Here is a 237,640-nt window from a genome sequence, read left to right as displayed (position 1 = left end):
GGGCTGGATATAAGTAGAGCGATTCATGTAACTACAACAGAATCCACACCTATGTCAGTATCTCATTTTTTCCTGTTATCCTGAAACTACTATTTAACAGTTCTTCATACATTGTAAGCGCTTGACTTTTTTATTACTATAATGAGTGTTTCTAAGAAACAGACCAATCTTCAATCTTTTAGATGTTGTAGCCATCTAGTTTTCAAAATACAGATCAAAGTTATGCTTTTGCAAGGGACTCTACATCAATATGAGAGAATGTCTGGCTCCCTATACTTTTGTTTTTCTGCAGGAAAAATGTTCTGACTAAAAACCTGACTTTGTCCAGCCTTTAAAGACTCCCATTACACTTTTGCTACCCCATGTTAATTTTTCCCTGTAAATATCAAAACTACAAGTGCCTGGACTGCCTGCTGAGATGGAACAGATCTGTGCATATATGCACCTATGTAAGTTATTTTAATTCACAAGCTCATCTAACTCACACAGAAAAGCAGATCAGAACAATGCCGCTACAATATAAATGTCGTATTTCTTCAAATTAAAAGTTGTTTTCCCAGGCCACGTGCCACATGATTTTGTGGCTTCTCTACCCCACAAACATACCCACCCCCCCCGCCCCACCCACATTAGTATGAGACCCTATAAAAAGGCAATGCATGTCAGGGTCCTCTTTTTTCTCTTTTGCTCCTAGCTGAAATGCCACTGACGATTTGTTGAGGGCCAGGTGTCAGGAGTAACAGGAACAGAACAGAAGATAGTGACACAAATGTAGAATTAAGCTAGAGTGTCTTATGCCTGGAAAAATATAGAGAAAAATCTTGAGACTCACTCTCCTATCAAAAAGTAACATGCCTGCAATCTTCATCAGCACAAATATGTCAACCACAATGAAACTGAGCAGATAAACTGCCTGATATGAGGAATTCATTAAGTAACATAGCACATCCAGTATTTACTGAAAATTATCTGTACTGATCCCAACCTGAAGAAATTTGCCATCCTTCCCCAAAGAAAGAAATGCAACATCAGGAACCCCACCCCACTCCACAACCTGATTTTGTGAAGCCAGGTACTAATGGCAATAATCAGGAATGCCTCCAAACTGCAAGAGGAGGTTCTCTGCATGTGAGATCCCTTTTTCACCTGTCCTCCCTCATAGAAATAAGCTTCCCTGACAGGAATAAGCTGAAGCAACTTTTAATCAAACAAAGAGCCTGTGTGCATCAACAGAATAATAGTGACACTTGCTGTCAATCGGGTGGAAAGAGGTCAATAGATAAAGCAAGACATGTAAACACACCCTGCAAGGGAGCCACTTTGCCTGACAAATGGTCTCAGCTTATCAGGAAAGCCCAGGGTACTCCTTGCACTAGACACTTAGACCAGACTAGAGGGAGGGTGGGGGAAATAACAAAAGAACTCCCACACATTCCTCCACCTCCCTCAGGAACAGTAGTATTTTCTTTGGGCTGGAGTTGGCAGAAAGCACCCCTTCCATCTTCTTCCCCTCAAGTCCCACACTGGCTTTATCTTTGTGGCATTCTTGATTTTTTTTTTCTCCAGATGCAGACTGAATGTGTCTAACAGTCAGTCAGCTGAGATGCCTGGTTGCTTTGCAACATCAGATTTTATATTACCTTTTACTAAGAAGTATATGACCCTGTTTCCCAGAACACCAGGCAGTAGATTTTGTCATATTCAAGTGCTCCTAAGCCACTGACCTACTCGGTTTTACTCCAGCATGCTTCCACACACCTGCTTCAGAACTGGAAGCCGTCTAGATGCAGCCACACAGCAATGCCTCTGTTAGTCAGCCCTACTGACTCCTCAGCACAGCCCCACACTGATGCAGCATTGCACCTTCCAGAGCCTCAAACACACATTGCAGCACTTCTCCATATGCACATATGTTCAAGGTTCAAGTGCAACTGCAGCACTGATTCTTTCTTGTTTGACCTCATATGAGTTTGATTATTAGGATTAAGCAGACTCCTGAAAGGTTAGTCTTAAGTAGATTACAGAGGATTTAAAAAATATGTAATGAGCCAGCTAATCATTACCTTCCCTTTCTCCAAAGGGGTGAAAGAGTTAGACACAGAAGAGTAGCTTAACTTTTGTTCTTTAAATTGCCATTTGGAGGAGCACCTCTACGACAACACCAAACGCTGGCTACAAAGGAGACTAGGCAGGTTCCAAATAACAAAGCGGGATGGCAGGAGCTTATACAAGATGCTGTACATCTTGTATACATCATGTACAAACATGACCCTACCGCCTCTACTGGCTCCAAACCTACCCTTTTCTAAGTAGGTCCTTGGTGCCCAGGGAGGGTCCTCCTCAGCGTATGGATCACTGTACTCCACCACAGCTGCTTCCTCCTCCTCATAATCCTCTGGAGGTGGGGGTGGAGGTGGAGATTCATCCAACACTGGCTCATCCACAGGTGGTGGCGGGGGAGGAGTATCTGAAACTGAAAATAACCAATAGTATAACCATGAAAATGCCTCTAGGACCATGGTAGCAGGTTGAAGTAATAGCCCCTATCCCCATTAGTTGCCCTTGGACCAAGAGTTAGAACTTGTGGAAATATGCTTGAGACAATAAAAGTCAGAGAAGAATCAGGTTCCTCCAATAAAGGAGGAACCCTTCACAATTTCAAACTTGCAGAGGCAGTGGAGAAGGCAGAGTTCTGGCTATACACAGACAAATCACTCATCCACTCAAAACAAAAGCCACATCAAATAATAAATCATGGCACAAGGAAGCAGCAGACTTACTGTTTTCTTGAACTCTGGCCACAAATCCCATTAGTGGTAACTGTGGGGTTACCTGTAGGATGGAGGGGGGAGGAGGAGCAAGGGATGCTGCCACAGAAATTAAAAAGAGAGAGGTACTCGGTTAGAAACACAACAAAGCAGCAAACAGGAAAGTAGACATCATCACCACTCAGACAGTGTAACAGTCTGCCAAGAAGCTGAGATAAAAAGGCTGATGTTCAAAGAAAAATGGATCAGGTGGTTTAAGCATATCCCTAATCCTTACTTCAAGGAGATTTTAAAACTTCCAGCCCAGCTCTTTTCTATGAGATTAAAAATCTTATCTGAATCTGAAGTGTTTTCTGATCTATGAGATTCCCTTAAGTTGAAGTTTATTACTGAACAAATATACATATCAAGAGGATTCCCTCCCCATTGTCTTCTACCTTTCAGATCAAACTGATATTTATAGAGGTGACTTCTGTAACAGCATCCACGAATCCTTAGTAATAAAAATGGATATAACTAGTTTTCCTCAAACGTAGGCCAAAAAACCCATCAAATGAGGCAGTTATTCTAGGCTGAAGAGAAAAAGATGCCGTTGAGAACTGAGTGTACTTGGAAGATACATGACTTCTGACCTTACTGGTAGAACAAAGGACACTGTGCTGCTGCCAAACAACAGGGCCCATTCCAGATGTGGGACCTCGTTTCCTTCCCACCTGATTTTGCAGACCACTGCACTGAGCTCTGAACAGCTGTTTTACTGGTACCAGAAGAGCAGGTCATTGTACAGTACATGTGAATTCACATTTAAAGGATATACTATCAGCCCGTTGCAAACGGGCAAACAGCAGACTGTTGTTTAAGCCAGGAGTGAAAGTTTCGGTTATCTAGTTAAGTTAAAACAATAGTTTTAGCATCACTTTGCATGAATAATGCAGTAATATTCTTCAAGCAAGTTACAGGATTATTCTTCAGAACGCACACCTCAGGAAAAGCACGGCTAAGTAATTTTCTTGTTAGTAATGGCATACAGAAACATTTAGTTTTGCCCAAAAGAATGAGGGGAAAATGTCTACACTTCACATACCAGTACATTTTTTCAGCTTGCAGAACAGAACTAAATAACTTTCAGACTAATTCCAGAGCTGGTAAGAAAACTACCAGGTATGATGTAGTATTTCTCAGAATTTATTCACATCATCATAGCAAATGAGAAGAACTTCAGGGTATTTAAAATTCATGCCTCAAAATTTCTTCTGTTTGCTTATTTCAGTAACTATTCTCTCAAGTGCTTTGGATTTCTTCTGTTACTCACATTCACATTCCTCTCACAACCACACACCCCAAGCAAACAACAACAAAGCCCCAGAGCAACCATCCTTTTTGTTGCAAAAATATCCTTGTACCTTCACATAAAGCAAGCTCCATTATCTCACCATTTAATTGATATTTCTTGAGAAAAAAGGAAACACATTTCTAATTACAGCTCCTTTGACTTGAATGACATGACCTCTGAGAGTATTTATTCCTTCAAGCATAACCACAGTAGCTGGAAGAAGATTTAGTCTTGCATTTTTTCGAATAGGAACAGAGAACTTGAATCTTAAATCCTACTGAAACATGGTAATACTCGTGAATTCCACATTCTTGTGCAACTATGAAGTCCCTGCCTTTTTATAGCATTTATAATTAAAAATGTTCAGTTTCAAAATGTTTCCTCTATTCAATATCATATGGATTCATACAATTCATATCTATCATATGAGACCAGCTTCAGTTTTCCTAGGTCCCTTCAGTGGACTTCGTTCGTGTGCTAGCTATATATATTTCTTTGAAAGAAATAACGAGGCTTTCTACATAGAAAAACAAATCACCCTAGACAAGCACTCCAAGCAAATACCAAAAAAAACCCTTAGTTTAGTTTGGGTTGTGTAGTTTAATCAAAATAGTGATGCTAACACTAGCTGACATCATTCCTTGTTTATCTTAACCATTTGGTTTGTGCTTCAGTCTATGCACAGTGCAGGGACCATCATACTATATTGTCTCTATATGATATATAATGACACTAAGCTAGTATTGACCTTCAGGAGCCAATACAATAAATATATTAACAATGACTTTGTCTATAAAGAACATCTGTGCATCAGAACAGCTGTCTCAAAAGATGAGACAAACACCAGCAAACACTCCCTCCCAGCTTCCTTACATAGAGACCATTTATAGATTAAGAGCAAATCTACACAGTTGCTGTAAATTAATTGAGAAATGCTCAAGAGCACCTTCCACTCAGTTGCTCCAGCCTGCTAAGAATTCAGCTGTACGAAGAGTGCGCAGTGCAGACCATCAGCTCAGTACTTTCCTAGGTCCTCCCACAGGGTTTTTAGCCTGTGCGGAGCTCTATACTGCTTAGGTACCGGTATCTAAGGTCGCAAAGTTAAAACATTTCTTAGGTGGCATGGCTGGCAAGAGTGGCTTTGGGACAGACCTATGCTGAGATCATTTAGGGTCTGCATTTCTCAATATTTCCTTTTTAGTTGTTACAAAGGTCTTACCATGAAGTAGAGAAATTATATTATCTTAGAAGTGGCATTCAAAAGAACAGGGCAAGAGAAGTATCCTTCATCCTCTGGTGAAGTGAATAAAAATGACTACGCCAGCATACTAAAAAATGAAGTGGAAAAAACAGTACTGCTTTATTGCCAAACAGCCTGCAAAGAACAAGCCATAGCTGACACGCTCCTCTGTCTGTCGTAAGGTCTCTTTTTCACCTCTTACGTTTGCATTTTCTCTCCCTCTTCAGGAATGCTGAGAAGCAATCATAGCCCCTTGTCCTCTCACTAATAACCCTGCTCCTTACAGACACAACAGTCCCTCTGTTCTTAGAGTCTTCACCAATTACGCATGCTTGAGCATCCTCTCCTTTCAAGGTACAAGCCAAAACACCCTTGGTTTAGTATAACTGCAAAGCTAATAAATTCTGTATTCTGCTAAGCATATTAAAAAAGTCTCTTACAACATAAATAAGCAGTTGAAGTATCAAGTATGCCAGTATAATTGAGGTATTTTGTTTGTGATTTACAGCTCAAGTGACTAATCACCACAATCATTATCTTCTTTTTGGGTACACAGACTGAATTGTGGTTACGTAACTTATTTAAAGTCTATTTGGCATCTTCTCTGATTACCTATTAGCAATGCAATGGTAGCTTGCAGAGAATTATCCCTTTGCTAAACCAGAAATGCACAGCAGTTGTCAGAAACTCTCTGGATATACTGAAAATCCTCTTTACTGCAAAGGTAATCCTGAACAGTTTCTTTCATTGCTATTACCTTTTCCTCTTGCCTATTTCCCTGCAGCCTTCAATGTGCACATAATGTGCTTTACAATACCACATATTTAAGGCAACGGGGCTACAATTTAGTCGTATAACCTCCTCCACCACCCTGTCCCCAGCAGGACCATCTATTTCCCTCTCAAGTTAAGCACACATATCTCTTTGCAGAATGGCTCACAAGCAGTAATATTCGAACCTGATCAAATCCCTTGAATGCAGATTGCAGCATTTGACCTAATTCCAAGTTTAGTACTCAATTTAAAAAAAAAAAAAAAAAAAAAAAGAGAGAAAAACAACCAACCAAAAACCACCACAACACACTAACACACTGTAGTGCTTGCAAGTCAACATTCAGTTTTGCTGGTAACAGGGCGTTCCCTATCAAGGAGCCTTCAATATTTCTCCTGCATCTTTCTGTAGCTTTGTCAAAGAAGAAAGTCTCCCCTACTCTGGTATCAAAACCTTCATGCCACATCAGAAGCACAGGGAAGAGGACTCCTTAGATGAAAAGCTACTCCATTCTACCTGACACACAGGTCACGCCACTCCTTCTTAATATCTGATCCTGCTTTTTAAGACAGGTCACCCATTAAAATAACATCACCTGAGGACTTGGCAGAGGACTCAGCTCCCTTGGATCCCACACCAAACACCCCTAATGTCTCTAAGGTCTCTAATGCTTACCCCTGTATAACAACTGCAATTTCTTGAACTGTCCGTTAATCAGAAGGAAAAAGCATACACAACAAAGACTAATTAATGAAGAGTCAGCGTTCTGGTGCAAATTCAAATACCCATTCCACACCAAAGCAGCCACATGACACACAGTGTAGTAAAGGACTAAAGCTTGTCCAATTGGGACCATGAGATCACAAGTAATTTATTTGGCAGCAACGCCAGTATTGTTTCAAGCTGCCTGCCATAACAGAAGCTGAACCCTCTGTACTTGGACTGCAGCTTTGGCATGGCTACCAGCAACCTACTGGAAGTTATCTGCAATGGAGACAAAACATAAGATTTCAGAGATCTGCAGGCCACCCCTTCACCACTGTGTTGAATTCAACAGAGCAGAAAACCTTTCTTACCTGGGTTCTGGTTATAAAACGGTCCTCCATTCATCTGGTTCTGAAGGCTTGGCTGTGATGTGATCGAAGGAGGACGCCGATATGGCAAAGATCCCCCTATTGTCGGGGGCGTGTGTCGAGATGCAGGCCTGTTCATGCTGTAGAACTGAACTGGGTGACCTAGGTTAGAAAGAGAAATGTATTAGCAAAGAAAAGAATGATGCCTGCCTTTTTTGTACCTGTATTCAAGATTCAAAGGCTTGGAAAGGTTTTTGGCTTTTTTAAGACAGTCTTCATCCTAGGAGCAGTCAGTCAGTTCAGCTGCCGGACTGGCTGGGCACTGGATGGCTCAACAGCAACACAAAAAACAACTCTCCCAACTGCCTGTACTCAGCACTGGTCACAAAAGCCAGAATGAAAATACAAAAGCGTCTAAGCTACAAAGTCTCAAAGTGAAAGAAAATAATTCCCAGTTATCCATTTTATAGAATGTATTATAATAACTTCTTGCAAATTTAGTTAGTTATAAACCTGCAAAAACATAAGATTTCATGGTCCAGCAATTAAGCCGCATACACGTACAACCTAACTGTATGCCACTTCCAAGATTCAAAGCTGTCACCATCTACAACTGAAAAACACAATACTATCTTAGTGCTGTTCAGGAAATATATAGAGAATCATTTGGGGAGAAGGGAATTTAGAAACTGCGTGAAGATGAAATAAGCGAGATCATACTCAGAGACTCTCTTTTGGGGAGCTGTCAGTTGAAACCACTTCTTAAAAACTTGCTCTCCATTTTAGTTACTTCCTGTATCAAAGTAATTGCATCTGAATCTAAGCAAGCAATAAATAAGGCAAGACCATTAAGTTCTCTCTCTTCTGTGCTCACACAGAGTTCTCTGGCTTATATACTGTATACTACAGCAAACTTGTTTTGTTATACCCATATGGATTATTACCCTCCCTAACTATTCTGCCTCCACCATTTGTGCTAGATGTAAATTTCAGAGTTTGCAAGAAAACAAGGGAAGAAGGAATGGCCACTGTGATTGAGGAGACATGCATACAGGAAAGTAAACAGGGAAACAGAACAAATGATTGTGCAATTTTTAAAGAACCTGCACTGTTCTCCACTATGTTTTGATTGCTTTGCAAAACTTCACATTAGGTCAGTAAATAAAATGCAAGTTGCTTGCTGCAATACTTGCAAGAGCAAATGCATGAACTAGAGATTCACATTCCTCCTGCTTTGTACAGATATGTACACCTCAAAAAAAGCACTTTTTACAGATGAGGAAGAAGAACAGTTAAGCAGCAATCCACCTTGTACACAGGCTTTTTCACATTTTTTCAAATGTGCCTTTCCAATGTCTCAGTCTCCCTGTTACATAATGCACTGGCAGAGATTGGTGGTGATTGGAGGGAAGGGAGGAAAGAAACAGGCATGAGAGATCCTTAAGGACCAAAACCTACAACCTCAAGCAGTAAACTCTCCAGTCTCTTCAAATACATGCAAGCAACCTCACTAATAGCACAGGGAAACAAAAGATCTTAAGAATAGTAACCTGAAATTTCTCTTATGGATTGTGAATTTATAGCCATTAAAACACTATTCTCTGATTGATTTTGACTTGTTAAAAATACAGAAGCAATATGGCCTAAGAACTGGGATACTGACAGTGCATCAAAAACGGGAAACTGATTGAGGCCCCGTATGACACAGCTCATCTTCTAAATATGAAAGTAGTTTAGGCATCAGGATCATCACCCGATACCAAAATTCATCACAGTTCAGAAACTTCTAGTCATAGTCATGGATTCTAATGCAAGTATTTTCTAATTTTATATGAACCACAGCACCTTAAACTAAATACGACTTCAACAATGCTTCTGGCACCTGTTGAAATTCTTACTAATAAACACACAAACCCATTCATACTGTTGTGATTGGCCTCCACTATAATGAAAAGTGATGAAGCACGTAGGTAGCTATACATGTATTTGTCTGTCTAATGGAGATCCGTACAATGCAGGTGTAAGTCCTGCTCAGAAGCTGACACAGAACAGTGTTCTGGGTAGTAAGTACTATATGCTGCAACTTCAGCATATGAGAAAATGAAAAAACGTAGGGTGATCTCATAAGCATTAGACAAAGCAAGTTGCAATACATACGATAAGTACCACCTGTTAAAACAAAAGGCTTTAGTACTATTCTGCATAATAGAAATTTGTACCTTACCTGACACTGAACACAAAACAATTACCCTTTCTATCAGTTCATTGAAAGGAGACTTGTCATTCGAAAGCACTGAAGAGACAAGTCATATAAATAATACTTTGCTGGATGCATTTATTTATTCCATTACTGAAAGAGAATAATCAGGCAGGCCCAGAACTATCAGTGCTGGTTCCCTCAAACATAATTATTCTATGAGATTCTCAGTATCCAAACCACAATAAAATGATAATGTAATAAATAATTATATAAATGTAAAAAAAATTAAATGATTGCTGTTTATAAAACTACCACACCTTGAATTGTCTACTACAGCCATTACCTTATAGTTGGGTATTAACAGATATTTTCTGGTTTTATTTAAAAAAAACAAAACAAACAAAAAAAAACACCACTGCTTCTGAAGTAACTTTGAAAAGCCTTGGATCATGATCACCCCTGGGTTCATCTGCCCACCAGCTGGAGCAGACACTCACCTGTAGAGGGTGTGGAAGAAACAGCAGGGGGAGTTGGAGAGGTGAAGCCATCAGCAAGGGGCTGAGCTCCTGCAGCAGCAGCAGCAGCATCTGGGGCAGCGGAGGAAGGGGCAGGAGCAGGAGGAGTGGGGGCAGGAGCAGAGGTAGCAGGAAGGGGAGAAGTGCCAGCTGAGCCGGCAGGGGCTAAGTGAAAAGAGGAGGAAGAGGTGGAGTTAATAAGGAGATATGTTAGCAAGGATCAGAGAGAGCCTTTGACTATTCAGTGTTAGCTATTTATTAGATGCACAGTATTTTAGAATGTACGAGATGAGAGAAAAATGGAGCTGTTAAATAAAGGCTCATTCCTATGTAGACGGTAAATGAGGGTCAAGTAAATCCAACTCTTCTTTCCAGGTCTGAAGGGAACAACCCCGAACTTTTCACTGAAAGCCATTACTTTTGAAAGATGTCTTTACAGCTTGTTATTCGCGCTTCGAACTGTAGCGTGGCTGCCCTTAGCTTTTGTATGAATTAGAATATACACAGAAGAGGAAAGCCAAAAATTTCCAGTTCTTTGGTCAGAAGCATCATGTATTTCAGATCACGCTGCAAGCCAGCTACAGTCTTCTTCACTGACAGGGCTGAGCAAAGGAAAAAGGAGTACCAATATCACTTCCTATTTCTAGAAAGACTGGTGCAATTACATTGAAAAGTGTCTTTTTGTGACAACTCAGTTAGGCTTCCATTAATGTACTGAAGATTTACTCTGTGCCTGCCTGCCTCTCATTTAATCTAATTTTCTAAAAGCATGCTTCTATATATCTGCATCAACAGCCAATGAAAAAACATTTCTTAAAAGGACAAGGGAGATGTTTCCCCCAGCCCACTGAAAAAGGTGTTGTGTCCTACCTACTCACATGCAGGCAGCCAGACAAAAAATTCTGATAAACAAATTAATATATAAAAGACATATTAGAGCACATCAGACACTCCCAGGAAATATACCACTTGATTCAAATTCATACTATCAATAGGAAGCAATTTTCAAGGCTTGCCCGTTTCTAAATAATGAACTTTTTTGAGACTCCTCTTGGGGTTTACTCAGCACTGTGTTCAGGATCCTTGCAAATACTAAACGTTAATGCTGAGTCAGAAGGAGGAACAGCAAGTTTCCATTTACCTGGATAGACGCTGGGAGGAGATGGTGTGGGAACAGCAATAGGAACACCCACACTTCCACTTCCGCTGTTCTCTCGACTGCTGCTCCGACTGCTTGGGTGGCTTCCTCCACTACTCCCACTGCTGCTGTAGGAAACCAAGATAATGCAGGCTATGAATATGCTGCAGTGCATGCTGAAACATAAGATCCCTCATATAGCACCTTACTAATTCAGAGAAGTAACAGGAAACAAGAGAAAAGAAACAAGCATGAAATAAACCTGTATAAAGCTTATTTTTCCTAAAACTCTTCACTTTGATAACAACACAACAGGTTTTTCAGTTAGTCTTAATGAACTTGCCCAAAAATGAAACACTTCCAGAACCTTGTTCCAAAGCACATCATTCCAATACTGTTAAAACCCTACTAAGCAAATACAGACCTTTTTCCTATCACTTACAAAACAGACTGTTTAGACTTCGATTTATGTGCTTTCATATGAGACTACTGAAATCTGGAAATTTTAAGATCATAAAGTAAAAGTCAGACTTTCTTATATTTTAAGTCCAACTATATCCTCAAAATATATTGCTCTTTTTCAGCTACTCAAGCTATAAAATCAAAGACTGTTCAAATAAAAATGTGACTATAAGCATACTGTGCAGTCCTTCAACAAGCAGAAGTCAAGTTGTGTACAAAGTCTTCATAGTTTTGTAAGCATTTTGTAAAATAGTATCATGATCTACCTACTTGAAAGACTTCACAATTTTAGCAGTTCATTAAGTACTGTAATTCAGTGACACCTCTAAAATTAAGGTGGCTAGAGGACCAGGTAAACAATCCTAGCGTGAGCCACTGTTCTGGTTTTATCAGAGAGCATTCTCATTGTGCCAAATGATGTTCCCAGTCCATATCATGAATTCACTGTAGCGGTGCAGATGAATTTGATATTTATTGTAGCTTTTTTTGTCCCTGTGCTTATACAGTACTAACCACACCTCGTACAGGACTACACTGAATACCTGTATGTGCGATTCCTCTGATTCACAGAAGCTGTTCTAACAGGGCTCTGTTGTGAGGGAGCCATATTGCGAGTTGGGCTAGGCACGTAGTCATTTGGAACCACCGGAGGACGTACTGGCTCCAACGTACGATAGGGAGAGTGACGCCTACAAAAGACAAGCATATTTCAGAAGCAAATTAAAATAATAGACAAAACCAGTGATTTTTCAATCTTTAAAAAAATATCCACATACTAATCAGTAATGGGAGCTAATTTTTTTTTTTTCCCCTCTAAGTTTGCAGTATCTGTTTCGTAAGATGACAAAAACCAATTAAGGATGTTCTTCATGTACTTCAATGTCCAGATACTTGTCCTATAGAAAAACTCTGCTGCACATCCCATCCTTTTTTTAAAACTAATCCGTATCTTGCTTTAAAATAAATCACCACGGTCTGTATGTACATACATGATCAACATACCAACAAACAACACTCATCCCAGTTATAACACATTTTCCTAAGGTCAAGTTCATAGACTTAATATGAAAGTACTTTCATCACACACAGCACAAATAGTTAATGAACAGCGCCACATACTAATTTCCCAGTTGTTTAACACCATCTGTCAAAGCCACACAGTTAATGACTTTTTACTCTAAAGCATGTAGTTTCAAGTGTTCTGCAATGATAAGGTTCCTGTTGGGAAAGGCTGATGATGCCCACTGTCTTCAGGCAGAAACGTGCAAACTGATATATAAGACATGATCAGTATAAGAGGATGAGGATAACATACCTCTTGACCTTTGTGAATGGTTTAAAAAAACCCAACCAACCAGAAAAAAAACCAAAACAAAACAAACAAAAAACCCACATCACACTAAAAGAAACAATCTTCCCTTTTTTCCCCCTTCTGTTGGCCAAAGCCATTTACACATTTGGCAACTGCACTTACCCAATAGTTCCTTTTCCTGACATGGGTGGACTTGGTGGCTTTTGGGTGGGTGGTGTTGTACGAGGCAGCCCACCCATCTTCATATTCTGTGTGCTGACCTGCATGAAAGAGCGGGGAGAAAAGAGGCCTTCACTAAGCTCAGCTTCTAGGGGAAGAGACACTGAGATGCCTTTAGCAATTAACTCTAAGTAGGGGAAGGTTTAAACAAACAAAAAAATTGAGAGGCCATGCATTTTATATGCAATTTCCACTCTGCTAGAAGTCAAGAGTTGCGCTCAAAGGACTCTTTATTATGTAGGGTTTTTAAAAATTGTACATACAAAAAGTGAATTTGCCTTTAGGCTATCACATAAACACTAAATCACTGACTATACAGACACTGCATCTAACTTGGTTAAACCTCCCAGTCATCTTTTGAAATAAGGGCAGTTATTTCAGGTTGCGCCACTGAATGGTAAATTTGCAAAAAATATTTTTTTGTGCTCTTTAAAAGTACTAAGGTTTATCTAATAGGCCACAATTCAATGTAATTCATACAAATATGGAGATGTCAAAGTAATCTCCCAATATGATCCATTAATGTTTAATGTTTTCACAGTATGATATCAAAGTTTTTAAGACAGTATTTATTGTAAATATTACTTATGTGTAAGTAAACATAGAGAGGAAGCTACATGCAGAAAAATACAAAGACGTACTGTTTTTCTGCACCAAATCTGCAGTAATTTAATCTCTAAGAACTGATAAATAAATGGACAGGGAGAAAAATATTTAGCAGTGATGTGATGTAATTGTGGTTGTCTCCTCCCCCCCTTTCAGGTTGAAATACTATTGAAGTAACTTTTACATATAAGAATTTACTCTAACTTGGTTAAAAAAAACCTCATCTGTATTCCTGACTGACTGATCAATCTAGGAATCACAAACAATTGTTACCAATGTGGGCATTTTGCTTATATGTATACCGCCAGGCAAGAATAATTCTCTCAATGCATGCAACCTCAGAGGAATCAGTACATGGTCCTCTTACAAATCTCTGTTATACAGCTTGGATTTATGAATGCGCAAACTATTGCTTAGAGACAGAGATATTCAAGAAACCTAAATAAGTATGCTTACATCCCTTTTTCCATAGTTCCTGTCATGCTCTATTTCAGTGTTTCTTATTTCTAAAATGTTAAGTCTTGCCTACTGCCCTCAGCTCCCATATATAACAGGCACAGTGATCAAGGCATTAGGAGTACTCTCAAACATCATTAGAGGCAAACTACTCCTTTAAAATTTGACTATAACAACTTGCTTTTAAAACCCTGGCAAATGTTTAGATTTATGAATTGATAAATATTGAGAACAGTGTAAAGAGTAATATATTCACATTTTAATCCACTGAAAATTGATTCCCTGGCTCTAAATAATCCCAGTGTTACCACATTTTCAATTTGCTGGGAGGAGAAGAAAAGCAAGTGTTGGAAGGGGTTTTTTGTCAGATTCAAAAACAGATGTTTGGATTTAGTTGTGCAAGAGTACTTTATAATGTCAATTTAAGACAAAATTCTTTTTGCACAACATTATAAAAGTCCTTTAAGCCAACTCTAAGCAACAAGAAATCTGAAGTTAATTCAAGTGAGGGATGAACTAAGCACTGAACTACAACTACTTCAAGGGAAGAGGGAAAGTGTAAAATGAAGTACATTTTATTCTATACACGGAACATTATGAAATAGCACAAAATCTGATTTTTTTTTTAAAGTTGCAGCACCTCCTGTGTTTCTTCTTTCATTGAAGACACCTGTTTCACCCACCCTCCTGTTTGAGTTGTCCAAAACCACAAACAAACAAAAATAACCTCCTTAATTAAACACGTATTGCATTGTCACTTGCTATATTTCAAACAGAGCATTAAGCCTAGTGAGGCAGGCGTTTTGGACGTCTTTAGATGACAACAAACTTGGACCCATCTATGTGCCCCTGAGTAGTCCATTTAGGTGTTTTAACTGGCTACACTAGTGTTTCTGACCAGATGATATAGCCACTAGCTATCACTTTACAGTTAACATAAAATTCTTTATGGTTAAATATGTGGAATTTTATTATTTGTATACAGGCATTGCAGGAGCATAAAAAGATATTTTAGGCTTCCACTGGACTAGAGCTATATGAAAAGAAAGGACAGCAGAGGTACCAGATACAGTGACATCACACACTATGCAGTAAGAAATGGAAATAATACTCGCCTAACGCAGAACTCCAGTGACTGCTAGTTACTTTCATTAACACTGTGAATAAACATATCCTTGACATATGATGGGAAGAAAGCTTTAGAAAATGTGGCCAAAGAAAAAGTGATCCTTTTTTAGCCAAGAAACTTTAGTCACAAAGAAGCCATTCTAAGGAAAGACTAAAATGAAAAATGGGGAAATGCACTGACAGTAAGCTTAGTTTCTTTGAAATGACTTTTCAACACTGAAATCAAAATGTTGAAAAAGCAAGTAATTAAAGTTTACAGGGCTGTGTTCAAATCTGACAGGAATGATAGCTTTAAGATTAGTTACTCTTAAGTTAAAAAGCCCTATCTGAGTAACTTCCCCTTTGGCTTATGGCCAAATAATCACAGAAGAGAAATGAAGAATATAAAATTATTCCAACAGTTCTGATCAAAATGGACAGATCTGTGGAAATAGTATCGCCCAAGAAACCAAAAAAAGTTACAGACTGCCTTGAGGAAAGAAAAAAGAAGAAAACTTAGAACTATACAAGCTCCAACTTCAGTTGAGATACAAACATCATAACATTTCCAACCTTGCCCCTTCTATGATGACTTCTACTAGGAGAAAAAATAAAAAATTTAAAAAAAAAAAAAGAAGGAAAGCCATTACTGCCCCTCTCTTGCAAAACTTAACTGCGTTTTCCATTTTGCAGATATGGTTGTAGACAGTTTCCATACACAAATCCTCGTCCACACACATCCCTATTACAAATTTCTAAAAAGCAAAGCAACCACTGGAACTCAAGGTCACATTTGCATTTGCTGTAAAGTTTCAAAAATCCTTTTTCTGGAGTAAGTTGGAATTTGCCAGAAGTTATACTGGTTTTGACGACAATTCCCCTAGCTCTGCACAGCAGGAACTATCCAGATGCCACTGGTTTAATTAGAGGGTGAAAACAGAGGAATGCATCTGCTTGTTGGCGGTTTGTTGGACTGCAGGCTGCAGGACTCCACAGATCTGTGGTGGGTCTGTAGTTAAGAGCTTGCAAATTCTTTTAGGAAACCATGTGGCAAAACAGAGCCTGCAACCAGAAACACAAAGGAGTATCTCTGCCTTTGCTCACAACTGCCAAAAAAGCTAGTCACTGTGCTGAAAAAAGAAAAAAAATAAAGAGAGGCAGTAATGATTTGGGCACAAAGCTCAGAAAAAAAAAAAAATCAGCTGACTGTTCTAAAAGCAGAGAGACAACCCTGTGAACAGACAAGTAGTGCACAGGGTCTATGCAGAATACATGCAGGTATTTTTCCAATTCTTCTTTTGCTTCTTCCCACAGAAGCAAAAAACGTAGAAATTATTACCAACGGAAATCACATGGAAGAGCATCAAATAATTCTAGGAAGATCTTAGATAAGCTTTTTTTTTTACTGGATACCTTGCAGAAGTTTGTCATACCTGAATTAGCAAGCACCTCCACTACGCAAGAAAACGTCTTCTACCAAAGCTCTAACTCTATCAGCACTAGAGCTGGAATTGGAAGTTTTGCTGAGGAAGAGACTGCATAAACAAAATAAGCAGATCCTTGCTAAGTACCAGATCCTGGAGGATGCTCTGAGATCCAGCTCCACAGTAAAAGCCGTAAAATGGACTGTAACAAAATGGAATGCTACAGACCATTCCGTTTTAAAAGGATACAATAGTATTTAATCCAAAATTTTCTATATTGAGCTACAGTGGCAGTTTTAGAAAGGTAACATCTGATGACTTCAAGACATGATACGGGACTGACTAGAGCCCTTAGCAAATTATCATTTTAAGGTTGTGTTTGTTTTGGTTGTTTTAAAGAATGAAAACTTATTTGTCCGATTTCTTTCTTTGGCAACTAGTTTTTCATAGATCCCAGTGATTATATCACCTCTTATGGTCCTACACATGACTGAGTTTCCTTCATAGTTACATTTTATAAACATGTAATAGATTGAGCTTCTTTAGCGTCCACTGTATAATTAATCTGTAGTGAAATAAACTGATTAAAACTGAGAAATCCTGCAGTTCAATCAATTCAATTTTTGGGAATGTTTTCCTGAGCAAAAAAGAAAAATCCCCAAACAAGAAGTGCAGAAATATACAGTTGGTCAGAACAAAAGCTGGTCACCAGACATGCAAAAACTATTTGCGCCAATGAACTGTGTATTTAGACGGCTATGAGACACTTACCTGCAACAAATATTTCAATCCACATTTTTATTCTTCTGAAGAACATCTCATTGTCAGTTCAATTACCAGAACAAAGTGGGTTTTTTCCAAAAATCCTGAATACCAGATATTCCACACAATCAAACCTCAGGAGGAATTACTTTGTAAAGCCAAAGCTGGATGCAGCCCAGAAATTTTTAAGTGGTGCTCTATGGTCACACTGGACTTTCTAGAGCTTTCCAGAAGTCAGAAGAATCATCTTTTGCCCAAATCCAATAAGAAAAATTTGTCAGTGATGTTCCATGGATTATACTCAGGAACTTTAAGCAGCTACCCAACATTTTGGGGCTATTTTATACCTGACTCCAGCAAAAACAACCTAAGGCTGAATGAAAACTACCTTCCCATTCCTTGCTTCATCTTGTTAATGCTACAGAGAGGATGAACAGTTTTTTGGCCCATTATCTGCTACCTCAAAGTAAATTCCTTTCCAGGCTGCGCTCAGCCACTCGAATATTTACTCTGCATGTCAAACCATATGTTCGTCAGCTGAGTAACCAGTTAATATGGAAAGCAAATGTCTAAATTTCAACCCTGTCTTCGCAAATGACCACAAGTAGAAGCTTTAGCACGTGACTGACTTGTTTTTACCACATCCACCCATGTGAAGTAATTGAAGAACCAAGTCTACTAAATACAAAAACGCTTAAACAATGTCATTTTCAATTTATTTGCTGTGAGGAGATGCTACAGATACTCCTCTGACTTGTAATTGGAATTTTCTTCAAAATCTGTTTAAAATTCAAATTTAAGCTACCCAGACATAAGCACAGTTAGCCCTGTTGCAGTCAGTCAGTTTAATATTGCAACTGTTAGCTAAGCTTAAGGCTTCTTTGCAGCTATGAAAAATAAATGCAGGCTAAACACTTCATATCCAATCTCTCTTAAGTGAAGTAAAAGGATTATTAGTCACACAGAACTAGGGTTAGTAGCCACCTTTTAGTTTTCTTCTTTCAGGCTGATGCACTATGACCACAGTGAGACTTAAAGAATAATCCATGTCCACTGAGAGGTGCTGTGCTGCTTTTTTCCTTTTAACCCTCATGTTTTGGCAATGAGAAATTGACTGACATATTGTGATTTCCCAAATCAAATTTCTGATCAGGTTCACTCTAGTAAAAATAAAGAAATATTTTAACTGACATTATTTTTTTAAAAAAAGTTATTTTCATTCCAAACCTATAAAAGGAAATAAATAATTGTCTCTGAAAAGCTGAAGAATCACCACTGAACTTGAGGCACAAATATAGATTATATGTGAACTGCTATAATTACACAATTTTTAAAAAAAATTAGGATGGTCATTACTTGTTTATAACTGCAGCTGTAGAGAGCAACAAAGAAAACTGAGTTGATAAATTGTTCACTCAGAAAACCATCATCCAATATGAACTGTGCCCACTATAAGGCAAATTCAGCATCAGAAGGATCCATTTTGTGTGGACAGACAGAAAGAGCCAGGGAGGAGATATATTTTGCAATTCTCAAATAAGCATTTAAACACTATGTGACTTGAAATACTGTACCTCATACACTTATGTAAAAATTAATTTCAAATGACATGTGAGAAATCTCTCATTTATTAAACATTTTCCATTGTGATCAGATGTGCTGCATACACTTAAATACCTTACTAAAAGTACCATCTGGCCAATTCCATAGGGACACCACTGGGATATCTACAGTAATACCTGGTTTTACAGGCAATCTTTTCAGGAATGTGCAGGATTTTCTTTTAGCTTTTTCCAGTCGTGAAATATTTTTCATGACTAAGTACTTTCCATATCAACTTGGAACTTCATGTAATTAATACACTCATACCACATATTAGTATTCTAAAATACAGTTCCCTCTTTCAAACTGTGGCAGCTTTTGTTCCCTGCTTCCCAAACCAGTTGCGCTTCAGGAGGAGGAAGATATTACAATACTCAATAAAGGCTATAACCTACCTATTAATTAATGTGCTGTGAACGCCAACATAGTATCACATAACTTCATTTAACTGTTTGTCTAATGGATTTGATGCTTTTTATTGCTACTTTGGCACCCACTAAGGCTACTAACATTTAAACCTCTAAGATCTTAAGAATCTGACATACTGAGTTCTTTGATGCACTACTCATTTAATATCCAACTAAACAGATCACTTAGCTTGTTGCTTAAGGGTCATTAAATAATTTACACAACTATCAAATGTGTGAAGATTTCCATATATGAATGCATGTCACTATTTAAATAGTGCTAGCAGTTTCTGAAAAAATTAAGGATACTGCAACTTTAAAAACATAATATACAGATTTTAATTTGTTACACACCTTTGGAGCCCATTATCTGAGGAAACTCACACTGAAACATTAATCCAAATCAAATTATAATTTATACCGTATATAGGATAAAAAGAATATTACACAGGGGGAGGCACATATTCAGCTGCTATCTATTCGCTGTATTTTTTTGTCCACCCAAGGTTAGCACAACATTCCTCCCTTGTAAATGAGCTAGTAGATTTGCAGAAGACAGTCAATATTTTGCTACAGAGCTTTTAAAATTAACTGTGTGGACTTCCTTACATAAATACATCCATTTATATCACAAAACATTTATCTGCAATGAAATCATTCAACAGAAGGTCTGATACACAGGAGAGACAGCAGGTGTTGTTTTGAACAATCAGTAACATTCATGTTTATCATCTCCCCGTGTGTAATAGTCTCAGAAGAATAAGAATGGAAATCCAGCCCTGGGGTTTCTTACCTTAAATCTAAGCAACCACTTAATGCATAAATGGAGCAAATAAAAGAGGTAAGGAAAAAAAGCATTGAAAGGTTAGTTGGAACTTCAGGATATGAAGAGAAAGGAAAAAGAAAGAAAAAAGTTAAGCATTCAGCATTAACAAAATAATGTATCAGTAGATCATAGAAAGAGTGGTTAAAGCAGAATGTGTCATGAACAAAAGACTTTTAAGCTGAAACTTTTAATATACATTGACCACAAATCCTTTAGATTAACACCTTAAAATTAATGCTCAAATGCCTGTATAATGTTTATTCAAGTTCGTGCAGTGCTAACAAAAACTCAGCTTTTCTTCCTGTCAGAATGGATCATGAGCTCTAGATGGATTAACTTCAGAGATTAATTTATTTGAGCTGTCAAAGAATAGCCTTATCAATACCCTGAGCTCATTTAAATTGTTACATGCATTAGCATATTTACAACTAGCTGAAACAGAAGCCTCTACAATATTAAGCTAATATATACGTTCTTTCCTAGTTAATGCTGTTAGTTAACTCTTAACCTGATACCACAAGATATATCTTGAACAAAGATCATGAGCAAGTCGTTACATCTCGTAAGAAGCACAGCACTTTATATGGATACTGCACCACATATCAGTATTTTCTAAACTATATATTAAGAAATTAGCCAACAGCAAAATTGTCTTTTTAAAGCCTCAGTGCTAGCTTTTTGACATTAAGTCCCACATCTTACTGGCACAATACCACATATCTTCTTTCCCCATATTTTTTTCAAAAATACTTGTCTTCCCATTTGAATAGTGATCTGTTTTCAGTTCAGCTAATCTAAATGTATCATTGCATTTCTTACACTTCTTGTAACATTGAATATTAAATACACAAGATCTCAACAGTGGATAATCCAGAATGGCTGCTCCATTTCATCCATTTAGATCATAAATAGACCCTAATGTATTTAAAAAAAAGAAAAAACCACCATAATCTAATGTACTAGAAAATCTCCTGTCTTTGAGTTTCAAGTTCCATAGTTCTATTAAGCAGAACAGCCTCTGCTTCACACACCTACACTGGAGAACCAGATCCCCCTGTGCTGGCCAGAGTGGCCAGTTACATTAGAGGGTCCCTAAGCTGAGACTTTTTCCTCAGCAGCATTGCCTGATAGTTACAGTGCCTTAATACACACCACTTTGAATGGATCAAATTTTCCTCCCCTCTCCCCCATCCTCTTGATCAAAGAACTCTTTGGAGGGAAGAACAGATTCGAAGACTTTGTAACTCAGGAAACATTTGAAAAAATTGAAGGCACATCTCTTTCAGACAAAAGGTTCTTTAGATTTTTGCAGCATTGTAGCCTCAGGGAGAGAAGATGAGGTGGGACTGCTGGAATGATATAGTGACACTTAAATTCTCTCTCCCCTATCAAGAAACCATAGCGTAGAGCAACTTTTCCTGATGATGGTATCTACTGATGCTTTGAATTTCTGAATGGAAGGAATAGGTGCTCAAGTGCATGTACTGCTACTCTCAACATCGCATACTGGATTTCTTGGCCAAGGATGCTCACTTTTTCTCCTGTATTATTTTCTGTCCAGTTTGCCATCTTTCTCAGTGGTTGCAATGAATGCTTGCTGCATTAGCTCTTTGGTTGTCCTGACAATGCATGATTCTAGTCCAAGCACTACAGGGGAAGCCCTACAGTAGAAAAAGCAGGAAGATGACAAAGAATGCAGACTGAGGCATGCTGCTGCTAACTGGAACTTTAATGCTATTTATCTAGCAGCTCCTGAATACTCATTTGAAGGGAAGAATGCCACAGCTCAGGCAACAGAGCTATAAATAGGCAAACTTAAAGCTTCTACCCTGTTTTCTTTTTTCTCCTCTTTGTTCTCTAGCCAGAGATCTAGTAAACTAATCTGCAGTTACTCAAGCAAAACAAAAACAACAGGTTCATAAGCACAGCTGGCCACTTTCCCCAACAGCAAGACAGTGTTTCTTTCTTCTGTGCTGGTCACAGGACTAACCTGATTGGAACAGATCTATGGATCTTAAGGATAGCCTGATGTCAAGTTCTCTGCTTATTGTTTCACAAGTACACAATACTTAATTTTCTAGAAAAATCTAGTACATTGTAAATATCATTTGTAAGATGTTTCACGCATAACAAATGGATGAAAATACACATTTGAGTTATCATCCATCTGATGAACTATGTTCTTTCAGAAGAACGTAATTCATTGCTTCACAGTAAGTATGATTCTGCTACATTGAGGAAAGTGGGAGACCAATTATAATGGTTAAGAGCCAGTGCTCTCAGGGCAGAACAATTAAAAACTATTGTTTAATGAGTTCTAAAATAATCCTATTAAAACAAAGGTGATCATTAAAATATTAGCAACAGTAATCCTACAGGTTAATATGCTCCATCCATATCCAGGAGTTCTGCTGACCTGCATAAATTCAAAATTTGTAAGATCTGGGAGTAGATTTTAACACAAGATCAATGATAATTTCCTGGTCAAAACTGTAGCTATTAATGCTAGGGGTTTTTTGTTGGGTTTGGTTTTCCAAATCAAGCTTAAAGAATCACTTGTGTTTTTTAAATTTGTTTAGGGTTACACACTGAGGTTGACTCCTTTCTTTGGTAAGATACAGGGGAAAAAAGACTTCCTGTTAACAGGATGTTGAGTGACCTTGAGTAAAACTGCTTGGAAAAGCTATTTAAATAGCACTGTTCAGAGTTTGAATTTTAAGAGTTTGGTTAAACAACCTATTGCCATTTAAACAACCATCCAGACAGTTCAAATTGAACAACGTAAAAAACCTAATGCATTTAGGTGTCAAGCAAAAGAAATTCTGGTGTACTTTGACTGGAAGAAGCACCTTACCCTACTGCTACTTAGCAGGTTTACAGATTTGTTAGTTTGTCATGTAAAAATGACACAACTTTGTGTTATTTACCTTTCTTCTCCTGGAACTTTAACACTGTCAGTGTTCTCATTTCCATATTTGTTTTCCTGGCAGCACAAGTTAACAATGAGCTCACACCTGCTCAGACTCTATTTACATTCAGACGTGCTTTTAAGAAATGCATATCTAATCTCACACATTATACTACTGCTGTTGTGTACACTGATCTGAAACTTGCACACAACAGCCAACAGTTGTGTCTCAGTCTGACCTTTGCCCTGAAATACCTCCTTTTTTCCTAGTCTTAAAAGGGAGAACCAGCTGGCTTCAAACTTGGCAGCTATATTCCCATTCTGAAACCCCATATGGCACAAAAGTTGTAGAGAGCTCACTTTAACAAAGTGCATCACAGGGTATAACTGACTGACAGAAAGAAGAAAAGGGAGCAAATAATACTTCTCATGCAAACCATTACTTCAGATGAACTTCAAAGTAAACCAGTGGCCACTACAGCTGGATCATACTTTGTGGAGCTTATTCAGGCAGAAAAGTAATGGCCTTTCACTCCCCAGGTACATCCCTGGCAACTGATTCAAACAATAATAGCAGCATCGCACACGTAGGTATTCAGAAGTGTTTAAAAAGGTGAGACCCATAGTCAAATATCCTCAGAAATACGATTCAGTGGGTTAGCAAGGTTTAGAAACACTGCGGCAAAGGAACAGGAAGGGGCAACTGCAAATTGGACAGGACTCCTCTTATGTTTATAGACACACTGGCCAAGCAAGGAGAAACTGGTATATTACCATGAAAAGCATCAGGTTACTTTGAAAATATACAAAGACAATGTATTTGCAGTTTGGCTGTTTTAACAATATCACCTACCTTCACTCCATGTCCAATATCATCTAGAATTGTATAATCAATAGGTTTCCTGATGTAGCGAACTGGTCGCTCCAAGTTAGCTGGTGCAATGATTTTGTGAGTTCTTGAGGTGTTTTTGTTTGTAGTCAAGATACCAATTTCTCTTCTAGCAACTTTTTCTTTGTGAATGTCCACCGTCTACAAAAGACGCAGTGTATTTACTAAGAGTGGTATGCATTTGAATACAGAGTCAGTATAAAAAAAAATTGAATCAGTTCCAACGTTTCGAAGATCTCTGTATACTGTGCTAAACATATCACTACATATACTTGATTACATCATCTTTGTTCAATTTACTGTTGAACTTGCCACCTCTAAACCCACACTAATAAAGCCACGGCTTCTTTGGGTTTTCTTTTACTCTCATTCTTTACACCTCAGCAAAATTCTTTCTCCTCTCCATTCTTTGTAGTTCCCATTAATTTGCTGACACTGTTTTATATGATTCTTTCAATTATCATTTTCAATTTTACAATTGCTCTCTAAACTAATCTTTGAAATACTCTCCATCTAGATGAAGTGTAAGGATACCTTCCCAAACCTTAACTTTTATGGCCTGAAAAACAAACCATAAGCAGGTTCTCTTACACTGTAAAACAGTTTGCTAGACTAGGACTGGTAGTCATATGATAGAATAAAATTTCAGTCAAACAAATTGACAAGGTCCTTCAGTCATTACAAATCACTCATCACAATGCAATGATTAGATTTTAGAAAGTGCTCAATACTAATTTATCCACTATGAAGCCAGTGGTTAAGCCCAGTGCCTTCCCTTAGAATGCCAAGGGCCAACACTGAAAATCCCTCTCCCCGCATATTTCAATGAGTACCACAGGAGAATCTCTAGTTTAAGACAAAGCCTTGCTGAAAATTCATTGCCTAAAACCATGTACCTGAGCCTTGTTTGATAACAAGACTAGGAAAAACTTACCAAAAAGTCTGTCTATCTATCCCTTCCAATAAAATAAAATCTCCTAAATCATGGTGCATGGAGTTGCTTGCACCACTTAAAACAAACATAATTCCTTGCTCACAAAACAGCTTTCCTTATAAGAAATTTGCCAGAGTTGTGAACAAACATTTTAGCTACAGTTAAAAAAAAAAAAAGTAGGAAATCGGCCAGAATCACTTATCATTTGGATTTCTAAACATTCATAGCATTTCTTATTACCACTTCAGTGATTATGAATGGTACCAGAAAGGTTTCTCAGTTAGGAGACAGGCTCTGTAGATACTAAGGAACAGGTACAAATCAGAAGTCATTTTCATAACGCACTACTTCTATTTTTCTGTGGGCAGGGATTGGGAGAGTGGGGTTGGTTACACTGTTTTACCGTTTGTTTGTTCTACTGATAGCAAAACAAGCAAAATGGACCCTGTATCACCTTGTGCAATCATCACAACCTTTTAAACTACAAACATTTAAAAACAAAAAAACCCTTCCAAGAAGTTGTTTCTTCACATTCTTTCCAGAGAAGAATTTCCACAAATACCAGGGGCATTATACAGAAGCTTAAATCACTATCTATCAAGATTACCTGTTATTTCTCAGCAATATATTTTCATGATCTTGCAACTTTGCTAAAATTAAGCTTTGTCATGTACATTTCTGCCACCTCTAGTACCACCTGCCTAGAACTGTAAGGTTTCTCCTAAAGCTGCACAGCTATTTATTAAAACAAAGACATAGAAAAATAGATTATTCAAGGTCATATGTTGGTAATCCTCTCTTTGGAAAGCTTGAGTTCACTGAGCATGATTTAAAATTTAATAGGGCTAGTTAAACTATCTGGGACACATTCCTCCATAACCCTCACAAAACCCCACACAGACATGGCCAATATATAAACTCTGCTGAAGTTTCATGGTTCATACAAGCTTAACAGAAACACACATATTTCTATGACTCCTTAACAACTAAACCACCCTCCAGCCAATTTTGCCAAAGTCCTTCCTGAAGCTGCCTGTGATGACTAGGTCTATATACCATTCCCCAATACAATAGTGCAGATCAGATCTTCACAGCTCTTATGATATTGACTGACAAGCACCAATGCAATGAGAGCACATAAACATGTTCAGGCCAGAGTACCTAAAGTGTACCATTTTGCATCAGGGTAAGATTCAATATATTGTCTTTCATTGCAGGTTTTTATCCCTTACCTACGCCAGACCTCTGCTTTTGCAGCATAGTGGAAGGCGAAGTTCTGGAACAACCAGCAGTTATACCAAAGAGATCATCTACAGAATCCTCACCTTATCTGCTGAGGAGTTAGAAAGCACATACTCTCCTGATAAGCTAACAGTATGTGATTACCACAACTTGGAGGACAGTCTCGTTTTTAATTCCACTGAAGAATTCAATCTCTACAATTATCTCAGACTTCATCTGTGATCTAGACATGTCACTAGAGAACTGCAGAAACATTACACTGACTCTTGTATGTTCTTTGTCTCAGGCCTCTGATACCATTTGCTAGAATATTAAACCTCAGCTGCAACAGCAGCTGCACCTCAAATGTTGTATGATGTTTCAAATGTACCAAAACATCAAGACCTTATGGGTCTGAAGCTGGTCATTCCTAACTATTTTATGCCTTGGACACTACACTCTCAAGAGCCTTAACTTCAATCTACAAATCCGAAAGAAGTTTATTAGTGCAGTGTTGGGAAGATGATTTCTTCCTTTCTCTGCATTTCAAGTTCTTGACCTCTGCAACTTTAAAGATGTTTGTTTAGTATTTTCTTATGTGATTATCTATAAGTACAATGTGAGTACAGATACTTAACGCACGTGTTATTATAGTGATGGTATCTTGGCACCATGGAAACTTGTTTCTATGAATGAAAAGTGTGGAGTTTTAATTATTCATAGGAGTTGTGAGTACAACTGGTTTCCTTAAGGACCATGGTGATCAGTAAGGCATGACTGCAGTAACAAACAATGAAATGCATCAAACCTAATTAAAACCTGGAGCTCATCTAATGGGAATTCTCTTGCATGATGATTCAGAACATCTCTTTTACCTTGAATAGCTATGGAATGACTAAGAGTATAAAAATGGCATGTAATTCTGGTACATACTCCTAAAATTGTATTGAAAAGCATTTTGCTGGCAGGTTTTTCAAAAAGTTCATTTTCTTGCTTAGTAGACTACTGGAGTCATAAGATATTAAGACACCTATAAAACACCAGAAAGTAACATTGACGTATTTGATTAGTAGAGAAAGGAACAAAGATCAACCTGCTACTAAAGAAAATTAAAACATTCACCCTCAACACACAGGCAGTTATTGCCTCCAGTACAAGCACAGATCCCTTAGGCGAGACAAGAGAATGCTAGCAGAATGTTTATTCAGCAGTTTAGAAACTTCTACTGATAAGTTTGTGGGGTTAGAGTTGGACTAACGAAACACCTGGCTTGGAAAGTCTGTCAAGAAAAGCAGGTGGAATACACTGTGCCCTTCTATAACTTAGAATGCTGTTTTCCAACAAGAAATTTCAGACTTGTGACAGCACTGTTACACATTTTTCCCCCTATAGCTCCATTACCTTTAGCAAAAGCTTTTAAATGACAGTTTTTCAGATGTTAGGCTCATTACTATCATCTTCTCATATGTTTTCCAAGACACCTGCAGTAATGCAGGGATAACTTAAGGAGAACAAAAAGTATAAACCACTGTATTTTTTTTCTATTAGGAGTTTTCTGGCCATTTTGAAACGTCAAGTTTCCATACTGAATTCAATAAAACCAGCTTCGAGATCTGTAATGATTAAAATACAACAAAAAATTAAATAATTTCTGGGATTCCAAAGGTAACACTATTCACCACTTCACTTATAAGTCACTGAACTCAGAGTTTTGAGAAATATTCTCTTCTACCCGTAAGTGAACCTTCTCAAAGTATTAAGTTAGCACTTGCGCTAGTTTTGGCTGGGATAGAGTTAATTTTTTTCATAGTGGCTACTATAGGGCCATGTTTTGGGTTTGTGCTGGAAACAGTGTTGATAACACAGGAATGTTTTTGTTATTGCTGAGCAGTGCTTACACAGAGTTAAGGCCTTAAGGACTTTTCTGCTCCCCACCCCAACCCACCAGTGAGTGGCTGGGGGTGCACAAAAAGCTGTGAGGGGAGCACAGACAGGACAGCTGACCTCAACTGACTCAAGGGATATTCCATACCATATGATGTCATGCTCAGCATGTAAAGCTGGGGGGAGGTTGGCAGGGAGGGTGCTGCTCAAGGACTGGCTGGGCATCGGTTGGTAGAGAGCACTTGTTCTCACTTCCATCGCTTCCCTTTCTTGGGTTTTATTTCTCGCTCTTTGTTACTTCCCTTTTCATTACAATGTATTATCATCACCATTATATAATTATAATTATTGTATTTCAATTATTAAATGGCTTTATCTTGACCCACAAGTTCTCACTTTTAGCCTTCTAATTTTTTTTTACTTCAGGTTAAAGGTCTTTAACCTTCTCTCCCCACATTCCACTGGGGGGGGGGGGGGGGGAGACGGGACGAGCAAGCAGCTGTGTGGTGCTTGGCTGCCAGCTAGGGTTAAACCACAACAGCACTCTGAAAGTCTAAACTGTAGTGAAATTTTGGAAATAAAAGTCACCAGAAGCCTTGATTTCTTCCTTGTCTCAAAACATTCTAATTTAAGTTTATCAATTTATTGTCAGCCTGTTAGTCTGGGCTTTTAAAATGCCATTAAAAAATCTTACCAAAAAAATGTTGCTTAAATATAGCATTGCTGGGCTTTTATTTTCTTTAATCTAATTTGATAGAATTTAAATTAATTGCAGATTACCTTGAAAGCCATATTATTACTTTAAAATGAGTAACCGTAATCTTGACATGTTAGAAATGTGACATTAATTGCCTCAACTCAAGTTGTATGTAATTAATACACAAAGGAAGAGGTCATAACGATATAAAAATGCTGAAAAGCTACTTGCTCCATAAGTGGGTAATATATACTGTAGAAAATTAGACTTGCATTACCATTTTTGAAAGAGTTTGGCTATTCTTGTAGCTTGCAGTAAGACAATTGAAAATGGCTACAAGCCTTTACTGACTCATCAATGGAAGGTCCAAGCGAACTCTTCTGCAGAGACCAACCAGCTCACACATGTTGCTACAGTTCAGCTAAGCAACACATGGTGATTATGAAGAAGTTCAAGTCTGCAGTCTATTCAATACCTATTCTCACAGCCAGTATCATGGGAGTCAGATTCCGTAAAACGATGATGAAGCAGATTTCTCCATCATGCAGTACCATTGAAGATCTCATCACTATCACTCATCTTTGTGATAACATGCTTGTTTATATAATTAGCAGCAGAGTTTTAACGATAACCGTGCTAACTAAGAATATTCTATAACTAAACCTGAAAAAATATTTCTCATCATCCAAATACTAAAATCTGAAAATCTGCCAGATTAATTTAAAGGATTTGGACATCAGCAACATTTCACAGTGTCTGCTAACTTGAAAACTTTTAAGACTTTTTTTATATGTAGAAATATTTCTACAGATTATCTCTATTTAGGATTCAAATTTTTAGCCAAATATGAAACACTACATATCATCTAGTTCTGGGCAAGGTTCAAGAAGGCAAATAATAGATTCATCAGCTTTCAGACCAAATCAAAGTAATGCTGGATTTTAAACCAATAGGTTTTAATCACTTGCATAAAAATAGTCTCAATAGTAACAATTTCCTTGTTCAGGAACTATATATAATCTGAAAAACCACAAATGATTACCAGCTTCCTTTTCAGCTCTTTGATTAAGTTGCCATTTAGAAACAAACACAAAACGTTATATAAATCAGCATTCTATCAATGAACAGAGAACTAGAACATTTTATGTTCTAAAATTAATCATGTCTTCTCCAGTTTGAGCTACACTTCAACAAAACAAGTGCTTTTGAAGAAGTTTTCTTACTAAGAGCCAAATGATTTTGCTCTCTTCTTTGGAGAATATGTGGAATTCCAAATCAGAATTAAAAGCAGGATTATACATGCACATATCATTATTTGCATTAGTGTTTTCTAAACTTAAATATCAGTACCTACTGACCAAAGCATTAATGCAATAATGCACTGTGAGCAGATAGTAATAACCAACCTGTTTTCTGTTCCACATTACTGACATCACATCAAGTCAGACTGACTGAAATCATAATTTGGCAATGAGGTATTATACCACAAGGCATTTTAAGTGGTACTAGAAACAGTCCACTAAACTTTGCACCAAACATAAAAAAAGACCAAGGAAGTCTTCTACAGGCTAGGATTTTTCCAGAAGTATAATAAATAATTTATTTCAAGAAATCTGATTACAGAGAAACTGTGACAAAATAAATTCCTTTTTGAAGAAAAATAACCGAAATTAAGACAGATAATATAACCATCTACAATACTGGTATCATGAGATGAAGCCATTTCTGAACATATTGAATACAACTTAATGCAGTTCTTTGGATCAACATACTTTGTGTATGTAATATCCAAAATTCAAACACTGTCTGCTTCTGTGATACGATTTCTTCCATGAAAGTTTGGGGAGCATCCTACATATGGATGTTGCAGCCTCAAAAAACCAAACCACCTCAATTTCCAATTTTACAGCTATATTAAAAAAAAAATATTAACAACTTCTGGTTGTTCAAGTATAGCCTATGAATTTTGGCAGATACATCTTCATTAGGTGTTGGGCACTGGTAATTTAGTGCTCCATTCTAAACAGCTAGCCAATTTGTATAAATGACAAAGACAATCTAACCTAGCATCTCTATTTGCATAAATCTCAGTTTCTCAGAAGGAAAAAATTTAGAGTGCTATGGCCCCTTCCCCAAAAGCTACTTTACAAAAACTGTGTGACAAAATGAACTTCACATCTACAAAATGCAAAATCCAGTGAACTCTGAATATTTTTACTTATATACTGTCTTTTGTGTCAGGCTCTCAAATGGTTGAAATACTTGTCACTGTCACTAGTCTGTCAAGAAGGACATACATACACACACAAGCACACACGCACATATACACACAGAGAAGCATATACAGACATACGCAGCATATATATAGCACATATACGTGCGCACACACACACACAGAGTAATTTGTTACATTTCCTGGGAAAAAAAAAGAATTGACTTGTCCACGGATTAACAAGAAGCACGTAGCAGAAGTCGTCAAACTTCTCAGCTTATTTTTTGAGAACGCAGTTGCATGAGATAACTGAGGCAATCTAATAGCGTACTACTACCAGAAGGGAAAATCTTTCCCACGCCTTCCTCTGAACCTGCTCTGGAATACATCTAACCCCTCAGTAAGTCAATTCAGTCCATTAAGCTAGCATAAAATTATTCACTTCTTTTGCTGGTTCAAACCTCTACTACTCTAGCAATGCTTTCAGCACCAGCAAGTTAACAGATCAGCTCAATCTGCTGTTTTCCTACCTTACACAGGTCCTCCTTTCAAATGTCTAAATACCACAATATTCTTTATTTTAATTTATTTCATTATCATATGGAGATGAAGAAACCCTAGCAGCCAAAACCTACTGGTCAAATAAGACACAAAATATTCAGTAAGGATGCCAACCAACTCTCCAGTAACAGAAAAACAGAAAGTGCCGTATCATTGCTCTTAATTTCTCTTTTAATCCATCATTGGCATGTAAACCTCCAACAAATCTGTCATCCACCCTCAGCTCATTCTGGCAGTCAAAATTCTCTCATCAGTGTGGTGATAGGATGTGGGTTCCTGATAACAGTAGCTTAGTTTATCGTTGCTCAGAAAAACTGCAACAAGGGCAGGAGTCCTGGAGCCATACACAAACTTGAAACAAAACTTCTGCCTTCTGTTTGTGTCATTGCAAAGTACATTTTATTAAGAAAAGCCAGAAACAAACTATTTTTGTCATCTATGCTTTTGTCATTAGATACTAGTAATCTTTTTCTTTTCCTGTTGCTGTAATACAAGTATTGTTTTCCACTGTCCATTTCATATTTCTCTCCTTGAATTTTAAGTGCCTGTAGCAAACAAATACCAAGTACCCTAAGTCATAAATCGGAGTTGGAAAGCTTAATGTGTCCCTTAACGTATTCTGATGTTTCCATTAGCGATTTTTCTGTGCTTTTCACTTTTGCAGAATGGACCTCTCTCCATGGCCAAGAATACATTTAGTCTCTTACACTATGGGAAATGCTCACACTAACACAGGTATACAGTCACATAATGAGACCCATATGAGACCCATTCCCAGAATTAATATGAAAAGACATGCATCCTTCTGTTTTAAATGCAACTATTTTTCTCATTCACAAAATGTCAGGTGAGAGTTTTACTTGCTATGTAATTTTAAGAACAAAGAAAAAAAAAGGAAAAAGGTCTCACTTGTGAAATATGGTTGATTGAAGACTCCATGCGTCGAAGTTGGGATGCCTGGATATCCAGCATTTGGAGAACATTGTTAGCCAAAGTGTTGATCAGATAGGCTACACTTGCTAATGACTGGGTTGTGTAGGCTTTGGTTTCTTCTAGGGCTCGCTGCTTATCTGCTGACTAAAAGCAGAAATAAAACATTTATTTAGTAAAGTCGCTTACACAAAGATTCTTGGAATGAACTAGTTTTGCCTGTCCTTAAAGGACAAAGAATTATCAAGTCAAATTAATTTTACATCAAAGTTACCATTTTCCCTCCTTTCCGTTCATTTCACAAAAGATAACTTTCGTTTTAAGAGTTTTTATACTTTACAAAAATTAAGCTAGTATACAACGTGCTCATCTTTTCTTTAAATACTTAAAGTGCAACTTTTTATACTGTATTTTAGCAACAAACTGTAAAAGCACTCCAAAATACTTATTCTTTAGTTCTAAACTTTGTACTTCAATTAGAACTTGTAACAGCCTGCAAGGATCTGCCAAATACCATATTCCTCATCTCCTCCAATTATTTAGACCTCATCAATGCCACAAATGGTCTTTCACAGTGAATGAACTTTAATTACTCCCTTAAAATGGCAGCTGAATACAATGTGAGAAGAATAATTTTTAAAAAGAACAAGTACTAGATGATCCCTGAGGTCCCGTCCAACCTGTGATTCTGATTCTGTGTGATTCCGTGAAGTCCATTTTTTCTTTTTAAACATGTTCTGTGCTTTTTCACATTGTCAGTATTTTCCTCTGTGAAGAATTAGTACAATCTATTTTTTTAGTAGTAGAGCACCTGAAAATATTTAGTCTATCAAGCCAGAAGACATCTATAGCAGTTCAAAGAACATACGTACACTTCAAACAATGTTAAAAATGATAAGCTAAGAGTCTAGCTGTCGAGGTTCTGTGTTCTTCCTTGAATAATAGTTAACATCTCTAAGATCTAGTTGAGTACAAAGAACACAAAATAAAACACTATTAAAACATACAGTTAAGATGCTAAGAAAGTTCCTGGTTTCCAAGGTTTAGAATACACTGAATTTCACTTTTAAGTGATCTTTAGCCACCTCACAGTTTGTTGGTGCTCTTTCTAAAGCAAGAGTTGACAAATGTTCTCTACCTCCTACCTGCTATTATAACACTGTATTTCAAAATTCCCTTTCCTTTATATACTATTCACAGGGGCTGGGTATCAAGATTCAAGAAATGTGCTGTTATTAGATGGGGAATATAAAGTCATTCCGTATCTTTCAGCACAAGCTAAATCTACCATCCATTTTATTTTACGCACTTTGGGAAACACTGAAAATAAGCATACTTCTATTTTAGGAAAATAATTCTTAAAGCCCAAAATACTTCCTAAGAACTTGTAGTAAGACTCCTAAAAGAAGATTGCTAGCTTTCAAAAAAAAAAAATCCACACAGGTAAACACAAAGAACTTCAATTAAATGCTCACATGAAAGATATTCAATACTTGTTCTGTCCTGGCAACCTCTCCTCTGTCCACAAACAATGGTAATTTGGTTAGCTTGTTGGCATTCCTTCTTCTTGCCGGCCACTCTGGTACCACTTCCTAGTCTGCTTCTAGAAAGGAGGATAGCAGCAGCTGCTGTTCAGCCATACAAGAGCTCCCACAATGGTGCAGGAGGGGAGGAATGCTGTAGAAGGTAAGCATTCTTGCCCAGCTGTTTCTTTCTCATGCAGCAGACAAAACCAGACTCAGCAGCAGAAGGAACCCCGAGTTTGAGGACACAGCTTCTCAGGTATGATAATGCTCCCCAGAGCACACTCATAAAGGCTGCCTTATATCCAGCTATAAAGAACTTAGATAAACGCTATCCCCAAACCCCATTTAAGAACTCATGACTTTTAGCCAGCTGGATATCATGTCTTTATATAAAGAGCTGCAAACTCAGCTTAAGGGCTCCCAAATAAAGGAATACCTTTGCCTCTACTCTCACATTGTTGGATTGTAAATGCACTCTTTCCCTCTCCCTACTTGTAACCTCAGCACAGCCTGCAAATAGCACTACAGTAGGCATACATACTACAGGACACTTTCACAGCTACTCAAACAATTTCTGAATGGCAATTATAAAAATGACCAGAAGCTTGTCAGTTTTGCTCTGCAGCTGCTGACAAAGTCTATTTATAGAAGCAGAAACTGATTATTTACATTAGCATACTGTACATCCAGAATAGCTGAGTAGAAGCCAAGAAACATATTTTTTCATTAATAGCCAAAGTGTTTGAGAACAAAAGAAAAACAATCTATCATTTTAGAAATTATGAGCCTCTGCTATGGTTTTACTGCTTAAAAGAAACACAAATATGAATGCGTGTTCAGAGCTAGTCCTTCTACATATGTAACCTAACACAAAATTCAAGTCACCCACATTCCCACCAATTCAAACCAACACAGAATTGGCTTCTCAGTGTTCAGACACAGTAAAAATTTCATAAAACAATCCTATAAACACATTTGGAACCATTACTAGCACAAAAACCCTTTTGACTGAGAGATCCAGTTTGTGTATTTGGCTGAAAAACTGAACAACTATGATTTACATGCCTATATACAGAACCCAAATTTCTGTGAAGCGAACTCCACTCATGCTTGGCACAGCAAAATTAAAGTTTGAACTTTCCCCCTGTATACTGAAAGATGTAGAACGTGTTGAATTTTCAAATTAAAATGACTATTTGAACCTACTATTGTCAAGCCATTTCACAACAACAAAAATTAATTACTGACAGAATTTCAAAACAATCACGTTTACCCTAGAAACTTTCAAGAGATGAAAACTTGGGTCTCACACAATGGCTAGGAAGAAGAATCTGGAATACTTGCAGAAAATCTAAAGTTCCCCTGTGGAGATGTAGTAACAAATGTCAGTTTAACTTAAATTGGTAAGCTGCGTTTAGCATAAATCTAACTTTTAATTTGGAAAGTAGATTTCCAGAGATGGTATTTTATCCTATGCTCGTATGTGACATACTCCCCACGTACACTCCCAATGGACATAAAATTTTATTGCTTGAAACTGCTGCCACGCTCAAACACAACAGATTTAAACAGCAAAATGGTACGCTGATAACTATCAGAGTATGTAACTAAAGGGATTTCTGCAAATAAGATCATAATTTCAAGTTATCAGTAAACCAAATTCAAACATAACCCTCCTCAGACTAAGATCTGATACTCTGATCCTCAGAACACCAAAATACCAGCCAATATGCTTCATACCTGACTGTAAAGCAGGCAAAAAGTTATTTCAATATCCACACCTACCAAAATTTACGACAGAAAGATAAAAATATGAGTTTGGCCCTAATTACTCTGATAGCCTCTCTACAGTAGTTTCAGTAACCTATGGAATACTGTTTCTATGTAGAATATTGAAAACAAGAGAAACATATTCTGCTATGTTACTTATAAGAAAATGAAGTCTCGTTACTGTGAGCACCTAAGGATATTACCCAGAGTCCCTAAAGCCCTTCAGTTCTCAGAAACATTGAAGTCAGCACGATCAAGAACTGGCACCAAGTACCTTTTCAGTGCCCCAACCTAAATTAAAAGCCATGAAACAGAGCACTGAATATCTCTCAATTTTAAAGTTTTTAAATATCTTCAATCTAGCATCCATGCACATAAAATTCTGCATGCCTATGAATTATGGAATCAATGCTTCCAACTGTTAGATCAGCTTGATCTGTACATTTTTTTAAATGGATATTAAATTTAAGAAATCAAAGCCACTGTTTGACAAATAGGTCTTCTAACACACTGCCAACACAGGCAGCCTCTCATTCCTAGTCCTAACCCATCCAGTTCAGTTGTGACAGTACTGTATTTCTAGGGCCACAGAGTGGATTGAGTACCTAACCTAGTTTACAAATAACCTTAGAAACAAATGGTTATTTTAAACTCCAGACAAGTCTGTTATCTTCCCTGCGATGCAAACTTGCCAACACTTGCACTAAACAAAACTAAGTAGATGCCACAAAGGAAGAGCAAATCATGTTTGGTGAATTACGGTTTGAACAACTAATCATATTATGGAGACTCAGGTTCTAGTTTCATCAGCAGCACCTGTGGTCTCCAACATGTAGAGGTCCCCAACACAAACTGCACTCTCCCTTTTCTGTAGTGAATTAGATCAGGAGGCAAGTCCCAAATGAAAATTATCTGATCCATAAATCAAATCATGAGTTTTCCGTCATCAAAACCACTGCATAGCCACAGAAACACAAGGAAGCACAATCAAGAATAGGAGGGAGAACTATCCAGAGTTGCTCTGCTTGCTAGAGAAAAGGAACAAGTACTGGGAAGTACACATCACTGCAGTTTTGCCATCTCTCCACTACCTGTAATTCTTTTTTTACAAGATCTATGCACAGTGCTTTGTTTCCCTTAATATTTTTCCATTAACTGTGTTAAGAATGCTGCTGCATCTCCACCTCAAACTTCTAGCTTCTACTTTTCAAACAATGTGAAGAAGATACTTGAGCATCACAGCTGCATCAACTTCACAGCCTTAAAAAGATAAAATGTTTGGATCATTGAGGTATTCTGTGCCCACGTTATCAAATTTACACAGAGCAGCTTAACATCTATTCTGTTTACATTTTTCTCCACACAATGTACACATCAGGTGGTCGATGCCAAGTCACAAAGCAGCATCCTTTTCTCCTTTTCTCTCAGCAGTATGTGAGGGCATCATTTTAACTCACTGCAGAGATCTCACCTGATGCTCCTGCCAGCCACATATGGCGCAAGGATGGTGTCAGCTGCTACTGGGAGAGGCTACCTCTGCTGCAGCAGGAATTGGTACCCCATGTACCTAGACACGGCAAGCAGCCATTGCTCTGCCCAGCTCTCCCGTGGAGAATGTCCTCCATTTGTAGGAAGCACCTGCTACTAAAACACTTGTTTTGCCTCCTCCAGGAAACAAAACTAAACTATGAACTAGATGGAAATATTTCACAGGATGGATCCAGTCTGAAAGCTACAACACAGACTACAGTGACTACTCTGTACAAAGCTGGGCTTTTATGTAACAGGAGAAAATGAAAGTCATTCAAGTCAGCTATGGTTGCACAGACTTCAAATTTAGTCAGAAAAGGCACGTATTACATACACAGTGCAACAGTATATCCTTGCTTTCAGACACTGGAGAAATATTAACAGTTTCCACTTCCACATGCCAAAGAACGATGAACACCAAGCCTAACACGGCTCAGGAATGATGATACAAATGTTCGCTTGAAAATATTTCTCATTCTTATATTAGACTGTATAACCCAAATTGGTAGCATTAGAAAGGATGTGGAATTCAACCTGCACTAAGTGCAAAGATGACTACTTTTCATGTCAGGATGCAGAGCCTAGGGATCACTTTTCCTAGCCACTCTGCAAGTTCTGTTTACATAGCACAATTACATCACTAGATTTGAGTAAGAAATGGCCTGGACTGCTGACTACGCAAGCTATGCTTTTACTGTAGGAACTGAATCTCTCAATGTTTTTTCTCCTGCCTAGGAAAATACAAACTTTTGTATTTATACAAGCAATATAAAAACAAATTACAAAGAAGAAAAAATGAAATCAAATGGAGAGTGTGGGGCAGATGAGAGAATAAAACATACAGTAAGGTATGCAAAATGCCAAAATAATTTGGCTATATGAATGATAGAAGGAAATCTTACATGCATATGGAGCACAAAATGCAGGGCTAGAAAGGAACTGGAACTGAGAATTTAATGCATTCTCCCACCCCAAAATGAGATTAGCCAGAACACAGTGATAAAGTTTGTTATGCCACTGATCAGAACTTGAACAACTTTGTACAAAAAGACAGATATTAATACAGAAAGAAATACTACAAGGAAACACATGATGGAGGCAACGTGAGCACTATAGCAATATTTACAGAATATCGATCTAACTAGATGGAAGAAGAAATGCTACCAAGAGAAAAATTAGAAGAAAAGGAAGAACTTCAAAGACAGCAACATGTTAAAAAAGAAAAATACAGCTCTTATGAATTGGAAAGAGCTAATTAAGAGAGATCTGAAAGTGGTGCATCAGGGGAAGCCCTAAATGCTGCTGGCAGTTTAGTTTATTGTAGCTAGGTTTCCTTCCTGCTCTAGTCATAAAAGAAATTTATTATTTAACCACTAGTCATCACCAGCTTGGAAGTTAGGTTTTCAGCTAGGCTAACAAAACCTATACAACAAATTCTATTAGACGAGCCAAAAAGTCTGGACCTGTGAGTTGATAAAGAAACTGTGTTTGTAGCTACAGAAGATTAACATAAGATTAATTTCTTCCAAGACTAATACTTAGTATTGAAGGCGCGGGCCTGACTTAATTCCTGAGCCTATCATCACTCACAACTAGCCTAAACCTAAAAATCTGTTAGAAAAAAAAAAAAAAAAGTTCTGAATGGGAAAATCTCAACTTCAGTGTACAACGCATATTTAGCTGTCAAAGTGGAAGCTGGAGTTATAGTTTGACATTGGACTAACTACACTGAAAGGTGTGTCCAGAATCTAATAATCACTTCCCCAACATATACATATCTTGCTATTTTTCAAAACAGTACCGTTTAGTGAAAAAAAAACACCCTCATTTAATATATGTGACAAAAAATGTAACAGGGAAATTTTAAGAATGAGACAGATGATCAGTTTCATTTAATCAGTATGACAGTTGTTTCTTTTGATTACTGTTAATATAAACTCAAGCAGGCATTTGTTTAAGACCAGCAAGCAAAACCCCTCAGGTTTCTGTTGATGTTGCATCAGCTTCAAGAAGACTCAAGAACAAAAGCTGCATGCCACAGTCCAACAAACTTGCTTTATTCAGTATGCAGTGTGCCCAACTGTGATACTGACAATGCACACTTCAGTTTTCCTGTGAAATATAGAAGATTGAGCTCTTATATCATCCTTTCCATTTTATTTATTGCTGAATTCCTTGAAGCTACTGAAAGCCTCATACATAATTAAATATTTTACACACATTTATTCAACTGCACAGATGGTATTTTCTTAGCCCATCCAAGTGTCTTCTGAGGTCCTTCCGTAATCTAGAAAAAATGATTGTGAAGAAAACTGAGCATCATTATGCAACAATTATGCCAAAATCATGCCAAAAAGTTACATAACTACCAGTGAAAAATACAATAGCTTTCTATTTTAACAAACTACCTCATTACGTAGTTACTTGCTAAAGAATATCCCATACTCCTTTTTTTCCACTACCAGAACCACTCATTCCCAGCATGAAGAACATGTACCATAAAAGTCATTAAGCAGCTGCTCTATAACATGCAGGTGAAACAAGCATGAAAAAGCTGAAGCAATCACTGACATGTTAGAACAGAAGGAAATGAGATCTCCCAGAGCTCCTGAAAAAATAAATGCCATAGAACTACCAGAAAACCTCAAACTTTCTCTTTTGTATATGCAGGAGGTTCCATGAATTCGATTAGTACACTGAACACAGGGGAAAACCCAGTCTACCTGTTCTTCAGTATAACCAGAGCTCCAATGTACTGGGAGTTCGGGAAAGATTTTTTTGTTCTGTCAGTTGTAACACTATAATCTCCAAAGTGCTCACCTCTACATGGAAACATTTTTCTCTACATAATTGCTTATTTGTGTAATAATTGCTGTTATGATTATTTTAGGAAGCAGGAGCTTGATCACCTCATGACCCTACTCAAATGCGTACCCATTTATTTTAAAATTCAGAAGAGTTGGTAGTCACCTTGCTCATTTACATGTATTCAACACCCTAAACATTATGAATTAATCAAATGTTAAAAACATAAGCAAACATTTCAGATATGAATGGGAAGCCCTTCTTCACACACACCCTTCCATAAACCCACTGATAAGTTCTCTGACAACTTTCTATCATTTTGTATTCAAAATACTACACAAGCAGCAAGGTACACTGAGACCAGTCAACAAGGAAAGCAACAAGATCAATGGGACTGGTAATTTGGCATACAACTTAGTAGAAAAGCAAGCTCTAGACTTTGAAGATAAAAACTATTGTGAAGTAAAATATTCTAAGATGACCTTATCTGGACAGCTAACTATAATTAAAGTAACCTGCTTAAGAACTCTTTGTCCCATCTGAGAAGAATGGAGCATGTTACTCTCCTAGTGACATGACTCCTTTTTTTATTAGTGAAATACTCTCAGAAGTATCAATACAAAAAGCAAGGATCAGCACTACAATGAAACAAAGACAGAAGTTACAGAGTCAGGCACCTAAACCATCCCACCTTAACAACATCTGTCAAGCTGAAAAGTACATTTCCTCTCAGTTGCATCCAGAGTCTCTCCTCAACACCTAAATGAAAGCATTTAAATTGCTTTTCACTCAAAATGCTCTTAAAATGTAAACACCTTTAAATGTGAAGTTACTGAAGTAAACTCTGCTGAATACAACTCAAAAGAAGTGGGATTAGGATGGCTCTCACAGGACTGTGAATTCTGTATATTCTAAATCTAATGAAACACATCACCTTTAGAGCTGAGATCACAGAGTAATCTAAGCACAGCAGTCAACAAAGCTGTATAAGGAACTTTGGCATTTAGGCCAAATAATCATTACAGAAGATACCAGTTTTGGAATTAAGAATGCATAAAAACTATCATCAGATTTTATAATTCAGGCAACATTCAAAGAGCAAGCAATAAATGCGATATTTACAAAAGAAAAGCATATTTACAGAAGAAAAGCAAGGTTAATTGCATTCATCATATTCCACTGATATGAATATAAATATAAATAGGGTTATTTCCATTTTTGTAATTAAATTTTCATTATAATTTAGGTTATCTGCATACTAGCATGCTAGCTGAGGAATATACTCATAGTATTCATACTTTTGTAAAGTCTTTGACATCAGATTGTTCTGTTTTTCAGATTACTAAAAAACTAATGATGCACAAAATGTCACTAGAATTTCTTGATCATAGTAGGACTTCCAAATTTTTAAGCCAGCTGAAGCCCAGCATCAATAATCTGCTGCAGTCAATATCAGGTCATTTGCATTAAGTTGAAATCTTTTTTGTTTCATTGCAGTTGATTCATTTGGTATTTTCATTTCTGTGCTGAGCCTCAAAATGTAAGTTTGATTAACAGCTAGGAAAGCTACCTTTCAAAGAAATATACACGAAGCCTAACCTCCTAAATGGAAAAGCAACTTTTAACAATACATACTGAATTCAAGGCTTCCAGTGAGGGCAAAACTAACTCACTGATTTGAAATTATGACAAGAATATCAGTCTACCACACCCCAAAGAAAAAGATAACGAACGATAGCTGTGGACAAGCACAGTTTCCCTGACATCTAACCACCTGCACCACTGTTTTCAGGCTGCCAGCATAATTGCTAAAAATCTGTCATCTGTTTCCCTTAACTGGCACCAGGATCAAACTTAGTATTTGTTTCCATACATTCACAAGCACAGATGACCAGTCTTCACATGTGAATGTCCTGCTCTCCAAAAATGGCAAGTTCCTGTTCGTTGAAAGTAGAGCCAAAGTCCTGTTTATGTAAAAAAACATAGGAAATGCTGCATTTATATAGACCACTAGACAAGGTAATAAAGTTTGTTCAACACATAAATAATATAGTTTAAAATGACAGATCACAAGAAACTGAACAGCATGATAGCACTCCAATGTATCTGCATCTGAAATGTAGTGAACATGTAGTTATATTAATATTCATCACTGCTTCACAGCATCAGATGTAGCTCTTGCTTGAGAAGCAAGCAGCAGTGAGAAACCTATTCCGCACATGCATTTAAGACTCACTGCTCGTTCTTCTAATCAATCTAGGCTTCACATTACTCTCTTAGCTGTTCTGCAATAACACAGCTGAGAGAAGTGGATCATTTTCTAGTTCATACGACAACATAATTTTTATTAGAGTTCCAAATACAAGGCTGATTTTGGCTTTAATACCAGTACAAAAATCAACATCTTTGTGGCCATAAGAGACTACACCAATACAAATCTGCTGAATGAAGAACCACAGAAACAGCAAAGATCCACAGGCTTACCTCTACTATCTCATCTGCTGTTCTACAATTTTTCATTCACCAAAGATGCTTAAGCATGTGTAGTTTTCACTGAGGGTACAAGTAAAAATCATTGATTAATTTAATTCAACTAAAATTTCGTTTCACAGCTACTTGATAAAAATAAAACAAGCTGTTATAGCATTTGCAAGTTACTTTTCAGATGCAAAGCAGCCTTCAGAAGTCAGAACTACAATCATACAGTAATTACATTCTGCTGTACAAAAAAATTGTTTTCTCCTTAGCAGTATCAGATGAACAGATTTTATACCTCTCTAAATCTGACAAAATCTACCATTTCTAAGAAAGAATGTCTATTTCATATTCCCAAAACATTATCCAGTCACAGGGGTTTATGTAACATCTATTTTCTAACTTTGCCAGTTTCTTCGTTCCACTATAAATTCCCAATTCAATTCATTACATAGCAATGACTGAGGCCAACTAACGGCTTTAATTTAGAATCACAGGCAGAGTTATCTATGGCAGCAGAAGTGTGTTCTGCTTCCAAGTGTCCACTGGCAGACATTACAACCTCATAGCAAGAAAAGCTAAGTAGGACACGCAGCCGTGTCATCCACCATCACAGTTTATAGCCCTATGTACTAGTGTAATTAGTTAGATGGCAGGACAGCTTGTAATTGCCAGACTGTAATTACAGCATATAAGGGGAAGATACACACCCTATTCAACCAGTAACTCCCAGAAGAGAGACAGGCAAATGTGGAGATGACACCCACATCGGTTATCGCAGCTATGTCAGGCTGCCATTGAGCTCTGCTGCAGAGTCCCAGGCTCTGTAAAAAGGAGTAAGGTAGTCCAAGGAACACAAGTGGCTGGAAAGCCTTTGCTGTCTGTCCACAACAAATACAATCCTGTTATCCTCAGAACTCTTCCCACGTTATCATGCTAACATAACTCTTTCAATTGCCATTTACTTTACCTGCTTCCTCACATGAGCATGCCCCAAAATTTTATCATAAAAAAAAAAAAAAGAAAAAAAAAAAGAGAAGTGGCATAGCTACCAGGTAACAGGAGAATACCATTTCAAAGATAGCACATAGAGCAGAGGGCTTAAACTAACTGGGGCAGGAATATGCATTATCATTCCTCCATTTCTAGGAAGTAACTGCACTTGGATAACACAAATCCCTTCAAAGTGATCAGTTACCTCTAAATTTGAAATTATTCTTACTTGGCACTTTTTAAAACTGCTGCCAATTCAAACATACTGAAAGGAAGAAAGTGCCTTCAGATACATACCCACAATCTGACAGAATAAAAACCATATTTTATTTAATATTAAAAAGTAGAGATCAAAATAAGAAACCTTCACACAACAGTTGCAACATAAAATACGCCTCTAGGAGGCAACAGAACCACTGGCAGCATACTAGAAGTCCAAAACCTAGAGATTTATGCTCATATTAGCAAGGCCTGGTAGAGCTGTAGTGGCAGTGGATCGGCTCTAAAGCACAGAACTAAAAAATCAGAAGATATTTCCTTGCATTTCTCCATGAAAGGTTCCCCCAGTCTCTCCGGCCTTCTTCTTTTGTTTTTAAACAAACAGGACAGCCTTCCTTGCCTATTGTAGAACCATCTAAAGGCCAACGTTGCATCATCACACATGCCAGAGTCTTATCACCCAAAATGCACTTTTGCACCCCTTTACGTGACCAGACACAAATATACTCTTGTCTGACTCTGAAAAATCACAACAGTCCACACAACTCAAAGGCCTTTTGCCTTGCCCTCACTCGAAGGTCTTGCCAGAAAGAGAGCAGAAGCAAGCAGACAACAGGTTGATTTGTTCTTGATATCCACATTCAGCCTGCTGAAAGCTGACCTCTGTTGTACTACCCATCTGCTGAAGGTGGTGGTTACACTCAGTGATACCCAGCCATAACTGAACCAAGGATGAAGTCTAACTAAACAAACTATCGTGATCAACAAAGGAAGTGAAAGCAAGTTAGTAAAAGTTCACTCTGAAAACTGTTAAGCAAAACCAGTGCCACCTTATTCAACAGATTTGTTTCCTATGTGCCCTGAGAGCTGTATCTGCTCACTTTTCTGACAAAGAATGTTTTTACAACCTTTTGCTGCTGTTACCATAGCACTGGACAAAACACAATATTGGCACATTGCGAATGGGATACTAGCCTCTTATACAGTTTGCCAAACCCGAGATCTCTGTTCTGCACTCCTTGAGTACCTAGTGAACATTTCATAAATATAAAAGTCATGCCCTCAAGAGAGGAGTTCCAGCCTAATTGCCAAGGGTAGACTGCTAGAAACAAGGGTTTTTCAGAAGTTTAGCAATCTTGTTCATGTTTCTTATAGAGTTGTCAACACAAAAGCCCAGACAGTTGCAGCAGGCTTTTCATTTTAACTAGACTCAAGCTTTGTTATGCTGCTACAAATTAAGAGTCTCAGAAAATAAGCAGAGGGAAAAAAAACCCTTTTCTGCAGGCACTGTAATTAGTAGTTATTCTCTTTTTCCCAGTTTAACCAGCAGTTTTGGTCTATTTACTTCAAAATTAGAAGTAAACCTTCTGTCAATTGCTATGTAGCTCAAGAACAGCAAGCAAAGTCGCTATATTCAACCTGCAGCATATAACTTAACACCACAGCATCAAGTTTTCTACAATTATTTCCAGTGAGATCTGTATTTTACACACACATTTTCTTAAGCATGACCTACTTTAACACTAATTGCAGTGCCTCTTGCCCAGAGACTGTTCTATGCCAGCGGTAACTCATTTCTTTAAAGCAACATAAGCACATTTTACGTGCATAAATGGATATGCATTTAATCTCCCATATTAACTACAGTGTGACTGTAACACAATCATTTCACCACAACTTAAATACTATATCTTTCTGCAAATTAGCCAATTACTTATTTTAATAATTAACAAGTATCACATTGAGGTATAAAGAACAATATGCTTGATAAATCCAACTTGGGTCAAGTGATTTTCCACATACAATAATTCTTACATTCCCCAGACTCGAAAACACTATGACTGTATTGCCAGAGCCATTTCAGAATTTCTCTCTAGCAATATAGAGAGTGTTCTGCCTGCTAAAGAAAAGCCAGAACTTGAAACACATAATCTACCAGCGCTAAGGGTCTTCTTGCTTAACTACAAAGGACCATGGTTCAGAACACCAGGTCAGGATGAGCCTGAAGAGATTATACGTTTTTGGAAAATTCCGTCAGAACAGTATCAAGGATTTCATACAGCGAATGTTTAAGTCTGCTGTCTTAAAGCAAAGCATTGGCATTGCCTGACAGCCAAAATAATGGAACTGGACACCCCAGCAGAAGTTATATGAATTCTACATTGTTGTTTTCACTCATTCACCCAAAGTAGATTATGTACCAAATACCTTCTTTGAATCAAGAGCATACGAGGTTAAACTTAAACAAACATGACAAACCCCATGAGAATGACAGCAATACCAAACAGGTTTTTTTCTAAAAAGTTTAAGTTCCTTTGTTCTAACATTTAAATGTCAGCTGAAGACAGCACTTAACTCTAACTCCTGTGAACACCACACAAAATTACATGCTAAAGCTCTTTGAAAAACACAACTTCAGCAATATCCCAGTCAACATCCAGCAGCAAATCTCTGTGCAGGACCTTGTAGAGGCAGCAGCCAAGGACATAGTTCTACCAGCATACCTTGCGAAGAATCAGACAATGAAGTTATTTGGGATCCAACACAAGATGGAGCTGTGCAAACTTGACAGCAATTATAAAATGAAAGATAAGCAGCACATCCAATGGCACAAGAAGTTCTACCAAATCTGTCCCGAAAAAGTTGGTTATCACAAAAGCTGAGAGGGTGCTTCAGAAAAGGACAGATGAATGAATCAGACAAGGCCTCTGAAAGTAGTATAGTGCATCTGCAATACCCAAAAATTAGCAGCTACCCATCTTTGCACATGTATTAATCATGTTCCAGACCTCATCTTCCACTAAAGAACATTTTTTTACCACAAAAGCACTTGCAGGGACTATTTTAACAATATTTCTTCAAAATGTACACATTTTTTTCTTTTCTCTGTTTCTCTAATGTGAGCCAGATTTCCATCAGGCCCTTTTAGATTTGTTCAGATACTGATTTCTGCACGTATTGGTGCTGTTCTGCCAAAGATCTGTATAAATATCCCTTAGTCACTCCTATATCAACCAGGTCACATTTTTTTAAAGCTACGGAACACCATTTTTTTTTCTTCCAATCAATATTTATAGAGCGGGAAGAATTCATGTTGGACAGACAAGACACCATCTGTCACAGACATCTTGGCAGAAGCTAAAAATGTACTGCTATTTTTCCAGTACAACAGGCACATCCAGAGCAGCCCAATAAAACTTAAACTCAGAATTTCCATGAAGGAAATCAATCCATTATTATCCTCACCTAAGAAAATGCCTACTAATGAACTCTCTCAGATGCAGTAGTCTTAAAAGTCAATTTTTACACAGTTTTCAAAGAAAAGTCATATACAGACTACAGTTGTCTCAAATAGGGAAAACAATTCCTTCCAGCTATACCAACTAAATTAGGTCACAGATATTTCAGTAAAAGAGTAACTTTAATCCCACAGTTAAGAATTACTATGCTGTTCCCCACACACGCCAAATATCATCATGTCCAACTGCTGCAGCAATACTAGATAGTTTTATGCATTCTGGTAACTCTCACAACGGCAAGAGCTCTTAGCCATAAAATACATCACTAAGGATGCAAGTATTGCATGCAGTCTTGAAGCCAGCCTACCCAAACTGCACCAACAGCATGCCTGCAACTTACCAGCATACCTATAAGCACTATATTGTAATGCAGTGACTGCTCACATCATTATGCTTACATAGCATAACAGCATTACATTTAAGTTACAGAAATGAAAGATTATAGGATAAAAACAGAAAGTGACACTGCAAACTTGTGAAGAACACAAGGTTTCTCTCACAGCAGTTTTGTGCTGCATTACAGGAAATGAAGGATCTTCACCTTTGTGTCTACATTCACCGTAATTATGACACAGAATAAGAGTCTCAAACTTTGCTTATTCACCCAATTTCAACAATGTTCTTGTTCTGACAGTTCTGAGCTCTTCATTGTCACAAGAGCAGAAACATGAGAGAGATGTAACAACAAAATCAGAACATTTCAAATGCTGAATGCCTCTTCTATGTCACAAAAGGTTCTCTTGCCTCACATTCTTTCGTTTTTTTTTTTTTTAATGTGAACTCATTTGTTTTCAAGTTGTCCTAACAGATTGTTACAACTGTATATTCAGCAAGCTCTACTACCATCAGGGAAAAAAAAAAGGGCTTTTTCTCTATACCCTAATGAATTAAAGTGCTGCACAAATGACCTTTTCATTTGACAAGACATGTTGAAATAATATCACCTCTCTACCTACCCAGCTATGGCAATACATAAAACAATCCTGGAAAGGAAAGGAGAGTTTCACAATACAAATGATAGAGAGGCTTTAAGACAGAGTAGCACAGAGGAGTGCAGAAGAAGCAGGAATTTTCAAGTTGCTTTTTAGACAAGCAATTCTCTCCTTCATTTTGCAGAATGCCCCGTCAACTGCATAACCCCTAATCCTCCACCTTTCTAGACACAGGCAACTGGCTTTTTTGTAATACTCACCATCTTCCAGTCAAGTTACTCAACAACTTGTCCCTAAAACACAGGAAATACTACCCTCTTTCCCTGCTACATTCAGCGGAAGAAACATATGCAAACAATTCTTGAAGGGCTGTGTTCAAACACAGCCTTAAGTGCATATGAAAACCAGACCAAAATATCCTTTGAAAAAAGCTCCTTCCACCCTGCTTGTAAACAAAAGCAGTACTTACCCTGATTTGTAAAGGATGAGATCTAGAGATAAAAATATAAAATAAAAGCTGTGTTACTTAAACCAAAATTATTAGGTAGAAGCAGCTGACTGCTCAAGTTGTGATCTGGTTTATGCAGAGTCATGTAAAGAATGGCATCTGTTTGTTTTGCCACCAAAAAAAAAAAGCAGTTTGACAAACTAACACAATACCTACAAATCAAAAAAAAAACAACCTGAATAACCTTCGCATTTCAAACTCCACAGTTTAACATCTCCATCTCCAACAGAACCTAAACAACAAATACCAGTTTCAGATTTTTGGCCTTTCAGAGCTGCCCTGGGACTTGCATCGAATATAGCATTTACCATGGGGTAATGCCAAGAGGCCTGAAAATTAAGGTCAAATCAGTTCAAAAAAATACCACAGGAAGACTAAGTTCTCTCCCTCAAAAAAAAAAAAATTTTTTGTCACCTTTAACAGAAGGAGAATTGAAGTCATATCAGTACAGTTACTCTGCAGTAGACCCCTGTTGTAGTTTAGCCCCAGTCAGCAACCAAGTAGCACACTGCCGCTCACTCACCCCTCTCCAGTGGGATGGGAGAAAGAGTTGGAAGAGTAAAAGTGAGGAAATTCATGGGCTGAGATAAAGACAGTTTAATAGATAAAGCAAAGGCTGGGCGCGGAAGCAAAGCAAAACAAGGAATTCAATCACTCATTCCCATTTGCAGGCAGGTGTTCAGCCATCTCCAGGAAAGTGGGGCTCCATCACATGGTTACATGGGAAGACAAATGCCATAACTCCAAACATCTCACCCTTCCTTCTTCTTCCACCAGCTTTATATGCTGAGCATGACATGGTTTTAGCTGGGATATAGTGTGGAGTATCCCTTGGGTCAGTTGGGGTCGGCTGTCCTGGTTGTGCCCCCTCCCAGCTCCTTGTGCACCCCCAGCCACTCGCTGGTGGGGTGGGGTGAGAAGCAGAAAAGGCCTTGACTCTGTATAAGCACTGCTTAGCAGTGACTAAAACAACCCTGTGTTATCAACACTGTTTCCAGCACAAATCCAAAACATAGCCCCATACTAGCTACTGTGAAGAAAATTAACTCTATCTGAGCTGAAACTCTCTCCCAGCTCAAACCCAACTTCAGATCTAAAATTGGTGCTTTACCTCCAGAACGCCGTTCTTCCTCAAATGATAAAACACATCACACTGCTTATGGAAAGTGACAGGTCCACAGAAACTCCCACTGTTGCCAGTATCATTATGCAGCCACACGGGTGGCACAGAAAATGAAAGAAAATACTGCTTGGTTTTAGGGTTTGGGAGGTTTTTTATATAAATCATTCAAAAAAGAAATAATTTCCTGAAGTATGTTTTTCATTTTTAAGATGTCACAGAGAAAGTCTGATTGAGATTATACACTGAATATTAAAAAGTTGAGCATGCTGCTCATAAAAGAAGCTAAATTTAGTAAGACACAATACTCTGAACCTTCAGCTGATGAAAAGAAATCTCTTGTTCTTCTCGGGATCTTTAACACAAGATACAACTGAAAAAAAGGTAAGAAAATTTCATGGAAGGTGAAACACAAGGAAAATATTTACACTTTGTTCATCATAAGAAAATAAGCAAAGGCAGAATCCCCTTCTCTTTCCAGTAGTTTTAAGCACAGCTTTTCCAGAGGACAAGTTGATTACTGGCACTGTATTCCCCACTTGTTCATTTAAAATTTCTTTTTTTATGTATGTATAAATGGTTAAACAATTTATACCTCAGAATTAATTACCCATCTGTTGATCAAGTGAGACAATTCATAAGAGCCTGTCTTGCATAATACATACAATTTATAAACCTTACTTAAATGAGAGGTCTTAATATGCTACAAATATTTACAACAGACTCATTACCATGAAAATTTTTGTCTTCAAGGATCTCTGTATTTGGCATACATTACTAAGACTTATGTATACAAATGAGAAAAATTAAACTCCCTCTCTCTTGCTCCAGTCATCAAAACTGGATTCACCCTATTGTATTTGTGTTATATATCAAATTATTGACGAAAATAAATGTAAAGACTGTGCATGTATTTAAAAAAAATCTAAAATATAAGTTTTAAGCAGATCACAACATGGTAATGATTTACAGTAGTTCTATTAACTCATCCCATCAAGTGGTTACAGAAGTGTCCTCAATTTGGAGATGGTTGAAATTAACTATTATCACCGCCAGACAATTATAACACAGATTCAGAGTCTACAGATAACTTTTTGCCATCTGTTGTCCAATCTGATCAATTTATACAGATGCACATACAGTCAGAAAGAATTTCTTCGTTTAAGAAAGGACTGCTCTTATGACAAGAACTTGACAAAAAAAAGGCTACAAAAAACAACATCCTCCCTAGGTTAGGCTGACTACACACTACTCTCATTCAGAGTTTGCTCTTCAAAGCTTCTGCATGCTCAATCACTCCACTCCTCCTGAGAGAGAGTCACTCCATGGGCATCATTTCCCTAAGAACATGAAGATAAACAGGCCTAAATCTCTGAAGATAATTTCTGAGATCACCAACAGCTGGATAAAGTGAGAAAACTGAGAAGTGCATCAGAAAAAACTGCACACTGATTTACCATAAACAACAAATAAATCTAATATCACAGTTTTATGCTTCTCTACAACTCCATCCACTCCCAGTTCTCTAGCTATTAGCCATAATGAGAAAACCCAATTAATTTCACCAGCACCATTTCAGCACTCACATATATACTCCAACACCCTTTCACACAAAGGAAACTTATCTAGATCTTACTTAATTGACAAGAACAACTTGACACATTAATTCCCTCTCCTTGGAAGGCCAAACCAATACCAATTTGTGGAGTAAGCATTTCAAAGGATACAGGATATATGGTATTCAGGAGACAGAAAATATGATATTAAATAGATGCAATATCCCCAATAATCCAGTCAACTGGATTACAGTGGACAATACAAGACAATTCATACAATGAGCATAAAACTCCATCATGGACAAATTCAGAACAAATGCAAGGCAAAAACATACAAAAGAAAAAGCTAAAACCAATTATATGTTCATTATTTAAAATGTTTAGCCTTTTTTAGAATACCATTAAATCCTGAAGCCTTAACTCATAGCAATAATTCCACAGACTATGTTAAGTAGCATTAACTATCAAATTAAATTTAATATCCTTGTACTTTACCCCAGAAAAGCAGAAAATCAGTGTACACAGTTCATGCTTTTCACAACTTCATTTGCCTATTCTTATTATTTATTATTTCTCTGTCAAAAAATAACAGCCCCTTTTTCAAGGTTCTGCTCATATGAACATTTTTCAATGTCTCTGATGTCTGTCATCCACCTCAGCCTCCTATTTTGCTGTTAGCAGTGTCAGGGATAAGAGGTTGGCTTTGTTCTTACTACCCGTCCTTTCAGATGTATTTATAAATAGTGAAAATTACTGTAAACTTTCCATAATGGCATGGAATCTTTAGTATTCTATTATATAAGAGGGTTTTTTTCTCCTTTTGGCTAAATAGTTTGAGTGTTTCCATACACACTCTCCAGACAGATAAAAGTACATTAACTGATTCAAGGTAACTAATTTTGAATATTTAACATACTTACATTCCCCACAAGTTGCAGCAGACCTGTGGGGTTTTGCCCAATAAAAAAAGTAGGCAGACAACAAACTTGCTCTCTGCAGCATTCTGCCTCACTTATAAGGCTATAGACAAGCTCCACTTCTCATGCCAACTTACAAATCACCTAGTTAAAAAATTAGAGTGAATTACAGACTCTGCAATGTCCAACACCTCTCAAATTTACAGTTTAAAAGGACACTTTGAAATAATTTTGAAAATTTGCACTGTATATTCAGTAAACACATACTGTTTAATCATTATTATTAAAGTGAATCAAGACATTCACACTAGACTCCTCAGTCATAAATGGCTTTGTATATTGTTTGTTAAGCAGACTAAAATTTTCTCTTTGACAAGACATCAGACTCAAAAATACTATTTCAGCTATGTTTATATCCCCCTGTCCACTAAGAACAGCAGTACCAAGAACAGACTTTGACTGTTGTATGAGACAGACTACAGAGAAAGACAAGCACTAGTTCTGCTTTCAAAAGTCACATATTACTGGAGGTTATCTGCCACAACCCTTTCATGTTTAACAAGTATCAACCCCTACTGCCCACAGTTTTCACTGGGGGGCAGGGGCAGAAACACCTGACATTTTCATTGCTGATCTTCAGGCCCAAAGAGCAGCACTGCACTGCTCAAAAGCTTGAAATAACAAAGTTTGATGCCTGATATCTTGAAGAACCTCTCTCTTACCTTACAGCAGTCAATCTAACAGCTCGCTGTCCTCAGCAGGGATAGTCCCACTCCTTTTCTACTCGATTCTCTGCTCCTCCCTCGCTTCACACTCCCACCATCACTGAGCATACATGATGCTTTTCTCATCCTAGTTGGTTTAGCTAACTGAGCTGACTTGCAAATGATCAGATAAGGACCAGACCCAGGACAAGGATATAGGTAGAACTAGAAGCAGAAAGATGTTGCTCATCTCAGCAATCTTGACCCTAAACAGCAGCAAAGCTGGTTTTGGCAAATGCAAAATTTTGTTTTGCAAATGCAAAACACCCTTGCAGCTTTTGACAAGCATTGCTAGCCACGTGGCATTCTAAAAGCTTCTACATGGGTAACAGGAAGAATTTATGCACTTAGCAGTTTTAAATGCAAGTTTTCAAATCTACAGATCCCAGTCTTTCAGGATGGTCCAGTAGGCAGCCCATTCAACCTCAACACTGGGCAAGCCTATTAGGACTGCCCTCCCTAAATCTCAATCTGAATGCCTCTTAGTATTCCTGCATGCAGGAATGGAGAGCCACTGCCAGAGCCACCCAGCTGGTAATGCACTGGACAAAGAGAAAATTGCTATCTGCCCTCCATTGCTGGAAAGACTGGGGCAGTCTTCTGAAACCGAAAATCCCATCATGGAACTTTAACACTGACGAGCAAGTAAATATGTTTTTCAAACCTTCCTCTCATAAGCCACTCAAAAGCAAAAGATCCTAATTTTTATTCTACATAGCTATGATAAAAAGATTTCCTTCAACTCTAAAATCTGAATTTAAACCACTTTCTTTTCCTTCCTTGAACCCAGTGAACCTATTTATACTAACACTAAAAAACAAAACCTCACAGAAATTCTTGCAAGGTTTATCCTAATACTTTACTCAAAAGATTCACCAAAAGGAATAACAGAAATTAATATCTGCTTTCTAACAATGTTAATCAGCCTCCCAATAATTTGCCCATAAAACATTTCCCATAAAGTGTGAAAAATCAGGATCATCTTGCTTCATAATTTATTTCCAACAGCATAATATGACATATAGTCAAAAAATAGAAGAACAGTAGTTCACAATATAGGAGACAGTTCTTCTGAAGCTTATCTATTTGTTCATGTAAATATCAGTTTGAAAATTGAAAAGAATTAAAATACTTTTGACAACAATGGCATGAAGGTTGAAATAAGCATCATCAAACAAAAGCATCTCAGGCTTCCCTGAAATCTGTTAATAATATCAGCTGAAATAGAAGATCAGATCATGGCTATTAAATTGCTAAGAACAAAGTTTTAAAAACCTGATATGATCTATCATATAAATCAACTTTGACAAAACAGCATCCAGCTCAAAAATAGACAAAAGTTAATCCCAATAATTTTGGCAGAGTTCATACATATTAAAACAGTAAAATCACAACAAAGTTACAAAATACCCTAATAAAAATGTTCACATTTACCTAGAGTCTTTAAGAAAGAATACTGAATTTATGAGCTCAGCACAAAACTAGCTCTGGCTATGTGTATAACCAACACATACAGGCTACCAGAACCCTAAACCAAAGTAATTTGTTCCTCACCCTGCAATTCACTGAGCATAAAATGACTTCACTACAGCAACACCAAACTAATAATAATACAAGCGCTTACATTTCAAACTGAAAGACCATTAAAAGTAGATATTACAATGACATCTACTGGGAAATAAGCTACAGGAAAAGTGAATAGCATATATAGAGTCCATAGTTCAGAGCATATTACTATGAATTTGTCAGAGCAACTTGCTCGTTGCACCTCAGAACCAGAAAATTAAGATTTCTCACTGAAGTAGGCACAACTCATTCGCAAGAACATATTAATTCATTCACTTCAAGAAAAAACTGCCAATGTAACTTATAAGAACCCTAAAAAGATGAAATGCACCTAAATTCAGTGTGCTATGATTACATGCTTCATCTACTGACATGCAGTTTTGCTTCATAAAGTATAAGTAGTCCAATGACTAAAGTTCCAGGTATCCAGCAAAATTTACAGAACTTCAATTACTAAGGAAGAAGTTAATTTCAAATGCACAATTAAGTGTGAAAAGATAATATCTAAAAACAAAATCCAAGATAAATGGGCCATTAGACTCTAGATATAGACTACTGAAAATTTGCTGCAAAACATGGTACTTAAATCAACGTTTCTTTCTCCAATGAAATGTTCTGCTGAACATAGCAGAGTAACATCTCACTTGCTTAAAGCACTGACTGGAGAAGCTCTTGTCTTACGTGGTGCACCATGGCGGTGCACCACTTCCTGCCTTAAAACCTACAGCACTAAGCCACAAAGATTAATGACTGCAAATGCAAGTAGAACATGAGCAACAGACAATAAATTTTAGAGAACTTATTAACTGTAGGATGCCTCAGCTGACTACTCTGAATTACAATTCTTGATCAATATTATTCAATAACCACAATCTGAAAATGAACTGTAGAAGGGGACAACTAGAATGCCACTTGCAACTAACATTTAAGGTTACAACACTTACTTTTATTAGCAACTTGCATTTTTACAAATTTTATTTTCACCCCTATACATACAGTATTACCACCAGCAACTCCCATTACCACTAATAAAATGGCTCATGCTATTTCCACATCCACTCAATAGAGAATCAATCCTACCCTTCCTGAACTCCAGGTTGAACTTGTGACAGTATTAAATGCATTAAATCAGCTTTCCTGGCAAAACACAGCATGGTTAATGCAAAGGAAAAGTAGATTGGTTGAGTGATAAATACTTCACCAACTTTATCACCTACACTGACTCACTTAAAAGGAAACAGACAAGATGGTCCTACACCTAGATTATCCTCACTAACCTTACCAAACTAACAAGCTCATTGTAAACCTTGAGTATAGAGAGAAATGCAGTAACAATTTGTACAACCATTTAATGTAGTTACAACTCTGACAGGCATATATTGTGACTGGACTACTACCATGAAATTTTATTTCAGAAAATTATAATCAAAGGCACATGAACATTATCCTTTAAGTACTTCTTTCTAATTTTGTCATTAATTTTGAAAACATTTGGTGTCACTTCAGAAGACACTTATTTTTGTATATCCTGATAACACAAGGGAGACTGACTAACTCTCTCCTTCAAGCAACAGTATCTGCCAACCTTCCTTTAAATTATCAGGTCCTTAAAACTTAGGTACTTGATGATAAAGTAAAAGGGAAGGAGGAAGGAAAAGAAAAAGTAAAGAACCCAGAAAGATCATTAGTATTGTTACTGGTTCCTTTAGAGTAGCACCAGAGTCTACCATCCAGTTACTTCCACCTTATGCCTTAAAGGAACATGGAGCAAAGAGGATCATGAAACCATGTGCAGGCTGAACATGAGAGCGCACCAGAGGGGAGACTGAAGAAAGTAGTAAGACTTTCACTTACTTAGTCAGCTACTTCAAATTTGCAGAAAGCGTTACTTCTTGAAAACAAAAGCACAGTGGCCACATACAGTCTTATTAATTGCTAAGCTTAGTTTCCCCTTAATTGTTGGGATTTAGTGATAATGACAAACACAAGTAAACGTTAATGCAAACAGAGTGCACTGAAGTAATATCCCCTCAGGCATTTGTATTGTGTTTACATGGCAAGGTTTTGGTAGCAGGGTGGCTGCAGGGTGGCCTCTGTAAGAAGACACTAGGAGCTGCCCCCATGTCAGACAGAACCAGTTCCAGCCAGCTCCCAGACAGATCCACTGCTGGCCAAAGCTGGGTCAGTCAGCAATATGGTGGTGCCTCTGTGATAACATATTTAAGAAAGAGTAAAACACACTGCAATGCAGCTGAGACAAGTGAGAAATACAGGAAACAACCCTGCACAGGCTCCAACGTCAGAGAAGGACGAGGGGGTTGTCCAGGTGCTGGAGAAGAGATTCCCCTGCAGCCCATGGAGAGGACCATGATGACACAGCTTGTCCCCCTGCAGCTGATGGAGGACCATGGTGGAGCACCCCATGCTGCAGCAGGTAGATATGCTCTGAAAGAAGGTGCAGCCCATGGAGATCCCACGCCAGAGAAGGCTCCTGGCAAGAGATGCAGCCTGTGGAAAGGAGTCCATGCAGGAGCAGGTTTTCCAGCAGCAACTATGGCCCATGGAAGACCCACACGGGAGCAGTCTGCTCCTGCAGGACTGTACCCCATTAGGAGGGATCGATGCTGGAGCAGTTCGTGAAGAACTGCAGCCCATGGGAAGGACCCATGTTGGCGCAGTTTGTGAAGGACTGTATCCTGTTGGAGGGACCCCATGCTGGAGCAGGGGAAGAGTGTGAGGAGGAAAGAACGGCAGAGACAAACTGTTATGAACTGACTGCAACTTCCATTCCCCGTCCCGCTGTGCCACTCAGGAGGAGGACATAGAAGAGCTGGGAATGAAGGAGTAAAGTTGAGCCTGGGAAGAAGGGAGGGGTGAGAAGAAGGTGGTTTTAGTTTTGGTTTTGTTTCTCACTATCCTACTCTGTTTCTAATTGGCTACAAATTAAATTGATATTCCCCAAGTCGACTCTGTTTTGCCCATGACAGTAACAGTGATCTCCCTGTCCTTATCTCAACCCATGGGCTTACTTTCTCCTATTGTTCTGCTGAGGACAGAGAATGAGAGACAGGCTTGGTCAGCACCTAGCAGACAGTCAAGGTTAGCCCACCACAGCACACTACTTCAATTTTTAAATCATACAGTTTTTATGAAGTCCTACCATAGCCTGGTGGGCCAGATATACCTATGTATTCATTCACTGCACTTAGGAGTAAGTTAGCATATTGTCCATATAACCATTACCAAAACTGTTTTATTAGTTTCCTAGTGTTTTTAAAGAGTTTCAACTTGTCAGCATCTTCCTGAAATTCTGGACTAATATTTGCTGGATCTAATCAATACCCACTTTCATGCCTGCAGAACAAGTATTCCATCAGTGCTAAGTTTAATCACCTCTTCACCAAAGCTGCATTATAAGAGAAACAAGTTTAAGGAACAGAAAGGTTGAAAACAACTTTCCTCTGATACATTTCTGATGGTTAAATAAATTTTACAAATCTAACTCAGTTGCCTTTGTTAAGGTGATACACATCTTCAGTAAAGAAAACAGAAATATTTCTTGTTTACGAACAACCAAAATACCTGCAATTCCCTATATACTTAAACAAGTTATATACTGGTACTGGTCATCATAAGAAACTCTGCAGAAATTTCACATTACATTACTAAAGCTGTAACCACTAAGTTACTATTTGTAAAGGACCACCATTTTTGCAATTTAAAATGACTATGCTAATAGATGCCTTATTCTCTTGCTCAACTTACTGGAAGATGCTTCCAAACCTACAGCTACTTGCTTTTGCTTAGAAGGTCCAAGTAAAATTAACAGATACGTGGAAGACAACTATGACACTCATCGATCTATGGACTGTAGTAAACTTACTGAGAAACAAGTAGTTTTCACCTTTATGTCTATTTAAATAAAGCTATCTGCAGGAGCTGAAAGCAGGAACTTTTAATAACCAGAAAGATGTAACATTAAGAACCTCAACAAAAATCATTTTCCCATCCTTCCCCTCACAAAGACTAGAAGGCTATTTCTATATATAAAACGCAATACAGTCATGGCAACCTGAAGACTATGAGGAGAGGAGAATCAGAAGCTCACTCTTCCTTTTCAGTCTCTAGAGCTGACAAGTAAAGCATAATAATCTTGAAAAACTAAGAAATACAGAGCCTTTTAGATGAATCTGGACAATACCGCACACAGAAATCCTACGCTCCTCCTGAAAGCTAAGCAGGGCACAGAGGCTTGGCTTTTCACTCAATTCTGCATGCTCACTTTGGCATTAGTACTTTCCCCCACCGCAAACCTGTTCCTGGTAGATACTTACTGGCTGAAACACCTCCATCTGATAATTTTTTTCCAACTCTTTCAACAAAGAGTTAACAGACAAAAGCATTCAGTTACTCTAGAAAGCTCCGTACACTGCACAAAATGAAAAGCCAATTTTTTAAAAGAGCAATGATCATGAGAAACAAACAAAAGATTATTCCAGAATAGGCTTATACAGGACAAGCTCAAAGAAACTGGACAGGCCAAGACAGCGTTGGAATTTATGTTATTATACCAGTAACAAGATGTGCAAATTCCATAATCCCTCCGTTTTGTTACTTACACGATCATAACTAGAAATTTTCTTTAGGATAACCCTGATCAAAAATAATGAAGGAATATAAAAGTTTTGTAAACATGGCACACTGTCTAGTATAACTATTCTCTGTTTTTCATATGAAAGACCCAGATAAAACAATACAGACTGCAAATATGTTTTTTTATAATATCAAGTACATCAGACAATCAAATTTATAAAATTACTCTATTGCAGTTTCAACTGAGACTGAACTTGGTAACAGAGGACACAGCACCAGTACATAAAGTTCTGAACAGACAGTACAGAATTTAACCTGTGATTGACATTGTGTCAGATACCACAAGAACATCCTCCTAAATAAAACTGCATATCCTCCCCTTCTCTTTAAGAAGCAGCGGTATGATGCAGAAATAACTGGAAGATTCCTCCAGGTTATGAGAAGAATGAGACCTTTCTGGTAAGAAAATTTATTTGATTTCTGTAGTAACACAAGCAGATTAAGGTCAGCAATTTATGCATTGATACCTAAAACTGAATTATTATTATTATTATTATTATTATTTGAAGTAGAATCATAATCACAGAAGATTTATTAAACTGCAGTAGTATGTAAGTTGAAATTATACTTTTAAGTTTTTCTTCTATCAATTTATTTTCCTATTTAACTGAGTAGCATCTCTTGAAATAATACACCACCTTACTAGGTAATTGATTGGCTGGAGGGCTGGGAGACCAACTGACCCAGTGGGAAAATTTAAAAAGAACAACCATTGCTGAAGAACAATGATTGAAAAAACTTTTTTTGCCCAAACAGTAGCCTTTCGTCTTTCACTGCTGCAGGTCCATTTATTATATACTTGCTGTATTTCCTACTATTTTCCACAAAATTTTAACCTGAAGTGCTCTGATAGACTACTGTATCACAGACTCAAGGGAAGGATAACAATTTATGTAACATTCCCTGTTGCTAAAGCTATGGAGCTCACCAAGTATCAATCATAATTTGGATCAACGCTGCCAAAATTTTAAAGAACAGATTTTTCATTTCATAAGCAGAAGTCAAATGAGTTGCAATCACCACAACTCTACTACCATGAACTAGCAATTTCCACATGTAACAGATTACAGGTTCAATTACCTTAAGGCTGCTATGATGTTGCTAACGGGAAAAGAGAAAAAAACACATTCACCTTAGCACTGAACTTCACATTCTCTGTTAAACTGATGTATGCCTTCACTGACTTTTGCAACAATTTTTGTACTTGACAATAAAACCTCCAAGCACCAACTGGCACAAAAAGAAAAGGGAGCAGCTTGTCTACTGACAAATACAAGCCAACGTAATGCCTTCAATGCCCACATCGTCAATGGGAGGGCACTGCCTTCAATGCACTGCCTATCGTCCTGCAGATCAAGTTAGGATCTCATTCTGAGCCTCCTCTAGGAGAGCTCAAGAACACCCACAATGAAACCTTCTGTCAACAGGGAAACACTAGAAGATTGCAGTAGAATTAGTCCATCTTCACTACACGAATTTCTGGACTACTCCGGATTACTCTTCCACACACTTCCAAGCAATCACAAGTCCATCTTTGCCACAAAATCCAAGGATACTGGTTTTCAACATAAACTGGACTTAATTTGACATAATAGCTTTGGAATAATAATTATTATTAGAAGCAAAATCACCAGTATCCAAATAACCAGTATTTATATTCCTATTCTTGCAGAGAACAAAAAAATCAGTTTTGTATACAGATCCTGTGTAGGATTTTATGTAGCGCAGGCACCATAAAGGTGGGGTGGGTTTGCCAACAGATTTTTCTAGTAGGACGCTGGCATTGCTAAATCCCGAATCCCCTCACGCCGGACCTCTTCTCTACAGTAATCCCACTGTCTCCCTCAGCCAGTTCCAAAAGCCGGAGCCTGGACATTGCCTGGCTGATCTCCTCCATTCCCCACTTGTTTAAAATTTTAACATGTTCATGCTGTGACCCACAGTCAACACTCACAACACAATTCCACTCTTTCATTCTCACACACACACCCCCCGCCCCCTCTGTTGTCACGATGCTTGCATAAATTGCCAACAGTCAGGGTATTGCTGTGTGGTGGTCAGAATCCATCAGGCTGACCAAGAGCGCCTCATTCTTTTCCTTCACTCACCATCTGTCTGTATCCATCTCCTATTATCTCTAGCTGTCCTTACGGACTGTATGCTGTCTGGGGCAATAACTATCTTTTTTCATTCTCTATTTGTACAAAACAGCACCAAGCCCTCTGTCGTTTTTATTAAAACAATAAAAGTGTAGCTGTTCAATACAGCTTTTATAAACTTTGGTTTATTTGAAGAACACAAAAAAACGCCAAAGAAGAAAAAAACACCAAATTACATCCACTTCTTCCTATCCAGTTCTGCCTTCCAAGACTCCCCTCTTCCAGAGAAATCCATTTCCCAGTTTTCAAAAAAGCATAAATTTAAATACATGTATGGCAGGTTATAACCATAAGAAACTATTTCAATATATTTCCGTTAAACGATGTAAGCCACGCTAATTCAACACAGGAAAAGTTATTACATGATAAAATACATCTACTTAATTTCACTGTAATTTTCATGTTTTGTAAATGATGCAAAATATGCAAAGTCTTCTCTCTAAAGGACAGCTGGTCATTCAACAATTCAAAAGAAACAGAGCTTTTTTTTTTTACAGGGACATTTTAAGTATTCCCTCCCATTTTCACTGACAGAATAATCTTGCCACAGATCTCATCCCTACTTGTCCTCTGGAAACACACAAGCACTGTCCGCTTAGGGGACTGAAAGCAAAAATAAAACTGGGACCCTTTGTACTTCTCTCAACATTGACACCACAAACCCACGCCCCCCTCCTTTCTTTCCTACGCACTCAGACCCTTCTTAGGAATGACCCACAAATAATTTTTTTTCTTTTTGTTTGTTTATTTGGAGGGAATTCTTTCATTTGGCCCTACAATCACGATTAAAGTATCTGACTGTGTTTTGCTTCTCTTCCTAGTAAAAAGAAGAGAGGAAAAAAACAAAGTCCTAACACCAACCTGGCTTCAGAGTGGTCACCACAAAAATCACACGCTGCGGTACCAACTTGCTCTTGATCTCCTTCTTCCTAATTCTGTATCATCTCTAGTACATCATGCTCTCATCCTGCACCTACCACCTGGTAGCTGCCCATCCTATCGAATACGGCTTCGGAAGGGAAATATAAACTGACAGGCATACCCCAATTAAAATATGTGTCATTGTGCCCTGAATTAACAAGCACAAATACTGTGTTTACAGGAGTCGGGTATCTCCTTCATTTATCACATCATCTCAGTACTGTCAGCAAAGGTGAGGGGAAGGTGGGAAGGAAACGAAAAGGAGCGACAGAGACACAATCCGAAATGAATATTTAACACGCTCACAAAGTGGAAGGAATTTAATTTAGAAATCAATTAAATATTTAAATGCCTCGTCACGCCGAGGTAGTTCATTCTGGAGGTGAACCGGCTCTCCTCCTCCTCCCCGGGCTGCAGCCGGTGCCACCCGCCTGTCACCCTCCCGTCGCCAAGAGGACGGGGGTGGCGACCCCACTCCCCTCACCAGCCCCGCGGCGGGCCGGGGACTGCCACCGGCACCGGGCCAGCGGCGGCAGCCCCACAGCGCACGGCGGGGGAGGACGCGACCCTGCCCCGCCGGGACTGACCCAAGCTCGCTCGCTCGCCCCCCGCGTCCGGGGCCGCCGCGGGGCTTGGACGGCGACCGTTAGGCTAGGACGGCGACCGTTAGGCTGCGCGCGCCCCGCCCCGCCCGGCGCACCTGGATGTAGTTGGTCTCGCAGTACTCGGCCACCCGCTCGAGGTTGGTGTAGCTGTCGAACAGGGCCCGGCGCCCCCCCGGGATCTCCTCCTCCAGCAGCATCTGCAGCTCCGCCATCTTCACATCCTCTCACCCCGTCCGTCCGTCCGTCCTCCTTGCCCCCCCTCCACCCCCTGCCCCCCTCCGCGCGCGCCCTCGCGCCGCGCCCCCCACCCCCCACCCCACGGCGCTACCCGCCGCCCGGACCCGGCCTCGCGCCGCGGGCAGGGAGCGCGCCAGACCCCCACCGCGGCGGGGGCGGGGCGCGGCCGGGCGGCACCTCCTGCGCATGCGCCCGCATCCCCCCCTCTCCGCGCCCCCACTTCCGGCGGAGGGGCGGGTAGTGTGTGGGGGGAGCGGGCAGCCAGGAGAGGAGGGTGACTCGCAAGGAAAGCTGCTGGAACCGGCCATTCCTGCGTTATTTGAGTTTTGTTTTTTTTTTTTTAAGGGCCGTTCGCAGGTGGGAGCCCGGCCCCCGCAGTCTCGCCCCAGGGGGAAAGACGCGGAGGCGGCACCGAGCTGGTACCCTGGGGGCTCCCCGGGCACCAGAGCTGGCACCAGCTGGCCCTAAGGGGCCGACACCAAATAATAACGCATGTTTTCGTCTTAGGAAGTCTCGGCTTTTTTTTTTTTCTCCTTGGGATTGCGTTAGTTTACTCGATAGCAGCTTGCTAGTGGTGCCCTTCCCAGAGCACAGGTCTAACGCCACATAGACTGGTATCACTGGAAGCTTTGTCTTTGAATGCGGCGTGAGCTAGGGTCAGGCCCTTGTGCTTTTAACGTAGCTGCAGCTCAGCTCTTCTGATCAGCAGAGGAAGAACAAAATGTTTCTTTTGTGCGGATTCTGTCTGAAAAGCTGCTATTGTACAGGGGCGAGAGGAAGGGTAAATTCTCAGCTGCCAAGTAGTCAGCTTTTCAACTTTAACAGAGAAAAGCATATAATGAAGGGTCAGCAGAAACAGGAAGGACAGCCTCATGGCTGAAGCACAACACTGAAGCCACGAGTTAGGAGGCCTGTTTGGTCAGTTCCTGGCTTTAACACAGACTTCCTTTATGTCCCAAGGAAGTCACTCCATATCTCTACAACTGTGATGAAAATGCTCACCCTTAGAGGAAAGTGAAAGGCTTTTGCACTGAATTCCTTCACCTGAACCTAAAAGTAGCCTTTCTCCCACAAAAGAAAAAAGGCTCAGAGGGGATTTCATGACCATGTACCAGTACTTAAGGGGTAGCTACAAAGAAGATGGAGGCTCCATTTTTACAAGGAGTCGCATGGAGTGGACAAGGGGGAATGGACACAAGTTGCTCTTGGGGAGATTCTGATTGGACATGAGAGGGAAATTTTTTCACAGTGAGAACAGTCAACCACTGGAATAATGTCCCCAGGAAAGTGGTTGACTCGGCCACGTTGGACAATTTCAAGAGTCTTCTGGACAGGGCGCTGGGCCATCTTGTCTAGCCTGCGCTCTTCCTAAGAAAGGTTGGACTAGATGATCCCTGAGGTCTCTTCCAACCTGTGATTCTGTGAAAAAGGCTTAAGAATCACAAAACACCCTGCTAGAAACAACCCACCACGATGCGTGCGGGGAGAAGAGGGGTGACTGTTCAAAAGCATCTGTGTGCTGTCACCCAACAGCTATGCTCCAAGCACAGGGCTGTGCTAGCATGGTGTCCAGCCACCTGCAGCTCTCTGCAAGGGATACTTGCACTCCCTGCCCTAAAATGACAAAGACTGAAGAAGTGAGTGTCATGCAGCTTCGCTTTTGGTGACCTCTACCCCCAAAGTTTATAAACCATGAGTAATATGTGCAAAAATATTGATTTTGCTGTAGTTAAAGAATAAATCCTGGTTGTCAACTGCTGATTGTTAATGCGCCTTTTGAGAGAGCTGATCTGAGCCTTTGCTGCAAGGACTGTGAGAAAAAAAGCCAATCAAATTAACTCACAAAAGGCTGCCTTACAGTGTGGAGCTCCAAGCCTTGTCCCACACCTCCAGGAATCAGCCGTGGCCAGGCTTGCACCTCACCTAGGGCCTGCAGCTGATTAGTAACACCTTCACACTTTGGCAATGGGCCCCATGCTCCCTCCTCCACAGTAGCTTCAGCTTGGACTCTGCTCGTGTCATTTCTGCTGCTGCAGCTCCAGGGGTTGCTCATGCCCACACTCCCAGAACCCTTTGCGTTTGTGCAAGGCTGGAGGCAGGCTGAGGCTTTCCTTCTCTCTTTATTCATTTGCTTTTCAGGTGTGAACTCAAGCTGTCATTTGGCAGCTCCCCAGGAAACCTGCACGATCTTTCTCTTGGCAAAAGGAGAAAGCTGTCAAGATGTAAAGAGGAAGATTCTCCAAAGATGCGGGTAGGAGTTTTAACTTGGATTAGCAGCACCAGACTGTAGGGAGGGGGAACTGTTAATTGTGTCATCTTCTCTCTGTGCTTTTGGGTGCCACCAGGGCCTGCTTTCAGTGGAAACCTGCAAGAGCCCTTCTGCTCTCGGATCTGCACTCAGCATCAGCAAACCTCTTACAGGGAGCTCACGCCTGTGTATAAGGCACCTCTTGATCTCTCAGTAGCCCTGCAGGTGATTTTTAGGGTGTAAGAAGCAGCATTATCTCAAATACGTGCACACAGCTGTTCACCAGAGTAGCTGGACTAACCTTTCTGCATAATTAGGTGCTCATTATCACAGCGTGTTTACATTTTAATAGGGTAGTCTTTTGTGGATTTAAATTTAAATATGAAAAGCCCTCCTGTCAGAATAATGGCCATCCTATAATCCTCTGTACACATACCAAAAATAATAAGAAATAGTGTTTAAATTAGACCAACTGAATGAAACTACCACTTCCCTAAATTTACATAAATGACTTCCCATCTGTCAAGTGATGTGCTAAACTAATTTTAAGTTTTTATACTCCCTCAGCCCTAATTACAATATTATACAGTTTAACTTTTTCAACTTTTTTTTTTAAATCATTTTGTGCAAGATTTTACCTTAGATCAGTATCTTCAAGACTGGGAAACAAATATATTTTCCACCTAAACATGCTGTTCAAAGAGTCACAGGAAATAGAAAGGCAAGCAGCTAGCTGGAGACTCCAAATTGGAGGTCGAGATCCAAACGCACAGGGAGACCATGATTCTTCCAAGTTCTCTCTGCCAATTGCCCAAGGGAGTTCCCTGCTCACAAAAACTTGCACAGACAAGCAGATCCTTTGGTCATGTGCATTCTTGCAGCTGGGCACTTTGTGTGTGTGTCCCACGTACCACAGTTTGAATTACTCGTTCTTAATTAAAGAAATATAATAATAGGGTAGCTCAAAGGCCGCCTATTTTTGGCACCACAGTAAGAAATCACAGTCAAAAGCCTCTTCCATTTTCTTTGCTATATGGAAAACTGAACAGCACAATCACCACATCAGGGTATGTGAGTAAACATGCCATTTAGGCAGATGACCAGGTCAGATCTCTGATAGATTCTGCTGCACGTTTTCAGTTCACTTGTGTAAATAACTCTTCTCTAGTTTGATGAGGTTCCCATTTCTGAGCATTTTTCCCTTAAATTTTCTTTCTCATATTTTGTAAATGGTAGAAACAAAAGCAGAAAATCCCTGTGCTTGCTGCATCACATAGATCTGAGTAGATTTGCAGCTGGATAAAGGACAAAGGACTCTGACACCAAACATACGGTCATGTGTACTGATCACATACATAGGCCCATGCCCTTTAGCCAGCAGGTAACATTTACTGGAGGGGTGGGAGAGGGAGGGAAAACTGGAGAACTGAAGAAAGTAGTCTGTAACTGAAGTATGTTCCTTCACTCCCTGAACAGTGTCATCCTGCTCACTTTACATACTGTCTGGATCTGCTTCTGGCTGGATTGCCAGTCTTTCCCACTCTCGTAATCCAAAGCACCTGAAGCAAACAGTGGCTTATTTAACTCCCACGGCCATTCCAGAATGCCAAGGGTGGCCTCCTGGCACAGAGTGCAACTCATACACATCCAATGCTGCAGCAAATGGTGTCAGGATCCTGATGCGTCTTAAACACTCAACCTCCAGGGCTCACTGTAAAACAGAAGGAAAAACCCACACACCCTGCAGCTGCACATTCTCCTCCTGCTTCCTCAGGCATTCAGCAATTTGCTGGACAATCAAGATTGTAACCACAGATAACCTCTCTGCTTATGAGAAACTGCATCTGGGTAAAGTGCTTGCTGCACAAAGGGTAGGAGAAGTGACCCATGGGGTCGTTTACTTCTCATGGAAGCGTTTGCCCTAAGATTGCTATTTCAAAACCACCTCTGACAGCGGCAGTGCATGATTAACACCTGATACCTCCCAACACCTCTGGAGAAGGACAGGACACGTTGGAGACATTCAGACTGTCTGTTCTAGGACATATCTCATTCTAAATACCAAGCTTTTTTTCTAGGAATTCAAGTTTTCTTTTGAACTTTATTTCAACACCTCATTGTGTGAGAAGGACAGAGCCAGTACAAGGGGAGAAACTCTCCAAGGAAGGATTAGGTCAAGTTAAATAGGAAAAATAATGATCTCTTTCTAACATTTCAGACTTTAAAAGAGAACAGGCAACAAATGGTCTCAAAGAGAAGCCAGCACAAAGCATAGTTGCTCATCAGTTTCCCTCCAAGGTTTCAAACAACAAAGCACTCGGGGAGTGGGGGGGGGAAGAACTGCTCTAATTTGTTTTTCTTTCCTGCCAGTATTCCTTCTCAAAGATGCCAACCCAGACCAACTGCCAGCCCTTTCCCACCCTGTCCTGACCCTTGTGGCATCCACCAGGTAAAGTCTGATATGGCTGCTGAGGAGACAGACCCTAAAGGGCAGATAGTGGAGTTAATGCTCCACTACAGCACATGGGAAAATTCATCCTCTCTGAAGTATTGATTCCAGCTCACAACAGACTGGAGCAGATGTTACTGGCCTACTTATGCTTTTTTCACATTTGCAAATTTGCTTTGCAGCTACAACGGTTAGAACTATTCTCAGAGGTCTTTGTTTCTTCCTGCATGTAATTAAAATTCAGATTTTTAGGTACTTACATTTACTCCAGGATCTTGCCCCCTGGAGCTTTTTTAATCCTGTTCTGTTTGTAATCATGCTTTCACCACATAAACCACTTTAAAAAATTTTTTATGCCTTGCATATTCTTAGGAGCCACTAAACAAATGTGTGTTGTTCCTGGAATTAGCATAACTGCCTTGCAAGGGAAGGATAATAAATCACATATGTGAAGTCATCTTTCCTCCTTCCATCACACATCTGGTCAAGTAATCCCCTTTCATGAGTCCGTGAAGGCCGCTCCTGTTCGCACCACTTTTATTCGCTATCACAGTCTGCATCTCTCTCCTCCTACCTGCTCTGCCCTTTTGCTTGGCTAACACATAGGAGCATTTCAGCCCTTTCTCCCACCAACAACTATTTTTGACAGTATGGTAACAGCACAAATCTCAATGATGCAGTACTGCCTAACAGGAGATGGTGACTGATGGCTCCCTATCAGTCTCAGCAGCTTCAGCCACCTCAGTCTGAATCTGATTTGACAGAATATTTATGTGCAGAAGGCAGCCAGGCCTCCCCGCACTGTCTCCTCTGAGAGGGAGCTTAAAGGACTCATCTATTTCAAAGGCAAAGACATCTCTGAATTACATGAGTGAGCTTTCAGCAGGAAAGAGTTTGAGCCTAAGCTGTACCCATCCTGCTACAAACTAGTCAAAGTCACAATCTCCGCACCCTGGAATATAAGAGAGGACCCAAATGTCCAACTATCGTGTGTTAGCACACAAGGTTTGATCTGTCTCATACAGGTATAAGGGTATTTTTTTCCCCATCTTTCTCTCTTTAGGACTGAGCTTTTAAGGGAACACAATGGACTGAGGTGTTCCTGCCCCTGAATTCAAATGGGTCAGGCTATTTAACCTATTTTCATAGAATCATAAAGGTTGGAAAAGACCTCTAAAATCATCAAGTCCAACTGACAACCCAATAATACCATGTCTCCTAAACCATGCCCTGAAGTTCCATGTCTTCACGTCTTTTAAATACCTCCAGGGATGGCAAATCTACTACCTCTCTGGGCAGCCTGTTCCAGTGCCTGACCACTCTTTCAGTGAAGAAATTTTACCTAATATCCAACCTAAACTTCCCCTGATGCAGTTTGAAGCAATTTCCTCTCATTCTATCACTAGTAAGGAGAAGAGACCAACATCCACCTTGCTACACCCTCCTTTCAGGTAGTTGTAGAGAACGATAAGGTCAGCCTCCTCTTCTCCAGACTAACCAACCCCAGTTCCCTCAACCTCTCCTCATAAGATTTGTTCTCCAGACCCTTCACCACCTTTGTTGCCCTTCTCTGGACACGGTCCAGCAACTCAATGTCCTTCTTGTCCTGAGGGGCCCAAAACTGAACACAGTATTCAAGGTGTTGCCTCACCAGTGCCAAGTACAGGGGCACGATCACTTCCCTAGTCCTGCTGGCCACACTGTTCCTGATGCAAGCCAGGATGCCATTGGCCTTCTTGGCCGCCTGAGCACACTGCTGGCTCATGTTCAGCCGGCTGTCAACCAACACCCCCATGTCCTTTTCTGCTAGGCATCTTTCCAGCCACTCTTCCCCAAGGCAGTAGCATTGCACGGGGTTGTTGTGACCAAAGTGCAGGACCCAGCACTTGGCCTTGTTAAACCTCATACAGGTGACCTCAGCCAATCGATCCAGCCTGTCCAGGTCCCTCTGTAGAGCCTTTCTACCCTCAAGCAGATCGACACTCCTGCCCAACTGGGTGTTGTGCATTTGGTTGGCATTTTGCTGATGCCAGCCTTAGCTAACAAGCTTCTGGTGGGTTGGGGCTGAGCTGAGTGTGCAACTGGGGTGTACACCAGCTTGTGACATTGATTTCAAGAGCCCCTATTGGACTACCGCTTCCCCAGATAGGGAATGGGATTGCAGCGGGAGACATCCCTAGCGCGGGGCCAGAAGTGAATGGCTGGAAGATCACAGGTTGATCACCCTTCACCTAATGGAGTCTGGGGTTGAGCCATTTCTGAAGGATAAATAAAGCTGAGCTCTCCTGTTCAAAGTAATCATACAAGTCTGCGCAGAGCCCTGGCCTCACACAGAGATTTATTCGAATCAGGAACACCAAGGCAATTCATCCTCTCTAAACAGCTTCATTCCCTGCTCTGTGTGCTCACTACCCATGGGGCCCAGCTGCGCATTAGTTCCCCTCCTCCCCTCTCTGTGCTTTTCTGCAGCATGTATTCGCTAAATACAATCTGACAGCTCACTTTCTCAGGTCCACAGCATCAACACCCATGCATTGCTTCTCTGTGCCAGAAGCTCTACTTTACAAGTCGAGCCGTAGACTCCCTCCCGGCTCATCTTGCATGAGGAATGAGCACATCCTTGTGTCCTCTCCCTTTTCACACCTATCACTGTTGTCGGAAGGAATTCACACAGCCATTTGTGGTAGCACATCCCTCAAAAATCTACCACCCTCAGAGCTACACAACCAGGAGTCAACTCTTCTGGTTGTTTTGCAAGTGCCAGCTAGCCCTCAGCTCTAATCAATTTGTCCACTTTCACTAGTTCCAGTTTTGGCTTAATTCTAAGTCTCTCTGAAGCCATCATACATGTGTAATTTCATTGCGTAAGGGTTCTTTCACATCGAAGTGGTATCGTACTACTATTCAGTAACTTTCACCCTCAGCAACTTCAAAAAGTGCCATATTCCTCCAGTGTGCGCTCACCGAAATGCCATTAAAAGCTGCCCTCTAGCTGTATTACCTGACCTGTTGCACACCAAATCTCAAGAGCTTATTATTTATTCTAGAAAAATCTGGTCCGTGTCATGGTATATGATGCCTCCAACCAAAGGGCTCATTTAGCCACTTGCGAGCTGTACTCCTTGATTAAGGAATCCAGAGTTCATTAGAGTACTGAGTGTTGTTTAAGTACATACATTGCTAGGATAAAGAGATTATTTCAGGGCACAGACTGGCTATCATCTCTAATACTTAGGAAGAGGTGCAGAGGAGCAAACACATACAGCTGGTATACTTTTGTTCCTCTACTGCCAATCTGATGTTTCAAGCTGTTTTTATACAAAGGAAAAACCAGAGTGGAGAAATCCCTATCTTAAAAATGGCTGGGAGCTCAGTGAATTCAGCAGCTCTTAGGATAAAATACCCGCAGTAGCCTTCCCCCTCCCCTGCCTCCTCAGGAACCAGCAGTATTTCTCACAGCTTTCCATTAACTACGTTTATTATCTGAATGTCTGCCCACATGAGTAATTGAGTGAGTCACATCAGCAAAAGACTTTGTGGAGTTTTATGAGGAGGCTGCACTGTAAAATTTTTTTAAATCACAGTTTAATTTACAGAGCGAGGATTTTTAGCTGTGGTGACGATTTCAAGACCAATGCTGCAGCAGTGGGAAAAAGAAACACAGAGGTGATAAGGATATCCAGTTCTTGAGGGCAACTGAGAAAATGTGATGGCTCAGCAAAGTTTACCACACTGGAACAGTACAGCTATAAAATATATAAAGGCTAATGCAGGATGTGTGTTTGCAGTATTTTTACCTTTACTATGTAGAAGCCATCATCAAGCTTCCTCAAGCACAGAAGAGGTTCACTGTGAACTATGGTGTGTATATAGAGCCCTACCTAGTTATCACTGCTGGGATATGAAACAGGAGGCCTGATCCAGCAAACCCTTTGTATAATTTCCTTTTTCTTTGTATTATGGCAATACTAAACTTACAAAGATATCTAGGCGTTTAAATAGTCAAATAGGTGCCGAATGCAATATTCAAAATCCAAACACCTAAACAGCTTCAAAAATTTGGTTTCTAATGACTGAAAGCCACAACTGAGATTTAAGTGCAACTGTGCTAGGTCAATATATGAAAGTCAGTGGTATTCAATGCAATCACACAGCATAAATGATAGTCACAGTCATACAAAGGTTTGCAGGCCCAGGCCCACGCTTGAGGTTAATTTAGAGCAGCCTGTTAGCAAGCAATCAATTTGCTCCTTCCTTTTACAAGAACAATACCATCAAACCAAGGCACAAGCTCCAGCAAATTTAATATGATTTCTGCACAGCAGAACGACTAAGTGCTTCACACATTCTCTCTGTTCCCAAATATCTTGCTCACCAATGAATGTGCAGCAGCTGCAACCATTGGTCCAGTTGGTTTTCCATCATATGCAATGGCGTATTCTTGCAGGCATCCCTGCCAGCTCCCATTAACTCATATAGCTCACTCCTTGCCTCCCAAGGCACTTTTCCTCCATTCAGACTCCTGGAAGAGCTTGCAAAAGCAGGACAGTCACCTCACAGAGCTGGGGCCTGTTCAGAAATTAATCTGCCACGCAGTGCACAACCTCCTGTCTCCCCAAGCAGGACTGTGGCAGGTGGTAGCCAAGCTGCCAGAAGGCGGGGCTTTTTGGCCTGGAAACCATATTTGTGGAAGCTTAGAGCTGTGTGAAAATGCTCATACATGTTGCAACAAGGCAGCAGTTCTTTGCTCCCATGCACAGCAGCAATCCAGTTACTGATGTTGAACACCCGTGATGCCCCAAACCCCATCATTGTATCAGGCTGACTTACAAGCACCCAAGGATGGAGTAGGAGTCAGCTTGTGACATATTGGATACTGAAGGCTGCTGAGCAGGGATTGAAGTTGCTGCATTTCTGTTTATTTAGGTATTGCAGAGTTCCTGCATCTCCAGGGGTTCAGCTGTAAGGCAAACGCATGGAGCTAGAGCATCAGCGTGCAGCACAAAATATCAGCAGTCTTAAAGGATGGGATGGAATAAACATGATATGTACAGTCAATAACTCACAGCTAACAAGCCCTGCACGAGCAAGTCAGTTGCTTTTCAGTCTAAGAAACTACAAAGCCAGAGTATGCATTTTCGTGTTAGTGCTGACGTCAGGGCATGAAGATTATTCCCAGAATTAAAAAGAATATATCTGACAACAGTGAATTCCAATAGAGGATCCAACAGTGACATGAGGAGTGCAGCTTTTTTCCATGCTGGTGGTAGGCGGTAGGCTTTATCAACGAAGATGTAGGGAAGTTGACAAGGGTAATAAAGTTGCCTTAGCTAAATCCGAGCCTTCCTTATTCTGTATCAGGGTCTCAGACAACATGAAACAATGCTACCAAGTCCCAATTTCCATACTTTGCCAATATGAACTTCGCTTTTTCAGACACACTTATTTGCTTCCCCTCCCTCATCCCAAAAGATAAACGGCCAAATATGACATTGTTTTTCTCTTACTGTTCCAATAGATTTTTGTTCCTTTCCTGGATTCATGGCCTAGGGAAAGCTGGTCAGGGCAAGAGCCTTAATGGGTGAATAGCACCTTCTCTTTTACATATGACTATTCATTCCCTCTCGGCCTCCCCGAGGCTTTTGAACACAAAGTACTTGTAGGAATCATTTAGTCTATTGCTGAAACACAGCCCCTGAGCCAGCAGATACAAAGCACTGCTGGAGCATCTCATTCCATCAGTTAAATTGAAGAACTGATGGCTGGGCCCAGCAAGCTCCCTTTTAGAGAGGATACCCAGGGCCTTCTGCCTTGAAGCTCTGAAGGGGAGGATGATCGCTTTACCCTTGCTGCAGTGTCTGAGTCATTACTGAGTTGGAAGCGACTGTTAAAAAAAAAAAAAAAAAAAAAGTGCCTTTTTTGGTGAGACTAGAAAGTTGGCAGCCAAGCAGGCACAGCATTGGATGTCTTGCTGCCAGGCTTGTGACAGAGCTGACCTGCTTGGATGCCAGCAGGGAGGTGGGAGCAGAGCATGCCAGTGCCCGTGAGTTGCTCAGCCCTGCAGAGACTGGAGCAGAGGAGTTTCAGAGAGGTTCAGAGGTGGCACCAGCACTGATACCCCCATATAAAGAACAAACATTTCCTGCCTAATAGTGTCACTGGAGCATCACTTACCTGCAGCGATGTTTCACTTTCACTGAGGTAACCAAGACACCAGGGACACATTTTACCTGGTTCTTCTGCCCTTTCAGTTCTACATCCTCTCCTCTTTGGCCAAGGCAAAGAGGCCTCAGCTACCTTATCACCACTACTATCACTTATCTGTATGTCAATTATAATGAAGATTTAGCTCCAAGTTACACTGTTTTTAATGTAGAATCCTGCAAGATTTGTCAATTTTACTGGCCTAGCATTGATCTATTTAAACTACTTTTCCCATTGAAGAGATGATCAAGTGCTTGTGCCAGAGATGTTGGTGCAGAATCAGAACTATGATGTTTTTTTGCCTACTGGAAGCAAAGCTTTTCTTTACAGGAGCACTAACATCTGAGCAATTGCATGTACTTCATTTATCTTGGGTTCAGGTTCCTCTGTAAAAGAAATAGGAATGACCTGAAAAGTAGGGGAAAAAATTCTTTCCACTCCAGCCCTCCCCCAAATCTTTTGTGGGAAACACAACTATGTTTTGAATGCTAAAATTCACACAGATTTAAAAATACTTATCTTCAAGGAATATTGCCATGGAAACCCTTATCTTCTCTCCTTCCCCACCCTCCATATGTGAGGAACATTTTCTTAATCTTTTTTTTTTCCTGCATGTGGTAGTTCCTCTTCCCCGTCTGCTACTGCCAAAAACCTGGCATCGAATCCTAAGAGATGTCAAACAGGCCTTTTGTTTAGTTGAAAAGTGATTGCTAAAAAACAGTCCTGAGCTCAGCTAGAGAGAGATGCCAAGATGGGTACATACTCTCAGGCTCCAGAGAAAGGTGCCTGGAATATTTTCCAGCAATTCCTGCTCTGGAAAAGTGGACAGAAGCAGCAAGAGCTGCCACAGTAATTACAACAGTTCCACTTCCTGGTGGCATAACCTACAAGTGAGGAAGATTTTCCTTCTCATTAGAAGCCTTTTTCCCCCTTCTCTGTCACTCTTGAGAAAAGGCATAGGGAAGTGGGTGAAGTCCTGTATGCTCGAAGTGCTTTCATGAAGGTACTGCTCTGTCCCCTTCCTTTTGCGCCACAGCTACAAGAGGATCCAAGCACAGAAAGGAAGCCAGTAAACTGTAGACTTCACTCTGCTGACCAGGATATATCTATATCCAAGGGTGAAAGTCAGGGAGCCCCTTCTGCCGCATTAACAGAAACCTCGGAAAGGTCATACATGTCTCACCTCTCAATAGGGCCTCTACAGATACCTCCTGCTGTCAGTGAGAATGTGTGCACAGTACCCGAGACAGTGAGTGAGAAGGCAACACTACTTACCTGTGAGTTAAGCAGTACAAAAATGTTCACAAACAAACTATGCAGGTGAGACAGATAAATTGTTCTCTGAGTTTAGATTGCCAGCAGCCCCACGTTCATATAACTGCACAGCTAATGGGGAAGCTGGCACAAGAGCTGCCCAAGGTATTTTAAATCGGCAAACGTCCACTCTGCCCAACAACCAACATTTACTTTTGCAGCAAGTGGGACAGAAGTTGCCAAGACTATCTTTTCCATTTAATGATGGAAAGTAAAACATACAGCCAACTCTGTGCTGCATGCCACAGCCATTACCAGCAAGTCCTTAAACTTCTGGGGACAGAAGGATATTACTAATTTGCAATAATGGCTCTATGTGCAGCCCAGGTTAATTAAAATCTAGAGGCAACACCATTCATAGATATTTTGGAGGTAGTGGGAGGCTAGCTCAATAATCTGTCTGCTCTGCTCAAAGTTAACAACTGTCTCACCAGTTGCCACCAGTACAAGGGGCAAAAGTATAAGGCTTTGTCAGCCAGAAACAGCCATGACATTCAGTTAGCGATAGCCTGACTGCTCCTGGCACCTGTGCTGGCTGCCTGCTTCTCAGAGCAGCAGGTTGCATAGGCACAGAGATATATTTAGTCTCTTACCTTCCATGAGCTTGTAGCCCTTTGTAGAAGTTTGCTCTACAGTAAGAGTCCAATGAATGAAACAACAGCTTTTCTGTTTTTTCAAAACCATCCTGTGGAATTTGTGAAGCAGCTTTCTGGTGCAGAGCAGGAATATGAAGCATAAAAACCAATAATTCCCTGTATGATAGAAGCAACCTCCCCCTCTTGGCTTTGTTCCTAGACTAGTGTTACAGCCAGAAGGGACCTCTGGGCCTTAGACATGTCCTTAGTGCATGGGTCTGAGCAGGACTGACAATACTCTATTCTCAATTGACTGGACTCCTGAGACTGGCTTTCTGCTACAGTGCAGGTGCTGACTCAGGCTCTTCCCCAGGCTGGCATCTAACAATGCTTCAGTTTTGGCTGCAGTCTTGTGACATGTCTACCACAGATTCCCTATGCCCAGTCATCTTCCCCCCCCCCAAAATTTGTAGGAATGTAGGTGTCAAACCCCGATTTCTGTCAAATGCAGTTGATTTGGCCCAAGGGCTCAGAAGTTACTTCTTGTGAAAAGAGAAAGGGGAAAATTACCAAACATGAGCGGGGAGTGGGGTACGCACTATGAACACGAGTCTTCCTTAGGAAACCAGGCCAAACAAGAACAAGCTGACAGTTTATGATGGACAAGCGGCGAGAGGAGACATGGGACAAAACTGGTATTTCAAGTTTCCAATCAAAATAGATTAAAACTTTACAAGAAAGGTCTGATCCAAAAACATTCCCATACAAAAAAGGTGGTTTGCTGCTATAGAAAACGATCCACAGCTGGGCTGATGAGTGCTGCACTAAATCTTGATAGTTAGGCTGTTTGAAATGACTGACACACATAGAGAGAGGAATGGAAACTTACAGACTTCAGCAAACAATGTGGCTGTGACCTCAGTGTCACTCTGAGCAGTGCATAACAAATGCTTGAGAGCACCTTATTCCCCTCCTTTTCCTCCACGCTCAACACATTTCCTTAACTGATGAGTCAGGGTGGTTTTGGACAGCAGTTTTGAGCAAACACAAACTAATCATTGGCTTTCTCCAGCACTTTGGGCCACATTCTTCTCTTGTATCAGTCATGGACTCCTGTAGCATGCTTGGTTACTGGCCCGGAGTGAAGAGCACAATCTTATGGGATGCAATACCTGTGCAGCCTGACAGAAAATTTGTAATAAATTATATGGAATTATTCCCATTTTTGACTCCTGTCATTGGGGAAGGGCTCTTGCAAGGCAGTTGGCCCATACAGCTCCAGTAAGGCAGAGAAATGCTATAACAGAAGTCCAGACAATTACACCTGGGAAGCTTTTCTGGTGTCTGAAAGCTTCACTCCCACGACACGGCTACAAGAAAGCTGATCTTTGCCACTCAATTATAAGACAGCCACCTCTTCCTTGTCCAGTTCCTAGCAGGGACAGTGCTATCCTACCATTTTTTTCCCCAAGAAGGAAATAACTTTGCCTCCATTTTACCTCCTCTGCACACCAGGGATGCTTTAAAGTAAAATCCTTTACCACAGCGATTTCTCCAGGTTTAGGAAACATCTGCACTGCAACCTTCCAGAAAAACAGACCTTTTTGCATAAGCAGTGAAGCAAAGCCTGACATGAATTGCCATCTGGGGACATGACCAACCTTCAGTTAAATAGAGGTCAGATTAGCAAGAGCTGTCTTGCAGTTCATTACAAAAATCAATGCAAGAAAGGCAGCAAGCTGAACTGCATAATCCTCCTTTTTCTGCCCAGCAGACAAAAAAACCAGTAGAACAGCATCTCTGTCTCACCTCTCCCCCAACACAAACTGCACTGGGGGGGGATCTCAATCTCTACAGCTCCACCAAAAGCAGAGCTGACACATTAAACCCAAGAGCAGAATTTTCTGTCTGGTGACCACAGAGGCTGGCATCAGATGTTAACCCCATAAGAGCTTACAGGACTGCATTCAGGCTGGCACTCGCAAGCAACACAAGAGCCAAAACATTTTTATAAGAGCAGCAGATTTCCTGACCTGGAAGGTGCCAGTGAAAGGAACAACATCTGTAGAAATGGGAATTGCAGCTACCAGGTATGTGCCCCTGTCAAGTGTGCCCTGTCCGCAAAGGCAGCAGAAAGTAGCTCTAATGGAAGCCACGCGCTCCTGTCCTGCTCCGTAGTACATCGATAGCTGTGTACAAAAGCAGCTCAGATGTACACAGCTGCAGGTTGAGCAACACCTCACCTACCACCACACAGCTTTTTGGTGGGAAGTGTGCTAGGAACTGAAGCTAACAGAGAAGTCAGGTTTATGGGGAAAAGACTCATGAAGATCACATAATCCTGTAAGATCCTATGTAAGATGGGGAGGGGGAGAGAAACACAACCTGAAAAGGAAGCCAGATGGCAATTACTCCAATGAGATGATGGGGAAAGAGGCTCCTGCCTTGCAAGCCATTCAGTGGGACTCTGAAAAATCTTTCAGGAGCTGACCTATGATGGCCAAAAAAGCAGCAGGGAAAAGCATGTGAACATGTGGTACGTGATGCTGCTTTGGCTGGCACCCATTTTTGTGGGGGAAAATAATAACTTAAAAGCCTTTCAAAGAATCAAGTACAACATTAATCCAGAGCCCTATAAAATCAGCACTCTCCCTTTCCAGTATTTGCATGACCAGTCTCATGCTGACCCAGTGCTGAATGAATTGCAAGCATCTGTCAATTTCTGATGCTGATTAGATTAGACACTGCCCTCAGAACTGTCAGGATAGAGAATCCCTTTCTCAGGGCTTTGTTCTGTGGTTTTACTTCATTTCATTATATTATTACTGATGCTTCTGTTTCCTCAGGGGCCAAACCAATTTTATTCCTCTTGGTTTACTTGCATTTCTCAGTCATCCTTTCTCTTGCAACCCCACTGCATGGCAAGATTACACAGCAAGAGAACTGGTGGTGCAATTCCCGCCCCATTTTTTTCTCTCTCTCTCTCTCTCTCACACACACTCACACATACTTCTCACAAGATATATCTGCTCTTCTTGACAGTTATAGCTATTGCTCAAGGGAAGAAAAGACACTTTGAATAAAAATACCTATATAGAGAGAAAGGCTTTGTCCTTGTGTCTCCGAGGTCTTATCTAGCTAGGAAGAAGCATTCCACTGGGTAGGAGAGGCACTCTTATCCAGCTCTGGCTGCTGTTGGAAAGGGGCTGGATTAACCAGAGGTCTGGTCTTGGACCAGCTGGCACCCAACAGTTCATACATACACCACTGCATGGTTTTGTTGCTTCCTTTGCAATGGTTTGGCCAAAGATACAAAAACAAATGTGAAAAACACATACAGGTTAAATCTACTTTAATATGACTACTAGTTGAGTTAGAAAAATTACCCAAGAGAGTTTGAGTTATGTAGTTAAGAACGTGGAAGGTAACAAAATTTGGATGTAAAATCCCTTGGCTGAGTCAGTGTGGTGCCAGCATGATTCCCCCTAAGACCCTTGCTCAGAACTTCACTGCTGGCATTTTTTAGCCCTTCGTTTTGCTTGCTCTTAGCTTCTCTTAGACACTGTTATCCAGGCTTCCTCCTTTGGTGAGGTTACCAGCTCATATTTGGTCTCCATGACTTGGCCTTTCACTGGGTGGAGATAAAGTTTCCTTACCAGGACACTCAGCAGAACTGTAGCCACCATATAGGCAAATCTGAGGGAAGAGGCAGGAAAAAAGAATAAAAACCTTGCTATGATGTAAATCTGCCAAATGACAACTGCCAGCTTGGACAGACTGTCTCATCAGTAACAGGAAGAGGCTGAAAGCACCTTCTCTCCTGTCTGCCACCAAGACACAGAAAGACCTCCTTCCCTATGCTCACCTCAACTCTGGGCACTCCTGGCTTCCTGAAAAACCCAACAAAGATAGGTTTTTTGTGGCTGATTCCTCATTGAATCTCTCTGGGTCAAACCTACAAAAGACAAAATACACTGAGGCTTTCTGTGCAGCACAGGATCCTTTCCCTGGACATGTGTGTGCACACACATGAGGAAGAAACTGGCAACAAAATACAGAATCTCACTAATTTGCCCTCTCTAAATCATGCCACATAATTCCACACAGATATATGAAGGCAATTGTGCATCCACTCCATCTATGTTCCCAGCTGGTCGGCTGTGTCCCAGCTTGGTCAAAACGCTGATAAACTGAGTTAGTGTGACACAGAGCTGGAACAAAGATGCATTACCTCTCAGCAGTGGGTATTTTAGCTTGAGTGCACAGCAGACCTGATGCTGCTACCTGCCCTCTATTTCCCTCCAGGGCACACACAATCTGATTCGTCTCCCCCCCTTTCTTGCCCCCCTGTGTCCCTTCCTCTCTCACTTCCAAAAATATTTCCCTTTTCTACTTGCCCTCACCCTTCTCTTCAAGCAGCTGGTGTGTGTGTATATGTATGTGGTGGGGGAGGGAAGTTGGTGACTCATTCAAGTGACAAAAGTGGTTTCCAGCATTAGGATGGTGGAGGCTGTGAGAAAACTATTATCCAGGGCTGGCTTGAGTTAAAACAGGATTCCCGTCATCAGCTAACCACAGGGAGACTGATAAAATATAATTTGATTCAAATATATAAAAAAACCTCCAAACAAACAGGCAATTTGATGGATGGAAGGCAGTTCTCTTTCACTTTCTGCGAAATATCCCTGCTGATACTACAAGCCTTTGGCTTCCTGCCTAAACATCCAAGGTCTCCTTCTTCCAAGGTGCAAGGGCATGTGGGTGCTGACCCTCAGTAAAAGCATCATCAAACTTACATTCCTCCTGAAGTGGCAAATCACAGACATTGTAATAGGAAAGAAAAAGCACCTACCTAGCAAAAAAGTATGCTATGCACGGTGTTTTTCTACAGTAGGTAGGTGAAAGGATCACTAAGAGCTGATCTCCTATCTCTGTCACAGAAATACACATCTACCTCAGGCTAAACCTCAACCTCAGCCTCCTTCTCCTTGGAATAAACATACTGTGTTCATAGCAGTCCTCACTATCCCTCCCATGAGGTCTCAGCAAACCCTTCATAAACACAGCGTGTGTCCTATCCTAGTGGGCAAGCCCTGCCAAGATGCTCATAGATCAGTGCATCAATGCCTGACCCTTTTGTAAGAGCTACATTTGCAGGAGAGGACAAGCGCTGTTCTAAAGGCTCTATTCTTTCTCCTCTATCTAAGCTGTCTGTTCTCTCTGTCTAGAATAGCTGACCCACATTTTTTTCCCCAGCCCAAGTGAAGTCAGATACATGTTAATATTTGCCACCTGGGGGCCACAGGAAGCTACAGCAATTTTTTTCTTTGACCTCCAAAATACTGGCCTGGATCCAGTTTTGTTTTCATAGATAGAAGTAATGAGGTAGCATTTTCCTTCCCCCTGAAAAAATAAAACTTCAGACTGATATTTCCTCCCTTGCATCATTGTTTCATGATGACAAGCAGTGATTCCAAAGCCATTCAAATCAGAATACCTTCAAAAGAATTTACCAGCATTTGCCGGGGTAATTGTGTGTGTGCCAAAAAAAGTTGTTATTAAACTCTAACACATACACACGGGCAGACTGGAGCACGGGAGGATCATGACTTGAATTCCTCCAAAATCCCACCCATGGAGACAAACAAACCAAGACCTTCATAAACTGATTTTCTTACAGACTTCCTTTCATCTCCAAAATCTGCTTAAGGCAGGCCCCTGCAGCCAAACAGGCTGCGCTGTAAGATCTAGAGAATAATAATTAAATAAAGGAATTAATTGCAATAAAAGTCTTGATTCTACATACTTGTATGGTGATGGCCAGGATGAACTATCCTGCATCATCACACCAAGAGCATAAAGCACAAGTGTCTGCAAAGAAAATTAGGAGATGTATGTTAGAGCAGAAGGAAATGCACAATTAAAGACACCTCTGGACAGCCCTGAGGGATGACGATTATTCTGTAGACTACTCATATTATTTATTAGGTGGATTAAAAAGATAATATGCTAAATTCATCTACAGATTTCCATCATCCGTGCCCAGATGTTAGGATTTTAACTTCTAAGGCCTAGGCTGCAACTTTTGGTGGTTAAAAAGGGTCTGATCCCGTTCCTCTACACCTGCTGGCATGTATGCACAGACTACTTTATTCTCTGCAGTGGAAGGTACCACTCTGTGTGGGAAATATGGGTGATACGGTCAGGCCTGAAATCATGCTCTTTTGTGCACAACTGAGCCCATAAGTCCCTTTAAAAGATGATTCATCCCTGACGGACCCAGAACTGGAATTAAATCTGCTCAGCAAGAGAACATGAATTCCCAGAGCCTCTCCCACAGAGGAACTGCAGGGCAAACTTGGGAGCAAAATTGTACTTTCAGATGACAGAGCAGCAGTGTCAGAAGAAATGGTCTTCCTGCCTCACCCCTCCATGGGAAGAAGAGGAAACAGCAAATTCCCCTCCAGGAAAGGAGAGTGGCCTAGTGCTCGCAGTTCTGCCCTACCTCTTTGGGGATAGTGTGTTGGTCGACTCTGCCCTCCAGCTCCTGCAGCTGTGCGGCAATCGGAGTAAGCTTTGATGTTCGCACTGTCTCACACAGGACTTGCCGACAGTATCTGCAACCAGAAAGACTTGGTTAGCTTCACCCTCCCAGAAAGCTTGTCCATGTCCTTGTGGCAGCAAGGAGTGCCGAGTCCCCTGCTGCATTTAGGGTCAGAGTCTGCTCCTGGAGCTGTCTCAAGCCACACTGAGGCACTTCATTTTTTTCTGGCAAGGAGTCCCAGCACCTTTGCAAGAAGTGTTAAATCTCATTATCAGCTTTTAGGGAAGGTTATTGAAATCTCTCTTCACCACACTTTTTTCAGGTTTTAAACCAAACTAACTCTGCTAAAAAGCATAAACACACCAGCCCTTTTCCTAGACCTCTCACACATATAAGAAGCAGCAGGAAACCCACATAATCTACACTCCTTTACTGAAACTCTAATGCTAGTCCAAATACAAAATGCACCCAGATGCACGAAAAATAAAGGCGCACTGTTGACCAGACATTATCCTAGTTCTGTGGCCATTTGAAAAGACAACTGTTCCATGCTTTCTCTCTAAATATGTCTAACATGAATCCAACCATTAAAATGACTGATTATCTCTACTTTTGGAAATCTAGGGCAGAAACCAAACAAGTCAGTAAGCAAACAGATTTTTGCCTGGCAGCCAGGACACTGATTCTTTCCTACTCTCTGCTGATGAATCTAAAGGGCTTCCTATATACACCCTAAAGAGAGCAGCTTGGTCCCCATGTCTGGAGCCCTACAGCAGATGCTCTCTGTGCTGCAAGTCATCCCGTGGTGTGATCACTTCCAGAAAAAAGAAGGGAGTAGCTTCCGGATGCCTTCTCCTGGCCCAGAATAGGCTGGGCATCATGCCCCAGGATATGAAGCCCCTGTCCCCACCACATGAAATAACCTTCCTCTGCAGTTCCTTCCATGGGACCCACCTGAGCTCATCGATTTTCTCATGTGTAATTGGTCCCTTTCCCAGAACACGGTCCATCTCCTTGTAGAGATTCTGCTGAACATCTTCTGATGTTGTCAGGAAATAGACTGCCCAGGTACACACTGGGGAAGAAATCAAGACAAGACTGGACCCAGAAAATTCAATATTTTACAAACTGCATTCAGTTTTCTTATTTCCTATATTTGCAACATTACTTTTTGACCTAGAAAGGGTGACCTCTGCTAACAGCAGACTGTACAGATTCTGTGTTCAGTGGCAGGAGTAGAGGCTGAACTCATGTGTAACAACAAGAGACGCTGCAAGCTAAAATTCTCTTTCCAATGCTATGAGGAGCTTAGCAGGCTGTGCAGGAGACCGAGCCATTCATCCTCACAGCTCTGGGGAGGGGAACACACAGCCCAGTAAACCCTGGGAAACCAGGGTTATTAGACTGAGCATGCAAATGAAAGGTTGGTTTGTCCAAAGCATCAGAAAACTCCCTTGTTTAGGGGGCTTCCCCAGCACATCTCAGGTGAGTGCTCCAGACAGCTGCATCTGGGGCTCCTGACAGGAAGTGACAAGAACAGTACAGCTCTCTGACACAGGCTGGCCAGCACTGGCCTCTCCTACATCTATTTTATGAGGCACTCAAGAGATATGTTCAATAGCAGAGTGAAAAAGAAACCTTGCATAAGAAATAAGTGTGTAGGATGCAGTTTCCCTAAAGCTACAAGGAAATGTTTCTACCACTCCAAACTGTCTATCCATGAGAACTATCTGGAATCTCTGAGGAGTCAAGTCCCTTAAAATGACAGTCTTCCTGGAGTAGTTGGAGAGGATATTCTCTGGAGAGAGAATTATCATAGTTGCCAAACTTACTTTCCACATTCTTTAACACCCAGCTGGACCTAGGAGGTTTTCTTTGGAGTCCCAGCCCCACTGGCTGAGATACAGGGTCTGATAATCATCCTACTATCATAAGAGATTTTACACAGCTCCAGTTTGTATTTTTATTTGTGTTTTTTTTCCATAATTTTGCACAATTCCCAGAGTAGCTCCTTTGAAAGTCTTCCATACATGGAACACACCTATCCTCCAGAAAATCAAAGCAGCCAGTCAGATTCCAGCACTCTGCTCTAATTTCCTTCCCACATGCCAGAACCTATTTTACAACATGATCTTTGTGGCTTACGTCTTTTGGTGCTTTTTCATTAAATTTAGCATCAGTTTTCTGGGGTTAGAGTGCAAGAGAAAAGCAATAGGAAGAAATTCTAACATTCACCAAAAGACTGGGAAAGTTGTCAAACACAGCTTAGTTTCAACTCACTAGCTGTGAGGCTGTGCCAAGAGTCCGCTGTAAAATTAGCTTCTTCTATACATCTGTAGCTCGGGAGAACAGAATTTTGAATATAATTTTTTATTAGCCTAGGATAAGTCTCATGTCATCACACACAGTTTTAGACAGCTGAATGTAAGGATGGAAAGTTACCTACAATCTGTACTTACAGTTAGCAGTGATTATGCAGCCTGCCAAGGAGAAAATCATTGTATCTTCCAGAATCTAGGAAATAAAATCTACTTCAGAGGATGAAGCTCATAAGACTGTAAAGATAAGAAGTGATGCATTCTCCATTCGAGTGCATGAAATCCCTTTAGTGCAGAGAGCAGAAAATACACCTAGAAGACACAGACTGAACTCTCCACAGAACTTCCACTGGAATGGCACATGAGACATGCCTAATGCTATCATACTTCTGGTTTATAAAAATAGCAACAAAGCAGTGGCAAGGAAAGCTACCAAAGCCTAATGCAATTAAACATTGTAGGAATGGAAAAAGAATGAGAAACCCTGCTTTAGTAAGTAATCTGACCTAAGATGCAAAAACTTAAATTAATCAAAGGCTACAACATAATGAGCTTGTAATTGCAAAAGTCCATTACTGTGTAACGCCATAACAGCTGCACAGACCTGCTGGTCACTCAGGCTCCCCTGCAGCAAGGTGTCTATAAAGACGTGCCTGTTGAATGATCTGCCTCGGCGCTCCTTTGTAACTTTCCTTAAGGTGGATTCCATCTCCATCAGAGCTTTGGAAGCAAAAAGAAATGTTTATTTTAAAACCTGGTCATCCTGAGTGCCGCAGAGAAGCAAATCCATCTCCCCCGTTTCAGACCAGCTGTCCCTGCTGGGCTCACTTACAGAAGCAGCCTCTGTTACATGTTACTGTCAATTTGGAAGGCAGTATCTCCAATTTAGTTGAAAATGTAGGAACCAAATAAGACAGGTTGCCTATAAAAGCCCCCCTTAGAGGTATAACTGAGACATATACTCTATGAACTGAAATCACGTAAGGGGAAGTCAAACAACAGTTAGTGTTCAGTCATCAAAGAACATGTTTAATGAGCCCCAATAAAAAATGTTTGAGCCAGATAACACTAGTTGCATGGCCTGTAGAGTTATAATTACTGAAGTGCTACAGCACCCCCAGCCAAGGATGGTCTCCCTTTTGCTAGTGGGTCTACAAGCATAGTGCAAGAGGATGGCCCTGTGCTAAAGAGTCTGAACAGACAGAGAGAGGAAGGTGGGGAAAACATGGGAGGGTTTTGGCACAGAGTCCACACATCTGAAGATATTTGGGCACCTAACTCTTGGAGGCTGTTGTGAGAACTGGGGGGAGTTAGGGACCTGGATGACATTGGTTGCCTGATTTAAATGACCTGCTCAAGACTATCGAGGAAACACGGAGCAGAAGTTGAATTTGAAACTTGATTTACGAAGGCCCGATACAGCCCCTTCATCTTAGAACTAACCTTCCTCCCTCCTCTCTGCAGCAGAAGGCCAGCAACACTTAAAAACCAAGCCTCGCTATCTGGAGTTCGTGAAATTGCATCCTAATGCATCATCCTACCACAACTCAGGAACAGCCCTGAACAAATGCCCATGGGAGAAGCCCATTTTAAAAGAGCAGTAGTTGTCCTCAGGTTCTGAAACCCACAGAAGAAAATTCTCCATTTGAAGGATTTACAAATAAATCCTTAATTCTAGATACAAGCTACTTTTGTTTAATGTCTTATCAATCAATACTGAAAGGCTTTAACTATTAACAACAAAAAAGACAGCACAACCAAAAAATATAATAACTTACTGTGAAATATATGAGAAATAAAAGCACTGCCATAACAGATCTGAAAATTGTGTTACCTTGTAATAGCACATCAGAGACTACCACGTGGGAGGTACCCATCAAAGCAGCACCTCTGTACTTGTGTCTTCTAGCCTATGAGTGACTGTCTAGCAGCACGTTCCCCAAATGGTGCATCATAAGCATGACCACACAGGCCAAACCAAGTGGCTCCATCTGTCTCCACCTAGCACAGTTGCCTGCCTCCAAGAGAGGTCAAAAGTGGACACTAGGGGACAGAACAGGAAGGGAGCAAGCACAAGATACTTCCCAGGATCCTCCAGACTGGACAGACCCTAGAACTAGACCTGGTACAAGAGTTCTAGTCCTACAAATTCTTGCCCAATGGCAGGCTTGTCACTCAACTCCAAAACAATGATCTTAGGTGAGAGTAAGGATGACACATCTGGTAGCTTATGGCACAATGGACAACTCTGCAGAAAAGCCAGGACAGCTGGCCAAATTAAGTGCTTCCATATGCTAGCTAACTCTAAGTATTAATCAGAGTGGGAGAAAGGCTATGATTTTGGGAGAAACTTACCATCTTCGTAGAGCTTCTTTCTAGTCATGTTTTTGTCAAGGGACCCATCCAAGAAACCCTTCCCAATCTCTGACCAGATCTGAAAGAAGGACAGAGAGAAGAGCACCATCACTCACCACAGTCTGAGAGTGCTGGGACTCCTCTATTCATCCCTATTCAGGAAAATGTAAACACCAAATAAAATGAAGACTTCCTGTGAATACAGAACTGGTCTCCTCTTTAGGACACAATGTCCCATGTCCCATTCCAGATATTATGTCTATGATAGATGAAATTATGCTGAAATGAAACAACTGTAATTACAACTGTAGGTGAAAAGACATGGGAATCTTGAATGGGAGATGGAACCTTTTCTTTCCCACCCTATCACCAGCAGATTTAACATCCCCAGATGTGGACACAGCTTGGGACCTCCTCAGACTGCTTTCTCTACAATGCACAGAACCTTCAGAAGTTCTTTGAAAAGGAGAAGTTCCGCTGGCATTCCCAGTAGAGTTTAACTGACTTAGGTACCAAACACCTCTCAACTGCCATTGGATCTGGGTTCCTGATCATCACAGATACTTTAGAAACACCTTAGACTAATGACAGCAGGACCAACAGTAGGATCTTTCTGATAGTTTCAGCGTGGGATAATTGAAACAGAGCCCTCAAGCTCTTAAGCTTAACGTTAGCTTAATGTTAAAGTCTCAGCAGTAGCTTGTACTAAACTGTACACAGACACAAGCTGTGTGCTGCTGGCACAGAAAAATATAATAGGAGATTTCCTGGCTCTTCACGACACTTACTGCATCATGGTGCCTGCGGAATCGGATGACTTCCCGGTCATCTTCAAAGCTGCTGCCCATAGCTGTCTGCGTGACAGACTTCATGGCAAAGCCCAGCATGTGCTGGCAGAGTGGCACGTGCTGCGCCTCAGGGAGGGAGAGCCATTTGGCTAGCAACTCTTCTGACAGCTTGAGAGGGAAGGAACCATTAGTTGGCAGTAACATCAGCAGCCTATTTACCAAACAAACCGTGGAGACATTCCCACCCAGTTCCTAAGGCAGACCACACTTTCATGGCTATGGCATGAAGCTACATGCTTTTCTGGGTTTCCTTCCATTAAACAGTAACATTTTAGCCTCAAATCTTTTGCCTCTTACCAAGGTTTTGCCCCAACAAAGCAGCCCTGTCCTTCTCTCTCGTTCCCTCTGCCACAAAAGAAACCTTAGAACTTGTAATACTAGTAGCTCCAGGCTGGGAAGACATCATATTCTTGCTGCTGGGCTGAGTCAGTAGAACAGTTCTTCACCTGTTTGTGGTCCCAATAACTGTCTCCTTGCTCCTCCCTCCTGTCCTGGGAAACAAATCTAGAATCCAGACGCTCCAGCACCTTTAACTTCATCTGGTATCTTGGCACAAAAAGTCACCAAGCTCAGCCCTTCCCCCTAACCCACTAGAGCTAACAGAAACGAAATATTCACACCATGCTTGAACAGGCAGAGGCTGTTCACTGCCTCAGATGTTTATACTTCCAGCACTAATCTGAATGCGGCTCCTTTATCCTAGTGATCATTCTCACTAAACTTTCCTCTGTGAGCCACACGGGCTCCTCTGCTGTACACACCTTCTGGATGACAGCAAAGTTACTTTGCAAGGACTTGGTCACACCATTTTCATACAGCTTTCTCCTCATGTGGCTCTCTCCTGTATCCCCACTCAGGCTGGACTGGTACCTCAAGAGGGACTTCAGCATTGTCTCGAAGGGATCCACTGAAAGCAAATAAAGGAAACATCATTTGAAAGTCAGGCAGTCACACCACACAGGGATGATGAAAACAGCAGTCTCTTTAATTGGGTGCTGCTACTTCTGGGCAGTGAGCAAGGCATGGCTCCTTCCCCCAGGAACAGTCTCTTTGGGGTGTCAAGCTTCTCTTGCTCACTACGGGCTGGGACCTCATAAGGTCTCTTCTCTGTGGCAGGGTACCATCCTGTGATCAGCTCCCCCTGCAGAGGTTGCCTGCTGGCTCTACCAAGTAACTCTTTAGTAAGAACACCTTGGAAGCTTGTTCCCAGCTTGCCAGTTCTCAGCTCGTTGTGCCATTGACTAGGTGACAACAGTAAGCATGGCATGGTCCTTCCCCTTCTCCTCCAGCCTGATCTGCAGCCCCCTGACATCTGGTGCGCCCTCCTGCCCTGACCACGACTATGCACTCAAGACATAGCAGCTCGCATGAGAGACTTAGCTGGAGGCTGCCCTCTGCAATCCTTACCTTGCTTCACCACCCCAGCAAACCTCATTTGACACCCTACTGCTCCTGCATGATTTCCCTTGCATGCACTGAGTTCCCTGCTGATAAGCTCTTCCCAGACTAACACCTACCTCTCTCAGTCAGGGCTGCCTCCAGCAGAGAAGCTCTTACATTACCCCACTAAGCTACGGAATGCTTTCTACTTCTAATGCTCTTACTTTCCATCTTCCTTCTGCACAGACACTTGCAATAGTGTACAAACTAGGCAAAAACACATATCCTCCATCTTCCATATCCATGGCTCACTTCAGTTAGATTTTTAACTCTGAATTTCACCACCAGGGGCCTCTACTTAATAAATTTGCTAAAGTATATTAGGTGTCAAAGCAAAACTGCAATAAAGCATGGCATATGTTTTTCCCTTTCTGTAAACTTTTCTGTGGGTCTTGCAGAACTGGCAGAATCTTCAAGGAACTAATTGGAAGCAGCAATCGGGGCTTTTTCAAGAGGGATATTTTCACTGTTTATCACAGTCTGTTATTTCTCCCAGATGGAGAGTGAAACCTCTTGAGATATCAGAAAACATCAAGGCTGGACTAGACATGTATGACTCTACCAACTGTGGATGTATCTAGGATTCCCAGCAGAGATCAGGGCCTCATTATGCTACTGGACAAACATATAAAAGACAACTCCCACCTGCAGAGGACCTACTACCTAAGGACACAAAAGAACCTAATGAGGCCAGAGGCATGAATATGGTAAACTTTCCTAAATGCTTTTCTCTCACATCATTTCCCTTCCAATGTTTTTCAGCTCTGCATCTCACCCTCTTTCCCACTGTGAATGACAAGGAATATGTGCATGTGTCTTTTGGCACAGCAAACGGTACCTGCGGCTCTCCATGTGGAGCAGGCTGTTACGTGACTCTAGCTGCTGCTGACAACTCCTCCTCCAAGGTACTTTGCCATGGAGTGGCTGCTGCTATTCATGCCACAATCCCCTGCTGACTGGCACTGGCAGAGCTAGGCACAGTACTGGGGTAGCCAGAAAAACACATGGCTGGTGGTGAAGCCCACACAGCAAATCTGGCAAGCAGAGGCATTTGGAGAGGCCAGAGGATGCTTAGCGCCATCACATGCAGAAACTGCAAAGTCCTTCTAGTGCATATGAAAGAAAACTGTTGGATTGGCCACAGGCTCAATTTTTTTCTCCCCTGTCCCTAGTGCAAACTGGCAGTCCCTTGCCCCTGATGCACTCACTGTTGTGAACTCAAGACTACAGAGCCCAGGCTGCACTTTGCTGAGGGCTTGCCCTGCTTCACAATATTTGGGAAACAGCTATTTCTCCACAGCTACGGGAGGCTAGTGACTCCACAAGGCACAAACCACCTCTCAAAGACAGAGCTCTGTCCTGTCAGAACTTCCGCAGACTTCTTCCTTTGTCCTTGTCTTCAAAACATCTCTATGGTTACATTTTCAGTCCTCTTAGAGAAGCATATCAAAATTTCAACTCTTCCTTCCACTTACAAGGAAATCTTCTCCCTCGTTACAAGAACCTCAGAGTGCTGTCCTGGACACCACTCTAAGTAAATATGGAGAAAAAATCTAACTCTGGAAAGTCAAGACAGATGCCAAGTAGAACTGAACATCAGAGATGGAACGGACCTCCGAAGCTGCATGGCACAAATGCACACAGACCAGCAATGAAGCTGCCCTGCTCTAACAGGCCAGGACCCACAGCTCCATCTCCAGTATTCAATGTGCTTCAGATTCATTATCCCAACCCAAAAGGCAACACTGACTCATGGGAGTCAAGTCCCAAGTGGGCCCCTGAACCCACTGCTCCTGGCGAACCTGAAAAAGTCCACCCTCTTCACAGGCTTGAACTGCTTCCCCAGGGCGTCTCACAGGAATCACCAGTATCAGCAGCAAAGTTTTACTTCCTTTGAATTCTCCTTGCAAATTAATATCAACCAAGCTTTAAGAGGCTATGAAAACATATCAACTTCAAACACTCTGTTAAGCATGAGGAAAAACAGTCTCCTGTCATTGGGAACCTGTTAATAAAAATGAATGCAATTAGTCCAACTTGAAGGCTCTCATGAGAGATGCTCTATCGGCACGGCTCTCTCTCTTTTTCTCTCTCCAAGAAGTCTGGCCATACCTGTGACACACACGAGACAAAAGGAACCTTTCTATGCTACTTGGAGCCAAAACCTACACCTCAAACTTGGAAACCAACAAGCAGGCTTCTATGAAGAGCAGCTCTGGCCTCACGTATCTCAGCAGACTGAGGAGTTGTTACATGGCAAGGGTTTTCAGGTGGGGCTAGAGAGTCAGGAGCTGGGTATAACCCAGTCCACAGTGCGCTGTCTCCTGCCTCACAGCACTGCGTGCACAGAGAAGATACAGGCAAGGACAAGTCTCCAGCAAAACTGTAAGCTGCCTAGAGCCAGTTGGTGGCTGAGAGCTACCACACACCTATTCCCACTCAACAGAAAATGGTACAGGAACTGTTTTGCTACAGCCACTCAGCTACTATGTGTTGTTTATACCTCAAAGCTCCAGGAAAAAAAAAAATCAGTATGATTCCTCACATCTAATAAAGTTTGAGCACTTCTGACAAGCATCAGTGATAAAAGGAAAGCACTGATGCAGCTAACATCACTGCTCTTTCAGGTCTGAGTTCAGTACAGACCATGAGAATCCTCCTTCTTAAGCCTGCTGCTGCTGCCTTTATGAGGATCCCCCCATAAGCTCTCTCTTCTGCTGGGCTGAACACACCTACCCTGGCCCCCCCTGCATGACAGGCTTCCCTCTGCTCTGAGAGCACTGGCAGCCTTTCTTTGCACTTGCTTTATTCAAAATCATGTCTGAATAGAGAGGTCGGAGCTGTAGAGAGGATTCCAGGTCTGGCTCATGTCTGTCTTGCGCAACAGCCTAGATGCTTTTCTCTCTCTAAAGAAAATACATGACTCAATGCACCCTTTTCTTTTTTTCCATGGCTGTGTCATCCTGCAGGCGCTTAATGCAGCCTGCTCTTGTTCCTCCCCTTCCTGCTTCTGCTACCCTACCCCTCAGGGTACCCACCTCCTTGCTCCAACACTCTGCTTCACTGTGCTGACAAGGCATCCCAGCATGACACCGTCAGGGCAGGCTGCTAACATAAGTGGGAGTACTTCACCTCCCCAGCCCAGCATTTCTCTTTCCCAACACAATCCAACCTCGCTGCCTGTTCACTTCTCATATCGCATCATCTCCAGCTTCAGTGATGACCCAAGCAGTGTCCAAGCAGATGCTGAGCTGAAACACTGACAGAAACACAGTTCTATCACTTTCCTTGTCTAGAAGTCTAATTATCAGGGAAGTACAGCATGCATTTCCTATTTGTCCCCACCGTTAAAAAAATATGTTTGACCCTTGGCATAGCAGGACGCCACACTAGTCTGTAACTGCCTGGGTCATGTTTCCTGCATGGAAGCCCAGGCACTGTATTTGGTTTTCTCCAGTATTTGGATACTCCCAAACTCAGGACATTTCTGAGAACTTGCCTGCTCAGGGGCCTGTCACCGCATCTCTGAGCTTTGCAAAAGTGACTGTCTGCTCAATTTCCCCCAAATACGCTTGAGGGCATTCAGATCTTTCAGGGTGGGTTTCCACCTTCTGGAGTGCCATCGCTATCAACTGTGTTTTGCTGATCTTTGTTAACTCCCACTCCTTTCCCAGATCATCACCAATTTTTTTGAGTCTGTCATGCAACTGTACAAGAAGCTTACCCATCATGACCCCAGCATAAAGCGATGCTGAGACATCTGCCTGTGCCTAAAGACAGCCTACAGTATCAGGTCAGAGGTGTGCAACCAGCACCTCATTCAACCTTATAAGATGAAAACTGGAGAGACAAGAGGTTAAACCCAGACATCAACTAAGTTAACTTATTGTCTGTGATCACCTCGGGATGCAAAACACCTACCTAAGACTTATATCATAAATTAAAATATCCTCCCAGGACTAACAAGGGCAGCTGAGCTACCAGCACCAACTGACCACTTCCAAGTCTGGAACCAAGAGGTTTTCAGCACAAAATTCTACATGCCAAAAAAACCAAAAGTTAAATGACTTCTTCAAATAATACTTCAAAAGTTCCACGCTGAACCACACAAGGGAGCTACCACAAAATAGCACAGTTCTTTTCAGACTTAATTTAGCAAATTTCCCCCTCTTAAATTGTATTTCAAGCTGCTTTTAAAATGTATGTCAAGTTGCTACAGGATCTTCACATTACTGTTTCAAGTGACTTAGAAGCATAAAGCTTTCCATAAATATTTGCCTGTAGGGAGACGGTAAAAGACACAAGCATACTAATTTCTTGATGGTCATTGGACAGCAGCGACTCTTGGTCACTGATATGCAAGTGCAATAATTAGGACCAAAGACACACCTGAACCACCATGTCAGCTGCAAACTAAGTCTCATTTTCTTTCTACTTGAATGAAACCCCAGCTTCCTTTGACACGGGATGCCCTGCAAGGCCAGAAGGAACAAATGGACTCAAAGACAAAGCAAAGGACACTTACACAACCGGTTGGGGTTAATGTGTTGTTTCAGGATATCAACTGAGCCAAGGCTGACAACAAGACGCCTTCCAAACCAGAAAGAGACCAGTGGGCCATGTTTCTCATGAAGGTTCACCAGGAACTCATGCAAACTGCTGCTGGCAACGATATCTGGCAGGTTGCCGTCCCTGAGGAGCACAATGAGGATATTTGGTCATGAGCAGCATCCACTGGCAAGGCTGAACTTGACTGATGTGAAGATGGAAAGCACTTACTTTTCATCAGTTGGAGCCAACCCAGGGATACCTGATGCTTGTCTAGACGCCTAGAGAGTAAAAGGAAATGTGTCAACCTCCTTGAACTTCGATTTTATACAAGCCCCACAACTTTCCAGCAGGAGAGCTAGCTTTTCCACATCAGTACTGCTGTACTAGTTACACACATCAAACAAAAGCTGGATAAGACACATCTTAAGGCCTCAAACTTGCCAAGAATTATGCAGCTGATCCACCGTAAGTGTGTGCCCGGTCCCACTGGCTAAGCAAGGTTTATTCACCCGGTTAGACTAAAGGTCCCTGCATAAAGACTTAAAGGGTCAGGCTCGCAACATAGACCTCGCACCCAGGTTTTGCCCTGGAGGTCTGCACACGCGCAAAACCGCAAGGTGACCAGATAAAGCCTTTCTAAGCGGGATGCAGCGGATCACGTACACCACGGGCTGTGCCGGGGCGTACGGGCCGGGCTCCCCGCGGGCTCGGGGGGGCGGGCCGGGAACGCCCCGCTCCGCCAGCGCTGCCGCGGCCGTCCGCCACGTCCCCGGCAGGGCCCGGGGCCCGGGGCACCCGCCTGGGGCGCCGCCAGGGCGGGCCCGGAACGCGCCCAAGCCCCGGGGACGCGGGAAGGCGGCGGGGCCGCCCGGGGCGCGGCGGGAGCAGCAGCTCAGCTCGGCCCCCGCAGCCGCTCACTCGCTCCCTGCCCGCCTGCACCAGGGGCCGGGCCCCCCCCAGCGCCGTGCCGCCGGCAGCATTACCGGGTAGAGGTAGAGCACGGCGCCCACCAGGATCAGCAGAAAAGTGACGGCGAAGATGGCGAAGTCCAGCATGGCCGGGCCGGGGCGGGGCGGTGGCGGGGCGGTGGCGGCTCGGCCCCACCCCGCGGCCGCCGGCGGGGCAGGAAGGGGCGGGGCGGGGCTCGGTGCGGCATGGGGGGTCCGCGGCGGCTGCTGCTCATCTCCAACTCCACCCTGCACGGAGGAGGGTACCTGGGCCACTGTCAGCAGCACATCAAGAGCTTCCTCGGGGAGTAAGCGCGGCGCTGGGGCTGCGGGGGCTGCCGGAGCCTGCCCCGTCCCGTCCCCCGCCGCTCCAAGCGCTCTTTTCCCTCTCCTTTCCCAGGAAAGTGAAGCGGGTGCTGTTCGTTCCCTACGCCCTGCACGACCGAGATGCCTACGCCCGGACCGCGAGGGAGAAGTTTGAAAGCTTGGGTAAGGCTGGCCCGCCCCGGGCGCCGAGGCCCTCGGGGAACCGCTGCGGAAGCGTCGCCGTGGCCGCGGGGCGGCCGCGGGACAGCCGTGGCGCAGGGGCCGGCCTCGTGGCAGCGCCCCGGCGGGCACTCGCGTGCCGCTGCTGTGAGAGGGGACGAGGCGGTGAAGGCCCCTGGGCCAGCACCTCTGCCGCAGCCCCTTGCACAGGGGTCCGAGCGGGGTGAGTCCCGCAGGCAGCGGGGAGAAGGGCTTGGCTACCTCTGCTGCAGGCCCTTATGTTACAGTCATCGCGGGGAGTGAGAGCAGTAGGGAGTTGTTCGCTAACTTCTACCTAGAAGTAGATGCTTTAGAGGCCTCTGGAAGAAATCTTGTTGCAAACACTTCTAACCGCTTCACAGAGGAAGTTTTTGTTCCTGAATACTAAGTGGCATCTTTTTATCCTCCTCAGTCGCATGGGGTAACGTTCCTTCCCCTACATCTTAAACCTCTAGCTCAAGCCGTGCAACTACTGGTGTTACTATAATGCACTTCAACCAGCCAGATACTTCCATGATGAACAGCAACTGAACTTTGCTTTAAGCAAAGAACTTTCCAGAGCAGCCTACAGCAACACCTCCACCTAATTTCTATCACTGTTCAGTATAACTTTGGACCTGTTACTGTAGTAATAATCAGTACTCACTTCCCTGGGCAGTGCACTTTGCTCCTTGTCTTGCAGAAAGACTGCTGGTATCAAACGTCCATGTTCTTCTGGCGCTCATGGCACTTCCTGTACTCAGTGAACACCCAGCAAGGCAAATCCGTCAAAGCCAGACATTTTAGCCATTACAAAAATAATACCTGGATCAGATATTTGCACTAGTAATGCTAGACCAACGATGGCACATCCTGTTAAGACTCATAGCCAAGCTGAAGACTGACAGCTTTTTCCTTCCCTCATTCTCCAGTTAGCTGGTAATGCTCAGCAGGACTTTGTGCCTCCGCCTGCACCTGCTGAGTGAAATGCTCTGCTCTTAGACACTGAGCATGTACATCTGTAAAGCAAACATTTCCTGCCATCCAGCTGGATGCAGAAGCCCTGCACTAATATAGGATGCATACTCTGTTTTATGTTGTTGAGTTCTCTGCAATTTCCCTGGTTGTCTGGTGAGGCGTTTGGTTTGGGGTCGGGGAGAGGGGACAGAGAGCGACTGAACGTGCCGCATTCCTCTGCCAAACTGAAGTGGCAAAGGTAAATACTTTTTCATTTAAGGTTATGGGCTGGACAGCATTCATGAATCGTGTGATCCAGTGGAAGCTGTAAGGAAATCTGAAGCAATATTTATCGGTAAGCTTTACTTCATGCTCCCTGATGAGAGTTTATATAGGGCACTGGAGTAGTCCTCAGAGCTGGCACTGTAGAGACAGCAACAAAAAAGTTGGGCCTAGCAATTATTAGAAACTACAGAAAACAGTACTTTAATTGGGAACAGTAAGACCCTAAATTTAGTGGTGGGGAGGGAAGTAGGAGAGGTTAACGTAACTTCATCTCCAGTAAGTTTCAAATTATTCATTTGAACAGTGCTTCAGTGCTAAAAACATGATCGTCACAGCTGTATCATCACTATATCAAGTATAAGAAGATTCAGGGCTACTGTGCTCAAATGAGCGTAGTCCTAATGCCATTCTCCTGGGTATCAGAACAGCGTCTGCTGTCAAGCAGCCAGCGTCAGTGTTACAAGGAGGACTTGGGGCATGAGCCTGTGGCCTGCCCAGTGACCATTCCTCTGAAGCTTCTAGCTTTTTGCTGCTCAAAGCAGGATACTACCCTGAATATAGCATAGAAATCATTGAGCCTGCCAAGTTTGTAAAGGCTTCAATTAACACTGGTGGTGAATGCATGTTAAATAAGCTGGACTCTCTTTCGGCAGGAGGTGGGAACACATTCCGTCTCCTGAAAGCTCTCTACGACAACAGTCTGATACAGGAGATCAGGAAAAGAGTTCTTGAGGTAAGACGTGCAGGACTAGGGCCAGTCTGAATGGCAGGATCTCATGCACAAGCTTTTGTTGAGACAAATCTAAGTTGATGCTACATCTTTGCTTAATATTTGAAGTATTAAAAACAATCTCATGCAAGGGGTGAACTGAAATCTGTGGCCAAACGAATTTGTTGTTAGTCATTGAAGCTTGAAATGGCTAAGGTCAGCAATCTGTCCTTCTAGGGCAGTTTCCCAGATGTGGGACTGCAAGACCTTGGGATGTACAATGCTGCATAGTACCTTAGAAGTAAGCCCCTCAACTTAAAATACCAATAAAGAGCTGTGCAGGATTTCATCTATGTCCAGAAACCCTGTTTTTCAGCTTGAGATGTCCACTTTGTGTCTTGTTAATAGGTATAGATGCATTCAAGTTGCAGGTTGTCTGCTAATAAACCAACAATAGAGTTGGATCCATCTGTGCCTTTTAGACAATGTCCTGTTGATGTTGAAAATGGTGTAATTATCTTGGGTACTTCCTTGACCTGGAACTGAGATGTGTGAGTGCCATTGAGCCCTTCCAGTCAGGAGCCCCATTCTGGCTGGTGAATCTCGTAAGGCACAGCAAAGATACACCATCCATGGAGAAGAACAGAAGCAAAGTGTTCCCCTAGCACTGAGGAACTGCAGACAACTTCAGGCAGATTTATGCAAGCATAGTGTTTGAAAAGGCCAGCTGCCAAGAAGAAAGGTTAGCTAAACTGTCTTAATATACAGAAATTCAATGCCTGTTGTGGGCAGAAAAGGCAGAAAATATTTGAGCCCAGTGAAGTCTAGATAGCTATTTGGTTATAGTAGCACCAGTTCTCTCAAAACAGCTTGTTTTTACTAATTGTTCAGCATTACCCATATACTTGCATGTTCATGTGGAATCCTCCAACGTACAGCATAGTACATCATACTATGTACATAGCACTAGTTTAGGTATTACCACTACACTGGCTGGCCCCAATACTGGTAAGCTGATGCTGTGGCAACATTGTACTCAGCTTTAGATGGTCTAGTCTCTTCAGAAGCTAGTTAAAAGCTAGTTTCGATATTGCCTGTAACTGCAACGTAGAGAAGTTCTCTAAAGTTCTCTTTAAGAACTTTGAGAACTTTAAGTTCTCTTCTCTTAATAACAAAGTCCAATATATGCACTGACAACCTTACCAGCTCTCTCTTGCGATGGGAGTCATAGAGTTGTGAGTAGAGGACACCAAATGCTAGTCCTCTGACAATCGTGACACATACATACAAACTATTGCCCACCTCAAAACCTGAACTCTTGTTCATCTGCTTTTCACCTGTAAAGTTAGCAGTGAGATGAACTAGAAGGACTAAGTCTGATCTCAATGCTGAGTCTCTGAGATTGACAGAAGATGCTATAAAATGCAGCCCCTAGTTGTGATATTAATCATTGCTGCATATTAATCATTGCTTTTGTCTTTCAGGATGGGATTCCTTACATGGGATCCAGCGCAGGAACTAACGTTGCTACCATCAGCATCAATACTACCAATGACATGCCAATTGTTTATCCACCTTCCCTGCAGGCCCTAGGTTTAGTTCCTTTTAACATCAACCCCCACTACCTGGATCCAGATGTTAAGAGCACTCACATGGGTGTAAGTAAAGCATGCCAGAGCTAATGCAGTGTCAGTGTGCAGGTGGGTAATGATAGCATGCAGTAACGAGGCCTTACAAAGTTATAGAATGTCTAACAGCTGCTCCCTAGAGCCCTTGGAAATGCCAGTGAGGCAGTAACATTTTACTGCCTCCTAAACCTTTTCTCTGAGTGGGAAGAGGAGTTGGCAACAGTATTACTGAGGTGGGACAAAGTGGTTTTCACTAACAGAAGCTGAAATACTGTTGCTTCATACCGGGCATGAAATGGGGGTGAGGGTGGAGAGAGGTAAACTTGAAATGTTAAGATGCAATGCACTATGCTTCTGGAAAGCCCTGCCATAGACTGTCTCACCTGCTGCTTAAGAAGACCTAACTTAAACATACATTAAGAGGCTTAAATATCTAAAGGTCTGAAGGAACCATCAGAAGAGGGAGATCTTGAAATTGTATGTGAACACGTTGTGTAAGAAGATGAGGGCACTAGGGTCCCTGCAGAGAGCACACCCTGTAACATCTAGTCCTGAGCAAGCACGTGTACTAGTATAACTGAAAGAAAAACACTTTAACCATCAAGCACAAAGACTGACATCTCCAGTGTATGGAGGAGCTGATTCTTGAATAGCCTGTCAGGAGCTAATTCCTCAGGGTATAGTTTCTGTGGTGCATCTTTTCAAAGCCCATATACTCTCTTCCTTGTAATCAAAATTTCTTCATGGTTAGAGGAATTATTAAAAATTAGGGGACACTGAAGAGATGGAGGATCAGGGTATGCTTCTAGAATTTAAATGAAGTTGAAGGTACTCACTTAATCAGCTTGTCACTAGGTAAGCAGACAATCTTTTCCCTATAAATAACTTTAGTTACTTCTCCGAGAGGTGGCTGGAAGCTCTGTACTGTACCAAGTCTCTGCTGTGTTCCTGTGTTTCCTTACCAACAAGTCCTTCTGGTTTGATTTCTTTAACTACTGTTGCTCAGTTCAGCAGCAAACCCTCGGGAAACATGGCAGAGCTGTGCACAGAGGGAAATTCTTCAGTGTCATTCCTACTTGAGGATAAACAAGCAGATATTTAATCAGTGGAAATCCATGGTTCACTACCCTTTTTCATGAAGGTGGCATTTCAGGCATTTGCTGCCACCACCTTCCTCAGTGCTCTTGTTCTGAGGGTGAGCATGTAGAAATAGCATTTAAAAACAAACAGCTGGATGCACTGAGTGGAAGTACGTTTTAAGGCTTTTCAGGGTTGGGACTCTGTGAGTTCTGTTCAATCAACCTACAGCAATTGCTGCTAGTCACGAAGGGTAAAATACATATCAAAGTCAATGCTGCCACTTCCTCCAATACATTAGTCTAATGAAAGCATACTGCTTGAGGGAAAGTGCCTGCTTTGTTTACTGTTATGAAATTGCTGGCTGTCCTTCTACTTGGATAGCTCCAAGTCCTACCTTACTGCCTGGGCAGCTAAATCTATGCTCCATATTGCAGGAGACAAGAGAGGAAAGAATTCGTCAATATCATGAAGAACCAAACACCCCTCCGGTTCTGGTGAGTAGTAGTTCCCAGTCAGGAAGCCCATGGCTGTAGTAGGCTAAACATCTTCAATGCATTCTTGCTGGCTTTCAGTGTTGGTTCCCCTGCCTGACAAGCCTTACAGAACTGTGGCATGGAAGGCTAGTTACATTTTTGCTAAGAGCTTCAAACTTGGATTTTGCTTACTTGCAGAAAATGGGTTAGAACAAATGAAATGCATTCTGCCTATTAGATGCTTGGAGTCCTGTTGCCAAACACTGTATTTTAGGCAGCTCTGAATTTTCCACTCACTGGCCACCATATGTTGTATGCTGGGGTGGTGTGCATGCAGATGGTAAGATATCTCCCCTTAATCTTTTTGCAGATATTCTTAACTTTACACTTTGTTTTAATCTCTGTAGGTTTCTGAATCTGCTCATTCAGTAGTATGTCCATAATTACAGTATGTCTCTCTGGGGAAGTGGGACCTCTGGGTCTCCTGTCCCTGTGCTTGAGCTTGGATTATAAAGTTTGTGCTCTAACAAACCCAGCTGGCTGTTGCTTGGCCCAAACTGGATCTAAGAACAGTGGTAGGGGAAGTAGTTGTCAAAAAACCACATTTTCCTTTTCTCCTTAATAGTTTCTCATTCTTTAAAGGGGAAAAATAAACAAGAAAATCACCTTCTAAAACAAGATAAGTCACCTAATTTTGTCTTGGCATCTTTGTTATAAATGGTGAGCGAGAAAATCTTGTTTGTAGTCAACTAGTGAGCCTCACTAAGATTGGCCTGCTTGTGACAAGCATTCTAGCCTTTCAAATAGCTTGAAAATATTGTTAAATGTTTCCACCTACATTAGGGCTTGCGGGAAGGTGCAATGCTGCTAGTGGAAGGAGACAAAGCCACCTTGCAAGGAGTGACAGGAGCACGTCTGTTTTTGAGGTAAATGTTTCATTTGAATTTGAATGGATATCCTCCTTCAGAAAGGGAGACTTCTATTAGACTCCTGGCACATGCTGCCTGTCCCCCCCATCAGATGTTACTTAATCCCTTGCTCCCATTTCTCTTTGGGGAGAACGTGAGTATTGCTTTATGCTCCACTGGAGCAGGCAGTGTGACAGCACTCTCAAGGATGTCTAGCTTACCCCGTAAGTGCTATGGCATTACATCCATTGATGCTTGTGTTTCTAAACTATAGTCACCATTCACAGAAAGAGCCCCAGTAGTCAGCTCTGTTATTGAAGGCCAGGGGAATGCCAGTTTGGCCCTAGTGTGTTGAACTCTAGAACAAGGCAACTCATGTCTTCAGTCATATGGACATTACTAAGAAATCTAATATGTATGTCCTGTGAAGCAGGCAAGGAAGGGAGTCAAAACTCTGCTTGTTATAAATAAGGATGCCTTGTTCTATCCCTAGTAACAGATGGAACCACAGTAGTCCTAGCTCCTGTTAAAGCTCACAGTATGGTTTGTCTTGTTTACAGGGGTAAGAAACCAACTGAACATGAGCCTGGAACAGATTTCAGTTTCCTCCTGATTGACAGTAATCTCCAGAATCTGTAGCAAAAGTCACTATATGGGAAGACAATGAGGAGGAAGGAAAGAGATGCTTCTAGTCCCAGGGTGGGTGGAGAACTTCAGCTTTATAAATAAAGCTAGCTTTTATTTATAAAGATAAATATGCATTAGTGGGCTCTTTTCCCCACCCTGATCCATGGCCCAGACATATCTTCTTCCCAGCAAAAATACAATTTTTGTTGTGCTATTTGAGTAATTGTAGCTGTTGTTAGTCTGAAAGGGTCTGTACAGTCACATATCCACTCTGACTCCTTCCCCATCAAAAGAAAGTTGATTTAACACCATTAAGACAGGACACCGAGTCAGCTGTTCCTGCGGCCTAGCTTTATCTCCTAAATGAAACTGTTCATTTAGTGTACTCCCACACTATTTGTTTCATTTTTGTGCTAGTAATAAAGGGAGAAGTTATGCATTCAATTACTTTTATTTGCTTCAGACTCATGTTAAATATATACAATGCTAATTATGTACAAAAGTGTGCATGTTAAAAATTTTCAGGTTACAAACTTGCAAATCCTAGAAAAGTGCAAAATTTTAAAACATCTTCCACCATGCTGTACAGAAAAAAATCCATCATTAGCCAATATACACACTCTTAAAACATACTGATCAAAACAAAATAAGACATACAGTATACTCTTAAAGCACCCAGAAGGGAAAAAGATATTGCACAGAAGACTGACAGCAAGTTCATTACAGTGCCTGAAGGCTCATTTTTGAAAGTAAATATTTGCAACACTCCTCAGACCTAACATTTAACTCTTTAAAAAAGGCGTTTTTTTGGCATTTAAAAATCCATTTGTAATCACATAATTGCACAATCTGTAAGAATTATCAGAAGATATGGTTAGCTGTTGCTGTAAGGCCTTTGTTTCCACACTCTCATCAGCTTTAGTAAATATTCATCAAGCAAACTGAGTAGCATCACAGCTTCCATCAAAACACTGACCAAAAGGAGGTAAGTCTTACAAGCAGCATTTCTCTATTCTTATATGAAGCTGCTAATGCATAGTGAAGGGTTGAATGAGAACACATATCACAAGTTTTCCTTTAATTTTTTTCCCCTCATGACTTTAAGCAACAGCTCACATCTATGTATGACTAAAGCAGTACCGTCAGGTGCAAGACTAAGTTTATTTTAAAAATTTACTTCAAGGCAAAAAAATGTCTCCCTCAGGAAGAAAATACTGACTAGATAGGAAGCTAAATAAACAAGTGGCCTCTAAGTTCAGTTAGTTCTATGATACATATGGCTGGATGTTTTATATGTCAATCTCAAAACACAGTAGCAGCTTTAAACCATAATCTGTATTGACGACCCGTGCTTCTGGAACAGAAGATGTGTTTGTGCTGAATATATTCGCAGACCTAACCTCTGGAAGTACCTGCCAAATTTCCTAAGTCCAGTAGATGAAAATAGAAAGAACACAACTGGGGGAACTCTCTCCTGAAGACAAGCAGTGAAATGCCTATTTTATTTGGGCCATTTGGGAAAATGGTAACTAAAAGAAAGACGCACTAGTTTTCTTCCACAGATGCACAGCAAAAGGTTGAACTAAAACTGAACAAAGGGTACCTTTGATTAAACACTACAAGCAGTTCCTCACGTATGGGGTGTTCAAGACTGCAGTAAGATGAATAGCACTCCACTCAAACTGTGCAGCACACGCTGTGCTGCCACTCAGAGGCATTTCTGCATTCACACATCTGATGACTGTAGTAGTGAAGAAAGGGACAATAGTATTTTACCAATTTTTTAACTGCAGTAACTTTTCAGAAAACCCTTGCTTCCTTTAAAAGTATGTGCTAACAAAGGCAATTATTTAATAATAAGGAAAATTTGGCTCCTTGCAGGGAAGGAACGACATTTTCCAACCACTTCCGTTGAGTATAACATTGGTATACAATGAACCCACATGCGTATGACTACAAAAACTATTACTCTCCCCAAAAGGAGACTACTAACAAGTGTCATGTTTACACCTGAAACCAATATAGCTTTTAAATCAAAAAGCATGAAAAGCCTATTCTAGAAAGTGCTGAACCACATGCTTGATTTTCTACCCAATTAAATATAAACCTATGTAGTGGTTTCATCTAGCAGTATTAGATCAGGCCTTACGTTCACATTAGGATATGTATTTATATATGCTTTTTAAAAAAAAAAAATCTTTGAAAGGAAAAAGTAATAGCACAGCACCTATCCTCAGCATCTAACCTAGCCAGCAAGGTGCCTTTAACAGTGAGAGAGAGGATTGCCTTCAGGTGACAATACAGAGCAAGTGTCTACACAGACTCTCAATGTAGGAGTGGAAGGAGGGTGACACCTCCTCTGCTCCCCTCCCTAGCTCTAAAGCTCCCTACCATACCGTAATCCGTATACAGATACACATTTTCAGCTAAGTAGACATACACAGTAAGAGCTTTGTGAAGCATTTGGTTGCTGTATGTATATTTTTCTAAATTTTGTTAACTGAGATTGGGAAAGACTTGCAGAGGAAACAGTGAGGAGGGAGACATGGTCTAGGAAAGTGAGGTATACAACTCCCATTAACTAAGGCAAGAGTTAAAAGACCTACCTCATTATGGTCCATTAAAAATAAAAATAAATGTATCGTTTCTGCAGGACTATCTTAAAGCAGACTGATGTAGGACTGTTACCAGTCCCATAGAGAATTTTTACAGTGCAGAAACTTAGCTCTTTGCACTGCATTTAAAGGACACATAAATACAACTTTAAAGAGGATCCTTATAAAGCAGCCAAGTGGCTAGACTACTTAAAGTCTGTAAAGACTCTGATAAGCCTGCTCTGTAAATAGTATTCATGATCTAAGGTGTACCAGGGGAAAAAAAGCTTGTTTGTATCAAGGTTGCAGATGAGCAAAACAATTGTGTGCTTATTATTGGTTTTTTTCTCTTTTTAAAATCAAACGGGCTTTCTAAAACCTCATTACCATGATGCGTATTAACCATCAGGAGAAGCGCAGTTAGTATAAGATTGGGATTATTATTTTGTGATGGTGTTGGTAAGGTACCTGGATGATAGAAGATGTGGTTTCTAGATATCCTATGAGCAAGTATTAGGTAACAAGTATATCGATATAGAATAATTTGCATAAGTCAAATGCTAATTTGAACAGCAGACGTTTCACTTTCTGATAGTACAAAAGCTGCAAAGGCTAGATAAGATTCTTCGCTATAGATAAAAAGACAACTAAAATACTATCAAGAATTATAAGTAAATTGATGAAGAAAAATTTAAACATTTTACCTGAAATAAAGGAGAGACGCCTTCTAAATATCATCCTTTGGTATGCAAGTTCAAAACTGTGCTAGGAAAAAGTTATTCAATAGTGCTAACTACTTGATCTCAATTATATACAGGTACAAAAAGAGAGTCAGTTTTCAGTTTCTTTTAGATATATATATTTACACTCTTACTTACTCAGCTTCAAAGGTAAGCATACCTTAAACTTTAATAAATATCATTAGGGTTGTTCCAAAAATTAAATGTAAGAAGACACCACCAAGAAGATCTTGACAAATGTAGTGTTATGAAACAACTGTTGCTTAAGACTTTATTCTGAATTCCTCATCAGAATTCTCTCATCTCACAGCTTTACTTTTACACTTAAATAAATCTTAGTTCAAAAACAAAGCAGAATCTTATTTCACCAATACTATGTGAAAAGCAAAATGTGATCCTAAGCTTTACTGACTTGAGGAAATCAAAGAATTATGGAAGTCAGTTCACTAATTCACAGTGCACTGCATAACAGACTGCAGTTCAACCAACCTAAAAAGCTGATCAGAAGAATAGTTTTCTACTTTTGAAGAAACTTATTCAAATAAGTTAAATCCAAAAGCAACAACATAGCAGCTCATGCTCACACTTAACACCTATATCTTTTATTTAAAGCTGGTTTTAGATAAGGCAAAGTGCAGACCTTCAAACCTGTGGGGCCCTTTCCAGAGGGCCTCTCACAAGAATGCTAAGCATGTAACGGTGTATACCCCCAGGACCAGATAAAAGATCAAAACGTATCGATCTTGCCATTCTACATGGAGCATGAAGCAGCTCAGCACTCACCTGTCCCCCTCATCTGCTGCTGCTTTGTGCAGAGCACAAACTAGCCTCAAGTTTGAGAGCCCAAGAACTGCCCACATTTAAACCTGTCCCAGATATTTGTGAAGGTTACCTAATGCTTCTAATGCACTGAAATGATGGTGTTCAAATGTCAAAGCTCTTCACCTTAATCTCTTTCATCCCAAATTATTTAAACTACATTATATTATACTTAAACTGAGACAATGTATTCAGTACTCTTTAACATTAAACTACTAAAAACATTAATTCAACTCTTGTATAAACATACCTAACCCACAATAGGACATTTTCAAACCCTCATGTGAACCCCTCTGTGCAAGAGAAAAAACTATGCCCTCACCAGACACTACAAAACACCCAACTCCTCAATTTTTCCCACTTGATTCTGCTAGCCTGAAACATCATCGCTTCCTTCCCTTCTCCCCTACAAGTAAACACTAAACCTCATATACGTATTTAAACAGAACATACATGCATGCTTAGAAAAACCATCAACTCAATGCCCAAAATGAGATTTTTTTCAACTTCCCATAACACAGAAAAATCTCACATTCTGAGCTGAAATGCTTCTAAATTACTCTTGAAAAAGCTCCCCTGAAATCCTTTCTTCATGAAATTGTAATGGACAAACATACTTCACATTCTCATATACAACTCTTAATACTTCCAGAGTATCCTTAGTATTCTTACTGGATAGGTAATTGATTAAAAATAGTATTTTTCACTTCTCTGTAGCTTATTTGAAAATATGGGATGTGGTGGGGTTTTTTTTTTTGGTTGTTGGTTTTTTTTTTTGTTTGTGGTTTTTTGTTTGTTTGTTTGTTTAACACATGGAACCTGAAAAAAACCACACCACTCTACTTCTGGAAATTTAATGCTCTCTTGGCAAATGACTCAGGGAAATAATTCTTATTTTCTCCTAACTTTCCAGATGATCCAGTCTGTCACAGTGATTAGTTAGAATATTGCAGCTATGCATAGACCCACTTGTTCACTAGTCTGATTTATTATTTCATTTACAAAAGTTAAGAAAAAGCAACGCAACTTTCTGTACACAACACACTGATCAGTCATTAAGAGGGAATTGGGTTTTTTTCCAGTAAAGAAATTGAGGACACGAAAACAGTTTTAATGAGACTAACAGAACTGGTAAAGATTATCCTTTTGCAGGGTAAGGAGATATTACTATTTCTACAAAGGTAATAAATATTGCGCTAAAAGTTAATGAAATGAGTTTATGTATTATGAAGTTCCTCAGGTAGTTCAACAGCTCCTCAGCCACAGGGAATATCTAGTAACATTTATAGGGGGATACAACACACATTCATTTCCATAAATAAATAAAAGTAACAAGAAAAGTGATGGTAGAGGCAAGAAAGGGGTAGCCAAAGGGAACATACTAGCTAACAATCACTTATAGCTCTGTCTCGTATCTATACTCCCCTTATCCCATGGTATTTTCTCCTTTTAATGGACATACATACATGTATATACATATATATACACAAACATGCACACATATATACACATGCACACATACCTTCACACGCCAATCCCAAAATTCATATTTTTCCCTCATCACCAGGCTTTTCCAATAGTATGGGGTTTATAATTTAAAGTCATTAACATTATAAAAATGTCAGAACAATAGGAAAACATACACCCTGCTATCATCATCAAGTATTGCTAAACCAAAAAAATTCAGCAATGGCTTCTCCAAAATACAGCATACAATCCATAACTATTTTTGGGTATAGTGCACATCTGATATTTTCTTTTCCCAGGTCCTAATCTCATCTTGAAAACGGATACATTATCTGTTTCCCTGCTTGTTTTTTTCAGGAAAAAAAATATGGCTAACAACTTGTTTGGTGAACACCAAGCCAAGAAACAAACAGGTGCTATTTAATGAAATTATGCTGCAATATTGTTTAAATGATTTTGCAGTGGAAATTTATCTTTTGTTTTTAGGAGTTGCCCCACTAATGCAGCAGACTGATCTCTGACCAATATAGGTGCCGATTCTTCCTCTATATTTCTTCAAGATTTAAAATATATTATGGGATTTCTTGGTGTGTGTCTTAGTCTACTTAACATTATAAATAATTTCAGCAGCAAGTATTTCCTACCTCCTTCAGCTCCTTCACCACCTTCAACTCCTTTGAAGTTATTCAGGTCTGTACTTTAAACAATTTCTGATAATCAAGTAGTGCAACACAGATGTTCCTTGCAGAACAGCCTAAAACTGGAACTACACAAAATAAGATAACAATAGCCATTTACAGGAACAAATTGCAATAATTTCTTCATTGGGCTAAAAAACATATTGAAGAGGTCGTAACTGTCAGCTATCTCAATTTTGCAGCTGCCACAATTTTAATTTACTGCTGGGGAATTACAATGCCGTCAAAGCAAAGCCAAATATCATCTTTGTGATCAAGGAGCATCTGGCCCTATTCAGCTTTAAATCAAACGCTACTTATCTTAAATTCAATTAGCAAGCTTGGGTTTGGAGGGGTTTTTTGTTCATTTGGGTTGGTTGCTTTTTTTTCCTGAAACACAGTTTTGGTAGCTATTTAGAATGGGATTCTGCTGTGACCAAGACAACACAGTTAAGGGAAAATATGCAAGCAAGCTACCTTGCTTGAGTACCTATGCTTATTACTATACCTCTACCATAGGTTTATCTTCGACAGACTTAAGTATCAAGCCCCTGAAAGTTGAGATATACACTTAAGGTGACCACAAGATTAAACATGTTTCTGGAATCCGTGAGAGAAGGTAGAAGCAGCAATCACTTGGAATCTTGAGTGTTATATTCAGTCTCTCCTGATGAAATCTGGCTGAGCCGTTTGCTTGATCCCCACAGCTTTCGGGAAAGCTGACCTGAACGCATCTGTTTAAAAGTAATGCAGAGAAACAAAAGGAGGGGGAAGGGATAAGGTGGATAAATTAAAAAGGAATTCAGACACTGATTCTGATGAAATGCAGACACTACAGTGTACCGCATAAACAAAGTTACACCAACAAAAATTATTTGAAAACAAACCAAATGTTACACTTAGGGATGATTCTTGGGACTGACAAAAAACAACAGACAAAACACTGGTCACAGTCTTCTCTGATTTTGAACAGTTAAAGGAATATTGCCAAGTAATGCATACTTAATAGTTAACCTACTTCAAACGGCTTAGAAACAGTGTTTAGATTGCTATTTACATAGGAAGGAAAAGAAGGGTGAGTGTCAAGCAAAAATGAACCAAATTAGAAGAAAGGGCATTTTATTTTAGAGATTTCAAACCCAAATTCCTAGAAGTGAAAAAGAAAAGATAATCAAAGTGCAGGGCAGCAATGGCAGAATGAAGGAAAGAGAGAAAGGTGATCTCCTGGTGTCAAATTTATACAGTCTTCCAAAGATTCTGGGTAAAGTGCTCAGAGTAAAATTTAAACGAGAAATAATTCATACTGAATATTCCATAAGTAAAGACAGATAACAAGCAACCAGAGGCCATATTAAATCCAGCACCTGGTAGGCCTGCAATCTGACAACGATTTGTAAGAAGCTTTCAATTTACTTCTTAAGCACAAGGCTTATGATTGGCCAGTAGTGATCAGCCTGGCAGCTGATAAGTTTATGAAATCCCTTGCAGTTTAATAAACATGTTGCATGCCTTAACAGCACAAGTTTGAGAACAGTTCCCAGCAGTTCTACAAATTAAGCACGCTTAAGAACTGTATCGTCACAGCAGCAGCATTCTGGAAAGGCACGGTGCTCACCGGAATTAGCACCGACAGGTGATAATTCCCCAGACTTCTGCAACATCCCAAACAGCTAAGTAATTGCTGAACATACAAAAACGTTTATTATAATTCACTTCATCCTGGATACTGTCAATGCAGAAACACTAAAGGCCGATCTTAATACCCAGCACCATTTCACTTTATGCACAATAAAGAAGGCTGGTCTCTCCCTTTACCCTAAGGATCAGTATCACCACCGGAAGCCAGAACGACATCACTGTCTTCTGTACAAGGATAAAGTTCTAGTAATTAATATATTCCTTTCAAACTACAAATAACTCAATCAACAAATAAATACCCCACATACACCTGCTTTTCAAAGGTATTGATGGATGCCATTATAGAAACTGGAAAATCTGGGACATAATGTCGTTCCTTTGATGTTTGCACTTTTTTTAAAAAAAAAAAAATCTGTTCACACAGATATTAAGCCTGCAGATCATCTGAATCATAAACAGAAAATCCTGAAAAGAAAGTATTTGGAAAGTCTCTACATTCATAAATGGAATCCAGTCTTTGAAACAACTCTTTCTCCATAGTTAGAAAAATAGATGTGATTAAGAACTGAAAAAAAGAAAAGAAAAAGCCTTCAGTCTAATGAGATACATAAATTTTAGCCTACAAAAGATGTTTCTATGGAGTAAGAAGCTTAGAAGTGACAGTGACTTTAAAATTGCTGTTAGGAACATATGTTTAACCACATCATAAGCAGCTCTTTGTCAATTCTACAGTAGGAAAAAGCTGTCCAACTGGAAATCAGTGTAAACCTCCCCTTCCCATCCACTGCAAGCAAAATCAGACTACCATTACATGAAGCCTGTTTCAAATATTGAACTATGTATCTCCTAGCTAAAACACTTTAAAATACTGGCAAATAAAGTCACTCTGTTTTCACAATTAAAATATCAAATTAAATTAAGACACTTTTCTGGCATGTACTAAAAGGTCATGCAAAACAATAATCACATTTTCAAATAAATACACTGCAGCACAACGGAGATCGGGTAAAGAGAAGCAGGTTTAAGCTAACTCAAGTACTTTGAAAGTCATGACAAGAAGTACGCAAAGCAAAACCTACGTCTTGCACAAGAAAAATTGGGCATAGCTATTTGACAGATGGATGCTCTGTATTTGATATTGCAAATGCAGTACCAACAAGTTTATATTCACCATATGGAGCACAGAGCATACTGGGAACCTACACAAGTGATTCTTTGTGCACTGCAATTAGAGACTCTTAACAGAGAGAAGTCTTTTTTTTTCCCCCCAATGTCAGTCAATGCATATTAAAAGATATCTGACAGAAACCATAAAAAAGTAAAGAAAGTAGCTTGCTCTCTTTCATTTCCAAATTTTCTTCTGTAAAATTATTTCATCAATAAGTGGCTGACAACACTATCACATTCAGAAAAGGTTAGGTACTATGACTTTGCTTATTCAAATGTGAGTGATAAAGTCTGGGAGTTAGTCCAGCTGAGCTTCCCATCTGCGATCTCTATATACCTTTGATTCTTAATGAGAAATTTCAGTAGAGCAGTCTCAAAAGTTATTTCTTTCCCACTGAAAACTGAAACTTGCTCTTAAATTTACCCTGCCATAGAGGAGACCTCTTGCTCAACTGGAAAGCAGAAATAAGTGAACTTCCCACTGTTCGGTAGAAAAAGTTCTTGATGGTGGGTTTTACCTCTGCTGGCTTGCCAACACCAACGATAATCAACTTGCCATCCTCCAAGCCAACAAGGATGTGGCTATACTCTTTGGTGACAGAAATGCAATGAATTGGCAGTCGCATGGCTAAAGGGGAGATGCTCAGACTCAGGCTGAAATGAACAAAAACCACATAGAGAAAGCACATCATGTATTTGTTTGCGCATACTGCAAATAATCACACTGTAGTTGAAATTGCGCTCCACAGGATGCACTATAAAAACACAGTTTCTCAAGGATCCAGTTTGCAATTTCAATTATTGTAAACTCCTAAGGAATGATCTAATTGTACCCCAGAATAGAGCTCCAATAACAAGAAAGGGCATGGATGGATAAGTCAGTAAATTAAGATATTTTTACTGAAAAACAGTAACATTAGTCCCACAACTACCTAAATGACAAAGATCACTCTCATTCTGACAGGCAATGAAGCTCTACAGAGCATAGCAGTAAGTGGAGGTAAAACTCAGTGCAGAACTACATGAGGCTTGATCCTGCCGTTGCTGAGCTCCCAGTGGCTAATCAGACATGGGGACAATCACAGCTTGCAGATGTCAGACACAGCTCTTGCTAAATTCTGTCAGTCCTAGGTGTATAATTGGGATAAATGCCTGGGAAGAAAGGGGTCTGGTACCACCTCTCATTTTTCTTTTTCCCCCCAAACTTAGTTCCCCCTATAATAGTTTCTTCAGGAACACAGTAAAAAAAGCAAAGGCTACCACCTACAGCACCAAGCAAAGCCCACACTACAAAGCCATTTCTCAATAAGCCTTTATATTTGCATCTCAATAATAGACTACTAATGGTGTTACAATGGTGGTACATTACCTGTAGAGATCCCGTATGGAAAGAAATCCCTGTAAGCTGCCCATCACGATATGCTCACCAGTCACACACAGATCTGACACTTCCTCCTTCAGAGTCTCAGAACCCAGATATTTTCCATTGACAGAATAAAGATGTAATGCATTCTTATCCTGAATAGATCAAAAATAAATCTGTCACAGAGGACTGACCGGATTAAGAGTGTATTTTTTGTTTCTTTAGCTCACTAACAGAAGCTAAGTTGCAGAATAAACCACAGATAATATTGCCAACAACAGTTGCCTTGTTGAATAATACCAGACTACCAAGCCTATATGCAATGTGAACATATACTGTGAACACATACCAGCTCCTGTATGGAAATTTTTGAAGTTATTCCTCATTACCTCTTGATGTAACATGGTAACCATGTTACCTATCCATCTAATCAATTCCAAATTTACTGAAAACATCCATGGATTTAATGGACATAACCCTATTTTATAAGAGGTTTTGTTAAGGAAGAAGAAAGGAGAAAAGCACTCATCTTCAGCCCTGATGCCATCCTCCCTCTGCCCACCCCAAACTGAAAAGCAGAAGGAAATAGATATATTTCCACAGAGCTAGATCTAGAAGCATTTTCTAGACAAGGCAATAAATTCTTGATGGATTCAAGACAGAGCTAACACGACCATCTTAAGTTATTCCAGCCTGACAATACCTTGGTCTCTTCTCTCCCCAACTTCCCAATGCAGCTAGCATGCCTACATCAATAAATTCATCTTCCAAGAAATTTCCCAAGCTCATAAAAATTTTAACAGCACTATTCTTATTAAAGTAACTACACGGCTACTCAACAGACAGAATAGCTGTAAGGTTCATACTGTAGCTTATCTCTCCAACCCAAAACTAAAACAGCAGTGCAGTCACTGGGTGTCTTGCACCCAGAACTTAACTGCTCCCCTTTATAAGGCCTCTGTTTCTGCACACAGCAGAACTTGTTTCCCCTAGTTTTCCATTTCAAAGCAGCTCTCCCAGGAAGATTCATAAGCACATGCTTGGGCATCTTCCTTGCAGGTGTTTGTGTCATGAAACTTACAGGAGTACACTATGTCTGTGATTTATCTTTTAATTTCACTCAAATTGGCTAGCAAAATTAAAAAAGAAAAATAAGGAAACAGTCACAGCATGCTCAAAAAGCCCCTCTACTTTAGAAAATAAGGATAAAGATAGGTACACTTATGATTAAAATCTTCAGCGAAAGAAACAGAGGTATTCCATGAACCTAAGTACCTTAAGAGTAGTCTTTCCTTCTACGCTGGTGTGCACAACTATATGGCCTTCCCAGGACACAGCCAGGTTAGGAACAGTCAACAGGAGAGAACTCTCACAAGGCGGTCGCAAAGTCCTCACGTACTGACCTTTCTGAATAGTGTGGACAATAACAGTCCCATCCTGCAGTGACCAAATTTAGGTAGGTTGTTACTCAGCAGGTTAAGTTACTGCAACATGCAGGAAGAGTATTTAAATGCAGAGGGATTATTTTGAAAGCACTTAAATCTTTAACTGGAGATCAAGACTCCTAAGCATTAGGAATGCTACACAAAGAAGCCTTCCCCTCAAGGCCATGTTTTACAGGCATATAAAAAAAAAATGCAAACAGGGTAAGAGGGGAAGGATAGGCAGCAAATCAGTTATTTCATAGGTCACATTTATGAGTAGGCATTACGTGCAGTACAGAATCAGAGTTCAGAAGCCTGCCAGTAGGTATAGGTAGAGCATGAGGAAGCTGCACAGAACCTTCGAGGTTAAGGAAGAAAGAAATACACCGTCACAGAATTGTTTTCTATGAGAAGCTTAAGATCTCCAAGTAACTCCACACATGTTAAAGCTCATCTGTGCAGTATAACAACATGGTAGCTGAGGCCTATGCTGTGCAGAGCAGTTTGAGACAGCCTGATTTAAGCAGGCAGCAAGGGAGATGGCACATATCTTCTCAATGTGCAAGGCTGAAGAAAAAAATTGTGAAATAGTCACATTTTTTGTACTGCTCATAATCAACTTCAAACATGCTTTGTGGTTTGAGTAGAGAAGAGAAGAGGCAAAGAAGGGAAAAGTAGGAGGATGCTTACCCTGGATCCTGACACTGCCATATCCAGTTCAGTGCTGATGCCAACACTCGAAACTTCATCAGTATGCCCATAAAGGATCTGTAATGGCTTAGGTGCCAGGCCTACAGGCACTCCTCCCTGAGAGTAACAAAAAGTGCAATGACACATTCTCTTGCAGCTGAAGGACAAACAAAAAATAAATTTCTGGTATCTTCAGTATCAGTTGTGTGAGATGTATATTTGACATAGGCCAAAAATCAAAGGCATAACTCACCCATTCCAATCTCAATTTATTGCCTTTTATGTCAGCAGCCCTATTTACTGAAATCACAGGAATGAACGAACATACAGTTACTACACGGATGTGAGAGAGAGTTACTTAGCTGACTTGTTTTTATCTTCAGATGTCCAGGTGTGCAAGGACCACAGTGAGCAGTCCTAACAGGAGTTGTTCACCCACCCATCCACCCACTTTTTCTCCACCTGCGTGTCTGGGCTTGTTCAGTTCTTAGAGTGTACCCTGGAACCAAGCACTATCTTCACAGCCAAGCTTAAGGAAGCTGAAAGCTATTTTGCTTAAAATTACAGCAACTCTGTTCCATTTTCTAAGGAAAAGTAAGGAAATAATCCTTCTCAGTGACTACCAGTAGTATGACATACTAAGAAAATCTTGCAATAAAGCTCATAAAAAATAGTCGTTTTCCCACATGACAGCAGGGTGTCAAAATTATTTAGTACTTTTGTTCCAGTGAGTGTACTGTCAGCATATACAGACTTATTATCAAACCAGTTCTAAGGCAAGACCGGTGCTTAGAGAGAAAGTACAGTAAATAATTCTTCAGAGGACACTATTCTCATTTCTGTGATAGAAATTTGATTGCCAACTAAGCCCTGAAAGCCTCAAGCATGCAGGAATGCAGAGCAAGTCTCAAAATACAGAGCTGGGAAAGAAGGTGACAATGCATAGCAGACAAGTAAAATGGAAGTGACAGTATGCAGTCCATTGCTGCCACTTTGTCAAGACTAAGATAAAACCCTCACAAGAAGAATTTACAATACATACATAATTTATATATCCATTAAATAAAAAAACCACATTCAAAATCTTAAGGAAAAGCAATTCTAAACAAAGATAATCTCCAGAGGATGACTGACTTAACTCACACTGAAAAGATAAATGAACTAAAACATGTCCAACACTTCTCACTTTAGACAAAAATACCGTTGTGAGCACTAAGGTCTCACTTTTTTGACCATGCACCATTGGTGCAAAGTACTTCTTGAAAATATTCCCACCATAAAGACAGCTTCCACAAAAAGACATGCAGTTATGGACTGTTGTACTGGTTTAATGTGCTGACTTTAGTTCAATAATAAGAACAAGGTGACCTGACCAAATGACCTGTCCATAACACGACAGCTCCCCGCTGCAGTTAAACATACTTGCATATCTGCAATGCAGCAATCAGAAATGAACAATGGAAATGGACTCACATCTTGAGTGTAAGTACACACATGCATCATGCAACCACTTTCACTGTGTGAAAGAACAAACAAATATTAAAGAACTCAAATGCCAGTGTAAATCCGGGTAACAGACCAGTGTTCTCTTTGCCAACTCCTAGTGGAGTCATCACTACTTCCCACAGAGGAAACAATGCTAAAATGCAACTACTAGAGTGAACAACAGCCTAGAAATGTAAAAATCCTCAGCTATATTGTTCTGACTAATTCCAGTAGTCTCAAGCAGAGTCTCTCTTCTTCCATCTGTACAGTGGGGGATAATATTTGCCTATCCTGAAAATAAGCTATGAAATCTTCAACAGTGCCTCTAAAATACTGTGCTTCAGCTAATGTGGATAGTGAATATTTCAAACACAGAAGACAACAGGAGTAACAAAATTACAAAGTTAATCAATTTTAGTGGACTAGCTTCTCTGCAAACCTAAAAGAAAGGAAATTGATAAACCACCACCACAAAACAAAGAAGCACAAAGAAAGCATTCAGAAAGCGCTTCTCAGAGTATGCCTAAATAACCTACCTGCTGAACTATTTGCCATATCATACAGGTAGTATCTCTGGAGCCTGAAATTAAATGAATTCCACAGTAGTCTATTGCCAAGCAGGTCACAATATCTAGATAAAGGAAAGAAAATGAAGTTATCACACAGATATTTAAGACTAGCTTCCCATAGAGTGACAATGTGCATGCAATATATCAACAATGTATCCTGATTTGCATCAGCATGAAATGTTCCTCTGTGGAAAGGACTGATAAGACTGTATTAACTAATGAAGTCATTGTACAGCAAGGTGTACCAACCTGACAATCAGATTTACTACCTAAAACCAGCAGTCAAGCCTTGTTTCGAAACTATATCAAACCATCAATACAATGACTAAAAAGCCATGCTCAAGTATTTATGTATAATCATAGTTCAAATATTATTCTGTTCTTAGGCTGCCATTCCTTTATAACCACTATGCTTGTCCGCCCAAGTGCACTGGCTATAATTCTTTCCCAAAAGACCAACCATCATCAAGGTACAATACATAAAAACTTTCATTCCACAGTACGAAGAGTCACTAACCCATGTGCCTGATGTGCTGTCCAACCAGCTTGCCTTTTGTAAGAGATGTCACTCTGATGCTATTGTCCCAGTGTCCTCCACTAAAGAGGAGTTTCGCATCATGGGATACCGCGAACAACTTAGACGTGATCTCCAGCCCTGGTGCAAAAGGACCACTCATGTTGCGTTGTGTTCTGTAGGCAAATGATGAGCAGTTAAGAGCAACCTTAGTTCAAATCAATGCATTTTGCATTTCCTATATCCTTAAAAATTAATAAGAAATTCCATCTATAGAAGAGGCCATGTTAAAAAAAAGGTGAAATTCTGGCCCCCCCAATATCCGCAGCAAAACTCTCACTGACATCAGCAAGTGGAAGCAAGATTTCACCTTAGATCTTTTTAGTCTTTTATGCATTTTGATTCAGTATGAAAAACTCATGTCCTCAAGTATTATAACATTAAAGAAAAAAGGAAACTTCTATATACCTGCACTATAATGTAAGAAAGCATGAAGACTGCCCATCTCAGATTCCAAGATGAGTTTTTATGGTTGATAATTAGAAAAAAAAAATCAGAAGTAGATCTAAGAATGAAGAGCTTTGAAATGCCACATATATAAATCTTTACTAGAACAGTATTACAGATTAGAGGTAATATTACTGAACATCAGAAGATGCATTCTTAGATTAAAGCTCAGCCAAGGAAAAGAGTACAATGCACTGATTGTTGAACAATTACTGTATTTGATTACTGTAGATGCATTCATCTGCACCTCTCCTCATCATTCGCTTACTTGGGGTTTGTCACCGTGGTATCTCTGATGAATGTGAAATAGTTGGAGATGTTTTTATCATAAGGTAGCCAACCATGAGTTCCAATAACACAGTTCAGACTTGCTGTTACCTAAAAAAGTTTGATAGAAAAATCGGTGAAACCCAGAGGCATATTTTCTGCTTGCATTTGATGGTAATGGAGCTTGAATAAAATCCAGCATAGTCGTCTTGAGAATTTACCACAAAGACAAAAAAGCACACACACCCATCCCGCCACAAATTAAAAAAAAACCAAAAATACAGTTCAGATGAGTTAATCCACACGAGGTACATATTATCAAGTTAGAATAGTGTATGTTCAAGATGGGTCAGGGAAGTTGAACAGGGGTGTGGGGAGGAGGCGGAAAACAAAACCCCCAGCTAACAAACCCCTCTCAAATTAGTCATTTAGTTTAAGCTGCTTCTTCTCTTCTTTTAAATAGTAATCATTAACAGTTAACATATTAACACAGGACGTTTTTAAAAGAATTGTACTACAGTTCTATTTCTGAGAAAGTAAGAAAGGAATCTAAATATTTGAGTTTGTCATCAGATATTTAGAAAAAAACACAGTGAGAATTTTAGACATGTCCAAATTCCAAATGACATATGCAGATACCTCATTAAGCCAGGACAGTAAATTTAACCAACAAAAATAGGAAAACTGGAAAAGAATATTCTTTCCTGCAAAACATAGGTATTATTGCAGATGGGCCAGTATGCAGACCATACATAGAGGTGCAAACACAAAACCACTCTCCTCCTTTCATCATTTGGCCATCTGCTATAGTACCAGCACCTGCATTAGTCAGTGCAAAAGTTAATGTTAGGAACGGTGCAGGCCTTTGGAGTGTGTATATGCCACATATGGTATAGTTTAAAACATAGATTTGAAAGTACCAATAAACATAATGATGCCATTAATAACTTAATTTTGTCATTTTAAAGCTGGTCTGCATTGCATTAGGAAATTGATTGCTACCATGGAAGTGGATCAAGTGGGCAACATACAAAACACCCCACTACAACTTACACTCATGTCTCATCAGCTTTTAAATGCTGTTCAACAAATCAGCCTGGCTTCTCTTCAGAAGACAAATATTTAACTTATATTTCTATTCATTATAGGTTAAAGGAACACATTTGAACAGTAACAGTTGTGTTTCTCTACAAGCTGTATGAAAAAAAATACACCTATTTGACTGTCTGCAGTCTAAGAATAGTACTGACACATGCAACTCACCAAGATCTCTGGGCTTCCCTGAGAAATAAAGGACCGTGACTGGTTCCTGGGCACAACAGCTTTGATGATGGGCACACCATCACTGATTCCCTAAGAGAAGACATGGATTTGGTCTGATTATATGCAAGAGCTAAAGGACAAATCTAGAACCTGTAAAGATTAAGATGCAACGCCTCTGGAATCAACGTCAGATGTGTACAGTCCTCTAAGGCACTGGTACATTCATATTCAGTTCACACAGGTATACTTCCTTACAAATACCAAAAGTGAAACCCTGGCTCTGCCCTGAATTAGTGAGTTTAGCTACCAAGTTCAATGAGTCCTCAGATACCACCAGTGATGTTCTTAGCTTTCTTGGTGTGGTGGTTAACTTAATACTCAAACAAGACCCACACAAGCAGCCAGCAGATACAAATTTATGGGATTCAACCTCTATGAAGCTAACTAAAGAGACAGAGCTAATTTTATACATACTACATTTTAAAATATTTTCTTTAAATATGAAGCAAATTTATTTTCATCTAGGTTGCAATCTTTTGTTTTAAGTACATCAGAAGTTTCAAGTTAGACTTTAAACAATTTCAAGTAACACCCCTACCTCTATGAAGAATGACTTCAGTTCAGTGAGGTGTTGGAAGAGATTCAGAGTAGAGGTATCACTTTTAGTTAGTCTTTGTACTACCTCTTCTGCTGATAGCCTTTGCGGATGGGGCTCCTAGGAGACAATATTTGAAGGAATATCAAATTAGACAAATTTATGCATTTGTTCAAGTCACATAAGATACTCAGAATATTATTGGCAATCAATGGGAAAACAAACTTTTAAGCACCTAATTTCCCTTAAAGTAAATCAGTTTGTTTTGAAAATGGTATGCTAAGTTTCTATCAGTGTGACCTTTATAAACGGTAGTGTAGCAAAGATTTCACATTCCTAAAATTACAAGCCATTATCTTCTCATTCTTTTCAGAAATCCTTTGTCACTCAGTTGGATTTAACCACAAAGATCTGACTGAGAGGGAACAAAGAGCAATACCTTTAAGAGCTGACAGGGAGTTTGCCCAAAATTGTTTATCATCCCTTCTAAAGCTTTCCTTTCTTTCTCATCTGTTAAAGCATCCAAATCCACAGCCCCTGGATCACAACCAGAACGATGAGGGGTAGAAAAAAGGAAAAAGAACATAACCTAAACAACTTATTGAGAACAGATATGGTCAACAAATGTTGCAAAGCTTAAACTAATTGCAGCATTATCACCTTTTACACCAGAAAAGCTTCCAAACAATGATTCCATATAAGATATGATCTGAAAACTCTACTCTGCACATGGAATTTTAAGTGTATCTGTACGGGCAAGAATTGCAGGCTTTTGTCTTATCAAATGCATTTAATGTACTTTATGCATGCAATAAGTTGCACACAAAAGCCACCCAAAGTTCACCTTCAGATTTAACAGACTAACATCTGGATTCAATATTTGTTGGTTTTAGACAACATGCCTGGAGTCCTAAACCACAAGAAACCTCTTCCCACAAATGCTTTTAAGCAAGCAAATGAGAAACTAACAAAAAACCCCAAGCACTTTTAGAAACAAAATACAAACAACCGGAACAGCCCCCCTTTAAAAATACTTTATTAACATTTCAGGTTCACAACTTATGATCAAAGCTTCAAATGTTCTGGTTATTTGATGATAAATTACAAGTTATGCTGCCATATTTCATCTATAATTCTGTTGCTTTACTGTATACTACTGTATCTCATGCTCACAAATCGAGTGTTTTCTGTCTAATATTGAAAGCCCACAAATCTGATGACAATGACAGGAGAGCACACTGCTTTCTACCTTCATAAGTACAATAATAGAACACATTGAGCGCCTCCACTGCAGCTGGTCCCCTCTGCTTGTAGCCAAAAATCAAATCTATCCATTCATGAAGATGAGCAGAAACATACTCAGATTCCTAGAAGGAAAAAAATGCTTTGGTAAGAATAAGAAAAGTACTGCTCCCTTCTTGAAGTATTTACTGTTTTCTGTGAAAGAGATTTAATTCCTAAACTAACGGTGTCCACAAACTAGGTATATACCAATGTATAGGGCAGAGGCATAAAAATATCCATGTGTGTTAAGGGCAGTAACTGCCAGGTAAGAGGGAAAATTAATACAGCAAAGCAGCATATCTAGACTATTGAAATGCAACTGTGCAAGGGGAAAGTAAGCTTCTAGTTCCCTAGTAGCACACAGAATAATCTATAAAAAGCAATACAAGCCTTATCACCTAAACCCACCTAATTCTGCATTTTATCTCCTAGGGCAGCAAAATCTCAAGTGATTAGAATCTTCAGGTTCTTTTCTTTTTTCTTTTGAGCATTTCATCGACATGCACAGTGCTTTTAACTGAAAGTTCTAATGGTACTTGTAATGCCAAATGCAAGCACAACTCCAGTTTGAACGTAGTCCCAGTATTTTATACATAAGCCACAGTGACAACATGTAGGTGTATTTTCTTTATCATTACTTCACACATATAAACATGACCTTACCAGAGCCTTCCTGTGTTTATAAATGAAGTCTTCCGGGGAGTGGGCCCATTTGGGGAGAACAACATCATTTACCACCTCTTTGGATATCTGAAGGTGACCTAAGTTAAAACCTAGTGAATAATTTGGAGAATTTAGAGAGTCACTATAGAATATTTCAAAGATCTTGATTTCTCAGTAAAGATTAAAAAGAGTTCTTTTCTCAATGCAAGGGAAGGATATTGAAAAATTCTTAATGTAAACCTCCAATAACCCTACCACAGACACAGGAGGCTAAGTTCTGCTCTGAATGTTTAAAATGTTAAATGATACAGGATAATTGTCCAAAGCACCTAAATGACTTTGAAGCTCAAGTCCCAACCTTAAAAGAAGCATTAACCATTTACACACCTATCTGTAAACATACCTGCATTTGCTTTATTTTACCAGAATTAAGAGTCCAAAACATTTCAGTGAGGTTATTCATAAGAATGAATTTACTTAGAGGTTTAAATGATTGTAAAATCAACACTTTCAAGAAGTCTTAAATCCCACCAGCTTTCACTAGAACTCTAAATACTGAAATGACTTTTGAAAGCATGACTTGACTCTTTCCAACTTTTATAACTTACAACTCTACTAGGCTGTAGCTAGCAGACTAAATTAGCAACAGCACAAACATACAAATCCATTTTTAAATTGTCTAGTAGGTAAAGAAACAATTCTCTATGCAATAAATGCGAAATAAAAAATGTCTAGGAATCTCACCTCTGAACACAGGATGCTGTCTTTTCAATAGCATTATGAGTGAAACAGCTTCTCCCCCTTCCCCTGCCCTGCTTCTGATGGGTACTTAAACCTTACATGGCTCTAAAATTAGGTGACTTACCACTGCATTGGAAAGTAACAGTAACAAGCAAAAAATACACTGGTTGCCTAGAACAAATAGAAGACCTCACATGTTTGAAGATGTCCAAACTCTACCACCCAGTGAACCCAGGAAAAAGAATACTGATTAATCTGTATTAACTATTGCTAACTTTTTCAAACATCCAAATGAGCATCTCTGATATTTTACATAAGGTAAACACTATTTTTAGCCGTCCTTAAGCAGCAGCCTAAACATCATTTAAAATTCAGAGTGGGGGCTTAACACAACTGGTGTCTTCACTAAACAGTTTGAAGCCAGCATGATGATTGAAGTAATTTCTACAGGCACACTATAAAGCTTAAACAAGAAGTGTTCCACAGCATTCACAAATGGTTGTAATGATTATTTTCTGAAGAATAAATGAACGGTTTTCTATGATAATATTCTGAGCAGTCAGTTTACCATTTTGATTCTCCAGGAACTCTGGGAAGTAGAAGAACTCTGGGATAAGTTCCTTGACATCATTGGGGTTGTCCATGAGTGCCTGCCAGGTAGCAGGAATAGAATGGAACTGCCTGTCAGCACAGTCGAATCTGTGGATCAGAAAACTCAAGTTAGACTTTGATCATTCCCTCAGTAAAATGATAAGGAAGAAAAATAAAGGTGTTGCTTATTTGCTCACACCATACCTGCCACTTTGAAGTTGGATATGAAGTGTTGTGAAAGGTTCTACCCGAATGAGATAATGCATCACACCAGCAGCATTTGAGTAATGTGTCCCATAGTGAAATTTGTCAATTATCCCAAGGGGATCCTCAAAATTCTCATATCTTAAAAAAATAATTAAAAAATCTTTTAAATACAACGGAGCACTACAGCTGATTTACATGTGGATTGTATTTACTGGAGGTAAGGATTCAAAAGAAATGATCACGGTAATCTATAAGAGAAAAAATACATTGAGTTCTATGAAACAGGAGGATTTCAGTTCAGACTTAAAAAGTCCCTAAGCAAGAGACTGCTGAAAGATAGAAATGTACACCAGATGAAGCCTTTGCATACCTGTTCTTACACTCTTCCCTAGGCATTTGCTGTTAGCTGTCAGAAACCGGATAAAGGGCAAGACAGGTCTGATTCAGTATGACCTTATACAACAGACAAAAACCGCCACATCACTAAGCTGAATATTTATTATTGAAAGGATTTGTGGCAGTTTTCTGCAAGATTTAAAAAAAAAATTTAAAAAGAGCAAGTGTGTGAATGTGTCAGGATGCAGAAGAGAGATTTATTTAATACTCATACCCATTTCCTTTTCTACTGGCAAACTCACTCTACAGTACTATGCTACCATCTGGCTGATAAATTACTCAGTGTCACAAGGCTAGTAAAAGAAACTGCAGTTAAACATACTGCTAGAGAACCAATTTCACTACAGTCAGGGATAAAGCCTAATAATTCAAAGAAAATCCTCCACGTTCCAAGTTTTCAGAACAAAGCTGGTTTTGCAAAAAGCCTGACAAGCACAATCTGGTGTGATAGCACACTTGCTCCCCACACTAGCAAAAAAGGGAGGATTGCTACACTGATGTGTGTATACTTGTCATTCCTACCTACAGAGGAGTTGCTAGAAGCCACCAAGTTATATTTTATTTCAAAGATAATAATCTATGCTTGAAAAAAAGAGCAGGAAGCACAGATTTAGGATCAATGCTGCCTCTCAGCACAGGCAGCTTAACTCATCAGTATGTTTTCATATTCTTTATCATGGAGCAGACGTGGGACACAGTGTGCCTCTTAAAGCTGCGGGGCCATTAAATTAAGTGTTTCTATAGCCTGTCAGTTTTTTATCTCCACATCTGAGAAACAATTGAAAATTTACAGCAATAAGTTTTGTTGTTTCAGTGCCATATAAGCTAACTAATCTGAATGCAGCAGGAACAACAAAACAACAACCTTTGCAAGTGCATCTGTGACGTTATAAACCTAGCTTTTAAAAAAATTCACTGTCACCACTTTATTTTTAATATGTGTTATTAGCCTGGAGGCTCAGAAAAGACAGAGAAATATAACTGAGGTTTTCAAATGCATACTTCTCTTTCACAGCCTTAGCGTTCTTTTCATTTACCACCCCTATGGGTTTGGACAGATCCCTAAAGACTGCAGGATTATTCAGGTCTAGTTCTTCTGAAGTATAATCTTGTAAAATCCAAGGGAACTAAAAAAAGAGACAAAGAACAAATTGAGATTAAAAATCCATCTTCCAAAATAGAAAAAATACATACCTTTGGCAAAAACTTAAAAGTTATTTTAGTTACCACAGGATATTGAGCAAGGTCATTATAAGTTCGTCCTGCCATTGTGTTCAGCTGAATAAGGTAGTCAAAGTTGGATATTTCTCTATTCACCCATTTCTGAAGGACAAAAGAGATACAATGGAAGTCACTATATCAAAGATACCACTATTGCAAATTACATGTCTTGCCAGTATTTATCTGCCAGATGATTCTATTGGCACAAAGCTAAGAATGGTATGAAAGTCCAAGTTTAATTATTCCTAATAAAGTTTATATTTCCTTTAATTCAGTGACTGTGCTACCTATATTTCATTGAAATCGTGTCCCTGATTGATGCCACTACTGTTTTAAATACAGGGCAGCAGAAAACTAGCAGCTTCAGAATTAAAAAAAAAAGGGAAAAATAGAAGTGAAAGAAACAAAAAGAAGGCAGGTAAACAGGTACTTAAAAAAAGGGGAACAGAACTTTAAAATCCATTAAAGTTCTAAAAGGTCAAAACTTATTTATAAATTATCCTCCCATTGGTTAATGATACAGGAATTTATAAATTAACATAGTTCTTGTGTCTTTGCTCCACTATTATATTTTAGACCAAAGAACAGACAGAGCTGTATTCAGAAGGGCTCAATATCTGTCTGTAGTGTGAAGCAGACATTTCATTACAGACAATATTTTCTCTATTTGAATATACAACAATAGCTTTTATCATTAGGGAAACAAAGAAAAAACAAAGTATTTCCACTATTTTAAAAGTAATTTGAAAAACCTCCTCCCTCAGAAAACAATAATTGTAACTATACATTTACTACATTTAAAAACAACTTATCCATGTTTAGGGAAATACAGATATTTTGACATTTTCCTTTTACGCCAATATTACTAATGGCCTTAATACCATATTTCCTGCTTAGTCTTCACACGGGTTTTGTTGAAAGCCCATCATGAAAAGGTAGCAGGGAAAATTATTTGCACATGTACCGAAAGAAGTTCCAAAATGTGCACTTATGGTCATGGACTAAAAACAGAAGCAAGTCTGCTACATGTTTTTCATTCTTGTTGGAACACTTGTCATAATCACATTAACAGAGCCTGGCTCTACCCATTTACCTCACTGACTGCAAACACAAAACACAGCCATTCTAAAAATAAGTATGTGAATGTTCAGGGACCAGACTGAGTGTACCACAGAGTCAGCAGTTCCCATGTGAACACTGGGGAAAGTAAAATCATTAGTCCAGGACCTTCCAGGACTCCTTTTCAAGAAGCAAAGGAATGCACTAGACCATTTATATTGAAGTCTCATACCTGCATCAAACCTGAAGCTTTAAAAAGTTCTTGTGGTGATCTGGTCCCAGAAATATTTGGAGAACGCAGTGACAATATTCGACTATATACTTTGTTTCGTACCTGTTAGAAAACAGCATTAAGAAAAAAATTAATCTGGAGATTGAAGCTGACAAGTAAACAACTTCTCTACTAATTAAAATGTGAAATAAATGGAAACCAGTTACACTTTTAAACACTTCCATCTCTTGCTGTGTAAAACATTTGACCATGGATGGACATGACATCCTTCAGTTACAAGATATAAAGGCAACACATATTATTAAGTAGGTTTTTTTGTGTGCATGCACATGTATGTGTAGATGCTGCTCAGAAAATCATTATTCCTACAGAAACCTTCTCAGGAAATACTGCTGCTGTTTGAATAAAGTCACACCAACATTTTCCCTACAAAACTGTTGCAAAGATTTATTTACTTAAACAAACCCAAAAACATTTTATAGGAGCTATTCACAAACTGACCTACTAGTATGTAACTCACCTTAAGTTCTGATATTTATCTTAGTCTCACATACAAATGATCACTTACATTATCCATGGGGAAAAAAGTTCACTAAACCTAAACCATGGAGTATAGAAATATTAATGATTTCCAATGTTGTGGTAAAATAGAACGTCTCCTTTGCTTTGTAATTAATATGCTCTGAATATTTAAAAAGAATGAGTGGGCTTCAAGATATTTAGATTACTACTGGTGTAATTTTAGTTGAATGATTGTTCTGTATTATAACAGAGAGAGAGAGAGACAGGGAAAAGAAGAATCTTGTTTTATCCATCTTTTCACAATCAGTCAGTTTCTAAATGCCAAACTTTGGTTTTCACAGATACACCAGACAGGTTTTCACAGACTGCACCCTAGTTTCCCATAATGCCTATATCTAGCAAACCTTTTGCTACTAGTGTTACAGTATTATGAAAGACACAAGGCTCAAATTAGACACAGTCAACTTAAGCTTGACACTTGTGCTAACTATACAAATCAAGTAAATTTAGGAAACCCATACCTCCTTATTAAAGTTGAGGAAATAGTTGGTTTGATCTGTAAGGAAGATCTCCAAAGCTGACCTCCTTAGGTTGTACCGACGCAAATGTATCTCTCGAATTTGAGAAAGATGCCATTTGAAATCAAAACCTACCCCTAGGAAGAGCACTTTGATTAATGACTTGGAATATATAAAAAACTTTTCATATAGACATAATGCAGCATCATTTCCAATCACCCCAGACTTACTCCTAGAAAAGGCAAATTTTATATGTGGCTTGATTAACCATTTTGCTAGGAAAACAGTATTAACCTCATCTATTGCTCTGCTGAAAGAAAGGGGCAACAGGAAATACCTGATGGAGTGCAGAATTTGTTTCTGCTTTCTGATCAAAGACACACTATAAATGTATTCTGTTGACAAAAAATACAAACCAAACCCTTCTTCTTTCTTAAACGAGCTCAAATACAAGCTTTTATGTTTAGAAAAGGCCAACTTCTTGATATACTGTTTTTGAAAATTTTACCATTGTTGGTCAAACTTTGCAGTCCACTGTTTTAACATTCTATTAAAGTTCACTAATATAGATGGTCAATGTTCACATACTACTACTTTTTAATCATTCCTATTACTTTTTAATCAATATATGAGTGAAACATTATTTGTCAGCAAAAACAGGGAGGTGTCATTTAAGCAGCAAAATAGAGGTAATGACATTTTTATAGTCAGCAAACTTAATTTTTTCAATAAGTTGATTTTTTTCAAGAAATACTAAGAATAGTGAATCAATTTAACAGCTCAGCAAGTACAGTTCCAGATTCTGATTCTGAAGGGATCAGACAGCCACTGATCACCATGTACAATATTAAGTACAGATCCACAACTTGTCTCTTCACAATTAGTTTGACACTCATTCTCAAAAAATCCAACTCAGACTACTATAAACAGAACATTGAACTGTTAGAAATGCTCAAAATGTTAGAAACTGCTGAAATGCCAGACAGAGATACTAATCATGCTCACCTTCCTCTTTTTCAATACTACCATCAAAGAAATAGATGTGCTGGGTAGTGATCTCCAGCCTGCCAGGTATCACATCAATTACTGTAATGAGTTCACAGTCTTCAGACAATATTAGTTTTTCTTTCTGACTTTGCTCGTCCTTCTCTTCCCTGCAAAAGTACCACTAAATGTTACAGGGTTGGGTAGGTTATGCAGTTGCTTAGGTACTTGGTAAGAGTACAGTTCAGAAAAGATTCCGATTCGAATGGCATTAAAAGTACAACTTAAATGATTATATGAAGCTATTTCCATCAGTAGTCTCAGATGTTTCAGACTAGACTACCAAGCATTTCAGAGCATTGCTCTTCAGGCTGGATATTTCAGTCTCAGGCACAATGGACTTGACTTCCCTTGAAGTATGAAAACATGAGGCTGCATTTCCCTTCCTTATTTAATTGTTAGGTGCTTAAATTCTCTGGCACAGAGCAGAGCTGAGTCCTGCTTCATGTGACTAAAGTTATCTTCAGAAGTATTTGAAGTAATGGTTGCTCAGAAATCTATAGACATGATACATCACAAGCAAGCATTTAATAACATTTAAGGTACAAGAAGATGCATCGGTATCACTCAAAGAAGTGCCACATATCTGCTGGACTTCAACAGCATAGACACACATAAATGCATGCACGACATCACGTGCTCAGTTACTGGAGTGAAGCATTTGCTATCTCTGCCCCTGCCCAGCCCCTCACCATTTTCTTTTTTAGAGTCACACAAGTGACATGAAAGAAGCACAGCAGGCCTTCCCTCTGGAGTGCTCTTAAACATAGGAGACTCTCCAGAAGATTAAAGCATCTAAGCAAACATCCATGCTATGCAGCTGATGGTATAGGGAATGGCCCTGGCATCTACAGACAAAAGCCAGTTCCAGTCTGGTCTATGCCCTTACAGGGCAGGTCACCTCTTGAGAATTATAGCCATGTACGTAGTAGAAAAGCCTCAACAATTCTGTAGCTCCAGCTTCAGACCAGCTGTGAGCAGGGAATTTCTAACAGATCTTCACAAACATCTGCTCTGCATTCTTTCCCCTGGGCCTCTTCACATCTCATTGTCGGGAATGATAAATCCAACCGCAACTTTTCTGCTGTTCACAACTACTACAAAACTACTACTACTACAAAACCCTGGCTTGGACTGTCAAGGCCAGACAAAGAGGAAAGCTTCGTATGCTAATCAACTCCCAAAGTTGTTTCTCACTACTTATCCCTAGCACAGAAACAAATTTCACCTGTTCTATTCTGCAGTACTTACAAATTGGAACTGGCTGCTGTGTCGTCTTCTGGTAGTTCAAGAACATCATCTTCCAAGTCACTCACTTTCACCTGCTTCACTGCCTCCAGAAGCAGAGACTCACTAGAGGGCTGTGTCTGGTGCACACCTATGATAAATAGACATTTCAACTCAGAAAAATTTTTGCTACAACGCTTTTGGAAAGCTAAACTATTGAGAGTATATTCTACTGTAGAATGTTGGTTTTAACTGAGTAAGAAGCAACCATACTTCTTAAATACTTTTGGGGGGCAAGCAGAACACTAAAAATACTCCCTGAACTACACTGAAGTAAAGTCAAATCATAACAGCATAAAGTGAAGACACAGACACATTAGAAAAATTTAAACTGAATTCTGATGTGGACACTTCCAATAAAATGTTTTGCAGTGTTCTGCCAGACACTGTTAAAGCATGCAGATTTCATGGAAGTTCACTGCAATTGTTTTTTGCTTACTTGGATTTACAAGAGTGTTATTTTTTTGTTTTGGGCCTTGATATCCAATACACCTAACTTAAAGAACTGATTATACACCACTAACTCAGCTGTTTGGCACACTTCTGAAACAAAGCACTTCATATGGAGTGCACCTAGGTGGCCAAGAAGGCCAACAGCATCCTGGCTTGTATCAGAAATAGTGTGGCCAGCAGGAGCAGGGAAGTGATCGTGCCCCTGTGCTCGGCACTGGTAAGGCCGCACCTTGAATACTGTGTTCAGTTTTGGGCCCCTCAGTACAAGAAGGACATCGAATTTCTGGACCATGTCCAGAGAAGGGCAGCAAAGGTGGTGAAGGGTCTGGAGAACAAGTCTTATGAGAAGCAGCTGAGGGAACTCGGGTTGTTTAGTCTGGAGAAGAGGAGGCTGAGGGGAGACCTTATCGCTCTCTACGACTACCTGAAAGGAGGCTGTAGTGAGGCGGGTGTTGGTCTCTTCTCCCAAGTCACTAGCGATAGAATGAAAGGAAATAGCTGCAAGCTGCATCAGGGGAGGTTTAGATTGGATATTAGGAAAAATTTCCATACTGAAAGAGGGGTCCAGCACTGGAACAGGCTGCCCAGAGAGGTAGTAGATTTGCCATCCCTGGAGGTATTTGAAAGACGTGAAGACACGGAACTTCAGGGCATGGTTTAGGAGGCATGGTAGTGTTGGGCTGATGGTTGGACTTGATGATTTTAGAGGTCTTTTCCAACCTTAATGATTCTATGATTCTATATCTACACATTTTAACCATAAGCTCTAAACTCTGATCTCGTTTCCTTTTATTGACAAATAATCTTATGCAAGAAAGCTATGTGATTGCTTATTTTAAAACAAGGAGGTTCTTTAACTTTTTTGTTTGTCAACAAAACTACACATTTCAAAGAACAAGAAATTAATTCTACTCAGTAGGAAGATGCTGTTTCAGGTCAAAGCACAACTCCTATGTTACACATTTTACTATGGGGGAAGTAAAGAAAAATCAAGAATACTTAAATACAGAGAGTGAAGTGTGTATCTTTCTTCAGTAAAGACTGAAGAATCCCAAGTGAAATAGCAAATACAATACAACTTTACCTAAATTATCTCTCAGATCACTAGCATCCTGATGAGAGTTGAAGTTGTAATTCTGCACTAGTTTTAGTCTCATACGTGAAAAATTTTCCACACTTGAAAGTTTCCAGTGAATAGGATGCTGTTTCCTAGGAAAACAAGAACATTCATGAAAATAGTTAAAAGAAAGCGAAGACCTATATTAATGAACTGATTACAAAATAGTACATATTTAGAAAACTACCAGTCATCCACTTATACATTGTGAAACAAAAAAAACCCAATAAACTGCATTTTAGTTTTATATTTCATATTGCAGCTCTGATCATCCTAAAGCACTTCGTAAACAGTATTTATTTTCTACTGAAATACATCAAGTTGTTTACACTTTAAGTTAACATCAGTTAAAAGCCTAAAAAAAAATCCAAACCAACCAACCAAACCCCATGACCAAACTCTTTATCCAGAACTTCCCCAAAGGCTAAAACAGGCAAAATATATCCTTTTACATTGAAATTAGCTTTACGCATGAAAACTCAAAGTCTTTATTAACAACTATATCTTCTCTTTTCCAACTGAACCACTGATCCATAGGATCTCTTTAAACGTTTTTGCAATCGCTTCATTGATAACTAATTTTTATTTGTCACTTGGCAAGAGAATCTAACATCCAGCTAACCAGCTCAGCATTACACTTCAAACTTTTCATTTTGTTAATTAAATGCAGAAAAATGTTATAAAAGATGCATTCAGTATCAACTTCATGTCTCAAGAATGGTTATCAGAGTCAATTTGACAAGGTTCTAACCATGTGAAACTAAGTCATGTAAGCAAATTCATTTTAAGCATCATATATGGTTTAAGAACTTCAGCCTTACATTTCAGACCAAGGACCACGTTCAGAGAGCAAGTAAAGCTGGGCTGCTCTCCACTGTCTCAGAGTAGCTGTGTGTTGACTATTAAGCTGCTTTAGCATACTGTTGTACCGCAGATTTTCCTGTCGAGCTTTTCTGCTGAATGGTTCCACAAAATACTCCTGAAAGACCATTAAAAATAAATCTAGCACTGAAATGACTCTGACCTTTGAAAACAGAGTTTTGTGGTTTGCAAGAATTCTCACAAATTAAGAGGGAACAAATAAGTTTAGCAGTAAAAACTTCTGAAAATTTAAGGTAATGCTTACAAAAGAAATATTAAGAAGCTTAGTACTGGAAGAAATGGCATCAAACCTCAACTTAAAGATATGAAGAAAGCGTTATTGATGCTAAATCTGTATGAAAGCAGTTTTTCACCATCAGAAAAGTGGTCAGTATTGAAAATCCTATTGTAATAGGTAGGATTTTTCTTTAAATCCTGGTATTCTAGAATGTGATCATATTGTATTCTTCCTTTTATTACTTGAATAAATAAGGATCCTCATAGTAAATCTTTTTTAAGACAACAAAGGGAAAATAAGAGAAATGTAACTTAGCTATGGTATTTGCTGTAATTACCAGTTAATTCTAATGCTTAAACTGAGTCTGGACCTTATACAGAAAGGTCAGTTCAGAAACAATTTTTCCACACATTAAATAGGAACTGTTCAATGTTTTAAATTTTTTCATTGTACTGAAGTAGGGTTAAAAAATATAAAATCACCCTGACTCATCTCATAATGGAGAAGAGGTTTTAATAATTCGAAACATAAATCAGAGTAAAAAAAGATGCAGCTTCTAGCTGATTATAATTCTAGGTTGCTGTACTATGAGAAAAGCGTACTGTCCTGAAATAACTCTTAAATAGAAAAAATAGAAATAAAAAGCATATCCTACAAGTGTACGTAATGACACTGCCCATAAAATCTTAGATCAATCAACTGCCTGCAATCACTTGAATTGGATCGTCCCAGAATTCAGTCTCTCTTGAGACAGTTGTCCTAAGAGAAACCTGCACTCACTGAAAACCTTACCTGAAATTTCAGCTTACTTTCTCCTCTCTCCCGGTCTCGCTTGTGCATGTTCACCATAAATGCTTCATAACAATCTTTCCAATAAAGTGCCATCTGCTCGTGATCACGTCTGAATGAGTTCTCTTCATACTGCTTCATATTTGGAATAATCTTGTTCCACCAAAACAAAACAAAAAGCATAATGATTTCTGAATTAATTCCTCTGCTTTCACAGCTAAAGAGGGGGAAAATGATACAAAAAGAATCTACTACTTACATATTTGTCAATATAAACTTGCCACTCATCAGAGCTGCAGTATTCTTGAAAGTCCTCAAAGAAAGATGGGCTGCCATTGGTGGGAGGCAATGAAGGGAGATGCAGGTTCATGAATAGAAGTTCATAAATCTTGGATACCAATGTCCGAACAAGGGGAATCAAAAATGAGTAAGTTTCTGTCTTCTCTTCAATTGATCTACTCAAGATGCCTTCCAGCTTCCCCAAGAGGTAGCATGCTTCAGGCTGGCTCTCAATTACTTTGGTCTGAAGGAGGGTGTTTAGTTTGGCTGCTGCCATAGCACAGACCTACACAGACAAACAACAAAAAAATGAATGCAATCCTCAAAATAGTAATTTTGAGCACAAATGTATGTACATTTTCTGGCTGCATCCCAGGTAGCCTGAAGGCACACATGCATCAAATACGGGCACTGATCTCTTCCTCATCCTGTGATGACCAAATCTGAGTCAGCTGCAATCCCAAAGTCATACGGCTGTATTAAGACAATCACATACCTAAACTAACAATCCTGGCTTTACTGAAGAGCTCATATTCCAGGCACAGGTCTGCCAACTTTGTTCCAAATGTTAATTTGGCAGAACAGTCCAGGTTCATGTGCACTTAATGTTTGTAAACCTAAAAGTACCAATAAATGTATTTCATGGTAAAAACAAAAAGTCACAATCAAAATCACTATCTTACTGCCACTAGTGCCTACGTTGTCCTGTCTTCGAACAGCTTGCCCTCTACCTCTTTCTCATGCTCAGGAGGTACACATTGACAGGACTGTAGAGTAAATTTGCAAATGGTAAGAACCAGTAAAATATCTTCCCTGTAGAAGGATGGAAGACTGCCATCAGTCTGCTCACTGGTATGAGCATCTCCCCCATAAACCACAACAGTTATATCAAACATGCACTTAAAACACAGTACCACTTGCAGGAATTTGCAACAAACCTGTAAGTTATCCTGTGCAATGAATCCAAGGAGCAACTGGACTTGCACCTGTGAAAGCCTGATTGCTTCTGGGCCAGAGTACCAGACTGACAGGCTATCCATGAGAGTCACTAGTTCTTCCAAGAGCTATTGTAAAAACAGAAGATTTACATGAAGTAAAATTAACAACAGCTATTCCAGCTGGAGACACATAATTTCAAAAAAAGCTTAAGGACAGGCTGTGTTCACATTTCTAACTTACCCAAACAGAGAAAATTAGCCCAGAACACTGCAGTTAAACCACTAATTTGAAACAATTCCTGACTACAAAAAAAAAAAAAAAAAAAAAAAAATCTATCTAGCCCATACTTGTTAACTCAAGTATCTCCCCTGAATAAAGCCAAAACTAGCATATACGCTTATGTTTTTCCTATAATTTAAACGCAGTACATGCCATTTATTAGAAAAGTTAGAGACTCCGTGAGCAAGATTACTATGACTGAAAAGACACTATTATTAACAGCACTGATACAATACCAACTTGCAATTTCTGGGTTCAGTATATATGGGATTTTATTTCATTCTTTTGCTTTGTATTTTAAAATGATTTGAGTGTAATGCTAGTATATTTTACCAGCAATAGCAATTGCACAGTGCCCTGAGAGGAAAACAAGGCTTCTTTTGTGAATATCTGATTTAGTGAAATGCTTGAAACTTCATAATAATTATTAATGTCTTAAAAAAAAAATTGGGTGGCACTCCTTTCTGTCAGTATTTTGATACTAGAAGTGATACCAACCTTGTGAAAGGTAAGTATTCACAAGATAAATGGCACATTTCACTATCCAGACATGTTTGCTTAAAACTAATGTACCTTGATACATTCCCTAATAAATTACTTAAATGTAAAATCATTCTTTTGTTAAGCCCCACAATCATGTGAATGCTTCTGTGGCAGAGTGAAAGCTGTCCTGCTTAGAATATTATGGTGCTTTAAATTCTCCCCTTGCACAGTGGAAGATAATTTATGAAAGCACTGTTATTTTCATTGCAGAGTTGGTAATAAGCACAACTCCCATTGCTCCAAAGTTCAGATCTCATTTCTAGTTAGATTTCACAAAGCTAGATCACAACAGAAGGCAAAGCTTTTACCAAGAGGTTACCAATTTTAAAAACAAAATTTTAAAAGCTTTAAGATTAAGCTATGCTTACTTATGAAGCAGGCATTTTGGAGAACAGGTTAGGAATTACTGTGTTGACAACTCTTAACATTACCCCTTTTTTGGTTTTTGGGTTTTTCTGGGTTGGGTTTGTTTTTTTTTTTTTAAGTAGCCTTAAACCCCCAGATTTCTTAAGGATTTATCATGATATAATGATGGCTTCCATATAATACCTCTCCCCTTTAGCCTCAAAAAAATGGAAAAGCAATGACAACTTAGACAGTAAAGGAAGCAAGAGCAGTGCCAGAAGCTATATAAATGTTGAGGCAAATTATGGGTGTCTACAACATACATGTCAAGAAGGCAGGAGAAATGTTTCTGACTGTGTCATGGTTTAGCCCCAGCCAGCAACCAAGCACCACACAGCTGCTCACTCACTCCCCCCAGTGGGATCGGGCAGAAGATAATATAAAATTGAGCACAAATCATGTTGAAACTCCAGTATGGGTCAAAACCCAAAAGTGACATTTCTCAGCTTGCAACTGAGCGCAGAGTTTTGGCTGGTCTTTTATTCAGGACACACACAATGAGTCATACATGCTGATAGATGGCGCAAAATCTGCTTAGGCTACAACTGACATTGTATTGAAAACCCAGGTCTCTTCAGACTGGAGAAATATTTATAAAATGTGGCAGTTAATGAAACAGAGTACCACTTATAGGCCTATTTGATTTGCAAAATTAACTATATTCCTTGTAGTAAGTATTCACAGGTTTTTACTCATTAAGGGACAATCTAATCCATTCCACTATGAACCCTTACTCTGTAATAGCTATACTTTAAAAACACATGCCTAGAAGGGATGACAGTATCCAAGCTGATCACTTTTTCATTACTATTTCAGCCTATATACAGTACTTCCATTAGGCAGTTACTGTACCTTTTCTGTCCATAAATTTGAATTAACTACTCCTTCTGCCTGCAGGAAATCTTGTACAATTAGCAAGAGCTTGAAGGCATTTTCAGCATGTGTAGGGAGAGCTTTTGAATCTCTGTTATCAGTGACTGACCATTCTAACATCTTCTCCAGCAAGCTGCATGAAAAACAAAATCCCAAAGTAATTATTCCATGTTCTAAGTGTAAGTGGCTTTAAAAAAAATCCAATTAAGTATTTAATTGAATCTCTTAGCCCTCGGTGACATTACTGCTGTCTTTTCAATAAGCCAATGAGGTAAGAGAGATTTTGAGTAGCTCATGAAACCAACAACAGCTTCAAAACCTTATAGCCACATGACATTACTAAATAGGTAATGGCATATACTTCCGACAGTATATGAAAAGAGAGCAAAGGAAAGTACATCTTGTTGGGAAACACCCACCTCTTCCCAGCTTCACTAATGCCCCTTACTTTTTTGGTTTTTCCTCAAAAGGGGTGAAAGAACCCATCCTTGAACTGTACACTCACTTGAGCTTTATTTCATCAGAAGGTTGCAGCAACTCATTAGATATCCCCAGTTTGGTCAGTGCAGAGAACACCTGTCCTCTCTCAATCCAAGCATCATCATCAGATTTTTCAATGCCTTTCCACATGATACACAGTAGGATGTCTGTAAGTAACTGTATGAGCTCATTATCACCCCCCTGCAAAAGAGGAGAAATATGTACAGCACTTCTAGTCTAGAAAACCTTCAAAATGTTTGTAGTTCATCACAGTCCCTATGCTTCATATTTCAGCATTTCTGAAAACTCTACAGTCTAAAGTCCAATTGCTAAATACATGGAAACACAAATAGAAGAGACTCTGGCTTGCTTGTATGTTTTCATACATACTGACCTGACTTCTACATCATTATTTCAACCTGACCTTTAGGTACACTTGATTTTCTCACAGCAAGTCTGCCTCATGCCTCCTCTGGAAGATAAAGGATGGTGAAATATAGAAAGAGGGGAGGCAGAGTTTGTACTTTTTTCTGTGTGGGTTTGGTTTTGTTGTGGGTTTTTTTTTTTTTTTAACATCAAAGCTTTTCCAACTAGACAACCAAAAAAGACACCACATTACAAAAAGGAAGTACCCCTACTCTCTATGAAAGAACTATATTGTTTGCTTTCTGTTGGAAGATGGAAGGGGGGGAAAGGACAATAATTATCATTCAGGGAGATGATTAAAAAAATAAAAAGGAATTGCAGATATTTGGAGAGATTAACCACATCGGGAGTGAATTACTTACTCCTTGGTTTTCAAATAAAGATAGATCAGCGGTGAAGCCCACATCATTTATAATCCCCAGCTCTTTGTCAGGCTGCCCAGAGAATGGTTTTGTGTTCTCTATAGGTGATGGTGTGCTGGGCTGGCTATCTGTCATCTGGTTCCCAATGTCAGACAATTCATAAGAGTCAACACTGGACAGATCTAAACTCAAATGTGAAGGATTACTGTGCCACAATTCTTCTCGGTCCTCTGACCTAAAAGACATCTGTGTTGTGGATGCATCTTCCAGTGGTGTAACAGAGAAATGAGCAGGGACATCCAGGGATTTGTTGTCTTCTAAACTCCACTGATCAAACAGACCATTAACAGATGCAAAGCTGCCAGTTCTGTCTCCCTCTGTCTTATCAGGCTGCTGTTTCTGAAACTCTTCAGCAGGAGGCTTTTTTTCCTCTTCCCTTGAGGAATCAGCCCTGTTCTCCTTAAAGCCGACCCGGACCTCTGAGTTTTCTTTCAGGAATAGTCTAATCAAAGAGTCCTGCCAGCCCAGCTGCTGAGAAATCTGTTGTGCTGCATCCAGTTGGGAATGCAAAAGGTGCAAAACCTAAGGACACAAGAAAATATCCCATATCCACACATTAATCTTCGCTTTTCAGTTAGACGTTTTACAATCCTACAACTTTTTTGCCTTTCTTTTTAGAACAAAAAAAAATTATTCTTGGAAATATAATTTGAGAAAAAAAAGAAAAATACTCAGGAATAGGGCAGAAAAGAAGCTAGCAAACATATTGGTAAGTCCTTATATTTCAGCCACTCTTCTGCAGCAATTCCTGCAAAAACCAGTTATCACAACAAATAATCCTATTCAGCTACTAGTCTACAAAAAAACCCAAAAGAAAATCCAGAAGAGAAAATATGCTTGATTAGGAACTACTACATAAGCATCCTTTGAGAAAACTAGGTAATTCAAGGAGTCTACCTCTAACCTATAGAAAATACAAGCTATTTGAGAATCATTATAGAGGCTTTGCTTTTTGTTTTGGTTTTTAAAGGACTTGAATACACAAAATTCAACTTTAAGTGACAGGTGGGCTTCATTTTTAACATAAGTCATTGCTAAAGAAAGCAGTAGCAACAAATATCACCACTGTGTCTCAAATAATTAAGATATCACACTGTACAGCTTATGGGCTTAAAGGACAGCATTCCAGTTTTAAAGACGACAACTAACCTTTCTACAGATAATCACTCTCATGTTTATATCTGATCTATGAGCCAGATGCACTACAGCTATGAGATCTTTATAATTCACAACAGGATCTGTAGGGGAGAAAGAAAAAACAACACAATATAATGCAAGATAACATAACAGCAAAATATTAAAAATTGCCTTGGAGGTCACCTCTACATCCAGGGTTCATAAAGTGAACAAACTTCAGGGAACTAAGAAAATGTTAGCTGAGACTAATGGGAACTTTGGATAGAACAGCTCTGTAAGGTAACAGCTCTGGTTTTCCTCAACAAAGAAACCAAATGTTTGCCTCTGAGCACCAGGCATTTACTAATGGTATACACAACACTTGCCAATTACCTGCATAAAGAACTTGGTTAAGAAGGTTTTTAATAAGAGAAACCGTAACTGGTGATTCATTCAGAAGGAGCCCCAGTCCAGAGTATCCCACTTCTCTGAGTCTCATACGGTTCTTACTGCGTTCATACACCTTAGTACATTTCAGCATCTCTTCCATGATCTGCAAGAAAAAGTACACACAAATGCAAAACCAACACAAAGGAGCATCCAGACCTCAAACTTAATTGTGTATGATATAACATGCTGGTCTACTGTTTTTAAAGTTTACTTTATAAGCTAATTCAAATAACATGGACTCTTTTTTTTTTTTTTTTAAAACATCCCAATACTTCAAGAGAACACTAATTCCACTGCGATTATGGCAGTAAACAATAACATCTAGCTAACATAACAGAAGAAAAAAATGAAAAATTGGATGATTAATACCTTTGCAATTGCATACACTTCTGCAGTCAGACCACTGAAAAAATACACATTTATGTTCAATTGATTAATTTAAGAACATATAATTCAATTCATTACCTTGAACACAAGTTCTCGAAGCCTATCAGAGTATCTTTGATGCAATAATAGAGCGTAAAGAATATCAGCATTCCCTGGTTCAAAAAGCAATAAAAAAAGCTGGTCCGGGGTTGGGCTGGAATGAAGCAGGCTGAAGAGAACATCCAGAATTCCACAGAGCTACAAAATTAAGACGACTAAATTAATCAACAGTTCATTCAGACTTCATGCTTATGTTTGGGGAAAATAATTTTCTTGGCTTTTAAATTTTACACTTTCCTTGTTATAAAACAGATGTTTTGTCTGCTCAACATTACCACATTTAAAAATAGATTTTTTTGGATACAATTTTTCTGTATATAGAACACCTTACCAAACTGTAATTAAAGCTACAAAGCAAGTTCAAGTTCTGTTGAAGTCTACAAAATAGAAACCACATCATTACAACTTTTGATCAGCTGAAGTCCAATTAATTTGGTTTGGTAAATGAAGAGAACTTTTCTAATGGCAGTATTAAGTGTGTATTACGTGTCATGTGCTTTCTGTCCTCTTCCGGGGTGGGGTGGGGGGAATAACCAGTAAGAATATGGCTACCTGCAGAGTACTTTGTCATGTTCCCATCGTGCTTCTATAACCTGTCTCAGCTACACCTAAACAGAACCATGCATCAAGTAACACTTTGCTCGTGGCCTTTTTCCTTTTTGTTCCCCCCTCTTTTAAGCACACAAGATTTCTAAACACTAAGAAGCAAAACCAAAACATGTACAGTTTAGACAATTTATGTCATATTGGATACCTGCTCCTCTTCACTGGTGGCAGCTATGTATCCTATGATGCTCTGTATTTCTTCATGTGTTCCACCTTTGCTCAGAAAATATTTGATCAGTCCATAGAGAGATGTCCGTATCGTTCTCAGGTCATCAGGAGCCAAATCGCTGTCTTTACAGCCACTCCTATACACCAACAGACAGGAAAAGCAACCTAAGGAAGTTGTTCATGATCCATTAATAGCAATCTGATAGCATTAGTTTTGTAGCTTTCCATCTACCTGAGCTATAATCATCAATTTTTATTGAAGTAAGGCAACTGAATAGTAATAAGCAGTAATAGATCAGACTTACCAAATCTCTAAAAGTCCTGAAATATAGACTTGTACTGACCTGGATATAGGTCAGGATTTCAGGTTCCCCCCTCCCACCCTCTAAAGGAAAGAACAAGGTCTCTAGCCCATCTTCCTCAATGATATAACTATATTCATAAACAGAAATAAACCATCAAGCCTGAAACTAAAATTTTAAATTCCTAAAAAAGTCCTACTTCAAATTCCTCAAGGATATAAAGGAACAAAATAGCTTAAAATTATAATGATCACGGTAATTATCTTTTATTTCACTTGCATTGTTGATAACAAGTCCTTCAATTTTGTAATTTTAATTACTTTTCCAAGCATTTATAATATCACTGACATAAATTTTATATAATCCTATCATAAAAATTAAAGTCAAGGAAAAGCAGCAAGTCAAATGGGGAAAAAAAAAGCAATTTTGAAAATTAAATGAACCACCAAAACCCAACAATTTTCTCACTAGGACAATGGGGAAAAAAACCCCAACAGCCACATACAATAAATGAGGAGGAGTTAGAAGAGGTAAAACTCATACCCATAATAAATCCTGAGTGTGTCTAGAAGAAACTGCACACCATATTTCTTTCTGAAGAGTCTTCTGCTGTCTTTGATAATTGTAGAAAGATATTGTATATGCCCTACAATACAAAGTTTTCTGTTAGAACCTAGATAAATATTTATGTCAAGTGAATAGTACTGTGTCTTTGCACAGCTGCCCAAGTCCAATAGCTCACCAATTCTGAAGGGGAAATCCCCACTGTTCCAGATACTGAAGTCAAAAAGTAAGTGTTGATACATCTGCTGCAAAAGCTGCACATTCTTTTCTACTGAGACTTGTTCTATCAACAACTGTACAGCCATCAGTACATTCACATCCATTAAGTTGCTTGGCACCTTTTAAAATAACAGGTGTTAGCACTCAAAATACTGAATATCCTAATAAACTTCACTGATTTTAAAATGAAATTTTGAGATTCTTATCTTCTACAGCAATATATGCTTTCATTAAAGCAATACAAGAAACACAAAACCAGTCTAGTTTGAAGAATCATACAATGCAGTATCTATGAGAAAAAAAGCAGAACATGAAAAAAAGACAAAACACCATGATTCACTTTGCAGATCAAGACCAACCCCTCACATTTTTTTTTTCCCCCAGAAACATGAGAAAGAAAAGCATGTACTAAGGAGAGCTTTGAAGACCCTCACATCCTGGCCAAACTAAGAATGTTTCAAAGTAATCAGGACCTCATCCAGAACATTAATTACTAAAGGATGTTTCTCAAATTTGCTCACTTTCTGTAACAAGGCTCCTAGGGTGGCAACCCCATGGGAGTGAATGAGATTTTCTTGATTAACGTGGTGTCTCTGAATAAAATGTTTTATCATCAAGATGAAAGTTGCAACAACGTTCTTCTCCAGGCGTGCTTCTGCAAAACAGAACAGTAGCAAAAGCCTCATGGTTTATTGTTGGACCACTGCATAAAAGTAGAGGGGAAGAAGTAAAATGAAGCATTCATATTCCTTGCTATTTCATGAACTTCTCAACTCCTTTTCTGTCTGTTCCTTAGCTGTAGCCTGTCCTTAAATTTTTTCCAGTGCAGAGTCATAGTCGTTCCATGCCTCTGCAGAACAAAGTGACCCCAGTCCTGACTTCATTTGCTTCATCCATCTGGCTGTAGGCTACGCACAAACTTCCTTTTCAGTTGCAATCTTTTACATATGCTCTAGTTATTCCCCCTCTGTAGTTGCAAACGGACACTTCCTAGCCACGATACACAAAAAATTAAGACACACAGAAAAACAGAGTTTTTTTACGTTACTCCACCATTTCATATTTGAAACAAAAAAATTGCTGTTTTCCCTTGCAAGGTCTGATTTCCCAGTAGTTTCTGTTAGGATCAAAGTTCATTCTCAAGATTAGCGTATTTTTTTAAAAAAATGTATTCTTAAAGCTTCCTTTAAAAAAAATATAATTTAATACTGTGTGTGTAAGAGGTAGAAGTATGAACATTTTCCTAAGAAAATAAAAGTTTGGCTAAAGGCTAAACAGTACTGTTCTTATGCTGCAAAGTCTTCATGTGGTGGTTTGACCCAGCACTCAAGTTGTAGGAAAACTTCTCATGTTGATATTAGTAGGCTTTGCATCAAACAATTTCTCAAAATAAATCAGAACAAACTTTTCAGAAGAGAAATTTTAAACCTGCATATTTTTACACTAATGTAATAGTAAATAATGAAATGAAAAATAATGCTATTAAATATAGCTATATTTGAAATATGTTAGTAAGTTAATTTTACGTAGTGCTGAACTCCTGGTATTCAGTATCCACATCAGATACCCAGGAGCAGGAAGAGCCTTTCAGCTGTATATAGGTACTCTGGAAAAGCCATCACATAATAAAAACTACTTTCTGTCAGTCATACGAAGACTTCTGAAATCAACCTTAAAAATTATTTCAGTTCAATTGTACTTTCCTACCTGATGCCTTTGTGGATGACAATACCACCCAATCTCCCTCTACAGGAGTAACTAGTTCTGGAGGTAGAGTTTCCCCTTCAGACTTCTCAGGCATCTGCCCACCAAGAAAACTGATCTGCTCCAGCAATGGAAACAGTACATTTACTCCACCAATACAGTTGATCATATCCTAAATCAGAGAAAAAGGAGAAAACATCACCATAAATAAAATCCCCTAAACTATGGAACAGAAATTTATTCCAAATACAAGGAACCTTACATACTCACAAATTGAAACTAGTTTAAAACCCTGTGTTTAACAATAGAACTGCCCCAAGTTTTAGACACTGCAATTACAGACATGCCTTCCTGTCAACTCTTGTTTTCAAAGTGCATTTTTACATTTCCTTCCTCCTCCCCCCATAAACACAGGAAACTGAAGGATTCAAGTCTTTGAAATAATCTTCTGCTAAATATATTTGAAAAACAGGAAAACCAAATTTTTCTGATTTCTAAGTTACTTGCATTAAGCAGTAAGAAAAGCTAATATACACCTGTGTATATCCCACACCTGTGGGATATCACTCTCCCCTTCCCAGCCAAAAATGCTGGAGTGGAGAAAATAATCTTTTTCTCCTCCATCGTCTACTTTTTCAATTGTTACTCTGCTCCGTGTGTCTTTATGATGCCTCTCTCCAGCCCACATTCATTAAAGTGAAATTAACTAAAACTGGAGAGTTAAATTAAGAAAGTTTTTAAAATCTGAAAAAATTTATCTCATGGATGAAGATTTCTATGTTTGTTGAGCAAGACAGGTGGCACCACAGACCTGCAGCTTTTGGAAAGAGACATCAACTTGAAAAAGAGAATTTGTCTGAACCACAAAACAGCAGTAATTGCAGCTTCTCCCAGGCTGTACCTATCTCCCCATGACCTCCTGATCAGCTTTTGTGTTTTAACCTCACTCTAGTCCTCCTCAAGAGGGTGCTAAACCCATCACGTATGTTAATGAATGATTCTCCTAAAACTTGTACTCACAATACGCTTTCCCATAAAACTAGAATTATAAACACTCCTCACCCACCCTTCTTCCCACTACTGGGCAAAGAGAACAAACTGCAGGATTTTCAAACTATTCGTATCATAGGAAAATTAACCAGCAAGTGCCTGAATTTTCTTAACTATAATCTCCACAAGTCAGCATATGCACAGTCTAGCTCTAACAATATTTCTTTATTAATTAGTTCGCTAGTACAATTGATTGTTCACTGTTCTTAAGAAAAAAAGAGCTCATATTTATTCGTTCGTACATTTTTCCTCAAGACAAAAAAAAAAATGATGCGGTAATCTATTGACAAGTTTTCTACACTCAGACTTCAGATTTTACTTTTCCTCAAAGCTAAGGGCCCTTAATCAAAGATTTTGCCTATAAAACACAATGGGATATAATCTATCTAAGTTTAAAGGAAATAAACCTTTATTTATGTCACTGTTTCTGGATCAAACTCTGATGCTACAAATAACTTGATTTCCTCATGTACAGAGCTATGCCTGGCTTTGATTTTTTTGATATTAACATATGTTAATGATCAGGCAACAAATAAGCAGACAGGCACACAAAGGTATTTATTAAGCTGGTGTGCATTTTATGGTTTCCTCCTCCTCCCCATGAACTAGCAAGTAAAAGACTATTTGCTATTTTACATGGAAGGTATCTAATGGACATGTAACCTGCCTAAATGGTGTTCTGTTTGTGGAGCACCATGAAAGCCTAAACCACTAATACTAAATCTCGTTGGCAGCGTTGAGTTGACAAAATTGTGAGTTTTAATTCTATAGTATTAAAGTCAGAGCTGAACTGTCAGTGTCATGAGGCTAAGAAGTTAACTGATTAACCTGAAGGACAAAAGGACCCTCTGTTGGTTAAGAAAACAAAACAAAAACCAAATTATAGGACAGTTTTGCTGTACTAGGATGTTTGAGCAGAAGACTCGACACAGTTAAAATCTAAGCTCCAATACTAATATAGCGCTAGCGCTATGATTACAACTGCTAGGAAAGTTAAACAAAGATGATTTGCATAGCCTGTAAGAATCAGATATCCCAATGCATCAAACAATAAGGAAAAAATATTGATTGACTAGTGGGTACCAGAGACAGAATAAGGTACAATACTTAAGAGAAAACACCAAATATTCACTGAAGTGACGCATTTGGACTGAGATGTTCTAGTCCTGCCAACTCCAAATCAAAAGATAGCTAGATTAACTTATCTCTTTAAAAAATGCTAGATTCTTATAATATTTTAACTTCAAATCTTGTTTTCTGCTGAAGTTAGTCTGCAATTCATTATTTTTTACCTAACACAGCAAAAGTCAATTGTTAACTTAACCCTACTAAACTTAATCTAATTCAGAGTTTAAGGCTGCAAGAAAATAATGACAGAATCTCTTAGAGATAATAAAATGCTTTCAGTACACAAGATGCAATGAAAAGAATATGAAAAGTAGTCAGCTAACACAATATCTTAATGTATTATCTCCGACATTAAGACCAGCAGCCCTTGTAATGTCTCAATAAAAATGTACTGTAATACTACTCCATCTACAGCATTACCCCATTAATTCTCATTACAAAAAACATGCTGTATCTGCTAAATGTAATTTGCATTAGGAAAACAACTTCTGGCATTCCAAAAGTTAGATGAACATAAACCACCACTGTCCTATTTATATCAGGTTCTGCTTCTTCAGTGTGCGTTTACCTTGATGTCCCAGTTCACTACTTTGTTTCCAGTTAGTCTTCCATGTAAAAGATTTGCAGACAGGTCAAGACAAATTGGGTTTCTGCAGGCCTGTTAAACAAATGAAGAACCTACCATATCATTTAGGAAACAAGATACAGATCCTTTAACACGTAAGATCTCTGAATGATGCATAAAATGTTTCAGGAAGTGAGTGCCATTTTGTTGATATTAAAGTATTTAAACTATTTGGAACCCCTGGAACATCATATATGTTATCTTAGATTTGACATTCACAATTGTACAAGATAATTCTGTCCTTTTGCCTTCTACCTCTGCACAAGACTACAGTTTAAGAAAGTTCTCACTGCTCCTTGTCTTCCCATAATAACCACAGCTCAAAAGATGGCACGCTCACCTGTTCTATGAAACGGCAAGAGCAAAGCAAAAAAAAGACCATCTAGAACCTATTCTGAAATTACTGCACACTGTGTAATCAAACAGAAATTATGTATTATTTCATACCTTTGGTGTATAATGAAGCAGCACCTTACTGGGGAGATCTGCTACTTCAGCCTCTTGAGACTTCCAAGGAGTTAAACAGTTTGGACCTATTAAAAAAATTATATATATACCAAAATTATATACAAAATTTTATATTTATAACATATATTTAAGAGTTCACTGGATATTAATGTCGACCCTCATTAATTTTATACTACTATACTTTGTTGCAACAACAAATAGGATACTCTGAACCATACTTATTTCAGACATGCTTTGAAGTAATCTCTATGACTTAATTCATTCCATAGGGTCTGCTTAAATAGAAATTCTGTCTTGATAAAAAGTTAAATGTAGAAAAAAACCCCTTCTTTGTATAACTCAAATAAAATTAATGTTTCTGTCTTTACAAATATCTGTCTCATTCTAGTCACCAAACCCTCCGTCAACAAGACCAACATCCAGAAATGAGTAATCTTCAACATAGTTTTGTTTAGTAATAAAAAATATTTCCTTTAAATGATGGAAGTGTTTTTATGCTAATCTCTAACAACCTCAAGTCATTATGGAATTTAATACCTTAACACCTTGAACTGTAAGACATGCTTATCAGAGTATTTTTTTTAAAGACCCCTTTACTATTAATTGATTCTTATGGAAAAATCCTCAAGCATAAATCACCTTTAAGTGGTCTATCAAAACAAGGTCAATACTTTAAAAGTCCCAACTGTAAACTCAAATGTAATCAAAGACTAGGAAAAATGAAGATCTTACAAGTGAAAATACTACCTAACATTTTTGTTTTGCAAGGTCTGTACATATCATAAATAGATGAGCTTATGCAAACCTAACATTTTAAATAAAACTTCATAAAATACTTATAATTCCATTTCAAGCTTATGTTATAAGGCCCTGTCACTTAGGTCAGCTCTGCAATTCTTCTGGATTGTAACTTCTTCATTATATGTCTGTGTAGAGCAAAGCTCAGTGGGGTCTTGTCCATAACTCAACCCTTTTATTCCACTAAAACCAGTACAATCACCACTTACCTGCTAAATATAATGCTTTCACCTGAGGAGGTTGCAGTGCTTCATGAAAGATGATAACTGATCCAAGCTGGCCCTCTAAAGATGTTGGACATCCCCATTCACTGTCCTGAGTCCCTGCTGAGATCATCTTGGTGATGAGCTCTGGTTTTCCAAGCATCCCACCCCAACCTCCTGTAGAAAGAATGCCCCCAAGTGATGTCCGATGGGGTATAACAGGGGAAGAAAAAGGTGGATCTGGTATCTGAGATGGAGGAGGAGTTGTTGTTCGTTGACCAGCTGAACCAATGCAACAAGAAGTAAAAGACTGGAGAGTCACACATAGAAGAAAGAAAACAAAACACATACTGTAAGTCTAATCTCCTTTTTTCACAGTTCACAAAGTAAATCTGAAGACTATTTCTGGCAAACCTGAACTATATAAATTAAACCGAGAGCAGCAAGTTCTGGCGTGCCCTGGAAAAGAAACAATCCAGCACAGTAGGGGAAAAAAAGCAGCATATACTTTCCACAACAGCAGAGAGTGCCATTTCTCAAATTAAGAGAAATTTGGTCACCTCAACTGTTGCATGACGTCTGGCAGGAGCAAAGCCAAGAATGATGGTATTCCAGATACACTGGTAAACATTCCTCTTCTGGATTATATTCCAAAATACTTGCCCAGCATATCTGCTACTGTACATTTCCCATATCAGTTATTCCACTCAAATAGAATGCTGTCACAGGAAGCTTACCTGCCCCACCTTTATCTCCCTTGATGTTGATAGCACTTATTCAGAGTTTTATCTCACAATGGAAATTACATTTACTCTCATTTTAAAAGTGTTATTCTGAATTTACTATGACTGTGTCCAATTTAAGTGTTTGCTCAACAACTTAAAAAATATCAAATTAGGACTTACAAAAAAGGGAAGAATGCTCAGTGTTGTCGCCCAGTTTAAATTGGATTTGTTCCATAAAAAGAATGGACAATGCTTACAAAGAACACTAAACATGACATATACTAATTTTGATGGCTCGTGTGGTTTTTTTAGGCTAAACGTGCACACATTCAAAATGGTTAGATTAACTGCATATAAACTGCTTATCCAGCTAACAAAGCAGGTATAAGATTAGCACATTAAGGGAACATACAGAAAATACAAGTAAAAAAGTTACTGCTGAGAAGAACAGGGAATATTCCTTATTGAGTACTGCCACACCAACCCTACTGGCAGAGGTATGATTATTATGATTTACTCATTATACATTATGTCAGTATGTTCAGGCAGTTATGTTGGGGAAAACCCCACAAGGTAATTGGGGTTTTTTGTTTTGTTTTTAAACAAAGATGACTAAACAAGCACTAATTAATGGTTAGTTATACTCCAAATTTATAGCCTGGACACTGTCCAAAGCTGAACAGAAGCTTACTAGCAATAGGCTAAGCTATCTTAAACTCTTACAAAATTACCAAATTTAAAAAGCGAACTATGTTTTCATTGTTTTATGAGAGCTCATCAGGACAGGGGTATGACTTAGAAGGTAAACTTACTTCATTCATGGCAGGGAATCGAAGTGGGGCAGAGACCTTCTGCTGTCCATTGACGTAGATGTACACAAGGCTCTGACCAAAGGGCCTCTTTCCAGGCATGTGAACAATAGTTACGTTGTGCTGGTTAAGCAATATAAAACAATTAAGTCATTACTAAAAAGCAGTGAAATGACTATACAGAAGTATTTCACTTCATCTCTACTAATCTGGTGAGGAGACCACTTAAGAAATAAACCCAAAGCATCAACAAGACAAGACCACCTATCAGCTTCTTCCATTTTAAAGTAGTTTCATGTAAACAGGTTTTGAAGGGAAAGAGATACAGCTCTTTCATGATAATGCACATCAGTCCTTAAGTACAGAAATAGGAAAGGGCCAGGCACCTATGCTTGTTATAATTTAATATTTAAAAAGATCTGCATGTTAAACTCTGAGCACAATGCTGTAACCAGCTTATAAATAACAAATGCCTAATAACATAGGCATAATTTAGCTCAGTCAACCACCAATCTACATGGAAATTGCTTGCATTATTTGAGATTAGATCTGTTCTTATTCAATGAATTATTTCAATATGATAAAATAGACCACTTGTAAAGCAACCAAAAAAAGAACTTTGACTTCTAAGAGTACTATCCTAAATGGAGTGTTGTTTTTCAGTATCAAATCTTACCCAGAGAGAGTCAAAAAAACAATGGTCAGGCAGCATCACTGTTGCATATTCCCTCTTCGTGCAAACTGCAACCACCAATACCCCAGAGCATGTAATAAATGCTTCAAAACCCATACCACTTCCTGTAAAAAAGCTACAGAAAAAGACAAGAAAACACACAATCAAGGACTTCATTAAAGCTATTGGAAAGCACCTAATAGTACATTCGTTAGTCTCTGGTCCAGTATTTGACTAGCTACTACTTTTATTCCAAAAAAAAACAAAACTAAGAACTGCCTCAAGGAAGGGGCCCCAAGGCACAGGACATGCAGGCCAAAAGGTGATTCAGAAGGAATCACAGAATCATAGAATAATTTATGTTGGAAAAGACCTTTGAGATCACCAAGTCCAGCCGTTAACCTGACTGCCAAGTCCACCACTAAACCATGTCCCTAAGCAACACATCTACATAACTTTTAAACACCTCCAGGGTTGGTGACTCAACCACCACTCCAGGCAGCCTGTTCCAATGCTTGACAACCCTTTCAGTGAAGAAATGCTTCCTAACATCCAATCGAAAACTCCCCTAGCACAACTTGAGGCCATTCTCTCTTGTTCTATCGCTTGTTACTTGGGAGAAGAGACCAACACCCACCTCACTACAGCCTCCTTTCAGGTAGCTGTAGAGTATGATACAGTCTCCCCTCAGTTTCCTCTTCTCCAGACTAAATAATCCCAGTTCCCTCAGATGCTCCTCCTAAGACATGTCCTCCAGACCCTTCACCAGCTTCGTTGCCCTTCTTTAGACACATTTCAGCACCTCAATGCCTGTCTTGTGCTGAGGGGCCCAAAACTGAACACAATATTCAAGGTGCTGCCTCACCAGTACCGAGTACAGGGGCACGATCACTTCCGTACTCCTGCTGGCCACACTATTCCTGATACAAGCCAGGATGCTGTTGGCCACCTTCACCACCTGGGCACACTGCTGGCTCATGTTCAGCCAGCTGTCGACCAGCACCCCCAGGTCCTTTTCCACCCGTCAGCTTTCCAGCTACTCCTCCCCAAGCCTGTAGCATTGCATGGGGTGGTTGTGACCCAATCACAGGACCCAGCGCTTGGCCTGATTGAATGTCATACCATTGGCCTCGGCCCATCAATCCAGCCTGTCCAGATCCCTCTGCAGAGCCTTCCTACCCAAGCTCTCAAAGTAGCTTGTAGCCATAGAATCTTTTACATGAAAACATAACCTCAGTCCCAACAAGTAATCCTTCAGTTTGAGCTACAGCGCTTAAGCTGGTTCTGTTACAAATTCCTGCCCACTGTAGTGTCTGGAAGCTACCATATTGTAATAAAAGAGGCTGACCTGCAACCTGTGCTATTTTCTATCAATTTAATTGTGTCTGTCAGCCCTGGTAAAGCTGCCAATATTGCATGCAGATTCATGATATTACTGTTACAGTTAGTACATATGTTTTCGCCATTTACCTTGTTTCACATCATAGCATTGTATACAGCGATTTATTTTTAAGACCAAAACAGTACATGGAATAACTCTTCTATAAAATGCAGAAAGTTCAATCCTTGATTTTATAGACAAATCTGCACTAAAACTGTTTAATGAGGCAGTAAGTGGCATCCATGGTTTTTATCTGTGATTATCTATCAGCAAGAACCTTGCATTAGTGCAAAATTTGAATGTAGTCATTGTTATATATCTTATTTCACTCATACAATGAAGAAAATCAGCTGTAAGCAGCTATCTATAAATAAGCCCTGCAAACACAGGTTTGCCTTGAGAAACCTTTCTTTTTTTAAGCCCTTGGATACAAATAAGTCGTGAACAGCTACCAAAGCCTGCTACGCACCCTTAAGCACCATTATTCCAAGTGGATGCATTAAATACTGTACTATCAAATATTTGCATCTATCAATATAAAACACAAATATACACACAGGGAACATGAATATTATAGACAATCTCAATAGACATAAGTTGTCTTACAATTAAACACTGTAAAACACAGCAGTTGGATCAATTTTAAAGTTTTTAATTCAGTTGTGTACTTAGCATTTCAAGCTGAAACTGGAATTTGAAACATTTCCCTTTTTTTATTATTAATTTCAATACACTAGCTACCATTTTGAGCTTCCCAAAACTAGAATAATGTCTTCAAAATTGTATGCAAAATGATGGAAAAACCAGCCAGTTATTGGTATAATACCATCACACTGAAACCAAACTGCAACTTTTTTACTTTGCAGTGTGATTCCACTCCAGTTTTCTAGAACTATGGTCTACTGAAGATGTTTCATGGGACACACTGACAAACACTGTAAAGAGAGTTGTGGCAATTCAGATGGCACCCTTCATCAGGGCTGTGCTATACAAATACACCGGGCAGCCACAGAAATCCAAAGAGGTCTCCACCTGCCACCATGGTTATTAATATACAGAAGTAACACTCTAAGACACAGGAGTTTGAAAAATACTAATTCTGTTACAAATATAATTGCATTCTTCAAAATTTCCCCTGAAACTGCAGTGTAGTAAAAAGGTCTGAAGGGAACGAGACATTCTTTAACTAGTATTCCCACATTCCACATTTTGTTTGCTGCTGAATGTTAGTACTCAGAAAGTTAAATTATATCAAGAACCAACCATGTCAATGTCTACTATTTAAGCAAACGAAGGTGTCCTTTTCTTTAAGCTCTCATATAGAAAACAGATTTCATTACCTTTACAGGAAACAGTGGGAAGCTTGTTCTGTTTTGAGATGGGGTTTTGTTGGTTTGGGTTTTTGTGGTTTTTTGGGTTTGTTTTTTTTTGGGGGGGAGGACTGTTGTTTTGTTTAAGCTACGGATCTTAACACAATTTGGAGTTTTGGATATTGAAACTGTAGACAAGAAAGTATGACAACTGAGAAACTACATGCTTATTTCTGTAACAGCCTGGCTTTGGTGACAGATGAAGCTGCTCCCTTTTGCAAACTGTGCACTATATATTGCATTCTATGAAGATAAGCAGAAGCACCACACGTCGGGGTACCATATGCCGCAGGGAACAGATGACCTAGATTTGTGCTGTTGAAGTAGTTATAGTAACTATACCTATAGAGTTGCTTCCTCTTGCCGCTTTTGCTAGTCGTGCTAGGGTCCACCTGGTCTTGGTCAAGGCAGAGCCAAGCGTTGAAAGAAAACGCAGAGCCTGGCCACTTATGAATTGATGGAACAGCAATTCCAGCCATGCTGTGGTACAAGTTGAAATACTGCAAGGCACTAGCCATGCCCTGCTTCCGGGCCATTGCTAGAATGGCTCGCATCACTGGAACAACATACGGGTGAGCTTGTTGTGGTTCCTCAGTGCGCAGGAGCCGTATTAGTTGAAGCAGTTCTTCTGAGCCCATTGACTGGCCCCCCAAAGAGCCTAAAAGGGCAATCAGGTTCTCTGCACAAGTACAATGGAGCGCGGAGTGGGAATTTAGTGTCTCAATGATACGGATGACCATGTTGGCATTGACACACGTGGCACGACTCTGTCTATTAATACAGCAGATTCGCCTCAACCAACTTGAGATGAAAATCTGCAGGTCATGTGATTCTAGCTCTGGAAGCCACTGGATAAGCAGCAATAATGGCTGGACATTACTAATGCCCAGTATCCCAACAGCCATGTGGTCACCTTCAACAGCCTGAAAAACAGCAGAGAACTCAGACATGACATACAATAAAATAGGGCTAGAAGTACAGTTGAAATAAGTGTTTTAGCATTCAAAGCAAGCACATCTCACCATATTCATGAGTTCCTCCAGCAATTCCCGTGAGGGTTGACCCAGTGATTTTAGTACCTCATATATGTGTGCATAACCAATCCTCTCCTTGAAGACCTCCTGAGGATAAAAATCCCAGTCTCACTAACAAATAAAGTGGACAAAAATTGCCGATCTAATTTAACACAGTATCAGACACAAAATAATTAGAATGCAAGAATAATTTTTTACAGGCTAGAAATCTCTTTTTGATATGTCCATTGTGCTACCTCTAGCATGCTGCAGATGAGAAGGATCTCACTGCAGCATGCAGATAAGCAAGTGAAAGATCAAAGTTATTTTAGTAATTACCTGTACAAGAATACAATTGCTTTTGTATAATCAAAATGTCAATTCTATCACAAAATACTAATAGCTTCATTTTTTTAATGCAATCTATAGCATGAAGTGAAGTGATTACATTGAGAATTAGAAGTATTCAGATATTAATTTTTGAGTGAAAGATTTTCCCAGACCAGCTCGATCAAAAACCACCCATCCTAAATACTTCAAAAATTAGAAAAGTGTTCCAAGGAAGTTTTTCTGAACACTAATTGATTTTACATGAAGAAAAAAAAATAATTAAGCCGCAAAAATCCAAACTGTAGCATCCATTTATGGTTTAGTTAGTAAACAGCCAACATGTGATATGGAATAGATATTCTTCTTCCACCTGTATTCTGCACTGAAGTTAAGAATTTTGTTTTTGTTTTGTTTTTTAAAGGATGAATCTATCAGCAGAAGTGAGATGATTGCTTAAGTAAATACAGAAAGAAAAAATACATATGTTGCAGTGGAAGTACAATTGAAAGCTTTACTGACCCTCCATGAATCGCAGCCAGTCGCCACCTCCAATATACATACATACAACATACAATTCTTCCCAGGCTTTCCAGAGTCGGTGGAGAAATAAGCACTCTGAGTAATGCTCTGGAGGAGCATAACTGACCCTGCCATTTCTCACTCAGACTGTACTGCAAGTAGCAACCAAATTATATGACTCTCATTCTCCCTTTAGCCTCTGCTGTGCAGCCACATCCCTTTCCCTGTGCCATGACTAGGGAATCATTCAATCATGGGGTGAATCTAATGAACTCGGCAATCTAAGAATAAATACACTATTTTTCTGTGGGCTTCACTTCCAGTCAGATTCACAAACTAACCACAACTTATCCATTTATCAAACCACAAGAATAACTACACAGGAGGAGGGAATAGCAAGACCACCATTTGGACAGCAATACTATCCTAGGTTAGTTTAAAGCCATGATAAAACTACAACAGAAACCTCTGCCTGAAAATTCCTGCAAATACCCATTAATTCTACCCCACATATTCATGGGACAAGTAACAACGTACTTCCTTTACAAAGGTTCCAACTTCCATTAACAACAATCTTCCAGTTTTAACAGAAAGATGGCTCACTGTCCAGCCATTAGACACATATAAAAAGATAAGGGACACTACTCAGCTATTCCTATCTGGCAGGAATGTGTGACCACAATCCGCTCATCTTCATTAGCAAGATTCATCAAGATATTGTAATAAAAACTCTAAGCGGAAACAAGATCAAGAAGCCTACTGCAAACAGACCTCTGCATATATACTCTTACCTTAGCAGCTGGAGACTTGTGCATTACTGCTGTGAGGGCTTGAATGGTTGATACTGCCAAGCAGTCTAGGTGTCCCTGAAACACCTGAAAACAGCAGGTACAGAAGTTATAAACAAATGCACAAAGACAGTTCAGCTCCAAAATCTATATTGTGCCCTCCTGCTAGGAGGGAAACCAAGAATTCGCTAACGCTTCAGAAATCATCTCCCCACCAGTCAAGATTTCATAACCCCATGGTCTACGAGGAATTACATAACAGTAGACAGCTAACCACATACTTCAAGAGGAGAGAAGCATTCACAACAGACATTGCGCTTCAAATATTCTTACAGACAAACAAGTTTTCCTCATGCGGCTAATGGACAACCTCAAGAGGGAGGGAGGAAAACAAATTAGGAAACCTCTTCCAGTAGGTGTGTGTGCGCTGCTGGACAATCAGGCACCTGCAGTTCACATAAAGTGTTTTCTTTTCCATCCAAGTCCCTACACGCCAATGCAACACGGACACACGAATTATATAAGTCACACCAGCACAATAAGGTGGCCACCTCACCCACAGCCTTGTCGCATTGATCAACATATCTTTTTCCAATTTAAGTCAGCTTTTGAGTTTGTTTTTTTTTTTTCTATAATTCTTGTTTATATTGATATTTCCATGGTGGTTTTAAGGACAAAAACATGGCAGCACTATTTCGCATCCATCAGTAAACCTAATTAGCAAAACTGTGCTAACACACACCCTGCTTAATCTCTGAAATATTATATGCATATCAGACATATTTTGAAAATGAAATGTCAAGAATCAGAAGACAGTGTTAGATGTGACGAAACATTTACATGCGGTTAGAGTGCCACACTGAGTTTCTAAAAAAGCTGACACTATTAGTTAGAATCACAATTTCCATATTACCATACCTTGTATTTAGCATTTCTTTACATTTTTAATCAAAGCAAATAATTCTACTTTAAAATTAATACAATAATAATTTGCATTTGAAGCTTTCCACAATATTTTGGGAAAATTAAAGCAACAGGCTATTCCTACCTCCCTGATTCAGCCTGTCCATTGTTTTGTGAACATCTGTTCTTGATAACAAGCAAAGAATCAGGACATCAAATACAACCATTGAGATTCACAAACAAGGCCCCAGAATCCGAAACACTACAGTGCTGATACAAAGAAGCAAAAAAGAGGAAAGGGAGGGGAAAAAAATCACCACCAGCTTGATAGAATTTAATTGGATTCCATTCATGTACTTCACCTTTTCCTTAAAAGAAGCATAACTGAGGGCCAATCTATTGCAAATATCTGCAACTTGAAGCAGATGAATAAAGCTGAGCTTGAATTCAATCCATTATACAGAAAAATTATTTTTCAGAGACAGGAAATACTGATATGTGCAGCAACACAGGTTCATCTTGCTGCAGAAGGCCTGAAGAGGATGGTTAAGGTGAAGTACAGGAATTAATTTTCCTGTGATTGTGTCTTGACTTCAATTGAAGCAAAATACAGGTTAGGTAGGTACCTGGTCCTCATTCATTTCTGTGAGTAATTTGTTGGCAAGGTCTTTCTCACTCTTGTCTGCCACTTTATTGTTAGCATTTAAAAACAGCTGTTAGAAACAGAGACAAGAATAATGGAAATAATTGCATTAAACAGTTACCTGCAGCCCAACCTGTGGAGGCTGCCTTGGATTTGTATTTCACATTAAAAAAAAACCAAAATCTTACACCGGTGAGAGACAATTCTCCATTAGTCTTCTGTTAATTCTTACAATACTGAAGATTACGTTGTATTTTTGCTAAATAGTAATTGCTCTTTTTCCCCCTCCAGAATTAAATGAAAATATATAATTGCTGAAACAAGGAAACAGATCTATCTTGAATTTATACTAGTCACTGGCTTAGCAACTGTGATTTTGTTTACAATAGGCAACATGACAGCAGGTTCTCAAAAATTTACTTTTATGCAATAAAGACAACAGTGGGGCATTAGCAAAGAAATGGGTACAGATGTTTCACCATCTTCCACCTATGCTTCTTCCTAGGTGAAAAATGAAGATACCTAGACTATTCTAATCTTCAAACAGCAACAGCAGCAGGATTTCTGGGGCACATAGCATTTAGGACAGGAAGAAGGGTAAAATATCTCTACCATAATCTTAAGAATCAAACAGGCTGTAAATAGCTTTAAATCAAACATACACCTGTACTGCATCTTCAGCTAAGAAACTGCTCTGTGTATAGTAGCTAGTAGCCACTTTGTGTGCAAGATTTATCTGTAACCTAATCAGGACTAAATTTATCTTATTCAGGTTTTAGATTGTATTGAGGTGTTAAAAAAAATCCCTGATAAAAATGTTTTAATAGTCCCTTAAAAAAAAGAAGGAAAAAAAAAAAGCAAGACCACTTTCCTTTAGTGGGTAAAAACTAAGCATTTGTAATTTTTTTTCTTCTCATACATTTTGTTCCATTATCAGCTAGGTAGTCTCTCTGAAAAAGGAACAACCTGAAAAATCAAATTCTATCAATTAGGGCAATCAGAAAGACAACACTCAAGATATTACTTTGGCTTACATAGGTGTGAAAGCACAGTTAGAAACACAAGTTATTTTGAAAGGTACATCGCAATCGAGAGCACTTAACACTGCAGAATAAGTACAATATGCCTCAGAGGGTTATAGCATTAACAAGTGGAAATAAGAACATTGAACAGAAGCAAATGCAGACATAAAAAATCCCATCAGATTTTTCATATGGGTTACTTGAATTCTGATAATACACGGAAAATGGAAAAATAGATTTTTATTACAACATCCATATGGGTTTAACTCTTATATTTAAAAGCTGTCCCAGAAAATGTTGGTTTTTTTTTTAACCAGGCATACTGTTGGTTGCACATTGTGCTGTGGTAGCACAATGACTAGAGGTCATTGTGCCTTGCTCCAAGTCTGACGTCTAAGAGAGTTTAATAGATGAGAAAAGATTCAGGACCGACAAAGCAGCTTGATAAATGACTCAGTACAGAATAAGGACCTCCTGATACCTTTGCAGTACAGTCGCTCTTTTCCAATGTCACAAGCCAAAAGCAACATTCAGATCACCAGAACTTAACCGAGCAGTTTTGAAAAGCTTTTGTGCAGATCTTTATCCCTAAAGCATAGTTAATGGAAGACAGTTTGCCCATACACAAGCAAATATTTAAAAAAATAATTCACATTTTAGAAGACTGTTGAACTGCAAATGACTAGGAAGTATGACTAGAAGTGTGGCCTTGAATACCCCAAGTTCTTTGGGGTATCTATAGCAGAAATAGTGGTATGGATTTTCTTTACCCCTCCTTTCCATGGAAATTTCTTGCACTTCAAATTTGCTGCAGATCCAATAGCTTCCCGAGTTTCAGATATGTGTATGGACCCTCCTAATATTTGAAGAGCTGCAGAACTGTGCTTTACACAACTTGCCAGTGAATCCAGTAGCAAGATTTTCATAGGTAAAGAAAAAAAGATGTAGAAATAGGGTCTCCACCCCAAGTAATAAGAAGAAATCCTAATTCCACAGCTAAATTAATCTTTGCTATTTGGCTTTGAAAAATAACAGATATACATTATATTGGAAAACACAAATATACAACACCTTCCCAGCTTCCACCCTCTCCCCGCTTCTCATCCTTGGGGGTATTTTGACTGTAAAAGGTTAAAAAAAACCACTATGTAGCAAACTGGCACCATTGATCCCCAATCAGTCACAGTAACATGTGAGACTATCACAGGAAAAAAAAACCTGCAGAAGAGCATATCTTATGACATACATACAGGTAGAAAAAAAATAAAAAGAGCAAGCTGCAAAAAATAGAGTAGCTGTTCCTGCTTTCTTAAATTCCACCACTTGTTTGTATGAGAGCAGGAACATAGCTAGAGTCCCCATGAATAGGTAAAATCACACTGCTTGATGATTTAAGATAAAACTAAAAAAGAAATCTTATAAAGTACAAGGTCAGTACAAAAATAAGCACAGATTCCCAAACAGAGGAGGAGAATGGAAAGGTCAAACAATGTGTTTTCAGGAGGAGGTAAACTGCAAACACTATTCAAAACACTTCAAGTCAGTTGGCATTCTGCCACTGATTTTAACTACAGTTGAAACTTAATCCAAACACATTTATTTTCAATATATCATTGCACTGAAATATGTTCTAATCCAAAATCTAAATGGATTTTAATCAAATTGCATACTGTAGCTAGCATTAAATAATCTATCATTACAAGAGTTCAAAATAGCTATTCTACCAACATATCACAGAAACAGAAATAAAATATCACAGTTATGTTATATCTATGTTCTTTTGCACAGGGAAAAAAATGAAATCTACAAAGCAAGCAGTGGAAGACACTAGCTTGCAAATTATGACCCTCTGGGATTGAGATGAACACACACCAACACTAAATCCTATGTAGAAGAACAATCAAAGAACGTCTGTAACAGCTTGAGCTCATGTTTTATGTCAGCTGCACAAGACTCAAATATTTTGAAACACTTAAAGAGGTACCCAGAAAGTTGTTTTTTAATGGAAAAATGTCTTTGAAATTAGAATTCAGACCTCCATCTGGCAGCAATTTTAAGTGGCTTCCTAGCAACTCAGTGACAGAATATTAACACACACACAAAAAAAAACCCAAAACAACAGGTGAAGGGTTTGATTCCAGTAACAATCTTAACAGTTTTTAGAGACTGAGCAGTGTCTGTAAAGGTATTTTGCTCAGGGTTCAAAATAAGCATTCATTGCTTTAACCACAAGACAGACAAGAAACACCTCTACTTCATCAGGAATAAAAAGAAGCTGTTAGAGAAACTTGGATCTTTCAGATCTTTCATGGAATTAGTGGCTCTAATCAATACAAAGTTTTACTTCCAGTATGTAGACATGGTAAAATTGCATCTAGTTCAGAAAGAAGATATAAAGGTAATTAATATACCTGAATATTACAAGACAGGCTTTGTTAAAGACATGCTGATAAGGGAAAATTTACCTTGCAGTTCTGCAACAGTCGAATGAGATGCTCGAAGCAGTTACTGTTAAGGAAAATTGCCTGCAGAACAGGCCTATCTGTGCAGTCTAACATGGCTGTGATGGTATCTGTAAAATTAAAACAGAACTGGCATCAAAGACAAAACACTTCCCAAATCCATCAAGCATTTTTTCTGCACATTACATAATAAACATGGGGAAAAATTATACAACAAACTGTATGCTGTGAATTCTTTGATCAAGAATGATGTATCTTTTGAGCATAGAGCACCAGGCTTAAAGCTACACATTTTGATGCTGTAAAAATTATCACGTAACCTACTAAATCTGGACAAAAATTCAGCAACTGAATATCTTTGATTGCTTTGGGGCTGTCTAAAGTCATTGCCAGTTGTGAATATATAAGCAGCATGCCCTTTAGTTAAAGCACACAAACACTTCCTTCCTCATGAAGCGATTACTTTGCATTCTACAGCAGCCTTATACTGTAAGCATTCCTCACCGCCTCCGTACTATTCCTCAGTTTTCTTGGAAGTTTGGGAAAAGAAATACCTTTATTTATGTTTCCCATTCTGAACATCCAAGCGGAAAAAACTCTATATCCTGAATTCTTACCCAGGCACTTAAACCCAACTGTTACAGACCACTGCCTTTTGTTTTGTTTAATGGAGACTGGCAGTCTGTGAACCTTGACACTCTGGTTAAATGTGGCAATCCGATACATTTTTTTCTGGGTTTTTTTTGGTAGTGAATGATTAAACAAGGAAACACCTAAAGTAATGCCAATGAAGAAATGTTTTGAAATTGTTTAATTGCTTAGCCAAGCGAACATTTTTTTGGTAGAACATTCAGTTACATTACTATCATAGTTCAATCATTACTTGCTTCGGAGTTATTATCAAGAGATATTTAAAGGAACTGCACAATTGGGTACTCACTCAGCATTTGGATCTGTAGTGCTATGAACCTGCTCTCCCACTGCCTGCATCGCCTTGGATTAGGTAAAGCTGAATGGTCTGAATTAAGCAACTTGAAATAGTTCTCCAAGATTGTACTTGTCTCCACTTGCCGCTGATCAGAACTGCTGGTTAGAAGGATATGGACAACTTCTGTCAGGCACTTCAGAGTCAGCTCTGCCTTCCTGCTCACTTCCTCAGGGTTCCTGTCATCCCAGTTGTCACAGTCTGCTAAAACACGCATCAAGACTTCCATGGTGGCAGGAGATACTGCTTGAAGAGCATTCCTCTGAAACCCGTGGGGGGAAAAGTGATCAAGGAAAAAGAAACAAATAAATAAATAAAAATCAAACCTCTTCAAACCAGCAGTTTCTATCTGAGTTAGTGGAATCATGCAGCATATATTATTATGTTTGTTAATGCCCTGTAATTGTTAAATAAATATGAAGTGTTCTACTGGGATTATATTGATGGCTACAGATGAAATGCATTCCATCTTGTTCACTTAACTAGGCTTTCTTTTTCAAAGAGAATGCTGATAGGGAAAAGCAAATATAATTTAAATGCATGTTATCAATAATACCTTATAAAAAATTTATAAACTGCTACCTCCAGGTAAATCTTCATTTGAGTTCTCATTTTAGATCAAGAGATTCATGATACTTTAAAATTTTTGAAAAGAACCTAATAATTTGCAAACATTTGCTTAGGCCCAGAGTGCATTTCCCTCACCTCTCTTCCAGGAGTCTGCTGTATAGGCTTGGGTCCACCTTAAATCTGGGGCAGTAGCCCAGCCTCATAGAGAGCTTTGAGAAGTCTTGTCAGGGACTCCCTGCCTTCTCTAGGGAGCTGCATTCAAGCTGTGGCTCTCAACCTTTTACCTCCCTGAGCTACACTGCAGCCATGCCCACGCCTGGCCATGTACTGTCTTTAACCTGACCCACAGACTTGACTGCCTAGCTTGACCTTAGACCTGTGTCACCACTATGGATGGGCCTGGCAACCGCTGGACTCTTGATTGACCCTAGTTACCACCACTAGGCAAAATCCCCACCCTGATGTGCTGACCAGACTTCCTGGCTTGATCTCAGGCTTCATCACTACAGACTAGTCTAGTGATCTGGGCTGGTTGATCCTGGTTAGTACCACCAGACCTGCTCTGATCACCTTGTTCAGGTGTAGTGAGACTGCACCTTTTGCAAGTGAGGTCAACTGCCTCTGCCTCCTGGTCATCACGCTCATTCTCAGCTTGCCTTCCCTGGTGGAGCAGTGCCTGGCTTTGCAGCTGCCTGACAACATTTAATAATGCTCTCTTCTGGATCATCAGAAGTAACATTTGCTTGTGACCAGATGAAGCAGCACATTACAGAAGTCAGCCACGACAGTGGATCTTGGCTTTGCTGATGATGAATGTCCTCTTCTCTTCACATTTGTTCAAAGATTTTAAACAGCTTCCAAGCTATAAAGGCTCTGTGCCTCTTTGTGAAACAGCTTACTTCCAACACTGCGAAGTAAGCTAGAAGAATTTCACGTGTTGATACAAAACTTACATCTTTGCAGGTGGAACTCCTAATCTAGTTACATACATTTTTTCTTTATGATATGGAACTATTACAGTATGTTCATATGAATGTGCAATTATTGTAGACAGCAAATTTCTACTGTTATTTCAAAGCATGACCTAGCTCATTGCAGTTAGGTACTATTGCACAAAATGACCCCAAGCTTCATAAGACAAACGAACAATTCGTAGTAAATAATAAATTCTTCCCATTTATGGGCTATGGGGTATTCATAAGCCTTAAACAATTAACAGGCTTTTGGAGGCTTCGGCAGCTGAAAAGAGTTTAGAACATCCTTACCTGACCACCAGCCACAATAGCTCCAAAGAGATGTAGCAGGCAACATTTTAGGCTTTCCTTGAGATGTTCACTTTCCTGAAAGCATTCTGATTGCAATAAATAAAAAGGAGACAGATTCCTTACTTCGGTATAGTAATTTATTTTCAAAACCACCCACCAACAAATGAAATAATAATAAAAAATACTCCTTTACTCCCTGTCATCATGCAAATTTAAAAAAAAAATTCAACTATATGAATCAGCTACACATGAATTCCAGCATTATCAGAGCAACACGACCACATTTATCAGGAATTCACAGGGCCAGACCTTCAGCTTGCAATAAAACTTTTCATGCAGGCTGACAGAACTGTCGATCTGATCCATAATGTAAAACGGGCCAATTTTGTCCACATCATGAGAAATAGAAGGACATGCTAACACACAAGCAGTTAGCAAGCAGGACAAAGGTTAGAGCAATTTTGGCACAGAAAGTCTAATGCCATATGCAGTGCAGGTAGCTCAGAAAAACAGTCCCTGAGCATGTCCCATTTAAGCCAAACTTCCCAGGGAAGCCTGCGCAAGTCTGTAACCTTTCTAGCAGCAGTCTCCTTAAAGACAATTATCCTGCATCTCTTCTCATGCCATATCTGATATAAATTAGTTACAAACAGCCTCAGAACTCTTGTTAGCAATAGATATAACCTGCATATTGTTGCTATAGCAATTACACTACACTCAAAGTAGCTGCAACAAACTACAAAGGATTATTTTACTTGGAATTAACCATTGTAAATCTTCCAATAACTTTATGAGACAGAACTGATAATGATGTGGGTTTGTAAAACCTGAGATTTTATACAAACAATAGAGACCGGAAATGCAAGGATTTTATATTCCTTAAAACAATAATATAACGTTTAAGACAATTACCAATTATTGGCACGTAAGACTTCTGACTATATACTGAAAGTATAGGAAAACTACACAACTATTTTTTAAATCTGGTCTTCAAAGGAAACAAAGCTTAGATGACCACACTGCTAGTCTGCTAGTCCCACCACTGCCTTGACTTACAGCCTCTGAATCTTTTGAGGAACCTCGGCCAAATTCAAAGCAGCAGTACCTTAGCATATTATGAATAAATCATTAGGCTGGTTAGACCAAAGCAGCCTCAAATTAGTGCTGCCATGGCAGAATGTCCAAAGCACATGCTCAGTAATTTCTTTCCTCCCAGCTGGCCAACCAGCAGATTAATATCTGCCAGCTAAATAGTACATTTGTAGCTCAGTCACAGTATATAAAATTTAAGGGATTTAGGAGGAACCAGAGTGCAACACACTAAAGGAGGAGGAAAGAAACTGCAAATTACATTCCTCAGGAGCAGCCTTTTGAGTAGGTTTCCAATGCTCTGGCACAAAGACAATGGCATTTTAGTGGTATCAGCTCTTTGGTCTTTTTGGCAACTAGACTATTTTACATACACAGAGAGGGAATTCTCAAGGAATGGGAAGAGTATGTAACTCAAACCAAGAGAAACCAAATTCATTAGTGCTACCACTCTAGGAATAGAGCCTTCCTTTTTTATTTTCGATTAAAGCTGAGTTAATGCATACCTCCAGAAAAGGCTGATTTCACTCATACCCCCACCCCTCCAGCATATTCCTGCTGCTTCAATTCTGTTGACGCTACCGCTTTGGTGTGCTAAACTGGCAAACTAGCTGGGCTTTCCACCTTCCCAAGATTTAAGTACAGCATGTGACCACTTAAGTCCCCCTTTTCCACACAGCCAATCTGAAACAGTAAGAGCACATGAATACCAAAGTAGCCATTGTGATAATTAACAACTTAACAAAAGACGAAACAGAACAGTTTCCCAAACTTCAGTCCAAGGAGCACTTGCTAGTTGGATGGCATAGTTTTCTTTTTTTCTAGCTGTTAAATCCCATTAAGAGACAAAAAAAAAGGCATGAACACTTTAAGACTGTTTTTCCATGTGAGTTATTACAGTTGCTACAGGGATCTTACATGCAATCACTTTATGTACACTAATAAACAGGTAAGTTGGCAATTCACAGAACCAGCTCTATTAAACCACATTAGGCACTGAAAGAAAGTCTTAAAAAACCCCAAGCTTTCAAACAGAATTAACAATGGCAAGGGGGAAATAATCAGAGCAAAAAACAAGCAAACAAAGCACCCACTTCATTCAGCCTCAGAAAGCAAGTAAGGGTCTTCTAAATTTATCAGGCATTCTTAGGGGAAAGGAACTTGGAATCTCTGCTGGTCCGGGCTGGGATAGAGTTGATTTTCTTCATAGCAGCTAGTGTGGGGCTGTGTTTTGGATTTGTGTTGGAAACAGTGTTGATAACACAGGGATGTTTTTGTTACTGCTGAGCAGGGCTTACACAGAGTCAAGGCTTTTTCCGCTTCTCACTCCCCCCCATCAGCCAGTGGCTGGGGGTGCACAAGAGTCAGGAGGGGGACAGCTGACAGCCAGGACAGCTGACCCCAACTGCCCAAGGGATATTCCACACCATAGGACATCACGCTCAGCATATAAAGCTGGGGGAAGAAGGCGGAAGGGGGGGACGTTTGGACTTATGGTGTTTGTCTTCCCAAGTCAGTGTTATGCGTGATGGAGCCCTGCTTTCCTGGAGACAGCTGAACACCTGCCTGCTGATGGGAAGGAGTGAATGAATTCCTGGTTTTGCTTTGCTTGTGTGCGCGGCTTTTACTTTACCTATTAAACTGTCTTTATCTCAACCCAGGAGTTTTCCTATTTTTACTCTTCCAATTCCTTCCCCCCATCCCAGCAGAGGGAGAATGACCCAGTGGCATTGCCGTGCTTAGTTGCCAGCTCGGGTTAAACCATGACAGAATCACTAAATTCAATCCTCCAAAGATTACTATTTTTAAACATGCTGTTGATAATACTTACGGTAAAAGAAAGGGACAAACTCAACCGTGAGGGAAGCTGGTTTATACTTCTGTCTGCTCTTTTCGACCGTACTGAGGAAACGTCTGCAATTACATTAAAAAAGATACACCAAAGAAATTAGATATGATAACTTAGTTTGTCTTACTTATTAATTTATGACATCATAATAGAGAACACTGCCAAAATAGAGTTATCTTTTGCCTACAGGATTAAAAAAAAAAGTAAAGTAGTATTTAATCCTGAAAAAATTTATCACAGATAAACCCGTATTTACTGTCCTGCTCCTAGACATACTGTAACTTTTTACAGTATGGTTTAGTTTAAAAAAAAAAAAAGCCAGCAACCTCTTATTTAGTCCTTGCTTATTGTAACTAAGCCACCAGTTAGATTGCCAAGTTTCTTAACTGTGCAATTTAAAATGGGCATAAAACATTACTATGGGTTCATTGTGGCAGGGAAGGGAACCATCAAATTAAAGGGATGTAATTCTACTGAAAGACTTATAAAACTCATTTCAAAGATACAACATATCTATACTGTGACCTTAGATAACTTCATTTGCCCTAATTCAGCCAGGTCTGCCTACCCCATTCTTTTTGGCTTCCTTGTTCCAACAGTTTAGAAAAATGGGCCAGTTTTTGAAAGAAAGCAATAGAAGGACCTTCATGTTGGTCAGTTACAACCAAACACCTCTTAGTATATCTTCAAATTCAATTTTGTTTTAACTTCTGGACTGCCAGTAAATATAATTATAAAATGGTATTTAAATCATAGTCAGTTTCAGAAAGCATAACACTTTTCTGTGGCAAGATTACACTGATTCATTGCCAAATTCTGCACCTTCATTGATTGTAAATTCACTGATCTTGAGTACGTACAGTCTACCTAAGATACTATGAGATGTGCTGGCATTACCTACACTAAATCTGAAAACAGCTTAGCAGTATGCTGGCATGCCATATTTAAGAACTGGTGTCAATTCATGCTCTGCCCTAGAAAAGGGGAATTGTCATTTTGCAAAAAAATACCAGAAGTCTGATCCTTACATGCTTCTTGAAATTTTGTGTACAATGATTCAAGCTGTTGTTGAGAATACTACCTTTTGTTTCCATAACAGCATCGTGAAACCTGAAGTCCATGCAGTATTATGGCATACTACAAGTTTCAAGCTACAAAGAAACCCCAGCAACCAAGGAACACACCTCACATAATCTCCATTCTGTTTGCATGGAGTCTGATGAGTGACTTGTGCTAGCTCTGTGACCTGCATTTGTGCAGGAAACGCTGTGCTAGCTCAACAGCATGTATGCTGTGAGAATGGGCCTGAGGTTTTACAAGACTAGGTCACATGATATGATCTCTGTGGCTTTAGTTATTAGCATGTACAGGTCCAATATTTGATGCATGTCAAAATGGATCTGATAGAAATAAAAATGACTGCCTAAAGAAAAAACAGCTCTGAAAGATAACAGCAAGGAACAAACAATAACTTCAGCCCTTGTACTCACAGCAGAGAAACTCATTAAATGTACAGAGTCTTGTACAGTTAACATTATTGTAATTGATTTGCAGCTAATAAAGAACTACATGAAAAAGATCTCACAGAAATTTGTAAGTGGTCTCTGAAGAGCCAGTTATAGCAGATAAAGTGAATCACTAGCAGTTTCAAAAAGCAGGGCCTGTGCCACAGTTTTGTTTGTGAATACTGCAGGAACTGGGGAATCAGAGTAACTGTAGTGAAACCCACAGAGCAGATTTCTCTAGACTTTATGCAACTTAACAATGAAACAAACAGATGCCTTCAGTTTCCTTTGATTTTACATGTGTGTTATTTAGTCTGGAGAAAAGAAAACTGAGGGGAGACCTTATTGTGCTCTACAGCTACCTGAAAGGAGGTTGTAGTGAGGTGGGTGTTGGTCTCTTCTCCCAAGTAACAAGTGATAGAACAAGTTGCACTGAGGGAGTTTTCGATTGGATGTTAGGAAGCATTTCTTCACTGAAAGGGTTGTTAAGCATTGGAACTGGCTGCCTGGAGAGGTGGTTGAGTCACCAACCGTGGAGGTGTTTAAAAGTTATGTAGATGTGTTGCTTAGGGACATGGTTTAGTGGTGGACTTGGCAGTGTTACTTAACAGTTGGACTCGGTGATCTCAAAGGTCTTTTCCAACCTAAATTATTCTACAACAGAAATTAAGCATCTCGGAAAGCCCATTTCCTGGCTCTCTAAACTTCCCACCTTTCAAAAAGCCTAACAACTGAGCTTTCCACTAAATGGAACGGGATATTTTAGTACTCTGACAACTCTGGTGGCAATGAAGTTCAGTTTCAAGCATGCCTACTTCATGATGTTGATTTTGGTAGAAAAAAGTATTTTATTAACGCTATTCTAAAGAGTGTATCTTTGGAAAAAAACAAAAAACTAAAACACAGTATCAAGTGCTCACAGCTATAAATTCTAAGAGTTGTAAAATGCAACTGCAGAAGAATATACATATAACTACTTTTTATTTTAGTTTGACATCAAGCAGCAGTACTTCTGCCAGGAAATTTACATATTGCTTGTCTAAAGTTATCATAAACCACAGTATTTATAATCCTGTCCTAGACAACACATACCCTGCAATTCGCTGCCTCCAGTTCCGATATGGATCGTAGAGACTTTCACAAAAAGCCAATGCATGTCTCACAAATTCTTCTATTGGAGTCTGATCTGCCACTTCTTTTTCTTTTGTTTTGCTTTTTAACTGAGGAAAAAAAAGAAAGCTGCAGTCAGAATATTTCTAGAAGTTGAAAATTAATCTTGATCTCTTCGAGAACAGTTCTGAGCCCACAAATTGTTCCATACACAACACTATTATTGAAAAATCAGATCACATAAGCAGGAGCAGGAAGTATCAGGTGGCAAAAATAACAAACGAGAATTGTTAACCACATACCTGTTGAATGTATAATGTAGTCATGGTGATAACATGGTTAATGTACGAACACATCCCAATCTCCTCCACATTAGCCAAATTTCTATGAGGACAACATAAAAACCACAGAAATGTACACAGTGTATCATTTGTGGCTAGTTCAAACAATGTTTGTTTTAGCATTCTGTCTATAATCATACAAAAGTATATCAGCATTTCAAAAATACTCTCCGAAAGACTTTATGCACTCAAATGTTTATTTCTGTCACAGTAACAGAGCTCACAAGTTTTATTCTAATAGGAAGAAGAAGAAAGGCCCAAGTCACTCTCCCGTTGGCCAATTCTATCTGGAATTCGGGAATTCAGAAATTAAGCACATTCCCAGTACACTCTAAATAGAAAGCTCAGAAATGGCATCTGATAAAAGGCAATAACTTCCACTTCTCCTACATTACTAGCACATACACTTTCCAAAACTTTAGCAAACATATTACCTAGAAGCATTTTTCACTTTAAATTCTCCCAAGGAAAACAAATGTCTAAAATTATTTTAGAACATACATAAATCAACAGCAACAAAGAAATACCATGCACATGTTATTTCTCAGTCTTGAGGACAAGTCACAAAGATCAGATACTGAAGTGATGACCAGAAGGAGAACTTTTCAGCAATTAAATAAGACTGACAACAGTTTGTAATTCAGAAACACATTACCACCACCTACTCAACTTATATTTAGTATTCCAGAATACTTAAACACTACCCTACAGCCCTTTAGATTGTTTTAGGGGTTAGGAGAGCTGCTTCAGATACTCTTCATAAAAGGAGATTCCCCATATATTGTATTCCCTTCTTCTCTTAATGCAGTTTACAACAGAAGACTGAAGAAACAGTGAGGAATAGATCCCTAACATCAGTTTATTCACCTGCTTCAACAGAATTACAAAATATGGCATAAGTTTCAGAAGGAAGACAGTTGCATTAGTAGTGTATAGTAAGTCAATTTCCTAAGATGTTTATGGAATTATAAGCATCTTAAGAATGTGAAACAGTTCTTCTTGTACAATTCTTGAGTTATTTCATATCCAACACTTGTTAAAGTGTGCCTTTCTTTTTAAAGTAGTTCTTATACCATGTACATCATATCTTGAATTCCCATAGATATAGCTGATGTAATTACAAGGAATTTAGTGTTTAATCCCCTTCCATTCCTCATGGCAAATGTCATTGCCAAGATTATTGCATTGCTCCCTGTCTCTTCTATTCCCTCTTCCTTTATTTGAAGATTGTGAGAAACGGCATTCCTCTGTTTCTACTGAAAAGTGTCAAATCACACTGTATGTATCATTAAAATCTATATTGATAGACTTCATCAAGGTTTCTTAAACAAAACAATAGCCTTGCTGTGGTAACAATCAGAACAAGTACCTGCAAAGGATGATAAAGAATTTCACAAGTAAAAGTGACAGAGCCTGCTGCTGCTCTTCTAGTCCATCTGACATTTTCTGGACGCACTGTAGCAGCTGGAACCTGAGAACCTGAAGAATGTTATCAGGCAGCAGTGATATTCCTGGAGGAACGTCATCCACCCTGAAGAGTAAAACCACACACAAAATTGTTAATCATGCAAATGACATGTTATCAATCAGTTTCAATGTGCTCACATAGTGTTCCAATAATCCTCTACAAGAAAGGTTACTGAACTGATGGTTCACAAAGACTTCCTAATTAACCAACAAGGAAATGCCTGGTGGAGCTTCCTTTTCCCCAGCAATGAACTGCAGTGAAAAAAAGTGTTAAAAATTCATTAAGTGGATTCCTAAATGCTCCTCCATGCAATGATCTGCTGTAATTGCCAGAGACATTGCATGATCTTCAGCAGGTAAACAGGTGGCCTGGGAAATCCCTAAATGAGGGAAGGGATGGCTACAATCAAATGAAACCTGAAAACTAACCACAAGACGACTGTCATGTTGGTGTTAGATTTAACAGCCCTACCAAGGCCAGACACAGCCCTGAAGAACATTAGTTACTCTTGCCTATTGTTTTTGTTAAACTGAAACATTTTTAGAAATACACCAGTGAGAACCAAAAGAAAAAATCACAAATAAAACCAATAGCTAAGCCAGTGCTCCAGGAACACCCATACAGAAACCCATTTCAGCAACACTACAGAAATATACAGATGTGTTACAACATTCTCTGGCATGAAGACTGTTTATCCACTGTTGTACATGCTGAAGAGTTTGCCTTTGGCATCAGCTGTTTAGCCTTACACATTCTCTATGAACTCCACACAGGAAAAGGAAGACATAAGCAAGAGCCCTACAGCTTATAATAGCCTTCAACATGGCCAAAGCCAGGGGAATAATTACACCAAATAAAAAACCTAAGATAGCTCCAAAACTCACTAATATGACACTTGCATACGTACATCTGCATAAGCATCAAAAAGTGTGGAGAAATGCAATGACTGACACTAAACACTGCGATACTGATTATTTGAGGGAAATGGAGAACAATACATTGTTTAGCTTCTACAGCTGAAAAGGAAGCCTATGGCGGGGTGTGTGGGTGTGTGTGAAGAGACCCAATTTAGTAAAACAACTAGATAGGTATAAGTGACCGGAAGCTCCCATGTCCTAGAAAAACAGTTACCAAAGTATACTTAGATAAAACAGAGGACCAAATACTGTTCATTCCTTTGCCTCTTCAGAGTTGTGCAGTTTGCTTTTCAGATCCTGGGATTCAGAATCTCAAAGGATTCAGAAAGTTTAAATTTAATTTTATAGGGCCTAGGTTCTAAACTGATAGAGAAACTAACCACAAAACTGAGAACAACTGGGCTTTTTTCCAACACAACTGCAAAGAAAATAATTTTAATTTCTGTGACAGCACCTTCACCTCTCAAGATGCCAGCAGATCCATACCGTCTGGGACTATATGTATGGGTCCTCATAACCTGAAAATTCACCATAGAATCATGATTCTGTAATTCACCATGTCTGTATTAGGAAGACCTTAATTTTTGACAGCTGAAATCACATATCCAGAAGTAATTTCCCTAAAATAGCCAACAAGACTTTTTCAGTAAGATCATAAAATGCTTTACAAGAGAGCAAACAGCATACCCTTCATTCCTCACACCCCAAAGAATGTTTTCTCTGTAGCTGCCTGCCTGTGCTATTGCACAACCCATAAGAATTTACTGCCTTGTGCGAGATGGCACAAGAAATACTAATCATGATTACTTAAACTGAATATACTACAGAGTATATAAATAAATATAAATAGTTTTAAATAATCAAACCACCCCAGAGCAAATTACTGCTACATCACCACAAAAATCTAAAAGTTAAATTTGTGGACACATAGTGTCAATTTTTCCTGACAAGACTAGCTGGGTAAACTAAGTATTCCAAAAAGACACAAAAAACACCCTCAAAAATCATACCTTAACTGACATTCTTATTTGACTGCTGGTACTCTACCTCAAAAACATGAGAAAGACCTTGACACATTTGGCTTCTTTTTATTTACAATTTCCCTGCATTACATTAACATGGCTAAACAGCACTATAAACTGCCATCTCAGGTGTCTGAAAGGAAGTTTAATTAGTCTCTAAATTGTACTCACCTATTAGCTCAAACTCACACTCTGGGACTTTTAACCTCTCCTCCACCAGTGGTAAGCACTTTCAAACAAAGTGCTGCAGAAAACCAGGCTTTACTTTTCAACAACCATGAAACCATGTAATCAGCTTTCCTATCATAACTCCTGAATCATTTTTATGTGGTTTTCAAGTCAACAAGTTAACAAACTATGGTTTCTATGGTACTTTGCATGAGCTTCCTTGAAGCTCCTTTGCTCAAGGTCATGCAAACCCAAAGCAGAAAGAGATCATGACAACATTGTGGAGGCCTTTGCTGTTTCTACAAGCATTAAACCAAATTATAATTCCTCTCCTTCAATGAGGGGCAAAAAACCCTCCCACCAGCTGATAAAGGTTTTATCCTTTGCACAGTAAATACCTATGATATAAATAAATGTTTTTAGGGAGAAAATAGGCGGCACTAATCTTTTGTGCTCAATGCTCAAAGCCATCAGCAAAGCTATCTTCAGCTTTTCAGGAACATCACCTCACCTTTTCAGTAAAATCATCAAAAACACCATTAGTGAACCATTTCACTTAAAAATATAGGGTAGAGGCACAAAGATGGAGGTAGAACTGAAGCTGCATAAGCCTATATGCTGCATAAGTGTATAAGCTCTACTTATACAGGCAAATCATATCACTGGATACACTCATCCTCTATATTTAGAGATTTCCTAATTCTGCACTATGTAGCATCTTTCAGATTTTCAAAGCACATTTCAGGAAATTATTTATTTTAAAATTTACAGAAGAAATACTCTTACCAGTTAAATCAGCAAGCACCATGCCAATTAAGAGTCCTTTCAGGACAAAAAAACCACTAATAGCTTCATTACATTTCTTAGAAGGTGTTTTCTTGGATGCTAAAAACCACCACATACGTTTTACATTGACACAACACTTCATGCCTCTCTTCCAAAAGGTTAGTTTTGTCCAGCAATCTGTACAAGCTTTTTTTCTCCCTACACAGTTTCTCATTATTTCCTGGCATTTGCCTTTCAGTACACAAGGTCTTTCAGGCATATAGCCATAAAGCACACCAAGATTGGGGGGGGGGGGGGGGGGGGGGGGAAAGAAGGTATTAGTCCACTCAGTTTCTCATTTTAGCTAGCATAATATATGATTTCCAAAACCAAAAGACAGAACTAGTTATTTACTAAGCAGCTCCAGTAAAAGAAGTTGAGTCCACGGGATCCTATGGCCCCAAGAGAAGAGTCACTGGAAATCAGCATTTGGTGGTTCCACACTGACCTACCTCTTTTTTCCAGGCTCATTAATATCAATCAGTTCCACAATGTAAATGCCTGCAATATAAATTGACAAACCCCGGAAAGATGTCACTTTTCATATGCCTGATTATCTCACAAATGCCAATGTGGGCAGAAACTGCAAATCTTTGTTAATTCTAATATATGCCCTCAAACAGTATTATTTTTAATCCAGCCATCAAAGCACAGGAATTATCAGCCTTCATCCCTATGTTGTTTTGATACGTTTTCTCTGTATCTGTTACACAAATGAGTCTAAATCCATATAGGCCTATTCTTCCAGACTAAATCACTAGTCCTGACATTAACCTCAGAAAAATACACTGTCTTATGCTCACAAAACCATCATTTAGCACAATGAAGATGCCACCACTGTTCTGCGCAACTAAGCTTCGTGTTTGTTTTTTATCTTTTATGTTACTGTAAAAAAAAAAAACCTACCAAAAAAACCCCAACCAAAACCCCTGAACACACATAAACCAAAAAAATACTTTAAAAACCCAAAGTACCACGACAGTCTTCTAGTATTCTCTTCCATTGCTCAGGTTTCAATATTAAATATTAAGTTAAAGATAACCTTTGTCAAAGGATAAACTTTTTTCCCTAACTAAACACAATAAGATTCATTTTTGACACTGCAAAGAAAACATAATCTGAAAGAGCACAGAATTAATTTGAAAGTCTTGCTTATTGGTAATTGCAGTATATATTTTCCATTCATATAGGCATTTTGAGGAAAATTTTAATACAAAGTGCCAAGAAGCCCAGTTTTTATCCAGAGATCCAATTGCAGCATTCTTCATTTCCTTGTAACAGTAGAGGCTATCACTTACACTAAACAGGATCTGATCCAAAGCCCATTAAAGAATTTCCATTGATTTCAACAGAGCTTGGACTGCAGCCATCATACAGGGGGAGCCATTCTTTGCTTTCAAACACCAGTAGCGGTATCAGCTATACCACCAGCACCAGTTCTCATGATTTCTGAATCGTATAACATCTGTTTCTTCTTAAAACTCTTAGTTCACACAATCATCTCAAAAGCAAGAGAAACATCCAGCACCTAGGTTTCTATTCCTTATTTGCAAAGTTAGTTTTGAAAACACAATCCTTAGAACACAGCAGACAAATTCAAAATATTAAATATGGAACTCTGAATTAGACTTCAATACCGCCTCACGATTATATCAGAGAACTTGCAGTCAGCAATATCAGTGAAGTTAGCAATACTCTTGCGCTGAACTGAAGTCTTCAAAGATGCAAACGAAGAAATCACTTAATTCTATCATTTGTGCATATTTTAATTTTTCAAAGGTTTTCAGCTAAAATATCCAAGTCTTTCATTAAGCATTTCATCTCATCCTTAATCTTAAAGCAAACCTTGAAATAAAATTACAAAACTCTACCTTTCTTTCATCTTTCTCCTCTTCAGTCACTGCTGATACAGATGTCAAGCACTAATACTAATACTATTTCATATACATTTAATAAATACTTATTCAAAAAATGCACAATGATTAAATTTCTACAAGCAAGAACATGTGAATACCCATGCCATCTGCTGATATAATGCAAATACTGGTATTTGTGTAGTTTCATCATTCCCAAGCCAACCTGACCTTCAAAAGAATGGGAGTACCATTCAACAACTAAAAAACTTTATTTTGCTTAAAGGCAGTATTGCCATTGAACAAGAGTAGGCTTTCAGCCAGGCCTGTTTCAGATATCAAAGATGAACAGGTCTGTAATTCCACATACCTAGTTGGCAGCTTCTCAAAGTCCACATCCAGAAACTGTTCATAGCTAGAAACAAAACTATCCAACCAGAGCTTCAGGTAATCTGGATCTTTCTGGAAAAAAAAAAAAAAAAAAAAAAGAGAGAGAGAGAGAGAGAAGAGAACATTAGGCAATATTGCACTCAGAGTCATCCATCAACAGCTCTGTAGTACTAATTTGAATGTAAAGCTTTTCTTTAATGCATTTCAACTGGGAGAAAGGAGGATATACACAGATTTTTAGAATTAACATTAAAAAAACCCAGAACCCCCTGTGCCCTTTGAAATTCTCAGCCATGTTGTGTTGATGTGACATTCTTGCTCTATTCATTAGTTCATGTGTTTCTATTTCCTGGTACTAATGCCAGTCAAAGCATTTTAGCTTGTCCCCTGCCAACAGTCTTTACTTACTCTTCAGAGTAATACATACCAGCTTTACAAAATTACTAGTATATTCTAGTCTTGATAGCACAGACCTTAGTACACAACACAATTTTATGGCTTATAAAATTAATTAAGAACTCCAATGACAATCCTAATCACAAAATAATTTGCTTTTTGCTTCATTCATTGATCAATATGGCAGCTAGCAGCAGATTAGAGCCGGATGAAGTATTCCAAGAGACAATGCAGAGCCTGTGACTTGTATACTAGATATCTATAAAACAGATAGGAATTTAAATTTAGGCTTCCTATGTGCTGTCAGTAGAGCACACAGACTCTGTTCATGACCAGCAGTTCCTCAGGGACAGGTACTGTGCCAGCAGGGAGGACAGACACTAGAACCTGTAGGGTTGCCAAACAGACAAGACTTGCAAAAGCAACAGGTGAACTGTATGCCAGAAGCATTTGGCTGATTTGATTCTGGTAACTTAGGGCTAAGGTAACGCTAGGAAAAAAAATTCTTCTAGCTTCTACTAATCTATCTGCTGTAGTAACAGGGCTTCTCCTATATCACATTGTTACAATGTTATCATTTTCAGGGTCATACCCTGGCAAAACCAGGACAGTCAGACAAGTAATCTCTGAGTTCAGTAGCCCTAAACCTGAAATCACATCCAAGCTTTGATTTCCAAAAAACACCTGGGTTTGACATTTATCCCAGGCCATTATGAGAAAAGTACAACAGGATAATCTAACATAGAAGAAATTCAAGGGGCATTAAAAATATGCTCTGAAGGAGCCACCTTGCAATATAAACTTGCATAGGAAAAAGGTCCACCCCTGGGGTGCTGGGGAAAGATGTTAAGGAGTGTTCAACTTATTTTTTCTTACTTTTACAGAAAATTCCACTCCACCCACTTTGGAACTGGATCACTGCAGTGTGGGAGTGTCACACCTGGGATTATTACAGAAACTAGTTCAATTTTTGTGAAAGCACTGTAAAAGCCAGCTTCGCTACAGTATATTAGTTCACTGCCTTTTTATTGAAAATGAAATGTCATTATCAACGCAACCTAAGAAGCCTGAGACAGTGGTTGCTGCCACTTTAATGTCTAATGAAACTGAACAACCTCTAGTACATTCTTCTGTCACTCTCACTGTTTCCCTTTTGAAAGCTCAAAGCAAGTGTTTTACAGATGGGGGAAAGGAAGATACTTTCACATGAGGGATATATATTATTTATCTGTAAAACAGATAGGAATTTAAATTTAGGCTTCCTACTTGTTCTTAGTAGAGCAGACAGACTCTGTTCATGACCAGCAGTTCTTCAGTTCTAGGTACTGTGTCAGCAGGGAGGACAGACACTAGACCACCACAAACCACCATAGGAAAATTCCGTCAAATACGCCAGTTGAGATAGTCTCACTTTAGAAGTCAAGCTGCTTAATTTTCAAAAGCAAGCTGCCAGACCATAGCTAACACATTCCTCCACAAGGACTGTACATTCATGTCCATTAATACACATCCATGCAGTCCCACATTCTATGTTGAAAATAATTTTCAAAATAACTTCAAAATATTTGCCTAAAGTATATTACATTTAAAATTATTTTGAAATTTACTCCATAATTTATAAAATTTTGTGAAAGTTTTACACTTTTTTGTTCATCCTTCTCTTTTCCTTTTTCGTTATCTCTTCCGCTTTGCCTGTTGCCTTTGTATTACCATAGATGTTCCCAAGTAACCGATTATTCCCCTGCAGTGTTTAAGATCAAGGAGCAATCTTTGAATAACTCTAACACACACAGTATTCTGGAGTAATGTCAATGTAAAAAGAAAGAGTCACTGAGAAAGACTAACACACAGAGTCCTGTCAGTGCAAAATACCTATCTACAAACAAGCCTTCCAAGGAGAAAGAAAAAAACTGAACAGACTGAAGTAAAAAAATGGGAATCCATAATCTCAAGTGCTGCAAACTCTTCTCAGAGCATCTTGCCACAGCAAGTACAGGAGTTAAAAGCATGGAAATCGCCTTCTCATTCTAGACTTCACCATTCCCCATACCCCCAAAGCCTCCTCTAACTCAAGCAAGAAGCGTCAGAAACACCCAGACAATTTACTTCACTATCACTATTGATTATATATGAAATGTGTTCAGATACTGTGACAACAGGTGCCAGATAAAACCCTCAGCTAGACACATACCATGTCAGATTATTTGCTTCCACTGCCTTCATTGCATTTTCTTGTTCATTCTTCCTAATTGTCTTATTTCCCCTTCTTCCACTTCATTCCTAATCTCTCCCTCCTTCATAATGTTTCTTCTCATCTCTGCTTTTATTTCACTTTCAATGGTTTTCTTTCAGTCATCACTCCCTTTCTTTTTCTTTTAAAAATTTGTCAAAAAAGTATTACATCCTGTAAGTGTAATGTAGACTTGTCCTCATGTTTAATATGCACTGAAAAACCAGTTATCTTAAACACACACCTATTTATTGTCCTTAAGATGAAACTGAAACATATAAAATGAAGGAAGCTGTTGAGGTGAAGAATAAATTCAAGGTTTCCAAGGTACTGGTTTAAGCTACAGAGGTTGACAGATTCTCTCAACCAGGTGAGCACAGAATACTCGTTTCTCAGGTTCAGAGTTTAAACACCTTGAAAACCAAACCAAAAGACGGGCAAGAAGTAAGATTTGCTAATACCCTAAAAGAATGAGCTAGGAGTAACAGAAGATGCTGTCTTCAGACATTATGGCTTTTTTAAAATGTTTGCATATTTAAAGTTTTAACTTTCTTGTAATTCGCAGCAAGTTATTTTAGCCACATGCAAGCTATTTCACAGGATCATAAAGACGAGGAAAATCGGGATATGATTTTAGCAATTACAATATTGCTCAGGCTACAGAGCAATAGTATCCATAGTGAAGTAACCAACAGAAACTTTGCCATAGGCACTTGTCCATGCCTCTAACGATAACGCCCATGCATATCCAAAAACGTAACCTATTTAACTCTTTCTCCTGTTGAACAAACTGCTTTGTTTTTTATTGGCACAACAAGTTCACCTTGAAATAATGTGAATTACTGACTGATTGAACTTGATTCTATTCATATTCCAAAAATAAAATTGTTTGTTGACACAGCTGAGGCTCATTACTAGTTGTTGACAGTAAACTTTTTAAAGAAAACTCAGCTTTTCTTGGTCATGTACCATGAAGGAAGCTGTGCAAACAACATCATTGTCTCACTTAAAATTGCTTTAACAAAAGGTTACGGATGAGAGAAGGGGAATGGGAGGACAAAAGACAAAATTAGATTAAATGTCTGCTTGCTCCTATTTAATGATATAGCCTAAATCAGCTTCAAGCTTAAGATTAAATTAAAACTCCTTATCCTTAAACTATAATGCCTTCACAAGGCTATCAGTGCAGACTAGCAGTAAGAGAGAACATTGGCAGACAAAATATGCAAGGAAAAGCAATTATGCAGATGACAAGAGCAGGCCACAGATGTTATAAGGCCAAAAATATTTTTGCTTACTGTAGCGCACATACTGCTCAATTCACTTCACCACTAAAACCCCTCCCAATTTTGGTAAAAACCAAGAACTGCAGTACTGTTTGATCATTACCTGCAGCACACTATTTAACCCAACTCCCTTCTACCTCAATCCTCTACCAGCCAATTAATTGTATATTATTCCAGGTTATTCAAATAATCAGCTTTGCTATCAAAGTGCCAGTAGAAAATAGCTTATACAATAGTTGACTCATTCTGAGTCAAATCTAGAGATTTCCATGAGGCAACAGCATTAACTCAACACCACTTGGGGGGCAGGGGGTGAACCATCAAGGCAAAAAAGTAAACAACATCACTTCGCAACATAAGAAACACTAAGAAATAAACCTCCATTATAAACCACCTAATAGAAATACACCACCTTCCCAGAAATGAACAAAAATGAAGGTTTACAAACTAAGAGCACATCATTCCAGGGAGAATGACCCAATATTTAGCAGTTTTGCTACAAGTTCAGACATGCAAGTTATTTCAAAGATGTTAGAAACAGAAGTTAAAAACAGCTTTCAAACTTAAAATCTGGCCCAGGTTTCACTCCTCCTTTATTAGCAGCAGTCAGCCCAGACACCATACACCAGTCACCTGTTGAAAGCTGCAGGAAATCTAAATTTTACTGAGGCATTTTTAAGAAAGGAAACTGACAATGGGAAATGTTACCCATGGCAAAGCACACAAAAATGTCCATTCCCAAAACATAGCTAAAAACATACGTTTCTGAAGACATGTTTCAAATGCATCTTATATTTTCCCAAACCAGAAGCATGATGGTTTAGGAGAAAAATGACAGTTTTTACATTGGTTTAAAATTCTATTTTTACAATAAAAACAGACAGTAGTAATGGGTATCATCTGCTTCCTGTGCACCATGTACACTACAATTATCTTACCCAGTATCTTTACCTTGAACTGATTTTTTTAATGTCAGTTGCTGCCATTTAATCTAATGTTTAAATTCAGTGGATTTTAGAATTTGTTTCTGTTGAGTTCTCTTCCCACTCACCTTTTCAACTATCCTCACTCTTCTCATAACTGAGGTGGTAAACCACATTAACAGCAGAATACAAATTGACCTAATTTTAACAAGAATACATTTGTGTTCTTCAATGCCAAATCAACTTTCCAAACCAGTACAAGTTGCAATCTGACAAATAGTTGTGTTACCACATGGCAGAAGGTTGCATCCCACAGGTATGGCAATACCTCAAATCTGTGTTGCTACTGAGAGCAACAAATCACTGAAATGCAATCCCAGCTCCAACTGATTCACCGTAAATTGTTAGCTACTCCATTATATCTGTAGTCCTCCTACGAAAGCAGTGTAACTTAGCCAGACCATAATAAAACACCTTAAGTACTCAGAAGCCTTGTTACCAGTAAAAGCAGTGAAACCTATGGAATATATTCTCTTATTCCCCACTTTCACAATTACCCTTTTATTGTCATTCTGCAGACAGGTAGCTGGAGGCTATATGTCACACAACAGCTCCAAACCATTTTCTGTGGTGCTGGTTGAAGATGCACCACGCTTTTAAAGCATAGCCTACAGAGCAATGGATGTTTTGGTAATACACAGCAAGGACAAACTGTGATAAACAAATTTTAGATTGGTATCCTTTCCCAGCTCCACCACACACACCACTCTACAGACATGCCCTGTGAGATCAGCAAGAAATACAGGAGGAAACTTCTGATTTGTACAACAGCAGTAAGAGCAGAAAGAAGCTGTACGTGATAATAAAACACCTTTCACCAGTCACAACTTTCCAATCACTAGAAGATAAGAAAATGTTAATTTTTGAAACCTTGCAGCTTTCTATGTCACAAGCCTAAGCATTTCATTTATTTATCTGAAACTTCCCTAACGTTTATGCAAGACAAATTTCTCCATCTTATTTGAATACTAATTCATATATAGAAACTGCATGACTTAAGACTTTCTGGAAGATAATTTCTCCATGGCTTGAAACTCCAAGAAGCTAAAATCCAACTTAAGTTAGCTATTTCTTTTCATAGTGATAACCTGAAACAACCAGAGTTTGAACAAGGCTCCCTTAAGGGCCTCATTGTAAGGATATGTGTGAATCTAAAGAAAAAAAGTTAAAAGTCCTTTAGTTGATAGTCACAAGTCTGCAGAGCCTAAGCCTAGGCTTCTGAGCTCGACATACTGTAATGAAGGCCTGTGAAACTGCTATAGCAACAATCACTCACCTGCAGCAATGAAAAAAAAGGTATTTTAAGCCTATTAAATCAGATGTAGCTCAGAGCACCTGAAAGTGAAAATACTTCCTTGTTTCTTCCCTTCCTTAAATACTTCTGGTTTGGTTTCAAAAAAAACCACACACAAAGAAAAACCCACAATCCACCCAGCAAAACAACACACCACCCTTTAGGCCTCCATTTTCATAAGATCCTCTCAGCACAGTAATAGTTGTCATAGCTCTTAACACTTTAAAAAGCAAGACTGCCAGGCCTGAGCAGTATAGTGTTTCTAACAGGTACCTTAAAAGGAAAAAAAAAAAACAACAAAAAACCACACCACAGACACACACACAAAAAAACCACAACACACAAAACCCACAAACCCTCCAGAAAAAGGGGTTTGGGTTTTGGTTGGTTGGTTTGTTTTTTGGGTGGTTCTTGGTTTTTTACCAACAGTTAGTACAATTCTAGAAAGAAAAAAAAGTTGCTAAATAAAATCAGTCCACTTGTCTACAGTATGCATTGCAATACTGTGGCTAAACACTGTCAAACAATTAGCAAGTTTCCCATTAATTCTAACGTTTTTACAGTTACTATATATATATATATAACTATAGCAAGGCCATGCTTGGACTTGGCAGAACTGGGAAACAAGTTCTGAATGCTAACACCAACTTTAGCATTTAACAACACGAAACAAAGCCAATAGCAGAGAGGAGGCCTAGCCTAATGCCCTTCTGACAGACATGACATTCTTAGAGAATGAAGTGAAAACTAACAAAAATCTACACTAATTTGGGACAGGCTCTTGTCTTTGATGTACTAAATTATCTAGAAATTACAATAGCTTTCTCTACTCTTTATGACAACTGATTAAATTAATGACAAATAAATATTCTAATCCAGTCTTCTTTTTTCCCAATAACTGGTTTGCCTCTGCAAGAATATCAACATGGATTTTTTGCACCAGTAACAACATCTTTTAAATTCATAACAACCCAGGTAGTATTGACCTCTTACAGCTTACTCTAAGTTAACTAAAAACATTTTACACAAAACTGGCATTGAAATCCTCCCACTGAAAGTCTTTAGGCCTGCGCCTGTGGAATACAGGCACATTTAACCAAGGTTTCAAATCGACACACTTTATGTATTTATATATGTGTTGCTTTTAGATTTAACATTAACTTCCATTTCTGCTAAGGGTTCAGGCAAACAGGCACAACTAGAAGGGCAAAGCTCAGTACAATTTTTATAGCTCCGTTCAGGAAGTATTAGTTGCTAAAAACAAAAGCTGGATCCACCCGAGGCTATTTGCAGCGTCACATTACATGCTTTAAAGGCAAAAATTCCCTGCAGGGCAGTTCAGAGTCCGACTGTCAGACAAGCCCAACTTGTCAAACAAGACAGTTGTTTGAAGTTGTTAAATTTAACATGCAGTCATAAAATAGCCAGCCTTGTCTGACTACTGTGCATAGCACTCAGTCAACCTTCAAAGTGGATTTCAGCTTTAAGCACTACCATAAAATCTCACTGGCACTGGTATTATGGTAACTAATCCCCCATCCCCAAGCATTATATTTAAAGTAAGAACAATCCCTTGGTGTTAAGGCTGAATGTGGCTTACAGAAAGTAACGTTAGGAAATTAAACATGAAATACTGCCTTTAGATCACTGGTGAGTTTAATAGTCTTAAAACTAACTGAAGTAGCCTGCATAATGCAGAATTGTAAAACATTTCTCAACAGTGTTTGAAATAAACTATTCATTGGGGGATTAGAAGGTTTGTTTTAATGGAGCTTTTTCCTCTTCATGTTTTCCAGACCTAAAAGGCAACATTTTCAGCACAAGATCTCCTAGCAGCCTCTATTCTGAGATATGACAAAGTACTTATGCTTTTGGTGAGCCTTTCAAATCTGTGAAATGCCAAAATAAAACCTGAAAAGCTTTGTTATATCAGCAATACTACAGTTAGAATTAATAAAAGACTTCATGATAAACGCTTCTAAACTGGCTAAATTGCCTTGATAAATTCAATCAGTCAATTCTAATTATCCAGGGAATCACCTTTGGGTAGAACTTTCCATTTTAATAACAACAATAATTTCTGAATCAGATGTTGATCCAAAAGAAGAAAGGCTCCTGGCAAGTAATTATAAACCTCCCTTTCCAAAATTCACACAAGTATTCTGTTCAATTTCTGAAATTAAAGGAAAAAGGGGGGGGAGGTGTAGCATTTTGTTTTATAAGTGGGAGCTGCAGTGAATCATGACAGAAACAACTATTTTGGGACAAGTTGAAACCCTGTTTAGCATAGAGATTTATACGAAAATAAACCTACATCTGTCAATCATGATAAAATTTAGCTCAAAAACATTGGAAGAAAATATATTAACTTTGACTTCTCTTTTCAAAACAAGAAAAATAATTATAGTCTTCCACTAATGCCTTAGGTTAAAGACAATTATCTGAGACCTGTTATTCGATTTCCTTTCTACTTCAGATCCCCAACAAAACTGAAAAAAACCTGAGTTTTCTTACTTAAATGGGAGTAAAGCCTCTATTTTTCTTTCTCTTGCTCTTTTTCTGTTGTTGTTTTTGAACAACAATACAATTACAGTCTTGTAGCTTGGAACTGGCATGTGACTGATGCCATCCATGGGATGAAACTAGTAAACCTGAACCCAGATTTTAATCACAGAATGGTAGGAGTTGGCAGGGACCTCTGGAGATCATCTTGTCCAAACCCCCTGCTTGAGCAGGCACACCTAAAGCAGGAGGCACACAAATGCATCTGGGAGGGTTTTTAAAGTCTCCAGGGAAGGAGACTCCACAACCTCTCTGGGCAGCGTGTTCCACTGCTCTGTCACCCTCAAAGAAATTTTTCCTCATATTTAAGTGGAACTTCCTCTGTTCCAACTTATGCCCACTGTCCCTTGTCCTGTCATTGGGCACCACCGAAAAGAGCCTAGTCCCATCGTCCTGATGCCCTCCCTGTAGATTTTTTTAAGTACTGATAAGATGACCCCTGAGTCTTCTCTTCTCCAGACTGAACAAACCCAGGTCTCTCAGCCTTTCCTCATAAAGGAGATGCTCCAGTCCCCTGACCATCTTCATAGCTCTCTGCTGAACTCCTCCCAGCTTCGTATCATCAGCAAACTTGCAGAGGTCACAGTCTATCCCATCATCCAGGTCATTGATGACTATGTTGAACAGGACTGGACTCAGCACAAACCCCTGGGGAATACCACTAGTGACAGGCCTCCATCCAGACTCTGCTCTGTTGATCACAACCCTCTGAGTTCCACTGTTCAGCCAAGTTGTCTGTTCAACTCACTGTCCACTCATCCAACCCACACTTCCTTAGCTTGCCTATGAGGATGCTATGGGAGACAGTGTCGAATGCCTTACTGAAGTCAAGATAGACAACATCCACTGCTCTCCCTTCGTCAGCCCAGTCAGTCACACCATCATAGAAGGCTATCAGTTTGGTCAAGCATGATCTTCCCTTGGTGAATCCATGCTGACTACTCCTGATAACCACCTTCTCCTTGCATGCCTGGTGATGACCTCCAGGATGAACTGTTCCATCATCTTTCTGGGGATGGAGGTGAGGCTGACAGGCCTCTAGTTTCCCAGGTCCTTCTTCTTGCCATTTTTAAGATTGGAGTGATATTTGCTTTCCTCCAGTCCATCAGGCACCTCTCCTGTCCTCCATGACCTTTCAAAGATGATGGAGAGTGCCTCAGCAAGACCATCTGCCAGCTCCCTCAGCACTCATGGGTGCACCCCATCGGGGCCCATGTCTTCACATTTGATAGAAGGTACTACTAAACAGGTTCCACGTACAAGCTGCCATACAGTATTTCAGCCTTCTGGAGTCCACAGCACAGTGCACTTAGTAGGAATTTACCATACTGTGACATATTATATTCTATTAAGATTCACTTTTCCTATCAAAGTTGACAAAACAAACCAACAGTAGTAAAAGCTGGAAGCTGTATTTTAAGCCTAAGAAAACAAGAAGCATCCTAAATAACTCAAAGGCACCTAAAATAACATGATGTCAAAAGTCTACAGTGTAAAGATAAGCCTACATTTAATGAAAATTCAAACTACAGCTTAGGAAAGGTTTAGAGTTTAACATTTGATTGCTTTGAAATTCAAAATTAAGCTGTCGTTTTACATGAGAAAAGGGCTCAGTTTTAGCAACCACACACACAAAGCCAGCTTTTGCCCCATCAAGTTTCTAACTTTGTGTGAGGCAAGAGACATAAAAGGTTAATGCAGACAGACTGAAGAGAAGCAGGATGGTGCTACAACAGTAAAAACATCCACCTATTATTTCACCATATCATCAGCTAAATATTGTCAAGTCTTTCAGCAGATAAAGGCTGAGAACTTGTGCACAGCTTATCAAAAATCAGTCTGTATTTGTTTCAAAGAGTCACATGATTACTTTACACCAAATTTAACTAAAGTGAGTTTTTATTTCTTTAGGTATGGATTTAACTTCTGTTTTTTGTCTTCTCAACCTCACCAGGCCTCACATTAACATTGGACTGCAGCTGAACTATACACTGAAGGAATAAAAAGCCCCAAATCCACTTTTCAAAAGCACCCCTAAAATAAAATCGAATACTCAAAAACTGTGACATAGCAGAATTTGTGTTACTTGTGCAACTGCTCTTTGGCATCCATTGCATTTCTGCTGGTACAGTTCATAAATGATTAGCACAGTAAATAATGAGGTCAGATTTCTACAAAAACCACTCTTGTTCTCTATACCCTGCTTTATTCCCAAAGCTTTACCCATCCAGTGTAGTGAGTGATGCAGGGTCCTGTGGAGAAAAAACTGTATGCAGTGATACCAGAGCCACTTTACTCGTTGCCATTTTTTGAGACCTTTTTTTGTATTTTAGGTTATTATACACAACAAATATTAAAGGACCATCCTTCTCATCATGGTATCTTTTCTCCCAAATTCCAGGTTTGCCCTTGAAAGCATGTGAACACTACAGATATAACCAAAATTGTTATTTAAAAGAAAAAGAAAAATTCAGGAACATCAAATAAAGCTGTTTCCCTCCTTGTTTCTCAGAGCATACTAAACTATTTAGCCTAGAGTTCCCACAAAGCTTCAGCCATTTATCAAGAAAACTGTTCATCCCAGCTAGTCCTAAGTTCAGCGAAAGCACTGGTAAAATAATACTAAGTTTTATAAAACTGAATGCATTAGCCAAACATTTATTAACAGAGTTGGCAAGGTGACTTAAAAGCAGCCTGCACCTACCACAACCACTTTCTACAAAAACTTATGAGGATTACATCACTGGAAACTCTGAGCTGATGCCCCACATATATTGTCGGTTAACAGAAGCCAAGCATTTACTCTTTTTGCATGATGCTTTTAGAATAAGAAGTTTCAATAACTTTTAAAGCTTTCTTCCAGTTCCTAAATTCTCCTTCCACATTCCAAGTGATAAGTGGCAGCAAACCATATGCTTTACATATCATATGTATGATGTTTTCCTAAAATTGTAACTAATATTAGAAGAATACACTTGCTAATTATTAAAGGACTTAAACTGCCTCATTTTCACTTTACTTTATATGTTTCTGGCAATAATGCTAAACTTCTTTCTTTCCAATGCAAGTGCTACCTTTTCAACCTCTGCCTTATTAGTTTTTAAATGTTTTATGGAATACTCCTACAGGTTCTTAGGTAGATTCTGTTGGATGATATTTGACAATTAAAAGAGTACCAATTCTGCCTAATAATTGAAATCCAACTGTCATGGTTTAACCCGAGCTGGCAACTAAGCATGACAATGCTACTGGGTTATTCTCCCTCTGCTGGGATGGGGGGAAGGAATTGGAAGAGTAAAAATAGGAAAACTCCTGGGTTGAGATAAAGACAGTTTCATAGGTAAAGTAAAAGCCGCGCACACAAGCAAAGCAAAACCAGGAATTCATTCACTCCTTCCCATCAGCAGGCAGGTGTTCAGCTGTCTCCAGGAAAGCAGGGCTCCATCACGCATAACACTGACTTGGGAAGACAAACACCATAAGTCCAAACGTCCCCCCCTTCCGCCTTCTTCCCCCAGCTTTATATGCTGAGCGTGATGTCCTATGGTGTGGAATATCCCTTGGGTCAGTTGGGGTCAGCTGTCCTGGCTGTCAGCTGTCCCCCTCCCGACTCTTGTGCACCCCCAGCCACTGGCTGATGGGGGGGAGTGAGAAGCGGAAAAAGCCTTGACTCTGTGTAAGCCCTGCTCAGCAGTAACAAAAACATCCCTGTGTTATCAACACTGTTTCCAACACAAATCCAAAACACAGCCCCACACTAGCTGCTATGAAGAAAATCAACTCTATCCCGGCCAAAACCAGCACACGAGCTCATGCAGTTTTCATTCAGACTTCAGGAATATGTCCTCAAAGGTTTATCTTCAACCCTATTCCTGCCCCTCCCCCACAGCTTCAGTCTAAAAGCCAAGATTACTAGGACTGGTTATTTAAATAAAAGTGTATTTTCTATGTTAAATAATTAAAGGTTTAGCATCTGCTTTGACTTTATGCTTTCTTTGTGCTATGTGAGAGTAGTATTTAATCATGAATTTATTTTGAGATTTTGTTTGTGTCTCCCTCAAATGCCCTTTTGATAAAGCATTCAAAAGCCTTTAAAGCCTTTGGAATTTAACCTCTAAATATCCTCACTGTTTTAGAATATGCTCTGCTTTTAGGTACTAGTATAATTAGCCATTCTTACAGTTAAATTTAATTCCTAATTTTACACAGCCATAGTTAGCAGTGTTACTCAATGGTCAAACAATTATGTAATGCCACTTATTCCTATTGCTTACTACAGGTACATGCAATCCTCAGTCATAAATCATACAAATAGGTTACCATAAATGCTTAAAATATCAGAGAATGCATCACCACACACATATTTTATCAGCACAGAAATCTAACAGCTATTGTTTAGATTTGCAGATGCGTGGAGAAGCCTTAGTGAGATGTCAAACTGCATTTACAATGAGAATAATCTAGCACAGTTTTCATTTCTTGGTGTTTCCTGTTGTATCTCCCATCCTTCTCTACTGTAGCTTCCCATTTACTAGAAGATAAATTGGAAAAGTTGTCTAAACAAATTGCTTCAAAAAAATAACATGCTTATCTGTACTGTCAAGTCGTGCAACTTTTGATGATTTTTTTCCCTTTTATATACATGTACATGTTTCTTTCATCAAGAAAAGCTCAGTAATTAGAGAAGGTCTTCTCTCTTCTGTGGCAGCTGTTAAACCTTTCTGAAGCCTGTAAATATTTTAACAGTATCTATTGACAACATTTGGATTCAGGCATTAAGCCACAATGCTGTTCAATGGGCAGCTGGCAAGCCTTTCTCCCATTTCCATGTTACAGCACAAACATACTGCATTTTTGATTCTGCAATATTCTTTTATCAGGACACGGGGGATCCCTGGATCTGAACCAGATGACCAGGTTAGAAGTGTCATAACTCAGATACCACACAACAGCCCAGTGTTTGTTAAATTTGCTCTTATATTAGTACATCAATACACAGAACCAGAAGCCTGTGTTTCTAGCTTTGTGAATAATTATTCCATTTAAGAGACGCTTGGCTCTCATTTCAGTAAAAGCTTGATGTGAAATACATTTGTCGGTGTGTTCAGAATCAGATGTTTCTCATTAATTCTGTAAAGCACTAAGCCACAAACCTGTGGACATGTAGGAGTCAATCTCATGCTGGACACTGGTAAAACCCTGAATCTTACAGCAAACACACGGACAAACCTCAGACACTTCATCTAGAAGTAGCAGCTACATACATGTATTGCCAAATATACTGTAGAATAAGAAACAAAAATACTTTATCTGTAGCTTGCAAAACGTTATGGTTTTCTTATACTTCTGGCTGTTTAGATTTATCTGCTGACTCACTTCAATCTGAAGTCTGTGTTCTCTATGGCAGAGTCCTTGTTCTGTGCCTGAACAACCATCAGCACAAGGTTGCCCTGGTCCATAATTAAGGAAGGTAACAGTTACTATTAGTTAAAAGACTAATGTCTTGTATATACACATCAGTTATTTACGTGAAAAGTTCTATATTTGTCAATATCAGAATTATGTTAGTTCTTGGACTATGAGACATCTGTTTAAATAGCAGACAGTAAATACAGAGTTGAGGACCAACTGTTCTTGTTTATCTATATCCATTCTTAGCCCAGCATCCCACAAAGACAGAATATTTTCACCAACACATGGCCGCAAGTGACTTGTGACATGCTCTTTTACAAGTTACACTCTCTCAGAATGAAGAGGTTTAAAACAATCTGCAGAGAAGATATTTTACAGAGCAATTGTTTAATAAATCTTCACTCACTAGTTTTAGTGGAGGCATGAATTTCCATGAGTGACTTATGAAAAACTACTTTTACTGAACATTTGGTGTGCCCAAGCATTCGTCTAGCTGTGAGCTGAATACTTCTTTATCTAATATAACAAAGGCGATATATAGTAATGTGATATGAATCACTGACAAATCAGCAATTGCACAAGAAAGACAAGTGCAAGCTAAGTCAGGATGAGATCATATTTGAGATGTAAAGGTCAGTGTTTCACATGGGGCTTACAGTTTAACGTCAAAGACTATATTCTTGGCGAATTACATGCGTCACCACAACTAAGCATAATTTTGCTAAAGCCACATTTATTTGAGAAACAGACCTACATCATCATTTAGGTGAACAAATTCAGTTTAATCATACTGCTTTATGCAGCCTTACAATAGTAATGTCTAAAAGCTGATCTGATCATAAACTACTTTTTTAACTTTTGTCCCTGTATAAAGTTGGAACGTATTTGTAAATAAACAACCTCTTACAAGCAAAAACTCACTGTATTTAATATGAACTGATGAACCATTCCTTGTAATTTCATAATACTCTTCCAGAAAGTATATATTGGCTGTCACTTGCTGAACATCACATTAAATGCCCCAATCTTCTGATGCAGGTAACTGAGGGATTCCACTGAACTACAAAATATCGTGTGGGAAGCAGTACTTTGTAAAACAGTAGTGAAGGGATGCTGACAATCCATCAGGATGACCCCTTTTGTCAGTGACAACCAGTTAGTAGGTCAGCTTAGCAAGACTGTAACACCACACACTGAGAAAACTGGTATATTCTTGGTCCAAGCCAAGTTTTTTGACTATCAAAGATTGCCTTCTTTTTATGCTAGTTTTGACCCAACACAAGGTGACTGATGCTAACAGAATTTCCCCCAAGGGGCACATCCTTGAAAGGATCCAAGGCACATAAATTTATTCTCATAATTCAAGGTCAAATTTATCTCAATTCTATACAGTATGTTAGGATTAAGACACAGGAACAGGGAATTAACGGAAACTATTCTCTTTCACAGACTCTTCTCACTTACAGCACAGAGTATTCATTAATTTAAATGACCTGTTTAGTCCTCATATGCAAACACAAGTTTAACTGAGGCCAATTAAATGCACATGTTTATATGCTAAAGCTTCAGCTTCTAAGTATTTGCATTGCAATTGTCTTCCAATTGTAGAGACAGCCATATATTTACAGAAAAGCTAGCACTCCTAGCACACCACAGTTTGTAGCACTGCACTCATCACAGTGGTCTGCTCCTGACTAACACAGAAACTCAAGACCAGTTATTTTCTCATTCAGGTCGTCTTCTGATTCCTGTAAGGCAGCCTATAAGGACCCCAGATGAGGAAAAAAATAACTCAAAGTAGCAGGACTTTAACCACTTTAGAACATTTTTAGGATAATGCATCCAGCTTTTGACTTAGTACTAGAAAACGCTTGCCTATAAAGTACCATCACATTACTTTCTATGCTACAATATTAAGAGAAAATATTTATAATATATAGGTATCCCTCACTATGCGAGAGAGTAAACTACAACATATTTGTCTCAATACAATCAGATTTTGTAAAAACAAATAAGAAATACAGCACAACACAAGACAGTGCATTTAAGATGACAGCCTGTACAGAAGTCTGCTGCTCTTAACACAGCAATGGAAGTGATTGTCTCAGCTACCTGCATTAGTAAAGACCAGAACATCATGATTAGCTTTATAACTGCTAACACACTGAGTCCCTACTGATTAATGACACTAAGACTCAGTGTTCCCTCTTTGAAATAGGAAGCACAGGCTAGAAGCTGGCTGAAGAACAGACTCACAGCTTTCCCTTCAAACTATTACATCACCTACAAGAAAAGGCAGTGTTTAAATGAAATCAGGGCTTTGCTGAAGACCAGAGTGTAGGAAAAAGCTCAGAACCACTGTAGTACAATGACAGCTGAAGATTTTCCAAGTTGCATATGGCAGCTAAGTGCCTGTATTTACGCCTTTGAAACCCCTCCTGAAGGCAATTTGGTTTTGGGTTTTGGGTTTTTTTTTGACAGAGGAGAAAAATCTCTTTCCATATAAAAGGGTATCTGATCACTTTCTGAGTAAAATAATAAATATCAGAAATCCTGACATGCTTTATGTCTAAGAGTCTGAAATGCCTACCAGAACAACTGAAGGAGATTAAATACACAGTTAAAATCTTATCTAAGACAGAGGTTGAATCTCTAATTTGAATCAGCAGAAACTGTTACTTCAGAGGATTATAAAACACAAATTGATTTTGTATATTGATACATAATTAACATCTAAGAAAAGGTTAATCAACTAATGTTACAATAGTAAATCTATTACAGCCATGCTGGTCTAAGGCTACAAGGCAAAACTGGTAGAGGTTACCTCAGTCACATGAACATGAAAAAGTCACAGACACACATGAAAGCATGTCCTTTTCCCAGGCTACTTCAGTTCACCTAATAGAGCTCTTCTCCTGCTGTACACTTATGTTAGTAAAGCTTTTTCAGCCTATGCACTTATATAAGAAGTGTTTCATGCTCCTATGTAGGTTATTGAAGGCTTTGAACTGACAATCAATATGCTCGATACCACCATTGTCTACCTAGCCTACTGGAGAAAAGTTTTCCTGGTGACTTCTACAGAAAGGACCTGTGTGACATACTCTACACATAATACAATTATCTCAAAATGCACACATTCCTAAATTTGCATGAGAGTACAGTAGCTTACATCTATATCAATATTCAAGTGAATAACAGCGTTGTACATAAATGGAGAATTGAACAGAAAAAAAAGAAAAAACTAATCTGAAACTGAAAATTATCAGAAAAAAAATATACCAGCAAGTTGCATCCTTAACAGTGCTTTCTTTGCTGAAAGTTTGACATCGTGATTTTAAAAAAGAAAACTCAAGGCAGGAACAGCTCAGACTATTAACAATACAATGCTGTGATACTACCCCAGTGACTCAAATCTAAACTTCACTAAATTTAATGAATTTTTCACTGTTTCCATGTAACATCAGACCATGTGTGGTTACTACTTTCATTGGGCATCTTAACCAGCAGGCTAATCTGCAACTTTGTAGCTACTGACCTACAAGATAGCTTTTAGGGCAACAGAAGCAGAAAAAAAAAGAATCCAAAACCAGACCCCAACCTTAGATTAGAAACTGCCAGATGAAAAACAACTGAATACCAACTAAAAATGAACTTCTGCAGCCACTCAAACATAATCTGAAAAGAAAGAAAGCAAAAAGGAAACCACGTTATACATGGTGTCATCTAAAGACCACTTCTGCAGGGATCCTAGTTGCATGCTGCTGTCTGCCCAAATCTCCAATTGCTAAACTGCACAAGAGGCAATGAAAACAGAGAGATGCCTTCCTGAAGTTACTTTGCAGAAAAGCATTTATTGCAACTGACACCTGACGCTGCCAGAGAAGTCAAGTGATCACAAAGAACACGAGTCAAGACCCAGGATAGATGGTAAGATGGTAAAACACAGCATTACTCATCACTTTAAAGCCATGAAAAGCCTTGCTGCTGTAGCACAAGGTGCTATATTTAACATACTATCACGAAGGGACCTGATAATCTAAAAAAGGCAAGACAAACAAGGCTACTTACTAGCAACAATCTGAAGCATCACACAAAAAAGGAGATTGGATTTCACTGTTTCTTTAGCTAACGAGGCTGCAAAAGCTAAAGCCACATATTTGGGATTTGTGGCACAACAAATTCCCACCTTACTTAGCTGTGACTCTCCAGCAGGTTTTGTAGTTTGGAGAAATTGCCTAGCTTTCCTTCCCAGGATGTCAGCCACAACAGGGTCATGCAGTGCAACATGCAGGATACAATACTACACTTCACTAGCCAGTCCCAGGTATAGAGAGACTTCTCCCTAAACCACTATATCCTGTCACTGGTGATTATTTATTGCTACACCTTCTCATTGTGCTACATGCTCAGAGGAGAACAAAGTACAGCACACAGACATTTTCAACACATGACTGAACACTCTAATTTACATTAAGGCTCCACAACAGATTTCATCCTAAACCTAGCTTCCTCAGTTGCTCTTAACTTCACCAAACTTATCCAGGATGAAACACTGTTATGCTGGATGCCGGCCTCAAGCAGAATGAGATATCATTTTAACCTGAAGCAGCTGAGAGAGGACTGAAAAAATCACTTTTGTGTCTAGCACTTTTTGAAAAAGTGAAGACTCCTTTTTGGAATCACTCTAGTTGCCTTCAGATTTTGAAGACAAGCTATTGTATTTAAAAAAAAAAAAGCATTTTCCTACTTAAGAACAACTCCTTATCAACATATGAATCCGCCTTTCAAGTCCTTAATCATATTAATCATATATGGGTCTGGAAGAAATAAGGCCAAAAATGTCACTGACAGCTCATGGAGGCTGAGTATATAAAATAGTCTATCCTCCACCACCTGAGAGCTGACTGGACTGAGTATGCATCATTCCCATAAAGAAACTGTACACCCTATAAGTAATCTAAAGGACACACTTTAACTAGCACTCCTTTATTTACGCAAACTTCCTGCTAGCATGGGGACAACATGGAGATGGAAAGCATAGAGCCTGAATGAAAGATTCAAGCAAAGGAGAAGACGTAAGACAGACAAAATAATTTTATAAAGAACTAGGGAGGAAAGAGACAAAGAGTAGCTGGGCAAAGAAATTCAGAGCTTGGCTTATCTCTGCAGCCCTGTGTTTCCCAAAGGCGAGGAAAGCCTGGATTCTTGGAGTCTGTTCCAAGTGTCTTTGTTCTTACATCGATGAACTCACTGGCAAAACATCCATCTCCTCTAGAGTTAGTCCATTTCCTACTACCATTGGCATTACTACAGTAGTTTAAAAGGCAAAGGTCTATGCAAATGTGTTTCAACCCAACAGGTCACCCACGTGGGTAGCAGTAAGAAGTCATACCATGCTGTTACATTTGCACCAGTTTTAACTATATAGAGACCATTAGGGGGGCAAATTCACACACACAAAAACTAAGTAAAGCTACAATTAAGACCGCTTTGTGCAATCTTTATCTGCTGCTTTGTCCAATCTTTATCTGCTGCTTTGTGCAAATGGGTTGTTAAGATGGTCTGTACTTAAAGTCTCACATTCTATGCTCTTGAGATAGGCCTTCTCTAGAGATGAACCCCGAAGAAGAAGAAAAGAACGTTTTTCTACCCTTAACGCCCTACTGGTTTGAAAAGTTAAAGAAACTGTGATACATACGAAGCATGAGACCGCAAAGAGCAAAGGCAAAACGAAACCAAATAATATGGCCACCAAAAGCCACTGCCACTTGCCACTGAGTCCCTGTATGACAGTAGGCCAATCCTTTCCCCTGCCTTTACAGTTCTTTTCTGTACGTTCCTTATTTTACAGATATCTATTTAGACAATCTGTAATCCAATTTGTGTACATACTCAGCATGCCCAGTGGCAATTAGGACGCCTGCTTTGAACATACGGATTGCTTTACACCATAAAATGCAAATGGAGGCAGGGCAGTATTTTAACAACATTCATGCCAGGTGAAGGAAATTCATTATTATTAATGGAGTTCTTATATGTTATGGTGACAACCAGCAAAGGAAGACTCAAGAGTAACTTAGTAACGCTTTCGCTAATAAAGTTTAAATGAAACTGGAGCTGCACAGAAAACAGCAAGTATATAAAACTAAATACTAGAGAGCAGTGAATTAAATTAATACAATACATCTTAATGCCACGGCCCTACAAAACAGAGAATTATATGAACATATGCATTCACATAATTGAAAGATACAGCTACAGTAACTGCTTAAGCTGAGCCATGAATACTGTGCAATTCACACCTCACACACAAAAAAGCCCAACCTGAACAGCAAATCAAGAGATAAGGTTGTAAATAGTCTAAGAAGTGCCGTTATAGCCTTAGAGAAGCTAGACAAGTCTATGCAACTTTAACGTGTTAAAAGATATTACAGATACATTTTAAATAACTGACTTCGAAACAAAAGAGGAAAAAGCCACACAAACAACCCTCCCCCCCCCCCGAAATATTTACCTTACTGCAGTAAAGCATCCAAAGCTCATACAGCCTCTCTCGGGATGCCATTCCTTCCCTTCCTCTTTTCGTCGATAGCAGCTACTTTTGTTCAAGATCCTACCATGCTCAGCTCCCGGGTGCTCTTCCCGCAGTTTTTGCTTTACTATTAGTTATATCATAACCCGAGAAAAAGCCAAGGATGAAAGTAACAGGGTCTCAGTCTCTCCTTTTCGGGTAAACAACGTAGCACAACACAAGCAACTGCAGATAAGTGTCAAGCATGTCCGTTCTTCGCCAGCATTGCTTTGGTTTTAATCTCTGAAAGTGGAAACATACCCTTCAGGCCTTTGGTGCAAAAAGGAAAAAACAAACCCGTATTTAAAGCCCACAGAGGACCTCGGGAATTACGCGGCGGCAGGTCGCATTGCCCTCGTCTCTGACATTATTACCCCTAAGACGGAGAAAGCTGGTTTCTAGTTTTCGTGGCGCTTTCTCTCTTTCGCAGGGAGCCAGCGGGGGGAAGCAGCAGGGCTGCCGAGAGGGGGACGCCGGAGCCCTGAAGGCCGGGGAGCGGCGGTAACGCGGCTCTCCCTCCCGCTGGGGGCCCGCCCCGCCGCGCCCGGCCGTGACAGCCGCCGCCGCCCCACTCCCCCAGCCCCCCCTCCGGGCGCCACAGCCGGGCCCGGGCACCGGCGTCTCCCGCAGATCAGCGGCTGCCCAGGCAGAGGCGCCACCGGACGCGGTGTTTCCCGACCCCGCGGGAGAACCCCGCGCCGCCCCACCGCCCGCTCCCGTGCAAGAGCAGCCGCCCCGCGCCCACGGCCTCCCCCAGCTCCCACCGCGGCCTCTTCCCGCAGCCTACCCAGGCCACGGCGGCTGGCGGCCGGGCAACGCCGGACGGCGGAGGGGGCCGGGCCTCGCCACATAGCCCGCCCCGCCCGCATTCCGGCACACGCCCCGGGCCGCCGCCGAGGGGCAGGGAGGCAGCGGGCGCCATCTTGGCTGCGGGCAGAGCCGGGCCGGCACACCTCCCCGCAGGCGGAGCGGCTGGGGCTGCGCTCCAGGGCCCGCCCGGCGGCCCTGGCGTCCCGCTTGAGCCCGCCGGCTGGGCCGGGGGAGGCCTGCGGGGTGGGCCGGGGTCGCGGCGGGCAGCCCTGGCGGTGGCGGAGGCGTACCGCGGCGCCCCAGCTGAGGGGTCTGTTTGCTCGTAAAACCACCGGCGTTCCCGATCCTCGTGGGACGGAGCACCTCAGGAAACCTCCGTGCTGTTTTACAAGCGATAAACGCAACCAAGCACAAGCGTGTGTTTTACATATGCTCCTGAGGGGCGTGGATAAACACATACGTACAATCTGCTACCGCTTTAAAGCAGCCCATACCTTGTATGCAGAGCTTGCACAGGACTAAAAGCGCTCCTAAAATAAGTCAAAGTTCCAAAGGAGAAATGTGAAAAGAACATTCCTTAGCTTACCGGTATGGCTCTTCCCAAGCACACCTGCAGTGCTCTGACCCTCCCGAGGCAGAGCGCTCCAGCAAAGGCCTTTCCTCCTGCTCCTTCAGTAGCAGTCCTTCTAGTACAACTCGCAGGGCACTCCCCTGGGGCACGGGCTTCCCTCTGTGTCCGCCTGCTCCCTTGGACAGTGGGGCTGGAAATCAATGTGTCAGGCTCCAAAGCAGGGAGAATGAGATTTAAGGAGACCTAGGCTCTCTCCCTAGTTTGCTGGGAGAATCGTAGCCCTGCAACCTCTGGCCGCAGCCCTGGTCCTTCTGCGGCTGGTTTGTCTCCTTACCTAGGTAAATCTTGCACAGCTTCACATGATAAAGCATCCATCGCCATTTGTTACACAGTCAACTCCTTTGCAGGGGATTTCCACACCACTGCAATGGTTTCATGCAAGGTTTGGAAATCCTTTGCAAAGGAATTAACTGTGCAGTATCATTATATTGTCTGCTGTATAAAAAATTGCTAGGGATGGATAAGTGTCACTAAGAGCCCAGAGGCAGTCTGACATCATTCCCTACAACATCTCTTTGCATATTTGTGTTGCTTTTAGAAGATCAGTGAAGTTTCCCTGGAGAAATTTAAGGGCTAATCTGTGCTCAGTGTTCTATCGTGTGGATCAGCAGTGTGGGAGTGGGAGAATTATCTTTTACTGCCATATCTAAACATAGTTCCTAGCATGGATGGAGGGACACTGACAAAAGTGAGCCTGTAAAATTATTTTTAGTTGTGTGATACATGTACTCTGGTACTTGCTGCTAGCCACAATAGTCTCCCGCCTTGAGGTTGCAACATAATTTTTTCCATCAAGAAAAAAACGAAGACCTCAGAGTCCAGCTCTGTCCCCAGGGCAGGATCTTCTGTGCTTAAACCACCCTGGACCCCTCTCTGTGAACAGCCTCTAGGAATAAAAGAGCTTCTGCCTCCTCCCTGAGGGACTTATCTCAGGGCTTGAGTTACTGCTCAGAGCTCCTCCCTAACAGCCAACCTGCATCACCTTTGAAGCAAATGCAACCATTGCTATTTGTCCCTTCCACAGTAAAAGGAAGCTCTTTGTAGCAGGCTTTTTGAGTTACAAATTTTTATCACATCTTCTTACAGCCTTTTCTAGAGTAAGAAACAGCCTATTTCAAACTTTTCTTAGAACTTGCTCCCTTCAAAGCAGTCAGGCCCAAGCAAAGCCATGTACAAATCCTGATCCTCCCTTGAGGTACTGGTCTGCTTTCTTGCATTACTGACTTTTGCAAGTGACAGTAGATGCTCCCACATACAGAAGTCCTGCAAGAGGCCCTAGTGAAACAACAAAAAACCATCCTCTGGTAGAAATGGGAGACTCCTCCCTTGTTAAGTGCTGCCGCCCACATAATTAGGATGCTCACAAACTATAAAGCAGCCATTGTCCTCTCTGCAGGGGTTGTAGTGACATAGTTATCCCAGTGGGCATAGGCAATAACTGCTGCTTGTATAGCAGTTCTTGCCTTATGTAGGTTCTCTGAAGCAAAAGTCAAGAATCTGTGTTGTATAACATGACAGTCTGTTCCAGTGGCATACAGGGCGAGTGATTTCCTGGTCTGACCTTCTAGAGGTTTTCCTAAGCCAGGTTGCTTACTGTAAAGTTATTAAGGTGGCTTTGTGGATGTCTGCATCACTGAGTGTAAGTCAAGTTTAGTCTCTCCCTGTTGGTACAATCAGGCATTCAGTATTCACAATGAGATCTTTTTCACATGCAACTATGAACAATAATGAGAGAGGTTAATAGAGAAAAGTAGGCTACAACTTTGTCCCCACAGGAGTCGTATAATTCTAGGTGAATTTATATTTCAATGTACTTATATTCATAAAGACTCAGCTAAGGGTATGGAAGTCAAAGAATGGAGGAATATGTAAAAAGAAGCGTTAGCAGCTATATGTCGGTACCTTGAAATGTGTTTATGGATTGGTCCAACTGTGAAAGCGAATTATTAGACTTTTCTTCACCTTCTCTTCCATAATTATGTACTAATAGTTTCAGGGACCTTAAATAGCTAGATAGGCAGTGTTCATTTGTAGTTCATTGTTCCTTAGCTACTGTCTTGTGGTAACTGTCTGTTTACAACAGTGGTTGTTTCCCATACTTAGTTCATTATTTGTGATTTTGTACTTTATCTCTCTTCAGCAGCTGTATATTAGTAATTCAGTCAACTTACCATGGACTGAATTTGTCAGTCAGCAAGTTCAGGTAGCAGAAGGGGTAGAGAGAAAGGTGTGGATAGGGAGAAGGCATGAATTTGAGGTAAAGGAAAGATTCAACAAAGGAACGGGCTGCATTGGATTTGAGTCCAGGGACCTCTGAAGTGGCAGGAAAAACCACACACCTTATTTATTTCCTGTAGAAGCAAATGAAAAAGACAAAAATCTATATCTGACTTTCAGATATTTTCAAACCTGTTGTTTAGCTCGAAGGCTTCTACTGAGATCATGGCCCAGGCCAGCAAAAATCATGCTGAGACAGGGCTATGGCAGAGCTTTTATCTCAGGTTTTGCTTGATATCTTAGGGGTAATCCTTTGTTTACTAACAATGAAGACCTGAAATATGCTTAGAAATGAACCTGCCTCTCAACTTTTCTATTGTCCTTTACAAACAGACCCTTGCACAGAAGCAAGGAATAATCTTTACATTCTAAGTAAGCAAATGGCCTTGGCAGCTGTGTGTAAAACTCCCACTACCAAAACACGTTTTATGCAAAGAAATAGGACTTTGTGGATGCTAGTTTCTAGGCATTCCAGCCAAATTAACCTGAGATTGCTTCTGGTATGGCTATTGGAAAGGAGCAAGCTGGCCTTTTCAAGATGCCAAGGCCTTTGAGATAGTGTTTTGCTGAGGGTAGCTACAGGATCAGCTTGCCTGTAGTTTCTCTGGCTATGATTGCACAAAATGAGGGTTCAATTATTCTATTAGGTAAGCCAGCAAACTTAATTAGACTTCAGTCTTCCTTCTGTCACCATATTCACATTGTACCCCAGGTAATTCAAGGCTTGTTAGTTGTTTGCAAACTTTGGAAGTGGGAAGGAATTTATTTGCCCATTGACACATAAGCTGGTATCCAGGGATTTTAGTTGCTCGCTTTCAAAGTGTTGGAGGCTGGCCACAGCTAAAGCTGGGAGGTGATGGTCTGGCTAATAGTATTAAGTCCCTCTGGCCCCTGGCTGCTCTGCTTTCATATATTCAGGGTTAAGCCATTCACCAGACTTAAATTCAGAAAGCAATTTACCACAGGGTAGCCTGGGACCATGGGGAGTGTTTTTGTCCTTCTCTGTCCTTTCAGCTTGTTTCCACAGGGGGCCTTCAATATAATTAATCCCCTGTGGTAAAAGGGCCAGGCAGTGACTTGATCTCTTCTGCTCCTTTTCTGTAGCATAGGCTCCCTTACCAGAGGCCTTAAATTTGCAGCTGTGCTAGGAATGTTCTTGTGTAGGGTACACCTTAACGACTCTCTCAGACTATGTATATAATATGTGTTAATAAGCTTTGGTCTGCCTAGGTTCTTACAAGCTCTAACAGCCAGTAAAGATTCATGGATAAGTGTTCAGGCATAGAACTACCCCTCTTGTCTGCTGTCATGTAGGTTAGGTATGCTAGAGCTAGTGTCTGTAAACTCATGCTACAGGTGTCTCTATTTTGCAGATGCTCTAAGACACCAGTTGTTACTGCACAAGACTGCATTGTAAAAGTGTTCTCCTTCCTTAATCAAAACGGACTTTTGACTCAAAGTAAACCATCCCTTACTGTCCACCATCTTATTGCCGGTGATTGGTGAAGTTACCATACTTACACTTCAAATCATTCTGTTTTAGTTAAGACATCGTTTAATGAATGGTTTAATTATCTTGCAGTGCTCAGCAGATCTGGATCTGCAGCATGGTTCCAGAAAGAAATCAATGTCTCAGGGGAAAAAAAACATGGCAGCAACGAAGGTTTAAGGGTGTGTAGGTGTTGGTAGTCTATGGTGATCCGTCTGAACTTAATTCCCTCTCAGCTGATAGGGTAAGGTTGTCCCAAGAACACCTGCTATAGCAACTTGGGGCCTGTGGGCACTCTGCCATATTTGGCAGGTTAACTCCTCTTGGTTTGGGGAAGGGTAAAAATGAAAGAAAGTAACTAAAGGGAAATGGGCTTAGGAAAGCTCCAACTGCTGCTGGAAGTGGGATTCTTGCAAAATCTTAGCACTGTGGCCTCCCAGAAGTTAGATGTTGACTGCAGCACAGTGCATGCTTCTGAGTGGGATATGAAACCAAGGCTGTGCCCTGCCCTGTGACCTTGTGAATCCTCCAGGGACTCTGCTAGCCTAAGTCCTGACATAGAAAGGGCACAGAGACCTGAATGGTGGCTAGTGTTGTAAAACTTGAAAGCAGAGTTTTAAAGATCCTGCAGTGTTGTATAAACAGTGTGCTGTCAAAGTATGTGAGACTTGTGGGGGCCCACTTGCACACTGAAGGGGTTGTAGACTCCTTAACATAATGTGTCTCTCTTCTGGTTTCTAATCCTAGACCTAGGGAAAGTTGCTACTTCTCTGCACTATGGAGGGTCAACATGAGTTCATGTCTACAATGTGAGGTCCTAGCTAAACAAAAGAGCATAGTGTAGGCCCTGAACTGGAAATGGGAGTGATGCAGTCCCATGCAGAACTTCAGACTTAATGCCAAATAGCAGCAGGAACTATTAGGCACCAGGACTGTTTTTTTCATCATGAAGGGAATAAGCAACTGAAAGATTTATTTTGATATCCGTAGCATTACAAATGGTCATTGACAGAAGTAACTCTTAATAAAGATGGGAAATACTGTAAATGCTTTGGTCTGTCTTAAGTCATGTAGTGTCACAGCTGCAGGTTTGGTATGTGGTACCTCCATGATGACACTGTGGCTGTGAACTTGCCAGTCTGTACACAGGAGAACTACTTCTGAGAAGGACATTGCTTTTATGGGACCATTCAAGAGGTAAGGTTCACTCTGTAATAAATTAAAGCAGAGAGTTGGTCCCATGGGCTCAGTTGCAGGTAGAATTTTGGATTTTCAGGATCATAAATGAATGTATTTCATTTTTTCCCTCTAAGGTCTGAAATAATATTTTTCTTCAAACATGTTCTTTTTAAATTGATCTGAGACTACAGATAATTCAGCTTGGCAATTCAGATGCAGATTTCCTGCTTGGGTGTTACTCATTACCAGTCCATCTCCACTGACCTCAGGGGAATTTTTCCTACCAGTAAAGCAAGCACAGGCTCTGAAGGCCACTGTAGTCAAGACAGTTTCTGATTCTGCTGGGCTTCAAATCAAAGGCTAAAAACATTGCAAAAAATGGGAACTTAACCCATGTAGACTCTGAAACTCGTTGGCCTTAATAAAGCGCTAATGGCACTACTCATTCATACTCATACTATTCATACTCATATTGTTCAACCAAAATGTTACATATTTGTTCCTTCTTGCATGTGTCTTTCACTATGAGTCTTGTATGGTGATTTCTTGAAGATATAGAACTGCAGGTACAAATCTTTAGCTGACCTGTTTTTATACAGCTCTAGTTGTGCTTCTAACGGGTGTTGTAAATGGTATCGCTCCTGCCAGCCTCTCTCTTGGAGGAAGTTGTAGCCTTTAACACTGAAAGCAGACTGAGGGAAGAGTATGAATAAGTCTAGCCGTTGCTTCTGAATACCTCCAAGCTTTCTTTGGATCAAAAATAACTTCTTCCTGATGGTTAATTCACTTACAGGAACAACTTCTGTGTGCAGGCCTGCACCTGCATTTCTCAAAGATCTTTGACAGGCTTGGAAGTGTTACACTTTTTTTTTTTGTTCTTTCTGTGATCATGCTTGCTTTGTGGAGCTGGCTTGCCTTTTGGGCCTTGTATGGTCCTTCATTGTTTAATATAGTGGCACTGGGCTTGGCGATGTAGTTTGGAACTTGAGAGAACAGAGTAGGGGCAGTGATATGTGAATTCCTCATTGTAGCTACAAATGTAGAGCAGCCATCATGGGTAGGACTGGCAGCCCAGCTAGCCAAGTAACTTGGCAGCAACTGCAACCATAAGTAGTCATTGAGGGAAGGGTAGATATAAAGCAAATGCATATGATACTTCATTCAAACTTCAAGACCTCAAGTATTTTTAGCTCAACAGGCTTCCTGAGCAGGAGGTTACGTCTCTTTTGTTAATAACCCTCAGTGGATTTGTCTTCCAAGTGCTCATCCAGCTTCTCCTTGAATCCTGTAGACTTCCTCCTCCCCAAACCCTATGCCACAGATGAGCTGTGCACTGCAGGAAGGGCTGTGGGTTGATCCTAAACTCTGGAGCCAAAATATCATGTCAGCCAAACGGTATCCATGATCTGAGGAGTCTGGTTATTGACATCTGTTCCAACTGCCCTCAACTAGTATGCTGTTATGACAGCTGCTTTTATGTGGAGAGTGACTGCTTTTGCACCTCAGATCAAGCATAGGGATAATCTGAAAATAGCAGTGAGTGTTTGTGTAGAGAAACACACCCTGCATGCCAGCAACTGTAGTTCCTGCTACCAACCATAAAACAAGCTACAGGAACCTAGAAGACTTTTAAGCGAAAACTTGGATGCTCTCTGTGAATTTCCAGTGCTCCTCTCCTCTAGCACCCGTGTTCTTAATGTCTGCTTGAGATTCTGTCAGCATTTGCAGACAAAAGCAACTAAAACCTGACAGTGCCCCTTGAAAACTAGGAATTGCCACCATTCCTGTCTCAGAGAAACTGGAGAGGTTTAGCCACCCCCAAACTCTAGGATGCTGCAGAGTCAAGAATCCAGACATCCTAACTATTGCTCTGATCACCGAATAGTACATTTCTGTCCATTCTTGCCTTTGACCAAAGGAATGCCAGCATGAAACCTACACATCACTGCATAGCTACATTTCCCAGTTGCACTAATTAAACTAGATACTTCATTGGAGTATGTAGGCATACATTAATTGCTGTCTGGGTAGCTGGTCTGTTTTTTCTTTATTTTAGTCTTGCTGAAGGCAAATGAAATATTTTGGTTCCCTCTTCTAAGCAGGCAAGTAGATACTGCGCTTGAACTGCTGTGTTATTTTGCAAACTTGGGTTAACGTGCTAACACGCCTGTTACTTACACTGTGCTGTTCCTATAAATGCACAACATTAGGCATTTGTGAACAAGAGGAAACACGCTTTTTCACACCCCACCTTGAGAGCTGAATCGCTCATGCTCTATTTCTCTCTGGCTGAAGCATGGTGTTCTTATGTACACCAGACATCTGCAGCAGCTGAACAGCCTACTTTGTGTGGTAAAGGGCAGGCAGGAGGGCAGAGATAGTGTCCTATTTACAAAAGAAAGGACAAGAAGGGCAAGGAATAATTCTGTTTTCCTCTCCAGTGTTGTCAGGGAAAGGCCAGTGAGGATCACTAACAGGCTATTACTGATGGGTCATGAGGTCTCTGACATTAGCAAGGGGAGATGTGAGTTTTAAGCAGTCTACCTCACTGCTGTAGAAGTTGTTTGGTGTTATTCAAATACTCCATTATCAGAATGTTTACTAGGCAAAACAAAAATCAAAGCCAAACATTTAAAGCCCAGATGAAATTATTTAATTAAACATGTACTACATAAGATTGTGGAGTGTCCTAGTAGTTCTGTGCTCTCTGTACTGCTTTCTCTTTCCAAAAGTCTCCAGCACCTTGCTGAAGAGCAGTAGTATATCTGCCTAAGTATGCCTGGAAAAATCTAGACTCCACTACCTATATGTAAAGAGGTGTGTTAAGATGTGAGATCCCTTAACTGTGCTTTGTTACATTTTATTATGGCTCTTATTATTGCAGAGTGCCCGCTGGCACAGGATTCAGTGATGATTAGTAGGCATATACATAATTACTTGAACGATAATTAATGCTGCTATAGACTTTTTCCAGCACAACAAAATGTTGTCCTGTTTCTAGTCCACACTGGTATGTTTATTTAATTCCTCTTGCATGCAGAATAGCCTGGCAGTTGAGGGATTTGGCTCAATCTCCTGCTGCAGCATATAGTGCAGCTCTGAGGTTAGAAGGGGCAGGGTGATTGACACCAACTAAACATCTAGTTCATGAAGGTTCACTAAGACATGCTGTATAAAGGTGGTGTGATTTAACGACCTGGAAAAATCCTTTCTGGAGGAATCAGCTGGAATAAGACTGGAAAGCTTTGCTATACGGGTGGTAGCATAGAGAAGCTTGTTTCCATGAAGAATTTGATGCCAAATACACCTTGTTCTGAGTTCCTCTGCATCTTTCTATCCTTTTCCTCCTCAGTCAGTACTTCACTAGATATAACTATTACTGGGACTTACTTTTGTTCCATGGTACATGATAGTTTAAATAACTGCTAAAGGTCCAACTGCATATTGTGAACCCTGGTAAGTACAGAGCTGGAATCTATTTCTAGATCAAAACTTGTAAAACTGGGGAAAACTTAAAGAATCAGACCATCCCATTAATAGCTATATCCAGTGAAGTAATGACTGAGGAGCTCTGCACTTATCAGGGTTATCAATATGCAGTTGAGCCTTCAACAGTTATTTAAATTATCACATACAGTGGAACAGCTGGATAATTGTGAATATTTTTTAAAGCATTCCCCTTCTCCCCTGAAAATGTGAGAGGAATCTGATTTCCCTCTGGACTGCACAACTTTAATTTCTTTGTAGTAGTGAAGGAACATTTGTTTGAACAAGGATTTTGGAATGCATTCACTGTTTATTTAGTGTGGAAGCAATAACTCAGTGCAAGTTAGCCAGCCTCTGCAAAGAGACAATTTTGGCACTTACTGCACCCCAGTCAGGGGATCTTCTGTATTCCCCGGGTTTTGGTAAATACTGTTGGTCCCTGAGGTTGGGCATTTCATACAAGATCCAAGAGCCACCGAAAACCTTGAGGGAACAGATATCAGGGAGATAGATGTAGGCTGGCACAAATGGGCTATCATCAGTGAGTTCTAGTATTTGGCCTTGGAGAGATGAATCTTGTGGGAAACAGAATACGGTAAAATGTAGGAAAGACAGAAATTTAACTGATTCTGACATTACTGAACAAGACAGACATACAGAAAAAAAAAAAACTTTCCCAGCTATTATGTGCATTTCTGAGAAATTGTGTTCTATTCTGGAGATGGGATTGTGAAGAGATTCACTCTTTTGAAGCTTAGAGAGGAGGTTTAATTCTTACCCACAGGGAGGAGCTCAGGAGTGCCAGCAAATGGGTATGATCACATGTGTGGTAGGAAGTAAATGGAGGATGCTTTATGATTTGAAGAAATGGGATTTATAAGGTCTCTATATTATGACAATAGGAGAAGATGTATTCATGTGACTTTGAGATGATCTGTGTCACTTAACTCGTGACCAGGCATGAATAATGTGGCTTTTTCAGAATTATGCTACTAAAAGACACTTACTGTGTTGCTCCATATGCTCCCATTATACACTGGTGTGCAGGCAATTGCCATGTGGCAAACTGCTGAGCTATGCGAAGCACGGTCATGTGCAATGTTCCTGCTGCTATGGCTCTGTAATATATCTTACTAACCAGAGAAGTACTTAAGCAAGTATTAATTCTTTGCCAACACAGCTTTTATGTTAGGAAAGCCATACCCACTGCAAATTTGATTTAACATGTTCTTGTTTCATTGAATCATAACATAGTATGGTCATGAGCAAGTTGCATACATCAGCCTACAGCAGAACTTTCTATCAGCTGGCCTTGCTAGCTCTTCCTTGAGCAATGTAAAAACATTCTCTACCTAGAAACAGTCACTCAGCTTTCTTTTAGCGTTTCCAAGTTATGAACAGACCCTGGAAGTAGCCCTGATATTGAACAGATTATTTCCACCATCTCCAGTGAAACTTTGGGTTGCCTTACTGAACTTTGCCTGTCTCTTGAGTTACTTGAAGAGACTGTATAACTGTATTCTTAAAGGGTAAACCACACCCAATTCCTTAAACTGTGATACGCTGCCAAGCAGAACTCACTTATAGGATTACGTGGCAAGACTTGATGGAGTCGCAGACACGGTAACACTTCTGGAAGTCAGGATAGTCTCCCCTTTTTAAAAAGTGCTGGTGTCCCAAATAACTGGGGTTCTCATAAATCAACCAGCTGCCTTTTTCCACCTGGATGGAATTGCAATGTTTCATGTAGGACCAGAGGTCAAGGTGGTCTCGGCTACATTCACAGCAGCGGCCCCGGAAGCTTTTGTCTTAATAAAAAATGATCTGCAATATAAACATTTACAAAGACTCGTAGTCCATCCCAGTGCCTGTGTCTGAGCAGAGTATTGGCATACTGGGGCTTCCACTTACCTTTCCCATTTTTGGCAGTTTGCTGAGGTGAAAGCTGAAAGCTGTGAGAAAACACTGTGGATGCTTTTATATACCTTAGTCCTAATGCTGCAGCTGCAAAAAGTAACACAAAAGGGCCCATCCTAAGCTGTGGGGAGATCTCATGTTTTGTCTTGACTGCAGTTTTGGCATTTATTGCATTTACTCTTATTTTCTGGGGTTTGGGCTCCATTTTCTGATGCTGCGTGCAAGTAAATTACTGTGTATCTGTGGAGTAGACTACACTTTCAGCTGATATCAACTGTTTCATGTGGTCCACCTGACCCAATGGGGGATGGGTGTGTAAGAAGGGTTCTTTACAGAACCTCCTTTGCCTGAAAGCTATCAAACTCAGTGGACCTGCGTTTCTGGTGTAGATCTGTTCCTCTCCTTCCCCACTGTTGCCTATGTTTGTCCCATAGTATTTGTTCGGTCTTTCCTTTTGTGAGAGCAGATGAACTTTGCTCCCATTTCAATACTTTGTCACCCGCTTTATCCTGGAAACAGGAAAAGTCTTTATCTCACGTGGTGTTGCTAGCTTTTGCCTACTAATCCTTTCTATTGTGTACAGATTTTAACACAGATATGTTATGAGGAAGTAGTGATTAAAAGTTTCAGTCCCTTCCTGGTGTGTGGTTAACTTCTGCATCCCTGAAGACTAAAAGGACTGAAATCAAATGGTTCTTATTACGTGTTTATTGGTGTATCTGTGTTACTGGATAACGTTATAAATCAGTTGGTTCAATTTTTTCCCTTCAAAAGTCTGTTTTAAAAATTCAGAAGGAGTAAGCTGTAAACTCAAGTTGCTCTCTATCTGGAACCAGGAAGGATTGTTGTTTTACCATAAAGCAGAGTGTTTTAACACTAAAGCACAGCTAGTAGGTTACGGAAAGCTTTTTTATTCCCTTTCCGAACTTTTACTCTGTTGTTTTTTTCTTGGTTGGTGCAGGGCTGGAACAAACCTTGACTTGTTTTAGCCTGATTATCATTTTCTTGAACCTAAGTCTTAGACTCTTAAAAACAAACAGCTTCATGGAATATGTAAAGCTGGTTATACAAATGTCTTGTATCAACAGTAGGTGAGGCTTCAGATCAAAAGAAACTACTGCACTCCAAAACCAGATTTAGAATCTTATGTATTTGGTGAAACTCACTCAAGCACGTAAAGGCCTTGTTAACATGATTCATCAGTTAACTTGGCATGCAGATGAACACCTTTGTAGATCTAGTTTATTTAAAAGACCTCTATTTGCAGCTACATAATTTCCACCTCCAGTGGAACAAATGAGTGTTTGTGGCTGTAATGAGAGAGAACAGGGGGATGTTTGGGAGACTTAGTGGAGTGCAGCTTTGCTGACAAGGTCTCAGGCCAAAGAAAAGGGCTTTCAGTGCTGTGGCAAGAAAGGAAAGACAAGGGTGTCTTCTGGGGAAATGGACAGGGGAAATATGAAACCTCCCCTTCACATCCTTCCAAACAAATCTCTTCACTGATGTTGTTTTTAACTGTATCCTTATTAAATGACAGGGGGTAATGTGCACTCACCATTTCCAGACAGGTTAGATACCTTCCTGTCCTCTTTAGTATATTCAGCCCTATTCTTCTGAGCTTTCTGGGTCACCACAGACCACCTGCTTTCATCCTGTTGGATTTCCTTGTTATGATGTTTGTTTCACTGTTGTACTTGACTTGATGCATTGTTGCTATTACTTTAAGTACAGTGTTCAGGGCTTGACTTTTGTCTGCAGGCTGGATGGGTTGCTGACGTGACACAATGTAGCTGGCAACAGGCAGTGTGAGCATGCATGAAATAATACAGAAAGTTAGTGCAAAGTTGTCACAGTGCTTTAATGTCACATCTGACTCTATTTCAAAATGTATAGAGTATATACGCTCTATTTCCTTGTGTATAGAATCATAGAATCATTTAGGTTGAAAAAGACCCTTAAGATTGAGTCCAATTGTATGGCAAACTCATGTGTAGGTCTTGGGGATGATGAATGATGTAGGGAAACTGTTGTTGCTACATGGATTGCACACGAGTTCTTTGAACGATGGATGTTAATGCAAATCCCCATGAAAGTCTATGAAGTCTGGCCCTTGATATCTTTGGCAACCACACCACACACTTGCTTCACATAAAGGGACTATGTGTTTTGCACTGGCAGTGGGATTACCTGTGTGCAAGTACCTGGCAGATCGCTTCCATAACAGCACCTGACCTGGTGACAGCCCGCGCAGAATTTGGCAGTTGGTGTTCCCTCTGACTCTGCTTTGCTGCAAACAAACTCCTTTTTTTGAGCCAGTCTGGGCTAGATCCTGTTTTGAGCACCTCTAACCATTCTTAGGTATTGAAAATGCAGCAGAGATGCTTGATCTTTCAAGAATGACTCCCCTCGTGGAACCAGTATCCTTCACATTGTTTTAGAGAGACTGAGTAAAACTGACTATCATTGCTTTGACTTTGGTATTTGCTCATGCTGCTGGCTGCCTCTCGAAGAGGTATAGTCCTATGCACTTAATACATTAGATTCCATCCTGACAAAATAAATTATTTTCAAAACAGATTGGTTATATTTTTGTCCTACAGATAAACCAATCTCTTGCACAAAATAGGGGTATTTTGCCATTCCAAGATGAGTGCTAGGTGTTTCCCCCTGCTATTTGCCTAGGAAAAAGCTCTTCACTAAAATGAGTGAGAATTTTCAGGAGTAGCTAGGGAATCGGTAGTGACATGTCTGAAGTCAGGATTACTGCAGCAGAAATGAGGGGGAAATTGGAGCTTGCCTGCATGGGCAGTACTCTAGCAACTCTGGCTATGATGGAAAGACTCTGACTCACAAGCTTGTGTGGGCGATTTAAGAAGTTAGGACCTCTGGTCCTGCAGGCAGTGTGTCTGTGCCTCAGCTGCTGTGGTGTTCACAGCCAAGAGTGTCAGCTGAAACCATCACTGATTTCAGGGTCATAAAGTGGGCTGTGAATTGTGGCACCAAGTTGCCACCGTGAGTTCTGCTACTGGAGTCAGCCTCTGGGGTACAATGGGCAGCTCTTAAATTGCCAAAGGGAAAGCGGATGATGCCCTGTCGAGTTCCTCACTTGCTGTACAACATGATTTCAGGTACTTATGAAGAACAGACCCAGTATGGTCTCTTACTTTTCCCACTGTGAATATTATTGCAGTGCAGTGGTGGGCACCAACTGGATACATGACAACTGTTGCCAAGCATGCATATATGATCAGAGGCCTCTTCTGGGTCCTGTAGAACAAATTCATGACTCTGCATCTCATCTGAGCTCTGAACTATGTCCGTTGCTTTTTGTGTAGCTGAGAAATGATTTTTAAGTTGTCCTAGCTAATTGGTCTGGTCACAGGAAAGCCTTTTTTTTTTTTATTCAGGAGACAGTATAGCTCAGGAAAGGAGGAAGTTTCAGTTGAGGTGGCAGAAGGCTTTAATTCACCAATCCCATTGTGCACACACCTACAAGGACCTTTCAGCTCCCTAACTTCAGCTGCCTGAAAATGTGAACATGTGAACAGCAAACCACCTGATCTGCTGGGCTTGATTTTTGTGTACAACCAGACACCAGCCCGCCAACAGGGCAGGTACTTGCACTCTGAAAATGAAACACTGTTTTTATGCTTATTAGCATAGCAAGATTTCTGTTGCTTACTCCTCTTAACCCCACCAGCCTTATCTATAAAGACCAGGAAGTATTAGCCAATGAAAAGCAAAAGACCACGGCAGTACTCTAATAGCAAAGGCAGCACTGGAATAACATGGCTAATTACCTATTTGTTAAAGTCTTACTGTTTATTTTATTGCAGGTCAGTGAACAGAAATCAGTCATGAGATGTTAATCTCTCTCTCTAGCTGTTTAATCTTAACCACCCCCTCCCCATTGTTCTCCTACTTACATGCTCAGCAGCAATATCCCCTCCTCCTCTCTTGTAATGACCTAATTTCAAAGGACAATTTCTCTCTGCTTTGGCTTTTAAGGGGTTAGACTGATGCTGTTTGAGTTGGAATGAAATTTGCTCAGGTCCTGGCACTAGCTGCTGCCTACTGCTCTACTGAATTTTTTTGTGAGAACAGAAGCCTCTGTTCAGAAGCTGATGGGTGCTCTGAGCTCCAGGAATGAGCCTGTGCTGAATGTGACAGTGCAGGCCTGTCTCAGCAGTGGACGCAGGCCATGGAAGAGAAGTAGGAACTGCTAGATGGGATTGGATAGTGAATTCAGCAATCCTGCTTTCTGCAGAGTGTACTAATCAGGCCAAAACATGCTGCAGAAAGTCATGGCTAAAGAGTTCCTGTGTAAGGGAGGGTGATGTTGCTGTTGATTTTCAGTTCCTTCTAGTCTTCTCATCTGAATCCCTTAGGCCTTGAATCTTGGCAGACATGGCTTGAAAGGAAAGTGAGGGGATGTATGGTATGGCCAAGAAGCCCCATCAATGTCAGCACACGCTCACCAGTTAATCTGTAATTTTTGAATGTACCAAACTGTGGTTAGGTCTTTCCCCATGGGCAGCTCAGAATTGAAAGGACAGATGTTTACAGCAATTACATTTTATTTTAGACCGATTTTAACTGGAAATCTGTGATAAGTTATGTTTAAAAACAAACAAACAAAAAAGCTATGAACCTGGAGAGTTGAAAGCAAGCTTTGAGTCTATGAGGACTTCTAAAAGAGCCTGTGAATCCCTGATTAAGTTTAACCATCCCCAGGCTTTCTTGTGTAGTGCTCTCTTATGGCACCTCTGTAAATAGGCTCAGTGACTGAGAATAAGCAGGCAGAAGAGGAAAGCCAGTTTTGCTTCACATGTGTTTATTGGTTTTTCCTTTAGCAGATATTTGTATTAGAGTACAGGACCATCTCCAAGGCATGGCTTAATGCAGGTGTACAGTATGCGACCATACTTTGGATGGATGTCTATCCCCTGGCTAGAAGTAGCTGGGAATCTTCATTTCTGTAATTTTTATATGTAAAGAGCTCTAATGGAGTCTCTCTACCCTGCCATTAGTGTTAAACGCACCTCTCAGCAGTGAACAATTCTACCCTGCTGAGCCCTGAAACTTCTTTGCAATTAAGTGGAATGAGTCCTATAGAAACACCCCATGCTGTGTGCCCAGGCTTCCAGCCAGAGAAAGAGAAGGATGTGGGAGGAGAACCATGCGCACACAACTCTTATCCCAAGGTAGAATTAATACAAGGATGAGGGCTGTGACAGTCCATCTAGGAATTGGGCAGTGTTCTTGTACCGCACAGTATGGATGGAACAGAGGCAAACCATTAGAGATCTACAAGCGGGGAATGAAAGACAGTTAGGTTTCAGCGCTACACTGGCACTGCAGGGAGAGGCTTTTTCTTTAGCTGAATCCTTTAAGGAAATAAGAAAGTAGGATGGTTAAAGCTGAAGAAAATGGGATCATCCTGAGAGGCATAACCCTCATGTCACAGGCCAGGAAGCTCATTCCTGCCCCGCTCTGGATCATGTGTGGGAGTTGCACAGCACTGTGGACAATGAGAAGTGTGTACTCCCTGTCTCTGAAATTCTGCATCCCCTCTTTGGCCCTGTAAAAGTAGCATAGTGTGTTGAGAATCAGTAGGGATACACTGGGAAAATGTAAGCTCCCAACACACTGGCAGGGAAACAGGAGAGAGGTGGCTAAGGGAAGAGGAGGGAATGTCTGAGTCTTTGGTACAAGATATGAGCGGTGGGAAGGAAGGAATGACTGCTAAGATTTAAAACCCAAACAAACCCACCTCAAACCACAAGTTGCAAGTGCATTACCAAAGTGAAGGTAGAAGATATCAGTTAGCTCACTTACAGCTAAGTGAGGTACATGAATTCTGGGTCTTTGTTATGTCTTTGCTTCCTTTGCATTCCTTGCATTTGAATCTGTTCCAGGCTTCTCCAGAGAGATTCCTTGTTTTGCTTCTGTGGCTCCCTGCAGGATGCAAATGTTAATAAGCACAAGCACAGCATGCAGGGCTGAATCCATCAGCAGAGATGCGGACTGCATGGCAAATCAGATTCCCTCCTACTGTGTGACATGTGACGCACATTGAACTCGAGGCTGTTGGGGAACCCCTCCACTTGGTGAAATCCAGCCCTGCTGCTGCTACAACAAATGTTTTCTTAGTTCTCCTGCTCAGTGGAGCTGCAGCAAACAATACTCTTCAGCAAATCATGGACAAATAGAAAGGCAGAGCCTAAGTCATGTACATGCTAGGCTGATCTGATCTTACTTGGTTCTTTACGGAGTCAGGTTTTTGTTCTGTTTTTTTAAAAAAGTGTTCAACTGTTTTTTAACCTGGAAGTGACAGTGAATGTGTTTTGCAGGGATATTAGCCAGAAGAGTGCCTTCCATGTGTATGTTGAGTGTTACTGGAGCTGACTTTCCGGCTCATGAGTGACACCTCCTGCCAAGGTATGATTCAGTTGCTGCGACAGTCCAATTTAGCATTGACACTATGTTTTAAATTAGTGCTACTATAAAACTTCTCATGCTAAAAAGCGCCAAGCAGGGCAGACAAGAAAGGCTTTGTGGGCTTTGGGTGGCTTGAGGTGCCTCTCTAGCTGTGACATTCAGCATTGCAAAAACAGTTGCAAAAACAGTTTTACTGGCTTGCGTGAATTCTTCAGACTTACTTTGACAACCTGTTGCTTTCCTTTGGTGAGTGAGTCCCGTTGCTTGCTGTCCTTCTTAGCTCTCCTTGCTGAACAAGGCTTGGTCTTTTGATATGCTGCTGCTCTCCGGTACTTGATGCCTTGGGAGGGAAAAGGGCCTCACATCATCTTGGGCTTACAGGGTGCCACCAGGCTGGTTTACAGACCTACTGCATGGGTTCAGTTGCAATACATGGTTGGAGGTAAGGGGTTCCAGCTTTAAATTCCCTAATGCTCCTGGAGTTACTCTGTTTTGCTGCACTTGGAGAGGAAGCAGGGAAGGGGAAGGGGGGTGGGGTGGCTCTTTCACTGGCCAGTAGAATAACTGACCTTTGCAAAAGTACTAGTAATAGTTCAAGCTTAAGAACAAACAAGTGATTGTGAGACATGAAGGCTGATCCTATCAGAAATGTGTAATCTTACTGTTTACCTCAACTTGAGGAGAATGCTCCTTTTGCAATTGTCCTGAGCTCAGGAGCCTGAGCTAAACACTATTTCTAGGCTACAATGAGAAAATGCCTGTATGTTCCCCCCACAAGAGAATAGGCACAGACCAAGGTGTACACTCTCCTTTCCATGTGCAGCTGCTGGAGCTCAGCAGGCTGTAACTTGGTCACTCTGCTGGGCCAGAATCTGCTGCCCCATGTCCCCTTGCCCTGGCCTTGCGGAATCTGGGGTGAAATGTACTCACTTTGCTTCCAGGCATACTCTGCAGCTTCAGGGGCAGTCAGCATGGCAGATGGATGCAGGGAGAGCTTGAAAGGTTGACTCCAGTGGTCCTGGAAAGACAATTCATAGATTAGTATGTCTGCAGAAACTGTGTGCCAAGCCAAATGGGCATACTCTTTTGTGGTCAGCTGAAAGCAAGATAACTGCTTCAGAGGTCCTGATGGATAAATGAGCACAGCTTTAGTGGCAGTTTTTGTCCTGGTTGCTTTGCCCACCCAGCTTCTGCCCATCCCTGCTGCCCAGACATTTCAGTTATTCACACAGTATCTGCACTGCTGCATTTTATAGCCCTGTATGTACTGGTGCAGCCTTGGGATTGTGGTCTGTTGAAACATCCTGGTGGGCAGCCTGTGGCTGCTCCGCTGTTCACATGGCAGCTCCTGAAATGTCTGGACAATGGGGTAGGAAACTGAGAAGCAGTAGGCAGTTAGGATAACAACCACTATGACCACCTCAGGCTATGATGTCCCTTCCCATGAATCAGAAATCTTCTTGATCCTAAATCCCACTAGGATGTGACTTAGGCTCCCTAAGTATGTATCTTGGTAAAGCTAGTGCTTGGTTTTCAAGAAGATCTAAGCCAAGGCTTCAAAAGTGATGGTGGATAAGAGGAATCTCTGCTGTTTTACTTTGATGGGAAACAGGGTGGGGGAGAAAAGATAACAAAACCTGAGATCCACAGAAACTGAATTTTGAGATGGGCTGGATTCCAGTCCTTTGAGTCTAGGATCCTTAAGGAGGCCTAAGCTGTCCTCCAAGAGTTACTGTTAATGACAACAGTAGATTTAACCTCTTAAACTAATTAGGGCTTTGCAGAATGAATTATCCTTAGTTTCCAAATTCAGCAAAGCATTTCTGTTCCTTTTGCATACAGTAGGAATGATTTTAAGCCCATTATTAAAATTAAGCAGCATTGTTGCTGAAATAGAAACTGGAGATCCTGATAACAATGGCTGATCTTCCCCTCCAGAAAGTCTTGTAACTTTGCTACCTCATGACCATCAAGGAAGTATCCCTGAGTCCATTAGGAACAGGATCTAGGCAAGTGCACAGTAACATGAGATTTACAGAAAGACTGTTTCTGTTCTTTCTTTGTCTCTGCTTGCATAACATCAGAATATAAATAAAAACTAAGGAAACACTACTCCCCCCCAAAAAATAAACCACACAACAAAAACAAAAAAAACCAAACCCCAAAACACCATGGGAAACAGCATGAGTAGCTGGAAGACTTCCAAGGAAACATCACTCCTCTGCAGTGTATGACGTGCACTCAAAATGGAGCTTTCTAAAAATATCCTGTGTTGGAAATTCCTAGAGAAAAGGATTTCTGCCAATGAGGAGCATGGCAGTAAAAATACACAGTGTAATGTTCACAGGAAAAGGAGGGAGAGCTGATCCACCCACTTATCCCAGGAGCAGAGGGGAAGATCCCTCCTTCGAACTAACATATTGTGAAATGCCCCTACATGGCATGTAGCAACATTTCTAGTTCTTGACATGGGAAAATTCAATTGAGAGAGGTGCATTCATGAGCTGGAGTGTAGCTCTAGCCGCTTCTGGACACTGGGTGGCAGTCCATCATTAATATTATGGCTAAGCATGACTGAGGTTAAAAAAAAAAATTAAGTGCACCAGAAACAGTGTGAATTACATGTGAATCATCTATTACAGTCCGACTACAATTCCACAGCAACTTTTAATGGTTGCTTGGGAAACATCAATAAAGTCTGTGTTACTGAAAATAAAATCTATATATTGCAGCACAAATGTTCTTTCATTAAATAGCTGGGCCATATAGAATGCTTTCTTGTGACTTGAGTCATGAAATAAAAATCATAATACCTCCCCTATTTTTTATAGGGCAGTTACACTTATATGACTAAAGATACACTGCTAGAGAAACTTGCTCTGAGTACAGGCAAGGCCCTTGTGAAGCAGGCCATATCTCCTTGGACCTGCATAGCCTCCTTCCCCATGCCACATTAATGGTAATTAGAGCACACTGGTGGAAATGCTCCTCTGTAAAGCACTATGCTGAAGGTCCAGGAGCTGGGTTACATCTTAGTGTGGTTGTGAGTAGTCAGACTGCCCTTTTCTTGCCTCTTCCTGGTGCACTGTAAGGTAGAGGAAGTGAATAGTTCAGGTTTTTGCTATGTTCAAAAAGAGAAGGCTGGAGCTAGTTTGCTATTACTAATGGGGCAAAAGCAAAAGGGGCAAATGACTTGAGCTTAAAATGTAAGGTATTTCTTAAAAGGCACGGATATTATAGGATCCCAATGCATTATGCCTTTATGCAGCAGGAGATTCCTTCCATTTTACTGCTCATAGCACACCAGTCTAGGCAGCAGGCGGGTGGGAGAAGGGGCCAATCGCTTACCATCGCTATGGCCAAAGCTAGAAGTCACTGCTACCACTGAACTGGTACCTCTTCTTTGGTGGACTCTCTCAGACCTACACGGCAGAAGACATCAAAAAGTTTAGGGTAGATTCTGCAAGGTATGTGATGCTAGCAAAGCTGAAAGCCTTTCAAGCATGTTTAGGAAAGGGATGCCGCTTTAAGACTGGGGCTAAGTGTAGGTATTAATGTCAGGGCAGGATAGGATTGAAGACTTTTAACTGGTGAAATCTCTGCAGGGCCAAAATGAAATCCGATCAGTAGAGCTGGAGTAAGTATCTCCTTTTTGTCTACTGAGGGCTTTTTTTTTTATCCATCTGGTTGCTCAGTTACCTTTGTCTGCTGTATCCGGTTTTGGATGGACCAAATAAAGAGTTTCTTTTTCTGTTAGCCTGGGGATAATTTTCAGCAGAGGTCCAACAGAGGAACCGCACAACAGAGCCAAGCAAGCCGCTCCTGCCCTTTGAAGAACAAAACCATCTCCGTGAAGGTCAGCTACTGAAGACAAAGAGCTTTTACGTGTCTGTGCTTTCCCTGCACTAGCACTTTGTTTGCTTGGGTTGGCTAAGTCCCATGCCAGTGTGCAGGCCAGAAAGGAACCATGAAGTCTGTGGTCAGCCAGGCATTTAAGCAAGAAAGAGGCACACCAATAAAAAGCCTTCATAAACCTCTAAGCCCAGGAGCATATCATTGAAATATACTAGCATGCAACGGATGACTTTTTAGACTAGAAAGATGGAGCTGGGATTTTAGAAGTAGCCCTTATACTGCTAGAGGATTCCGATCCCAGTGGTGGTGTAATGAGGGAAACATCGAGAGGTCAAACTCTAGAGGTTAAATATAATAAGCACCTTTCCTCTGCTGCCTAGTCTCAACGTCCCTTGGTTTTTCATGGTTACATTCAGTCGGCCCCAATTCCTTCTGTGAGGTGATGGGCGGAAAAGGAGGTTGGACTCATAAGCAAATTGTTTCTGCCTGGCATTTCTCTGTACTTCTTACTTTTCCCCTGTACTTTTGTCCCTGCAGGCCATGGCATGGAGGCAATGCCTCCTTCCAAGAGCATGTCTCTCTTAATAGTCGCCCCACACGTCTCCTTACATGTGCCTTCATGCCTCCTTCCTTAGTAGCTGCTGCTCTTTCTTAAACATGTTTGAGTAGAGGTGGCATGTGCTCCTCTGGCTGAAGTTTTGGCTCATGCTTGGCTGCTTACATGTGTTTCTGAGTTGACTGACACAGGGCAGTTCATGGTATCATCCCATACAGGTCACTACTGCAGCCCTTACTGCCTGAACTCTACCATTTATGCCTAACATAGCACCCAGGTGTGAACTTGCATGAAAGCAGTAAACCCTGCAATTTATGCCCAATATAAATAGAAAGGTATTTGAACTGGGGATGCAGAAGTTGTCCCTATGTCTAAAACTGCTCAGGTCTTACAAGCTCCCTAAGACCTGATGGATCATTCCACGTGGAGGTTTCGTTCCCAAAGAGCAGGGACGTGACTGGTCTGGAAGGTCTTGAACAGTGTCGGATTCCTTTGCTTATGTAAATACACTCTTAGAATTCTCAGTCAAAGGGAAGCAGGAGGCACACACTTTGATGCCTGTCTTGAGAGCTGACTAGACCCCAACTACTCTGGTGTACTGGCTGACAGCAGGCCATGTTGTCAGAGCACTGTGCCCAAGGAAACATCGCCTCCTTCTCTCTGGAGGCTTTTAACTGCAAATAATGACCCAGACTGTGCCACAGATTGACTAGGACAGAGATTAAATGACTTGCCCAAAGTCAGTCTAATCTAATAATCTGCAAGTCAGGGTAATGTTACCTCTTATCTCTGCAATAGTTGAATCGTAAAACCTTGTGCAAGTTTTCTGTTACTATTGTATGATTTGGCATATGGATACTTCCAGACTCTAGAGCATCTTTTCCCTGCAGGTGCACAGGTAACACAGATGACCTTGCAGTCTCAGAGTTGCTGGTTTGTTCTGTTTAATCTGTGTGTCCACCTTCCATAGGACTGCAAAGCCCTGCAAGTAAAAATTGGCTTAGCAGTGTTTTCTTATTCTCCTCTTTTTCACACCGCGATAAAGGGAGAATTTAAGGCTCTCTGACAGGTGCCATCTCTCATCCTTTACTGGGATCCAGGAAGGATTCCTAGGATTTAGATACTGAATCCCCTTGAACAGTGTCATGTAATGCCTATGCAAGAGTCACAGTGCCCTTCTGAGAGCTGGCTTCTGTAAACATAGCACTGATTGTATAAACCTGCCTAAACACAACCCCAGATTAAGAACTGCAGTGTTGGCACACTCTGCCAAACAGCATTCAATAGCTTACAAAAAACCCTGTGGAGGTATGGAAGGAAGTCTCTGTCTTGCAGGGTTAAAAGTCTCAACCCAAATTTCACATCTTTGGTTCCTCTGATGAATGCCTTATCTCAGACCTAAGAGATTTTTCTTAGCTGAAAGATTTATCAGCTTACAGGGGAATGAGTTAAGGAGACCGTGAAGTATTTGCACAGTCCATACAAAAGAGGAGGGCAGAAGAACTGAAGCAAAGAGGTGGGCTGCACAGGGAGAGTTTCACTTGTTCATACAACTGCTTACAGGGTATACTGTCCAGCAAAGCATCCTCTCCATGCCATGGCAAAGCAGTGCAAGACAGCAGCAGAGGCCAGGAGCTAGCAAAGGTTAGGTATTGTCCCCTGATGATTTCTTGTTTGAAACCTGAGTGGACTGGGGAAGAAGACTGGGTACAGGCAAAGTAGTCTGGCCATTTTTGGCAGCCAGATGACAATCCCAAAGGAAAGCACTAACCTCAGATAAAATTCACACTGTCATACCTAGCCTGTGGTCCTGAATGCTTTTATTCTGCTGTAACAAGAAGATAGATGATAGTTTGTTGTACTATGTTGCCAGCTATCATTCACATATCCCAACCGCTGCTGGTGTAACAGTAGTGATTGCTTTCCACAGAATGGAGTTTCTTCCTTTATTAGTATGGGAGTGCTGGAATAAACAGTAGCTATAATAATAGACCCACACACAATATGATCTGCAAGCAATTAAGAAATGTGCTGTACTCCACAGCTTTGAAAGACACACACCGTAAGACTAGCAGCAGGGATGAAGCACCCCATGGACAACTACAGCTGCACATGGAGGCTTTATACCTTGTTATGATGCTGAAAGGCCACCCACAAGGCTCTACGCCATAATGGCAGATGCGAGAAGAGGTATCAAGTGTTCACAGTTAAACAGTTCAACAATATTTACTCTGAGCGAGAAGAGAAATAATACACGTGTGGATCGCATTCCCAGAATGCCACCCAGTGGGCTACATACTGGACCAGGCCACTACAGGTAAGAGAGATCTTCACACAGACCCCTATTAGAGGTGCTGAAAAAACAACAAATCACTCACATTTGCAGAGCTTTGCCACTGTGTTGCTGAGGGCCTCATGCTGTTAATCTCAAAGATCTCTTCGACAGGAATGCTGTTCTGTGAAGACAGGTAAAGAGAGAGGTTCCTCTCAGAATTAGTATTCTTTAAAGTGAATGCATGAAATCCAGCTCATATTCCCTTTCTTTGCTCTCTGAAACAGCTTTCATATGAACTCCTAGTATTGTTTCATGCTGCTAATACAAATCTATTGAGATCCAGTCCTGAAACTTGCTCACCATTTTGCGCTTTGGTGAGACAAGATAAGTAACCTATACGCACACGTAGGGCCACCTACTGAAACTGCCTACTTTGTTTTCTAAGGCTGAGCAAACTTAATGGCTACCTGATAAAAATGAGGCAGATTTGTAATATTTGCACTGTCTGTATACTCTGCTTTCAGTGAACAAAGACATCCAGGGTACAGGGAGTGTTTCTAGACAGGTGGCATAGAGCAAAAGATATTGTTATCTTTCTTGCCCTCTTACCATTAATATTCCAGCATATGAAGATAATATCATAGGTTCTCTCTCAGTTCGGTAGGGATACATGTATCGGTTGCGAGTTGCAAAATTCCTGTATGGTGTTTTGAACAAGAAGATTATTAGCCTAGTGTTATAAATGCAAAAAGTAGTCCTGGGCTTGATTCACTGCTGGTTCTTCTCCATTTTCACACTGGTGTAACCTACTGCAACAGCAGGGCCTTAGCTTTGTAATACTCACATTTTCTGTCTTGTCAGTGCAGTCTGAGCATCCAAGTCACTTAGCCACAGCAAAGCAACACTGAAGGCTAAGTTGTAATGGACCTGGGATGATAGAAGAACCTTATGTGTTTTGTTTTACTGTAATTGCTTGACTGAGGGATGACAGAAAGATCAGAGAAATGGAGGGAAACATGAGCTAGAGCCCAGTTATTTCTCAACTACACTGGATAGCTAACAAGTTGTAAGACACTTGCTGAGGTTTGAGGGGTTTTAAACACACCTAGGAAGACTATCTCAGCTTAGCTGGAAGATGTTTTGTTATGCACAGCAGCTTGAGTTTGTGAAGAATTCCCTTCGGTTAGTTGACTTGAACTTTATCAAATGCCCTGTTAGGATCAGCTTTGTCTTGCGAAAAAACAGCAAAACTTGAATTTTCTTAGATACATTACACCTGGATGCTATTCACAGCCAATCTCTTTAGACAGTCATTTCAGTAATGGGCTTTTATTGATCATTGTAGGAACAGGTTATTCAGCTGTACCAAAGAGCCATCTTCAGAGTTCTCAGTAGCCCTGCAGTTAGAGAGGAGAGGAATTAAGAAGTCTGGTGATTACCATGTCATCTAGAAAGGTGGACTGCCTTTGTCCTCTTGGATCAAATTTGTTTTCTCATAGTCTGATGCCAACATAATCTCCCCTTAAAGCAAGAAAATAACTTCAAATTACAACTGGTTCTAAGCAATCCAGTGCATAGGAAATGTAATAGGTGACTCTAAAGCTAGTGCAAGACTGGAGCTAAATTTGCTGTGATTCAGGGCTAGGAATCTGCTGCAGGATTTCTCACAGACACAAATATGAATCAAGTATTTAAAGTCTGGGGACTCACAGAAGGATTTCACTGTACAGCCAAGAGACTGAAAGAGATGCTTCACTGGTGCTTTTTCTTCTTACTCAGGGGAGGCCTGATTCTGTGGTCTTTCCTCAGACTAAGTACTACTGATCCATGCAAGCAGTCCTAGGGAAGATGACCACAGGACTTGTACGGAATAGAGGGGACGCTGCTTACATCCCCTAGGAGTTGTCTGCTGGGGACCCCTGCATCCAAGAGCATGAACTAGGAGACTGGCACTAGCTGCATAGCAAGTGACCTCCCTGGTCACTCCCACTGACAGAGCAAGTTCTGGGCTGTGACATCTCTACCATCACATATGAGGTCAGGTCTCACACTGCAGACTGCATGTAAGAAAATGGAGAGCATCTCAAAGGAAGTCTGTTCATACTTTCCCTTAAGAGAAGACTAAGGTTTTACAGTTGTCATCCAGCTAGGTTGTACAACCCTTTGCAATGAAAACAAGTCCATCTCAAATGCAGTGAAGGCAGTTGTGGGCAGTTACTACTTACAGGAGTTTTTCAATCTCTTTCTTCAGGTGTTTTCTCTCCATACTCTAGCTGTCACTGGAACATAAGCTCACTGGGATCTAGGAGAGAGAAAACTGCATCGTACCAAGTATCTCTGTCAGTGAGCAAATCTGAAACACAGGTGAAGAGTATGGGACACTTGGAGACCCCCTACAAAAATCTGGCCAAAACCATTTCCCAGGTAGGATTGCAATAGAAGCTGAGAAAAATCTAGTCAAGAAAGGGGAGACAACATGCACAGTACTGTAAGTGAGGGTAAGGAGTTTGGTAGTGCGAAATGGGCGGAATGAGCCCATTTAAGACGAGAATCAGTCTTGAGTGTCAGCTTGCGGGCTGCTTGCATCCACATCACTGCAATGCATATTCTCTCACCTAATGCAATCTATTGACCTGCTGCTGCTTCTGAGCTTCTTAGCACATGGCTTGCTCTCCCCACTCTGTGTGTGTATTAATCAGATCTATGTGGTACAAAGAGGGGATGGACTGGGAAGAGGACATGCTGGAAGAGATGAGGTAACAGCTGGCCTGACAGGACACAGCAGAGATCAGCCAGCACCTGGCCCACCGATTTATTGTAAAATCAAAGCGCATCCTTCACTCCTCTGCTTCATAACACACAAAGTAATGATATGCCTAGTAAGCTCTCTGTGTTACTGGATATTGTCCCCCTATTCTTTCCCTCTCTCTCTCATACATGTACACAAGAAATCATGCACTACCTGTGCCAACTCTTGCAATAGACTGCAGGATCTGGGTTTGGAGCCTCTCTGACCCAGGTATCTATGAGGAGGAATTCCTTTTTGATGTTGCTGTCCCTTTCTTGCCTCTGCCACTCAGCGTGTGTACCAGGGAAATTAGACTATGGCTTCACACAGGACTGCAGCTTTCTCCTTTTGCTTAGAAACAATGCTGCTGAACTGAGAGAAATTAAAAGAAAAAAAAAAAAAAACAAAAACAAACAACACAGAGAAGTTAAACCTGCACCTTCAGGTTGGGTTATTAGTTTAGAGCTAAATAAATGATCCTTTTACAGTTCTAGGCATTGAATTTCACTGCTGAGTGGCTAGTTGGAAACGTAGAAGACTTGCTAACAAGGGAGGCACAGACTATTCACTGGGTTTTCTGATGGATCTAATTGCTTGTAGAAGAAGCTATCAACTTTCATTGTTCCAGTATTCCACCGTATAGAATGGTGAAAAACTAGACCTGATACGTCCCAAGAGCCCATATGTTCTGTTTGCAGTATTTATGGCATATAGCAAGGATGCTGCTATTTGTTCTTTCATCAGTGTTATGGTTTTGCTTACAGTATTAGGAGAAATTCTAACAGCCAAGAAATCTGAACACAACTTACTAAATCCTGCTGTTGTCCTTTCAATGGATGTAGGGCACATCTTGCACAGGATTGCTCATGGTAGCCAATGCATCATGATGACTAACAAGTCAGTGAGAGGCTACTGGATTTTGTAGATTAGGAAGGTTTGCTGTAGTTCTGAATGGAATGAGTCATACCCCTCACTGGGAATGTACTTCTCATGTTATTAACTGATTACCTGGTAAACAATAGGAATGGGTTTATGAGACATGATCATAATGTTGCCTCTATTTGTGATGGCCTAAGAAAACATAAAAGCAAATGTATTATCATGCGAGACAGATGTTTTCCAGGAAAAAGCCTACTTGGCATTTACAGAATTTGTGCTGTGCTTTCTCTTCCTTATCTCATTTCACTGCTCTCTTTCCAAAGCCCAAGCTTTAGGCAGTGGAAAGCTGGGTGGGCAGCCACTGAGGGAGGGCTGGCATTTGGGAATGGCCCCTCCTAGCAACATTAGATGCTTATGGCCATGCTCATTAATTCTACAGCAAAAGGAACACCAAGCTTAGCACTTCCCCACCTTCCATTCCATCTGTGGGGCTTGTAGTCAAGTTGGATTTGAGTTCTGAGGGCATCCACCTGGCAGGCACAATGGCAACCCCATGTCTCCAGTAGAGCTGCTGCTTGTTTGCTCTGCTTTGAGAAATGCAGATCTACTGCCTGCCTTTCCTCCAGTTGCACCTACCCAGGGCTTATCTGCTGGTGTGGCCAGGCAAGTGCGAAAAGTGACCTTCACAAAGTGAACATAGCCATGCCAGGACTGACCCAAAGTCCTGCTAACCCAATTCCTCTTCTATTATGTGGCAAAGGCAATACCCCAACGAAGAAAGTGACTTTCCTGAAATGAAGCTGGTCCCCAGCTTCACCCCAGAGGTGAACTGACCTCTGCTATTCTCCCAAAAGCAAGAAATGCCTCTGTATCATTGCAAGGCAGGGAGGGAGGTGGTACTGTGTATGTGCTCTTCCCGGGGAAAAAAACATAGCAGCCTCTAGTGGGTGCCTGGGGAAGAAGACAGAAGACCTGTGCCAGATAGGCATCAAATTTTCCTAGTGTGTTTCCCCATTCTCCACTGATTTGCAGCTCAGGACCTTCTTGAGCAAGAAGTATTGTCTTGGCAGTTAATAGCCCTTGCTTGTTTTTTTCTTCCACGAACTTGTCCAATCACTTTTTGAAACCTAAGTAATTGACATCTGTAATATCACCTGGCAAAGATTTCCACTGTTTAAATAGGGCTCCATGGGAAAGGGTCTCTGGTTTTAAGCTGTCCACTGTTAATTAAATTTGCTAACCAGTGTGCTTAATAAACTCAGTAAAGTAACTTAGTAAGAGCAAGTTTAGGCCCCTCGAACTGTGGCATTTGTCATGCACAAAGCACAGCATATTGGAGGAGGATACTTAAAGTCTTACAGCACATCGCACATTTAATGCCTGTCACAGGTTCTCCAGAGCAAGAAATAAAGTGACAGGCAGGCCTGCATGTCTTCAGCCTTGTTATCCGCTGCAGGTCTGATTTTCAGGGCTGATATGGAGACCATTTTGTCAGTCTGCTACTTAATTAATTAAAGTTGGAAGCAATAAATGTATTTAATAATTTGTACAATTTAATGCTCATCAGCTAATGTATTAACAACTACCACATCAAATAATAATAGGAGTGGGATTTAGGACTCTTGCAAAGGGCTACCATTCACATGCCTGTAGCAGCAGGTAGTGTTTTTGCCAGCCTTGTTTATATTGTAAATTCCCTCTGCACCTCCACTGTAAACTGCTGTTCTGCACGCTGTTTGGTTGCTTTTTCCTTACATGTAATTTCCTTAACATAATCACATCTGCACACACAATACCAACTTATTGAGAACAAATTCAAAGATGTCTGGAAAGCAATGCATTAACTTGGACTGAAGTGTGAATTACTTAAAAGTAAAAAATAATCCATTCAATAGACTGTAAAATGTCACCTTTTCGCAGGTGAAAGCTTGTCAGCCAGGTGCTGAATTCTACTAAACCCTAGCTTTTGAGTAAGATTTGTCTTCCCGAACAATCCCCGAGCTTTTCTGAGGCTTTTCAGGAGCGTTTAGCTCTGCGTGCCCGGGGCGCGGCGGCGGCAGCAGCGCCCAGGGCCCGCGCGGGCCCCTCACGAACACGGCCTCGAAGCTGGGCCCTTCAAGCCGGGACGGCGGCTGAGAAGGCGGCATTTCGGTGCACCCCCTTTCCCCATGAGGGGAGAGAGCTTCCCCTCAGCGGCAGCAGCCTACCCACGCGCGACATGGCGGCGCAAAATGGCGACACAGCCGCGCCCTGAGGAATGGAAGTAACGCCCTCAATCCACCTCAACCGGCAACGGGAGCAGAGAACTTGTACGCTCCTAGTCTTATAACCGCTTTCCCCGGCCGAGCAACGGGAAACGGCCGCTCCCCGCACCGCCATCCCGCAGGGCGGGGCGGGGCGAGGGGCGGGGCGAGGGGCGGGCCGCCCGCCCTCCGATTACATTCAAAAGTCTCTTGGCGGGCCGGACTTCCTCTCCCCTTTTCCTCTCTTGTTCGTCTGGGGTGAGGGCTCCGCCGCGCCGAAGGGTGCCGAGGCTGCCGCCCCTCACGCAGGTGAGGCGGGGGGTCCCCCCGCACCATCCTGCTCCCCGCGGGTGCTGAGGCCCGCTGGCGCAAGGGGGTCACTGGGCAGGGCTGTAACAGCCCGTGGCGGCCGTCGTGCCCAGAAGCAGCTCGGGGCGAAATGCGGGGGGGGGCGGGGGGAAGAGGCTGCAGGCACGCATCTCGGGGGGAGTGTAGGTAGACCTTGGTCGGTAAGGGCTTGCTGAGGGGCAGACTACGGTGCTAAGCTTGTTTGGTGTCGCTCTTTCCAGCCATGGCATCTCGGGAGGCTTTGGAAACATCCTTCTTCAGCCTGAGTGGTGTAAGAGAGAGGATGCGGGAGAAGAAAAATGGTGCCTTGAGGACTGCGAAGTTGAATGCCTCGCTTGCATCAAAAATCAAAACAAAAATCATTAGTGAGTGTATTTTGCCTTGCAGTGTGTGCAGAGGCTGGTAGCTACCTCAGCTTGTAACTGTGCCTTTGGCCGTGGTGGTGGTGCGTGGCAGTCTCTTACCCAGAGTTTATATTTAACAGCTGCTTCTCTCCCTGTGGGTCTCTAGTGAATTCACTACCCTGCAAACAAGTGCCAGGTGCCACGTGAGGTGCCCAGAGGTGTCTGAGGTATCTGTGAGTGGCAGGTTTAATGCAGAACCTTTGGAGGAGCAGCTTGGGACATCACAGGCTGCTCGGCAGCACCTCAGATGGCGGCTACGTCTGGGTAACTGACTCCTCAGGGTCCAAGCAGCAAAAACAAGAGGTGTGCAAGGTATTTTAGGGTATATGCAATCCTGTCTAGATGCTAGCCCAGCTGTGATTTGTTTTTCTGGGGGAAATAATGCAGTGATTGTGTGTGAGATAACTTGGACTACCTTGAAAAAGTTATATATTTCTGTTACTTTTATTTACTTGTTTTGGAATTGGGAAATGTGGATGTAAATATGCTCAGGGACTACTACAGAGGAAAATAGGTTTCTCTCCCTTTTGTGGATGGAGATGAAGACTCAGCTATAGGTGACTTGTTCAAAGTCAGAAATATATCTTTCTAAACTCAGCACCTGAACCACAGCATCATTTGTTAAGAATTGAACCAGTAGTGTGCTGACTGAGCAAGACCCACAGAGGATGGAGAGAGTGTCTGTCTGGAGTGTTGCAGGTTATTGCGGAAAGTTTTCCCCGCTGTTATCTGGAGACTTCTATTGCTGGAAGGAATTATACTGCTAACTTTGTGTGGGGGCTATTGAGTTGTAGATATCTGAGCCTGAGGGAGGCTGTTCTGGAAAGAGGAAGAAGTATGAGGGAAGAGGCATGGATGAGACCTTGGATGCTGATTCTGTGCGATACTTCTCTATCACTTTCAGACAACTCCTCCACTATTAAAGTCTCCCTAAGACACAACAATAAAGCACTGGCCCTGGCCCTCAATGCGGAGAAAGCCAATGCTCAGCGGCTCGCCCAGGAGAAGACCATCTTACAGAAGGAGGTGGAGCAGTGCCACTTCCAGAATGCTGTGCTGCGGCACAAGCTCTCCTTCCTGGTAGGGCACTAACAGTGTGGCTGGCATGGAGAGGGGCGGTGGGCAAGGTATGCAGCACTAGCATCTCAACCTTGGGAGGACTGAGCAGTCACTGATTGTGTGTACTCTCTGCATATGAAAATTGTCACCATTCATTTGCTTACTCTTTCTTCCAAGATGTGTTCTCCCCAGAGCATGCCTTGCTCTGGCTACCAGCATCCTTGTTGGAATAGATGTTTTGATTTGATGTCTTTATGCTTTCTCTCTCTTTATTACCTCAACATAGAATAACACCTTGAAAGAAGTTGAAAACCTTGTGGCTACAGTTAAGATGGCACGGCTGTCTGAGGTAAACCATGGGAAATGTGAGCACACTGCTCTGGGAAGGCGGCTGTGTTTGTCTCTGTCTTTTGCTTTGTGTTGCCTGCTCACTTCAGTGTTAGATGCTTCAACTGTTTTTCTTTGCTTGCTTGAATTGTGCTGGCTATGTCCTCGTTTTTAGCTTGGTGTTGATGAATTCCAGGGTAACTCCTTCTGTAGGAAAGGTTTAAATGGCCTTCCTCTGGGCTTGGCTATATTGGCCAGTAGGCTCTTCTGCTATGACAGGTTGTGACTTAATTTCTTTAAGCGTTGCCATGACAACTTGGGATAGGGAATAGGATGTTTTCTGTATATCCTGTCTCGTGGGTGGGTGGGAAAATACTCCTGGTTCCTACTATCACATTGTCTGCACTAGTTAACTTCATCCTTAAGCCTGTGGAGACAGAATCTGACTGTGCTGCAATTTATGCCAGAATTTGTGCAATTTTAAATGTGAGAGGGTCCCTGGCAGTACTTGACATACTTTCCAGGGTGAAACTGAACTGCTGTTTTTACGCAGGATGGTGCATAGGATATTGCAAGAGCTTTAAACCACCCATCTCTTTCTCTCCTTTCCAGTTCTATACAAGTTCTCCGTCCTTGTTCAATGGCCAGAAGAGCAGCATGACTGAAGATAGCTGGGCTAATGATATTGCAGATGGTCAGCTTGTGAGGTGGGCCTTAAAATGTCAGATACCACCAAGCTTGTCCTGGATTTCTATATGCTAAACTTCCTCTTCTGTTTTACGTGTGTGCCCAGTTGTCTATTTTACGTGAGACATCTTTGCTAAACCACTGTGCCTTGATGCTTTTCTTTCCTATGTATCTTTCTGCTGCCACTCCTGGTCTTGTCTGTCCTAATGCCAAGTTTGTGCGTAAACTGGTCCTTCTCCTCCCTTTGTCTGAATGTGCATTGCTTTTAGGTAGTTTTTCCTTTGTAGCTCATGAGCACTGCAAGACTTTCTTGAGTGAGTGAGTGCTGTAGCTGGGTGCTTTGATGTTTGTTACACATAAATGCTTAATAGTCATCTGCTTGTATGGTGTAAATGTGTTTTGGAAAGAAGGACAGAGCAGGATCTCTTAAAATATATTTGAAGTTCTGTTTCTCCTCTGCCTAGTCTCCCCTTTGAACACAGGGAAGCTCTTGGAGCTGCCTACACACCTACCTCCAAGCAGCTGCGTTGGTGTTCCACGGCACGTGAACCTGTGGTTGCAACCTGTGCGCTGCCTTACTTCCTTGTTGCCTCAGTGTATTTTTCTCCTGCTTCTGTGTCTGCAGCAGTGTGCTTTCCTTAAGAGTTGTGCTTGCACGAAAATGGGAAATCTGTCCTGGCTGCGCAGTGTGTGTCCTTTAGCACTTGAAGCCTTTTAAAATGTGTTTCAGCAGTGCTTGATGGAGGTGAAAGCTGTAGCTATTCCGTGGGATTCTGTGGCCTGCCACAGGTATGCAACATGCTCTGTTGCTTTCATTCCTTCTCACCAGGGCCACAGGGATGCCAATGAGGGTGCCCGTTTCCAAGCTGCGTGATGCAGGGCAGCAAGGTGGCAGCCCCCCAGCAGTACAGCCATCCTCACTAGATCTTCAGAGACCTGCTTCTAATGAGTCCCTGGAAATTGTGCCTGTTGCTTCCAAAGACATTTTGCCACCAAGTCCTGCTGAGAAGCCTGAGTCACATGAGGAAGAGGATGGGAAGAAGCCAATTGAAGCAGTGGGAACACAAGAGGCTTTTCTTGACTCTGACATCTTTGGAGGTAAATTTGCATCTTCTGCTGTTCTTTTGGTGTGACTTTGTGTGTCTGTGTTCAGAAATGAATGAGTGCAGAGACATAGCTCCAGCTAGCTCCTAACCGTCACTCCAGCAGCTCTGCTCTGAGGGGAGCCAGCTGAACAGTTCTGTTATACAGTAAGTTTGCAGAGTCTCTGTAGAGACAAAATCATGCTTTGTGGTATGGATTTGTGGCAGCATGTGGGGCGTGGATTTTAGTGGTGTGGGGAAAGCTGGCATTTCTCAGTCTTAGGAATTAATTTTGTCTTTCCAACAGAGGCCTTGTGTGCCACTCAACAAAATCCCAACATTTTGCCAGCGCTTGCTTGGGAAAGCCATCCTTTTTCATACGAGGGCGATGAGATGGCAAAACTCCTTGATCGTCTCTCACAAGGGCATGTTACTCAGAGGAGAAAGCGTTCCACCCTGTTTGCAACAAGCACTCCATCTTCTGGTGTGGATCTCTTCCCGTGTGTCAGTTCAGCTCAGGCAGCTCGGTGGAGTATCACAAAGGACAGCAGCAGCTCCAGGAAGAGCAACACACAGCTGCAGCTGAAATCTCCCAGTGCTCTGCCTTCACCTACTCAAACCGTTGTTATGCCTAATAAAAAATCTTCGGGTAAAGAGATTTTCTGTGATCAGCCACAGGCTAAAGAAACTGGGTGTATTGTTGAAACAGACCCCAGCTATAGCCAAGTCCCTGAGTTTGTTCCTCTAAAGGTTAAAAGCAAAGGTAATTGTGAAACTGGTGAGAAAAAAACTGTTAAAAAAACAAGTACAGGAAAAAAGAAAACAAAAGCCATTAAAAACAATGCAGAAAGTAGTCCTGATCTACCTCAAGGTGAAGGGAGTGCTCAAAATACAAAGAAGCTTCTTCAGCCAAAAGTTGGAACATGTTCTAGTGAGTCTGAAGTTTCTGAGGTGAGGCAGAATGCTTGCATGGGTGCTTCTGACAGGAACAACAGAGGCTGTGGTGTGGAGCAACGTTCCTGTTCTCCTGATGAAGTCCTGGATCTCAGAAGAACATATGTGGTGAATCCAGCACAGCGGCACAGTCTTAGAAGTGGTGACTCACTGCAACAGGTTAAGAAGGAAGCTATCTTTGAGATCCAAAGTACTGAGAGCATGTCAAAAAGCCCAGTTCATACCTTCTCAAGTCATGAAGCTCCCTCACATGGTTCCAGTCTACAAAATTCACTTTCCTTGAGGAAAGAGACCTGGAGTCCCTGTGCTTTGCAAGAGGACTCAAGTGTGAGCACAAAGACCATTAGACAGAAAACCAACAGAAAAACTAGAATAATTAGGCAAAGCAATGACTCTGAGGAGAATCTGCCAAACAGTGTGAAAATACCAGAGGCCAAAGCTGAAGAACAGCCTAAAAGAAGCCAGACAAGCAGGAAGAAGACTGTCAGGAAAAGCAATTGTAGTGATTGGAGAAATGAAGTTGATGTTCTGGGGCCATGTATAGATGTCCAAGGAGTAGCTGAGGAGAGCACAAAGAATTTACTAGGTAATCTTAAATGTAGCAGGAAGACTTACATTGTCCATCCTTTGGATCTTGCAGGAGACTTGGGTTCTGTCCAGACAGATTCTGAAGGGAATGAAACTGTACCTCCCAGGTCTATTCCTGGGAGAAAAGCTAGCAAAATCCCCAGAGTTCAGAGGATGGTAGCTGCTCAGAGCAATAAAACACAGACAGGGGGCCTTCGAGAAAAGGGGCAAGCTAAAGTTGACAACAGCATGAGTGCTTTGAAAAAAGAGGCCCACCCCAACCCAAAGCCTCAGAGGAAGAGGAACACCTCTGGACCTCCAGAGACTACTTCCCTGGCCAGACAAAGTGATGGTGCCAAGGTGTTCATTGGAAGTTCAGCAGAACTTGCATCCAAGCAAAGTGTCCTGACAGGGAAGTTTTCCTGCATTACAAATCTGCTGTCTGAGCCAGATGCCTTCCTGGAGGAGCAGATAGCTGAGATACCGCTTACAAATAATCTTATGGACCTTTCACACAGTCTTGAATCCTCTTCTGTGACCTGTTCTGCAGCTTTGTCTGTCAGCTCCAAGTTTACAGATGTACCAGTTTCCAAGAGCTTATGTACTGAGGGCAACAGAATGCCAGAGAAATCCTCTGTTTGGCTGCAAAGCTCCCTGATAGTTAAAGAAAAGACTGCAGAGGAAATACCTGGGGAGAGAAACCAGGCTGAGTCAAGTTCGTGGAGCTCATCTTTAGAGGAACCTGGTAGGTGGTAGTCTGGGGAGGGGGCCTGTGTTTGGAGATGAGTGCCAAAAATCCATGCAGCAAGTGCTTATCCCTTTCTTCTGCTCCTCTCTTTTTCCAGAGTTAAAGATCAGTGTCCAATACACCATCTATGCTTCGACTTGTGCTGGCCAGTCATTTCTGTGGCTGCATTTGCTTCTAGTTTATCAGAATTCCTATAAGAATTTCTGGTCACTTGTTCATTTGTGGATATTGGGAAGACTAGGAGCATGTGCTGCGAGTTCCATTTTACTGGTCTTGTTATCTACAGGACATGCCTGTCAATTTAGAAAATAAATTACTCAAGCAGCTGAAAAGTATAATTTGATGCTAACCTTGCCTAGTAGGGTCAGCGTTATTGGGGTACAGAATATGATGAAGATGGCAGGTTTTGGTCCAGAATGGTTAATGCTGCAAGGATTCAGACTTCGTACCTCCAGGTGGTGTCTTCAATGGAAATTCATCAGGAGCTACCTAAATTATCTTGTTTGTGGTTTTAGGGTTGTTTTTTTTTTTTTAAAAAAAGGATTTGGAGAGTATATTCCTTGGCTGGTAATACAAGAGTGAAGCTGAGCCTTTTGGGGAGCTTGCTGTTATTGGATAATCTGTAAGGAGAGTTGTTTTGGCAGGTTTTTCTTCCTGTAGCCATTGTTAAACAGGCCTGTTGTAGCTGAAGGGGTGTACTTTGTAGAGAGGGAGGAAGGTCATTCTTCTGCTCCCCCCTCCCCGGCTGACTTCACTTTGAAAGCTGCAGTAAACACTGGCAGGGTCCTGTGTATTGCTGGAAGTCTTGTAGGTTGGTCGGGTGCCGTAAGTTTATTTTCTCCTCCAGGCTGTAAGCTCCTGGGCATCAGAACCATCAACTATAATTTTGTATAATTTTTCTGCCTCACCAGGGCCCAGTGATACTAGCAATATTAGTGACCTGTATTTTTTTCAGTGAGGAATCTAATTTGATTTGTGAGCTGACTTTTGGGGAGCAGGTCTGGGATTTTTGGACAAAAATGGTATCCTGAGTTTACAGGGAATGTGGTTGGATTCAGGATTGTGCAGTGTTCAGAGAAACCTGGTAGTGCAGCCCTTCTCTGTTCAGCAGCTGTATTTCTTAGGACATCTGGAAATGATTTGGAAACACTTTGATCAACTCATGTGTGAATGTCTCCCATTGCAGACATCAAGCCACTACAGGACTTGACCAATGCCAGGACTATGTTTTCCTCCAGCTCAGAAGAAGTGTCAGGGCGCTCATCTAGGCGGAGACGGAACCCAACCTGCTATGCAGAGCCAAAACTCAACAGGTTGGGCTTTAAACTATTCTTTGCCATGACTGTTGCCATGCTGCAACCCCTGTTCTGCCCTCATGTGCTCACTCTCTAGGGCTGGACCCTCTGTCACTTTGTCTTTAATTTCCTCTTACCCTTTGTGTTTCTGTGACCCTCCTCTTCTACCACAGTGTGGTTAAGCCAAAATTCTGCATTAGTGCAGATGCGTGCACAGGCTTCTGGTAACAAGCTACCAAAGATGTTATTTCTCTCACTGAAATGAGCATATCTCATAGCAGCCTGCACCTCTGGTACTCCAGTGCTAACGAGGGATTAGCATGAGGATAAAATGCAGGCTAAATAAAGGCCTGACTTCACTTGCTGCCGTTCTGTGAAATCTAAACTTTTATACAACAACTGAGTTGTTTACTGAGTAATTCTGAGTAACTCGGTATTACTGAGTAATACTTGCATTTTAATTGGCTTTCAGTTAAAGAAATGCTATGTGTTGAGGAGGGTTCTCCCCCTGTGAGCAGGCTGTACCTATATTCACTTTTTCTGGCAGAAACAAGTACCTAAACAAGTAGCTGCATCTTTTCCCTAAGAACTGTAGATTCAATACATCCATTGGCTACTGTACAGAACCATTTAACTCCTAAAATAATGACTTTGTTGTTATGCTACTGGGTAATACTATATTTTTTCCCTGAAAGGTGTCACAGTTTAAACTTTCTGTGAGGAGTTGGTTATACTGGGTCAGAAGGTACTCTGTACTGGTACAGCTGTTGCTGTACTCGACAAGGAACAAAGTGTACCTCTCAGTCATCTTATAGTGGAGGCATTGCAGGAAAATCAAACTTTAGAGACTGAAATCATACACGTATTCAAGAAATACCCTGATGTTTCAATCTAACCCTTTTGGTTCTGCAGGAAACTGAGGCAGGGTGACCCATTTACAAACATGGAGTTCCTCTACTCCCCTGTCCACAGAACCAAAAAGACAGTGACTGCCCAAGCCAAGAGAATGACCAAGAACATCAAAGAGGAAAAAGAATGGCTTCCTGAAGGATGTCCCAGTGCCAAGGCAGGCAAGCTAATACAATGGGAAGACACATGGAGCCAGAATTAAAATAGTGGTTGAACAGGCAGCCTCCAGGCTCCTAAGGGCTTGTGCATCTTTGCTAGAATATCTCTAATGTTTTGCATAGCTTATTTTTTTATTTTTTGTTTTGAAGTATAAATAAAGTCTTCTATGTGGACAGTATAAAAGCTTTGTGACATTTATTTGCCATCCTCCCTGCCACCACCTTTAAATGCTGGGGTGCTTTTCTGCAAAGCCTTTGTGCAGAAGTGCTTGTGGCACCACAGGCAGCTGGCTGGCTCTGCCAGTTCTCTCCTGGCCCTGTCAAGCCTGAGGGAGAGTACACCTTGGAGAGCTCATCTTGCAGCATTGCATATACCCACAAGGGCTGCTGAAAAGGGTATGAGAGGATTGCAGCAGCCCAGGCTTTGACAGCAAGCAGAAGAGGCATGCTGATGTACTGCCTAGTGTCACCACCTGCAAACGGTGGCTTCTGCACAGGTAGAGCAGTCCACTGGGAAGTTGTATGTAGGGTTGACTACAGAAGCCTTGGATGGCCCTGGATATCAGAGGCCTCTGCTGTTCTGGAAAGGAGCCATGTCAGATAACTGATAGGTGCCCTTTCACTGTATTTGCTGTCAGTGGGGATTTGCAGAACTATGGAGTTGAAAACAGAGCTTCCACCAGTCCTGAGCATGCAGTGCCTAGGACCCAGATGCACACACCTAACTATGTCAGTGTGTTGTGGTTCAGCCTCAGCTGGCAACTGAACACCATGCAGCTGCTCGCTCACTCCCCCCCCCCCGTGGGATGGGGAAGAGAATCGGAAGAGTAAAAGAACTTGTGGGTTGAGATAAGAAGTTTAATAATTACAATAAAATAATAATTATAATGATTATGATAATAATGTTAATATAAAATGGAAAAGGAAGGGGAAAAAAAAAAAAAAGGAAAAAACCACAGAAACATGAATGATACAACCACTCACCACCTGCTGACCGACACTGCCTGTCCCTGAGCTACGATTGCTGCCTGCCTCCCCCGGCCAGCTCCTCCCAGTTAACCTGCTGGGCATGACTTTACCTGATATGGAACATCCCTTTGGCTGGTTTGAATCCGCTCTCTTAGCTGTGCCCCCTCCCCTCCCGGCTTCTTGTGCACCCAGCAGAGCATGGGAAGCTAGAAGAGTCCTTGACTAGTACAAGCACTACCCAGCAACAACCAAAGCATCTGTGTGTTATCTCAACATTTTTTTCATGCTAAGTTCAAAGCACAGCACTATACCAGCTAGAGTGAAGAAAATTAACTCTATCCCAGCTAAAACCATGACACAGCGTCAGCACTAAAGGTTAGCTAGGCTATGCTTTGATCGAAGACACCTTTTGCTGGGCTCTGCTGATGGGAGTGTTGGTGCAAAGGGCTGGTGGGAGCTGCAAGGGCCCTGCCCAAGAGCTCTGAAGCAGCTGGTACACTGTGAAGCAGACAAGTGTGTTTCAGGAAACACTGTGCTCTTTTCTATTGCAGACTAAGTGCCTGCCAGCCTCCAGCACTTGCTTTTTTAGGGTCTACTGGCATCTAACTTTGAAGGTTACTGATACCAAATGTTTGAGGGAGTGGTGAGGAAAAGAAGTGATTGTATTAGTAGTAAATGGGATGGGAATGGGCCTCCTTGGAAGCTGGAAAAATGTCTCCTCTTTCTCTATGCCAGAGCACAGGATGCTCTGTTCTTATGACGACAGTTACTGCTGCTTCTCCCAACTCAGAGACAAGTGTTCCTTTCTCTTGTCAGCACTTTGGCAACATCCATCAGTTCACGAAGATAGATGGGGTCTTGCTGTACTCTGCAGAGTCCTCCAGAAGATGGAAGCTTTGTTAGTACAGAGGGAAAATAGTGTCATCTGCAGTCAGGTAAATGCTACTGTGTTGCTTACACTTAAGCTACACTGTTCAAGTTATTGAAAGCAAACAAAAAGTGTAAGATTTAAAAATGCCCCTTTTGTTCAGTTTCCTGAAAGGTACTCAGCTTTCTCTAGTACT

At 40.3% G+C, this 237,640-nt stretch overlaps 6 protein-coding genes across 21 annotated transcripts in view; 2 read left to right on the top strand and 4 right to left on the bottom strand.

Annotated features, from left to right (window-relative positions):
• Positions 1 to 63,055, bottom strand: part of ABI2 (abl interactor 2) — a 71,614-nt gene extending 8,559 nt beyond the window's left edge. The window contains exons 1-10 of one of the 9 annotated variants that reach the window (XM_064451802.1): positions 62,871 to 63,051; positions 32,437 to 32,604; positions 23,983 to 24,159; positions 12,975 to 13,072; positions 12,043 to 12,189; positions 11,042 to 11,166; positions 9,883 to 10,065; positions 7,189 to 7,347; positions 2,781 to 2,867; positions 2,300 to 2,473 (exon numbers count right to left, since the gene is read on the bottom strand). In XM_064451802.1, the coding sequence (XP_064307872.1) occupies positions 2,300 to 2,473; positions 2,781 to 2,867; positions 7,189 to 7,347; positions 9,883 to 10,065; positions 11,042 to 11,166; positions 12,043 to 12,189; positions 12,975 to 13,072; positions 23,983 to 24,159; positions 32,437 to 32,604; positions 62,871 to 62,987 (1,435 nt within the window). In that variant the 5' untranslated portion in view covers positions 62,988 to 63,051. Of the gene's footprint in view, positions 1 to 2,299; positions 2,474 to 2,780; positions 2,868 to 7,188; positions 7,348 to 9,882; positions 10,066 to 11,041; positions 11,167 to 12,042; positions 12,190 to 12,974; positions 13,073 to 23,982; positions 24,160 to 32,436; positions 32,605 to 62,870 lie in introns of all 9 variants that reach the window. The other 8 variants (XM_064451803.1, XM_064451794.1, XM_064451795.1 and 5 more) reach the window with 8 other exon arrangements.
• Positions 63,056 to 79,137: 16,082 nt separating this feature from the next.
• On the bottom strand, positions 79,138 to 94,952 carry LOC104041504 (cytochrome P450 20A1). 2 transcript variants are annotated; one of them, XM_064451780.1, is made up of 13 exons: positions 94,842 to 94,952; positions 94,087 to 94,136; positions 93,833 to 93,999; positions 88,629 to 88,774; positions 87,808 to 87,975; positions 87,020 to 87,098; positions 85,269 to 85,384; positions 84,806 to 84,860; positions 83,301 to 83,421; positions 82,308 to 82,419; positions 81,609 to 81,673; positions 79,668 to 79,757; positions 79,138 to 79,498 (listed from the first exon to the last, which is right to left on the bottom strand). In XM_064451780.1, exons 1-13 carry the CDS (start codon positions 94,911 to 94,913, stop codon positions 79,348 to 79,350), a joined length of 1,392 nt encoding a protein of 463 aa, XP_064307850.1. In that variant the 5' UTR covers positions 94,914 to 94,952; the 3' UTR covers positions 79,138 to 79,347. The 2 variants fall into 2 exon arrangements, with proteins under 2 accessions (XP_064307850.1, XP_064307851.1); XM_064451781.1 differs by lacking the exons at positions 94,087 to 94,136; positions 94,842 to 94,952 and adding an exon at positions 92,346 to 92,566 and having other exon boundaries at positions 93,833 to 93,911.
• A 33-nt stretch (positions 94,953 to 94,985) lies between these two features.
• On the top strand, positions 94,986 to 102,420 carry LOC104045152 (alpha-aspartyl dipeptidase). Its single transcript, XM_064451783.1, has 8 exons — positions 94,986 to 95,113; positions 95,206 to 95,294; positions 96,547 to 96,621; positions 97,205 to 97,284; positions 98,745 to 98,918; positions 100,403 to 100,462; positions 101,285 to 101,367; positions 101,910 to 102,420. Exons 1-8 carry the CDS (start codon positions 95,013 to 95,015, stop codon positions 101,986 to 101,988), a joined length of 741 nt encoding a protein of 246 aa, XP_064307853.1. The 5' UTR covers positions 94,986 to 95,012; the 3' UTR covers positions 101,989 to 102,420.
• Positions 102,421 to 105,567: 3,147 nt separating this feature from the next.
• NBEAL1 (neurobeachin like 1) lies at positions 105,568 to 197,765 on the bottom strand. Of its 7 annotated transcripts, none has more exons than XM_064451775.1 (56): positions 197,664 to 197,765; positions 196,187 to 196,486; positions 175,487 to 175,578; positions 170,233 to 170,394; positions 168,825 to 168,906; positions 168,505 to 168,632; positions 165,890 to 165,972; positions 162,970 to 163,055; positions 161,090 to 161,396; positions 160,153 to 160,259; positions 156,649 to 156,735; positions 155,123 to 155,206; positions 153,492 to 153,590; positions 152,812 to 153,392; positions 149,722 to 149,854; positions 149,049 to 149,168; positions 147,518 to 147,821; positions 146,490 to 146,575; positions 145,986 to 146,075; positions 143,243 to 143,411; positions 142,057 to 142,190; positions 141,495 to 141,654; positions 141,296 to 141,398; positions 140,431 to 140,587; positions 139,656 to 139,814; positions 139,134 to 139,293; positions 138,774 to 138,862; positions 137,565 to 138,146; positions 136,802 to 136,977; positions 136,276 to 136,429; positions 134,196 to 134,321; positions 133,238 to 133,543; positions 132,982 to 133,131; positions 131,912 to 132,069; positions 131,058 to 131,182; positions 129,485 to 129,611; positions 128,195 to 128,343; positions 127,193 to 127,326; positions 126,150 to 126,251; positions 124,865 to 124,960; positions 124,640 to 124,764; positions 123,239 to 123,379; positions 123,012 to 123,142; positions 121,703 to 121,812; positions 121,005 to 121,122; positions 120,195 to 120,292; positions 119,759 to 119,875; positions 119,161 to 119,250; positions 117,899 to 118,008; positions 117,127 to 117,299; positions 116,577 to 116,671; positions 114,556 to 114,672; positions 113,717 to 113,878; positions 112,448 to 112,596; positions 111,503 to 111,732; positions 105,568 to 109,007 (listed from the first exon to the last, which is right to left on the bottom strand). In XM_064451775.1, the coding sequence occupies exons 2-56, from the start codon at positions 196,235 to 196,237 to the stop codon at positions 108,931 to 108,933; spliced, it is 8,241 nt and encodes a 2,746-aa protein (XP_064307845.1). In that variant the 5' UTR covers positions 196,238 to 196,486; positions 197,664 to 197,765; the 3' UTR covers positions 105,568 to 108,930. The 7 variants fall into 7 exon arrangements, 6 of the variants coding, with proteins under 6 accessions (XP_064307845.1, XP_064307843.1, XP_064307846.1 ...); XM_064451773.1 differs by lacking the exon at positions 197,664 to 197,765 and adding an exon at positions 197,031 to 197,187; XM_064451776.1 differs by lacking the exon at positions 197,664 to 197,765 and adding an exon at positions 197,031 to 197,187 and having other exon boundaries at positions 111,597 to 111,732.
• An 8,683-nt stretch (positions 197,766 to 206,448) lies between these two features.
• Positions 206,449 to 208,035, bottom strand: LOC104049660 (gamma-crystallin D-like). Its single transcript, XM_064453244.1, is given in 4 exon segments — positions 206,449 to 206,690; positions 207,404 to 207,467; positions 207,709 to 207,939; positions 208,027 to 208,035. Coding segments are annotated over 4 exon segments (546 nt in total).
• A 19,198-nt stretch (positions 208,036 to 227,233) lies between these two features.
• Positions 227,234 to 235,791, top strand: LOC104040835 (shugoshin 2). Its single transcript, XM_064451772.1, has 9 exons — positions 227,234 to 227,378; positions 227,639 to 227,782; positions 228,726 to 228,901; positions 229,167 to 229,229; positions 229,820 to 229,914; positions 230,724 to 230,992; positions 231,284 to 233,242; positions 234,432 to 234,558; positions 235,453 to 235,791. Exons 2-9 carry the CDS (start codon positions 227,641 to 227,643, stop codon positions 235,649 to 235,651), a joined length of 3,030 nt encoding a protein of 1,009 aa, XP_064307842.1. The 5' UTR covers positions 227,234 to 227,378; positions 227,639 to 227,640; the 3' UTR covers positions 235,652 to 235,791.
• The last annotated feature ends 1,849 nt before the right edge of the window (positions 235,792 to 237,640 follow it).

The sequence above is a fragment of the Phalacrocorax carbo genome, chromosome 5, assembly GCF_963921805.1.
Source record: "Phalacrocorax carbo chromosome 5, bPhaCar2.1, whole genome shotgun sequence".
Lineage (NCBI taxonomy): Eukaryota > Metazoa > Chordata > Aves > Suliformes > Phalacrocoracidae > Phalacrocorax > Phalacrocorax carbo.
This window is presented reverse-complemented; position numbering and strand designations above follow the sequence as displayed.

Coding starts and splice junctions, on each gene's coding strand:
- LOC104041504 (XM_064451780.1), bottom strand. CDS start 94,913: ATGCTGGACTTCGCCATCTTCGCCGTCACTTTTCTGCTGATCCTGGTG. Junction 87,976..88,628: donor ACTTTGCTGTCATCCAGAAG/GTGTGTACAGCA, acceptor TTCCCTCTCAAG/CTGTCAGAAGAGTTGCTAGC. Junction 87,099..87,807: donor TCCGCAGGCACCATGATGCA/GTAAGTGTCGTG, acceptor TCCTTCTTTCAG/ATCTGGTCAGAGATTGGGAA.
- LOC104045152 (XM_064451783.1), top strand. CDS start 95,013: ATGGGGGGTCCGCGGCGGCTGCTGCTCATCTCCAACTCCACCCTGCAC. Junction 100,463..101,284: donor CAAACACCCCTCCGGTTCTG/GTGAGTAGTAGT, acceptor CACCTACATTAG/GGCTTGCGGGAAGGTGCAAT. Junction 101,368..101,909: donor GGAGCACGTCTGTTTTTGAG/GTAAATGTTTCA, acceptor TCTTGTTTACAG/GGGTAAGAAACCAACTGAAC.
- NBEAL1 (XM_064451775.1), bottom strand. CDS start 196,237: ATGGCATCCCGAGAGAGGCTGTATGAGCTTTGGATGCTTTACTGCAGT. Junction 120,293..121,004: donor CTATTATTGTACTTATGAAG/GTAGAAAGCAGT, acceptor GTTGTGATCCAG/GGGCTGTGGATTTGGATGCT. Junction 119,876..120,194: donor CTCCCTGTCAGCTCTTAAAG/GTATTGCTCTTT, acceptor ATTGTCTCCTAG/GAGCCCCATCCGCAAAGGCT.
- LOC104040835 (XM_064451772.1), top strand. CDS start 227,641: ATGGCATCTCGGGAGGCTTTGGAAACATCCTTCTTCAGCCTGAGTGGT. Junction 229,230..229,819: donor AGATGGCACGGCTGTCTGAG/GTAAACCATGGG, acceptor TCTCCTTTCCAG/TTCTATACAAGTTCTCCGTC. Junction 233,243..234,431: donor CTCATCTTTAGAGGAACCTG/GTAGGTGGTAGT, acceptor CTCCCATTGCAG/ACATCAAGCCACTACAGGAC.